Genomic DNA, 288,358 nt, shown 5'->3' on the forward strand with positions numbered 1-288,358 from the left:
GTTTCGTCAAAAATCAGGACAACGCGAAGTTAAAAATCAGGATTTTTCAGGACACCTCTTGATTCAAGAAAATAATAAAGATTTCTGCTTAGATTGCATAAATTAAGGCGCAATTTATGATTTATGCAACAACAGTACCCAGCTTGTTTGCTGGCATGTAGTTCATATCAAAAAACATTATTTAAATATCATCTGAACCGAAGATTACCATCTGTTAAATGGGTTTAGCTATTTTATAACCTATTCATTCAATTTTCTCATAGTATAACTACTAATTCGACCATATTTAAGAAGTTTTTATGAAAATCAGGACAAATCAGGACATTTTAGGGACAAATTTTCAAAATCAGGACAACTCGACAGTTTTTGAAAAATCAGGACGGTCTCTCGAAAATCAGGACAAATCCTGATAAATCAGGACACCTGGCACCTCTGATTCAGAGTCGTCCGTTTTCGTTTCCTTCATTGCCTTCTCTCACTCAAAAAGATCTCTCTGACTGACAGCGTTTACAATTTTCTTTCGCTCATCTTCCCATTCGTTTTGGCCTACGGTCACAGTCACTTCGAGGACATGACTGTGAGCTTCGATGCAAATTCAGTCATTTCGATTTTGAATGAATGGAATCCGTGTGAGAAAAGTTGAACGTACGCGTGATTCAAATGTTGTCAAATTAATAGCGGCTAAACGGTAAACGATAGAAACTAGATGTCTTTGAGAGAATTTATTTACGCAACAAGATCTTTCGTATTCTATTCAAAAATAAATGATTGATTCACATAGAAGGGAGATAAAAAATATTTTCAAAAATACTTCGTGTTTACACCTGATTCATTTAATAGATCTGTAGATCGTGCAATTAAAAAAAATTGCCGAGGACATCACTGAAATCGAATGAAAAAACAGAAAAAATTATAAGTAATTTAAAAAATAAAATGAGAATTTTTCAGTTTTTGTTAATCCTCTAGAACCCGATTTTTTTTTGCTGAAAAATTCACAAAAGCCTAGTTAAATGATTACAAACAAGGTTTATTCTACGAAAAACTTTTAAGATGAGACAGAAATTTTGACAATTGCAAAGGAGCTAAAGAAATTCTCTTTCAGTACTTTTTCGATTGTAGTTTCTATAAACTTCAACCAATTCAAGTTATCAGCTTTTCAATGATGAAAAAACGAAACATTAGATTCCATTAGTTTATTTGTATACATTCAATCACAATTGAGTTATTTCTGTTGTTGTGATTTATCATTCATTTATTGACTTTTTCTAGGTTAAAACGCCTTAGTTTGCAATTCATCTAATGAAAATTAATGTTTCGTGCGCCTACATCGTCTGAAAGCTAATAACTTTGAAAAATGAATCCATTTATAAAAATGTACGAACTCAGCCGAACTCTACAAGTTGATTGAAAATAGGCATTTTTCCCTTCTAGATGAATTTTTAAGATGTTTTTCGATAGAATACGAAAGTTTTTGTTGCATAGATAAATTGTCTCGAAGACATCAAGTGTCTATCGTTTACCGTTTAGCCGCCATTAATTTTGATCACTTTTTTCGGTACATGCAAAGTAGCACAGGCGAATATGATTGGCTCACACATTCAAAAAGTATCCAATTGAATGACTTTTGAACGTTTGATCCTGTCACGACTTTGTGGAACGAATGAGTGTGAAACGAATGGTGAAACAAAAGAGAAGACATTCACAGTCAACAAGAAGCTCACTCTCTCCAAACGGAGATTATTTCATCGACTGCCGAAGAAGATGAAAGAGAGAGCTTTTTCTCTCACATTCAACCCGTTTTCTGTCAATGAAGGTGACTGTTTCGAGCACTGGTCAAGAGGAATCCCAATCTTTCAGACCGCGATTTGGCCAATAAGTCCCAGGCCGCTCACAGTACGGTGCGACGAATTCGTCTCCGGGAAGGAATAAGGTCATTCCGAGCCAGCAAACAGCCAAATCGGACGCTGAAGCAGAACAATGTGGCCAGAAGGCGGACTTTGGGCAAATCCCAGGTCAAAATTTAAGTTCGTGTTTGCGGATAAATTCGCCCGCAAGTACATGATTTGGCAGGGGATATGCAGTTGTGGACAGAAAACCAAAGTCTTTCTCACTGACAAGACAATGACATCAGAAGTCTACAAAAAAGATTGCCTACAGAAACGGATTCTGCCGTTTATTCGTGCCCACGACCGTCCAGTAATGTTTTGGCCGGACCTCGCAAGCTGCCATTACAGCAAAACGGTTATGGAATGGTACGCAACGAACGGAGTCAGCGTAATACCGAAGGACCTCAACCCCCCAAACTGCCCCCAGTTCCGGCCGATAGAGAAATACTGGGCAATCACGAAGCGGAGGCTTAAGGCAAAGGGAAAACTTGTTAGGAACATGACTCAAATGAAGAACTGGTGGAATCAAATCGTCAAAACGGTGGACGAAAAGGGTGTGCGCCGCCTAATGTGCCGTATTACGGGAAAAGTACGAGAATTTCTTCGAAACAGCAATGAATAATTTTTTTAATTTTTTTTTATGAAAGAGTAAAGAAAATGCTACATTTGTATGAAAAACAAATTATGAATTCGTTAATAAATGACTGAACTACACGCAATTGTTTGTGTTCCAATATTAAATGAAGCAGACTTTATTTTCGGAAGTTTTTCGGAAAGACGAAAAACGTAAAGTTATTTCAGTTATGATGCGCAGCGTATTACGCGAGGTGAATCGCGAAAATCGAACCATCAAGCTAACTGTGGTTTGCTCATTATTTCGGATCAGGCGATTTTCGCTTAACACATTAAGGGCCGCGAAGAAATCTTAGTTCGAAAACACCAAAATTAGGCATTCAATATTTCAGAAACGACTGGACCAAATTCTACACATTTTGCGTCTTTGAGTTATCGGAAGTGTTGTACACAAGCGAAAAAACGAGATATCTCGTATTTGATCCGCAATGTGTTATTTTGGCAAAACAAATTACATAAATTCAAGATAATTTCAAGCAGAATAACATTTTTTGAATGAAAAAAAATTTAGCTCTCTACTCCACCCCAAAGAGCGTTACGTAATTGATGAATGCCCTTAACTGTTTAGTAGGGGAGGAGCGGGCTATATGCGCCTATTAAGCAGAACACTGATTTAATCAAATATCACATCGAATATGTGTACAAAAACTATATACACATGTGCAGGCATCAGTTTTCTATACACTGGAGTAATTTTTATGTTAAAATTTTCTTCCGTTTCCAAGAAAACGATTTTATTATAAGTGTTGTCTAAAATGCCGAACCTCAAACCGTGCGGGCTAAATGCGCCTATTTATGTTTTGAACAAAATTTCTGTTTTTGGGCAATATTTCCGTATAATTTCATTGAAACTGTTAGAAAGTAATAATTTCCGTACGACAAAGCTGACATTTTATAAAAATCTATGTATATTACAATTTTATGGAATAAAACAAAAGTTAGGGTTGCCATACTATGGAGGCAGTTCATCCATGAGAAAAACTTCATCAAATCTGTTTTTAGATCTTCAATTCTCTTTTAAGATTTTATTCAGAGCTTAGATTTGAAGGTTCAATGATAAAAATCATTTATTTATTCTATTTAACCTATTATTTTAGGATGGAGGCATTTTACAAACATGTTGGGGGCATACAAAAACACTCTATTATTTCTCTTTATAATCATTATTAAACCTCCGTAAAAGCTGAAATATGTTTTATTTCTTAAGCTCATTTGAGTAAGAAACAAAAACCATTCTTGTTTTTGTTTTAAGCTTCTTTACGTATAATGTTTAAGTCGAAATATTACATCAAAATGTATCAAAACCTTGTAGGATTTTTTAAATTTTTTTGAGTTTGTAAATTCCTAACATTCTTTCGTGCCTTATGTTCTAAGCGTATCACCCTCAAAATGCATTGGTCAGATAAGCTGTCTAGTCAGCCATTTCATCAAACAGCCGTAGGGTCATTTAACCCGATAGGCCCATTTAGGAAACCTTTCCCCTAATTCTGGAGAAAAGAGAGTTTTATAAAAGAAAGGGTTCAAAGTGGATTTAAAAAAATTGTATTCAGGATAGTAATTTTAATTTATCATTGTAATTGTAATCAATTCATAATTAATTTCTAGAATATTTTTTGTTCATTCGGAATTATTGTGTTTTAATTACATTTCGACCATTGATGCTAGGTAAATATTACATCCTCACACACTTGCTTAAAAATTATCATCACAAGTCTGAAACAAGATAATCGAAACCGGTTTTCAAGCCGGGATCCTCACTGATCGGAACGTGTCACGATCTGACTCAAGGATCCTGATCAAGTTCCTTTCATCTGCGCTGGACTGAGAGTATTGTGCTCATAAATTTTTGCAACTTTACCTTTTTCCTCATGTCACAGATCAGAGTAATAAGCGAATCGGCGGTTAAGGAATTTCAACGAGCTGCCGTCATTCCGTCGTTGCTGTTGCTACTGCTGGAGACCTTCTCCCGGAATCGTTGTCGGATCGAGATCGCGGTGACTGTGCCAAGCTTCAAGGAATTCCAGCTCGTTCAACTGTCATCGTGCATGAAGGAGCCAGGGTAAGTTGAACGAACTGACGTAGGTCACCCACACATTCGTCGGAAGCGGTTTAAGTCATCGTTAATGGTCCGAAGTTGAACGGAATTAATCGAAGAAAGCTCCTCCCTATAAATTTGGCCATGTGTTTCTGCCAACAATTTGATGATGAACAAATGTCGTTTAGTTTTCTTATAGAATAAGAAAAAAGCCAATCTTCGGAAAACGCAACATTTTAGACAAAAATTGAACATGGACTTTTCGGTGATGATGTAGTTGTTTGGAACCAAAAAGCTAGCTAAATTTTAAATAAAGTCCACTTGGGTCGACCGTGGTTATTCGGTAACGTACCAACTAGCCCTGAAAGCGGATAGCCGTTTAGTTTCAGGATTCAAAGAAAACCTTTCTCCACTTGGATAGCAAATAGATAGCAAAATAAATAATGTCTAGATTTTCTATACTTTTTTGAAGTAGTTTTTTTTTGTTTGAGTCTCATGAGGAATTTTGAATAATTAGTTTCAAATCGTAATATTCAAGTGTAGGTATCTCTTTTAACAATCTCAATCAAGGATATGCTACTGATTAGTAAAAATATGCGATTCTAAGGATTTATGACATTATTTTATCAATTTTCATAAATAAAAATAGTAATAGAGAAACTTAAATTGTAAAGTCCTGATTTACAATATCAATTTCAATGGTTGTGTTTAATACTAGATTTATAACATACTAGTTTTCATAAAACTCATAATTAAAAACATTAAAGTCTTCTGTTTCTGTAACACTCTTTGTAGAATTTTCCGTAGCGTGTTTTATAAAACTTTATCAGAGTTCCAGAAGCAATTTCACTTGGCTTTCAAAACCATTAATTTCAACATTGAAGAGTCAGAATCACCGCTGATTTATGATTTTTAATTGAATGATTACTGGCATTTAGGTGAAGAAAAGAATTGAATTTCATTCTACTAGAAAGAATATCAAATGAAAGTAATGAAAATCATAGACGGATAGATTAGATTAGAAAGCACGAAAAGTGTTGAAAATTAGCCAAGAGCGTTTTATAAGAATACTTCTTGCAATAGAGGACCATTTGTCCCGCATCGTATTATTATCTAGAAGAATCAAAGTCAAAAGCGCGCTCTTGGCTAATTTTCAACACCTTTTATGCTTTCTAATCTAATCTATTCGTCTATAATTTTCATTGCTTTTATTTGATATTCTTACTAGGTAGTAGAATGTATACTTCACCGAAATGCTATTAATAATTCAATTTGAAATTATAAATCAGCGGTGATAATCTTTTGGGTGTTAAGGCAGTAGTGAGAGATAGGGAAGCTGAAAATGTTTCATATTTATTACGGTTCAATATTTTAAAATTACAAGGAGTATGTGCATAATTCAAATTATTTCCTGCAGGTTGTTTTTCAAACAAGTAACAATTACAAACCGAAACAAATTAAATACGGACTTGAGGAATGATGTCGCTAAAAACGAACACAAACACATACAGGCTCTCAAGGAAACTTGATGTTTCCTCGAAGAGATTCCTTTTTCTTAATTCTAAGCGTACATCTTTCGAGGATATGATGGCTAGCATCTTACAAATGCTAAAACCACCAACCCACAGAAAGTGTTCTAGGTATGCCGTAACTGGGATTCGATCTCATGTCCGCTGGCTTAGAAGACTTGAAGGCTATCCTCTACGCCATGGACTGCGACATGATTACTGAACATGTATACATTTTACGTTATACTTAATACTTGAACTGAGATATGAAAAGGACTTTTTAAAACATTGCTAAATTTGCTTTAACTTATGATTTTCATAATGATTTTCAGATGAGATTTAAAAAATTAGTGTGAACATTGGAAAATTATTTGACCTGGCTCCACTGGGCAGCATTCAAAATCAAAACATTGAAAACTCAACCGTTTTCTTGAAGAGGCGGAAATGGCAATTGTGTCTTAGGAAAATCGCGTTTTGGTTACGTCCTTTTGACAAAATTAATCTATTTATTCTAGTTTAGAAGTTATTTTGAAGATATCTTGTTCAAATTTGACCTTCATCTAATTCGATATCAAAGAAGCAAATTCAAATTGTTGGCACCTGTTTCGACATGTTTTGTCCCAGATTTCACAGGAATTCAATCTCTTTGGGGATACACGCCCTAGAAGCGACTAGTCATCTGATGTCATTTCAGTCATTGTTGAAATTTGAAAAATCAGATAGACCCCTACTTAAAAAATATCTTGTAATACATCATCCGATAATATCATCTGGTTTGAAAAAAATCGACTGATATCATGAGGGGCATTAATATGGAGGAAACAGAAAGCTTGAAATAATCGCTAATTTTGTTTTTTCATTGAAAACTGAATACAATATTCGACCGAATATTCGGCCGGATAGTTGAAAAGGTCATTATTCGGTATTCGGCCGTTCGTGGTATTCCACTATTCGATACATCTCTAGTCCTAACTATGATCAGTAGTACTCGACGAAAAGTTCGAAATTTCATCAAAACAACATAGGAATTATTTTTTTATTATTGTTTCTTTAAAGTGCAATAAAAACCCTACATTTTGAGTTCAAAACATTTTTATTTCGTTTACATAGCTCCGAGATAGATCCTTTTTAATGCGTTCAGATTCCGCGAGATCCATGCTTTAACTATAAATACGATAGATTCATTGTAGCGGTATAATTGATTCAACTGTAAATATGATAAATTCAACTACAATTCTATGGTTGATTTAAGTTATTCAATTATGAATATCATAGATTCAACTGTAGATTTCTGGTTAGCCTCTATCATTTTACTATAAATCATTCAACTGCAGTGGTATAATTGATTCAACTGTAAATATTTATGATAGATTAAACTACAATTACAAATGTATGATCTATTTTAGGTATTGAACTGTAAATATAGTAGATCAAACTATATTTTTTTATAATTGATTGTGTGATACTTGAATACTGTAGGGTTCATCCGTGTTAATCAGCAAAGATATGAAAAAAAATCGTAAGTGTGAGACCAGTAAGCGTTTCCTGCAGCGATCATAGTGCTGTTTTAGGGCTCATCCTACCAGTTCCTGACAGCGGTCGTGTAGTTGACCGAAAGTTCCTGGAATTGGGAAAGATACACCTACTCGCGCTCGCTGCCCGCGAAATCGACGTGGGTCTCAGTCTCGACGTTCCTTTACGTGATCCTGGCAGGATCCCACAGAAAGCTAATGGTAAGGAGTAAGGAGTGTATCGAAAATGAGTTATAATCACATTTTTTCATTGTATTGATTTTATTGATGATTCAAACAAAGAAACAATTCGGAAGTGTTTAAAAAAGCTTATTCTTACAGGTTATAAAGAAATACAAGAAAAAAAGTAATTATTGGTAATATTCTCGGACTTTCGACATGACGCGTTTCATTAGGTTTTGTACAGCTTGGCCGCAGCATTCAATTTTTCTTGAAAATCGCTATGGTCCGGTTGGCCTTACCATCCTTCTTGAAAACTCTCTTGACGATAGCCCAATATCGTTCTATGGGGCGAAGCTGGGGGCAGTTTGGTGGGTTAATATCTTTCTCAACGAAATCTACATCGTTATCCTCAAACCATTTAAGAGTGAATTGAGCGTAGTGGGCTGACGCCAAATCCGTCCAGAACAATTGTGGAGTCATATGTTTCTTATATAGTGGCAGCAACCTTTTCTGAAAACACTCCTTTTGGTAGATATCGGCATTTATTGTTCCTTTTGTAAAGAAGCTCGCCGACTTCAATCCGCAGGAGCAGATTGCCTGCCACACAAGCACTTTCTGGCCCAATTTCTGCACCTCAACCGACTTCTCGTGATCACTCACATCTTTCCCAATAGCTGCAGTGTAGAATTATGGTCCCGGAAGAGTTCTGGAATCCTCTTTTACATAAGTTTCATCGTCCATGAGAATGCACGCATCTGACTTCTGCAAAATCCGATGATACAGCTTTCGAGCTCTGGTTTTGGCTCGTGATTTTTGTTTAGCCGTTTGTTTTGACACTTTCTGCTTCTTGTATGTCTTCAGGTTGTTCCGCTTCTTGATTAGCTGTACCATTCCGATCGATGTCCCAGCTTTTTTCGCCAAATTCCGTATGGACATCGATCGATTCCGATTGATGAGGTTGATTACCTTACGCTCCAGATTTGGGTCATATGGTCCTGTTTTTTTTTCTTCCTGGCAAATCATCGAGCATATAGTGTTCCCCGAACTTGTGGATGATGGATTCTACGCTCGCCGGATGAATGCCGAAACGTTTCGCCACTTCATTCATCGAGATGCCCTTCTCTCGCATCCAAGTGTCCAACACACGAATTTTAACTTCTTTTTTAATTCGCGACATTTTGGGAGAAACGAATGTTTCAAATGTAAACAAAGCGCTGGTTCACTCTTGGCAGATCAAGATGCTGCATACAGATGAGCACAGTTGTGCGCGTTCACGCATGAGTAAGTAGAAGGCTCAAATATGCTTATAGTTAATTTTCGATACACTCCTTATGGTAGATTGATGTCACGATATTGAGTGAATTTTCCCCCTACAAGGTCAATCTTCGCCAGGTGCAGAAGCACAGACTTCTAAGGACGTCTTCCGGGACCGTTTAGTTGAGACGCACAATTTGCTGGGCAATCATGCGTCAAGATGCAAAACGAACAACAGCGGAGAAACCAAGACGTGGATATCGAGATTTCCGGTCAGCCTTTCCAGCATCGTGGCAGCTAAAACGAACTAGATGCCAAATGCTGAATAATGAATTAAAAGAAAATAAAACATAGCCATAAAATTATTCCGAAAATAAAAATATCTTAAGATATGATAACTTCCAAGGTAAACAAAATTTAAATTTACAATATTTATAGTTGACCTCATTGAATCAATGATAGAAATGAAATTGAATCTATCTGATTTATAATTAAATCAATCATATTTTTATAGTTGAATCTACCATATTTATAATTCAATCAAAGATATTATTATAGCTGAATCTGTCATATTTATAATCAAATCAATCATATAATAATAGTTGAATCTACTAAAATTAATATTGAATGTATGACATCAATCGTACAATGTAGTTGAATAAATTATATTTATAGTTGAATGCACAAAATTAATCATACAACCATAGTTGAATATATTATATATATTGTTGAATGCACAAAATCAATCAGATTATCTATTATATGTATTGTTGAAATATAAGTGGATTATCTGGGTGGATTAAACTCGGTCGAAATTTTCTAAATACAGTTTATTCAAAGATGATCTAAGTTGCAACTTTTCCGCCTTAAAATTGATGTTGCCCCATCTTAATTATATGTACAGTTTTTATAAATGAAACACCTTCTAGGTTGAAGAACACCCCCACACTAGTTACTAGGAGCGTTTTCACGAACGATCAACAAACACAAATTTGCCATAAACTCCGCTGAAGCTCCAACGCTCTCCCCCACAGGCAACTCCATCATAGCTGAGTAAGCATCTACTTTCAGCACCACGGAAAGCCGCACTAAAGTTCACTCACTCAGCAAGCATCGTTCGGTTACGATTATTCACAACTTCACCGGCTACCCACCCGCCCTCAACGCGCGATCATTAGAGACGTCGTCGTTTGGTTACATTGGTAGTTACCGGGTTTTGCTGATGACGGCAACGACGTCGACCAGACAACGCGCAAAGTTTATGTTTTTCCGCATTCGCGATCGATCTCGCGCCGCGCGGTGTTTCTCCGAGCGAACGATCAGGTTCTGCAACAAACGGCCACGGTTCGCCTTCTCCCGCCCGCACATCTAACCGATTTGTGACGTCATCGAAGCGGGTTCCACGATCAAAACAACGCTGTTGTGAGTCGATCCGCGATTCCGTGATCAACGGCAGCTGCCGTGTCGTGAGTCGTGAACAGTTTGGGGCTCACTTTTATGAGTTGCTTCGGTGAGATCACTTGCGGGGACTTTACGAGAGTCGACTCATGACGGCTTTTGTGGTGTCCGATCGGATCAGTTTACAAAGAACTTTGCTACGGGTCGGTCGATAACGTGTTTCGTGTCTTGCCAGACGTTTTCTTCTTGAGTTCCATCAGAGTCTCCGTGAGTATCGTTTCCGGAACTAACTTTGTGTGTGCGGTCATCTGCGGGGGATATTATTGTGTCCGTGTATTGTGTGAGGATCGTTTTGGCGATACGATTGTGTTCTTGATCGTTTGGATAGAACGTGTACGCCGTGTTCTTCCATAGGGTATCCCAAGTGATCTTTGATTAAGGTTTGTGCTTTTTTATGTTTTTGTTCTGCTATTACGGAGTGCTAAAAGGAAATGATTCCGCGATTTCTATGGCTTATTGTTATTCAAATGAAGATATGTTTGATGTCCGTGCTATTTTGGGGAAACAATTGTATAACCGTCTTTTGTCCGTCGGTTTAAGGTATTGGTGACCTTAATCGAAAACTTCAAACAAAAGAATCCGCCCAAAAATCAGCGAAGCACACCGAGCTAGCAAACGAAAGCGAAAAAAATCCACCATCCAAAAGTGAAACTACTAAATAAAATCGAAACTGTGCCAAAAAATCCCTAAAAATCCACTGCCCCAGTGACAAATGAATAAAAAAAATAAGAGCCCACGCGATGCAATGGTGAAGTAATAGGTTCATGTATTAATTCATTGCGATTACCTAACTCTTATTTATGTTTCTCCTCTTTCGTTCATCTCTTTCCGTGGTTACTGGTGGGTCCTCCTCTGGCCATGCTGCACGAGGTTTGCTTCCATGCGAATCCAAAGCCCAAGTGAAGAAAGGCGAAGAGAAAAAAAAGTTTGTAACCATCGTTAAAAGGCGCAACAGAAAAAACAACAACTACTTGGAGCACGCCTAGACGTAAAACGGCCTCAACATCTCGAACCAAACCGGCCTTGTGATAGAAAGTGAAAATAGCAGTGCCGTGCATGGAGCTCAGTCAGACCACGATCAAACACACAACATTTGAACCACGTGAAAGATAGCGTCATTTCTTCGATCGAATGGGTGTGGGACTCCTGGTGGTGGGTTTCAACAAGGCGGGGAGGACTGTGATAGGGGGATTGGGGATTGCAATAAGTGTCAAAAAAGCCGGTCCAAGCATTGTTGTTGCGGGTTGACAAATGTTTGGTTATCAGTGCTGGGAAATAGAAAAGTGTGTTCTTAAGCTACAAAGTGGAAGTAATCGTGCTTTGAATTATAAAACCGGTGCAAGAAAACACCTTTATAAAGAAGAGAAGTTGTAACGAATGGCGACGGGGATCACTGATCGATAACTGAAGAAAGAACAGCTATCAATTCTTAGTGGCAGTGCTATACAAATTGTAACGTAACCTATCGCATCGCCTCGTGGATGAAACATTTGTTCGAAAATGAAGAACACAAACGATCAGATCCGATAGAACATAAACAACGAAATGTGTGATAATTGTAATGTGAAATTAAACTTTTCAATCAATATGCGCTAAAATCTGTTTGTGTTACAACGGATATAACGTGTAATTCAATAGCTGCAAAAAATCATTAGTGTATTTTAACTTAAAGTTGGAGCAGAATTTTGGACAAAGCATGTGAAACTTTTGTACACTTTCATTGGGGCATCATGCAACACTTTTCGACTTCAATGGCTTCTAAAAACTTAATATTCACTGATAATCCTACAGCTTGTACATCAAAAGTTTTGAAATTTATAGGACAAAGTGACATAGTCAGAAAAATTACTGGTTTCCCAGATATCAAAAACATGCGATTTTCACTCTACTAAGAAAAAGGGACAAGTTGCAACAAACTTTGTTTTTAATGCAAATTCTAATAAAAACGTTTGAAAAATTCATAGTTTTTGATAAATTTGCGATGTCATAACGCATAAAGCACCAATTGCAGTAAGTTTCGGTTTTGTTAGAATTAAATTTTACATTTTTCTGCCAAAAACGTTTTTAAAGAAAAAAGCATAAGATTTCTGCATACATTTAGGGATAAAAGATACTACGAAAAATTCTACTAGATGAAATCATAAAAAAAACGTAGACACGAATGTCATAATGCTGGTAAAGTGTCAAAAATAAAGTAAAGTTTTTTACGGCATCCAAAAATTTAAATAAAAATTGTACATCTATTGCTCGATTTTTCAAATTTTCTATGAGAATCAAAAACTTTAAAAAATTGTCTCACGAGGCGAGATACTATGTCATTATCATTTTGCTAAAGGTTGTTCAGATCAAAAAGTGGTCCAACTAAATTAAGTATAAATCGAAGATTTGATAATTTAAAAAAAAAACAAAGTATGTTTCTTTTTGAAGTTTAATCTGTATAAAAGACGAAAAAGATGCTCAGTTAAGATTCCGGTCGACCTAGTCCAAATGGGAAAGACTTTCGTTTGACGCCTGCCATCAGATTTTGTACAGTCAATTTATCCACTTTTTTCAGCGCAGAACGCCAGTTTGCTTTGAACTGCTCTTCGCTGTTTACAGTTTTTTGGGTCTTCTTACGATTTTGCTTAACTATGGTTCAATATTTTTCGATTGGGCGAACTTCTGGTGTGTTAGGAGAATTCTTATCTTTGGGCACACCCTGAATGTTGTTAGCGGCATACCACTCCATGGCCTTCTTTCATAATGGCAGGATGCCAAATCCGGGGAAATCAGCACAGACAAGTCATGTTTCTTCGGGAAAGCTATCAAACGCTTTTGAAGACACTCTTTTACCTAAATTTCCTGGTTGACGGTCTCGGCTGCAACAAAAATGTCGCTTTACAAGCCTCTGGTTCAAGTAGCTTCCCAAGCGAGAAATTTCTTAGCAAAATTTGATAGTTTAATATGCTTGAAAATGTCTGCCACCGTTCGCCTTCCGGTTGCTGCATAAAACTCTTATCCCGGAAGCTGTCTGAAGTCTGTCTTGGCATAGGTTTCGTGTAGTTTGGATTTTCACGACGCATGTACAAAATTCTGATTCGTAGCTCCTCATGCTTGGACGCCAACTAAAGACCTAGTATCGAAACCAAATTAGACACACACACCTACAAAAGGGATGTTTAGGTTTTTATATGAATGATTAGAAAAAATTCGGGAATTTAAGTTGCCCACGCAACCAAAAGTCGCTTTCTTACTTAAAGATTGAACTCCAAAGTTCACATTTGGCTGAACAAATGTTTTACGGGAGCTTCAGGTGACTCATGTCCCGTAAACGTTACTCAGGAACTTCCAATGCCGTTAGAAAGCACTTTCTAACTAACTTTCAAGATACTTCTTGGTGTTTGAAAGAACTTAATTGAGAATTCTAAGCGACATGTCAGAAATGACTGTCAATTATTTGTCATGATAATCGTTTAGTTTATATCAGTACTGATATTTACAAATGGAATCCAAAAATGTTTCTTATCAATATTAAGATATTCGAATAAATTATTGATGAAGAGAATTTTTGATTTTCTTTATTAAGTGTACTGAATCCTTTAATCGAAATAAGGTACAATATATTGGGTTGGTCATCATCTCAATCATCAATCATCTCAAATGACATTAAGTTTAAATACTCATTATTACACTGGCAATGAACTATTGTTGGATTTGTAGAGAAGTTGGTGAGTTTCATTGCAACCTAGAAAGCAGCGGTTCATCACTCTAGGCGTAAGTAGGTTTTGTTGTTTTGGCATTTTATAGCATTTATTATGTTCTGTTCAAGGCATAAATGCAATATCGTTTATAGGCAAAACGATTTTTTTTTATTCAGGATACATTTTTCCTTATTATTTAGCTATCACTTTTAAAACTAAAATCCATTAAAGTAAGTCGGAATTGCAGCAAAAAATCGGCTAGGGAAGTCATTATTTTTGTTTGTTAGCATTAAAATACTGGCAAAAAAATTTGACAAAAATCTTGTGAAATATTTTTGTATTTCTGAATATTGACGAAAATTTCGAAAGTTGAACGAATTCAGATTTTTACATCCACATGAGTCAGTCGGTATCAAGTTACCGACAAAAATTATTAGTTCTTGATAAAACAATAGATTTCTAAAAATTTGTGATTCGATCTAAAAGGTCTTTGACGATTATCTGTGATGCTTTTTCATAAATTTGATAGAAAATTTAAAGCAAATATCGATAAACTGAGTTATTTCATTTAAAAAGAACTCGCATTCCACATTACCAACCTATCCCAATGATACCTAAAAAAGATTAAAAACTATAAAAAATCTGGATAAAAATTCTAGAATCAAGAATGTAGTTTTGAAGATAGTTCCTTAAAAATATGTGAGATTGAACATTTTTCTGTGATTTCGACAACCTTGCTCAACATCTCAAGGCAATCATCCAATACAGTACTGCAATTTAAAAAACGGGGTTTTTACCGTTTGTAGTAAAAAAAATCTAAGCTATGAGAAGAAGTTTTAGTTCTGGAAAAAAACACAGAAAGTCAATTTGCGATTCAACGTCCAATGCTAAGAAGATGGTGATCTACTCGAATATATATTTTTCACACTCTCAGTTATCACGAATCTTTTATCAGTGATTACGAAAAGTAGTATCAGTTTTAACAAGAATGTTGTAAGAACGAATGTTCGCAAAAAAATACTATTAAAAAATTGAATTTAAAAATGACTATCATTTTAAGATGTAATTTCTGTTTTTAAACACGTGAATTCGTTTGATCCTCCCTTTTTAGAGTTTTTTCCCAAATATTTACGTGATTCTGATAAGGCCGGCACAAATATCAATTTCTTCTTTAGTCACCTAATATTCTAATGATAACAAGGGCAAAAAACAGATTGTGGAAGATGGGAGTTTAATCACCTTTTGTTTTCTTGATTTTATTGAATTATTTTATTCTTATTGAATTGCATTATTTTTTATTGTCCCCCCCCCCCCCCCTCGTGATGTTCCAACTCCAAGTGACAAAAGAAGGATTTGAAATTTGTTTCGGCCTAATTATTTAAAAAATGTGATAATTATAAGTGCGGCCCGCTGACAAGATTCCAAATTTACATTGGCCCGTTGGCTCAAAAGGTTGCTCACCCCTGAGATAGACCATGGTAGACCGCCTAGCAATCTGTCATCCGGTTGTCAGAGCAATCTGTCAACAGGTTTTTTACGGCGCGTACAAGTTTTTTGACATTCTCTTAGAAGCTGAATAGCTTTCTCTTTAGCCACTTAAACGAACTTGAAAGTAGGTTTAAGAACTTGAATTTCGGGCTAATCAGCATTCTCTTCAGACAGAAACGTCAGCTCTCGCAGCTTCTATGAAACCTTTTTTTAGGAAATCCTGGTTTTTTAAACTCCGTTTGATGGTAGTTCTTAATATTTCCAGTTTAAAAAAAATTCGTTTCGTTTTGATAAATCATAATTAATACGGTTTTAACGGTATATAGGACGCAGTATTTTTACAAAATTTTAAATGCTTTTCGATCGACAATTTCGAAAAAACCGTTACAAAATACAAGGAAAGATTCGAACTTTTTTTAAATTAAGAACGTTTCCTAGTCGGTCCCTTGATTTTTCAAAAATTTTCACTTCTTGGGAATGTTTAAAGAACAATAAAAGAGGTTATTCAAACAGCCGTATTGCTAAGGAAATTTAATATGCAGTCAAATTTTCAGTTGAGACTATCAATTTTCCAATCGGCGCTTCCGAAGCATAGGATATCTACTGGCAATCCACTTTTTTATCTTTCTATTACCATATTCAAAATCAAATTTGTTTATTCGCTAAAATATATTTGTCAAAAAGTTTTAATTAGTATGAATTTTTAGATTTACATATTTTGAAACATTTTGTGCAATTATAATCAGTTTTGTTTTAATGCTGATTTCAAGTCTGGCAAGTCTGTTGTCTCCTGAGCCGATGTCCGCGAGTTCGAGCCCAAGAGCAAAGTTATACCGGATAAGTTTTTCAATAACGGTCCGCCAACTGCACCGTTGATAAAGTCGCGAATGCCATAAAGATGGAAAAACGACTATAATCGAAACAACAAAAACAAAAATATCAATAAAATAAAGGGTTTATGAAATTCAACTTTCGTTTTTTTATGAAGTAACATAATTAAAACAAACCTGTAGGTAGTACTTACATAGAAAAGCAACAACAATTGTTTCATATTTTTTCCGTAAATGTTTATCGTTGCCTGCCAAACCTGATTTCAATAGAAAAATTAAAAACTTGGAAAAAAACATTCAATTTGTGTTTTTTTCTTGTGATAACCTTAAATATATTTCAATTCAAAATTGTTGGATATTCTTTTATTTGAAAAACCTTATTTTGACAGAAAGCATCTCAAAAACCCATATTTTTTCTTAGTATGATAGTCAATACAACTTATAAATTTGAATTAAGTAAATGAGTTTTAATTTAATCACACAAGTAGTTTTCAAACGTCCACAACATAAAAGCACTATCGCACATGCTATTACTTCTGCCCAAAGTGCTCTAGCGTCGATCGTTCCTCCTGTCAAAACTTTAATTTTTGACTAACAATTCTACTTTCAATAATTCGCCGAAATTTCGAACATTTAATATCGCGCTTTGATTTTCGGATTTTCTCCTACTGATTTCTGTGCGATCCTTATATGCTTTAAGCTAAATTAAGTTCTTAATTTTTGAATAACTATGAACAAATTTAATAGAGGTTATGACGAAAAGCTTTTTTACGAAGGAACTACGAGTGTAAATTTCTCAAATAGTTTTTACTTAAATTATGATTTTCCATATTAATAGGTCCAAGGTTTTTATCTTTGTTGAGATTAATTATAAACTTTATAACCTTGTGAACGCATATGATTTTATCATTATCATCATCAATTGAAGTTTTTTCACAATTTAGAAGCCTGATTGTGAGTTACTCAATATTACGAGACAGTTGCATATGTTTCCTCAAAATTGAATCAAATCATTTCAGAGTTCATTTTGCATAGTTTGATATTTGAATTGATTAAAAAATCAGAGTGCATCTTGAGTTAACGTAATTTTTCATACACGTTACGATCAATAAGTACAATTTGTGAGAAATGTTGACCTTTTCAGTCAGTAGAGTGTACTGATGTTTGCAAAACGAAATGTCTGTTGCTAGGTCAAGCAAATAGCAATTCGCTGCAGCATTTTCGCAACATTTTTATTCTTTTTGACAGAAAACTGAGCACTTTTTGAAAAGAATTTGAATGGTTTATGATAAAAACTCGTGCCGGAACTAAACAAAATCATCAAAACTATTGTTTTATAGATGAGGCATACTCAGTTTAGTGAAACTTGTTAACCTGTCCAATGCAAAGCTCTCTCAAAGACTTAAAAAAAAGTTTAAATAATGATTATTCGAATAAAACAAAATTTCATACCTGCTCAATGGACGGTTATTGAATCATACCAATTTCACATTTGAGCGCTTTTTTTATTTATTTTTTATGTTTCCAGCCCTGGGTCTGTTGAAATTTATATGAAAAATATAAAGAGTAGGATATATTTATATTTACTATCTTTAATCATGGTGTTATATAAACAAAATAATAAATGATACATTATGGTAAACTGAGAACCGTGGTTTGCTATTCAGGGATCGAGGAACCAAGTCTCCTTTAACTTTCAACATATCACACTTTTTTGTAGTCCCACGGAAACGCTTCTAGTTCATCTACATATTTGCTGTAAAATTACGCAAATGTACTGTAAAAAAAAGCAGCAGGACATTTACCGTAATTTCACAGGTCGAAAAACAAATGACGTGGTATTTAATTTTTATTGTACAACTTTTCTACAGGACATTTGCTGTAATAATAAATGAATCTTCGTTAACTTTGAAGGAAAGGTTGCAGTTTCAGTTACACGTAATAGTCAAATTTTTTTCTGTGCAAGAGAGAAACTGGATAAGTGAAAAACATTTCAAGGCGAAAAAAAGGTAAACATTTACTTACAGTTTAAAATTCATAAAAAATCATATACATAATTAAAAGTATGTGATGCTTTTTTGTCTTAATTTAAGAGGTTTTCAGCCACAGGCTGGTTCGCCTCTGCATGAAATATTTAAAAAAAATCAAAAAGTTACGTGTTGTACAAAGAAAGAAAGTCTGTTTTTTTTCTATTCTGTTTGAAACTGAAATTTATGAATTGCTTTTTTGTCAGTTACCATATTTTGTGATTTTTTTTCTGATCTGTTAGGCAAACATCAATACTCAATTATCTTTTGTGTAATTTTGTTGAGATCAAAATTGCCTATCATTGTTGAAAAAATTGTCTGCAGAAGCAATTTCGAATGCACGCCTCGGCTTGATACAAAATCTCTTCTGTTTGTCTGCAAAGGGGTAGGTGGATGAGTAAATTTGGATGGCGGAAAACAAAATAAATGAAGAAAATGGATACAAATTCATGCGGGCAGGTGCTTATTGCTTACGTGGAGAGAATTGGCGCGCGCTTTCATCGAAAAAGACGATGATGATTTCGAAGATAGCTGTTATGCGACCAATTATGTAAACCTTACCTCAACAAAACGATGACGGCAATGCTGAAGCTGAAATTTTAGGTACTGACTTTATGCTGCGCGTTCGTCTTTCTAGGAGTTGGTACGCGAAAGAAAGTGGTGCACATTATGGGTAACAGGTTTTGCTTTGCCTATTTCGCTTGAGCGTTGAGTTGAGAGAATCCGAATGTCTAATCACGTGTACACAGGTAATAAAGATTTATCGGAAGTTTGCATCCATTTCATGCAAGTAAGTTCCAACCAAATTATGCAGTGAGTCGGAGAACTTCCTTATTTATGAGTGGCAATTCGTTGAACAACTATCCACTTAATACCTTTCAAGAGTTACATTCGGTAGTTATTATTTGTATATGTTCAACTGTGAAGTGGTGCACTGGAGCAAATAATGATAAAAAAAACATCCTGGCAAAAAAAAAATAAATAAAAGTTGTTAGCCATGTTTGGTATTGGAAGCAGTGTCCAGAGCAATAAATAGTTATAACTTACTCCCGGCAATATACTAGAATATACATACATACATAAATTGAAGATACAGCAGAATCGATCAAAGTCCCTCATAAATATATAAAATGAATTGAAACTAAATTAATAAATACCACAAAATTTTGAAAATGTGTTAACAAAAAAGGTAGTATTGTTTCTAAACATATACCAGATATACTTTAAGCAAATATAATTGAAACAATATTCACCACACTTATTTTCTTCATATAATGAGAAGGCGACACCATCAGCATCCTCTAGCGGACAAAATGGAAGTATTAATTCGAGAAATTCGTCTAACTTGTGAATAGCGTGTATTCCGACTCGACTTGATCAGGGATGCCAGTTATAATAAATGAAATTGTTTGTTTCTATTCTTGCACCATAAAAATTTTAGTAAACCAACAAACTTCATTGTTTTAAAAAAAATACATAGATTTGGATGCGCATAAAGTGTTTTTTAAGAAAAAGATTTTAAATTAAATCGGTCAACTGCTTAACTGTTTATCAAAATTTTGCTTACTAGTAATAGTTAAGGAAAAAAATATCACGAAATTAACGTAGAAATATCGTTATTTTCTTTTTACTAGATGACGGGTGTCGCTTTTCAATTTGGCAAAAAATGGGTTTTTAAACGATTCGTATTAAAAAATGGTATTGTTATTGTCTCATGCTAGATTTTTCTTGTTAATATTTGAACAATTTCAAACAAATTGGTTTATTATTATCAAACTATATAATTTGTTAGATCATTTATCAAATCCAGATCTTAGGTCAAAGGACATTATTCCGAGCTTTTATCCAGCAATAACATGACAATAATCTCTCTTAAATGTTTATAATTAATGAATTGATTTAAAAAAATCAATGCTAACAAATCGTTTCCGAAATGCCAGTGCTAAAAAAAAATACAAAAAGCTAACAACTAATATCCTTGTTTTCTGATTATGGACTTGGAATCATGCCTGAGAGACTTGTGACATATCTTCTGAAAAACATGAAATAAGTGAAGGCTGGTGGTGCGAATTTTGAATTCATTTCTAAAATGAGCGGAATTTATTTTTTATGTGTTCCTAAACTAAACAAAACAAGTGATGAAAATATGTTCGGACGGCATCCTTGATCAGCATTTTGACAACTCCAGATTAACATTTTGAAAGGGCACAGATTGATTTTTTTTATTAATTGAGACAAATGTATGCAACAGAATTGTTTTTTTTTTCAAACTCAAACCAATTGTATTGAAATATATAAAAAAAACTCTTTCGATTCGCAATGAATAATCGGAATGCGATATATTTCTTAATGTTTTCCCATCATTTATTTGTGCACGTGAACGCAAAACAAAAATCTAAACAAATAAAAAATCACAGCTGAAATAGTTTCACAGAAACGATTATCAAGGAGAAAACAAAATTTAACCACATATTTTTTAATTAATACGGAAACTGTGTGCACATTAAGCATCATGTCATTTGTTATTACCAAGAAGGAAAAATTCTGTTCCCGCCATGGAATGTGACGAAATTATATTGGTATTGGCATGTATAATGGTTTTGAAATGAAACGTTTTTATTATTCTTTACTATTGCAAAACAAATGATATTCCAAAACACAAAAAACTATTTAAATATAACTAGAAAAAATTAATAATAATCATTTTTGAATTTCAATTTTTTTATTACGTTATCTATATTTAATTTTCGTCTCTTAGCTAAGCTTTTAAAATTTGTATTAAGCTTCCGCTTATTTTGATTTGCCATTTTGTATGACATATTCTAGGTAACGGATCGTTGTTAAAACTCGAAATAAAGACAAAGATGAAATAAAATTTATGGAATTTATTTAAAGAAACTAAAAGGCGCAAATGTTTGATTAAGAATATGTAGTTTGTTTGCTTTCTCGTTAAGTGTTGGCGGAAATTTGCAATGCAAAAGTCTAAAATCTGTGCAGGCAGATTTAATTCCGAATGTCGTAAATCAATGTATTTTTAGTTATTTATGAAGTCATAATAAGTCGTTTATTACGAATTCTTGACCTTAAAGTTTTCGATTCTAATAACATTCCTTTTTCATTCTTTCTTTTTTTTAAACTTTGCGCTAAATCGATAGGAATATTACAATCACGATGTTTAAGAGTATCAGCAGCGGTCAGGTGTCAAAGCTATAATAACACTTAATTTTGACAACTCGGTATTGAAAAAGCAAGCCAGGAGCCATATTTGAATACCGACCAGCTCCTGATTTGACAGATGATAACAAAAGGAAACAGCAACAAAAAACAACAACACCTATCGGAGCGTCACCAGTGGCTAAAATGGAAACCAGTTTAGCACTTACCGGTGCGCAAATGTACTGCTAAAGCTAAAAAAGGACCTAGAATGTGTCCGGGGTTAACACCTGGGATAGCACTTACCGCTGCCGATGCTTTAAGGGTTTAGACAACGTTTTAAGAATTGTAAGAATATGCGCTGTTAATAATTCATATTTATTCAAATAGCACTCATTTTACTTCCGCCTTTTCTATATGCTACGCCACACTTTTTGCGATTGTCAATTGAAAAATCAGGACACCTGGCATCTCTGACCAAAGCTCCGAAAAAATTCACAGTGTAATAGTTCCATTTCTGTCGCCAGATAGCGCTATTCGTGTCTCCTGATTTCTCGTTAAGTGGTGTATATCGGTTCTAGTATATCTGCTTTAAGGTTTTAGGTATATTTGCATATACTATGGCAAATCACCCTATATACAAAAAAAAATACAGTATGACCCATAAAAATGCAAAAATCGGTCTTAAATGTTTAAAAACACTCTTCTTGAAATTAAATGATTTATTTTTTTTATTCATTCAGGCATGTTGATAATCATATTAAGAAGCAATTACTAGATGTTTTCATTTTGGTTCTGAGTTACACTCTCCAGGTGAGATCTGAATAGGGAGCATTCCTTCGCAATATAAGCCTCTAACATTGGAGCCTATGCCCCTGAAATGGAATCCTCCAGAGAATCGACACTTGGGTGAGAAGATCCACAGGGCTTCGCTTGAACATATGTACGTTCATATAAAAGAGTCGAAGGGGTTCAAATCCGGACTGCTCGAAGGTCATAGGCTTCGGTTAAATCCTCATATTCTCTTCAAGCCAAGTTTGGGTCAGTTTCGAGGTTTAGCATGGGTTCCATCTAGTTGAAAAACAACATTCTCGGGTTCACCGAAGTTTGCCCGAATCCACGAAAGCTCCTTATTTTTCAAAATACCCATGTAGATTCCAGTATTAACTTTTACTTCAGCTTTTATGAAAACAGCAGGCATCTTCAATCCATTCGAAGCAACCGCCTCAAATACCATGACTTCGGCAGGGTTATTGGTAGCTAACTTGAATTTTACGTTTTCCGTAACACCCTTAGCCTTCAGGGCTGAAATACACCGATTCTAACGAGGATTTGACACCGGATCAATCGAATAAAGTTTCTCGTTTGAGATCACGACGACCAGCTGCTACTTCTTCAACTTAGAGAGAAATCGCTTCGAGCGCTCAAGTCGCAATGCTTTCATTCGTCCTGATTCAAAATGGCGCTTTGCTCTTGATGATGCATTTAAGTGATCCTTTACCAGTCGTTGCATTGAGGAATATGAGATAATCGCTTAGCCAGCTTCTGGATTGATCTTACAGGATGCCACTTCTCTTTCGTCTTGATCAATTGTGTCACTTTTGCAGTGCGTGCAGACCATGGCATTCCACTACCCAGCATCCTACAGCCGCTGCAATTTGCCTAGGAGATTTTTAGGTGGAGGGGTGAAGCGAACTGGTAACTAAAGCATGGATCACTACAAATCTGGACGCGTTAAAACGGGTCTATCTCGGAGCTATGTAAACGAAAAAAAAAGTTTTATAATCAAAATGTAGGGTTTTTATTGCACTTCAAAGGAAAAATAAGAAAAAAATATTTCGATATTTTTTTGATGAATTTTCGAACTTTTCGTCTAGAACCACTCATCAAAGTTTGGACAGCCTATTCACTGACCTCAGCGGCCATTATGTTCCACAATCTCTTCATCTCTGTTGCTTCTCGAGTCGTCCTACCATTCTTCTTCATCTTCTGCTTGACAAATGCCCAAAATTTTTCGATAGGGCGGAATTGAGGGCAGTTGGATGGGTTGATGCCCTTTTCGACAAAATTCACCCGTTGGCCCGATACCACTGTAGTACCTCTTGGTTGTAATGGCAGCTTGTCAAATCTGGTGAAAACTTTACTGGTCTTTTGTGAGATCTATTGTACGAAAAAAAAAACATTTTTTCAGGCACTCCTCCTTGTACATTTCGGAGTCCATGGTCTTGTTTTTCACAAAAACCGGGGTTTTTCGTCCGCAGCTGCAAATACCTTGCCAGATCAAACACTTTCTTGCCAACTTATCGGCAAAAACGAATTTAAACTTGGCGGGGACATCACCCCGACCAGTGCAGTGAACCACTGCAGTGGCTTTATAAAATTTTTGGCCAGGAAGCTGCCCAAAATCCATCTTCACGTACATTTCGTCATCCATGAGGATGCATCCGTCGTACTTCGTTGGAATCTTGTTGTATAACTTCCGGGCACGTCCTTTGGCTACTAAATTCTGCTTCAATGTCCGGTTTGGTTGCTTACTGGCCCGATAGGATCGTATTCCTTCGCGGAGACTAATCCTTCTGACGGTGTACCGGTCGACGTTGAATTTCTTGGCGATGTCGTAGTGTTTGCTTGATCGTTCTCAACACCTTCAAATGCAGTTTCCGATTCTCAATTCCACTATAACGCTTGGTATGAACGAGCCGATCGATAGAATGCATCTCACGGAAACGTTTGAAAACGCTGCACACGGTTGATTTGAGCATTTTTTACGATTTCGCGATTTTTTTAACCCGACCACGTCGGTTTTTAACGTGAGTGTCCAAAATTTATTTTCGTCTCGCGGCTTTCATCACGTGTAACTTTTTTGAAACAAAACGAATCGTAATAAAATTTTCAGCACTGATAGAGGAAACATTTTCGAACAAAGTACTGTAAAAACATTCCAGATCCAACAACTAGGAGAGCAATGGTAGAATAAACAGTGCGTCCAGATTCATGGTGATCCATGCTTAAGTTCCTTTGTGTACATCTTGCCGATACAGTAATACCTCGATATAAAGCAACGAATTTTTTTTTTTTTTCATTGCTTTATATCGAAGTTACGTTATATCGAAACACTACTTAAAAGGGTCCTTTGGAGCATCGATAGTGATCGTAAATGTGAAAAAGTTGATTCTAAATTCTGTTTGTACGGTTTTAAGAAAATGCACAAACTGCTCAAAAAACATTCTTTTAATAATGTACTGGTCATCCAGGCGTTCTTGGAGGACCTGTAGTATACAGACAGCTCTTTAATGTTTTTCAACGCTCGTGGTTTCGCGGATTTCTCTATTTACATCAATGGAAGTTTAAAACTCCCATCCATATTGCTACATGGCATGAAAGTAATCCTCTCCTTACTGACTTTCCAACTTCCTTTCTTAAAAAACAAACCCACTTTCGTAAGCATTCCAGATTTGAGCTGGAGATAGATTTTTATCTTGGACTTCTTTTGTAAATTAGGCGATATATTCGTCTATAATGGCTATATTACTGGACAATTTTTCTCCGCTTAGTTTAAGAAGGCGGATACCGAACTTTTTCATAGCAAGTGATAAAATCCGTGCATTCGCGATGGAACAGAAGTCTGTACAGTGATTGATCAACTGTCAGCAATAATAAAAACTTATTTGAATAAAAGATTACATGCCCTAACCTCACTTCAGCTTAAGCAACTTATCTGTAGGTGCAAATATAGTCATCAAGTTTTGAAATGGAGATACATGCTGTAGGCTGGATTTTCAAAAGCACAAAAGCGACTATCACAATACTGAAAGTACTGGAGTTACATTTTCAACGCTTGCGCTCATTCGCTCTTTATGCCTCTGAGAATTTACGCATGGCTCATAACCAACATTATTATATTTTTATGACAAAAAAGTATTGAAATTAAACATATTTGTTCAAATCAGAACATTTTTAAAAGTTACGTAATATAGAGGCAAAAGTTGCTTTATATTGGGTTACGTTATATCGAGGTTGCTTTAAAAAGAAGTTGCTTTATATCGAGGTATTACTGTATAGCGTATACCGTAAAACGGGGTAACATTGATCACCTTGATCAGCTTTGATCAACATGATTTTTTTCCACACAATCATCAATAACTAAGACTAAAGTTAAAATATTTTAAAACTTTTTTCTACGTTTAAAAACCTATATGTTGAGTTATAAATTGGGGAATCTGGGTTTGTCTTTAAAAACTTCAAATGTAAGTAAAAATGTTATTTCAAAGTCTTGAAATATCTTTTTGTTCGAAGGCTCGCAAACAAACACCCTTGCTGATGAAATCAAAACGTTTAGAAGCAGCAGATTGATTTATGTGACAGTTCAACTTTCTTCCTTAGTAAATTTATAGTTGTGGTGTAGTTTTTGTTTTATTTTGAGGTAAATTTTTGATATTTAAAAAATAGGGACGTTTTTCAAGAGTAAGCCAGTCTAGGACAAAAGGCTAAAACCCCTATCAAATGGCAAAGCTAAAAGGAAAATATTAAAGAGGAATATTGCGAGGGCCGAGAGAATTGAATGAAGGTAGCATTTCATTTGTTTTTTTTTTTGTAGTTTAAATTTAATAAGTAACTTTAAAAAATTTAGCCCCTTAATTTTTGCAGCATCATGGTCCTTCTTTCGATTTTAATTGTTGTTCCGCCTTAAAACACTCTAGGTAAATAGAAATATTAAAGAGAAAAAAAAATGAATTTATTTTTTACTTATTTCGGTTTACTATTAAACTACGCATGACATGGTTTTTATTTAGCGTGAATCTGCATTAAATTGATGAGAAGAAACAAAAGAGAGAGGAAGAGTGAAAAATGAGACAGAACATCATTAACGGAAAAACAGGCAGTCGGTTAAATATTGAATATACCTATTCGGACCGCGACCAGTCAAAATGACTGGTAAAGGGAAATTTTTTTATATCATAATAGGGTTAGTTGCCCTACTTTGGACCCTTTAAGCGGTGGTTTTCAAATAATCATGATTTTCTCAAAAATGGACGGGAATTTTATATCCTTTAGGAAATTCATTTATAAGTCATGATATTATCTGAAAGTTTCAATGAAAATTTTCAACATAGGTTACGCCGTTATTGAGAGATTTGCAAAGATATGTATGATCCAAAGTTCCAACATTGAACCTACTGTTCCTATTTTGGTACTGGACTGGTTCCTTTTAATAGACCCAGAACTAAAATTCAAATAAAAGTATGATTTTTCGAAAATAAATAAACAAATTCATTGAAAATGTAATCTTCAATAAATTTTTATCATAAAAAATTATTACAGCTTTTTAACATTTAAAAACCTAAAATTCCTGTTATGAATATCACAAATACTTTCATTCCCCGTCAGCTCTATCAGCAGAACAATAGCTGAAACTTGTTTGTGTCTACTTACTTGTAGTTTATATCCGTAAAGCTGGCAAGAACTGTTAGGAATATTCAATATTGGTTCAGAACTATGCCATAATAAAAAAAATCGCACCTTTGTTGATTCGTTGCTGTTGATACAAAATTCAATGATGTTAGGTCTAAACATGGAACATCAAAGTCGATAGTTTCCTATATATGGACCCTTTGCAAATTTTCCGAGTTTTCCAATGATTTTCATGAATTTTAGGAAAAATAGGTAGGATGGTTCATATTCTTCACAATGAAAGTAATTTTCTTTTAATTTTTGGCTTGGACAGTAAAAAACCGTGAGTTTTCCTTAAACACTCTAATTTCTTAAAACGCTCCCCACTAAATGAGCAGTCTGATTTACTACTGATGAGGAGGTACTTTTTCAAAAACGTTGAAAATTTTATCAGAAAGACTTTTAATGTCAAAAAACGGTATGGTAGGGTTCATGAAGAATAAGAGTTCATTGTGTGCATAGGAATATTTAAATTTTATGCCAGCAAAAAGAATTATTTACAATTTTCGGCATTTTAGGACTAAAGTAGGCTCTAGGTCCAAAGTAGGAGCACTCACCCTACTAGCTGACCCGGTGTGCTTTGCTACACCTTTCAAAATCAAATTATATTTTCAAAAATTTTTAAAAATTTTATTGGTTTTATTGGCATTATTTTAAATCAAATTATAACATGATTCATAAGCAACCGCTATAAAATAAAAGCTGCAGCTGGAGTTTTGAATTGCAACACAAAGATAACTTAAACTAATATTCTGAATCTTGCTCTATTAATTTGTGTTAAAGATCTGATAATTTAAATCTGCCTCCCCTGTCCTTTCCTTCACCTCCTGCTGAATGGAGGTCGTGATCTTTAAAAATCATACCCCTTTTTCCGTTCCCAAAAATCCTCTTATATCAAACATAGACCCATTGGTTGATAAGTTTTTAAGCTTTACAACAAAATGTATATGGAACCTTCTCCTTTCTTCCCCTCTCTACACTGTTAAGCGTAAGGGTCTATAACAATCGTAGAAACATATCTCGTAACCAAGTACTTTTCCATATCATATTTGTGTCCATTTGTTGGCTTCGTTTGAACTTATTCGTTGAGAACTCATGCTAACAAAATTGTATTGGGCTCACCTTCCTCCTCCTTTGTACCTACTCACTGAAAGTGTGTCAGATAATCATAGAATCATACCAAAATGATTTTCCGTGTTAAGTTTTGTCTATTTCTCGGATTTTGTAAAAAAAAGTTAAATGTAAGCCTCCTCTTCCCTTCCTATATTCCCAATTCTATCATAATACTGCAAGAAAAGAATTGTTTCACATAGAAAAAGTATTTTTCGTACTCAAGTACTTTTTGATGCCAAATTTGATTTCATTTGCTCGATTGATTCTCGAGCTATGCAAAAAAAAATTGTATGGAAGCCCCCCTTTCCCCCTTTATATCTTTCCGCTAAAAAATATGGGCCTCAATTTACAATAGAAACATTTCTCGTATCCAAATACCCTCAGATGCCAAATATGGTTCAATTTGATCGATCAACTCTCCAGTTATACTGAAAATTGTAAGGGAGACCTCTACTCCCCCTTTTCATCCACCTCTTTGAAGGAGTGAGGGATGCCAAATATTCATAGAAGCATTTCTCGTACCCAAATATCGCCATGCCAAATTTGGTTCCATTTGCTGTTGTTGTTCTTGAGATATGCAGTAATAACTGTATGAAACTTCCCTCCCTCTTTCTTTTCTTCCCGCTGAAAAAAAGGGGTCTCAAACAATCATAAGAATATGTCACGTTCCCAAATACCCGTCCATGCCAAATTTGGTTCCATTTGCTTAATAAGTTATTGAGTTATGTGAAAAATATTAAAGAGTCCGCTTCCCCCCTTTCTATCTCCCTACTGGAAAGAGGGAGGGGTCCCAGATAATCATAGAAATATTTTTTCGTATCCAAATACCCTCTTATGCCAAATTTGGTTCCATTTGCTTTATTAGTTTTTGAGTTATGTGTAAAAATATGAAAGAGGCCCTCTCGCTCTTTCTACTGGAAAGAGGGAGGGGTCTCAAATAATCATTGAAAAATTTTTCGTATCAAAATACCTTACCATGCCAAATTTGGTTCCAATAACTTGATTAGTTTTCGAGTCATATGAAAAACTGTAAGTTAGCCCCCCTCCCCCCTTCCTATCACCCCACTGAGAGGAGAGAGGGGTACTTTATATACATAGAAATATTTTCCATTCCCAAATACCACCCCATGCCAAATTAGATACCATTTGCTTGATTGGTTCTCGAGTTATGCAAAAAATAGTCTATTGTTTGGGAGGCCCCTCCCCCCTTTCCTGTTAGGGGGAGAGGTCTCAAACCGTAATAGGAACCTTCCCCGGCCTCCAATACCCCCACCTGCCAAGTTTCACGCATATCGGTTCAGTAGTTTCTGAGTCTAAATATAGGGAACAGACAGACAGACAGACAGACAGACAGACAGACAGACAGACAGAAATTCATTTATATATATATATATAGAATAGATTTTTAACTTTTTTCTTTTGAAATTATTTTGTTATTTATTCGATATCTTTTTTATTAAAAAATGGACATATTTTTTCACCATGGGTGTACGGAATCACCTCATTTTCGCATAGTTGGCAAATGCGTGTATGTCATAAAATGAATATTTCAAATAATTATCGAAAAATTAAAACACATTATCAATTTAATTATAAAGTCATGTTCAATGGCTAGAGGTATTGACCATGGGTGCACGGTTTCACTTCAATTTTGTTTTAGTAGATATTTTCTAGCATCCACCGCTCTGAAATTTTTCAACACGTTGCCTATAAATTATACCTGATATTGTCGGTTTTGAAGCATACTTTTTCAATAAGTAGAGCAATTCACCATGGGTGCACGGATTCACCGCCATTCATCCAAAATCTTTTTTTTTTTGCATGCTAAAGGTAAAGAATAAAGACTTACATAGATGTGGTTTTTCACTATGGGTGCACGGATTCACTGCGTTTTAATCAAATATAGGGCTTTTTACAAATTTTTAAAAAGCATCTTAACAAGTTTTAACTAAACCAAAGTTGAAACCATGCTTTTCATGTTGAGACATAATGATTTAAATAACGATTTTTATTTTAAGTTCCGTTTTTTCAGTCCCGGAAAAAAAATATTTTAATTATATCTTGAAATAATAAATTTATTTATTTATTATTAAAAACAGGTTTTTGCAATCGTATATTTATCTGATAAGATCTGATCAACATCCAAGAAATTGGAAAACGGTTACCATGGACCGAGTGAATTTTAGGAATTATATGCATCAAGTTATGTCTTGCGACGGAAAACAGTGAAAATAAAAATAATGAATCAACATTGTCAAATGTACACGTTGATTTGTTTTTCCTTAAAAGTTTTTCGATTGACCAATATTGCATTTCAAATACCGATCATATCTAACTCAAAAATATTTTGTGTTCTGAAGCAAGTTGAAAACTATTTATTTCTATATAATTTTCAACGGCAAATTTACAGCCAATCCATGCACCCATGTTGAAATATCTTAGCGCCGATGTGGTTTATCAGATAGGCTGGCGCGAGTCTGGTCTAGGTATGCCAGGCGTACTGGGTTCGATTCCCGGTATCGGCAGGAAAACACTTGGGTTCAAACCCCATAAGTTGCCGACAGGTAAGATGTGTTTCCTCTTTTAATAAGGATGTTCAATAAGAATGTTCAATCAGTTGCCAGCTGGTCGGGTATATACACGAGTGCCGGAATACCTGTAAGTAAACTTCCATTGGAAGTTTGTCGAACATAATAATCGAAGAATGCATGTGAATACATACTTATGCAGAAACTGCGGTGTATCCGTGCACCCATGGTGGATAACCAACATATGAAAAATATTCCGTGCACCCATGTTGAGATATTATTTAAATTATTCAGTTTCATAGCTGATGTCTTCAAATTTAAATAAATGAGTACACAATTCATAGTTTAGTATAAAACATATTTATCACCTAGAACTACTCGATTTCTCCAATGGACATGAATTAAATCTAACATAATTTTTACAAATCTTGATGAAATTTCGCCAAATTTTGACAGAAAGTTTGATTATAGTTGAGCAACAAAACGGACTAAAAAACTTGGGAATCAAGTGCATGAAGCGGCACACAGCGGTCAATCCGAGAACTTTTCTACAAATTCTCATGACTTCGCATCGAAAATCAATAATTTCTTTACGAATGACACACTCCTGCCCACCATAAATCACATAAGGTTCATTGTCTTGAATGTAGATTGCAAATGAAACCAAAAGCAAGCGAAAAAAATTTATCTTGTTTAAGTTATAGGGTTGTGAATTTTACCAGTCATTTTGACTGGTCACGGTCCGAGTGTCCATGGCGAAATTTTTCTCGTTTATTGAAAGAGCTAGTAAAATAAAAAATACACAGTTTTGTAGAGATTCAAAAATCATGAAAAGTCATATTTCTTGCGAATTTTTAGAGCGTAGTGTTTAAAAGATATTCAACAAACAAAGTGTCCAACCAGTCATTTTGACTGGTGCGGTCTTTCTAGTGTTAACGAATTTTGAAGACTACAAACGTATAGTGTGATAAAAAAAGGTGACATCATGACTTTTAATGAAGAATCCGAAAATATTCTTATATTGATCCGACACACACGAGCTGCCTTAGTTTATGAATTACTGGCATTTGTAAATATTATGATGGTGTTTTGTATCCTTCATGAACAAGAAAACTCGTTAAAACCGTCAAAATCGAGATTATCCCAAATCATCAAATTCTAAACTAAGAAGACATCAAGTTTTAAATCAAATTTCAAGTAATCCAATAAATTTCTGCAATCATGTTTTACGTTCATAGGAGTCCAGTACTGGTTTTAAACATATGAAACATGCCACATTGCCCTTAACAGAAAAAAAAAATAATCGAGAAATATTGATAAAAGTGATCAATCTTACCCCGTTTTACGATACTGTACTATTGCATTGTTTACGTCAATTGACAGACTAAAGTTAGAGCTAATACACCCACAGAAACTATCCTTAAAAATGTTCAAAATCAACCCAAAACAGACTGGTAGAAAATTGGGTCATACTGTACATATACTTTAAACCTTGCCAGCTTAGCCAACCCTGGTGTTAATTTGATTAGGTAGTCTCCCTAGCTGCTTCAAGATGGGGCAGATTGTTTCAAGTCACAATGACTTACTTTAGTGGGTAAGCAGTTCCAAACTACCTAATGGCAACTTAATTTTATTGAATGATGAAAATAGTTTTTTCGTTTGATTAAAAAACTTTTCGCTACCACTTTAAAAAAAACATTAAATTAAATAATATACACTGACTAAAATACAAATACAAAATTCACGTGCAGACTATGTAATATATGTAAATGTTTATGATACTTTAAATTTTTTTCAGTCGAATTAAAACGTCAATAACTTTAGAAAAATAGATGAAAATTTACGTAACACGAACCCTGCATGATTTCTCAATTAGAAGCTTTCTTCACTGTTTATCAAATGCATTCACAGCGAGATGCATTAGATGAACTGTGCTTTAAATTTCCAAAACTTTTAACTCTGATAGCGTTTATTATTATTTTTTTTTTTTTTTCCTTTATTAATAACTTAAAATAATAATAATATAAAAAAAAATATATAATATAAAGGCTCATTGGCTTTTACCATCACGGAGCCGGATTTCATGGTTGTTATTTATAAATGTAAAATAATAATATTTATTTTTTACAAAAAATCCTTGATGCATATCTGCATGGTATGTCCTTCTATTTGGAGGGATGATAAATCGTAAATGATTTTTCCTTGTCTTCAGTCAAACTGGATCATCGCATTGTTCAATCCGTTATTATATTTGTATTTTAGCTGCAACAATGAATCCGTTGATTGCTTTCATCGTTATAATATCCTGGATGGCGATGATATCTCTCAAAGGAATGCCAAAAGGTTTTCCAATCCTCTCCAATTCCGCCAATAGGTGTCGGCGGGGAGTACTGTATCGCTGGCATCTCCATATCACGTGATCAATATGACCGTAATCTTCTCCGCACTCGCAAAGGTTAGTAGTGGTGAGCTGAATTCGGAACAGATGTGCATTTTGAGTATAGTGATTCGAAATTATTCTTGACATATTTTTTATAAACATTCTTTGTACATCAAATTTAGCGAACCAAGGAGCTTTACTTACGGAGGTAATGATACTATAACAAAATCTACCAAGATCACTACTATTCCATTCGGTTTGCCATGATTCCAAAGTTCGAATATTTAACGTTGGATAAAAATCTCGAGACTCATGTTCCCTGTGATAAACTTCTCCATTTAGTGCTCCATTCTTAGCTAGGGTGTCAGCCATCTCATTACCAAAAACTCCGTAATGAGAGGGAACCCATAAGAAAGAAATAGAATAATTTAAACTACGCAATCTATAAATTTCTTCTCTAATTTTCAAAACCATGATTCCAGTTTTTCCGGAAATTCTAAGTGTCTTTAATGCCTCAAGAGCACTAGCGGAATCTGAACAAATTAGGTACGATTGTACAGGGAGACTGCCAATAAATAAACATGTGTAGTATATAGCGGTAATTTCTGCAACGAAAATGGAACAAGGAGCAAGAAGAGAAAAACTAGCTTCATGATTAACATTGAAAACTCCAAATCCGACACAATCATGATAAGCTGATCCATCTGTATAAAATACATTTTTCGAGGGATAAACTGATATTTTTTCTAAGCATAAATTTTTCAATAAGGCTATTTCAAGTGTATTAGCATTACTCGAGTTTTGCTGAATAAGTGAGAGATCAATAGTTGAAGATAAGTTCATGGATACGGAATTTGATTCATAGTAATGTAAAATGGACGAATTCGAGGTACTTAGAGTCAAACATTCTCTATATGAACTCAATAATTTATTTTCAGGTTTGTATTCGAATAATGTATCCAACCGCTCCATTATAAGTGACTTATTAATGTGACAATCAATCAAATATCTACAATTCATTTCGTTGAAGCGAAAATGTAAAGGCGGTATTCCAGCTAGAACTTCGACAGCTAATGTGTGTGTTGATGTCATTAATCCCAAACAAATACGTAAACAGCGGAATTGAATACGCTGCAATTTTATAAAGTGACATTTTGCTGCTGTATTAAATAAAAAACAACCATATTCCATTACCGACAAAATTGTAGTTTTGTATAGTTTGATCATATCAGCCGGATGTGCGCCCCACCATGTACTGGATATTGTTCTTAAAAAATTTATTCGTCTTTGACATTTTCTTACTAGGTAACGAATATGGCATCCCCAAGTACATTTTGGATCGTAAAACACTCCGAGGTACTTAAAGCCTGCTGCCCTGACTATTTCATTTCCATACAAATATAATTGAATTTGCGATGGATTATGTTTACGGGAAAAAACGACTGATTCTGTTTTAGAAACCGATAGTTCTAAACCAATATTGGAAGCCCACTCAACCAGACCATCTAGGGTTGTCTGTAAACTTAACTGAACTTCATGTGCATTTTTACTTGAAAACCAAATGCATGCATCATCTGCATATTGAACTAAAGAACAATTACTTGTAATGCAAGAATCAATATTTGAAATGTACAAGTTATAACAAAGTGGACTAAGAGACGAACCTTGAGTGAGACCTATCATACTGTGTCGCACTGTCTTAATTTCCTGATTTATGGAAAAGTGTAAGATTTTCAACGATAGTAGATTGTATAAAAATTTAACCATTTTCTCAGGAGCTCCATAGAACGATAATTTATGGCATAAAATATCAATTCGAACTGCATCATATGCACCCTTAACATCGAGAAATACAGCTACCAATTCTTCCTGACGTGCAAAAGCAATTTGTATGTCACAAGCAAGTAATGCTTGACAGTCGCGTGTGCTTCGATTCTGTCGAAATCCGTATTGAGATTTTGAGAGCATATTATTTTTCTCAGCCCAACAATCCAAACGAGTATGGATCATTTTTTCAAAGGTTTTTCGGAGGCATGGTAGTAAACCAATAGGTCTGTACGAGTTGGGTTTTGAGGAATCTTTCCCTGGTTTCAAAATAGGTACTATTTTCACCGACCGCCAATCGTTTGGTATTGAATTATTATTGAACATCCAATTATAGGCATTGACCAAAAGCTGCTTAGCATTGCAAGGAAGATTTTTAATTAATGAAAATTTTATCCCGTCTATTCCTGGGGCAGTGTTATTACATGCTGATAAAGCTATTTCCAACTCGTCAAGAGTGAAATTGTCGTTAAGATGTTCAAATGTTATTGAGGATTGTTCAAAAGATGGGGAAATAGGGGGTACGAAAGGTGGGCTTACAATATTCGCAAACTCTTCTATCCAGTCTACACTATAGTGTTGATCATTATTTACGTTTGGTTCAAAATTCCGAAGACGGCGAGCAGTGTTCCACAAAACAGACATTGAAGTTTCCCTACTTAGCGACTCCACAAACGTCTTCCAATATTCTCTTTTTTTGGTCTTGAAGGTTCTTTTACTTATAGCTTCCAAACGTTTGTAATTCAGGTAGTCGTTCATGTTACCAGAAGATCTGAAAATTTTGAAGGCTTCTGATCTTTCTGAAACAATTTTGTAGCAATCGTCATCCCACCAAATGTTGGGAGGTTTCCTTCGTTTATTATTCTTATTAAATGGTTTCGTTTGAGCTTGATTCGCCGTAGTCAAAATCAAGTTTGACAGAAAATTATAAATACTCGAAGTAGGTATGTTCTCTGCGTTCTCAACTGCATTGAAAATAATATACCTGTATTTTTCCCAATCAACGTTTTTGCTAATATCCATTGGAATGATTTTAGAACAATTTGAATTTTTTAAACATTTGATAACAATTGGTAGATGATCACTGCCAGCAGGATCAGAGAGCACAGACCAAGTAAAATTAAAAGCTATTGAGGAAGAACAAAGGGAAAGATCAACTCTACTACATCTTCTTGGAGGCGAAGCTACACGTGTTATTTCTCCTGTATTTAGAATGGATAATCTGAACTCATCAAGAACGTCATAAATTATGTTTGCTCTGGCATCATCATCCTGCTCACCCCAAGCACAGCCGTGAGCATTAAAATCGCCAAGTAAAAGAACTGGACTCGGAACACAATTTAGTAAGGATTGAAATAAATTATTAGAAATACTACAGGAGGGTGGAATATACAATGAAACAACTGATATGTTCTGATTATCAATTTTTATAGAACAAGCAACGGCTTCAATAGGACTTAAATCAGGTAAATTAATTCTTTGGAACGAGTATGTATTCTTGATAGCCAGCAAAACACCCCCTGCCCGTGTTTGTCTATTGAAATATATAACATTGAATGACGGTAAATTTAATGTTAGCGTTCCAGCAAGAAATGTTTCAGAAAGAGCTATGCAATCTGCATCAGTCTGATTAATAAAAAGTCGGAGATTTGGTTGCTTTTGAAGAATGCTTCTGCAATTCCATTGAAAAATCGTGAAATCGTTACCCTGCGCTGAGTTAGCCATCGATACAAATAAAGATTCCAAGCGTTTATTATTTATTGTACATTATCTAAAAACATATTGATCCTAATGAAAAAAGTATAGTCCCAAAATATGTTTTTGAATTTTGAATTTTAGTTTTCTAACTTACTGTTTTTTTTATTTTACTCTTGTTTAAATAGAAAACTGATGTTTTACATTAGACTAACAGTGGATCAAATTTAATGCAAACTAATATTTCATAAGGTTTTAGCTTAAAAAAAACAATGGAATCTATTTTTCCTTTTCATTATTACTTTTAAAAGGATTTGACTGACTCACTGTTGAAAGGGATACATTATTTGGTCAAAAATTCTATCGAACGTTACTTTTGATTCGGGTAATTTTTCATTTATTTGGAATCTTTTTTCAAGAGTCATTCTGTAGTAATTTGACAGTTTGACTTCTAGAACTAACTGTATCCCACACATTTGAAAGAAATGTCGTATGTGGGATTGTTTGATTTTCAGGAAAAAATCGAATTCGAAGATCATTTCAGATGAACAGTCGTAGGATCGATTCACCAAAATACCGAAGCTTGAGGATCGATCTTCGGTAGACTAATTTCTTCCATTTTTAAGAAGGGAAGAATACTTCTATTAAAAAATTTAAAAAAATGTTTTATACTACCACCTATGTATTAAAAAGAATTCAAACGCTTAAATGAAGGTATTCTCCATATTGAAATCTTCAGTCCAAAATTTCATATAGTTTTGAGCATTAATATCGACTAAATGCTAATAAAACAGCATTAAATCAGTGCTCGAGGAAAAAAATAAACCACCTAGCAAACATGGAATCGTTTAAGAAATGATAACTTAAGTGGTTGACAACGATGTTGCGAGTTGCAATCCAAACTGCATGCTGAAAAGATCGTATAAAAAGTCGTCTGGAGTCACTTCAAATAGGATATGATAGAAGTCCGGCATGTTTTTAAATTTTGAAATGGTTTAGCCAAAACGTCAAATTAAGGACAAACTCCATTTTAAACTAGTTTGAGTTACTTCGTCTTATGTATTCTGGAATCATTCAAAGCACCATAAATTTTACACTGATGTGACCCAGAAGGCATCGAAAATACATATTGAACCAAATATAGAACCAAACCATTTTCTGACATGCGATATCATAGATACGATTCCTTTCTGGGGCGCATTTTATCTCGCTACATCCATAGTTGAGGAACCCAGAACAGCGTGTGCATCGCAAATTAACACTACATCACCGAAAATTGCATCAATATTGTACCCATACCCAGTCTTAGGCTCCGTTTTTTCTTTCTTCTTTTTTCTATTTCAAAAGTGAGTAAATATTGCATACTTGTTATTTTGCAGAAAGATCCCGCGGCGTGTTTGTCTCATTCACTGCACACTGACAATAAAACGGCGGCGGCATCATCGCAGCAGAGATCATCAGCATCAGCATTAGGAGCTCAGCGAAGCAGATTTAGGACTAGGCTTGAGAACCATACCAAATCGTCATCACTTCAGAGAGTCACAGCCAAGTGTTAGTGATCAAGCTACGATCAGCATCACTAGAAGAAAAACAAAAGCAGAAAGTGAAGAAGGGAGCAGCAGCAGCAGAAGAAGTAGTTGAAGAAGCTACAACAACCACAACAACAAAAAGTGTAATTTAAACGCGAAAACAGTGAAGTAATACAATCGCCCAACAGGCTGATTAAATAATTCGCACTAGTGCCTGTAGAGGAGAGTTAGTTGTGGTTAGATTCTGGGTTATACTGTGTCGGATAGCCGGCCATTTGAAGTGTTTGGGGGTAGTTTCTTCGATAGCTTCAAGCTTTCAATTTCTGTGCGACTGCGCAAACGGTGTGAAGTAATCTTGCAATTTAATTGCAAATTATCCGTTGAGAAACGACAACGACAAACACATCGGCGCGTTGTGGGAAAATAGGTTCTCGTGTTATCTTCTGCTTCTTCTTCTTCTTAGTCGTCGCCGTCTTCATCTTGCGGAACGGATTAAGAGCGGAAAGCAGCGTTCCGGGAAGTACAGCTGAGTTGATCAGATTTCGGCGGCGCTAGTGTTGTTGTGGAGCTCAATAAATTGTGCCTCTCTGCGATCGAGCCGAGGTTGACAGAACGTTGAAAAGAGGTAAGTGCGACGTCCATTCTTCCGGAAAATTTTGCGAAAGTGATTTTTTTTATAACCACGTTGTTCTTGAAGCTAGAAACTGTCGGAACTCTTAAAAGCACTATCTTAAAAATTCGCTGTTAGACTGGAAGTGAACACAAAACCAATACATTGAGAAGCTTTTAGTCGAAGGTTTTAAATGATAATTACCTATTAAATAATTCAATATATACAAAGTGTTCAAAACATACAGATATGTTTGAGACTCAAAATTGCCTTGATAAAATACAGATACAAAATGTTTAAGATTCGATTTACCATCATCAAATTTAATCCAAGAATATTTGAACACAATGGATTTAAAAAAAGAAACCATAAACAATGAAATAGGTAACTTTTGAAGGAACAGAAAAAAACTTTTTCTATTTCTCTTTCAAACTTTTTGATTTATGTGCTACCATTGCAATCAAGAAAAGTTCGGAGTTGATAAACAAATCTTAAATAAGACTGATTTCAAACAATGAACGCAGCTAATATAAATTTTGAACCGGAATTTCTAAGAATTTATCATGTTTCACGTAAATGCTACCAACTTTTTTTTTATTACAAAAACTCTGCAGATGAATCTTGAAACTTACAATTTGAGAATCCAACAATGCCAAGCAAAATGTTCTTCCTAAACTCAAAATTTTAAATTCTTTATCAAATTTTGATGAACGTCTAAAGTGATTCAAGAGTAACAACTACATATCTCGACACTGAACTAAGGCCTAAACCTCGGATTCTTATCCCAGGTCCACAATTCTACTACAGTTTTTCGAACAAATGTCTCACTTGTTTTTAGATTTTAAAGACTGTACTTGAAAAACGCTTTGAGGAGTTATTCAGAAAAGAAACGAATTTAATTCGATAATGAGAATTTGAATAATAAGGTTGCCAGAATGTCCGGATTTAGCCAGAAAGTCACTTTATTTGCAAAATCGAAGACAAATTTAAATTGCGTGAGAACAATTAATATTTTGCGTTCAAAACAGTTTTCTTGAGACAATTTTATCGAAATGGCTGATGTGTTTCGATAAACAAAATTCGAGTTTTTTCTTCTTGATTTTAATTAAAGAATTTCCAAATTTGCCTGGATGTTGTTCAGATTTTGAGTTGTAAACTTAAAAAACAAATGCCAAATTTTCGAAAGGTTTTGAGATAAAAAAGCTCGAATTTGCCTTGCCCGGATGAGTGCGGAGAAATATCTGGTTAGCTTAGGTTAAAATCTTTCCGATGTTCTGGTTTCAATTTTTTAAGCCTGTGATTGGATTTTGGAATCTGTACCCAGTTTATTATTCTGGATTTTCAGTTGCGTTCTTAATTGGGACCAAATCCTGATTCGAATCTTGGTTTTGCATTAAAACTAAAATAACACTCTTTTTCCATGCTCGAAACTTATCATACCGGTATATTGAAATTTAAATTGAGATTTATATTTGAAATTTTTATTCTTAATTCTTATGCAGTATTGAAACTTGAAAAAGTTCCATAACGATGATCCCGAATTGAAATATCAGAGTTTCATCATTCGGAATTTATATTCAGATTCACTAATTCAAATTCATTCAAAAATTCATAATTCAAATAATAGATTTCTGGTTGAGGATTCTGTTATGAGATGCCTTTTACGGTTCATAATTATTGGGAATTTTAGCTTGGAGTTTAGATTCAGAAATCGTACGAAAGTTTCAGAATTTTTGTTAAGGTTAAAAATGCAGAATTCAGATTCGGAATTCAAATTCAAAATTGCCAAAAACAGGTGAAGCCGCTATTATTAAATTAGATCTGAATTCGTTTTCAAGATTTCCTTCTTTGGAAGATCAAAGTTTTAATTTAGTTTTCTTTCCACAAGATTTTGAACATAAAAAATATTATGAATGATAATATTTTTTTGATAAAATCCGTCAAACGTGGTATCATGCAATAACGAGGTTAGATGCAACATTTATATAACACCACATTGATTCAATTTTTAAATTTAATGTAATGTGATAGTCTTTTCATGATAACAAAATGATGATGACATATTTTCTCGCATCTTAAGATAGTTTTTAAAGTTTTGAATTCCATATGAAATTTGGAAAATCGAGCAATAGATGTACAATTTTCAACATTATTCGATGCCGTAAAAAAACTTTACCCAGTATGAAGGATTGGCTTAGTAACATCAATTACAATTTTTTTACTGGTTTCCTCATCCTACAGCAACACTGTTGGAATAAAAATATTTTTCGAACAATTACTCAATTTTTTTGAATAAATATTTTTATAATTCAGTAAAATGCAACAAAATGCAAATCAAAGAAATATCTTGTAAATCTCTTTTCCATATCCTGGAGTATGATAGTTTTGCATCGCGCGTTTGTCAACATTGAAATTTATTTCATCCAAACATTTATTTTTATGATTTTAGCTTGTAGAATCTTGTGTAGTATTGTTTTACCCCTAAATGTATGCAGCATCCTTATTTTCAGGAAAAAAAATTAGTTCAGAAAAATACTGTAATGATGTATATTGAAAATACTTAAAAAAAAAAGATCAAAACAAAAATCTGAGTTTACTAGAGTTGAAAATAAATCTGATTTTAACCACAAATCTAATCTTTTACGTTTGTTCATTAATATTTGATACATTTTCGCTAAAGTTTTCCTTTCCAATGAAGCTTTTAAGATCCCTCATTTATTTTTTAAATTTTTAAAAATTGGAAACTTTTAAGACTTATTTTCGAAAGTAATGATTTACCTACTCTTAGTATCACATGTTACTTTTCTTTATGAATGCACTTTTCAAGCAAAATTGTTATGGGAAACAAATTGTCCCCAAAACATCTCCCCCGCTCCCATAAGACAGTTCTTCCTACAGCCCTGGATCTTGGGCTCTCTAAGCTGTCAAAAGACTGAGATCTCTATTTTGTTTGCCTACCCAAGTGGGACTTAGACCAAATTTTAGATTTTGAGTTTGGATTCTAAAATCCGAAAGATCAGTTGTAAAAAATTTAATGTTATTAAAATTGAAAAAAATAACCGTAGCAAAAATCATTACCAGTTATCAATTTTTTATACTTAAATACATTATTCTATTTTTTTTCATGATTCCTAAACTACATTTCTTGTTACGAATGTAAAATTTGAATTTTGAATATAAATATAAATCTGGGATCCAAATTTCAATTAGGAATTCTGAATCTGAATTTAATAACTATGAGTCTCAAATACGAAACATCAATTACACTTCTTAATTTTCATTGCATGATTTTTTGGCTCGACTCATAGATTATGCTTTATTTTGAATGAAAATGTTGTAGCGGAATTGAGTTAAGTTTTTATTTAAATTATGAATATTTACCATGAAACGGGGCATCATGCAGCAGCGGGGTTAGATGCAACATTTGTATACCACACCATTAATTCATTTTCTTTATTTTAATATAATGTTATCAAATTATCGTTGATTGATTACAAAATAATGATGACAAGGTTTCTCACATTTTAAGCTAGTTTTTTTTTGGTTTTTGATTCTCATGGAATTTTTTTTAAAAAAATGGAGCATTAGATGTAGGGGAAAGTCGGGTAAGACGGACATTTTAAGGTAGAATCGCAATAGAAAATCAGATATTGCTTTTTTCATCGCAGTTTTCGTGCAGATGGGCAGTTGAGGTTGTTTGCCATTAACCATTGGAACTAGTAAATTTCCTCCATCAAAACTGGTTTCATAGCAATCTAAATCATACTTGCAAATTGCACTTTTCAAAAATGGTTTTTGTTGGTTTTGTTTACTGTTATGAGGCCTTGCTTGATGTCAATAAGCAAAGGGTCTCTAAAGTGTTGATACACTTAGGCAAACATATTCTCTTGATTGTATTTGTGCCAAACATTATAATTTTCGAAAAATTGAAAGTTTCCGTCTTACGACTTTCCTCTATAAATTTTAACAAATTTCACAGTTATAAAAAGCCGAGTCTGATGGATTGGCTTTATGATATCAACTTCAAAGTTTATATTGGTTAAATTATCATATACCATCTCTGTTGGTGTAAAAATATTTTTCGGGCAATCACAATTTTTTTTTCAAAATAAATATTTTTAGAATTTTTTTGTCTGGGTGATGCCTCAAAATGCAAAGAGACCTTGTAAAACTCATTTCCATATGATTGTTTTGCATCACGTGTTCCCATCTATGTCTTGCATCAATGTCTTCTCTCAAACATTTTTCGTATGACAGCTAATTGAACTTTTGGAGTATTTTTTACCCCTGGATGTATGCAGCTTAGTTCGAACAAAACTTAAATTACTACAATTGGTGTTTTAAAGTCTTTTGACATTCATGGCATAATATTTTCAACTGATTCTTGTTAGGTGAATGTTTATGCATGTGTCTACCAGGAAAAAATTTGGGAATGTGTTGATATTGTTGTTCCTACATAACAATTTAATGCTGTAGTATGTCATTGTCATGTTGTTCTTTCGGAAATTTCAGAATTAAATCAAGATATTTTTGAGAAATAGCTTTCTTAGTAACAGATGAAGTTATATGCTCCCGCTATCATGTGTGAAAATTATAAAATAATATCTTCAAGAATCATGAAGATATATAAATAACAAACATTTTTAATTTCAACCCATAGTCACCCCCTAGACCAAAGGTCAGCAAATGCGGCTAGCGAGCCGCATGCAGCTCTTTTGATGTAAAGCTTCGGCTCTTTAGTTCACTGCGCTGATATCTATTATAAATATATTATTTAATGAAATATTTATAAAATCGTGCTAAAGCGATAGTTTAGTCTTGTGACCTGTCACACGGATTTTTAAAGGTCCAGAAGAGAATTGTGAAATTGCATCAACAGTAGGAACAAGCGGAAAGGACCAAATGGCAAAATAACTTTTTTTTTGCATTTCACTGTTTTTGAAGCATCGGTATAGGCGGAACAGACTTTATTCATCATTAACCGTAAATGCAAAAAATAACTGTTGTTTCAAAACCAAACAAAAACTTAAATCAAATTAATTATTCCCAAATCGTGTGTGTTTTTTTTTTAATCAATCGAATACAAACGTTGAGCTGTAGCTAACAGGAAAATCAATTTTTTTTCATTTACAAAAAAAGTAGTTCTTAGAAAGTCTCTGTTTTGATATAAGCAACGAAACTCTTATCAAATTTTAATATTTAAGCACTCGCAATCACTTTATTGCCCTCTATGAGAATTGTTCAGTTGAAATTTCAAAAACCATATAAGAATTAATCAGCCATATCGAAAAATATTTACAACTTTGAGGCGTAACAATATAAAAATATTGGAAAACCACCTCAATTCTATCTTATTTATTCGAATCGAAAACGATAGTTTTAATATATCTGAATAGCGATACCTCATAAGGGCTTGCCCAGATTTTCTAAGAAAAATTGGGAAATGCAAGGTCTGGTTGCCCGAATGTCAAGGAAAAGACTCGTTTTTTTCCAAAATTATTTACAATTTTTACAACATTTAAAATTTTTAACTTTTTTAAGCGAATTAAATTCAAATGCATTTTTTTTAATTGTAAGATAAGATAACGCCGCTGACGTGCCTTGAGAATACGTAGAATTTGCCAGAATTTTCCCGGATATTACCTGGTCGTTTAATTTTGGAGTTTCATTCAATTTAGCATTTTCAATTTTTATATCCAAAAATTTTTTTGTTAACTCTTCAATGCATGACTTTTTTTAAATGAGAATAGTAGTTATTGATTATTTGAGTGAAACAACTACATTTTAATTCGAATTACACAACTGAAGTCGTTATTTTCAGTATGGGAGAGTGGGGAATCATGGGCCACTTTTTTTCATTGTTCCATAACTTCTTTATTATAAAAAATAAAATAAAAATAAAAAATGGTATGGTTTTCTACATTTTCAAGGTATCATATGGTATTTTTTCATAATTTTTAATAAGTTATTTTCCCCAAATTCTGACTGTTTAAAAAAAAGCAATATTTTTTGGATTTTAAAAAATGGTGGGGAATCGTGGGCCACCAAATCCAAATTGACCAAATAACATACAAAGTTTATGAGTTGACCCAGAACTGTTATTTTCTAATTCATTACGTTATTTCAAAGCAATTTCAGATGATGATATAAAAAAGAGAGCTCTGTACGATCGCATAGATTCCAAAACCTGGTTCGCAAACGTTTTGGCAAAATTTCTTACATAGGATGGACAAAATATTTTTCATAACTCTTCATTTGGCATAAGAAAACTTTACAGATAAGAAACCGTATTTTAAGTTCTGAATGTGTATAAAATCATAAAAATATAGGTGGTTAAAGATGTGTGGCCCACGATTCCCCACAAGCAATGATTTGCAAATTGGTTGCGTTTGTGAGACTTATTGATGTTTCATCAAAAATTATTTTTCCACGTGAAAGATCATGAAAAAACTAAGATCATAAGCGTATGAGCATATTTTTATTATGCACTTCAGGTTCCCCATCGATGAAATAAACGGGTGTTTTTTTAATAATGTAAGTAAATTTTTCTAACTTTTTTTAGCTTGATAAATAAAAGAAGCATATGAGGCGTATTTCAGTCAACAACATATAGAAATATATGCTCACGCAAAGCAACGACGATGACAGTTGGTTTGAGATTTTTATCTCAACACACATCTGAGATATTAAAAGTGGCCCACGTTTCCCCATGGCCCAGGATACCCCACTCTCCCCTATTATAAAAGTTATGGCTAATCAAAGCTGAAAATAATTTTTGAAATTTTTAATTCATTTCAACAAGATTTTGCAACTTTGTCCCAAACCTTATTTATTGGGTACAGGAAGGTGCTAGTAATTGATTAAGATTTATAAATTTGTTAGAATTTGCAAATTTTAAGAAATTACGGCGATTTTCCAAAAACTACTTAAAAAAAATTAAATTAGAGTTTTGCAATTTTTCCGTATACTTTATTCGACATCTCGCCCATACAATAATATTTCTTAATAATAATATCATGGGCTAATTTCTTTTAATCTGTACAATATTTTTTTTGTGAATACATCACTCAAAAATAAAGACCCGGGTGGTAAAAAGGTCTTAAATAAATTATAATAATAATAATCACTCAAAAATATCCACACATTTCCGAAATATTTGGATTTTGATTGGTGTTGTTTTAAAACAAAGCAAACCCTTCATTCAGTTTTGTATTCAAAGGACTTGTGACATAGCTCAGTTGGCAAGTCAGTTGCCTCCTAAGCCAATGTCCGCGAGTTCGAGCCTATCGAGCACAGTTGTACCGGATAAGTTTTTCGATAACTTTTCGCCAACTGCAACGTGTATATTAAGTCGCGAATGCCATAAGAATGGTAAATGAAACTACACAGGGTGGCTAGTCAACCAGGAAAATCGGATATTGAAAATGGAACCTGAAAAACAGAGAAAAAACTGAAATCTCGAATCGAAACCGGGAGAATAATTTATAAATCGTTTTTTCCCTTTTATAAAACTATTTAATTCTAAAGTTCATTCATTTCAACACAAATATTTTTTTCCCAGGAGCCTAACATTTTACTTAGATTCTTACATTTACTTAAATTTAAGAGTAGACTTTACATTCCGTAAGGAATATATGGAAAAAAAACCGAGATTTTTTTTCAAAAATTAGAATTTTATTGCTAAGCAGCGCTTACATTTTCAGTGTTCAGGTTTAGTCCCAATATATTTCATACATTTTTGTAAAGTAGCGAAACGTAGCAGAAAAACTTCTTGTGAATAAACTATTTTTTAGCTCACGGATATTGTGTGTATATAGTAAAAAAAGTGTATAAAATAAAAAAAAATCCTTAATAAATGAGAAGCTTCAATTTTTTTTTTAAATTAGCTTCATTAGACACATTCCACGCGCTTGTACCGCTCAAAAGTGATTTTTATCCGTTCGCGTATCAAAAAATCTCAAAATTGTCTATAAATTTGATAATTCAAATCACACAAAACCAACGGAAAAAAGAGAAAAAAGTTTTTTTACACATGTTTTAGATGATCTTGAAAATCAATGTTTTTGTTGGAAAAAGTGGTTATTTTGACAACTTTTGCAAAATCATTAATTTAAATATATGGATGAATTTCTTTTGGAAATATTTTTAGAATGTTTTGAAGCCAAAAAACACGGCTTCATTTTGTAGAAAAAAGATTTTTTTATATCCAATGTAGTTGGTTTGAAAAGCGAACAAAAACAGTCGCAAATGAATGAATTCACGTCACAAAAAAGGGAACTCTTTCATTTTACCAGAGAACTATGACATTTTTTTTAAATAAACAAAAGAAATTTTCTTTGAAAATGATAAGACGATTCTAAAACTCTAAAATTTTTAGAAATCGGTTGGAATCTAGCTGAGTTACAACAGCGCGAATGAGTGAATTCACGTCACAAAAATTGATTTTTTGTTAAATTTTGTATGAAAAATATGCTCTGAAAGCTGTTTTACCCTCCAGATGGTCGGATTTTTACAAATCGAGCATAATTTAGTTGATTATTTTAATTAGTTTATTATTTTCAAATAAAAATACAAAAAGGTTGAAAAACAAATAAAAAAAATTTTTTTTTGGTAAATCTTTAAATGAAGACAGTAGTAATTTTAACATATGATCCCTCAATATGTTGCTATTCAAGTGCCAATCAAAATAAGAAAAAGTTAGGTTCAGATACTGAAAATTGATTATTATAAAAGTCGGAACAACAGAATATCATTTTTGAAAGTGTACATGAAATTTGGAGGCTCCAAAGAATGTTTCAGTATAACCACAGTATGACTTTATATTTCGTGACGTGAATTCAGTCAACTACCCTGTTCTTTTTGAACTGAGTGAATTCACGTCACAACTTCAAATTAGCATAACTTCGTTCATTGTTGTTCAATCGAGAAGTTCTGTACATCAAATTGTGGGTAATTGTTTTCTTTACAACTCATTGGAAGACACCGGTAATCTATTTCCACAGAGAGAACAGGAAATTAAAGATGTATGTACTAAAGCCCAAAATGGTTAATTCAGCGTGAATTCACGTCACAAAAGTATTTAATCACAACAAAAACAACTTAAATTTTACAATGACCAAATTATATCCATTTTAAAGGAAATTCAATTTGCGACCGTTTGCTACAGTTTTTTTTTCATTTTCAAGTAAATTGGTTGACTTCTAGAATGATAACAGTGCAGAAAAGTCCGGAAAAGCGATTTCACGTTACGGTGGAATGTGTCATTAGCGTTAATTAATGTAAGAATTTTATATTTCATACCTTGGTGCACTTTCTTTACGAATCTTAAGAAAAACATAAACCTGAAAATCTGTATAAAGATATTAGTTAAAGAAATCAAAGTTTTAATAACATTGCATTCATATGATAGTATTTTTCTGAATTCTTATTTCGAAACTTGAGATTGATGCTTAACACCTTTCTTACAACTGGCCAAGAATTTATTATGTATTAAACTTCCGCAGAGACCCGCTACATATGCTGAATCAAAACTCAAATAAGCAGAAAGGTTTAGAAAATATTTCAAATGTATTGGAAACAATTTTGAAGAGTTCGACCAAAAAATCGAATGAATACATATGTATTCATATTTAACAAATGATAACGAAATGTAATCAATTAATTTTGGACTATTTTGAATTTGAAATACGCAAGTACACGTACACGTTTTTATCTTAATCATATTTCAAGTTTTCGTTTCATTAATAATATTTAAAAAAAAATTGTAATAAAACTCAATATTTATGGATTGTATTATTAATAAATTTTGTGCTTTAACATTCTTTATTAATGACAATCCAGATTTTAAATTTTTTTTTTAATTTTTTCTTCCTTTGTTGGGTACCTATCACTGCGACCAGTTAGTTGTTCTATTGTAATATGTCCCCTGTTTAATATATGCTAAGTCAAGGAAGATCACATTCACATTCAAATGTCTATCTTGAGATTTAGCAATTTTCCCTTAAGCACGGTTTTGAAGAAAAAAATGGAATAAATTTGAATTAATTACTCTAATTTAAAGTTTTCATTAATATATTGATGCATTTTTGCAGACTGAAAATTATCAGATTATTAGATTTTATATAATTATATTGCAAATCCAGAATCCAGCACCCAGAGCTCAGACTCTAGATGTGCATTATTTGAAAAAAATATTTTCAAGTTATCCAATAAAAAACTGAATTCCACCTTACGTGAATATTGAGCTAACATCAGAAATTTAAATTTAAATTCAAATTTGAATTATGAATCTCATTTACAAATTCAGTTATGATTAATGGATCAGTAATTATCAGTAATTGTTCATGATAAGAATTCAAGTTCAGTAAAAGGGCAGAAAAAATAAACAAAATTTTCATTGAAATTTCAACTTGAAATTTTCAGATCACATAGCGTTATATGAAAGCAATATTTTATTAAATCCTAATCATGAAAATAAATTTTATCAAAAGCGAAGTTGTTGTCAAAGACTGACAAGAAAGTGGCAATATTCGACAAGATTTTGCAGGATACTGGAATTGTTTTCTACTAAATTTATATTCCTGAAGCCTTGCATTTCAATATGTTAATATTCTGTTTTCTGTAAAATATCCCAAAAAAACATTCATACACGTTCTTTGGTAAAAAAAAACGATATACAGATTTCTTCATGTAATTTAAAACCAATAAAATCAATCAACTATCTTACGGAAAAACCAGGAAAAACCGGTAATTTGAAAATTTAAACTAGCTGACTATCCTGGTACTAGAATCAAAAAAAAAAAAAGTTTTGAATTCTAGTCAACAAATTCCCTAAATATCTGTATTGTAATCCTAAGTTTTTAAAATAGAATAAACAAGTTTTTTTTCTTTTTTTGGATTTTACTTTAGGATTATAGGATTCTATTGCAGATTGAATTAAAGAATGAAAAAGTATTAATTTATTGTCAGTTATTACATATTTCGGGATTTATAATTTATTGAATGTATTTGAAATTTCAAACTATCGTTGTATATGTTTCAACCGCCACGCTAAATCATCTCGGAAATCGTCAATGTTTTCTCGAAATTTAACTGAACTCAAACAATACACGTAGAAAAACCAATCAATCTATTGCATGCATGCTGATGCAGAAAATACGCAATGGTCTCCAACTCAAAATCGATTCGATTCGTCAAATCATTGCATCACTCCACCCGAACCATAACACTTTCAATCGATGTCAGTCGTCAGAGCTTCAATGAAATCAAATTTTCGAAACTATTTGATTCAAGCCCACCATCAACATCAACCATAAAAATCAGCAAACCAAAAACGGAGGTATTGTGTTCTATTTGCGTAGTACCTTTTATTTCTTTTCAAGATGGCTCTCAATGGCCAATAAATCTACCAAGAGGATACATGCTCGAATTGAAAATGTGATGAAATTCGGTACACCTATAAAGACCCTCAACCATCAATTCCCTCTCGAAGCTTAATATTTCAAGTCGTTTTTCAGGCTCTGGCAACAGTACTTTATGGTATCGTTTTCGGAATATCTCCAACTAAACTTCTATCTCTATCGACAATCTCCAGAAACTGACAATGTTCAACATTCCATTCGCATTGTCAGTTCCAAGACAGAATGGATTTTTTTTCCATCTGTTAGCTTTGATGATGATTCCAGTTGGCTTCGGAAATACTCGGTGCTAAATTTTTAACAACACCCCAAGTTCGAAAATGAAGTCTAGATAAAATGTATAAAATATTTCGTACACCCAGTCGCCCGAATGGTGTACCCGGATGTTGAAGAACCACAGAGCAACAACGAAAAAAAAGCTCGACCGGGCATGAAATATTACAGCACAACCCGCATGAATGGAATGGAATGGACTGGTCGTAATCTGGGGAGACGCAGCACGACATGGTGTTATAAAAATAGCATGGAATACTTGAAAAGCACTTCAGGCTATTGGCGATACCTCCAGCATCGGTTTGTGGTGGGCGCGCATGAAAAAAAAAGCGTTCCTTGACTTGGCTTTCATGAGTTCATGGAGTTCTAGCAAGAGCGTTTCCAGGTTTCGCGTGTATCGAAGCGTTGATGTCTTTCGTTTCGTCACCAAATGGATTGTGAACGGGTTTTTGGTCAGCAAGTTAATGAGTAATCGATATGACACTATTGGAAGTTTGGCGGCTTTTAACTTTATTCGGATGCATCCAAATAAAAAATAATAATTCATGGAATCTTTATGTTTGCAACGTTTCTTGGACGCACCCTGAAAGCCCAGAAAAAAAAACTCCCTGATCAGAGCTGAGTGTCAATTTGACACTCCTTCCTTAAAACCGCTATATCTCTCATGTTTCCCAACCGATTTTTACAAAATGTATTGTTTTGGAATCCTCGTAATGTAACTCAAATATTCATACAATATTCTCCTGCAACCCTTCAATTTTCCGTTATTCAAAATCTAAGGAAAAAATCCGAAAAAGACTGTAGATCAGCTACGAAATGCTCAAAAAAAAATTCACTTAGTTTCCAAAATAGTTGAAGTTAGCAGCTTAGAAGCATTAATCTTTTTTCGCGTTGTTCAGACGATCGAGCAACTCTGACGTTTGCTGCTCTTCGGTTAGAACTAAAATATATTTATTATTACCTACAAATTGATATTTAAATTACATTTTTTTAAACTTATAAGTTAGTAGCTATCGTCGATACTAATTGTTCTGGCTCAGTTTGTTTTGTTTAACATTTACGTTTGTGTGTCAGTGTCTGTGTTTATTCATAAATTACGATATAGTAAATATGCTGCTTTAAAATTACATGAATCCCGTTGTCTATTTACTACGTTTTTATCCTTTCTTAGTTTTATGTAAAATGTTTCTGAAGTTATTCTTGCCACTCTTTCTAAAAAATTGGTGTTATCTAAATCGAAAATATGACCAGTTTCTAAACTGTGTTGTGCTGAACCAGTGCTCATTTATTTCGATGACATTTTTTTTAATGTTGTTTGATTTTTCTCTAAAGACTGGCTTGTTTCTCATACGTATGACTTTTTACACTTTCCACATTTTATTTCATAAACCACATTAGTTTGTTTTTTAAATTTATCTTTTGTTTTCGTGAAAATTACGTTTTGCCTTTCATACAGAAAGGTATTTTTATATATTTATTATAGACAGTTTACCACGGTTGTGGCTTTCGTGTCTCTAAAAATAAATTTTTACACAGTTGTTTTACATTTTTTTTTTTTTGAAAGCTCTGACTTTGATATAAAATTAAGTAATTTTTTTCCTGATGGTCAGTGTTGGCTTTGCACGGATCCCTCTAATTCACATTCACGTCGTTCTTTTTTAAAATTCACAGAAAGGTTTAGTTATCGGTCGATTTGGGAGATCATTATTAATCGCTCTTAAATATACCGTTATAGATACCTATCGAATCAGCTCGAATGGCTGTGAAAATGGCTGTGTATATGTACATATGTGTGTATTAGTGGGAATTTCTGTTCCATTTTTTCTCTCTTGACGTTTTTGCTAAACTGGACTGCACAATCAAAATGATTTTTTTTTCTTAAAAAAGGTTTTTTTTCTTCTTTAATCAATAGAAGGAAGGAAAATAATTGTTTTCCACACTAAATATCATAAAATCCGCGTAGATTGTTTGAAAGCGTAAAGTTGTCCAGTTCGAATGACTACTAGGATAAAAAATAATTAGATAACTGTAAGCTCAAATTGGTGTTCCCTTATATATATATTTATTTTTTTTTAACCAGCATTACCAAAGACCGCTCTCAATTGTTTTGTTTTTTTAATCCTTTCTTAATTAAAATTTGTCTTGTGTCTTATTTATTGAAATTTTTGTATTTGTATTTGTTAACATTATCACACAACTTTAAGTAGATTTTTTTTTAAATTCTAAAAATAATAGGTGTTTTTTTTTATATTCTCTATTGATAACATCGTACGATTTATTTTAATTACACATTTTAAACCGATAATCATAAGTAGTTACTTTTTATCTTAAATTTATCCAAGAGTGTTTGTGCTTTTTTCTTATTGAGAGCTCCAAAACTTGATTCTCGACTTTTGCTTTCTGTTGAGTTGTCTAACGTTTTCCTTTTAAATAAAATGGACAAAGAAAATGATGTGATGATATGTATCGATTGCGAGCGTCCTGAAAAAAATGTCAACTCACTTCTAACATGTGCGTACTGCTTCACAAATGCCCATTTCCGTTGCCGTAATTTAATCGGAAGCGCTGCTCGAAAAATGAAAGATCAGTTATTCTTTTGCAAACCGAGTTGTTCAGAAATTTATTTTAAAATTATTAATTCAAAAATTAACCAAACTTCCATCATTGATAGTTTCAAAACTGAACTTACCTCAACAATTCAAAATGCAGTCTCAAATGAAATGCGAGCAATAAAATCGGAATTTCAAACAGTGACCGCGGCTATAGAAACATCCCAAGAATTCTTGTCATCAAAATTTGACACTATCCAAACAGATTTTAAAAATTTGAAAACTGAAAATGAAACTCTTAAAGTAGAGGTGTCTGAACTAAAACAAACACAATCCTTTCTTTCTGGCAAAGTTGCAAAGCTGGAAAATCAGTTGGACAAAGTAAGTAAAAGTTCGATCTCTAAAAATGCCATGATTTTAGGTGTCCCATTTGTACAAAATGAAAATACGATTAATGTCATTTGCAAAATCGCTCAAAAACTTGATTGTAACCTTCATGAAAACCAGATCGAGTTCGCTTGTAGATTATTTTCTAATAAAAATAAAGTGGATCCCCTTGTACCAATTAAAGTGATCTTCAAAGAAACCTCGGTCAAGGAGGAATTATTTTTCAAAAAGCGTGCCTTTGGAAAACTCTGCTCCACAGCTGTTGACCCTTCTTTTGTCATAAATGGTAGATCTTAAAATATTATGATTCGCGATGAACTAACTCCTTTATCATTAGAACTTCTCACTGAACTCCGAGAGTCTCAGGATTTGCTGGGCATGAAATATATCTGGCCTGGCAGAAATGGCGTTATACTTTTAAAAAAAGATGATAATTCTAAACCAGAATATGTTAAAAACAGAGAAGATCTTGACCAAATAATGACAAAGTTAATGTTCCCACCAAACAATGTAAACCATTCCGTTTTAAACTCAACACCTTCGCCTAAGCGTAAGAGGGTCTGAGAACATATACAAAATAGCAAATAAATTTAGTCTAGTTTTCTCTTTATTTTTATAATGGATACTCTAAAAAATAGATATAACGATAGCATAGAAGATTTTAATTTAGCAATAAGTAATGTTAGTAATAAAACTCTGCGGATTTTCCAATGGAACATTCGTAGTATGAATGACTTGCAAAAGTTTGATAATATTTTACAAATAATTCAACTCTCCAAAGTAGTGTTTGATGTGATCGTGATTTGTGAGACTTGGCTGCTGAAAGATAACTGTAGACTCTACAACATACCTGGGTTCTCATCAATTTTTTCATGTAGATCTCAATCCAATGGCGGCTTAGCAATGTATGTGAATAGTAATTTAAAATTCAAGGTCACTAACAATATTGAAATCGATGGGTTTCACAATATAAGCATTGAACTGTTCATCAATAGCCAAATCATTGACGTTCATGGAATTTATAGACCACCTTCCTTTGGTTTTAATACTTTTTGCGAAAAACTTGAAGGCATACTGTCATCGGTTCCAGATAATCATACGTGTTTTGTTGTCGGAGATTTGAATATTCCGATTAATATAGAATCCAACAACACAGTTATCAGGTATAAATTAATTCTTGAATCGCTTGGTTACATCTGTACTAACACTTTCCCAACGAGACCATCAAGCCAAAACATCCTAGATCATGTAGTTACCAAACTAATTGATTCGCCTCGGATCACGAACGACACTATATATAGTGACATTAGCGATCATTGTCAGATAATATCAACATTTGAACTCCAAACTACAAAGAAAAAAGTCGATCTTGAAAAAACCACCATTAATTATACAAAATTACATCAACTATTCAGTGATTATCTCAGACAAATTCAAACTGTGGATGACGCGAATGTCTGTTTGACTAATATTTCGACCGTTTATAGCTCATTGCTCCTGCAATGTACGAAAAAAATAAGTAAACAAGTAACGGTTAAGGGTAATTTTTGTCCCTGGATGACTCTCGACCTCATAACTCTAATTAAATTAAAAAACAACTACATTAAGAGAGTTAAACACAACCCTGGAGATACCTATTTAAAAGAACTTCTGAAACATGTCTCAAAGAAAGTTGAAAAATGTAAACGAAAATGCAAAAAAGATTATTTCGAAAACCTTCTTAACAATTCTCCCCATTCGAAACTTTGGAAGAATATAAATTCTGTCTTAGGGAACTCCAGAGAAAATTCTAGAGCTGAGATCAACCTGACTGTTAATAATCGAAGTACTAGTAATAAGAAAGAAATTTGTGAACTTTTCAACTCCTATTTTACCAGTATTGGTAGAAATTTGGCAAATAATATTGTAGTCGACCCATCTTTCGACAACTTATCTTTCATAAACAGAGTTCCTAACACCATTTTCTTACGACCTGCTACAGTCAATGAAGTTATTCAAACTATAGGATCTTTGAAAAATAAAAAAAGCTGTGGTCCTGATAACATTCCCTGCAGCTTATTAAAATCTAACTGCTTAGAAATGGCACGTATTTTAACTGCATGCTTTAATTCTATTTTGGTATCGGGGGTCTATCCCGAAAGTCTAAAAGTCGCTAGAGTGGTTCCCGTTTTTAAGGCAGGCGATGAAACGGATATAAATAATTACCGTCCAATTTCAACACTTAGTGTGTTTAGCAAAATATTCGAAAAACTTCTGGTAAGTCGACTCAATAACTTTATCAAAGAAAATAACATCTTATATAACCTGCAATTCGGTTTCAAAGCTGGGTCTAGTACGCTTATTGCAATGTGTGAATTGATAGATTCGGTAATTGAAAACATAGACACAAAAAAAATTGTAGGAGGATTGTTTCTGGACTTAAGAAAAGCCTTTGACACGCTTGATCATGACGTTCTCCTTAGAAAACTGGATTGCTATGGAATAAGAGGAGTTGCTAATAACATCTTTCGTAGCTATCTTACAGGACGGAAACAGTATGTTTCTATTGATAAAATAAATAGCTCGTTGGGACAAATAGAAGTGGGTGTGCCTCAAGGTAGTAACATTGGGCCACTACTTTTTCTACTATACATCAATGACTTATGCAACCTGCCATTACATGGTACCCCCAGATTATTTGCAGATGACACAGCTTTATTTTATCCAGAGAATTGTCCCAATGTCATAATCGGAAAAATGCAAAAAGACTTAGAGATTCTTGGCAAATACTTTAATAGCAATCTGCTGACCCTAAACCTTTCTAAGACCAAATACATGATATTTCGTTCAGCAAGAAGAAGAATTTATTGCAGCAATGACCTTTCTTATGATAATACTATAATCGAAAAGGTGGATAACTTTAAATATTTGGGGCTCACGCTTGATGAAACACTTTCGTGGAGTTTTCATGTCAACAACCTTATTAAGAAAACATCGTCCTTTAGTGGTATTCTTTGGCGAATTAGAATTTTTTTGCCGCGTCATGTTTTAATTAAATTTTATTTTGCTTTCATTCACTCTCAGTTGAACTATCTCATCGCGGTATGGGGCAGGGCTTCCCTGTCTATCCTCGGGCGATTGCAGACATTACAAAATCGTTGCATAAAAACCATATTCAAACTTCCTTATCTCTATCCTACGTCTTTACTGTACTCGAATACAACTTACAATATTTTACCTCTTACCCACTTGTGTAGTCTGCAAACATTATTGTATGTCTTCGACAATTTGAACTCATTAGACAACACAAGAAATTTATTGTTTAACTCAGGCACTCGTTCTCGCCATCCTCGTCAATCACATCATTTGCTTCGAAGCCGTTGCTTAACATCTTTTGGTCAACGCAGAATTTCTTACATTGGACCTGCTTCTTACAATTGCCTTCCAGAAGTTGTCAAAAATGCTAACAACCGCAACATTTTCAAATCGAAAGTGATACGTCACCTCAAGGAACTTCAGTCGTAAACCTTATCATCATGCCAGTATTTTTTAATTTTTTATTTTTTGTTACACATATATTTTAACTAATTTTTTTTTTCTAAAGTAACGTTAACATTTTTTTTGTAAATATTTTTTCCTAGTTAGTATATTAGCTTTATCAATTAATTTTTAATTTGTTTCTTTTGTATTAATTATTTGTAAAAATGGATCTCTTCAAAGGAATACTCTTTCCACTGAGATTCATTCTTAGTTTAGTTTAGTTTACTTGTCTAGCTTCATTCCCTCGCATTAAGTAAAAAAAACATTTTTGTTAAAGTTCTCAGCATGAATAAATTTTGCTCGCGTTTTTGTTTTTTTGTTTGCTGCCAGACATGCTGAGAACAGAAAGCGTCCATTACCAGGGGGCTCATATGAGCTTTTTGGTGTGGGGGAGTGTGGTGGGCCGCTTTATATGTGTAAAAAAAAAAAAAAAAAAAAATCATCATTTCCAAAATGACAAAATTGTCAAAAAATGTCAAATTTACAAAATTGTGAAAGTGGACAGAGTTGTCTAAATCAACAAAATTCTTCAAAACGACAAAATCGACAAAATTGACAAATTTGAAGATATTGAACAAATTAACAATAAATTTGAAAAAAATTATCAAACCTTCAAAAATGACATAATAGACATAATGAACAAATTCACAAAAATGTCAAAAATCACAAAAAGATCAAATTTACAAATTTTAAATATTTTAAATATTGAAAAAATTTACAAACTCAACAGAAATGAAAAAAATGAGTCAAGTTGACGAAAATCGCAAATTGATAGAAAATTGTCAAAAATTAAAAAAAAAAATTACAAAATATACTAAATTGACAAAAATAACAATATTGACAAAAAAAAAACAAAATTAACGAGACTGACAAAAATGACAAAAATGACAAAAATGACAAATATGACAAAAAAGACAAAAATGACAAAAATGACAAAAATGACAAAAATGACAAAAATGCCAAAAATGACAAAAATGACAAAAATGACAAAAATGACAAAAATGCCAAAAATGACAAAAATGACAAAAATGACAAAAATGACAAAAATGACAAAAATGACAAAAATGACAAAAATGACAAAAATTAAAAAAAAAATGACAAAAATGACAAAAATGACAAAAATGACAGAAGTGACAAAAATGACAAAATTGGCAAAAATGGCAAAAACAACAAAAATGACAAAAATGACAAAAAATGATAAAAAATGACAAAAAATGACAAAACTGACAAACATGACAAACATGACAAACTTGACGAAAATGACAAAAATGACAAAATTACAAAAACGATGAAACTGAAAAAAATAACAAAAATAACAAAAATGACAAAAATGATAAAAATTTCAAAACTGACCAAATTGACAAACATGACAAAAAAGAAAAAAATGACAAAAATGACAAAAACGACAAAAATTACAGAAATGACAAAAATTACAAAAATGAAAAAAATGACAATAATGACAAAAAACACACAAATGACAAAATTGACAAAAAATGATAAAAATAATGAAAATGACAAAAATGATAAAAATGACTAAACTGACAAAAATGACAAAAATATCAAAAATGACCAAAGGGATCAAAAATGACAAAAAAACAAAAAACACAAAACTGACAAAAATGATATAAATAATGAAAATGACAAAAATGATAATCATGACAAAACTGACAAAAATTACAAAAATGACACAAAAATGACACAAAAATTACACAAAAATGACAAAAAATGACAAAAAATGACAAAAATAACAAAAATGACAAAAATGACAAAAATGACAAAAATGACAAAAATGACAAAAAAATGACAAAAAATGACGAAAAATGACAAAACTGACAAAAATGACAAAAATGGCAAACATGACAAACATGACGAAAATGACAAAAATCACAAAAATTACAAAAATGATGAAACTGAAAAAAATAACAAAAATAACAAAAATGACAAAAATGATAAAAACTTCAAAACTGACCAAATTGACAAAAATGAAAAAAATTATTAAATTGACAAAAAATGCGAAAATTACAAAAATTACAGAAATGACAAAAATCACAAAAATAAAAAAAATTGCTATAATGACAAAAATGACAAAAATGCCAAAAAAGACCAAATATGACAAAAAAGACAAAAATGACAAAACTGACAAAAATGATAAAAATAATGAAAATGACAAAAATGATTAAAATGACATAACTTACAAAAATGACAAAAATATCAAAAATGACCAAAGGGACCAAAATGACAAATATGAACGAAATGACAAAAATGACAATAACGACATTATCCACTTTTGTCATTAATGACAAAAAATTAAAAAAACGAAAAAAATCGCTTTTGTCATTCATGTCAATTATGTTTATTTTATCAGTTTTATCAATTTTGTAATTTTGTTGGTTTTGTCAAATGAGTTAATTTTATCAATGTGGCAAATTTTGTCACTTTTTTCAATTTTTTTCAAATATTGTCAATTTGGTAACTCTGAACATTTTGTTTTTGCCTTTTGTCAATTTTGTCTTTATTTCATTCTTATCAATTTTGTCAGTTTTATCGATTGTTAAATATTGGTCAATTTTGTCAATGTTGTCATTTCTGTCAATTTCGTCAGTTTCGTCAATTTGGTCAATTTGATTATTTATGATAATATTGTAATTCTTTATTTTATTTGTCAATTATGTAAATTATTCGAATTTGAGTCACCTTTAGCTATTTTTTTCCATTTTGGTTGTTTTGCGATCATGCAATTTACAAATGTGATAAAAATAAAATAAAAATATACAATTGACAAAATTGTCAATAACCTAACTAAATCGGCAAGAATTACTAAATTGAAAACTCAATTAATTTGACAAAAATGGCAAAACGACGAAAATGAAATTCTTGACCAAATTTTCAAAATTGCCATAATTATCATTTTCAATTTTAAATAACAATTTATAATTCGACCGATTTACCGCATCTTAATTTACTCCGGCAATTGTAAAATTACGCAATTCGGACAAACGTTAAATTATTTGAAACATATGGTTTGGCATCTTTTTTTTTAAATTGTATATTTAACTCTTATTTCTAAGTAACAATATTCTGTCACTCCAAAAAGAGTCACTGAGATTATTCTTATTTCAAAACATTTCATAGAAACGGAAGCATACAGGGTTCAGTCATTTCAAAGTCATCAATAAGTTCAAAATTAAGAAAACTTGCATTTGTTTATTATTTTATATAGAATGTATCCACATATAATTAAAAGGCTCTAAGAACGGCTTTTATCCACTGTCAAATGTATTAAATCGGGTTTTTTTATTTTATCTAATGGCTGGAAGGCAATATCGATATCAAATTGTCTAAGATATTTGGGCAGTTTTTTTCCCAAGCCTGCACAGTACGAGATGGTTATAAAATTATCCATAATCTTATTTGTAGCACTAAGACTTTCTTTGAAAATATTAGAAACAAAATTCCGTGGATAGTTTTAAAGTTATAGAATTTTGATAACTGTACTCAATGTGTGACTCTTATTGCTCTGTCTACTAGAGCTATAACCAAGTTCCTTTTGTGTGAAATAGGACTCAATTAATCAAAATCTAGATAACGTCTTTCTTCATCCTTCGGAATAACAGCCTCCGGTCAGCGCAATAGTGTATCTAGGAGCTTAACTCCATCTTTCGTCTCATACTCGATGGTTTATTGAATCCTTAGATGAAACGTCGATATATTGCTTGAAAAGCACTGGCGTGATTCTTTTCCTCGCTAGATGGAAAGAATCACGTCGATTGACGAAGTCTTTTTATTTTAAAAGTTGGGAGATTGAAACTTTGTTCTTGCATTGTGAGCAAAATTGTAATTTAAAACCGGAATATTAATAGATTTGTTCGGATAACAAGAAATTCCTGAAAACTCCTTTATATTATTGAAGGGCTTAGGATTGTATAGGTTAAAAGATCTAAAATAATAGATTATAGGAAACACGCTTGGGAGTTATTTGGCAAAATTTGCCTTCTTCTGATTCCTCAATTTATATGCAGAAAACTAAAGTTTTTCCTTAAGATTAAAAAAAACTTTCATATAAAATTCAAATATTATGAACCGTTCAGTACTTTGTTTAGCTTTTGCGATAAATAAAGATTTCTGAAATAAATTAATCGAAAAAAAGGATACCTTGTTCTAGAAATTAGGGAAAAATAATAATTTATGGAAATCTATATGTCACAAACACTTTGGAATTTTCATTTTATGTATTCAACAAATTCATGATATATTATACAATTTGTTGAACACACAAAGTCATATCAACTTCATCCATTTCAACATAGTAAAATATAAAAGAAATAAACGAAAGCTTGAACATTCTATGTTTATTTGTGTTATTTTGAGACCCTTGCACTATGGGGCAGCTCCATACAATGAGACGGCAAAAAGTATGATTAGGTGTTTAGGACTATTTTGTTATTTTCGAAATTTTTTTATGAAATTTAACTAACTTAAAATGAATTCTAACAAAAATTGTGTATAAATAACTTTTAAAGTACGGTGCTTGGTGTTATTTTTGATCCTACTTTTTATTTCTTTTGAAAACAGGGTTTTGGACTAATTGATCATTAAATGATAAATAACATCAAGACATTTCATGAAACTCAAAAGAAAAATGTGTGAAACGATTGATCAATCATAAGAAACATTTTTTTTTTTTTTTGACAAACCATCATCAACTATGTTGAATATATACTCATTAATGGGTAAAAATTACCCATTTGCATGATACTTCCAACTTTATTTGACTATAACTCAAAAAACGGTGATTTAAGGTGCCTGAAATCTCTTTCATTGTATTTTTAGGACTTTAAAATAGATCTTGATAGCAAAAAGAGTATGGGGAAATGCGGGGATTTTTTTGGCAAGGCTTTAAAGTTTTTGACTGAAAAAAAAAATTATTTACTAATTTTTATCATAGATCAATTTAGTGTGTAAAAATTTTGAATGGTTCAAATGATAGCTTTTAATATAAGCTTTCATATGGTGTACTTGAATTAAGGAAAAAATGTGTTCCATAGAAATATATGTGATTTAATTTTTTTTCTTCATCATATAAATTTTTCAATTTTTCAAAGTCTGATGTCTGTGGTGCGTTCAGTATTCAAGATAATGAGTTGAAAAACTGGGAATATCTTAGTTAAATATTAAGTTTTTAACTAGTTAAAATAAAAAAGCGATCCGATAAAGTTCAGTTTTAGACTTTTTGCCGCTTCAAACCCCATAGTGCCTTGATGAAGTTTTTTTTTCCTATAGATTAATTCGATATTTTGATGGTAGTAATTTTAATCTACAAATTTGCTGAACAAATGGGAGAAAAAATCAAAGGATATACATAATATGAACCCTTGAAAAAATATCTTATTTTAAAAACATCACAAATATTTAGATTTTTGCTTCCAAGGAAGTTAGAATAAACTTCCGGAGGGTTCATAAGTTTTCATGCGTACTTCAAAACTAGCGAAGACGAGTGACATTGTTCTACTTTTAGTGCTGCACTATGCTACTGATTCTGAACTTGGATTTTGGCGTCCGGATTTCTAATCATTAGTCTGATTTTCTTCAATCACCTGCAGATTTAGTCATACAGCGTATAGAAATATTAAAATCGATCAGTTTGAAGAAAGATCGATCTTTGAAAAATGATTATATAATAAACGTAAGTGATAATTGAAAGCTGATTTTGAATCTGTTAACTGTCCTTTTGATTCAATCGAGGATCATGCTTAGCTATTCTAGTTTCAAAGATACAACGCTTCAATAAAAATTTTTAGAACTTTTAATAGATAAAGAAGTAACTATTTCCGACATCTTTCAAGAAAATATTTAAACTCGTGGTCTTTGAAAAGTACTACATTAAATTTAAAACTTTTTTTAAAGTCTTTGTAAAACTTTACAGTTCTGCCAAAGTTTGCATAAATTTATTCAATGAATTTTTAAAGAGGTATCTCAAAAACCAGATCTGATAGAAAAAAACTAATTGCATATTTAGAATCAGCGAGTCACAATAAGCTCATAAATTTATTGCACTTTTCAAAATGTAAATTTAGTAGCCTTGTGGAATAGAATGATTAGAAATGCTAAGATCTAGATATTTTTCGAAAAAATAAAATGGCTGAAAATCATTTTTCTGGGACTAATTTTAAAGCAACAAAGGATATAATTAAATATGAAATATATAAAAATATTCTTCTATTGAAAGGGTGTCCCACATCTAATTGCATCACAGAAAAAAAAACGCTGTAAAAATATCCTTGTTGGCCGATTGTTTCATACTTTAAGACAATAAACTTTAAACTATTCGTGATCTTTTGGTATATTTACTTTATTCCAGTTTCAGTTCAAGTTCATTCGCAGTTCATGTGCGCGCAATCGTACATTTGGCCCAACTCTACCCAGAAGATTTTGCTCGACATCTGAAAGCATCTCGGATGGATCCTGGTTTCAAAACGAGATTATGATGCTGACCTATTCTCGGCTCTTGATTCTGAAATTTGTCTGAAGTTTTTTTCCTGTTCCTATTTTTAATACTGACGCTGGATTGTGATCCTGAATACTTCTCGGATCTTTATCTCCTATCATTATGCTAATCCCGGATTCTGATCCGGAATATGAACTTCGATCCACATCAGCACGCCGATCTTATCATGTGTTTAGATTTAAGGACTAAATCCCGATCCTAGAAACTTATTTCGGAGTCTAATACTGGAGCCTAACCTTAGTTCCATATCCTTATGTTGAACTCTAGTTGAGATCCTCATCCCTAACTAAAAAATCTCGAACTTTCGTAGAATTTTATTTAGTGTTTTTTTACTGTCAAATTTTGCAAGAAATTGTGTTCAATGACATAACGTCATAAATGCAAAACTGACGAACTTAAAATTGTTCGCATAATAACAAATCATGTTCCATGTAGTCCATCCTACAGCATTGTTTGCTTCTTTACTGTTTATTTTCAATAGCCCATGGTGGTTAATTGAATCAAATAAATTTTAAAATATGATTGATTTGGACCCACCCACAGCAATTTGAGCTGCAAATTATAGGTACTCTGCGGTGAGTAAATTATATGGCTAAGGTACCTCGACCACTCTTGCCAATATTGTATAGGGTAAAACTGTACAAGACGCACCAGTTAAGCATAATTGCTATTTACAGCGATTCCAATAATTTAAGAACCAAATTGAAAGTTGACGACGATTCAGGGATCAGTGTTACGTATTATCGAAAAGAAAAAATATGATAAAAACACGATTTTGACTATATTTTTGTAAAAAACTAAAACAGCCAGAAAACAAACCACGGGGTAGAACGCCAAAGCTAGTGGGCAGAACGCACCAAACATGAAGGGTGGTAAAAATTGGAACAACGATTATACGGAATGTAATTATTGAAACATAAAATGTTTGATTACATGCCATCGTATTTTCGTAAACTAACCATACTTAGGCTAAAAATCACTTAGAATTGCTTGACACATCGAAAAATTCGCATTTCAAAATACACTTTTCAATATCCTTATGTATAAAACGCCTTCAAGTAGGCAACGTAATTAAATTTTTTTGACTGATATAGTCATATCGCGGCAAACATGGCGGCCGATTATTTTTTCGAATCGAAAATTGGTGCACCGTTTTAACTCGAACAAGGACGAAATTTGTTATAATTATGTATTGTTATCGTAATTTGGGAGTCAGCAAATAAAAAGAAGGGCATTTTATTTTGATATTCGGGTTTTCTCAAAAGTTAAGAGCATTCAAAATTTGAGCGTAAAACACGTGGTCTTTTGGGCATTCTGCCCCAATTGCTATATGATTGATTTTTTTAAAAAATTAGAGGAAGTTAATTAAATACAACAAAAATTTCATAGTCTTCCGAAAGTGCACATAAGTAGATAAACGATAAGCTGTAGTTTCATCAGATTGCGCAGGCTGTTTTACTAGAAAACCTTAAATGTTACTTATGAAAAATAATAAGTTTCACGCTGATTCCATTAATTCTTCTGTTTCTAAGAACTAATGTAGTTTTTGTGAACTTTTCATGTATTGAATGATGAAAAAGCTTGTTTGCTACAATACAAATAAAGAAAAACATCATTCGAAGCCGTTGGTTGGTGTATATTAGAGAAATAATGGCATGGGCCATCTTACCCCGCTGGTGCGTCTTGTACAGTTTTCCCCTACACACGCGCTAATTGACTGGCGCCAGCAGATTTGCACTTTTCAGACTACCGGTTGATGGGTTGCGAATATCCAGCAGTTTACCTCAGGATTTTTTTTTGTTACAAACCTTTTGGGTTGGTTATAGCCACATCAGAAGAGCGGTGCTTTGAATGAATAGAGGTAGTTTTGGTGTTGGTCTCAAGATGGATTGAACATTTATCACAGGATATGGATAGCGAATGAACTTGTATTTCAAACAAAAATGTATAAAAATGATCAAATGTAAAAAAATAACTTAATAAACAAAGAACACGTTGGTCAAAATATTTGAAACGTGACCTGAAATAGATCCCTGCTAAAATTGACATTTAGCTCCCGTATGTTTTTTCGAAGATTTTTGGGTCAGCAAGCATCAGTGTTAAATTTTAGATGATTTGGTTGATTTTTTTTAATTAGCATGGCTTGTGAAATAGCTTAACTGGCAAGTCAGTTGCTTCCTGAGCCGATGTCCGTGAATTCGAGCCCAAAAGTAAACATCGAACACAGTTGTACCGGATAAGTTTTTCAATAACTATCCGCCAACTGCATCGTTGATATAAGTCGCGAATGACATAAAGATGTTAAAATAACTACAATCGAAACGAAAAAAATTTTAGCGCGATTAAATTTTGTATGGAAATTTATATGGAAGTAGAAATTTTTGCCTGGAAATTCAAAAAAGCTTCAATGAAGTTTTCTTGATTTGCCTGTTTGTCTGCATTCGCCTATTCTTAGGCTTAATTTTTGGCTAACATAGGAAGAAGCTAAGTATTTCAAGAAACACCTTTCAATAAGTTTATGAAATGTTTTTGTTAGAGTTTTATCAACAAACGCATTGGAAATGCAAAGCCTTTTTTGCGATTTTTATGTGGGATGAATTTTCACGGCAAAATTGCATAAAATATCTACCAGTATATATTAACGACCCTTTTAAATAAGAAATTGATTGACCGTCGATAAGAACTCCCGTCTTCGAATTTTCGTCTTGTTTGGTTGCATAAATTACTAAATTTTTTCAACAACAATCAACGTCCTCTTTTTCTGTCGTCTGATACCAAATTGGAAATCAGGAATTGATTGTTCGTCCTGTAAAACTTTCATGTATGAATTGTTGTTTCGATCCTTTGAATGAAAATCTAAAAAATATTGCAAAAACATTGCTGTTATGGACGATCCCTTTTTTGGTCGTCTGACACAAAGTTTGAAAACAGGAATAAATCATCTGTCCTGTAAACTCCTGTGTATGAATTTTTCTGTCGATCCAAAGCAAAGTAACACAGTTATGTAATGTAAAACCATTGCAAAATTAATATGAAGGACCATTTTTACTATCGTCTGATTCAAAATTTTAATCCAGGAATCGATTGTTGGCTTTGTAAAACTCCCGTGTGTGAATTTTTGTCTCGGTCCAATAGTTAATAAAGTCTTTATTGCTTAAAAAATAAACAGTAGGGGAGAGTGGGGATACTTGATCCCCTTTTCTTATTTTCACCACATCTTTCTGGAAAAATTTAGCAACTCGCCGTCTTTGACATTTTCTGACAGCTTGTAACTTCAAATTTCTATGCTCCAAAAATTAGAACGATACTTGAACCCGTTGATGAACTAGAAGCATTTTCGTGGGAGTAAAAAAATTGCGATTTTTCTGAAGTTAGGGGAGACTTGATCCCCTATTGAAGGAGACTTGATCTTTTATTCAGGAAGCCCTAATCCTTGTATAAAAATCAAACAAAACCCCAAGATAGAATGTTAATTGACTATTTTGGTCATGTTTGTTCTCATTTCACAATTTATAGCAGACATAAGAAGAAAATTCTATAACTTTGTCTCAACGCTAATAACATTGCATACTTAAAGGCGCTATTTTTTTATAATTAAAAGAAAATTAAATATTTTTGCTCTTTTCTTCAGACAATTGTTTGATAAATATTAGTTTTTGGATAAATATTGTTAATTTCGTAATCAGCAATCATAACGATCAATTCAGAAGAAGAATATGCCGTTTGGAAGGGGGATCAATTGTTCCCAACTCTAGGGGATCTATTGTACCCAAAACCAACATTTTAAAAAACTTTTTCTGAAAAAAGTTGAGAGTTTTCCATTGCTTTGAAAATATGGCATTATGAAGTTCATTTTACGCTCGAACGATTGATACGTTGGAACAAATATTTTTTTCATAATTTTCCCATGTAAGGAACATTTTAAAGTGATGAAAAAAGATCTTCAAGTTACATTTTGTGAAATTTTTCAAACAAAGCTCAATTACTCAAACAATTATTTTGTTAAAAATTTTTAAACTACAAGCATTGTTATTTTGCTCATTTTGGCGCAGTTTTCTAGAACATTTGATCTTTGTAAGACATTCCAGTTTCGAGATATAGCTAAGGAATCAAGTATCCCCAGCAGGCCCGTGCGAAGGGTCCGTCCATTGGGGGGTTTTCGAAATTCAAATTTAGCTAAAAATAATAACAATACCAAAAATAAACAATAAAAAGGAAAGGAATGTTTAAAGTCGTTTCTCACTCATGATAACCACACAAACTGGATTGACTGGATTTTCGGTAAGTCATTGATGATTTTTTTCAAAATGATGTTCTTTATTCTGAACCAGAAATTTGTTTTAAAAGAATTTCTAAGTAAATTTAAAATAATCAAAATAGAAAAATGATATTAATTGAAAATTTTTAATCATCTTAATTTAAATTCTTTTCTTTATTTTCAACTGAAGGGTTGATTAAAAAATTCCTCTATAGTATTTTGAATTTGAACAAAAACTATTAAATCGCGATTTAAAATGTGAATTTTCGATAGATGAAAAAATCAATTTTGTACTTTGGAGAATTTATTCAATGGTCGATGGTTTAATTTAATTTGATTTAAAGAAGAATATATTTATCTATTATAATTTGAAAAGTGCCAGTGATAGAATTCAGAGAAAAAACCTTTTTATAAAAAAAATCCTCCAGTTGTCAAAATAAACGGCTTGAAAAGTTCATTTTGGAAGTTCAAAATAATAACTTCAAGTTCAATTATACTGACAAGAAAATATTGGGAAATGTGTTATTTAGCGAATAATCAATGAAAACTGATAACAAATGAAAAATAAGGAGTTTCAAGTTTTGTTATAAATATTGAAAGAACAAAGCAAGTACAAAGTAAGTTAACATTTCGCATTAAAATTAAGTTTAACCTTCCAAAGCCGTTCGCTAAATATCCGTTTCGGGGAAATATGCGTTGTAATTTGATTTCTTTCTCCTGGCTGTAAATGTTAACCGATTTTGATGATATTATATTCATTGTGTAGGTAATTTATTCATATTACTCATCATTTCAAAATAAAGTCGATGTGTATTACAAGGATTTCAGAAACTGGTTCAGATAGTTAAAAGTCCGAAAAATCAGTTTTATTTTTAAAATACTCATAACTTCTGACAGCTTTTCTGTATTTAATTATTTCATTGATGTTTGAAATTGTCAAGAATCCATCTATCCGACAATGTATAAATATGTTGGGGTCCAATGAAAGTTTTTACCGCTATGACAGATGTTCCGGTAGAAAAAAGTCTTACTTTAATAAAACGACATCCAGTTTTTGCTTTGCTTAGCTGTATTTCATTTCTCAATGAACCGATTTTAAAAACTCAAATTTTAGTTTTTTGGCGTTAATTTGATCATTATTTTCATAGAACATACTTGGTCTGTCAAAACTACCAGTTCATCAGTATATTGGAATGATGATAAAGATGTTTTAAATGTGCGCTTCGGGTCATATTGACCCGAACGGCTTTGGAGGGTTAAGGTTGCTACTTCCATTTTTTTGAAACTTTTTAAGATTAATTTTAAAAGTCATGATCGATTCATAAAACACGATTTTATATAAAAATATTAATGATAAATTTTTAAATTTTCAATAGCAGGTTTCAAATATGAAATTCAATTGAGATATTAGGTCCTGGAAAGAACAGAAGGTTGAAACTTTGTTTTTCTTATTACAAATTTAGATTTAAGGGCTTATGTGTCAAGTACACAAAAATTCAGAATTAAAAATTAAGACAAATTTGTTATAAATTATTTTTAAATTTTAAATAATTTGACTAAAAAAATTCGGCAAGTAATTAAAGAATTGAAAAAAAGCTGTACTTTAAAATTCGGTAATTTTTTTTTGTAAAATTAAACAAAATATTTTTTTAACTGAAGACACTTTACCACGTTTGTGACGTGTGTTAAAATGAAAAATATAAGTGTTTTAAAACATTTCAGAAGGTTTTTATTTAATAACCACGTTTCACCATAAGTTTAAACATAATTTAATTGACTCCAGGCAACAGCATTTTGGTGTTTGTTTAGTGATTGATTTGGTACAATTTGGCGTCTTGAACTCGAATCTTTTATCAAATTTGGTCGAGCACTTTTAGTATTGATGATAAAGAGTTTTTTAGAGCATTTAGAGGAACAAAAAAACACGAAATTAAAAATAGTTTTAAACTGGTTTCTTGAAGAATATTTGCTTATATAAGCATAACATTTGTAATGAAAAATAGATTTTTAAATTAAAAAAAATGGTTCGTCTCAAACTCTGTTCTTATTTCGTTACAATTCCTCATAAAAACATATTCTGAAGAGGCAGGGTTTTTGTATGTCAAGTTTTGAGTTCCTGTACAAAAGATTAATTGAATTACAATTCAGAATCAAAGTTAGTTTCAATTCGTAAACGTCAAATAGTATCATAGATCGAAATGTCTCAAGCCAAGGGTAATATAAGACTAAATTTCTGACTCACTTGTTGACACTTATTTTCAAATACATTTAAGATCAAGTAATTTTCCGTTACTACGGTGAGAATTTTACTTGGAAAAAATCTTCCCCCCCCCCCTTTTAAAGTGCTATAATTAGAAAAAAAAAAAGTAATCGGTTTCTTGTCCTGAAACACTCTGGTGTATAAATTTTCGATTCAACCCGATGTATAATAACATAATTATTGAACCAAAATTGAAAAGTTTCTATGGATCACCCGTTTTGTCGACCCTTAAATTTGACTTACAAAATTTGGCACCTGAAATCAACTGCCCGTGCTGCAAAACTCCCAGGTATGAATGTTCATTAATAACCGATTCCTAATCTCGATAATATTGCGAAATCTGTGATCATTTATGGACGACCGCTTTTCCAGAACTCCAATCCAACATTGAACACTTAAAATCGATTGCCTGTCCCGCAAAAATCCCTTGTGAAAAAAACTGATGCAAAATCACGTCAATATCGAAAAAAATTGTAAATAATTGATATGAAGAACCCCTTTTCCAAAACTTGACATCTTAAATCAATGATCCGCCCTTTAAATCGTTACCTTTTTATTGCAATCCAATTGTATATTAGCATCAATTGAACAGTTTATATGGACAACCTCTTTTGCCGAACCTTACCTAAAATTTGATGCTTTGAATAAATTACTCAAATCTGAGAATATTTTTCATCATTCAAGATCCTGGGAGCCAGCACTCATGCCAAATTTAAGCGCTCTAGGTCACAAGACGGCTGAGCCTATTGAAGATAAACGTACAAACAAACAAACGGAAACTTCTTTCATTAAACATTTATTCTAATGAACTGCTGTTAACTTCAAAATTCGATTCGTAATTTATCTAATAACTATATCAGCAGCTAAAGTGTTCTATTAAGAAAAATCAAAGATAAATATGCAAATATTTTTATTTCATCGTTGATAACTTGGTATGTGGTCCATAGAAGGTAGGGTCAATATTTCGCTCATAAAAATTGGGAAAAAACATTAAGATTTCAGACTTAGAATCCAAATTAAAAAAAAGATAGAAGTAAATTCAAAATCTATGGAGATATGGATATAAGAGTTCAAGAGTATAATTCGAACCCTGAAATCAGATTATATTCAGAAACACAATCCAGTATCTCAAATTAAAACAATGTCTTCTAATTAAAATTCATTCAGTTTGAATAAGAGACACAGAAATAATTATGAAATTTTTATTTCCAATTTCTTTGTCAATTTCATATTCATAAACACCCAAAAAAAATTTATGTACAATGTTAAAATTAAATAAAAAACGTGACGCGGATTTTCAATTTTACTTCAAATACCTATTGGTAACAGAAAAAATCAAATGTTTATTCTAAATGTGTTAAATAAATTTGAAAACATAAAATCAGAATGTAAAAATGATTGAACATGAAACACATAATCAGTAATCATTAAAAATATCAGATGAGTTCTCTACTAATTTAATAAAAAGTAATTCCAGTCACCATAAAAACCTTAACATTTTTTTTTTCGTTTGAGAAAATATTTCATATTCAATACATAATGCTTCATTCACTGGGAACTCCTAAAATATATGCTCTATTCAATAAATAAGGCATTCGAAAATTTCAGTCAAACACGGGTTTTCAAAGTAAAGTAAACAGTGAAGCCATAACTTTGTAAAAACTAAACCTTATTTTCCTGGATTAATACCCAGAAAAAAACAGAAAACTCAAGTTAGGCTGAGATTTTGTAACGATTCTAATGTGGCAGAAGTTTTATGAATGAAAATAATGAAAGTTGTAATATTTTTCCTCAATTCATTCTTGATTCTTTTTTCGAATAATCACTTAATTCATTAATTCACTAAATGCCTAGATATTTTTTACAAAATTTGTTTAATTTTTTTTTAAATCATATACTCGGATTTTACCAAGTTTTGCTCAGCCTTCATAAATGTGGGAAAAATTATGCAATATTCACTCTACGGGGGCCTCTGAGCCTATTTTCGAGTGAAACTATTCGAGATATTATTTCAACGGGGAAGATGAAGTAGTTTTTCCATAAATTGGTAAGAACTTCGAGGCAAATAATTGGTATGTTTGGAAAAATTCATGAAGGTCTATTAACCAGGACCAGGAAAAAAGAACAGATAAAGAGAAAACTACCATTCGCTTCTTAAATAAAAAAAGCGATTTTTATCGATGAATATACCGAGAAAATTTTCGCAAAGTCATCACAATACAGTAAAAAAAATTAAAAAACGGAATCCAGCCAGAATTATGAATAAAACAATATGCAGTTTAAAGAAATATTGCAAAAAAATATACATATAAAAAAGGTAATATGACCATTTTTATATTCATATGACCTCTTAAAAAAATGAGATACGATGAAACATTTTCAAACTTTGACATAAGTTGGAATTCCAACGTTTTTTTTATTATAGAATGTCCCTAATGACCTACAACGTCTTTTAGATAAAATAAAAAATAAAAATTAGTGTTAGTGAGATACACTAATTGTATTTATGGCTTGAAGCTTTCACATTGGTCACAATAAACAACGAGATTTACTGGAAAAAGTAGGAAACTGACAAATCTCTTTATTGCTTCCGCCTGATTTTTGGTCTATACACTTTACTACTAATACCGTAAATCGGCTGAACCAGAAAAAAGTAAATTTTTTCAAGAAATTGTGAAATTCACCAAAGTGGTTCTGGCCTTTAAGGGACCATTCAAGCTTGTTGCCATTTGTGTATTTTGGATAGAGAATCTGAGACGAATGTGTTACGTATGGGAGAAAAGGAGGGGTCGAGAATGATCGAAAATTGGGTTACGTAATATTTAACAGCCCCTAATCCATATATACGTCTTGAGAAACAGGGTGCAGAAGCCAACACCATGGAAATTAAGATCATGACCACAAAAATGTGAAAAAGAAGAGTAAAACCGTTCTTTTCAATCCATGAACTGTTAACCCTCCAAAGCTGTTCGGGTCAATATGACCCGAAGCGCATATTTCAAACATCTTTATCATCATTCCAATATACTGAAGAACTGGGAATTTTAAAAGACTATGTATGTTCTATGAAAATAATGATCCAATTAACGACAATAAATTAAAATTTGAGTTTTGAAAATCGGTTCATTGGGAAATGAAATACAGCTAAGCAAAGACAAAATTGGATGTAGTTTTTTTAAAGTAAGATTTTTTTCTACCGAAAGATCGGATATAGCGGTCAAAACTTTTATTGGACTCCTACATATCTATACATTTTTGGAAAAATGGATTCTTGACAATTTCAAACATCAAAGAAACACTTAAATACAAGAAGGCTGTCAAAAGTTATGAGTATTTTAAAAATAAAATTGATTTTTCGGACTTTTTACATTCTGAACCAGTTTCTGATAACCTGTTAATACATATCGACTTTATTTTTAAATCTTGAGTAATTAGAATAAATTACCTTCACAACGAATATAATATTATCAATATCGGTTAACATTTACAGCCACAAGAACGAAATCAAACCTCAACTAAAATTTCCCCGAAACGGATATTTAGCGAACGGCTTTGGAAGGTTAATATTGTTTAAGTCACACCAGACAAATTTAAAACAGAAGATTGAAAAGTTGACATAATTTTCGTTTTAGATTTTCAAAATACGAAACACAGAAAATTTAACGAATTTTCCAATGGCAAATGTTTTCGAACCTTTTATCAATTTGTAATTTCTCAAACTTTCTTGCACTTCCATTAAGCTTAGCACTAGATTTTGAGTACACATACGCATGATTTTCACAATTAATTTATATTCACCGGAAAGCCAATTTTTTATCGATTCTAGTGGTGTAATAACATTAGCGCTGCAATACTTTACAAAAACATGATACATCTACAGTAAGGTGGCCCAAAATTGGCTTTTGTCTGGAATTCTAGGGGCTCAACCTCCAAATGGTAGCTAAGGGTGTAAGAAACAAATTTTTAAATAGTGGTAACTCAGAAAAATTATGTTTAGAGGTCGCACTGGGTCGATTTTTTAAAAAAGTCTTTTTTTTAAATTCCGCTATAAGAAAATTTTGATTCAGAAAATTACACTTACCATATGAGTTTTTTTTTTAAATTTGTTTAGGTTACAAACTTTATGTGAAAAATACATTCCATATTTTCTCAGGTTTTTAAGAATGTCTTTTTCTCATATATATTTTTTGTATTTTATCGATAGATTTTTAATTAAATCGTCCAAAAAGTGAACCTTGAGTTATGCTTTTTAAAAACAAAGACCACCAAAAGATGTAAGTTTTTACGTGAAACAAATTTGCCGAAGAAAGTATGTTATTTATTTAAACATTGAAAAAGTTATTGATGATGTATTGCTAGGCAACCTTCATAAAAAAAATTCTATTAAGGAGTTAATAAACCAACCATCAGCGGTTCGATACCATATGTACGTCCTACAAACAATTTATTTAGACAGTTTAGATATGAATGGGACAGAATAAAAAAAAACATTACGCTGGATTCAGTGATGGTAATATTTCTAATATCTTCGCAAATGAAATCATTTTTTTCCTTTTAAGGAACAATCAACAAAACAGAAGCAGCCTCTTTGATATAATTTTGCAAAAGAATGATGCTTCAGAAATTCGTTCGAAGATTATCTAGAAATTATTCAACTAAGATTGGTTTGTCTAAATAAAGAAAAGAAAGTAAAATTTGGAACACCAGGTGGATGGCTAGAGCAATTTACGGCCTGAAAATGTATTTGTTTAGAGAACAATTTCAAGTGGATATTTTGAAACTTGAAAAGTTCGTTCAGTTTGTAGTATGAGCTTATTTTAAAGGGTGGTATCAAGTTCCTGTTGCTTCTAGTGCACCGATTATCTTATATCTATGAACAACCTCAAAAATTTACGATGAATAAGAGTTAAGCCTGAAAACTGTCAGAGCTCAACATCTGTCTGACTTTTTTTATGAGCATACTGATGCCGTTTTTAAGCAAAAAATGGTCCAGAATCTACGGAAGTAGAGCAGTAGAGAAAATATTATAAGACTTAAAAGATTTTTGTTCAAAACTTCATTGGAAGATTTCGTTACCGAGAAATCTTTGGCACTTTTTGAAATTTTGCAACTTGAATTCCGTTTTCTTTGAGAAACAGAGCCCAAATTTTGGGAGTCGAGAAAGGTCACAACCTAGAACTGTGGCTATGTTAGCGACGACGTTTCCTGTGACTTCGTTTTCTAAACAAGGGACGCCTAGAATCATAGCATTTTTGCTAAGAGCCTGCCGATTAAGACGATCCACTTCCTTCTCGAGTTTTTTAACATCTCCGCGTAGTTGTGTTTGTTCGTCCTGGACGTCTTTTACTTCGCTCCGAAGAACGCTCTGATCTACTTTCATCTGCCTGAATTCGTCGACGAAGCTATCAAATTTTTCCGCTAAAAAATCTTGACTTTTTTCAATTTCAACCACAGTTTCTTTTAACTTTTCCTGTGTCGCGATATTAACGAGTTTCAGCTCCCTCATTTCATTCTGGGTCGCGAAGTTGCACTCCTTAAGGTCACGCATTTCGTTCAGCATCTTCTTCATCTCGTTGACGATACGATCCTCGGCAACTTTGTTCCCCCGCATTCGAAAGTACATTGCTTGGCAATCGCTTGTGCAATAGTAGTCGGCGTTTTGCATTTTTTTAATTGCATTTCCCCGGATGTTCTTGCAACGAAAATGCGCACTTTTATGGCATTGGAGACACTCTATCACTTTGTTCGGATCGGTTTCCACTCTTTCGCATACAACGCAAATTATTTCGTCTAGATCCATTCCGAGTTAAAGGTTGTTGACTATTTGTGTGAAATATTTCACGGCCAGTAGCAGATGAAATGTTTCACGACGACCTGACGCGACGCTTCACGACTGTTTACAATAACAATAATGAGCAAGGTGAAAGAGGAAAAAAGTAAAATGGATAATCCAAACGTTTTCACCTGAATCCAACGAAGAATTGATTTCGACGGTTTCCTGCTCGTAAGTACCAAGACTCCGGATTTCCAATTTCGTCTAAGTCAGCACCAGCACCACTTTTTGTTTCCAGTTCTGTTTCAGTATTTTCGTTGGGATTTCCCAGAGAAATACGATGAAGACGGTGGAGCAATTTTGCAGACGAACTATCTAGTTTTCTTCTTGAATGGCTATTGCTGTTCAGTTTTCTTAAAATAAAATTATAATTTCCTGAATTTAGCAGAAACATGTTTTTTAAGGAACCAAACCATCAATAACTTTTTGAACTTTTGTATAAGTAACATGCATTCTTCGGCAAAATTTGTAGTACGTAAAAATCTGTATTCTTTAATGGACTTGGCTTTTAAAAAACATAAGGCAAGGTACACTTTCTGAACGATTTAAATAAAAATCGTGTGACATTTTGAAAAAATATAATAAAAAGCATGCAAAAAACAACCTGTGATACCAAATATGAAATTTTTGTATCTTTTATGTAAAGTTTATAATTAAAACAAAATTAAAAAAAAACTCATAAGTTTAGTGTAATTTCTATTATTTTAAAATCTTCTTAGTACGAAATTGAAAAAAAGGACTTTTTTCAAAAATCTAGCCAGTGCGACCTCTAAACATCATTTTTCTGAGCTGCCGCCATATACAAGTTTGTTTCTTACACACTTAGCTACTATTTCGAGGTTGAGCCCCCAGAATTCCAGACACAAGGCAATTTAGGGCCACCCTAATCACGTTTTTCGGATTTTTTCTTTTCTTACACTTGAATTATGTCTAAGAAACATATTTGAGTTACATTACGGTTCCAAACCTATAGATTTTGTACAAAATCGATTGAAAAACAATAAAAAAATAAAGCGGTTTTAGTCAGGAGTGTCAAATTGACACTCCAGAAACTCTAACGGTAAAATTTTCTAGACGGATGAGGACGGATTTAGGTCAAGAAAAGAGTACTTGGTACCGCGGGAACGGCTTGGATATCACTGAATCAAATAATTGGAATTGGCGTGAATTGCCTTCTGCGTGAATTTCAATAAACTGTGTTTGAAAACAGATGACGATGAGCCTAAATAAACCCGGCAAATCGTTATTGAGCCTTAATAAGGTTAGGCTACAAGATAGTGCTGCCATCTACGATTTGAAATTATTAAATAAGTGGTTCTGAAAAAAACATCGAAGTTTTTAAACTCCACCCTGTTTTTTCTTGTTTTAAATTAACCCAGAAAATTATTTTAAAATAACACATCAAGTTAATGTAAAAATCGAGCAGTCTGATAAAGTTTTACAACTCGAATGTAAAATTCCTGAGCACTAGAAGAAAATCTCTTAAAAACTTTTTAGAACCTTTTGGAGTACAAGAAATCGCTATAAAATGCAGTTATCTATTGAAATAGTTGGTATAAGGATTGTTATTTACCTCAACGTAGTAAATTTTAAGAAATAATCTTAATTTTGCAGAAATACATAAGTAGAAATATTTTTATTTCGTACCCTTGTTTCATTTTTTTTTGGCCTCAAGGCCAAATTCATCATCCAAAAAAAGTAAACTTATGCTTGAATTATTCGTTGAACAATTTGATACAAATTGCAGATGCCAATTGTCTATCATTCATATTTTAACAAGAAAATCACATAGTGGTACTGTTCTTGTTTCGCTCACTGTATCGATAGCAAAATTATCATAACGATTATTTCAGTAGTCATTTTCATTTTTCGAGCTATTTTATCGCATTTTTCCTGCAGGATATTCAACCATAAAATGTTATTTCGATTCGAATAGAAATGACAGCATAACTAAATTGCCGGATCTGCAAAAACCTTTTATTGAACATCTCCATATAGCTTCTGCCTTAGCCCGCATAAATGAGGATTGTAACCAAACGATTTCTTAAATAGTCAAACGACGATTTGATAAAGCGTAAAAAAACATTTATTAAACGATTATTTCAACCGTGAGATAAATTGGCTGAATTGTGAATTCCAAATTCACAGTATTTCTAATATGTCGTTAGGTTATGTAATTGTTAAAAACCGTTAAAACATTTGTATGGGAGAACTTTTCTACAAACCGTTTGGTAAAAGTTGAAGAACCGATTGTGCGAAGCATATTTAGAACATCGAACTGTAACTGTTGAAGTTATTTTACAGAGCCTTCATACCTAACACGTTTACGTTAATAGTTCTGTTACGATTTGACTTTTACTTTAGTCAAACTTTATGCAAACAGTTTTAGGAACCATTCGTGAAAAGAGCACGCACACAAACGCAAATATTTTTCGTAATACATATTAAGAGATTTTCGGATAAGAATTTGAAATATTGAATTTGATTATTTTATTGATAATTTATTTGGCCATTTTTGTTCTTCCTCCTGTTGACGTTTCAACTACCACACCCTGTAGTAAGTTACGGCACTGGTTCCGGTGTCAGCGCCATTCCCGTGCGTAGGTGATCGGTACAGATTTTCGTCTGCACCGATGGAGTTGCCGGAATGAACAGCAAACTATAGTTTCCACCATGTAGAAAGGGTCCGAAAAAGTCTGATATGTAGCTGAAGTAATCCATAGGTTTTCGTAGTACGGAGTATGGGGGGGTTCCAGTAGCATAACCTGAAACATAAGTATCCGGATAATCGGATGTTTTTTTCAACGTATTTCAATTTTACATACCTGCAATTTGAATGCCCTGGCGTGCTAATTTCACCTGCTCCAGCATATTCAGTTCAGAATATCTGCGACGCGACAATCGATACAAATTAAATATTTAGCAAAAAAAAAAATCAGCCCACACGCGCAGCAAAATAACCACTTGCGTCAGTGGTGCCAGGTTCAGTGTTTTATCAATATTTGTACAGATATAAATTAGAATGCAAAATTAAAATGTTTTTTTTTTTTTTTTGTGCTCAGGATTATAGGATAATTTTATATTTGTAAGTAATAATTCATAATGTTATGGACATATAATAAGCTATAAATTCAATTATGAATGAACCAATTCAAATCAAAATTGAGAAACGATCGATTCTCGAGAATCGTTTATACGCAATGCAAACGCAAATTCAATGTGTCTATGTCGCCTGCATCTATGCTAAACGACATAGGATACAAAGTTCTCGTAAATATCTTTTAAAAACGCTTGCTGTCGAAAACAGCAATCAGAATAACAGCCAACATTTATATTCCGAGCTGTACCCTCAACTGGAGAGAAAAATCAGATGTTATGTAATGACTGGAATTGGCAACTAGACTATTAAAATGCTTGCTCAAATTATTTTCATGATTAATGTTTGATTCTTTTTGACTCGTTGTTTTGTACTAATTAAAAAAAAGGTTGAATAACGCGCATTTTCAAGGAAGGATATTTTCATAAATGTGTACGGATTTTGTGCAAAATCATCTGGAATCTCTGATCGGTGTTTCGTTCATTTTTTAAGTAAATATGGCAGAAGAAATGGACGATATGGGCAAAGATTAGAGATCATTTTGACGATTAAAGAAATATTGAAGGAAATCGTTCTTACCATTCTTTCACCTTTCTCGATACCATCACTTTTTCACGTGAACGTTCATGTTTCGTTTTTATCGTTCTCGAGGTAAAGTTTTATAGAACAGCTACGTTTACAGAGATAATCACTATTTCTAAAGCTGTGGATGTATCGTAAGGACCGTTTGAGATATAGTTTTTTAGTATGCGGGAGGTCATCACAGTCTCAAGAAGCGAGTGGGCAGTGAACCGTGGGCTGATTAAAAATGTCTACACAGCTACTGAATACAATGGATCTCACTCATATTGGCAGTGACTCCATCTTCGGGTGCTGTGTTTTGCTGAAGAAGATGTAAAAGATTTCATAAGTTATGACATGGAAGCAAACAAAAAATGAAGGAAAAACAAAACTCCAACGGCAGAAAAGACGCAATTTAGTTGAAAGATTACAATGGTTGATTTTATTCTAAAGACAACCGCGCCTCGACCGCGGAAACCGCAAACTTTTGATGAGTGAGGTGTGAATTTGAGACTGAACCACAGCTTCTTTATCTATGGGGGAGATGTTTTGTTGGGCGTGTAAATAGTTGCGGCTGCAAACTTCGAAAAGAGGGTGGGAGAATTCGAGAAACAGGAAACCACTAAAAGCCTTCGTGCGTTCGACGTTGCCGGTCGCTGCTGGAAATTTACCAGAAGTCAAATGTGCAAATAGCTAAATTTCCATAATTATACGGCGAATTTATGTGTGTCACAGCTAATTACCGGCACCAGACGAATTTTTTCTCGACTTTATTGAATCAACTGTGTCGTGAGAGTCGTGCGGAATACAGACAGGGGATTGATGTTGAATCTTTAAAAGCATACGGCGTGTTCTGAATGAAAATTTTGTGTTTACTCTGACATATAAAGCTACCGGAGAAGGAAGATGGTATTTAAAGGTTGATTCTTATTTTTTTGTTTTCATCCATTTATTCTTATGGAAGTGAACTGACTCCTTTACTTCGCTAAATGTCAAAGAACTGAAAACAATATTTCGCAAGGCACCTTTCATAGACGACTGAGAAGTCAATGAGGCTTTTCGATGCCGGAAACAGAAGCTTACTTTTTACTTGAGAGAAAAACAACGTGAAAATCATAACAACAATGTTTTAGAAATTTTACAAATATCTTAATAAAAAAAATCTAGGAATTATGAATGGATTGAAAGTTCTTGTAACAGGCCCGAGCGAAGGACCCGTCCATGGAGGTGTTGTCGAAATTTGAATTCAACAAGACAAAGTAACAACTAACTACAATATTCAAATTGAACAATAAATCATGAAATTGATTTTTAAAATCATTTTGCTTAACATGATCATCACACAAACTCGGAAAACGTTATTAACAACCTATTCAAAATTCCTTATGCTGAATTAGAAACAGAAAACGAGCTAAAATTTCGAATAAATACAGAATTTAAAGCTTCGGACCTAAGAATCAATTTACAGAAATAGAAAACTTCAAACATATCACCATATTTATAAAAAAAATTAATCCAAGTTCAAAAATTGATTTTAAGATCGGGTCAGGTATTGACACTGGTTGAAAATTGTTTAGTAAAATGATAATAATTGTTAGTTATTGATCACCTTAATTATCATTTCATTTCCTAATTTTCACTTGAATAGTTGATTCCAAAATTCCGCGGTCATTTCGTGATTTGAAAAAAATTCAATCACGGTTTTGAATGTCATTACTTGATTGAAAAAATATTTATTTTGAACTTAATAGAATTAACTCAAAACACGTAGTTGATGATTAAATTTAACTTGATAAAAAGAAGAAGATATTGATTTTTATTTCAAGAATGCCAAAACATATTTATCTTTATCTTTATCTTTATCTTTATTGGAGGGGAAAAAGCCCATATGAAAAAGATTGAATCCGTCTCATATGCGCGTAAAAACCCTCATCTTTTGCATCAACAGATTACAATTTAAATCTAAATGATACATCGAGTACTTAAATTTATCGCACAATACAATCAGTACAATTTTCTCTTAAAACTATAATTATGAAAGAGCTCTGCGGAGTTTACATTTGAGTGTGTTTCGGGAGATATGAAAATCAAATTCTGATGAAACGCGGTTGAACGTTCGGATTGTTCTTATGAGAGGTGCATTTTGACCATAATTAGTAGAAGCATGCGGAACAACTAGGAAAGATTGAGAGCGAAGGTTTCTGGGCCTACTGTTAAAATTTACAAGTTCTAAAATTTGGGGACAGTCGATATGACCCAGTATTATGTCAGATATAAAAGATGCATCAGACACAGCTCGACGGGAAGACAGTGTTTGTAGATCAATAAGATTGCATCTGTTTTCGTAAGCAGGAAGATTGACAGGATCGTTCCATGGTAGATTGCGGAGAGCGAAGCGTATGAAATTTGAAGACATTACACCTAGATCTTTAACTACGCTGACACGTGTGAGAGCTGTTTCTTGAATGTGGTAGTCGTAGAAAAATGTTGAGTGCTTCCTTGTAAATGATATGATTGAACATTTTGTAGCATTTAGGACCATACGGTTCTCGCGACACCAATTCGAAAAGGCGTCCAATTGAAGTTGTAAAAACTCTGCATCTATGGGAGTACGAATGGTAAAGTAGAGTTTAAAATCGTCAGCGTAGGAAATATGCATACATCTCAATGCGAAGTTTACGTCGTTCAGGTACAATAAAAATATGAAGGGCCCTAAGTGAGATCCTTGAGGGACACCGGATGTTACGCGAAAAGGTTTAGAGGTATGGTCTCCAATTTTAACTGACATGCTTCGTCCTGAAAGGTAGGTTTCGAGCCACCGGAGCATAGTCCCACAGATGCCTAGGCGAGAGAATTTAGCAATTGCTATTCTGTGATTGATTTTGTCGAAGGCAGCAGATAAATCGGTATAGATAGCATCGACTTGGTGGCGTGCTTGGAGCGCATTAAAAATGTACGTAGAATAAACTACTAAATTGGAGCTAGTGGATCTCTTTGGCATGAATCCATGTTGAGTGTCGGATATATATGACGAGCAGTTGTGGGTAAAGTATTCGAGAACAACGAGTTCAAACAATGATTTATGAAACATTATGATAAAATTCATCATTGAAAGCCTCAATTGACAAAATACAGGTTGCAAAATTCGGTTTCTTGAAACTGATAAAAATAAAAAGTAGAAATTCCAAGTAAGGTTGTAAATATTAACACACAGCAAATTCTACTTTGTTTTTAGAGTTGGGGATTTTTTTTTTATATCTGACGGGTTTGCGCCGGGGGTCTTCAGTTTTTCCCCAAAATTGAAAATTTGGTTCATTTTCGCGAATTAAAAACACATGTATTTTTTCAGATTTCTAACATTTTTATTTTTTGAGTTAGCTTCGATTACATTTTTTTGTCAATAAAAAATAACCATTTTTCAAAGCTACATAACTCTGTTATTTTTCAACGGAAATTATAAAATAGCACATCAAAATGCATTAAAATTTTAACAGCTTTCCAAATAAAATAGTTGAATAAAGATAAATAAAGACCTTCAACATGAAAAGTTGTAAATAAACTTTAAATGGCGTCTAAAAGTACCGTCTGCACAACCGAATATTTTGCAAAAAATACCATTGAATAGCTCAATTTATGATGCAACTTTCATCTGAAGACACCAAAGTGGGCCATCAACTCCTTGAAGAATTATGAAAGAAATAATCACAACAAATCTCTTTTTTTGCTTCGAAAACAAACAATGGTCGAACAACTTCACTCACATATGGAGAAAGTGCGCACTTCTTACAACATGGAAACAAAAGAACTTATCAAAGCAGGTAAAAAACACTTTTTTTGTGCTTTGTAGACTGCCCCTACTCGCATAACAGTCCCATATGAATTTTCGTCATTTTAGGTCAACATAGGGATTCAAAATAAAACACTAAAAAAGAGGTTTTGTTCTACAAATTTCGAAAAAAATATCAATTTGTGGCTGTCCTATATGAAATATACCCCGTGGTATTTCACATATGGAACTGTTGTGAAATACCGCGGATTTGGTTACTTTTCAATGCTTCTTTCGGTGAAATAGTCTTTGATTTATTGCTTTGAATCATTTAAAAAAATTAAACTCACTTGATGTCGAAAGATGCACACGAGTTTTCGAAGGCAGGTCTGACTTCCTTAGGAATGACTTCCTGAGCGAAAAAATATTGGATGCGATATTTTTCAAAAAGTATGTTTCTTTTTCTGAAAATTGCATTTAGAAGTTCAAAAATGATAAAATTTAAGTCTGAGAAAGTAGCTTGGTGAGAAAAAAAATATTCTGTATGGAACTGTTATGCGAGTAGATTTGAAAAAGGTTTCAAATACGGTCGATTAACAGTCCCATAGTGAATAAAAATAGTGCTCTCGACATTACCAATAAACCAATTTCGAAAATTTCAGGTCTTACGATTGATTGCGACAACCTAGAAACGACTTTCGTTTATGCTGAAAATGGTGATCACAATTTAAGAATGTATACCAAAACAGGAAAAGCTGATTTTCTCGCTTGCTTATTTTTGCATATGGGACTGTTATGAAAGTAGGGGCGGTAGAGTGTTGCAGCTAACTGACTTCATGTTATATCCAAAAATCTAATAACGTATTTGTTTATACCCAGTTTTGCACCAGGTCACAACAAGTTTTGCAAATTTTGCTGTCATTTTTAGAAGTTTATGCGCTCAGTTTTGCATCCGTAATTTCCCAGATTTGATTTAAAATGGACGGTGGAACACTGAAGATTCGTTTGTGAGCGATCGAGGTAGCAAAACACTGACGACGAGTTATGTTCGTTCTAGTATGGTAAACCTCAAAACTAGGCGAATGCGAAAACGAATACGGTAAAAGTATCATATTTTCAATGTCATATTACCTACAATAGGAATGATGCCTTCTACAGCCTGGGCTGGTCATACTGAGCTCTTCGATCATTTCTACATTTGTGCCACACTCTTTGTTTTTGATCAATGGGAAAGGATTTTGGTGTCCAGTGCTTAGCTCCCGGTATAAAAACTATGTCCAGCATGTCTATATTTCCTTTTTTAATCACATTTTTGTGATCCCAAACACAGGGACTGAACCTTCTACCATGGCCGTAGGAACGGGGGGTGTTTTGGGGGTTAAACCCCTCCCATGAGGGTCAAAAATATATTCAGCAAAATGTTCTTTTTTAAACTCTAAACTTAACATTTGTAATCAAATGTTGATGAACGACTAAAGTTAATCAAGTTTATCAACAATCTTGACTCAGAACTAAGACCAAAATCTCGAAATCTTACCCCAGGTCCACAATTCTACTATAAATTTTCAAAACTTTTCTCACTTGTTGATAGAAATTTAAAGATTTTCAAAAGCTTTCAAAAGTTATTCACAAAATAAGTTGGTGCATGAATTTAGGGTACAGTCCTTAGTCTCCAATATCAAATTTGCAATACGGTTTGACTCACTAAGGTTGCCTGATTGCCCAGATTTTGCCCGAATGTATTTATTTTATTGCAAAACCGAAGAAAAATTTAAATTAGGTGATAACAATATTTTATTTTGCGTCCAAAACAATTTCAGTTTTCAGTTTGGTTCATCATTGGGACAAAATCCGGATCCGAATTTTGGTTTTTCATTCAAAATTAAAAAAAGATTCATTCTCCATGTTCATCATTCCAGAATATTAAAAAAAATAAATAATAAACCATTTATAAAATTTGTTTTTGAAATTTTTACTTTTAATTCTTATGCCGAATTGGAACTTTAAAAAGTTCTAAATGGTAATCCAGAAATGAAATATCAGAGTTGCATCATTCATCAATCCGAATAAATAAATGAAGTAAATATTCATATAGAAAATCAAAGATTCAAAATTCGAATGAGAGATTTCTGGTTAAGAATTCTGTCTGTTCTGCTCATAATTATTGGGAATTTTGTTTGGACTTTATATATTTAGAAATCAATTCTATAGGATAGGAATTCAAAATTTTTATTTATGTTTAAAATGCAGAATTTAGTTTCGGAATTGAAATTCGAAATTGCATAAACAAAACACAAAACAGGTGAAAACCACTGTTATTAAATTAGATCTGAACTCATTTTCAAAATTGTGTTCCTTGAAAAATCTAAGTTTAAATTTTTTACAGGATTTCAAAAATAAAATACGTTATAAATAATATTTTATCGTGGATAAAATAACTAGTACTTCATCTTCAGGTACAGGAAATATAATTTTTTGGTTTGTTGTTGAACATTATTTATATTGTAGATACTTCAAAAAAAAAATTAATCTAAAATCTGAATGTATCTAGTTTACAAGAGTTAAAAATAATCTGATTTGAACCCCAATCAAGATTTTATTTCAAATAAAGCGTTCAAGATCTTATTCATTTTTTAAAGCTTGAAAAAACTTAACACTTTTAGGACTAATTTTATGTATTTAACTAAAGTAATGATTTTTAATGAATAACAAAGCTTAAAACCCGATTAATGAGATACTATTAGTATAACTTTTTTTTTAACTAATCTTTATGTTTGCATTTTTTAAGCAAAAATGTTCTAGGAAAAATTTTGTCACCAAAACCCCCCCTATGAGGCAGTTCTTCCTACGGCCCTGCCTTCTACTATTGGCATTGATTATGCTTCACAATGATCTTTGATCGAAAAGTTAATAAGTTATATAGAATATGACCAGGTTGTAAAAGCAACATTCCCATTATTTGTTATATCACATTAACAATACGATACTAAGAATTTTAGTGGAAATTTAAAGTCAGTTATGCTGCAAACACTTTACAAAGCACGAAAAAGTAGAGATTTTTACCTGCTTTGGTAAGTTCTTTTGTTTCCATGTTGTAAGAAGTGCGCGCTATCTCCATATGTGAGTGCAGTTGTTCGACCATTGTTTGTTTTCTAAGCAAAAAACGAGATTTATCGTCATTATTTCTTTCATAACTTTTCAAGGAGTTGATGGCCCACTTTAGTGTCTTCAGATAAAAGTTGCATCATAAATGAGCTATTCAATGGTATTTTTTGCAAAATATTCGGTGGTGCAGACGGTACTTTTAGACGCCATTTAAAGTTTATTTACAACTTTTCATGTTGAAGGTCTTTATTTATCTTTATTCAACTATTTTATTTGGAAAGCTGTTAAAATTTTAATGCATTTTGATGTGCTATTTTATAATTTCCGTTGAAAAATAACAGAGTTAGGTAGCTTTGAAAAATGGTTATTTTTTATTGACAAAAAAATGTAATCGAAGCTAACTCAAAAAATAAAAATGTTAGAAATCTGAAAAAATACATGTGTTTTTAATTCGCGAAAATGAACCAAATTTTCAATTTTGGGGAAAAACTGAAGACCCCCGGCGCAAATTGTCAGATAATAAAAAAAAAATCCCCAGTTGCTAATTCGAAATTTTTCTAACATTTCAAAGTTAAGTTAAAACATCATTATCGATTCAATAGAGAAGATTTAAAATACTTAAAATAAGTGAAACGTTATTAAATTTTCGAACGCAAGTGGAATGGACAAAAGGTACAAACAATGTTTGGCTGAATAAAATAATGATTTATAGTCTTCCAAAAAGATTATGTTTTCAGAACACTAAATTTCAGAATTTAAAAATAAACAAAAACTTAAAAATTAGTTTACTTTAAATTTTGGTAATATAATTTGAAAATGAAATTATTTTATCGGCTATATAGATGAAATTTTACCACGCATGGCCTACTATTGTGTGCTGGTAGCTACAAATCGATCTGTATCTACCTACCACTGCAAGGTAGTACACCCGTGAGGAACAAAAAGATGAAATGTGATGAAAAGTTTTTGAAATCAAAATCACGCTTCCTCTCATTTTCAACATCTTTCAACTTATTCTTATCTTCTATCCGTCTATAATCTTTCAGTCCTTAAATATTCTTTCTCAAAGAATATAAAATTTCACCGATATAACCGATAAAATAATTTCATAAAAATAAAATTGCGGTGTTTAACTCTTCATTTTATAAATTATTTGAAAATTATTAAAACTTTAATTTAAAATTCTGTAAGTTCATTTGACTACTAAAACAAAACATGAAAACGAAAAGATTGTTTTTTTAACATTTCAGAAGGATTGTTATAAATAAAAACGATTTACCATTTCAATTACTTATCTATAGAATTTAATTGATAGCTCTAGGGAACAGAATTTTTTGTGCCTCTGTTAAATGATTGATTTGAAAATTTTAGCGTCCTGAACTCGAATCTTATGTCAGAGTTTGTCTATCACATTCAGTTTTGCGAATATGGAGTTAATAAAATTTGAGTAAAATAAAACATAGCACAAAACAGTTCTTGAAAGTTTGGAAAGTATTTCTAACATTACAAAAGCAAATAAAAAAGGTTTTTTTTATTTAACATATTTGTAGAAGCTCGTCAAACCCGCGAATGTAAACAAGAGTGATTTTCTCATTTGCTGCGTGTGAGTAAGCAAGACAGCAAACGAAAACAAACAGAGCGAGCAGTTGCAGTTGTCTTCTCCCAAAATTTTCCAATACATTTCCAAACCTTCTCATGCACACATTGTCCATAAAGTTGTGTGACCCGAGCAGTCCTACCTAAAGTACGGTTTTTTTCACCTACCTTATCAGCATCAAGAGTGGTCGAAATGGTAAAGGCGCAAGGAAAGATAAAGGCTGCTGCGGGATCCTCGGTTCGAGACTCATCAAAAGTAATTCATAATTCAATTATAATCACTTCTCATTTCATAGAACATTTCATTGAGCAAGCATAATCCTTCATTTAGCAGGTTGATTGATGTTGTAGATAATGATTTTATATTTTAATTTTTGTTCATTTTAATAAATCAATGAATAATTTCCTAATTTGAATTAAAAGGTGTTCTAAGTATGCATTGTTAATGATTTTATACGGCTGGCGAAAAATGACGTTTTGATGGTGCTCTAATTCAGCATTTGTAATGCTTTTTTAAAGCAATGTCATGATAGCATTTATTCAGCCCGTTATTTCGCTTTTTTAGCATTAAATCTGCATTATATACGCATATAGTGCAAAACAAGCATTAATTCAGAGTTATATATAGGAATATAGTGTTGATTAAGGGCTTTATTTAAGTGCTTATGGTATAGTATGGTATGGGTATTTCGTTTATAGTGATTTCTCAAACATAGAACCACTGACAGCACTTACACAACACTTAGAAAAAAAATCCGATCATTTTCCGGCTTATTTATCCACTAACCGTCGGTATTGTGAACAAGCAAAATTTGACAAAAAAAAATGCCCTGTAGGAAAAATATACCTGTTTAGCCCGATTGTAAAGTCGAAATTACCTATTTTTGCTTGAAAGTTGGGTACTGGGAACTGGGAAAGCATTTCATCAAAAGCGATCAGGGCGTACTCTTGAATCGATATTAAGTATAAATGCTGGAAAAATTATTTAACAAACGAAATCGAATGTCCAGTTAGTATAATCAGTTATAACACTATCATGTGTTACAATTTTGAAAAGTTCTATAGTTTCTGTCAAAGATTACGCCCGATACAATATTTCAGGCTTTAACTAAAAAATGCGATTTCTAAAGAATTTCCAAGAAACCAAGAGTTCCATATAACAAGTACGAAAGCCCCATCATTGATCTGAACCATGCATAGAACCTACGCAACCCAAAATTTAAGTTCTTATTGATACCTTTAAGTTCCGAAACAAGTTTAAATGACCTTCTGGTCAGCTTCCAGCGGTCTATTAATTCATATTACAAAAAATAGTAAAATGAGCAAAAAATTCTCTCTATTTAAACATTATCCATCATTTCACCTTCTCTTGACTATTAACCATGTATTTATATGGTGCCGACATGAAACGATGCGCCGTATCCAAAACTCGATAAATTGTGGTTTGTCGAGACATGTCCAGTTGTAACCTTCCGTTACACATATTTTTGTGTGGCTCCGCCACGAAATCGAATCATCCCTGTCCTTTACGGAAAAACAACAAATGTCACCCAAAATAACGGCTAACTTCACCCAACCCAACTGTCATTCCGCACAGGCACTCTCTTTCTCTGAGTGATCCATAGGCGTCGTGTTCAACCAGGGACGTCACGGGGAAGTGTGTGCACCCAGAGAACGACTCACCGTGTAAATTTGCTTCCGAATATGTATGTATGTGTGTCGGTCCATTGAAAGTAGAGTCTCGCAAATATCCTCACTGCAGAACATGTTCTTTCTGTCTGTGATCTCGTTAGAGGAAACATGTGCGCGTCGTGTGGAGTAAATGTAAATTTCTATAAAAATTGTGGTGTAAACTGATTAATATATTTCTAAACGTATTCTAGCGTAAATAAAAGTACAGAAAATTACACGTATTACAAAAACGAAAAAGTAGTACGGTGCGGTTATTAGAAAATTAGTACGGTTGGTAAACAAAAACATAAAAACGTGTAAAAGCACATGTTAAAACTTAAATGTAACTTATGTTATAGATAAGAAAATGTTAAAAGAACATATATAGTGTGAACTAAACAACAAACGCAACAAAGAAAAGGTAAATAGTTAAACAACAAACAAATTAAATTTGTAAATCACGTGGACAATGTAAGCTCGAATGTCAATGGTATCTAACCCTTGGCAGGTCCAAGAGGGCCTTTTCTTATTTTATCGGTTAATTTATAGTACAGCTAAACACACACGGCAACATCTAAAAACAACCAAAAATCCAGACAGAAAACCCGAAACATAACCTTGTTCAAGGTTATCAACAAAAAATAACCGGTGGAACAAGGCCCGCAACATAACCTAGCCGTTTTGAGGTTACGGACGAAAACCATCCGGTGGTACAAGGCTCCTCCGACTGCACAAGTCCGGAATCACAACCAGCAAGCATCGGGTGCTTTCGGGACGCCGGAAGACGCCTGTTGTGAATCCGGGATTGCCTTTTGGAACAACAACGCATCATTGTGGTTCCAGTCCGTCTGATTGTCCGCTGATCTAGCGGTCGGTTGCAGCTCAAGTTAAGTCCCGTACATAACAAGAAGATTAACCGCAAGTATGTAAAACTATGTGACGTCACAATAAGAATTATGTTTAACCTTTGTAAGAATAAACACCCAACATAATGTAAACTCGAAATCAGGCAGTACTTTTCTAGGAGTATTTGATTAATTTACACCTTTTGTTCATTTGATCTCGTCGTCAGGCTGAAGCAGCCTCATTCCCTCACTTACTGAAATTACATGTTCTGTGTCCGCGTTTTGAGTAACATGTAAATATACTGGACCTGGGTGCAAGCATGAGAGGTAATCACCCGTGTACGCCCCTGGTAGACTCGATTCTGATTGGATCACCCTGCTGCGAGTTCCGCGGAAAGAAAGTGTCGCGTTGCATAAAACATCAAAACGACCCTGAGTTCCCATTTGTTTACCTTTCCCAAATCCCCACCCACTGAGCTTACTCCGTGTTACACAGTTTCCTGATAAATAGCTTCTTTCCTACATTATAAATACATCGCAACAGAATGGACATGCTAACATGGACTAACACGAAATTATCGCGGCACCGAAAACGTCATGCGAATTTTCTTATACTGTTTAGAATCAAACCAAAATTTTATGGTAGTTTTATCATATATTCACTTCAAAAATCAAAAGAAAAGTTAATCGATGGAGCCTTGAATGTAAAATTGAACACATTTTCGCTTAATGTCCTCCATCAAAGTCTTTACAGTGTCATCCGATATCAGTTTTTCTTTTTTTTTTTCATTTTCTTAGCATGTATTTCTCGTCTTTGACTGTCTTCTTGCTCTTACGAAGTTCATTATTGCTCAGTACTGCTCCACCGGGCGCAACTCCGGATAGTTTGGCGGGTACATGTTCTTAGAACAAAAACAACAAAATGGACATAATTGGAACAAAATGGACGGAATTGGCCTCATACCACTCCAGGACACTTTTAGAATAGTGGCATGATGCCAAATTAGGTAAAAAAAATGCGGAGTTTTGTCGTGTTGCTGCAAGAACGGAAAAAGGCGCTTCTCGAGGCACTCAGATTTGTAAATTTCGCCATTTACTGTGCTCTTTGTTACGAAAGGCTCACTCCTCAGTCCGTAAGAGCAAATGGTCTGCCAAACGAGATATGTGGAGGCGAATTTAGATATTTTCTTCTTCTTAAATATGTCGTCCACATCGAACTTGCTATTGCCGGTGGAAAACTCCAACCCCGGAATTGGCTCAAAATAGGCTTTTATATACGTTTCATCGCCCATCACACAGCAGCAATATTTTGTCAGCATCTTTTCGTAGACCTTCCGTGCCCGAGTTTTAGCCGCCAATTGTTGCCGCTCATCGCGGTTTAGGAAGTTCTGTACCTTGTATGTATATGGTCCAGCTCTCTACTTTGCATTCTGGACGTAGCTCTGCGACATTCCGATGTTTTTAGTCAAATCACGGCACGTTGGGATTTGCTTCGCCATGGTCCAGTCAACCGTCAACGTCAACCGCTTCTAGAACTGCTTCAACAATCTGGAGACGGGGGCCGGGCATTCGAATGAAGGCCGATAGGCCGAAAGATGTTAGGCCGAAGGTCGCTAGGCCGAATGGGTTAAAAGGCCGACGGATATTCGGCCGAATACGACAATATGCCGAAGGTTATTTGGCTGAATATTATTTGTTTCTGTCATCATTCTGTCTAATAACCATTCGACCTAATGACCATTCGACCTTATGAACATTCGGCCCAACAGCCATTCGGCCATACGACCATTCGGTCTAGCATGCAGACAAGTGTAAAAGATTTCTTATTGACCTAACAACCATTCATGACGATCATTCGGCCCAACGACCATTCGGCCTTCCGACCTTTCGGCTTAGCATTCATTCGCCCTTACGACCATTCGGCCTTACGACCTTTCGGCCTAACATCCATTCGGCCTTATGATCTTTCAGCCTAACATCCATTCGGCCTTATGAACATTCGGCCTTACGACGATTCGGCCTTACGACCATTCGGCCTAATGACCATTCGGCCTTATGACCATTCGGCTTAATAACCATTCGGCCTCATGACCTTTCGGCCTATTGATTATTCGGCCGAACATCCTCTTGGCCTTGCGTCCTTTCGACCTTACAGCATTCGGCTGGATAACCGTCGGCCGAATAACCCATTCGGCCTAGTGGCCTGTTCGGCCAGGTAGAAATGAATGTTCAACATTTTTCCCAACTGCTGGAGCAACTGGTCAGGAAATTCAAGGTGTTTGGAAAGAATTTGTTCTCGACTCGCGTTGGTTCACTTCCACTTTCGTTGAATCGAAAAACACGATTTCGAGTTTGGCAGCATGTAAACAATACACATCGATGAGAAAGTGTGCAAAATTTGGTAAATTTTTACCCAATGGTAAAAAAGTTATGCCCTGTTGAATGTGTCGCAATAATAACAGATAGACTAAGGTTGCCAGATTGCCCGGTTTTATCCGGGCTTGTCCGGATATTTAATACAAAATTTGGGAACAGCCCGGCCCGGTCTTCACTATATTTGGCAAATAATACAAAAAAAAACAAATTGTGTGTAAAAGTTATTTAATCATGCCTAAAATACGATTTGAAATCTGTCGATATATGTTGATGGAAACAATTTGTTTTTAAATTTCTTCCCTTGATTTCTGTTGAGTAATTTCTGGGGTTGACAAAGTTTGCCCGGATATTACCGGATATTTGATCGTCAATTTTGAAATCAAATGCCCGGATTTTGCCCGGTTTTTAGATAAAACTGCCGTATTTTTTTTTTTTTTTTTTGAATGTATTACATTTTAATTGCATGAATTCATTCAAAAAGGTTAAACCCAGAATACTGTTTTCACAGACACATCAAAACATTTTAATATTCGAAAAATCAAAACTCGCTTACGAAACGTCATATGTAACCGTTGGCTACAACTTAGTAGAAAACAATTTGACTGTATCTGTTCACTGGAAAATGTTTTTATGTGTAAGTTATTCAGAAAAGACACGCCCTAACATGTAATTTGAGATTATTGAAGCGCATGGTTTAATGAGCATTTTTGCTGAAGACACCATAATTGTCTATCTGTTCTAGTATCTTCGTTATTAATTTTGTCACGATAAAGTTCCGTCCTTAACCACTGTACCACTTGCCAGGCAAACGAGAGACAGTTAAATATTAGTTGAAAAGAATTTTTCATAATGATATGAGGAGGTTTAAGTTAACTATTATCAAAGAATTTACAAGCATTTTATTTATAACTTACTTTCTTAATATCACATACGCCTTATTTGTGATACTTCAAGTATATTTAATGTTATTCAAGTATTCGTTTTTTTTTAATATTTTGAACGATTCTTAGCCATACTGACTGCTAGGTTATACAAAAATCAGCCGTGAAAAAGCCCATAAATTCTATGAAGATCTTTAGAATAAGTAGCGCGTAAGTTTGCTTTCAGAACCACACAGCAAACATTTTGTGAAAATTTTGCCAATACCTACTAGCAGTTCTGTCATTGTAGCTGACATTTTTTAAATATTTTTTAGCTTGAAAGTTTCAGAAAGGCTGCTTAAAATGTAGTAGGAATCATTTGTTTTCTTTTAATCTCAACCAAGCATTCAGTTAAGGCTGTGAAACCAATAATAAAGATAGCTGTTGAATGGAACGCGAAAAGTATTCCAAGGGCATATTTTGAGCTTTCAAAAAACATTTCATGACTTTTTTTCACTTTGCCCGATGTGGAGTTTCGGGAAGCAACAAATCCAATGTTTTAATACGTATCAGACTGTATTAAAATATTTCTGCAAATTACAGTAAATTTAGTATTTTTCTTAATAACCATGATATAAAATGCTTACGTTTAATGCTTTATAATGAAACTGATCCTAAGTTCGACTTCTGGCACGATAATTTTTAACTTCCAAATACAAAAACTCCAACTGTTTTCACGCTTGGTAACCTGAACCTATTGTGATTGAATCACTATTAGATATTTTAAATACATTATTTCCAGGTATTCACTTTATGATCAACGGTTGTTCTAGCCCGACCAGAAGAGAAAAACTAAATTATATCAAAATGAGATATTTTGATATTCAATTTTTTCCTATCTAAATGAGTTATTATTCAGTACTCGTAGGATGTTAAAATATCTCAAATTATATCAAAAAATCTATGCGATCATAGCTTAATTATATCAATTTTAGATATGCTCATTACAAGATTATATCTCATTCAGAGAGCATAGTTTGATATTGGGCAGAACAAAACCTATCAAAATTATTACTTATCAAGATATGAGTGCTTCGAGAAAATTTTCTAGTGGAATGTTAATAATCCACATTATTTGCTAAAACCATGCCCCATTTTTGGTTTCCCAAAACTTGGATTCAATTTTATGGATCTGTTGAGTGAAACTCATAAACGTACGGTTTGGGCCGTTGACTTCGATGTCCGTGTTTCAGAAAAAGTTGTACGTATATCAAAATAAGATATAATCATTTTATTTTAGGACAATCCGAAAAAAAATCTTGATCATTGAAAATGAGCTCAACCCCATTCAAGTCTGTCAATCAATATAAGATATAATTCAGATTGGAGAAACTTAAAATCGAAAATTTGTAGTACTTAATTTTAACTGAATCAAATGTAAATATCTTAGTGAGATACGCTTGAGTTATTATTTTGATATGCTCTCCTGATCGGGAGATCTTTGTGAGACGTTTTCTCTACCTGCCCGCGCCCTTGGAACTACTATAATTTCAATATAATATGTAAATTAAAAGCTTCCATGACAAATTTAATCTCCCCAAATTACGGTAACAAAGAACTTTGTAATTAGTGAGAAAATATACTTTGGCATTCAATGAAATAAAAATTGGCATGTAATGAAATAGAAATATGACTTTGAATCTCGATAACACTTTTTAGAAATGGCGCCTAATTTTTACTTATCATTCCCTCATTTTTCATGATTAATAATCTTCTTCTTGCTATATTTTCGAACATTCTTGATGTCAATTCACTGCAATGGTATAGAACTGCTGTTGAGTTTCGCTGAGATGAGGCGTGTCGACTAGCAGTCGTGACACCCAAAATATTTCGTTTTGGAGGCATGAAGAAACAATTTTAGAAATCAATTTGTTTTTTTTTTTTGTTTTATTTACCAAATAAAGTGAATACATTCGGGCCAAATCCGGCCAATTTTTTCATTAAATCTGGGCAACCAGGCTGGACTATTCCCGAGTTTTGTAATAAATATCCGGCCCGAAAAAAACGAACAATCTGGCAACCTTGGTCACAATGGTCCAAAATTTTGGTTCACAACTACAAAAATTGTGATAAGCTTCATTTACGCGTGAAAGAAAATATTTAAAATCCTTGTCAAAAAAAGTAAAAAGATATATACATTTAAAAAAACCGGATTTGTGGCAGAAAACTATTGATTTAAAAATCTGAACACAGATCTTCCGAAAATGGTATTGATCACTCCGATGAACTATATAATTGCTTAATACTTCATTTAATTTTTTTGAGACATATTTTTTATTACCGTTAAAAAAATCAAACATGCTAGGTAAATCAGGTGCTTCAATAAAATAAAAATCTAAGGAATTTCAAACAAAAACTAAGTTTCTAATTTATTTATTTTTTCGTTTTTCTTACAGGTACAACTGAACATCGAAACAGCTTCGTAAGGTAAAATATCTATCACACTTAACCACATTTGTTTATCAATTTCTATGAATGCGTTTAGTTTGTTTTAATTGACTGTGCGAAATTTCTTGGGTATAAAATCGTCTTGCTCTAAATACCCGAAATGGTTTGACAGCGACACTATCCGCCTATTTAAAGACAAGCGAAAGAAGCATAACAAATTCCGCAGAAGTAAATCTGAGCATGATAAAACAGCATACTGAACAGCGGCTAATTTATTCAATAGTTTGCATAGAGCCCAACGACGCAGCTATTTGAACGAACTTCAACAAAATATACAATCTGAACCAAAACGATTTTGGAAATATGTCAACTCGAAACGTAAGTCTAACTTGATACCAAAAAATGTTTCTTACAAAAACAACAAAGCAGAATCTTTGGAAAATGCATCCGAGCTCTATATCGAATACTTTCACAGCGTGTATCGTTTGAGCAACGCAGAAATAGAACAAGAACGCCAATCACCAGTAGAAATCTTACCCGAATTCACCATAGCGGCATCTGATATACGACGAAAGATTTTAACGCTCGACGAATCGAAAAGTTGTGGCCCTGATGGAATACCAAACTCATTTAAAAAAAATGTGTGCGTGGAATCGAAGAGCCCTTACAATTCCTCTTCACTTCATCGATTCGTGCCGGTTTATTTACGAAGTTTTGGAAAATCTCGCATGTTATACCGATACACAAGAACGGTTCCAGGCTCACCGTAGAAAACTATCGTGGTGTTGCAATTCTCTCTGCAATACCCAAATTTTTCGAGAGTATTGTATACGATAAGATTTACCCGTGGTTTGAAACGAAAACTTCGGATGTTCAACATGGTTTTCTCAAGAAACGCTCAACCGTAACGAACCTAACAGAGTTTGTATCGAGAAACTCGCAGTGGATGATGCAAGGTTTTCAAGTTGACGCAATATACACTGACATGTCCAAAGCCTTTGACGTAATCAATATAAAAGCTCTACTGTCGGTGTTATGCCAGAATGGAATAACCGGATCCTGTCTCCAATGGATTCGTTCGTACCTAATCGAAAGAACGCAATACGTCAAACTGGAGAACGTGAGATCTAGTACATTCTCGGTCAACAGTTGTGTTCCACAAGGGAGTCACTTGGGACCCCTTCTTTTCATCGCTGTTATGAACGAATTTCCTGAAGTGCTGACTGATGTGTTCGCGTTGGTTTATGCCGATGATTTAAAAATGTTTTTGCCTATTCGTCACCCGAAGGATTGCGTGACTCTGCAAAACGCCTTGCACAGATTCACAGAGTGTTGCAGTAGATTCGGCCTAAAGATCAATTCCTCGAAATGCAACGTGATAACATTTGTGGAGCGTGAATATTTCCTTCGTATTTTAACGGTTGATTCATCTCAGTGTCGACGTACCAAGCCGACAATGCTATCGGTCGCCATCGCGTTCATAACGCGCACCGTTCCTTCTCCTTCTCCAGTGAGCGCCCAAGCAGATCGGACGCACGCCAGTTTGTGCCTTGAAGTATTCGTGATATTCTGAATGTTCCTGAATAATATCCGATGGATTCACAGGTGAGATTTCCTATCGCCCGAAGAAGCTTCCCCCATCCGGAAGTAGGACCCACAACATTTTCCCGAAAAATAAGCAATATCACTTATGAATACCGCTTAGAAAACGATTTCATCATTGCTCGGCAAAGCTCAGTAAAAGACTTAGGAGTGGAGTTGGACGCGGAGTTAACTTTTTCAAAACACATCGAAAAAGTTGTAGCAAAGGCAAATTCTATGTTCGGAATGGTTAGTAGAATCTGTCACGAGCTGGATAATCCCTACACGATTGTTTCTATCTACACTGGATTAGTTAGGACCGTGAATATGCCGGCATTGTGTGGCGACCGTACTACAACATACACAACAACAGACTAGAGAGAGTTCAGAACAAGTTCTTGAAATACGCTTTGAGAAACCTTGGGTGCCAAGCAGAAATGCCGGAGTATCGAGTCTTGTGCATGCTGGTAGGTTTGGACACGCTGGTAACCCGAAGATAATCGATCGACGCACTGTTTCTAAAGGACTTAATCTGTGAAAGATATTACTCGCCGTATTTATTATCTCGTGTACACGAGACCCCATAGTGGTCATATCACCTCTTATTCACAACTCCTATCTCTACCTCCCCGCGGTGCCGGCTGGGGTGCGAGTAACCTAAGCGGAGATCGGGTACCCAACCCCGATGGATGCTTTGGTCGCATGCAGACTGAGAAGGTGGCCGCACGCGTCTGTTCCCCAGGTCAGGGGCGGCGTGCAACAACAACCGAGCGTCTGTTCTCCAGGTCAGGGGCGGCTCAAACAGCGTCTGTCTTGCAGCAAGCGGCTGAATTTATGAAATGCGGCTCCCGCCAGCTAAGTCCAAGATGGCAGCCCCATCGCGGGATAGGGACTTTAGGCTAACAACCTACTGCTCCCGATTTGAAATTGTTACGGAATCCGAAAGAAATGACCGACCTGGAACTTTGGCGACGACTTTTAGCATGAAAACACGGACACGAATTGGAACTTGGAACGTATTAACCCTTGCCCAACAAGGCAAACTGGAACAACTTGCTAGAGAGGCTAACCGCCTCAAGCTTGAAATTCTGGGACTGAGCGAAGTCCGTTGGCCTAATACTGGAGAACACAAGACACAATCCGGGCAAGTCCTGCTTTACTCTGGCATACGAGGAGAACATGCTACTCGGGAACGAGGAGTTGGTTTCCTGTTAAGCCCGCAGGCCTACGCGGCCCTCATTAGATGGGAACCGATAAACGAAAGAATAATCGTAGCCAGATTCAGAACACGGGTTAGAAACCTTACAATGGTCCAGTGTTATGCGCCAACTGACGTTGCCGACTTGCAGGAGAAAGAGCAGTTTTACAGTCAACTGAACAGCGTGGTTGAGAGAATTCCGAAGGGTGACATTCAAATCCATTTGGGCGACTTCAACGCAAAGATTGGCTCCGACAATCAGGACCTTGAGCGCATCATGGGACGCAATGGCCTAGGACAGATGAGCGAAAACGGAGAGCTGTTTGTAGAATTTTGTGGCAACAACAACATGGTGATCGGCGGATCGCTCTTCCCCCATCGACCCGCACATAAGGTCACTTGGGTATCCCGAGATGGCCGAACAGAAAATCAAATTGACCACATCTGCATCAGCCGAAAATGGAGAAGGAGCCTTCTTGATGTCCGCAACAAACGAAGCGCAGACATTGCATCTGACCATCACCTCGTCCTTGGCGAGATACGACTGAGAGTTGCGCGTGTCCAACGGCGCGAGGAGAAAGTCGGGTGTCGATACGACGTCCGCCGGTTGGAGAATCCAGAGGTGAAAAGGGTATACGTTGAACAGCTAGAATCCCGAGCCTCGGAGCTGCCGACAGACGGAACAGTCGAAGAACAGTGGTGTGGAATCAAGAATGCCTTTATCACGACGAGCCATGGTACTCTCGGTAAAGTTTGTGGAAGAAGGAGTGAATGGATGTCGGATGAAACTTGGAGGATGGTCGATGATCGGAGAAAGGCGAAAGTCGAAATTGAGCAGGCATGTACCGGGTCAGCCAAAGCAGCCGCCCGCTTGCGATATGCGGAGCTGGAAAAGGCAGTTAAACGAGCTTGTAGACGAGACAAGAGAGCCTGGACAAACTCCCTAGCCGAAGAGGGAGAAAGAGCCGCCGCCAATGGAGATATCCGATTACTTTATGACATTTCTCGCCGCCTCAGTGGTGCAAGGACTAATGCAAGAATGCCGCTAAAAGACCGAGCAGGTCAGTTATTGACCGATCGAACAGATCAGCTCAAACGATGGACTGAGCACTTCGAACAACTCTTCCGAGTCACGAATAGCGATGGCCAACAGAATCTGCAGCTCGAAGCGCCAACAGTAAGTCGCATAAATGGCGTCAACTCGGAAGCGCCTTCGCTGGCTGAAATAGAAGCGGCAATCAAAAACATGAAATCCAACAAAGCACCTGGGATCGATTGCATCCCTGCTGAAATGCTGAAAGCCGACCCTGCCCTATCAGCACAAATGTTGCACCGTCTTTTCGCTGACATCTGGGATACTGCAACATTCCCGGCCGACTGGATGCAGGGTATCCTCGTAAAGGTCCCGAAGAAAGGAGACCTGACAGAGTGCGGTAACTGGCGAGGCATAACGTTGATCTGTACAACCCTCAAAGTACTCTGCAAAGTGATCCTGAACAGGATCCAGGAGAAAATAGACGCTACACTCCGACGGCAACAAGCTGGATTCCGATCCGGACGATCATGTGTGGACCACATCACAACGCTACGAATCATACTGGAACAAATCAACGAACTCCAGGACTCTCTTCTGCTGGTGTTCGTTGATTTCGAAAAAGCATTCGACCGACTGAACCATGAAAACATCTGGGCGGCTCTAAGGCGACGAGGGGTCCCAGAGAAACTAGTCCATCTCATCGAAGCACAGTACGAGGCATTTTCGTGCAAGGTCTTGCACGACGGTGTCTTGTCCGAACCAATCTCGGTAACTGCTGGAGTGAGACAAGGATGTATTCTATCACCGCTACTTTTTCTAATCGTAATGGATGAGATTCTGATTGGATCGATTGACTGTGCACCGAACCGAGGATTGCCGTGGAATCCTTCAACAATGGAGCAACTGAACGACCTTGACCTGGCTGACGATATTGTTTTGCTCGCCCAAACACAACCAGATATGCAGAGCAAACTCGACGACCTCACCGAAAGTTCCAAGGCAGCAGGTCTCAAAGTCAATGTCGGAAAGACCAAGTCGATGGAGATCAACACAGGAAATCCCTCCAGTTTCATGGTAGCTGGGCAACAAGTTGAGAAAGTGGAGTGCTTCCAGTATCTTGGTAGCCAGATAACGCCTGATGGTGGTACCAGAAAAGACATCGAAACCCGGATAAGAAAGGCCCGATTTGCGTTTGCGAGTCTCCAAAACATTTGGCGGTCACGCCAGATCTCTCTACGAACGAAAATCCGAATCTTCAACTCAAACGTCAAATCCGTATTGCTGTACGGGTGCGAAACTTGGTGCACATATGCGGTAACGACGCGAAAACTGCAAGTATTTGTAAACCGCTGCCTGCGGAATATCATCCGCGCTTGGTGGCCTGGCAATTGGATCTCGAATGAGGAACTACATCGCCGGTGTCATCAAAGGGCGCTAGAAATCGAGATTCGGGAACGTAAGTGGAGATGGATTGGGCACACGCTGCGAAGAGATGAAAACGAGATTTGCAGAGAGGCGCTAGATTGGAATCCAGAAGGTCATCGAAGAAGAGGCAGACCCAGAAATTCGTGGCGGCGAAGTCTAACCGCTGAAATCCGAACTGTCGACGAGAATCTTGACTGGGACCAGGTGAAGACGCTGGCTCCGGATCGTCAACAGTGGAGGTCTTTTACCACGGCCCTATGCACCGGAGGATCGGCGCGGGACCACTAAGTAAGTAAGTAAGTATTTATTATCTTGTATATCTCCGTACGAAGGCTGCAGCAGTTTATGAAGCGTAAGGCCATTTCAACTAGCTAATCGCATCCAGAATTAAGCCAAAAACGAACCAATGTACCGAATGATGGCATTTTACAACACAAACGTCGATATTATTCAACTAAGCATGTCCAGAGAACAAATCAAAAGTAGAATTGTGCAGTGCTCTTTTACAAATTAACAATTACTGTAGTTATTAAGTGTCATTTATGTTATAGAATAAGATAAAGGGCTGACGCCTAGGATCTAATCAATTAAAACTAAAACTAAAATATTTACATTTTATAAAAAAAAATCTTCGGAATGTAGGTAGGCATAATAGTGGCACGTCATCCAAACATATGGAAAAAATTGTGCCTAGTAGTTTACAAAGATCATGCATAGTTTTATGACTTACTTTATTTTTCGGGTGAAATAAAATTAAAAACACCATGTCTTTTGAAGGTACATATAAAAACGAGTTATAGTAAAATGACAGAAAAACAAAATAATGTTGCATTTCTGTTTTAAAAACACTACCTGAATGCGAAAATTTGAACGATTATTTGAATAAATATTACACTTCTTCCACTGTCTATGTTATTGATCATAAAAGTTTAAAGTGCTTGAATATTTCAACTGAATGAAAAAAGTTTAGTTGAATTGAAACTATTTACGAATTTTATTTCTTAAACTTTTACGTTTGGCTCTCAAATCGTTATTTTCAAACACCTATGAATTTTTTGAGTAATCTTTTAAACTTTATATAATAAAAAGTTTGTAAGTGGAACTTCAAATCCTGAATTCGCTAGAGCTAAATATTACATTACATCTAAGTTTGACATTTGTCGGCCCAACCTGTGTGTGGTTGAGCCACTAGCTCACTCATCAATCAACGAACGCAGAACAGCATTGTTCACAACTAGCTGCCGGCAGTTTGTAATTCCAGCCATGAGTCAAAGGTCTAAATATTGCATATCATGACTCGTAAGGTACAAACCCTAATGAAGTTCGATTCTATCGTACAACACCTATAGCATTCGGCACCCTTTCCATTGACCACTTGGCGCAGACAAGACTCAAAGGGCGATTTGGAACAACAAATTGGTCAAGTCTCGAGACTAAAAGCGACCGTTTGTAGACACATTCGACTCGAGATATTGCACTGTGTAGGTCGTCGAGGACTCCGATAATTTGATCAATGAACTGTGAAATATGATTGATGAATGTACCATTTGTAGCTGATTCAGTTACATGTGATAGTTGTTCTCAATCAGCTCTTTCCTATAGAAACTCGAAACGAAGACGATATAATTTAATTTGATATACTACGCATGTTGGTCATGAGCTATAAATAAGGACCACTAATTATGACCCTGATATTTGAACTATGCAGAATAGACTGAGTCGATTTGGGGTCATTTTAGAATTTCTAAAATCCTAGGTTGTCAAAAACTTCATTTTGGTTCAAAACTCAGGTTGCTAGCTACAACTTACTTAAAATTTAAAAAAAAATATGTAAAAGTTTAAGACCGATTTTTTTTAAATTATGATTATTTCTGAGAAAAAACATTTGTTCATACATTTGTTGGACGAAACAGTTAAATATGAATCTAGGCAGAGGAAAAAAGCAATGACAAGTTTAAGTTCATTACAATAAGTCTTAAGAACGACATTGTTTCCTTTATATTGGATGATACTTCATACAATCATTCGTCATTATAAAACGCATGATATGATAACACACATAGATCATAGTCATCATGAATCATTAAATGTGGTGACATCGTGTTAAGATGAAATCTAGAATCGGTAATGATTTTACGATGGTCATCAAATGAGTTTTTCTTCATTTTTTATGACTTCAAATGACATCTATCCAATGTAATTACTATTCTGCAGGATACTCGTATGAGGGACAGCCTTTTTATTGTATGGCAAAATAAATGACAGTATGGTAATAAAATGTGCACATCGTTAGGAGAACTTCGGTAATGAAAATTAATTGACATCACTTAACCGTTTTACTCAACCGTCAGCCGTGATAATACTACATAGAGTATTTACACAAAATGTAGAAATTTTTAATAGAAAAATTAACTACCGAATTCCGTTTATAAGCTTGGTTATTGCTTTTAACTGCCGAACCGAGAAAAGCATTTTCGGTCTTAAAACTTGTATGGATTGTATGATTTCAATCTTGTATTCGAAAATTAACGATTCATTTAAACCAGTGGTTTTTAAAAGTGGTCCCTGCAGCCCTCCGGGGGCGTTGGGAGTTTCCAGGGAAATGATAAACACAGCTCTAAATTTTGGGGCCTCGAAGCGGCAGTGAAGTATTCGGAAATAGAATCACAATTCAAAACTTCAAAAAGTGGTTAGTTCTAAACTTGACAATTCTACACGAGGTACAAAGTGAGTTTTTTCTGTTATTTTTGAAAATTATTTCGGTGTCAAAGTTCATTACAAAATTGTTTTACTCTCGGAAAAGCAGTGCTGCACAGAAACTTGTTGCTAAAATCCTTGATAAAAAAGTACATAAAAATTTGTTATACAAAATGTTTGTGAAGGGTATAATAAATTACAAGTAACTATAAATTTTGCGAACTCTTATCCGCCCCTGAAAATTTTAGCCGTTAAAGTCCCTGGATTGTCAATTTGACACTCCTGACTTAAACCAAATCTTTGTTTCTCAACCGATTTTTAGAAAAATGTATAGTTTTGGCAATATCGTAAGGTAACTCAAATATGTTTCTCAGACAATATTCAGCTACAACTCTTCAATTTTCCGTTATTGAAAGTCTAAGAAAAAAATCCGAAACACATGCTTGGGAAAAACACTGAAGATCTGAAGTTAGAAGCTAAACGTTGCACATAAGGATATATTTTTTTGGATCATGACCACAAGATATGTTAAAAGAATTGAAATTGAAATTGACAAAAATTGACGAATTCAACACCACTTTTTTCATTTTTTGTGGTCATTATTTTATAAAATTAAAAAAAAAATCTTGTGTGCAGCATATAGCTTTTAACTTCAACTTTCTTGGACACTTATAGGTTATGTTCGGCTTTCGGTCTTTCGGTCAAGATTTTACAACACTTTTTATGTGCTCTTCATCCAACGTTTCGAATATTTATTTATTCTTTTTCAAGGAACTAAAAATAAAGCATAAAGCATAAAACATATTTCTTGTGAAACGAAAAAATGTTCACTTACTCGAACATTCGTGCTATAGTCCGAAATAGATGCGCTCCTAAAGCGTTCATCAATCGTCGGTTTCTGGCTATAAAATTTGAATTTGAAAATGGTTCAGCTCAGAAGTGAGGAGGATAGCGTGTAACTTACGTGCCCAATACTATAATCTGGCCTGGGCGGCGGCGCCTAATCCGTATTCCGAATGACGTCCCGAAGCAACACTTTATCCACTCGACTCACAGTTTGTTATTGTTGTTTGGGTTTCTTCTTCATAGCCAGAAACCGGCGCCGATGAGTGCTTGTGAGCTATCTGGGAGAGTGTGTGGAACACTCCGCCGTAGGAGATCGCTCTTCCGTCCGTGTCGCTCTGTATATTGACGGTATTCGGAGTGCTTTGGATATAGCACATTTCGAGTACCTCTAGATGCCGGCGGTGCTTGTTGGAGCTGTCGAGAACGGTGGCTTTTTCAAAGTCGAACATGTGTCCCTGGTCGAAGCAATGTTCAACAACGGCCGATTGTCGTAGCTCTCTGATGGCTGGGTCTGATGCTGTGGACCCTGAGGCGATGATTCGGTTTAATTTGGTGACGTCACATTTATGCTTGGACATTCTAGTACGAAGTTTGTAGCTAGTTTGCCCAACATAAACTTTTGAGCATGTCTCGTTACGGTCGGATGCGCCTGCGCATGGGATATTGTAGACCACATTGGAACGATCGATCGGTTGTATCGGGTCCTTAACCACAGGCAGTAGGCTGCGTATCGTATGTTGTTGCGTGGTGCCGATGCGTACTTGCGGATAGTCCGTTTTCAGTGAGCGAACTATGTTCGCAGTTAGGCCGTCGATGTTCAATATGGATCGGTAATGTTGTGTGGGTGTGTCTTGTGTGTTTTGGCTGGTGGTGTCGGTTTCGTTCGCTTTCTGCACTAATCTATTAATTAACGTTGTTGGGTAATCGTTTAATTTCAAATTTTCATGAATCAACCTGAGTGCGGCGTCGGGGGAAACGTTTGTCGAAAAGGTTTTCACACGTTTTATGAAATTCAGAGCCGTGTTGATTTTGAGCCGTGTGTTATGAGCTGATCTGAAGTTTAAAAAGCGACCCGACGAAATTGCTTTTCGATACCACTCGGTTTTTATTGATTGGTCTGCGTGTCTGATCAGTATCAAATCCAAGTACGGGAGGCGATGATCTGACTCTATCTCGACAGTAAATTGGATTTTCGGGTGGTATTGATTGAACTTTTCTCTTACCTGTTCGACATGTTCTCTTGGTAGGGCTAGCAGTAGGTCATCAACGTATTTCCTTAGGATCGGGATCTGGAAATCGAGTGTCCGTGTGACATTGTCTAAAAGTGATTCCATCACAAAGTCAGCTATCGGGCTGGACACAGGATTGCCCATCGCCGTGCCGTATGTTTGTTGGTAAAATTTGTTTTTGAATCTGAAATAACTGCAGCTCATGCAGAAGTTAACGATTTCGAGGAACATGTCCAAATTTATGTTTGTGTTCTTCTTTATCGCGTCCCAGTTGTTGATGATGTTGCGGAGAACTAGGTCCCGGGGGATACAGGTGAAAAGGGAAACAACATCGAAAGAAACGAGGATGTGATCCGGTGGAAGTACAACATTGTTGATGAAATCGCAGAACTCAAACGAATCTTTGACGTTGTATTTGCTGTTGATCGATGCTTGAAGTATTCGTCCTATGTATTTAGACAGTTCATAAGATGGTGACGTCATGCATGGTACTACTGGTCTTAATGGCAAGCCTACTTTGTGTGCCTTGGGTGTCCCGTAGATGCAAGGGGCTGTTGCTTTATACGTTTTTAGCTTTAATTCTGTTGCCCTGTTGATTAATTTTAAATCTGCTAACCTTTTTGCGAACTCGTTGTTTTTAGTTTGGAAACCATTTGTAGGATCGCGAGTAAGGCTTGCATATGTGCTTTTGTCCCCGATAAGTGTTTCCATCTTTGCATCGTAATCTTCGCGTTTCATCATTACTGTTACGTTACCTTTGTCGGCTTCGAGTACGATGATGCTCGGATCAGATTTTAAAAATTGTTTTGTGGCGATAATCGCGTTTTTGTAGAAGTTGTCTGAAGGACTGCATCGTGTTCTATTTTTCTGCGAGTGGATGTGGTTTATTATTTTGTTAGCCGCTGCGCTGCGGTTGCGGATCTTGATATCTTCGTCCTCTGTCGTTTCAATTATTCCTTCGATATCTGCTATTAGATGATAGAATGTTTTTGGTGATGTAATTGGGGGCGGCAGAGCGAACTTGGATCCCAGACTGAGCAAGAGTTGAACAGGTTGCGGTACCTCTACCGTGGTGCTGTTGTGAAACGCCCGGAGGTTATGTGATGGCGTTTTCTGCTCGAGGGATTTTATCGATCTGTCCATAATCTTTCGATATTTACGGTCAGTTTGGGCCGCGCGTTTTTGCTGATGAATCTGTTGGAAAGCGTTTTGTTTGGCAAAGAAACGGTCGCTTTCATAATCTGGGATAAACCGTTTTATGTTGCTGCGTGTATCTGTTATGCTGTTGGCAATCTGTTTCATTTTATAGAACGTATGTCTGATTTCCAAATTCAATATCGCTCTCTTGAACCGATTTACCTGCCTGTCGAGCTCGTTCAGGTAGGGGCTGTTGTCTTCAAACAGCGCAAAGACACATCGAAAAACGTCTGTGATGTGTGGGGGAAACATACCTGTTTGTCGGCATCTTATTAGGAAATCTTTCCTAGTTGTCATATTTCCCATCTTGCGGTTCAGGTTAGCGAACATCTTTAGTGAATGTTTTGCTTCGGTGCCGTATTCGTGGTCAATCTGGGTGTAAAAGTTTGCCATCTTTCTACTTATTTGTTTTTCGACCGGAGATAATTTATAGGTTATGTTCGGCTTTCGGTCTTTCGGTCAAGATTTTACAACACTTTTTATGTGCTCTTCATCCAACGTTTCGAATATTTATTTATTCTTTTTCAAGGAACTAAAAATAAAGCATAAAGCATAAAACATATTTCTTGTGAAACGAAAAAAATGTTCACTTACTCGAACATTCGTGCTATAGTCCGAAATAGATGCGCTCCTAAAGCGTTCATCAATCGTCGGTTTCTGGCTATAAAATTTGAATTTGAAAATGGTTCAGCTCAGAAGTGAGGAGGATAGCGTGTAACTTACGTGCCCAATACTATAATCTGGCCTGGGCGGCGGCGCCTAATCCGTATTCCGAATGACGTCCCGAAGCAACACTTTATCCACTCGACTCACAGTTTGTTATTGTTGTTTGGGTTCAGGTTTGGGCTGTTTGAAGACAACAGCCCCTACCTGAACGAGCTCGACAGGCAGGTAAATCGGTTCAAGAGAGCGATATTGAATTTGGAAATCAGACATACGTTCTATAAAATGAAACAGATTGCCAACAGCATAACAGATACACGCAGCAACATAAAACGGTTTATCCCAGATTATGAAAGCGACCGTTTCTTTGCCAAACAAAACGCTTTCCAACAGATTCATCAGCAAAAACGCGCGGCCCAAACTGACCGTAAATATCGAAAGATTATGGACAGATCGATAAAATCCCTCGAGCAGAAAACGCCATCACATAACCTCCGGGCGTTTCACAACAGCACCACGGTAGAGGTACCGCAACCTGTTCAACTCTTGCTCAGTCTGGGATCCAAGTTCGCTCTGCCGCCCCCAATTACATCACCAAAAACATTCTATCATCTAATAGCAGATATCGAAGGAATAATTGAAACGACAGAGGACGAAGATATCAAGATCCGCAACCGCAGCGCAGCGGCTAACAAAATAATAAACCACATCCACTCGCAGAAAAATAGAACACGATGCAGTCCTTCAGACAACTTCTACAAAAACGCGATTATCGCCACAAAACAATTTTTAAAATCTGATCCGAGCATCATCGTACTCGAAGCCGACAAAGGTAACGTAACAGTAATGATGAAACGCGAAGATTACGATGCAAAGATGGAAACACTTATCGGGGACAAAAGCACATATGCAAGCCTTACTCGCGATCCTACAAATGGTTTCCAAACTAAAAACAACGAGTTCGCAAAAAGGTTAGCAGATTTAAAATTAATCAACAGGGCAACAGAATTAAAGCTAAAAACGTATAAAGCAACAGCCCCTTGCATCTACGGGACACCCAAGGCACACAAAGTAGGCTTGCCATTAAGACCAGTAGTACCATGCATGACGTCACCATCTTATGAACTGTCTAAATACATAGGACGAATACTTCAAGCATCGATCAACAGCAAATACAACGTCAAAGATTCGTTTGAGTTCTGCGATTTCATCAACAATGTTGTACTTCCACCGGATCACATCCTCGTTTCTTTCGATGTTGTTTCCCCCCCCTTTTCACCTGTATCCCCCGGGACCTAGTTCTCCGCAACATCATCAACAACTGGGACGCGATAAAGAAGAACACAAACATAAATTTGGACATGTTCCTCGAAATCGTTAACTTCTGCATGAGCTGCAGTTATTTCAGATTCAAAAACAAATTTTACCAACAAACATACGGCACGGCGATGGGCAATCCTGTGTCCAGCCCGATAGCTGACTTTGTGATGGAATCACTTTTAGACAATGTCACACGGACACTCGATTTCCAGATCCCGATCCTAAGGAAATACGTTGATGACCTACTGCTAGCCCTACCAAGAGAACATGTCGAACAGGTAAGAGAAAAGTTCAATCAATACCACCCGAAAATCCAATTTACTGTCGAGATAGAGTCAGATCATCGCCTCCCGTACTTGGATTTGATACTGATCAGACACGCAGACCAATCAATAAAAACCGAGTGGTATCGAAAAGCAATTTCGTCGGGTCGCTTTTTAAACTTCAGATCAGCTCATAACACACGGCTCAAAATCAACACGGCTCTGAATTTCATAAAACGTGTGAAAACCTTTTCGACAAACGTTTCCCCCGACGCCGCACTCAGGTTGATTCATGAAAATTTGAAATTAAACGATTACCCAACAACGTTAATTAATAGATTAGTGCAGAAAGCGAACGAAACCGACACCACCAGCCAAAACACACAAGACACACCCACACAACATTACCGATCCATATTGAACATCGACGGCCTAACTGCGAACATAGTTCGCTCACTGAAAACGGACTATCCGCAAGTACGCATCGGCACCACGCAACAACATACGATACGCAGCCTACTGCCTGTGGTTAAGGACCCGATACAACCGATCGATCGTTCCAATGTGGTCTACAATATCCCATGCGCAGGCGCATCCGACCGTAACGAGACATGCTCAAAAGTTTATGTTGGGCAAACTAGCTACAAACTTCGTACTAGAATGTCCAAGCATAAATGTGACGTCACCAAATTAAACCGAATCATCGCCTCAGGGTCCACAGCATCAGACCCAGCCATCAGAGAGCTACGACAATCGGCCGTTGTTGAACATTGCTTCGACCAGGGACACATGTTCGACTTTGAAAAAGCCACCGTTCTCGACAGCTCCAACAAGCACCGCCGGCATCTAGAGGTACTCGAAATGTGCTATATCCAAAGCACTCCGAATACCGTCAATATACAGAGCGACACGGACGGAAGAGCGATCTCCTACGGCGGAGTGTTCCACACACTCTCCCAGATAGCTCACAAGCACTCATCGGCGCCGGTTTCTGGCTATGAAGAAGAAACCCAAACAACAATAACAAACTGTGAGTCGAGTGGATAAAGTGTTGCTTCGGGACGTCATTCGGAATACGGATTAGGCGCCGCCGCCCAGGCCAGATTATAGTATTGGGCACGTAAGTTACACGCTATCCTCCTCACTTCTGAGCTGAACCATTTTCAAATTCAAATTTTATAGCCAGAAACCGACGATTGATGAACGCTTTAGGAGCGCATCTATTTCGGACTATAGCACGAATGTTCGAGTAAGTGAACATTTTTTCGTTTCACAAGAAATATGTTTTATGCTTTATGCTTTATTTTTAGTTCCTTGAAAAAGAATAAATAAATATTCGAAACGTTGGATGAAGAGCACATAAAAAGTGTTGTAAAATCTTGACCGAAAGACCGAAAGCCGAACATAACCTATAAATTATCTCCGGTCGAAAAACAAATAAACTTGGACACTTAGTGAAATAGTTTTGAGCATTCCGTAGCTGATCTACAGTCTTTTTCCGAAGCATGTTTTTTCGGATTTTTTGAAAGCGTTAGACCCTACTCCTCCCTTAAGTCTCAAGTAACTCGAAAAAATCACAAAATTGAAAATAAAACTTTTCTGTCCAAGAGAAAAGTAAAGTATCAATCTAAAAAAAAACCTGTGATTTTGACGATGTTTAAAAATGAACTCATAATACCTATACAACGAGCTATTGAACATTTTCCAATGATTTTTAAGACTAAAAATTTTGCATTTTTTAAATGACAATTTTCTTAAAAGTTGTGAAAAAGGAGGGGTGAGCAATTCATCTCCAAAATTTCAAAAATTGTTTTTTTTCGCTTAAAGATTCTTCCTGCTGAATTTGGTGAAATTCGGAATTGCGAAATAAGGGGTAACGTACCCTTGCTAAGGGAAATGACCGATAAGACGAACCAAAATAGCAGAAAACCCGAATACTTTCTTACATGTCGTTTGCATCAGTACTAACTGTTCAATACACAAAAAAAATTTCAAAAAACGCTTCACAAAGCAACGATTGTTATCATTCGATTCAAAACAACCCAGTGTAGGCTAATCATGCTCGGATTGTGGTTTTTATCTCAATCACATATGAGTCATGAGACATTCAGAGTGGCCCACGTTTCCCCATGGCCCACTTTACCTCACTCTCCCCTTCAGAAGAAAAAACTTCCGGATGCTTCCGCACTCGTGATATTTTCAATGTTGAAATGGAAAAATTTGTCTTCTTTTTGTAAAATCCTGCACCATTTTAATTAGTTGCTCAAGAAAATAAAAGTTTTAAAATTATAGTTAAAAATTGTTTTTTCGTACTTATTGTAAATAATTGATTATACCAATGCAATGATACGTTTCCATTCATGTTAATCTCGTGGAATATCTATAAAAGTCTCTGTTTTTTTTTTAATTTCCTAAAGTTAAACATGATTCTTTTTTTTCAAATTGAGGGATGAAAACTTTTGGATTTTAAGTTACGGATTTCAAGGCTAGGTAGTTGAATTGATAAAATATTATTTTTATAAACTGTAATAATATTAAAGTAGGCTTATTTATGTTGTATGCTTGTTGGTTATTCACCATGGGTGCACGGATTCACCGCAGTTTCTGCCTATGTACATATATGTGTTTACATGCATTCTTTAGATTATTAAGTTCGACATATCCGGCATACCCGCTAGACCACATCGGCGCTTCAGAATATTTTAATAGGCTTATTCCAAGATATTCAAATGTATGACTGAGTATCAAGATCAAAAAACATTTTGGCCAACTCTTTGTTCTGTATACTCGGTCTCATGGCCGTAGGAACGGGGGGGGGTGGGTTTGGGGGATAAACCCCCCCATGAGGATCCAAAACGGCAAGCGAGGTATTCTACTCTACACTCAAAATTTTAAATTCAGAACCAAATTATGATAAAAGAGTAAGGTTAATCAAGAGAAACAATCTAGTTTAAAACTAATGTCAAAACATCAAAAATCCATCCCAAGTCCAAAATTCTGCTACACTTTTTCAAAATTTTCTCATTTTTTCATAGAAATTTAGGTCTGAACATTGAACTTTGAATTAAATTAAACCTGTTTTTGAGGTTCTGATTCCATAATAGCCATAACCAAATTTGTATTCATTTTTTCATATTTCGGATTTTTTATCCAGTTCAGGATTCTTGATTTTGAGTTCGAAGAATCATGAGAAATTAAAAAAAAGCTGCTTTGAAATCCAGGTTCAAATTTTTTTTGCATGTCTTATCAAATTAAAATCATGTTTTTCGAGATCATATGCATTTTCAATATTTTGATAATAGATTAACGAATAATAAAAAAAAGAGAAATTTTGTTATATTGAAATTCGAAGTTCATAATTTAATTCTTACACAAAATTCAAAAACTTAAAGCTACGAAATTCAGATCTTTGAAAATTCAAATTTAATTCTTATTTACTCTACAGCTTAAAAATAAATAATTTAAATAGTAAATTTAGATTAAACCTGAACTAAAGAATTTAAATAATAAATAATTGAAATGGTGAATGAGGGCTCTAAAATTTGGCTCACAAAATTTTTATCTAGAATAAGATTCGGGAACCGTATTTTTTGTACATATCATATGGAAATTCAGATACAGATTCAAAGCGCAATTTTTGAATGCAGATTCTAAATTCAGAAAAAGGTTTAACTTGTAAATTAATTTTGCAATTCAAGAGATCATGAATTTAACACATTGTGGACCAAATACGAGTATCTAATTTTTTTTTTTGCTTGTCTACAGTGTGCTCCACTCTGAAGTAAAACTCGAATAGACTGAATTTTAGTGTTAAACTTTATTCGACAAAATTGAACACAACATTTGCCGTAGATTAAAAATGCTAATTTTTTAAAATTTAGTGCAGGGGTTTCTGAGATAAAGAATGCCGAATTTCAGTTATTCTCGTCATAAATTTCTTCGCGGTCCTTAATGTGTTAAGATTGCTTGTCAATTCAATTTCGTGATTTCCTTTTTTTACTGAAAATTAGTTTGTAAATACAATTCAATTGAAAATCACAAATTTAAAGTATTATTTAAGTTCTTTGTTTCATTCGAAGTCGCCAAATTTTATTTTAAAAAGTCATTCACAGGATTTTCTTATGGAATTGATTCCTTATAAAAATATTTGCAGTTAAAGAAACATCTTCACCTAAAAAATTTGCATAAAATTCTTTATTTTCCTAGTGTATTGTTTAACATTATAAACACATTGAGGGCACCAAAATTCGGCATTTTATGTTTCAGAAAACAAAAAACCAAATCTTGTTTATTTAATACTAGCTGATTTTACCCGGCCTTGCTCGGGTTCACGTAAAAATAAATCAAAATAAGCTGTTAGACTTTTCGAAATTTTTGAAGCTTTATATTTATCATTATGAAAGATTGGAACAATGTTTTCAGAAATTTTTCGATTTTATCACTTTTCGATTTTTTTTCTATATTCGCCAAATTTTCGTTCGATGTTTTCAGGTTTTTCTGCAGAAATCGTTCAGAAACCACCTTAATATTCTTTCAAAAGCGTAGAGCGTCTTTGTTCATGGTATTTTTTTTTATGGATTATGATATCGAATATAAACATTCAATAAAATGAAAATGTCATTGATGCTTACTTTAGCTGTATAGTGTTTGAAATCATCATTTGGATTTTCAAAACGTTTGTAATTATCGACATAAATATTGCAAGCTAGTGCTAGTGTTATTTGTGCTTGATTAGCCGCTTTGAAATAGTTCACTTTCTTGGTTATGCAAATCAAATAAAGATGTGGGATAATGGTGTTGATTATTTTTTTAATTAGTTTATTTGAGAGGGAGTCATGCTCATTTTTTTTACCAAACATTTTTAGGAAGCTAGAAAAGATTGGTCTTGATTTTTTTTTATCTTTGAATGATTAAACTGTTTTATATTTTTCCCATTCCTCATCTAATGAAAATCTCTTTTGAAGATTATCCCACTTTCAAAGATGGATGATAAAACCGTACAATGGTATGTTCAAGTTTTATTTACTTTTTTTTATTCGTTTTTTTGAAATTTTTTTTACTTAGAAATGTCTAAAAATACTCCCGAACCATGTTGAAGACTCACTTTGTATGTTTGCTTTTTTAATATTTTATTTAACACTGTTTTATGATTAGTTTTTCCAGTTCCACTAATAGTTTTTTAACTTATCAAGAACAAATTTTTTTCGGAAGAATGGACGATTCACCATTCTATAATGTTATGAAAAAGGTTTTATATGAGTTATATTTAAATTTTTCTTCTTAAATAAAATTTTACAATTATTTTTTCAAAATTAGATGGTAGAATTGGGCACATTGATGACCAATAATAACTTAAAAGCTATGAATTGCCCAATGAAAACGAATAAGATCAAAAATAAGATTTAATTATCTAATCAATTCTTGAACCACCCGTTTAAATTCCCAGACGACAATCAAAGCGTTGAAATCGTTGCCTCCAACTTATAACTTTGAATCTAATTAATTTTTGATTCTCTAAGGTAAATTCCAAAAATATTTAAATGGTTGGTTCTTAAAAGCTGGAATTTTTGAAAATCAGTCCATTAGTTTTCAACACTCAGTCCGAATAGTAATTCAGTTGAAGATGTCAATTTACTGTTCACTTTTCAGTACACGGTGGGGGAGGGATTCGTAAGTAAGTAAGTCAGTTCACTGTGTATTTTTATAGACTCTTAAAGCCCCCTAGCGGCAGCATTTCGAAAACCACGACAATTCAAGTCAATATCTTTCTAACAGGTTAGTTGTATTTTTCAAACCGAAATGTGGGCTCATAATTGCATCCAAATACCTCGTACCGGTTCAACGCGCTTTAAACTGTAGAAGAAAAAAAGCACGCCAAAAATTACCCCCTATCAAATTTTCAATCATTAGCAGGCTTTGATTTGCTATCCAGTACACGTGAACTCCTGGACGGTCGTTTCTAATACCCGGCCCATGGTGATGGTGAAAATAACCCCGCCAAAGGAAAAAAAACGGTTAACAAAATGGATGCCATGACTTTTGGTTCGTGTGAATAAAACCGAAAGTTGTATGGGAGGGCCCCTTTTCTTAGGTGGGATGGGCTCAAAACTATTACTAAAACCTTACCTTGGTTCAACTACATCTCTGTACCAAATTTCAGGCTGATCGGTTCAGCGGTGTGGATTTGTATAAGGTGCATACAAACAAACAAACATATATAGTCCAACTCATCTTTATATATTAGATAAATATTTGAGTAATGGGAAGTGATATGTTGAATTTTGCAAAATGGGGATCATTAATAGATTCATAACGTTTGAATTATGATTTGTAATGGAGCATACTAGCGGCAAGCGAAAAAAATGAGATATCTCGTATTAGGTCCGCAATGTTTCAATATTACAGTTATTTTAAAGACAAATTTCAAACTAAAACCATTAATTTGGTTCACGTTTGCATAAAAAAAAAAATTGCATACGAAAATCTGATGATTTTTATCACTTTCTGTTTTTTTAATTTAATTTTTTTCATCAAAGGTTAAAATCTATGAATTTGCAAAATAGTTTGGAAAATTGGGCTTGTTAGAATAAGTTAAAAAAAAAAGAAAGAAAGATTTTATGCCCAAATCAACTAAGTTTGATCTACTAGAATCTAAAACAAATTCAAAGATTTAAACCATCGATGAAAGTTAATTTCACTCACCTTTTGGGTTTTGGACTAATTTTCTAAAGTTACGATTTAAAACGAAATTTTTTAAGGTCAAAGTACCGTAATCCGGGGTAATATCGATCACTTTTTTTCAATATTTTTTCGATTATTTTTTCTGTTGAGGGGAATGTGGCATGTTTTATATTTTTAAAATCAGTTCTAGACTCTAATGAACGTAAAACATGGAAGCAGAAATCTATTAGACTACTTTAAGTTTGATTTAAAAATAGTTTTCGTCTCTGTTCAGCATTTGATGATTTGGGGTGACATTGATCAGTCTCTATTCTGACGGTTTTAACGAGTTTTCTTGATCATAAAGTATACAAAACACCTTCATAATATTTACAAATGCCAGTTTATCAATTCTACCTCGATTTTCAACGTTTAAAAAAAATTTATAATCGAAAAAAGAACTTCACACATTCGCTTAGGCCCTCCCACTATTTCCATTTTCATTTTTTCTTCAAAGTTAACGATTTTATAAGGTTTCTATCTTTTTGTCCAATACGGATTTACTCTTGGAAAATGTCCTAATTTTTTATTATCAAAAATTTGTCATTAAATGACTATAAAATAGCACTATAACTATTCTTATACAAAGAACAAAAGTTGTTCTTTCACATTAAACAACCCGTTCTCCTCTTAATGCTTCAGGAGAGCTGTTTGTTTGCGATCCTTGGAAAATATATATATATATTTCAAGATTTTGAAATTGAATTTTTCTATCAAAAAAATTCAAATACAAGTTAAATTTGGCCTATTTGAAACTCCTTTTATAGGCTTTCAAACGTAGAAAACAGTTTTCAAAAATTCAAACTATAGACTGAGTTATTGATGATAATGTGGGAAAGTTTATTGTTGGTCAAATTTATCCCGGTGACCAAAGTTACCCCGTTTTACGGTACTTAAAAATGAATAATCATATAGTTACAAACAAAGTTTGATTTTTTTTGTATTCGTGAATTGTTGGGCAAAAAATTATAGGTAAAAACAAACCCCCCACCACCCCCCCCCCCCCCCTCCTTTAATTTGGCCGAATGGTAAACAACTTTCAAATTAAAGTTTACATGTAAAGCAAACCACGATCTGGCTCGGTTGCCAGAATATTGTTAACTACTTATTTTGTTAGATTCATTAGACATTATTAAAAAAAATAACAACATATTTAAATTCTAAGAAAATCTCAATTTTTGTGAGAGTTTGATTTGTCCAGCCCGCAAAATGCAGGAAAACTTCTGAAAGTTTTCTCTAGGGCTTACTAATATTTGAATTCGAAAATTTTTATTTATTTTTTTATTTAAAGTAATGATGAAACCTTGATATCTGGGCACAAAATATGATGTTTTCCTAAGTTGCAGGCTTTTTATAAAAATCTGATGCTATTGAGATATTAAACCAAACTTGTAAAAATAACTTTATAAAAATAAAATACTCAAAAAACTCATTTTCATGATTTCAAAACCAATTGAGTTTGATATTTTGAAGCATTTCAGTTTTTTTTAAAATAAAAAATCAAACTATCAAAGAATAACACCGTTTTCAAGGCTCTTGAAGTGTTCTTTGAAATTTTTAAATGTTACAAAAATCAATTCTAAAATTAATCTTCGTTTTAGAAAAAGCACATACATATTTTTGCTGCAAATATTTTTTTGTGGCCCGCTTAAATAGACTTAATCTAGATTTTATGCACTGTGATACCGACCGTGTTATGGAAATGTTACTGTCTACAAACTGGCAAATACTTTCGAAGATCTGAACATCGATGTTGCTGTATCAACCTTCTATGATCATCTCTTGGACGACTTACGCATTTACACGCTGCCTAAACGAACACCAGTACCAGCCTTACAAGTTCCCTTAGTGGAATTCTGAGTTACGGAAGAGATACAACTTAGTTCGCAAAGCCTGTAAATGCTACTTTCGAGACCGAACGGACCAAAACAAGTCAATGCTCTCAATACTAGAGATTGAATATTCGACTCTTCGCAACGCTGTTTACAACCAATACGTTTTTAATATCGAATGCAACGTGAAACAAGATCCTTCGACATTCTGGAAATACATCAATAGCCGCCGCCTTACTAACCGTATCCCATCGTCTGTGACGCTTCAAGGACGCAAGCATCAAAGAGTCAGCTGACTTGTTTGCCGATTTTTTTAGCAGCTTGTATAGCTCAGTCACTGCTGATTGTATTATGATACACTACCCAGCTATGACATCAGTCTAAATACCGCAACTCGTTTTCACTGAACAAGAAGTTCTAAAAGTGCCAAATTATCTTGATCCCTCGAAAGGATCTGGGCCTGATGGGATTCTAACACTTCTTGTTCTAAAAATAGCTACTTCGACTATCACACCACTGCACTATGGGGCAGTTCCATACAATGAGGCGGCAAAAAGTATGATTAGGTGTTTTGGACTATTTTGTTATTTTTGAAAATTTTGTATGAAATTTACTATTTTAACTAACTTAAAATAAAATCTAACAAAAATTTTGTATAAATAACTTTTAAAGTATGATGTTTGGTGTTATTTTTGACTCTACTTTTATTTTTTTCGAAAACCGGGTTTTGGACTAATTGATCATTAAATGATAAATAACATCAAGACATTTCATGAAACTCAAGAGAAAAATGTGTGAAATGATTGATAAATCACGAGAAACATTATTTTTGACAAACCAACATAAACTTTGTTGAATTTATACTCATTAATGGGTAAAAATTACCCATTTGCATGATATTTCAGTTTTATTTGACTATAACTTAAAAAACGGTGCTTTAAGGTGCCTGGAATCTCCTCCATTGTATTTTTAGGACTTTAAAGTAGATCTTGATAGCAAAAAGAGTACGGGGAAATGCGGGGATTTTTTTTGGCAAGGCTTTGAAGTTTTTGGCTTTTGAAAAAAAATAATTATTTACTCTTTTTTCTGATAGATCAATTTAGTGTATAAAAATTTTGAATAGTTTAAATTATAGCTTTTAATATAAGCTTTCATGTAGTGTACTTTTAATTTAAGAAAAAATGTTTTCTATAGAAATATATGTGATTTAAATTTTTTTCTCCATCATATAAATTTTTCAATTTTTGAAAGTCTGATGTCTGTGGTACGTTCAGTATTCAAGATAATGTGTTGAAAAACTGGGAATATCTTAGTTAAATATTAAGTTATTAACTAGTAAAAATAAAAAAGCGATCCGATAAAGTTCAGTTTTTGACTTTTTGCCGCCTCAAACCCCATTGTGCACTGTGCACGATTTTCAATCGATAGATGTCGGAAGGTACTTTTCCTACTCCGTGGAAATACGCATCAATTACTGACCAATATCGATTCTTTGCTGCTTTTCCAAAGTGCTAGAACTCCAATACTAACCGATGTCCAGCACCGGCTCATCAAGAAACTATCAACCTTGACAAACCTAATGACCTATGCTAGCACTTTGCATTCTGCAACAGGTAAAAAACTGCAAGTGGATTCGATATACGTAGATTTTGCGAAGGCTTTCGACAAAGTACCTCACAGAATCATAAGCGAAAAACTTGATCGATATGGATTTCCCGAGTTGAAAACTAAATGGCTGTATTCGTATCTGCTGAATCGTCGAGGCTTAATAAACTTTCGTGGGACTCACTCCACCATGTTCGACATGCCGTCTGGTGTTCTGCAGGGTAGTCATCTCGCACCGCTTATTTTCGTGATTTTTATCAACGACCTGGTAACATTTCTTCAGTCGCCGAAAATGCTGTTTGCAGATGATCTTAAAATCTACCGGACCATTGACTCAATATTGGATTGTGTTGCGCTTCAGGAATACGTTGACCGATTATTAGTTTGGTGTGGATTACACGGCATGGAAGTTAACGCCGAAAAATGTAAGTGTATAAGCTTTTTAAGAACCAGAGCCTTTGTTGTCTACGATTACGGTTTGAGTGGCACCTCTCTCGAAAGAGTAACCCTTACTAAAAACCTCAGAATAACGTTTGACCAAAAGCTCTCATTTGTTTAACATACTGCGACCACCGCAGCCAAAGCCTTTGCTTTGCTCGGCTTGCTGCGTCAGAATACAATCAGCTTTGAGGACCCGTATGCTCTGAAAACAGTTTTCTGCTCATTGGTACGCAGTGTTCTGGAATATGCGGTACCAGTCTGGGCACCCTACCATTCTGTCCACAGCGAAAGACTCAAAAGGATTCAGAAAAAAATCCTCCGCCACGCACGGCGTCGATTGTCATGTCAAGATCCCGTACGGTTACTACCCTATTATGAGAGGTGTGCCCTGATATCAATGACGTCTTTGAGCCAAAGAAGAACTTTTCTACAGCGCACCTTCGTCTACGATACCTTGACCTTGACAAATTCCGTTGACTACCTGCAACATATACGTTACACGCCAACTGTGTAATCAAACCATGTTTTGGTTGCCAAGAAGCAGGACAGTCTTCGGACAGAATCATCCCCTCTTTCGATGTTGTGATGTTTTCAATGCTGTTCTCACTTGTTTGACGGTCAAGTTACTAAATTTAAGTATAAATGTGCAATCCGTGACGTCACCTAGCATAATTGCTATGTAATTTAATTATAAGCTAATCTTAAACAATCAGTTTGTATGACAATAGTCAAAGACTTCAGAAGTAAATAAATGCCGCCAACCGTGACCTAGAGGATAGCGTTCAAGTCTTCTAAGCCAAAGGTCATGAGATCAAGTTTTAGTCACCGCAAACATAGTACTCTTTCTGTGGGTTGGTGGTGTTATCATTAGTAAAATGCTAGCCATTATATACTTGAAAGATGTATGCTTGCTTAGTCTTAAGTAGAATTTAGATCTCTTCAAAGAAACATGAAGTTTCACTGAGATCATATATGTGTGTGTTCGTTTTTAAATAAATAAATAAATTTAAAATTATCACATTCGAACCATTTATTAATGATTTTTTTTCTTTCTCTTTTCCTTTCAGGTATGTTGCTTATCATCTGTATAATGTAAAAATAATAAATGGTAAGGTTCCACCTGTGAATTTTGTGATCTAAAAAGTTTAGATTATTTCCTCTCTAAATCATTAAATTTTGTTTCAAATGTACTGATGAAATTTTCGTTACTTATTCATTTCTAAGCATTTTCAGCGTTTTCAGTCTGCAAAAATAATTAAAACGGTGTTTTTTCCTACATCTGGCGTTTCGACATTTATTATGCCTTTTTTTCAATGAATAATTAATTTTCGTTTTGATCGTCTTATTTGTTTTTCGAATCTACGAATCTGTTCTTCTATAAAAATTGTGTTCGTCCAATTGTAGATGAGGAGAGCTCAATATCTATTGCAGTGTATGATATTTCCGCTGAAAACTTTTTGTGATAACACCTTTAAATATGATTTTGTTTATTGCTATTTGTTTATCACCAGTATCACATGTAGATGAAAAAATGATTTTTCTTCAGCAACAAGTGGTATTGGTTGATAAACAAAAACCAACAGAAAAATACAAAATCATGTTTAAATTGTAATCAAAAGGATTCATCGGAAATATCAAATGAAGAGGCCAGCACAGCCTAACACTGAGAAACTTTTGATACCCTACGTGACGTCGGCCACGTCTACTTTTTTGACTATCTCTAATTTTTCCAAAAATTCTGTAATGGTTTTCAGTATTGAAATTTCCATCGTTTTCACTGAAAAAATGAAAGATTTGTACTTCTTTTTATATTTTACTTGAGAAAAATCAATTGAATAACATATATTATCATATTTTCCAATTTAAAGTAAAAAATCTAGAAATATTGTTGACACAAAAAATAACCATTTCAAAAATACGTAAACTTAAAAAAAACTGAAATCTGTGAATATTTTCAAAATTCTGTGTTCTGGGACACACATTTTGTGCTAAAAATTTTCTCACAATTCTGTGAAATCAAAGATTTCGTCTATTTTGCCGAAGATATAAGGACCTAAACAAACCATACGCCCAAATATTCACAATAAAAACAACTTAATTCTACCTCTAAAATAAAGACAAAAAAACTTAATTCTGCCGATATGGTTAGTAAAAAGTAAAGAAAAATCGAAGTTTATCAACTAGTTTTTTTTTTCAACTTTTTACAAAAAATAAATATAAACAATGCGATTTATGATCATATTTTCAACCGGATTCAACGGTTTTAGTTGCTGTTAATGGCGGCTAATTTCCTGAACCGATTAAAATTTTCACTGTTTTTTGCTCAAACTCGATTGAAGTTAGGAATGCATTCCCATGATTATTTAGTACTAGGCTAAAAAAAAGAATAATATGTATTCAATTCAAATTCTCAAAAAAAATATGGAAAATGAAAATCACAACAATTTAAAAGCGTGTTTTCTCGAAATCAGCTTTCAAACACTTATACCCTTTTGGCTCCAAGGGCCTCAAATTTGAACCTGGCAAACAACAGAAAATGCATTTTGTTATGAAATTTAGCATCATGGTCAGCCTGTTGGCTCTTTGTGCACATTAAAAGATAAAATATTCATGTATTTATTTTTAAATCAAACTTTGTAGACTGTAGTGAAGATCTTAGCAACACTTTACATCATAAGGTACAGCGTCTAGGAAGGAGGGCGAATTGAGCAAAATATGAAAAGATGCACAACCATAAAAGCTAATATAATTCTTTAAAGCGTTTAATTGAATAACTGGTGATTGTTTTTATAAATTCCAAGAAATTGATTTCAAAACCACATTTATGTTAGTAAAAATCAGTATTAACTTCGCAAAACTCCAAACTTCCAAATCTATCTTCTGGTGAAATTTTGCCTTTTGGAGTACGGTTTATGTTAAATCTTAGAGTATTATTGAAGTCAGAAAGGAAACTTTGATACTTAACATTGGTTCTGAAATCTGAAATAAATACAGCAATAAACTCACTAATTGAATTAAAATCTTCTTAGTTTTGAACAGCTTATCTCATAAGTATAGTTTTTAGACAATGAGTTATTGGTATAATCAAACACATTAATGCAAGTTAATTTGATAGATGAGTTCCCATTAACGCCGCGAAGACGAATAACCCATTAGGATATCCAAAGCATCACAACATAAAACCGAAGAAAAGCGACTCAGCTCCGGTTGGGTTTACGAGGATTGCCATTTTTTGTCTATCTGAATCAATTACAATTTGTGTCTATTCGAATGCGACTTACGGCTATGCTGATTACTTACAATACAATCTGAACGATTACTTCAGTGGATAGGCACGCTTAACCTGGTGGAGCACCTTTGACCAATCATGTTCAATCTCGTGGCACGGATTGGGGGGTTTGCATAATTAATTTTATTACCCCTGCTACTTCCGCCGCGACCGTCCTCGTGTCCTCAATTTGCTTCCCGCGCCGAACCATCTCGTTTAGTATATCACGGATGAAAAGGTCTCTCCTAAAACTGGCAATAAACGCCTCCAAACGTTCGAGCGTTGCGCCAGTAAGTAGGATTGGATGTGATGTGTAATGGACTCAGGGTGATTTCGACCAGTTAAAGATGGAACAAATAGCAACTACAAGCCCCAATACACAGCTAATTGACTGTCAGGTTGTTTTGGAAAGACAGGAAACTTGTTAAACGGCTCGTAACCTTTGGAGGTGAGGTTCTTGTATAATAAAAACAAGTTTTTCTTGGCCTTTCTAGTTGGCTTTGTCGGGTTGGTGCATCCTCTTTTTGTGATATTTAACGTGATTTAACTGTAGTTGAATCCTACATCTTTATTGTGGATGCTTTGCTGATAATTATGAGTCACTTTAGAATTAACTTAATCACACTTTAGGGGGTGCCAAAGATACGCCTTCATTTTGAAAATTCATTCAGAAGTTCAAAGTGTTTATGGTCTTAACACTCAAAGGCCCAAGCTAGAAAAAATGGTGGTTTTAAAAACTCAGTCAGCTATAACTTGTCAACTCAACCGATTTTCACAGGGTCATGTAAAACCAAACAATTTAGAGTAACTATTAGAATGTAGTGCAAGAAGTTTATGAATATGCATCTGTTTTTAAACTTTTCGACTGTGTCATTAGTTTTGAATTTTCAATAGAGTATGAATTTAAAAAAACCATTAAAACGTTGTGTACATAGTTTAGGAGCCAGAAACTCTGAGCACCTTTTATTGATATCCATCTGTGGTGTACATCACCTCTATCATGTTATATTTTTAATATTCGTTGAGATAAATATTAACATACAAGTTAAATTTACTGAAGGAATTGTAATACAGTAATACCTCGATATAAAGCAACGAATTTTTTTTTCGTTGCTTTACATCGAAGTTACGTTATATCGAAACACTACTTAAAATGGTCCTTGGGAGCATCGATAGTGATTGTAAATGTGAAAAAGTTGATTCTAAATTCTGTTTCTACGGATTTAAGAAACGTAAAAAAAAATATTTTTGCCGCAAACTCAACAATTTTGTTTATTTAATTCCAACAAACATTTTCAGAAACAATTAAAGTGAATATTCCAACAAACATACATATTTTTCACAATTTTACAATCAAGTTAAAACTTTCTTCTACTATTTTGTCCATAACTTTTGACCGCATCTGCCGCAATGAAAATTGCATATTAAGCAGCCAACCGTTCTCCTCTGCATATTTGATAGCCACATCAAAACCGTTTAAAGCAGACTGCTCTTACTCTCGTGAATAATCGTCATCTTCTTGTAAACTCGATTGTGTCTGGAGATGTAAATTACCATTATTATTAATAATAACATCAATGGTAAAAAAATAGATTTTTAGAAACTTACAGACTGCGAAGGATCGTCTATTGTTGACAGCGAACCCTCCACATTGTTATCCTCGTCTGGATGATTAGGATGCAGGATAGAAACGATTTCGTCATCATTTAACGTCGCGTATTCAGCATCTTCTTCGTCGATCTCTTCCGTCTGAGCAAGTTTCGCTGCAATTCCGTTCCACATTTCTCTGAGAACAGACAGTGGTAACTCGTTCCAAGACTTCCGGATAGCTTCTGCGGAAACTGAATCCCATGATTGTGCAACCCAATAGATTGCATCCTTAATGTTTATGTTTTTTATGTTTTCGGCAAACTCTCCACCTCGACCTTGAATTTCACGCATCATTAGATTTCTGTACCGTGACTTAATCATTTGAATTATGTACTGGTCCATTGGCTGTATTGCCGCAGTGGTATTCGGTGGTAAAAATATGGTGAAGATCGACCCATCTTCGGTTTTCAGCTCATCTGCTTTAAAATGCGCAGAACAATTGTCTAAAACACAGAGGACTGAACCAGCTGTCAAATCGCATACAAACGCACCGTATCTAATTTTTGGTACCAGAACGTCAGTGTGGTTCCCGAAATTATCACTTCACCCCATAACAGACTCGAAATAGGGTAACATTTTGGTTGCCAAACGCATCCGTTTTTGTCATACTGCAGATTTAGAATCAATTTTAATAAGGTTTATGCTGAAAACTCTGCATTTTGTGCCCAACCATAATTTATTAATGTTACCAAAGATTCCTTTGATTGACATTCCCGAGCCGCAGATATGATATCATTTTAAGGAATATTAAAAAAATGCCTCTGGTTGAAATTGTTGCAATGAAGACGGCCTTGTTGCCCATATACGTGTTTCACTTGTTTCAATTTTCTTCTTCCTGCGGTTTTCTTGACTAAAAGCTTGGTACGGAAATGTTTGCTTTCTTCAGCCCTTTGCTAAAACAAGAGCAGCTTTGATAGGTAAACCAGATTCTTCAAGAAACTTGGTGATTTTTGGCACAAACTGCTCGAAAAACCATTCTTTAAATAAATTTCTGGACATCCAGGCGTTCTTGGAGGACTGTAGTATACTGGCAGCTCTTTAATGTTTTTCAACGCTCATGGTTTCGCGGATTTCCCTATCATCATCAATGGAAGTTTGAAACTACCATGCATATTGCTACATGGAATGAAAGTAATCCTCTCCTTACTTACTTTCCGACCAGATGCTGATCTGGCATCTCGCTCAACTAATGTTTGCGTTGGTGTGCTCTTAAAAAACAACCCACTTTCGTCAGCACACCAGATTTGAGCTGGAGATAGATTTTTAGCTTGGACTTCTTTTGTCAATTTGGCGATATATTCGTCTATAATTGCTATAAATTACTGGAAAATTTTTCTCCGCTTAGTTTAAGAAGGCGGATACCTGCTCTAGGCTGGATTTTCAAAAGTACAAAAGCGACTATCACAATACTAAAAGTACTGGAGTTACATTTTAAACGCTTGCGCTCATTCGCTCTTTATACCCCTGAGAATTTGCCGCATGGCTCTTAAACAACATTATTATATTTTTATGACAAACAAGTATTGAAATTAAACATATTTATTCAAATTAGAAACATTTTTAAAAGTTACGAAATATAGAGGCAAAAGTTGCTTTATATTGGGTTACGTTATATCGAGGTTGCTTTATATCGAGGTATTACTGTAACACCGATAATATCAATATGCTCTGCTGCGAGCAGTTTTCGGCTGAAATATTATGTTTAAAAATTCTAAATACACATGAGCAGACATCTGTTCTCTATACATTGGAATAATTTTTATGTTGAAATCTCCTGCAATTTTCGAGAAAACGATTTTATTGTAAAAGTAAAAGACAAATGGTTGAAGTATTCAAATTAGTACTTTCGATTTTTTGAACAACGTTTTTCTTTAAACTTTTGTACAATGCTCATGCCCATTAAGTCATGAATATGGATATGTTTTTCTTCTGGGATAGACATATGATTTTTATTGAAAGCTTCCTTAAATTCAATCACAGCCAGGGTTAATCTATGCTCTGAAGTTTCATGTCTATTTCCAGAACTTCTTCGGGTTTTTAACAGCGCTCTGTAAAACCTCCAAAAATATATTTTCGATACATATGTAGATATAGCTTTGTAATACACTATAGTTAAATAAAATTATCATGTTTTAACTTATCACCATTTATTTAACAGTTAGTGAAAATTAAATTGAGATAAAATAAGTTATAACAACTTTACATCAATCATTTATCATATTTATTTTACGGCAATCATATTCATTAAAAAAAACCCTATAAATTCAATAAAGTTTGGAACACTTGGACTATGTCCAACATTAGGAACACACTGAAAAAAGTGTTCCTAATTTTCCACATAGCATTTTTTTAATGAAAAAAAACTTGTTTTTAACAGTTCAATTACAATAATCATTGTGATTAACAATCCGACAAAAAAATTCAAAAAAAGCGGTTGAAAAGTTCAGCTTATATATTTTATTTCTAAATTTATGTTTGTTAAGAAACGTGCTAAGAATCCCGTTCAATTTGGACATATCTTAAAACAAACCGGTTTTTACTTAAATTTTTTAAAAAAGACAAAAAGACATACACCGTCTTAGCCGATTTAGGCTTTACAGACTGAATAAATTACGTGGACAACTTAAGATTAACATTTAACACCCAGTACCGAGATGGGAATCGAACCCATGCCATCAGCGGACCAGCAATTACCGTCTTACCACGCTAACCACTCGACCACCAAGACGTACAAGGAGTTAGAAAACCTAATTGTATGTATCATTTAAGTTAAAGTTACATTATCAATTTTTTTGTAGTTGTGTAGTCCAAAATAACGTCACAAATAGTCGAATTCAAATGGTATGTTATCATTAGACACACATGTAAAGTTAGGAACACCCACCCTATGATTTGAACCATTCTAACACAGAACCGTTGAGTCCGTATTTCTCCAACGTGGCTATGAATTTAGATCGGGAAATAGTTTCAAACGCCCGTTTCAGGTCCAGAAACACTGTGATTACCTTTTGTCTAGTATCGATAATTTGTTTCCATTTCACTAAAATCAAATTGAGAGCAGTTTTGCATGAATTGTTTTTCCTATAACCACTTTGCTCTATGGTATAAGTAGTTATTTAGTTGGCCGTGATGTATTTAATAAATTGCTCCTTGACAATCATCTCCAACACTTTTTCATACAACGGCAACAAGTTTATCGGTCGAAACTCATCTGCTATACAAGTACCAGAAACCTTTGCAATCGGGACCACAATCGACTCTTTCCACGAAATTGGAACCGTGCCAATACGTGAAGATTCGTTAATGATTGTCAATAAATTATGTTCTAATTATGCTTCAAAAGAGTCCTTTAGTATTCTGGAACCATTTTCATTTGCCCCAGAGGATGATCCCAATGACCATACAACGGTTTTCAACTCATCCAAGGTTATGAGGGAAAAGTAGCTCATATTTAAGGCAGTGTAATTGCCTGTTAATTCGACTGGTTCTGGTTTCTCTTCGATTGGGACTGCTTATTTTTTTCCACACTGGTCACAAGTATTCATTAAACTTGTTGGCAATTTCCGACTCACACTGAATTTCTTATTCACCAAATCATATGGACCGGGAAGCAGAAGTTCTGGGCTTGATCATTCGTTTTAGAACTTTCCAGAGGGCTTTAGAGTCATTTTTATTTTCTTCAATTCGGCGTTGTATGAAGCTTGGTTTTTTTTTCTACGTCAATCGAATGAATACTTTGTATTTCGATCATGTTTGTTCGACGTTATCAACTTTAAACTTTTGTACGCTTTGTCTCTGCGCCTTTTCAATTCAACTGCCTAGCACCGCATCAAACCATTTCGAGGACTCTTTCAATTTCGCAGATTTTAAACATGTTTTTAAAACATTTAAAAGACACCCTGCTTTTTGGTGTACGTCATTCAAACCGTCGATTTCACATAAATTACACTAGTTTACAATTTTTTTTTCAAAATCGTGAACTTGATTAACTGACCAACATTTTTAATGTAAAATCGAGCGCTGAATCCGAAAATGAAATTCAAAAAAATCTCAGTAGAATCGTTTTTGAGTTATGCTCCAAATATGAAATTTCGATAAAATTAAAAAAGTTTTTGTACTTAGATTAAAATATCTCGGACGGCATAACAGTAATTTGAAATCCCTCTTTTGCATATTGAAGATGAATAAGTTTTCTATCGATCATCTGAACACTTTTTCTGCGTTAGACCAACAGTATTGTTGATATTAGTGACTTTAGGAGAAAAAATTATAAAAAACGCATTTTTTTATAGAAAATTTTGTTTCAACGAAAGTTTTAGACTCGATGGTAGTATTTAAAAAAATCTGAATTTCTTTTGCGCTTGAATGTCAATTCAAAACATAGATTTCAAGTGGTTATTTATCAAAATCGGTTGAAAATTGAAGAAGTTATGGCTACTTTACCATAACTGATTTTTTTGGAGTTTTTAATAATTTAACGAACCCCAGTACATTTATCATAGTATAGGAAGAATGAAACATGATAAATCTCACTCGTTCCAAATCAAAATTATTTATTAGCTTACCAGAAGGTCACATGCCAAGTTTCAAGAAGATCTGACCATAGGGAGGGGTTGCTTAAGTCTAAAACGTGAATAAAATTTTGAGGTATTTTGCTCGGAAGGAACGAAATATACTGGTTTTTCATCAATAACTTTTTCATCACTAGCTGTTGTCTAAAACGTGAATAAAATTTTGAAGTATTTTGCCCGGAAGGAACGAAAAATACTGGTTTTTCATCAATAACTTTTTTCATCACTAGCTGATTATTTTTTATGGTTGATTTTCTCAAAGCCTAAGTTGAGACAAATATTTCACCCGAAGACTGATTTGAAACAGAAAAGTTATTGCGGTTCAAAGGCCGCAAATTTTGTCCAACACGCAATGAGTAGGGGAGAGTGGGGATACTTGATCCCCTTTTCTTATTTTCACCATATCTTTTTGGAAAAATTTAGCAACTCGCCGTCTTTGACATTTTCTGACAGCTTGTAACTTCAAGTTTCTATGCTCCTAAAATTAGAACGATACTTGAACCCGTTGATGAACTAGAAGCATTTTCGTGGGAGTAAAAAAATTGCAATTTTTTTGAAGTTAGGGGAGACTTGATCCCCTATTGAAGGAGACTTGATCTTTTATTCAGGAAGCCCTAATCCTTGTATAAAAATCAAACAAAACCCCAAGATAGAATGTTAATTGACTATTTTGGTCATGTTTGTTCTCATTTCACAATTTATAGCAGACATAAGAAGAAAATTCTAAAACTTTGTCTCAACGCTAATAACATTGCATACTTAAAGGCGCTTTTTTTTATAATTAAGAGAAAATTAATTATTTTTGCTCTTTTCTTCAGACAATTGTTTGATAAATACTAGTTTTTGGATAAATATTAGTAATTTCGTAATCAGCAATCATAACGATCAATTCAGAAGAAGAATATGCCGTTTGGAAGGGGGATCAATTGTACCCAACTCTAGGGGATCAATTGTACCCATAATCAACATTTTAGAAAACTTTTTCTGAAAAAAGTTGAGAGTTTTTCATTGCTTTGAAAATATGGCATTATGAAGTTTATTTTACACTCGAACGATTGATACATTGGAACAAATATTTTTTTCATAATTTTCCCATGTAAGGAACATTATCAAGTGATGAAAAAAGATCTTCAAGTTACATTTTGTGAAATTTTTCAAACAAAGTTCAATTACTCAAACAATTATTTTGTTAAAAAATTTTAAACTACAAGCATTGTTATTTTGCTCATTTTGGAACATTTGATCTTTGTAAGACATTCCAGTTTCGAGATATAGCTAAGGAATCAAGTATCCCCAGGGATCAAGTATCCTCATTCTCCCCTACTTTTTACGCATTGCGTTTTATACGACAATTTTCGTCCAAAATACAATCTTTGAACCGCAATAACTTTGCTGCAAATCAGTCTTCGGGTGAAATATTTGTCTCAAGTTAGGCTTTAAGAAAATCAACCATAAAAAATAATCAGCTAGTGATAAAAAAAGTTATTGATGAAAAACCAGCATTTTACGTTCCTTCCGGGCAAAGCACTTCAAAATTTTATTCACGTTTTAGACTTAAGCAACCCCTCCCTATGGTCAGATCTTCTTGAAACTTGGCATGTGACCTTCTGGTAAGCTAATAAATAATTTTGACTTGGAACGAGTGAGATTTATCATGTTTCATTCTTCCTATACTATGATAAGTGTACTGCGGTTCGTTAAATTATAAAAAACTCCAAAAATTTCAGTTATGGTAAAGTAGCCATAACTTCTTCAATTTTCAACCGATTTTGATAAATAACCACTTGAAATCTTTGTTTTGAATTGACATTTGAGCGCAAAAGAAAATCAGATTTTTTAAATACTACCATCGAGTCTAAAACTTTCGTTGAAACAAAATTTTCTCTAAAAAAAATGCGTTTTTTATAATTTTTTTTTCTCATAAAGTCACTAATATCAACAATACTGTTGATCAAACGCAGAAAAAGTGTTCAGATGATCGATAGAAAACTTATTCACCTTCAATATGCAAAAGAGGGATTTCAAATTACTGTTATGCCGTCCGAGATATTTTAATCTAAGTACAAAAACTTTTTTAATTTTTTCGAAATTTCATATTTGGAGCATAACTCAAAAACGGTTCTACTGAGATTTTTTTGAATTTCATTTTCGGATTCAGCGCCCGATTTCACATTGGAAATGACCTTCAGTTTACTGAGCTCAAAAATGCTGTAAACTAGTGTAATTAATAAAAATGGGAAAAAACCAAGTCTCAACGTTCATGCGAAGGCTTGGGAAAGTCCCCGAAGTTCAAATTCAAATACTTGTCCTTCTTCATGATTTTCTGATCCTTACAATTTTGTTGATTTGGGTGAGATTACTGAGGAAAAATTAAAATTTTTGCATCAAAATTTAATGGAAATGATGCAACTTATGTTGAAAGCAAATTCAATGTTTGAAGCTTTCCAAACTTCTTTTAATTATGCTAACAAAATTATTAAGACTTTACGATTCCCTCATGGATCCAAATAGATGTTTAAATATTATGAATTGGAATGCTAGATCTTTGCTGGCTAACCAAGATGAATTCTTTTTATTTTTGAAAACTTAAAACATACATATTGCTGCCATTACTGAAACTTTTTTAAAGCCAGACAATAACTTGAAAAGCAATGCTTTCTTTAAAATTTTGCGAAATGATCGACTTGATCGACAAGGTGGGGGTGTAGATATTGTCATCAATAGTCGTCTCAAATTTAGACTTCTTCCTTCTTTCAATACAAAAGTCTTAAAAACAATTGGAATTGAATTAGAAACTTCTATGGGGAAAATTATAATTATTGCCGCATATTTGCCTTTTCAATGCAGCGGTGAACAGAAAAATTTTTTGAAGGGAGATTTACAAAAACTCACCAGAAATAAATCTAGTTTTTTTTATTATTGGTGATTTTAATGCAAAACATCGATCTTGGAATAATATTTCATCAAATTCAAATTGGAATATTTTATTTAATGACTGCTCTGCAGGTTATTATACGGTTGAATATTCTAATGGGCATACTTGTTTCTCTTCGATTAGAAATCCTTCCACAATTGACTTGGTTCTAACGGATTTAGGCGAGCATTGTAGTCAATTAGTTACTCATGCGGACCTCGATTCAGACCACCTTCCAGAAACTTTTTCTTTATCCCAAAGTCCCATTGAAAACCCTTTAAAATCAACTTTTAACTTTCAAAAAGCTGACTGGGAGCGATATAGGAATTTTATTGAACGCAATTTGAATGTAAACTTAATTCAATAGAAGATATTGATTTGGCTGTAGAAAATTTGACAACTTCAATAGTCAATGCTAAAGCCGCTTCAATACCCAAAGTTAAACATATATTTAATCAACCTTAAATTGATGATGATCTTCAGTTTATGATACGACTGAAAAACATTCGTCGATGCCAATATCAACGTACTAGGGATCCTTATTTGAAATTTATTTATTGCGACCTTCAAAAAGAGATCAAACGTCGTTTAAATTTCATTCGTTATGAAAATTTTGCCAAAGCAGTAGAGGACATAAAACCCTACTCAAAGCCATTATGGAAATTAACTAAAATTCTGAAAAAGCCCCAGAAGCCAATTCCTACTTTGAAAGACGGGGATAAACTTCTTTTAACTAATGAAGAAAAAGCTCAAAAATTGGCCCCACAATTTGAGTCTGCTCATGATTTTAATTTAAACTTTGTAAGTCCAATTGATGCTCAAATTTCCCTTGAATTTGATGATATTCTTTCTAAACAAAATGTATTTGAAAGTTCTAGTGAGACAAATATTGATGAACTTAAATTAATTTACAAAAAATTTAAAAATATGAAAGCTGGAAGAAGGGATTTTCTATATTCTTATTAAAAAGTTGCCTGAAAGCACTTTAAATTTTTTAGTTAAAATCTTCAATAAATGATTTCACTTGGCTTATTTTCCCAATAAATGGAAAAATGCCAAAGTAACTCCAATTTTAAAACCTGGAAAAAGTGCTTCAGAGCCTTCAAGTTATCGACCAATTAGTTTGCTTCCTTCTTTAAGTAAACTATTTGAGAGAGTTATTTTGAATAGAATGATGATTCACATTAATCAGAATTCTATTTTCCCTGATGAACAATTTGGTTTTCGTCATGGACATTCTACTACACATCAACTTTTGAGTGTAACTAATATGATTAACGCCAGCAAATCTTATTCAACTGGTATTGCTCTTCTTGATATTGAAAAAGCTTTTGACAGTGTTTGGCACAAAGGTTTAGTAGCTAAATTAGCTCGATTTGATTTTACTGTATATCTCACCAAAATTATTCAAAATTACTTGACTAGCCGAACCTTACAAGTAAGCTTTCAAAATTCATGCTCTGAAAGGACACCCATTAGAGCTGGTGTCCCTCAGGGCAGTATACTTGGGCCAATTTTATACAATATTTTTACTTCTGATCTTCCTGATGTACCAGAAGGAAAGGGTAGAAGATTGTTTGCTGATGATACTTTGCTTTCAGCCAAAGGTCGAAATATACGGGTGGTACGCAGTAGATTGCAACAAAATTTAAATTTTTCTTTGAATTATTTGAAAATGTGGAAAATTTCTCCTAACGCTTCCAAAACTCAACTTATTTTATTTCCCCATAAGCCAAGAGCGAAATTTTTAAAACCTAATTAAAATCATTCCATAACTTTTAATGGGGTTTCATTAGAATGGTCTGATCACGTGAAGACTTGGGACTTACACTTGATCGGAATCTTACTTTCAAAAATCACATTGAAGATATTCAATCTAAATGTAATAAATACACTAAATCTCATTATTCTCTCATCAACAGGAAATCAAAGTTGTGTCTGCGAAATAAGATGCTGATATGCAGGTGTTCCGACCAGCGATAATGTATGCAGTTCCGATTTGGTCTAGCTGCTGCGCGACGAGGAAGAAAGCCATCCAGAGGATTCAGAACAAGGTTCTGAAAATGATTTTGTGGCTTCCACCTTGGCACAGCACCGAAGATCTTCACCGGATTGCGTGCATTGAATCGATCGAAGAGATGGCCAACAAAATTATCTCCAACTTCAGAGGCAAATCGATTCAGTCTTCCATCGCAGAGATTCGTTCTCTTTACAATTAAGTTAGTTTTTAGGATATAGTTTAGGCTTAAGTTTATATATAACTAGCTGACCCGGTGTGCTTTGCTACACCTTCCAAAATTCATAGAAATTTGTGGTTCCTAGTTATTCAACTTTTCATTTTTTTGCACAAAATTTTAAATTCAATTAAAAAGTTATTTAAATGTTTCATCGAAAAAAAATTGCAACTTTTTTATTTTAAAAACCTAATTTTTTTTTTAAATCCGTGTTTTAACTCTTTTAATGACTCTGGTACTGGAACTCTTTGCTTCATAAGTTTATAACTTATGCCAGAATATTTTGTTTATATATGGATCTTCGCTGTCCCTTTTTAATATGGAGTGGGTCTCAAGCTTTCATAGAACATTTTATGAATCAAAATAACGTCAAGGGACATTTATTTCACCCATTTGTCCTCGAATTAAATTGTGAGAGTGACCCTTTACCCATTCCTATATCCCTAATGGAAAGAAGGTGAGATCAAGATCAAACATTCCGTGTATTTAAATACACTCCCATGCTACATTCTGTTCCATTTTCTCGATTGTATGATTGTTCCCAAGTCATATTTGGTTCCATTTGTTAGATAAGTTAGATGCAAAACAATCGTATGTGTACTTCCGTCTTCCCTAACTGTATCCCCAATTGAAGGAGAAAGAAATCTCAAAAAAGGATATAACCATTGTACGTATCCAAATGCTTTTCCATGCCAAATTTGTTTTCATTTGCTCGATTAGTTCTCAAGCTAAGTGAATAAATTTAAAGGATTCCCCCCCCCCCCCCCCCTCTATTTCCAATCACCCCACTGGATGGAAGCAGTAGTACCAAATATTAACAGAAACATTCCTTCTGTTCAAATTCTCTCCCAAGCCAAATTTCGTTCCATTTGCTGGGTAAGTTCCCGTGTGATGAAACAAATTGTATGGGAGCACCCTCCACTCTTAAGATTTTCCGACTGTAAGAACGAAGAGTTCTCAAACTACTATACACACATTCCTCGTAATCAAATTCCTTCCCACGCCAAATTTGGTTCCATTTACTTGATTAGTTTTCCAGTTATACTGAAAATTGTAAAGGAGCTTCTTCCCCACTTTCTTTTTCCTCAATGAAAAGAAGGAGGGGTACCAAATATTCATAGAACTATTTATCGCACCCTTACACCCTTCCAAACCAAATTTGGTTTCATTTGCTCAAATAGTTTTTAAGTTATCCAATAAAAGGGTATGAAAGCCCCCCCCCTTTCTTCCTGTATCTCCACTGGAAGGAGGGAGGGGTCTGAAATAATTATGGAACCATTTCTCGTATTCCACTACTCTCCCATGCCAAATTTGGTTCCATTAGCTTGATTAGTTCTCCAGTTCTGTACAAAATTGTAAGGTAGGCCCCCTCCCCCCTTTCTATCTCCTCACTCGATGGAGGGAGGGGTTCCAAATATTTTTAGAAATATTCCTCGTACCCAAGTTCCCACCCATGCCAAGTTTGGTTTGATTTGCTTGATCAGTTCTCGAGTTATGACGACTTATTACTATTAAATGAAAGAACCCCTCCCCCCTTCCAGGAATAGAGAGGGATCCCAAACTATTATAGGAACCTTCCCAGGCCTCCAATACCCCCATCTGCCAAGTTTCACGCAAATCGGTTCAGTTGTTTTCGAGTCTATAGGGAACAGACAGACAGACAGACAGACAGACAGACAGACAGACAGACAGACAGACAGACAGACAGAAATTCATTTTTATATACATATATATATATATATATAGATGGTGTGATAATTATGAGTAAGAAAATTATGTTAGAAAATCGTTTCCTTGATCATTGTGTATTTTTGGTAATGTTATTATTTTTAGCTGAATTTGAATTCCGAAAATTGTGTATGAAATTTGTTGCAAAACTTTAGTTTTTCATCACTCGGCGTCATTATCGAACTTGGTTGTATCTTTGACAATTTTCATTGAATAATTTTGAAACTTGGTCCAAAGATGTAAAATGTTTTATCTAATACCAGGCCAAGTTTCGTCAAAATCGATGAACGTGATAAAAAATGGTGCTGGGTTGAAGATGAGGTTCATTATCGCCCAGCAGACGATTTAATTCGTTTTTGGACGGATGTTTGTTTGGAAAACATCGTAATCTATGTATTCTTGGTTTTTTCTTTCACAAAACCAACATTTATTACAAAGAATGTTGTAAATCGAAAGGACCTTATTCTCGCTTTGCTCAGAAATAGAAATTGTTCCAACAGAGCTGGTATTGAAACACAAGAGCGAATAGAATATTCGCGTTAATTGTGGATCAAATTTGTTTTTCGGTATAATTAGCAGGTCATTTCTGAAACTCTGTTCTTTTTATTTTGAACCCTGTTGAAACATTTTCTCTTTCAAATCAAAGTAAGAATGAAGTTTTTAGCAATTTACAACATTCTTTGTGATCAATTTTGGCTTTGTGACATTAGATCAAACATTTTTGCATCTTCGGACCAAATCTCAAAATTTTTGAATGAAAATTGTCAAAGATACAGCAAATTTAGTGAATCAATTCCAAATTTCCCTTTTTTACGGGAAAAGCTGTATCTTTGAATCCCTTCATTGTAAAGACTTCAAATTTTGTGGGGTGTTAGTTGGATAGTTGAACTAGATTGTGTCAAATATTCATGAAAAATTATGAAACGAGAGATAAATGACAGCTTGTCAAAGTTGGAAGTGGGTGCGTAGCTTAACGCAATTTCATTCTTTTTTTAACGCAACTGTATAAGAGCGAAAATTTAAATCATAACCGATTGCAGTTTATTGACAGCTTAATGAAACAAGTTGTCTCGACATTGTGTAGACCAAATTTGTGATAGTTATAGTAAACAAATGGCCAGCTTATTTAAACTTATCACTCACAGTTATTCAACACGAGTTATTTGATGATATTCGGTTCAGAAAATCTAAAGTTACACTTGTTTGCATTTTGAGGACCTAAGACATACCTTGGGCCTTGAAGTTGTATCCAACAATACAGATTCGCTTCATAAAGGTACAAATTTGAAACAGTTTTTTTTATGGAAAAAGTGAAAAATCGTATTCTTTTAAGCGATTCAAGGATTTTTAGAAAAAAAATCGTGAAATGAAGGGTTAATTTCGATGGATTACTCTTTTGCTAACGTTCTTATAATTTCAATTATTCACACAGCACCACCTGTTCGCAAATTGCCACTATTCATAACTCACCACTCAACTTATTATTGAAACTAGAAATGGTAGCTTGCAAATTCAGTGCAAAAAAGGAATGCCTGATGAAAATCGCGCTTCTTAAATCAGCAAATTGTTGGATTTGCTGAAATTTTAATTCGATCTCTTAGCACCAGCAAGTGGTCAATTGGTTTTTCGATCTACTCTGATGGTGATGGGTTAATTTTTCGGTTTGCTATAATTATTCGGCTTTTGCGCCAATATAATTGAGCTTTCGATCAATTCGCTTGTTTGCGAAAATTTCCACTGAATGAGTAGATACAGAAATCTATAAGCAATAAGCAAGAACAATCTCGAAAAAGCTCGTGATTTTTAAACATATATTGATTGAGATTTTTTGTTTGTTTTCAATTTTTTCCGATCATTAAATTTCTTAGAGATTTCATGTTCAATGCAAATTATTAGTTTAAACTGCACTTCAGAAATAAAATTTCAGAATACATTTTCAACTTTTTCAAACACATTATGATACCTTCTAGCTGAGTTCTGATATGAGCAAAACGGTTGAATCAAAATATTTAAGATAAGATTTGAAGCACTGTTTCATTTTCAACGTACCTAAGTCAAAAAATCGAGTGATATTGTGAGAAACCTATATAAATTTGGATTATTTACGAAATAATTATGAAATCGCCATTTTCACACACTCCAGCAAACTTATGCTATTTTATTAGTTTTGTTTTGCGTAAAATTCAGGGGGACACATAAAAAACCCGAACCACCTTGATTTATGGGAGCACACTAAATGGTTTCGGTTTTAAGTGCTGCCATTCATTATAAGCCAAAAGTGGACCGTTTTTGTACCCGTAAAATCTAGTTAAATTTACGCATGTGCGAAAAAAAACTGGCAAACATGGGTTCATGATCATTCAAGGGAGGACATTTCGACTAGCTATAGCGGTAATCCAACTTCTCAGTTTCAAGCCGTTGATAATTTTTGATTGCCCTTTGCAAATTGCTTAATGTTACAGTTCATTAAGTTACACAATTTTTGCATTAGTGATTATGAGAGGGATCGGTGTGACCCAAAAAGTAGTTTAACGATGTTGTTTTATGTTTGCATTGTTTAATCGTTAAGTTTTTTGTGCGTGCTACAGGATGGATTATGCGTCGAAATATGCTTTGTATCGATGGGTGCAGCAGTTTTTTCGGCTACTGCAGGTGGAATTCATCGTACTTGAATGCTGAAACCAATTCATATTGACGCCTGCTCACAAAAAAAAACCTTCGAGTTAAAACGAACATGAAGAATCTTCTTTCGTCGATCTTCTTTACCCGATATAGTAAATTTTATTTTGGAATATTTCAACGAAGTTCTCGCAAACTTCCATCAATGTTAACTTATTTATGACTTTTGTGATCTTTTTCTTTTGCGCTGTTTGCAAACTTTCATCAATGTTAACTTATTTATGATTTTTTTCACAATCATTTTCATTTGAGGTGTTCATGAAGCTTTTAAAAGGGTGAATCACCAAAATGTGTTTGAGCTAAATAGAAGAGACTTCCTTTTTTGTCTTTATTTGTATCAAATCATGATTACACTTATATTACATTATTGCATTAAACTAGGTGTTCAGCTCAATAATGAACTGTTCATAGCCCTATAAGTAACTAGATTATAAAAATTTATTTATAAGATTTAAATTTGCTGAGCGCAATCAAGTTTTTAATGTAGGAGAACATCCTGTAATAGCAAAAATATTTTATACTTAAAACTAAACACTATCTTAAAATTAAACTAAACATAAAGAGAACGAATCTCTGCGATGGAAGACTGCATCGATTTGCCTCTGAAGTTGGAGATGATTTTGTTGGCCATCTCTTCGATAGATTCAATGCCTGCAATCCGATGAAGATCTTCGGTGCTGTGCCAAGGTGGAAGCCGCAAAATCATTTTCAGAACTTTGTTCTGAGTCCTCTGGATGACTTTCTTCCTCGTCGCGCAGCAGCTAGACCAAATCGGAACTGCATACATGATCGCTGGTCGGAAAACTTGTTTGTAGATGAGCATCTTATTTCGCAGACACAACCGGGATTTCCTGTTGATGAGAGAATAAAGAGATTTAGTGTATTTATTACATTTAGATTGAATATCTTCAATGTGATTTTTAAAAGTAAGATTCCGATCAAGTGTAAGTCCCAAGTACTTCACGTGATCAGACCATTCTAATGAAACCCCATTAAAAGTTATGGAATGATTTTCATTAGGTTTTAAAAAATTTGCTCTTGGCTTATGGGGAAATAAAATAAGTTGAGTTTTGGAAGCGTTAGGAGAAATTTTCCACATTTTCAAGTAATTCAAAAAGGAATTTAAATTTTGTTGCAATCTACTGCGTACCACCCGTAAATTTCGACCTTTTGCTGAAAGCAAAGTATCATCAGCAAATAATCTTCTACCTTTTCCTTCTGGTACATCAGGAAGATCAGAAGTAAAAATATTGTATAAAATTGGCCCAAATATACTGCCTTGAGGGACACCAGCTCTAATGGGTGTCCTTTCAGAGCATGAATTTTGATAGCTTACTTGTAAGGTTCGGCTAGTCAAATAATTTTGAATAATTTTGGTGAGATATACAGGAAAATCAAATCGAGCTAATTTAGCTACTAAACCTTTGTGCCAAACACTGTCAAAAGCTTTTTCAATGTCAAGAAGAGCAACACCAGTTGAATAACCTTCAGATTTGCTAGCGTTAATCATATTAGTTACACTCAAAAGTTGATGTGTAGTAGAATGTCCATGACGAAAACCAAATTGTTCATCAGGGAAAATAGAATTCTGATTAATGTGAATCATCATTCTATTCAAAATAACTCTCTCAAATAGTTTACTTAAAGATGGAAGCAAACTAATTGGTCGATAACTTGAAGGCTCTGAAGCACTTTTTCCAGGTTTCAAAATTGGAGTTACTTTGGCATTTTTCCATTTATTGGGAAAATAGGCCAAGTGAAAACATTTGTTGAAAATTTTAACTAAAAAATTTAAAGTGCTTTCAGGCAACTTTTTAAGAAGAATATAGAAAATCCCATCTTCCCCTGGAGCTTTCATATTTTTAAATTTTTTGAAAATCAATTTAAGTTCATCAATATTTGTCTCACAAGAACTTTCAAACACATTTTGCTTAGAAAGAATATCATCAAATTCTAGGGAAATTTGAGCATCAATTGGACTTACAACGTTTAAATTAAAATCATGAGCAGACTCAAATTGTTGGGCTAATTTTTGAGCCTTTTCTGAATTAGTTAAAAGAAGTTTATCCCCATCTTTCAAAGTAGGAATTGGCTTCTGGGGCTTTTTCAAAATTTTAGTTAATTTCCAAAATGGCTTTGAGTAGGGTTTTATGTCCTCTACTGCTTTAGCAAAATTTTCATTACGAATGAAATTTAAACGACGTTTGATCTCTTTTTGAAGGTCGCAATAAATTAATTTCAAATAAGGATCTCTAGTACGTTGATATTGGCGTCGACGAATGTTTTTCAGTCGTATCAAAAACTGAAGATCATCATCAATTAAAGGTTGATTGAATTTATGTTTAACTTTAGGTATTGAAGCGGCTTTAGCATTGACTATTGAAGTTGTCAAATTTTCTACAGCCAAATCAATATCTTCTATTGAATTCAGTGGAACGTTTACATCTAAATTACGTTCAATAAAATTCATATATCGCTCCCAGTTAGCCTTTTGAAAGTTAAAAGTTGATTTTAAAGGATTTTCAATGGGACTTTGGGATAAAGAAAATGTTACTGGAAGGTGGTCTGAATCGAGGTCCGCATGAGTAACTAATTGACTACAATGCTCGCCTAAATCCGTTAGAACCAAATCAATTGTGGAGGGATTTCTAATTGAAGAAAAACAAGTATGCCCATTAGGATATTCAACAGTATAATAACCTGCAGAGCAGTCATTAAACAAAATATTTCCATTTGAATTTGATGAAATATTATTCCAAGATCGGTGTTTTGCATTAAAGTCACCAATAATAAAAAATTTAGATTTATTTCTGGTGAGTTTTTGTAAATCTCCCTTCAAAAAATTTTTCTGTTCACCGCTACATTGAAAAGGCAAATATGCGGCAACAATTATAATTTTCCCCATAGAAGTTTCTAATTCAATTCCAATTGTTTCTAAGACTTTTGTATTGAAAGAAGGAAGAAGTCTAAATTTGAGACGACTATTGATGACAATAGCTACACCCCCACCTTGTCGATCAAGTCGATCATTTCGTAAAATTTTAAAGAAAGCATTGCTTTTCAAGTTATTGTCTGGCTTTAAAAAAGTTTCAGTGATGGCAGCAATATGTATGTTTTGAGTTTTCAAAAATAAAAAGAACTCGTCTTGGTTAGCCAGCAAAGATCTAGCGTTCCAATTCATAATATTTAAACATCTACTTGGATCCATGAGGGAATCGTAAAGTCATAATAATTTTGTTAGCATAATTAAAAGAAGTTTGGAAAGCTTCAAACATTGAATTTGCTTTCAACATAAGTTGCATCATTTCCATTAAATTTTGATGCAAAAATTTTAATTTTTCCTCAGTAATCTCACCCAAATCAACAAAATTGTTAGAATCAGAAGAGGAAGGAGAAGAAAAAGTATTTGAATTTCGGGGATTTTCCCAAGCCTTCGCATGAACGTTGAGACTTGGTTTTTTCCCATTTTTATTAGTTAAACCTGAAGAGGGCAACCCATTTTCAACCACCTCTGAGAACGATAAACAACGAGTCTGGGGCGCAGAATCAGCCCAGGTAACATTAAAATCACTTCGGGTATTACCCAGCCGTGATTCCAATGTAGGCCGAGGCTGACTGCGAACAGGCAGGTTGTTTGCCGGTCTGACGAGTGAAGACGAAAAAGAGGAAGGAGGAGAAGAAACTTTTCTGGAAACTTTGGGATTTTTCCTAGAAGCAATAATTTTTGCCCTGATGGGACAGTCTAGCGAATTCGAGGAATGATTACCTGCGCAATTTGCACACTTAAAAAATTCTGTTTTTGGCTTATCACCACCAAAAAGGCATTTAGATTTTTCATGATCGAATGAGCCGCAAAACATGCATCTGGCATTCATTCTACAATTTTTAGTGCCATGACAAAAAGCTTGACAACGACGACATTGCGTAATATTTTGAAGAAAATTGGTAGAAGATTTACGAAAAGGTTCGAATTTGACTCGACAATGAAACATAAGACGAGCCTTTTCAAGAATTTGCAAATTATTAACCTGATCCTTTTTAAAATGGATCAAATAAAGTTCAGGAGCAAAACCAACACTACTGATATTATTCGTGTTGGTTCTTTTCCTCATTTGAATTACTTGAATTGGAGAGAAACCTAACAAAGAATTTAATTCAGCTGTGATCTCATCCGGTGTCTGATCGCCAGTGAGACCACGAAGTACAACTTTAAATGGACGATCACTTCTAGTGTCGTACGTAAAAAATTGGTGTTTTTTATTATTCAAATAATTTAAAACCTTTTGAAAATCATTAAAAGATTCCGCCAATATACGAGCAGTTCCCCTTCGACCGATCTGAAAAGAAATCTTCACATCCTTGACGGAAGTGACGATTTCTTTTCGAAAGGCATTGAAGTCAGGAATCGTGACCGTTATTGGTGGAATCTTTTCGTTTTTAAGAGTATAAGAAGAAGAAGAAAGTTTCTTAGTACTCTTATCAGAATTAAATATGAATATTTCCTCATCACCGATGTTATGAAGGACATCGAATGAATTGGAAATTTCAACTTTTTTGGCAGATGGCCCTGGATTAGGTTCAGCAATCCGTTTTCTTCCGGCCCTTGAGCCAGCCGAAGACTTCCCCATGCTGGAAAGAAAAGAGAAAATATGAATAAAAGAAAATGAAAATAATTTTAGCACTGAAAAGTGCTGATTGAAATACAGGTAAGGAAAAAATAAATAATGTAAAATGTTCCTGCAGGTACACAGCAACGATACGATGCTCCGGCGTACGTGTTGACGGCTCAACGGTACAGATGGAAGTGAAAAGAAGAGACTTCCAATGAAATAAAGGGTGGGGTGTCCCACATCCAGGTGCGGTCCTATGGGGGGGATTAATCGGGGTAATCCCCCCCCCTCCCCCTCCAAGAGGCAAAAACCGTTACGAAGTACTCACAAATGCTGGATTTAATATAAAAACAAACAACTTTTCTTAGTAGGTGTACATTCGAATTCTCTAATTTTTCCACTCCGTGGGGGGTTTGTTCAATTCATTAATCACTTAATAGCTTAAAATTTAAAAAAAAAGTCGGTCCGCAAAACTTAACTGCTGAAACTAGCGATTCCGATTCCTTGGACCGAATTTCACCAAATAACTTTTGTTGAGATAATTACAGCGTTGAATTCGAATTTGCTGACCATAAGTTTGAAACACCCCCTCTCAAAAAGTTAATTTGTTTGGCCATATCTCAGTCATCTTATGACATATTGCATTTCTTTTGATCTCATTCTTAAGTCGATGAGTAAAATCTACTTCGTATGTTATTGGCAAAATGTATATGTTAACTTAATATGACTTAAACTTGGCTTATAGTTGAATAATTTCCTGAAAATCGCACTTTATATTTAAACCCGATCAGTTCAGGGTTGGGTGGACCGAATTTAAATTGGACCGAATTTGAGTTGCATTTGAATCTTTTTCCATTAATATCAAAACACGTTTGTTGAAATTGTGTTTAAAATTTGCATAGTGCTTTAAATAGATAAAATAGCTACTTAAGTTATCGATCAAAAGTTTAGGCTCACTCCTCAGTATGGTGTATTGGCAAAAAGTTTGGGATCGTGCGAAACATGCAATTTAATTTCATGCGTATTTCTGTCATCAAAAAACGTTTCGCTAATCTGATAAGTTATCCTTAATTCTGATGAGTTTTTTCTGCTTTTTGGATATTTAGTGAAAATGTTTTTTCAGATTAACTTCGTTGAAACTATAACCTTAATTTGATCATTTTGTGCTAATGTTCACCAAATAGTCGGTATGTTCAATAAATACCTGCAAACTTGTTTCGACCATAACTCTGAAATCTTACAAATTATTGCAGATCGGTTTGGCTCCATGTTTGATGGATAAACATATTTCGATCCTTTTCAGATTTATTTTGATTTATTGATATAAAACGATTCTTCATAAGTTGGTAATTTTCAGATTTTTAGAATTTTAATTTACATACTTTTACGATTGAAAATACAAATACGAAGAAATAAGAATTTTAGATAAATATATGGAAAATAGCCTAACACATCAAATTAAAAATGTGTTTTCTTGAAATAAGTTTTTTTTTAATTTAATCATTTTGTTTTCTTTCGAAGGCTCGTTTACTGTGATATTTTACGTCTTTCATAAGCTTTTAAGCACTTATACCCCTTTGGCTTGATGGACGTCATACATTTTGGGCCGTTATCACAATTAAACTATTTTAATGATGATCCATAGTTTTTATTAAAAAAAAAATCCATTAATTAATTTAAAACTTTCAAAATTAAGTTAATAAAGTTAGAAATGATTACGATAAAGTTGTCCTGAGACCAAATATGATAAAAATTATAAAAATAAAATTCAATCACGGGGATTTTATGGTAGTAAAAAATTACATTAAAAATATGAAACTAAGATTATTGGTTGAAACTTGATATCAGTTATACTTCTATACAAAGCACAGAAAAAAAGTGTTTTTCATCTGCTTTGATTAGTACTTTTGCTCCAAAGCTGTAAGTGGCTCGCGTTACCTGCGTATGTAAGTGAGTGCAGTTGCTCGCGCATTGTTTGTTTTCTATGCAAAAAGTGAAATTTATTTTCATCAATTCTATCATCACTTTTAAAATATTACTCACAATGGTATTTTTCGCAGAATATTCGGTGATTCAGACAATACTTTTGAACATATTTCAAGTTTATTTACGATTTCTCGTGTTCAGGCTATTTATTTCAAGAATATTCATTTCACCGAATACTTGAAAAGGGCTAACAGTCGGTATTCGACCGTTCGCACTATTCGGTACATCTTTAATGATATCTATTCAATTTTCTAAAAATACTGGAAATACTACTTCTGAAACTAAATGTGATGGATAAAATCTGTCAAAAAAACGAGTTCAGAAATTTATTTCCAGAATCAGTTTTTCAAGCATAGGCTCAAAAAACTTGCTAATGTTTCAATTTTTCCCAGGTGAGATAAAACTATTTCTTCATCCCCGACTATTTTCTCGGAAACAAGGCAATCGCTCCAGTTGAACATTCGGAAGAATTTTTTTTCTAATTTTTGATCAACACAGCTGGATTTCAGAATTCACACCAATTATATCGCCGACACTGTTTTACACTCATCTACACAATAATATTTAAACTTTTGAGTAGAAATCCAGCTTAATAATTTAGGTTAAAAAATCCACTCTGAATCTGAATGTTTGGTTAATTCAATTGCAATTGATTATGACTTTTCACTGAAATATTGAAATAGTATTAACTTTCAGAAATTAACTCTATATTCAATATTCTTTTATTTTACTCAAACATTATACAAAAGGTTATATTGAGAGCATGAAGAAAAAAAAATACTATTTTTCACTTTTTTCATAAATTATACGTTGCAAATTAGTTACTATTTCTTTGGATTCATTTACAAAAAAAAATTGAAAATGTAGTATGAGAGCTTGAAATTCAAGAAAAAACATATAAAATTGAAGTGTCAAAAGCTTCATACCTAAGAAAGAATATGATTTTGATGATCTTAATTAGAATTAAATTTATATTTAAAAATTGAAGAATTGGAACCATAATTATTAATAATTCGATACTTTCGAACGACGATTCAGCAAATATTTCAGAAAAATAATTAATTATTCAGTTTTAAACTCAGCACAATTATTAAAGAACACTTTTTTCAAATAATTTTTTAGAAATTATTGCAAAATGAGAATCATTAACATTTTGGTGAGGGTCTTACGCTGATATGAAGATGCCCAGTAAAAATATTGTGGATAACTTGAAGATTTTTTTTACATTTTATTCTACGAAAATGTGTGTTTAATTTTCATTTGTGAAATGACATTTATATAGGAAAATTCTTTAAATAATTCTTAAAGTTATAATTTTCAAACTACCAATTGTAAAATAACGAAAATATTTTTTTCATAAACACTTTTCCGCAATGAACTTCTAAGATTCGCTGATTGTTTTATAATAGGATTTCAAAATAAGTGTATTGAGGAAATTTGTTAAAAGTTTTCAATATTTTTCTCTAATTTAAAATTTTTCAAATTATAAACCTACAACTATATAAACCTACAAAATTATTCGCAAATGTAACTGTGATAAAAAAGAGAAAGTATTTAATTATATACCAAGATTGCCAGTTATCAAAGTCAGAGATAAAAACAACTTTTATATTTAAATTCTTCCAGTTTTCAAAACAAGCCAGGAAACTGACTTGCCAACTGAGCTATATCACAAGCCCAAAATTTAAAATTTAAAATTAGTTTCAATTCGTGAACTTCACATGAGTAGTGTAGTAGAATGAAATGTCTTAGGCCTAGAGAAATTAAGGACTAAATTCACCGAAGGCGAGCCAATTTCTGACATGTTTGTTAACACTGAATATATACTTTACCAACTGCATGTTCCCTACACAGTAAAAATGATTTCCTGTAAATTTACGCAAATATCCTATAACAAAAAGGAGCAGGGCATTTACCGTAATTTTACAGGTCGAAAAACAAATTACGTGACATTTAATTTTCAGTGTTTAACTTTTTTACAGGACATTTGCTGCATTTGCTGTAACAATGAATGAATTTTCGTAAATTTTCAAGGAAAACAATTCAAAATTACAGGTATTGTTAATTACAGATTGATTAATTTTAAAGGTTGCAGTTTCAGTGATACGTAATAGTCAAAAAAAATTTCTGTGTAGAGTGACCCAACAAAGGAGAGTGTCCTAGAATCAAAACCATGGGGTTTTATTCGTTCCTTGACTCGTTCAAGAAATCCCTATGGCAAATTTCAGCTCATTTGGTTAAACCTCAGGGGTCGATAAACGTGTCTTAACGACCCTCGATCATCTTTTCTAGCTAAACTGCAAAATTCACTTTTTTACTGTAACTTTTATGTGTATAGGTACCGATTGCTCTACAAATTTGGTGTTCATAATCAAGATATAATTTCACACATTTCCATTGAAGACTGTATGATGAAACGAGTTACAACCAAAATGTTATTAAGGTTAGAAGTGAGACATGTCAAACCCATTGTGCATATTACATGCATTTTTTAACCGCCATTTTGAATGTCCCGGCTTACGGCCGGAAGGTCATTGAACAGTACTTGTTTATCTGCCTTATTTTTTTTTATACAACCATTCAAAAACTGTTCATTTTCTAATGCATACGTTAAATGAATGTTAATAAATATTTTACAAATAAAAATAATAATTTAACGAATTTTCATGATGAGGTTCAAGTTCAAGTTTAAGTTCAGTATATTTTTTTTATTATTTGACGGATTTCGCGCCAAATCGACACAGTATCTGGCATGACCGTCTCAGAACTCAATGAAACTTTGTGTGTATATAGTCCTCACGTCGTTAAGGCACTTGGCATACTTAGTTTTCTTTAAAAAGATTTAGACTAACATTTGAAAAGGGTCTGACTTTTCAGGCAATTTTTTATGAAATTTTCAAGCTCTAAAAATACAATTCCTAAACAAATGTGGCCTACGGGAAAGTTTTAGAAAATGAGTGAATTTTTCGAAAAGAAATTGAGAAAAATGCATTTTAAAAACTAAAAATTAATTTCCCAAAAAATGCCGTCTTAGAATTTGATGAGACAACAATTTAAGTTAGAGTTTTTTTTTCTCACAAATAATTTAATAGTTTGAAATCATATCAAAACACTTGAATTCTATCAACGCACATAATGTAACATTAAAAAAGAAGTAATATCTTACGTTGCTAAATAAAACATACATAATAATAATAATAATAATTTTTTAAGACAGGTAATATTAAGGCCTACTAGTCGTCCATACATTGCAACTTGTGCACATTTAAAAGATAAAAGTTTTTCTTACAATTTTTTTCATATTTTTTGGAAATCATGTAATTTATTTTTTTCAGTGTAGATTTCTAACCATTGATTCAAAAACTGCTTCGTTGAATTGATTGTACTGATTTCGAAAAAATAAGAGCTTAATTGTAATAATTGATGGTTAAATAAAGCGGAAATCCTACACTGAAAAAAAAATGCAAACTAAAAACTTAAAGTCGATTAAAATGAATTGCTATCTCAGAACTCGATTAATTTTTTTAAGGTGGGAAATAACTCTACAACTCTTCTGAAAATTTTCCCCACTCTTAAGGGAAAAAAGTTTTTCTAACAAATTTGTATATGTTTTTTTTATGAAACACGAAAAACAAATGTTTCGGGTGTATAATGATAAAACTGAATAAGAAGCAGATCATTATAGTAATCCGTTGACTCTAGGCATATTTAAAAATAAAAACTAACATAAAACATATTATCGGGGTGGGTGGGGAATCTCCGTTTGATCGACCATTATGGAGCGAATTTTGTGATACTTCTCTGTTTGTTTAACTGCCCAGTCATATAATTGTATTGGAGTTCCATAATCACGAGCAAGACTTGCAAGTTTTGCCGTTCTTTAAAGCGTATCACCAAACGTGTCACAAGGATATTTTCCGTGTGAAGTGGTGAAGAAGTTCCATGCAGCATTCTACTTCTAATTAAGTTTTATCATTATACACGCACATTTGTTTTTCGTTTTTCATGAAAAAACAAGTTTTTGAAAAAAAAATTTTATCCTTAAGAGTGCTCACTTTGTGAAGTTCCGAAGAGTTTAGACCACATTATTCCCCACCTCAATAAAAAATCATTAAATTCTGAGATGGCTATTTTTTTCAAATCGACTTTAAGTTTTTAATATGCACTTTTTTCAGTGTAGGATTTCCACTTACTTTTACCATAAATTTTTGCAATCGAAGCTCTTTTTTCTTCGAAAACTGAACAATCAACTCAACGAAGCAGTTTTTGAATCAAAGGTTGGAAATCTACACTCAAAAAATTAATTACATGGTTTTAAAAAAAAACATGAACAAGTTTTTGTTCGAAAATTTTTCTCCTTTAAATATGCATAATAAGGTGCAATATATGAACGACTTGTAGGCCTTATTATTAGGCGGCTTAGAATTTTTTTTAATCAAATTCTGAGATGGAATTTTTTGAGAAATTGAGTTTTAGTTTTTGAAAAGAATTTTTCTCAGAGAAGGATTTAAAAAAAAACTCAAATATTTTTACTTAAAATTCAATATTTTTTCCAAAACTCTCTCATGAACATTTATGTAGGATGTCATAATGTTTAATTCAATTCTAAGAGGGTCATGCCAACTTCGTGTCGATTTGGCGTGAAATCCGTCAATAGAGTTTTTACTGTATGACGTTTTATTTATTTCTAATATATAAAAATAAATAACGTTCAAAATTTTATGGGAATGGAATGATTGTGTATAGTCACTACAAATTTTTACTTTCATAACATTTTACTACGATGATATTTTTGTTCAAATTTTTCACTAACGATAGATCAACTATAACACTACTATCTCAAGAAATTTGACGTGACCAAAATATCAGTACCTTTCTTAAGCAGGTATTGATCCAATCGACTGAACGTTATTAATATGTCACACTTATTAGCTCAACTTTTCTAAGATATTTACCATTTAAATAATATTTTTTGACTGATTTTCATAGAATAACAGCACATTAGACTGAGTCGATTTGGGGTAATTTTTTAATTTTTCAAACCCTGGGGTCTAAAAAGCTTCGTTTTGGTTCAGAACTTTTCCATGATTTTTTGCAGAATTTCGAGGTAACGTTTACATGAGTAAATTGAAATTTTTAGGTTTGTATGGAAAAATTTAATATTTTGTTCTGAAAAATGAACATAATTTTTATCTCTTCTGTGGAACCGAGCCTGCTTATTGACAACTTTGTCGAAGACTTTAACTTTGTATTTTATTAGGTAAAAAAGTTATTAGCTGTCTTTTGAAACTGATAAACGATAAATTCAATTGACATCACTGCTGGATGCCTATTTAGTGAGGTATTGCATGACTACTTTTCATGCAATGCTTTGCGAGGCACAAGCTGTGATGTCAAATGAATTTATTGTCTACGGATTTATTGTTTATCAATGCCAAAAGACATACCCCTGTTAAATAGCTGATGATTTTGTTGCCCTAATAAGATTCAAAGTTACGGTCTTGGACAAAGTTGTTCTGCGGAAAGTTTCGTTTTGAGAATTTATAAATTGGCACAAAAACCAACAGTTTCAATTCACTCGTGTAAACGTTATTAAAAAATTCTGCTGAAAATCATGGTTGAGTTTGGAACCAAAACGAAACTTTTTAGACCCCAGGGCTTGAGAAATTCAAATATGACCCCCCAAAATATGACATAATTGTATAACAGTTGAACTGTCTTTAACAGAAAATTAGAACTAAAATATTATTACAGTAGAACAGTTTGAATGCTCAAAGTTGAAGTGACATTGCGTAGCGCATGCATCCCATTTTTTGATGCAAATTTTATAAAAGTAATGTCCACCTCATGTGTAATACATTGTACGATTTCCAATTATATATAGACTATAGTAATTTCTACGATAAAGTACCTCAACCGATTGATTGATTTCCAACGCTTTATTTATGGAAATTTCTCAATTGTCCTTCACTGTGTATACAACATTTCCTCCGCGACTTCCCAATCAATCACGCCCTCTAATAAGGCCATTGAGTGTAACAAGTACCCTTGAAGCCCTATACACAACATATGTCGATCGAAGTTGAAACAAAAACAAAATACCTTACCACTTACCGAAGCTTTAACACGTACGGCAGCCTAATAATGACCGTTTAACTTCACCCTTTTAGATGTCAAACCCTTCCCGGGTCGGTCCAGTTGGATCAGCTTAGCTTAACCGGGCTTAGCACACCGACAACAAAAACCCCCTCCTTGGAAGTCGCAGTCAGCCGTTGTTAAATTACGTTGACAACCATTTTAATTGACACATTTTTGTCTCACATCACGCTGCTGCCGAACTGCCAGTCACATTTTGCCGGCTCTCAACCGGTCGAGTCGGGAATGTTTAACGACATTCATTTCCTTTAAATTACTCATGTTCTACCACCGATCGAGCGACCGACCGGTGATTAACCCTAAGTCCTATGGCCAACCCCGTAGAGGATCGGTTACTTTCGACCTTTGCCATCTTGACCCATTCGATTCTCGGGGGTTGCTCAAGTTTTGCTATCACTTAGCCTTCCTTACGGTAAAAATATAGCGGTAGTTGGTTCATGGCTAAGGGTGGGTTCGTTATTTTCGATTTTATTCAAAGTGTGATGAAATCGTCGAAATTTCCTTTTTTCATGGCGATTAAAAAATGTTAATGGATTTGTTCTGTTAAAATCAAACGTCTGGAAGATATAAGCCTTATACAGAGTTGAAAAATCTACCTCGTCGATCCAATATCTCAGAGACGCCTAAAGCTAGATCTGTGAATATAAATTCATTTCTTTAATTTGAAGGAATCTGATAGAAATTTAACGATTCCACAATTAACGGTCAAATATGTGAGGAAGAAAAACTCTCAAAGCTATCACTTCCTTTTTAACCTTCCCGCGCCGTTCGGGTCAGTATGACCCGAAGCGTACATTCAATTCATCATAACTCGTGACAAAAAAATCGGAAAAATCTGAAATTTGGAACAATTATGCAGAGCCGCAGAAGACACAATCTGTAGTACCAGATAACTTCCGGTGACCACCGGAAATGGCCCCATGAAAAAAAACCGATAATATGCCGTTCGGGTCATATTGACCCGAGCTCTTGCGCTCGTTCCCCTGGCCACAAATAAAAACCGATTTTGATGATATTATATTCGTTGTTTAGGTACTTTAATCTATTTTTTTTTTTTTTTTTTCATATGTGATGAAAGGAATTAGAGAAACATGAACTATCAAAGAACGAAAGAACATAAGCCGTAAATATCATGAAAATTTCGAAAAAGATACAACGGCTCACCGACAGGACTTGAACCTGCAATCTCCGCTTCGGTACAACGGCGCGTTAGCCAATTCCACCACGGTGAACGTGATGGAACCGGCGAACACGAGCAATCGAGCTCTGCCGATCAACTGCTGGACCTTCTATCGAAACACCATGTATATCCCGCATGTGATCTTTTTCCCTCTATTGATCTCTCTTGTTTCTCTAACCCCACCCATCGACTCGGGATTTTAGCCGAGCGAGCACATGGTCGATTGCTTCGGGTTTTGCCGCAACTTACGGTCAGATGAAGAAGCAATCAGTGCCGCTCAAGGTTCCGAGCAGACCAGTTACACAGGGAGGTGTTGCTCTGTTGAAATCAATACTGATGTTATGAAATCGCTTGGTACATCTTTGTACCTGAAAATGATCACATTTTCATATGTGATGAAAGGAATTAGAGAAACATGAACTATCAAAGAACGAAAGAACATAAGCCGTAAATATCATGAAAATTTCGAAAAAGATACAACGGCTCACCGACAGGACTTGAACCTGCAATCTCCGCTTCGGTACAACGGCGCGTTAGCCAATTCCACCACGGTGAACGTGATGGAACCGGCGAACACGAGCAATCGAGCTCTGCCGATCAACTGCTGGACCTTCTATCGAAACACCATGTATATCCCGCATGTGATCTTTTTCCCTCTATTGATCTCTCTTGTTTCTCTAACCCCACCCATCGACTCGGGATTTTAGCCGAGCGAGCACATGGTCGATTGCTTCGGGTTTTGCCGCAACTTACGGTCAGATGAAGAAGCAATCAGTGCCGCTCAAGGTTCCGAGCAGACCAGTTACACAGGGAGGTGTTGCTCTGTTGAAATCAATACTGATGTTATGAAATCGCTTGGCACTGATTGCTTCTTCATCTGACCGTAAGTTGCGGCAAAACCCGAAGCAATCGACCATGTGCTCGCTCGGCTAAAATCCCGAGTCGATGGGTCGGGTTAGAGAAACAAGAGAGATCAATAGAGGGAAAAAGATCACATGCGGGATATACATGGTGTTTCGATAGAAGGTCCAGCAGTTGATCGGCAGAGCTCGATTGCTCGTGTTCGCCGGTTCCATCACGTTCACCGTGGTGGAATTGGCTAACGCGCCGTTGTACCGAAGCGGAGATTGCAGGTTCAAGTCCTGTCGGTGAGCCGTTGTATCTTTTTCGAAATTTTCATGATATTTACGGCTTATGTTCTTTCGTTCTTTGATAGTTCATGTTTCTCTAATTCCTTTCATCACATATGAAAATGTGATCATTTTCAGGTACAAAGATGTACCAAGCGATTTCATAACATCAGTATTGACTTTAATCTAGTTTCTCAACATTATTAAAATAAGTGAACATGTTTTAGGATTTTACCGGTAATCGATTCCGAATGAAAAAAGTCCAAAAAAAGAGCTCTTTTTGAAATGCTTATAACTTCTGAATGATCTATTGTATTGATCTAACTTAACGATTTTCGAAATTGTTAAGAATTTAACTTTCTATAGATGTACAAATATGTAGGGGTCCAGCGGAAGATTTGGCCGCTATTCCGGAACTTCCGGTAGAAAAAATTCTTACTTCAAAAAAGTTACCCAATTTTGGCTTTGCATTGCTGTATCTCGCTTAACAATGGACCGATTCTCTAAATTCAAATTTTAGTTTTTTTTGGATAACTTTTTTTATTATTTTCGTAGAACATAGTTGGTTCCTCAAAAATCTCAGTTGTTCAGTATATAGTAATGAAACTCACATATTTTTTGTCATTTTTCAAACTCCCCCTCGTATCGGTGGGTTTACGGGATTTTGTTAGCGCGATTTCTCTAAAATTTGAACTCAAAGTGGTCACTTTTTATATACCTAGAGATTCATTAGAATCTCCTCTTTCGATGGACATACTTGTGTAGTGTTTTGAAAATTTGTAGCAACGTTTTTCGAATTTACTGAAAACTGCCAGATTTCAACCAGTTTGACCCAAGTTTTCAGCAGGTTGGTGTACAAATCTCGCACCCCTCACGTAGCCGCGGGAGAAACAAATCCTGTAGCTCTCTTTTTGTCGCTCACCAAATCTACCACCCAACCCAGCAGCAGGAGGAACTGCCGTCTCACCGCGTGGTTTGTTGATTGATTGTGCTGATGCTGATAACGAAATGAATGTTATATTATTGTAGGTATTGTTTGAATCTTTTTTGATATTTTAAATTATATATATACGTATATGTTTATGGATGGTATTATACATTATTCCATTATATTCAAGCACAATTTTCTGCAACTGTGAAATCTATTATTTTTATAAGAAAAAATTGTTTCGATTATAGTCGTTTTAACATCTCTATGTGATTCGCGACTTTTATAAACGATGCAGTTTGCAGACAGTCATGGAAAAACTTATCAGGTACAACTGTGCTCGATGTTTACTCTTGGGCTCAAACTCACGGATTTCAGATTTCAGATTCCAGATTCAAATTTCAGATTCAGATTTCAGATTGAGATTTCAGATTCAGATTTCAGATTCAGATTTCAGATTCAGATTCAGATTTCAGATTCAGATTCAGATTTCAGATTCAGATTTCAGATTCAGATTTCAGATTCAGATTTCAGATTCAGATTTCAGATTCAGATTTCAGATTCAGATTTCAGATTCAGATTTCAGATTCAGATTTCAGATTCAGATTTCAGATTAAGATTTCAGATTCAGATTTCAGATTCAGATTTCAGATTCAGATTTCAGATTCAGATTTCAGATTCAGATTTCAGATTCAGATTTCAGATTCAGATTTCAGATTCAGATTTCAGATTCAGATTTCAGATTCAGATTTCAGATTCAGATTTAAGATTCAGATTTCAGATTCATATTTCAGACTCAGATTTTTGATTAGGGTTTCTGATTAAGGTTTAATTTAGAATTCGTATTTAGAACTTTGAGTTAAAAATTTAGAATACAGAAATGAGATTTTGAAATGTCAAATTAAGAATTTAAAACTTAGAATTTAGAAATTTTTGAATGAAAATACAGAACTTTTACAAAAATTGTCAAAAATCGTAGAAATTTATTTTTTTTCCTCATAATGTTTTGTTCTAAACGCTTAATTCCTCAATTAAATTCTTTATTATGAACGAAAAACTTTCAATTATTAATTCCACATTTTGAATTTTAAAATTTGAGTTCTAAATTCTAAAATCAAGATTCTGAATTATTAATCTCAATTCATTTCGATTGAGATTTCAGATTCAGAATTTTGGAATTCGGAATGCTGAATTCTGCATTTTGATTTCTGATACAGAATTCAGAAACATATGAATGTATAATATAATACGAAATTTTCAAGTCTGAATACTGAATTGTGAACCAAGGGTTATGTATTCTGGACTTTGAATTATGAGTTCAGAGTTCTAAATTCTAAAAAAAATATAATATAAGATATAATCTTCCCTAAAGTTTCACTTGTATTTAGAGGAATTGAGTGATACAACTGAAAGAAGGATTAAAGCACTTCATTAGTTATGATAAATATTTATTAGCAAATCATTGATCTTCCAACAATAAAACATTCATTACGTAAGTATCAGCATGAGCAACAATCAAACAAAATTCAATCTACAAACCACGCGGCACGGCGATTCCTCTTGTTTGCTGCTGGGTAGTAGGTTTGGTGAGCGACAGGAGAGCTAAAGGATTTCGCTTCTCTTGAGACTACACGGAGGGGTGCTAATTTAGTACGCCAACAGTCTGAAAATGTGTGCTGGACTGGTTGAAATCTGACAGCTTTCAGTATATTGGAAAAACGTTGTTACAAATTTTTGAAAAACATCACAAAAAGTATACCAATCGAAAGGGCAGATTTCAATGAATCTCTGGGTATATAAAAAGTGGACAGTTTTATTGAAAATATCCGAGAAATCACGATGACAAAACCCCGAGAACCCATCAACCCAAGGGAGAGTTGGAAAATGTCAAAAAAGTTGTTAGTTTCATTCAGAGATACTGAAAAACTAAATTGTTTTAGAAACAAAGTTTCTTCTATGAATATAAAAAAAAGTATCGAAAAAAAACTAAAATTTGAATTTAGAGAATCGGTCCATTGGTAAGCGAAATACAGCAATGCAAAGCCAAAATTGGGTGACTTTTTTGAAGTAAGAATTTTTTCTACCGGAAGTTCCGGGATAGCGGCCAAACCTTCCACTGGACCCCTACATATTTGTACATCTATAGAAAGGTAAATTCTTAACAATTTCGAAAATCGTTAAGTTAGATCAAAACAATAGATCATTCAGAAGTTATAAGCATTTCGAAAAAAGCTTTTTTTTTTTACTTTTTTCATTCGGAACCGACTACTGGTAATTTCCTAGAACATATTGACTTTATTTCATAATGTTAAGAAACTAGATTAAATTACCTAAACAACGAATATAATATCATCAAAATCGGTTATTATTTATGGCCAGGGGAACGATAACAAACGGCAGGTTAAATAGACCCGAAAAAATTTTAACAGATATTTTGCGAACGGCATGGGAAGGTTAAGGCCCAGAAAGTTTATACCATGGTGACCAGTAATAAGTGTTTGAATAATAGAAACTTGCTTCAAAATAACAAAACCGTATTCGAGCAAGATATCTTTAAAATTTTGTTTAAAAGAAAAATGATTCTCGACCTTCAGCATGCCATACTTTCTACCACAGGGTGGGGCAATACAGGAAGAGCTTTTGAAAAAAAATTAAAAAGAAGGTCGAATCTGAACAAAATCTAGAACAAAAACATGCAAGAGGAAAGTTAAAAAAAAATAACTTAAAATTAAAATTTTGTTTGAATCACAGCAGTAGTGTTAAAATCGTATCTAAGGATTGAACAAAAATTTATGTCAGTTTTGAAATTTTTTAAAAATCGTTTTTGAACAGTAAATTTAAAAAAATTTCAAATAAAATTTGAGTTTCTTATTTCATTTAGAAAATAATTTGAATAAACCTGGGATAATTTTGAAATAATAATTAAAGTATGAAGCTATCTACAGTGAAAGATACACAGATGCACCTAAAAAATTACTGAAACCATTAGATTGTGTAGCTTTTTCAACATTCCTTTTGGATATTTTATAAATTATCCAAAATCATTTGAAAAATTTGACAATTATGTTATTGTATAAATTTCAAAATTTAATATTCAGCCGAATGTTTAGATCAACTATTCGGTGAGCCAAATATTCGGCCTAACGGTTTTTGGACGGTATTCGGCACCGAATATTCGGTACATCTCTAATTTAAACAATTTATTCAAAAGTCGGACTCAAAATGCAGATGTAGAATTATCTGAGAAATCCTAGACTCGAAAATTGGTTGAAAAATCAAAAACTGGGAGTCCAAATCTAAAACTCAGTACCCGGTATGGAACAAGAAGCAATAATTTCCTTGTACTCAGGTATGTATTCCAATATTCAGATTCAGAATCGGAGTCTGTTTACGGAATTACTGTTCAAAACATAACGCATTAAAAGATAAAAAATTTAACTAAATCTAGAATTCTTATTTTGGAATTTAAAAAATAAACCCAAAATTTAGAAATAAACTTTATGGATCCTGCTGTTTAAAATTAAAATACGATGTTCGAGTTACATTTCAGAATGAGGCGAGATTTTTTTTTCAAACTGAATTGACTGATTTATCAACCTTGGGGGATCAAATTTCTAGTGCCTATCTTTAAGTGATTTTAAAAAAGTTGACGCTCTAAATTCGAATCTTTTATCAGGATTTGTTCACCACTTTTAAGTTGTATCAATATATCGTTTAGAAAAATAGAAATTTTCAAGCTCCTAAAAATTTTCGAATATTTTCTATATTGTTTCAAAAGTTTTCATGAGTATTGAAAAACAATCAAATATATCAGCGCAAGAGAAAGGAGGATGAAGTATTGAAAAATCAAGTGATGTGTATCAAGTGAATGGGAAATAGGGTCCGGATTTTTTCAACTCTAAGAAAAATTGGGTCTGATTGCTGATTCCAATAGGGGACCCTTGATTTCACAGTAGAAAATATCCAAGCCAAGTATTCTTTTTTTTTATCAAATGTATCAATTTCAGGGATGCTAGCGAACGGGGAAAACCGGGAAAAACTTTGGAATTTCATCTCACCACCAGGAAACCGGGAAAAAACCGGGAATTTCGGCACATCACCGGGAAAATTTTCATGTTAGGAATTTTTTCACGGAGTTTCAAAATTATTTTTAAATTGATCTCTTAATTTAAGAGCAGTTTTCGGTAATCTCGATATTCATTTACATGAGGTTTATTTTAGTTCATTAGTAACAAACAAAGTTCAAATAGTTTTCCTAACTCATTGCGATCCAAATACGAGTTCTCTTTTTTCTGCTCTTGGGAAGTGTGCTACACTAACAAGCATATTTAAAATGTTCTAAATTTAATGATTAAACAATTATCGAGAAAGCTAAACACAAAACGTTTGTAACTTCATGATACTATGTTTGTATAAATTGGTCCAGTGGCTTCTTAAAATAGATATATGAAGTGTCGGCTTTTCTAGGCGTAGATTTTTCGCGGTCCTTAATTTGTTAAATCTTTTAAAGTTTTCTAGTTAAGGACTACCAGTTTTAGTTTTCGGCGTCAAATGGTTCAGTATTCGATGAACACGTTTCATTAAATTATTTCATGCAGAAACCAAATATTTTGGCAGCGTTAGATCTTTTAAGCAGAGTTACATTTTTCTGACGAAAGAAATATCTTTTTTGTCATAAAAAGATATTTTTGCTATTTTGTTGTTTTTGTTGTTCTGTTTTTCGTTTAAATTGGTCTGAGGAGCGAAACCGATATCGCAAATGTTTTGATTTTTTTATTCTTCCAACGTTAAACTTTTGCTTAAAGTTTCCTGAGCTGCAATATGTGTTTTATTGTAAAAATCCTGTCAAAATCTGAGTTCAGCCCTGTTTTGTTCACAATTTTCAATATTTTCACGAATCTTAAGTTCAAATGACTAGGGCACTACTGAATTTATTTATTGTTTTTTATGAAGAAAAGTTTTTTTTCTATAACCTGTCTTTGGATTTGTATGTATAAAAATATAACTACAGTAAGAAAATAACTAAACATTTCCCTGCAATCTGATGATTTTAAAATTTGTTGGGCAAATTCCCATTCAAGTTGACAAGATGATTTAATATTATATTTCGATATATTTTCTTCAAATTTCTATATAAACTGTACATTTTTTTCTAGAACTCTGTACAATTTTTATATAAACTGGAATATTCATAGTGGCTCAAAAGAACCTCAAAATAGTGATAATTTGAAGATCAAGTCACCTGAACTTCTTCAAGACAAATTGTTAAAATTGTGGAGCAAAACATTTACTATTCCAGTTTCGTTGGATTTGTCAGAACATTTATGAAAACCTGTCAATTTGATGGTAAAAGATAGCGAGGTGAAAGACGTTGAAGTATTTGTTATGATTTCATACAGGTTAACAGATTTGAAAAAAATTGTTAGACATTTTAGGGCTTTATATTGAATTATTTAATTCACCTTGATTTTATATTCAAAAACGAGTATAATAAATACCAAGAAATTCATCAATTTTAACCGGGAATAAATAGGGGGAAAACCGGGAAAAACTTTAGAATTTCAAAACGAAAAATCGCTAGCAACCCTGCAATTTGAACTGTAAATTAAAAGAAATTGTCCATTTGTATCTTTAATCAAATAATATTCATCCTTATAAAATTGCATATCAAAAAAATTACTACTCAATTACTTTTCACCGCATGTTTTTTGGTAAACCCTTGCAATTTGGAGCTCAAATTTATTTCCCTTTTGGAAACTTCTTTTTCAGTACCGCCTTTCTTAAAAACAATTTTGAGAAACAAAAAAGCTATCATAGATGAATCCTCATTTTATTTTTGAGTCTAGAAATTCATGAAATACAGTTCACAGTTCTTAAAGGATTATCTTATATTGAACTTAAACTAAAATTACTAGTTATCGTTGGTAGAGAATGATACTTTGAAATCGCAAAATATTCCAAGAGAGTGTTTTTAGGTTTTACTTACTTCATATGATAATTTGCTTACTTCATATGATGTGAAGATAACACAAGGCAACCAATTTCACGTTTTTCCGAGGGGCAAAGAACTTAAGAACTGAATATAGACTGATTTGCGATCAGTTTTTTTTGTAGCAGCTCTTTCAAAATAACTTTGGAAAATGGATAAAAATTCATTTAATAAACTAGTGCACTTTTTTCGTAGAACTGTAGAAGATTTAAAAGATTCGGAAATTGAAGGTTTTAATTTAATGATAAACTTTCCCCAAGATCGCGAGTAACTTTGATTTCTGAGAGAAAAATTACTGAAGTTTTCTTATTGTTTATTTTTTGAAATTTTGCAAAATACGGCAATTTCGATTAAATTTTTAAGAAAGTTTAACACAATTAAATCTTAGATATTTCTTAAATCATAAATTCAATCGTTTTGCAGTCTTCAACAGACTTATTAATAAATTTATATCCTTAATAATAGATACTCTAATATTTTCTGCAGCGGTGTCAGAAATAGTTGCAATGTTTCTATTAAACTTTCTTAAAATTCTAGAATTTATTATTTTCAAAGCTGTAGGTAAAGCAGAATAAATTTTAATAACTTTGAGTTTGACTGTTCAATTTTTAAAATGAATTCAAAAGCTGAATATATTTACTTGAATTGGTGAAAAAAAACGAAAATATATTTAAAAGTAAAGTATTGATTAAAAGTATTGATTATTCAAAACATTACTTTGTGCTCATCAAACAATAAAGCTCTAAAGATTTTTTAAATGTGAGGCAAAGAGAGCAAAGAATCAAAGAGTTTTCAGAAAGGCAATAATCAATTTGAAAAAAAATGTGACCAAATATTACAATATATTTCATTTTTATTTTAAATAACATTCCGTCTTCAACCATTTAAGCCCTTTTGCAAACTCTTTGCTTCAACAGGGATCACGGTTAGGAAAAAGAGCTAGTTTTTCAAGGGGGAAATTTGAATGGTATTGATTTACCTTCAATATTTTACTCGATCAATTTTTATTGGACATTTATCAAATGCCTCATAGGTATAGGAGTTTTCCTAGGAAATGTCTAGGAGCATAGGAGGTGTAGGAAAATCATGATCGCACCATTTACCAAAATGGATCCTGATCTCTACCTTTCACATACTAACACAACTCCTTCCTTGGATACTTGAATATGGATTCGCAGACGTATAGACGGTTTCCATAGTTGGTGATACTAGCTTGTCTTTGGTTCTGACTATTTCAAAAATTTGTTTTGGAGTATGTAAGAGCGAGAGGTTGCTAGTTGAACTTAAAGAGTATCTGACTAACAATCCTTCCCTTTTCCCCATAGACTACTAGGACGTGGCCGGCGCCGTTATTAATCATATAAATCATATAAAAAGGGAGAGCATCAGTTTTGTACAATGAGATTGGCTGCTAATCCCAAGCACCATTCATTTGGACTTTGTGCAAAATTGATGGCCTCGATTAATCACGGAGTAGCAACCATTGGCGACGTGGAACTTGTTCTGCTTAGCCACGCCAGCGATCATGGAATTCGAAATGTATAGTTTGAAATCAAATTAAAAAAATACGAAATTTTTTACTAGAAACTATTTGAATAAAAAAAACCTGTAAATCAAGCATTTCAAGTTCAATGATTTAAGGTGGATATGAGTAGTCAATAAAGCTAAGTTAAGTTAAGCTATATCGTTTGGAAAAATAAAAAAACAGCTAAATAGGACATTAGTAATAACTGATAAACGAACAAACCAGTATTAAAAAAAAGTGAATAAAAATCAACTTATCAATCAATCATAAAAATTGGGAACTATCCTTGCTATTCTGATTTCAGAGATATAACGCTTTAAAAACTTGAAATTTTGCAGTTATAGATTCATTAAAACTTATTAATTCATTACTGGAAAACGTTAATTCATTACTGGAAACTGTTCGCATTTCATCTTAATGATTTCAATTCATTGAACTACATTTTTACATTTTTTAGCTGGATTCACTTCCGTTTCAAGCAAGATTGACGATTGAAATTTTCAGTGTTTCGCTCAAATTCATGTTCAACCAACAGTTTAATCGAAGAAAATAGAGTAAATGATAAACTAACAATGTACTCTTTCAAAACAGTCACATTTCCTGCAACAACCTGGAAGATAAAGCCAAAAATGCTTCGTGTGACATTTTTGCGTAGAATCTCATCGCAAACGGATACAAGTTTTTACGAAAAACTGTCAGATGGTTATGGTTTTTCTTCCTTTAAAAGCTTGTATTATGTCTGTTTTGATTATTTAGTAAAGTTTTCAAACAACTTCCTTGAGTAACCCAACCAAATCCGAGCTTTCTTCTGAAGAAAATTTTTTTCGTTATAAGGATATACAATTAAATTAAAAAGAAAACGCATTAAAGTCTCTTTCCTTCTCTTCCACCCACTTTTCTCGAGCAGAAACATTGTATAACATAATAAATATGATGAGAGTCTGCAAAAAACTTCTCAAAACAAGAGGTTCTGGATAAGAGAATCTGGAATTTTTTATTTCAATAAACACTCGGATAATGAAAAGCTAGAACTCTTAAATAAAAAGTAATTTCATATTTGTCAGTTCAAAATAAGTTTTGAAATGCTTCCCTCCACAAAAAAAAAAATAAATTTAGCAGACCTGTGTTATAATTAAAACATACCGGTATTAAAAAAATCATTATACATTTTCACATTGAAAATTTATTTCCGTTTTTCGGTACATAACCGTTGTTTTTGTTTGAACGTTTTTATCTTAATATGTTGAAAAAGATAAATTCAAAATTTCAACCAGAAATAAGTTTTACAACCGAGTATTCCACTGACTACCCTGTTTAGTAGAAATCGGTAAAAAGTGGTATGAAGCCCAATATGTCGTTTTTGTGCCAAAGGGATTTTTTTAAACTTATAAAAATTACATTCAAAAGGAAAATCTGGGTTTATTTCTCAGACTCCAGGCTCTAGAAAATAGGAAAAGTCTTTGAAACTAACCAAGAATTGAAAAAATATGGCTCACAGATCCAGAAAAAGATCCGGATTCTTTACATTTTTTTAGACTACTTAGTATGTTTGGGGCATTATAGCTTTTGTCTCTATTCCGGTAATCCATAAAAAATAATATTTATCCATACAAAACTTCAAAAACAAATCCATATTGACATACCCCACTATTTAGAAAGGACCAAGTTCTGGATATATATAGGAGCTGTTACCGCATGGCAAATTCTCAATTCAGCCATTTTGGTTTTGCTACTGCGGAGCTCATGGAGTTTGTTTACCATCAAACCACTGATCGGATGAGCAAATCTAGAGTTTGTTTTGATTACGTCGTATGAACCAATATAAACAAAAATGAGTTATTGGTTGCAAACTATTGTTAAAGATGTATTCTATGTTAGGTAAAAACTTGGTTTCATTTGATCAATAGAAAACTTCAATAAAATTATTTGAATTTTGGACGTATAAACGCTTTCTCTTTTTCTAGTGCAATTTGGTTTTAACGACGTTTTGCGCAGCACTGGATGGACGTGATGCAAAAGGACTCAAAACAACTGTTCGTCGTGTTGGTTTTTGTGTCCTTCTGCATTTTGGTAGAAAATGCATCACCAGATGATGGAAAGATTGTTTATTTAATCGGGAAACGTTTAAAATAGTTGTTCTGACTACCGCAGTGACAAAAATATTCAACTTTCTCCTGGGTAAGTTCAATGTTACTTATATGTCTAAAATAGTTTTCATCCTGATAGTTTTTCTCAATACAGTGATAGCTAACTTCAAAGCAATGCTTCAAAAGAGTTCCTGCACTTTTTATTGTATTATCAGAGTGGGAGGTACATAGTAACCGGTCATTCCCAGTTCACCAAGAGCCTGATGCACAGTCCATCACAGCTAGATTTCAATCTGCTGCACCGGTGTGGTGTGAAGATTGCTCTACTCCCCAATGTTGGAGACTTGGACAAGGCCCTCCCACCAATTCGGTAGAGAAAATATCACCCGCGAGGATCCAGACAACACTCCAGGGATTGAAACGTAAGTACTCTTTCTTTACTGTTCTTTCTCGAGATACTTGGCAAATTGCCAACTGAAGAGTTTCCTAAATTTTATGCTAATAGTTGAGTCATACCCCAGAGGAATCATATAATGTTAGAGCTTTAGTACTTGAAGCAAGTAAGCTGAAATTAGTGAAGGTTAGGACAAAACAAATCATGTTTTAAGTTAAAATTCATAAATTAGCAATACGACGTATGCGCCCAAAAAGTATTGCTAAAGGTCGTAAGTACGTTTTCACCCGAACATCTAAATTCAGGCCTGTATTGAGCATTCTGGCATATTTCTCATCTATTCTTGTTATCGCATATCAATTTTTCAGACAACTCTGTGCCACATTAGAAATACCAGAATTGAAATTGTTTTATAAAACTTCAGCAGCGATTTTCTCGAATCAAGTCAGGTGGCTCATACGACGTAATCAAAACAAACTCTAGAAATATTCTTATGTTTGTAAACAAACTTAATGAGCACCCCGCGCACTCCTCGCCTACTTACTGTGAAAGTCAGAGAACCTTGTGTTTAAAAAAAATTGGAAAGGACCAAGGCAGTCATCACGAGATAGTTCTGTTTGTCAATATTGATTAAATATTCTGAAATTTCTAACTACGAAAATAGATTAATTTTATACAAAAACGATATTTTTGGCTGATTTTTAGAGCTTTTATTTATTTTAATTAATTATTTATTTAAAGCTAAAAATCGTGTTTTTACATTACATGGTCAACTAACTAGCCTAACTCATATCTAACTGCCATACTCAAAACATGGGTCAGCAAATATTTAAAAACACACCAAACTCCGTTTTGAATTGCTTTCTGTTATTCCACCTCACTTCCCTCAATTCTCTTTTAAAAACATACAAACTAGGATCGGCCACCCTCAAATTTTATGAAATCGCTTTCGTTAGCAACCATAATGCTGCCTTAAGTTTTTTACAATGATTTGGAATAATTTGTTGTAAGATATTTTCAATGTCATTGATTTTTAATTTTAGACGATTTTTTATTATACTTTCGCACCATTTCCAAACTGCATTAGCATTTTTACATGATTTTAAACGATGCATATTATCATCTATGGAGCCACATTTTTCACAAATTACTGATTTCAAATTACCAACATTGTACATTTCTAATTTTCTTTTATTTGGTATCAAGTCATTTACAAAAGAATAAACTAATGAGCGATCTTGGAAAGAAATGAGTTTATAATTCAAATTTCCCCACACATTTTTCCATTCAACTGACATTTTATTTTCTATATCTTTATTTGCATTTTATCTAAAAAATAATTATATAGAGCTTTAGTTGTCGGTAAGTCAAAATTTGTCGTTACATCTAAACCTTCGTTTATCCACTCTCTTGCATTCCGCGATAGAAATGATTTCGATCTTGATTCAATTAAAAAATTTTCCAAAGCAAAACCACCGTCCACATCCTGATTGTAAAATATGTTTTTCAAAAATAATGCTTTAGCTTTAGCCTCTGGATCTGTTAGTTTCAATCCTCCTTTATCAAAATCTAAGTAAAGTTGATTTCTGTTTAGTTTAAAAATGTAACCGTTCCAAATAAAAACTTGGGGTTTAAATATAATTTTTTTAAGTAAATATAAGTAGAACAAGAATCATCTAATATCTCTCTTTGATTATAATTTGTTACATTTTCCTCTCTTATCTCTTTCTTCATTGCAGGTAATCCATCGGTTCTTTTGAGCTTGTAACAAGTAAGTCCTTAAAAACAAACTTTTCGAGTACTTTTCAAAATATTATTCAAATTCAATATGATGTTCTCATCTTTTTGATATGAACATTCCGTTTAAAAAATAATCAGCATTGTGATTGAGCAAATCTTGTGCCGCCAAACGTATTTTCAATATTAATTGTGATTTTAATTGAATAAAAATGAAAAAACTCATAATACCGATTAACATTGATTCAACAAACAAAAATGTCATTTCACTGATATTTAGCTGAAGCTTGACTATGACTATGACTATGGTTTTAGTTATGAGTACATATCAAGCCTTCCGCTTGCCTAGTAGTCTCAACCTCTAAGGGCCTAAGTGGACGTTTAACTCCTGATCAGTTTATGACTTTTCGGGGTATCTAGGGGTAGTACGATTTAGCCGTTTTGCTAAAAACTCATATTATTACAGCCTTCAAGAGCGCTTTGATCCGAACTACCCTTAAATATGGATGTCTCTCTATGCCTTGGCGTAGAAACCTCTAGTCAAGTAACAGGTAGCTGCTGGTGAACAAAACAGATTAAATATTCAAGCTCATGTCACTGCACATAAGCATTGCAATAAGCCGACCGCACGGGAAGCCAAAGGTATGCGGATATTATCGATTGGCAGGTGCTTTTTATTAGTTCGTATAGCTACTTGAGTAGATATAAAACATTCCATGGTTCAACAGCATCAGTATCTTGTACATGCAGAGGGAAGGATGGAAATAGATTATCTATAATTGCCATATAATTTATGAATAATTCGTTGTGGAAATATGAAAAGTCTTTAGAAAAATCTTAAGTAACCTAAAATAATCTTCGTGAATTGCATTCCTGAACATACTATCTGACTGCTTTGCTTTGATCTCCACATTCAGTGAGCAATTAACTTATATGAGATGTATACTAGACTGAGTCGATTTGGGGTCATCTTTGAATTTCTCAAACCCTGGGGTCTTAAAAGCTTCGTTTTGTTCCAAAACTCATGCACGATTTTTTGCAGAATTTTTAAGTAACGTTTACATGAGTTAATTTGAACTTTTTGGTTTGTATGGGAAAATTGAATATTTTGTACTGAAAAATCAACATCATTTTTGTTTCTTGCGTGGAACCGAGCCTGCTAATGTTTTTTGTGCCAATTTATAAATTTCTTACAGGAAATTTTCCGCTGAACAACTTTGTAGAATATCATAACTTCGTATCTTTTTAGACAAAAAAGTTATTAGCTCTTTAACAGGTGTATGTCTTTTGGCATTGAAAAACAAGAAACTCAATTGACACCACTGCTGGGTACCTAGCGAAGTATTGTAAGACCACTTTTCATGCCATACTTCGTGGGGCACAAGCAGTGATGTCAATTGAATTCATGGTTTATCAATCCAAAAATACATACACCTGTTAAACAGCTAATAACTTTTTTGTCTAAAAAGATACGAAGTTATGATATTCGACAAAGTTGTTCAGCAGGAAATTTCCTGTAAGAAATTTATAAATTGGCACCAAAACCATTAGCAGGCTCGGTTCCACCGAAGAAACAAAAATGATGTTGATTTTTCAGTACAAAATATTCAATTTTCCCATACAAACCTAAAAGTTCAAATTTACTCATGTAAACGTTACTTAACAATTCTGCAGAAAATCATGGATGAGTTTTGGACCAAAACGAAGCTTTTAATAACCCAGGGTTTGAGAAATTCAAAAATGATCCCGAATCGACTCAGTCTAATGTATACATTGTTACTTATTGTATTAAAGTCGGATATCTTAAAAAAAAACTTTGTTCACACTCTTAATACGTCTAGACTTATCACTGGTCACTATAACACTATTAATTCCTGATTTTGCATATGCACCAAATTCCTTTATGCTAGTTCTGAAGAAAGTAGTGGATGTTGAGCTTATAAAAATTCAACCTTCATCTTTTCCAATGGATACATTTATGTATTATATTCCAAAAAGTAGAAGATTCAATTTAATGGCTACAAATAAGTACCGTCAAACCGAGCATCATGAAACGTCATGGTTAGATGCAACATTTCTGTACCACAATACTCATTCAATTTTTTTTAAAATTATGTTATAAAGTTATCATTTTATAATAACAAAACGATGATACCATAGTTTCTCACATCGTGAGATAGTATTTAGAAGTTTTTGAATCTTCTGGAAAATTTAAAAAATCGAGCAATAGATGTACAAATTTTTACATTTTTCGATGTAGTAAAAAACGTTACACAGTATGACCGATTGACAATGATATAACCCACAAACTTTATATAGATTTAATTATCTTATACCAACACTGTTGGTGTAAAAATATTTTTCGGACAATCACCTAAATTTTTATAAATAAATATTTTCATTATTCCGTTACCAGTCTGTGCTAAAATGCATCAACATGCATATCAATGATTCACCGATTTAATCTTGTTTCCATATGCTGGAATATGGTTTTATTTTTTTTTTTTTTGTAGTATTTTTACCCACAAACATATACAGCACCCTTATGCTTTCTCTTTAAAAAAAATGTTGACAGAAAAAATATAAATTTTAATTCGAATAAAATCAAAAATAACTGCAGATGGTGCTTTATGCGTAACTATATCACAAATCTTTATATATAAAAAGCAATTTCTGTATGTTTGTTTGTATGTCCTCTATAGACTCAGTCGTTTTAAGAGCTAGAGGTCTGAAATTTAGCATGGATGCCCATTAGGACCAGGAAGGATGAAAAACGTTTTCAGATTTTCGGATGACCCCTTCTGAAGGGGGTCGTCCATACAAGACAAATATTGTTTTCGCGATATTGGCGTTACTTTTCGTCGGATGTGTAAAAATTTGCACATGGGGGTTTTGAATGACGAGTAACTGATTTCACGTGTAAAATTTTGTGTAAAGGGTCATCTAAAGGGGTCGTCCATATTAACTGTTCTTTGTTTTTGCGATTATGATGTTATTATACTTCGTATTCAGATCAAAATTGGTTCACGATTGTTTTGAGTGACGTGCAATCGATTTCAGATATCAAATTCAGTGTTAGGGGCCGGCAAAAGGGGTCGTCGATATTATGTTTTCAATATCTTAGTGCATAGGTCGGCAACCTGCGGCTCGCGAGCCGCATGTGGCTCTTTGGATGTATAACTGCGGCTCTTTAGCTCAATGTGTGAAAATTTTGAAAATCCTCGAAATTTTCTGGACGTAACATTAGTTCCTTCATTTGGAAGCCTGGAGAAATTTTTATTCGCTGGCACGGGAAGTTTTCCGTTGAATTTCATTTTCTGATTTAATCGGATAAAAATAAAAACCGAGCATTTTTTAATCGTCAGATAAAGCCTTCGCTATTAGGATTATGAAATTGAGTTTGTTTTTCTTGAATTGAATATTTTAAAAGTTTGTTAAAAAATATTTTTGTAAACCGGGAACTGAGTGTTGGTTTAGTTTTAGAATTTCATAAATAATATGAATATTTTTAAGTCTTTATTCGAATAAGAAACTCTATTTGGTAAAGAAGCATTTTCTTCCATAAACTTTAATATATCTTCTAACAACTTTTACGTCTTTTTTTTTAATTCTCAACCTAATTTCTAATTTTGCAATTATTTTTAAAACGTCATGGCTGTTCTGAGTCTTTTTTAGAATTTAGGTTTTGGTTTGTTCTATGATCAAAATAACGTCAAAAAACTAAAATTTGAGTTTAAAAAATCGGTTCGTTGAAAAATGAAATTCAGCGAAGCAAAGACAAAGTTATGTTAAGTTAAGCAAAGCTAAAGTAGATGTCTATTATTATGTAAGATTTATTTTTGTTATGGGGATTTTTTTTAATATCTGACAATTTGCGCCGGGGGTCTTCAGATTTTCCCCAAAATTGAAAATTTGGTTCATTTTTGCGACTTAAAAACACATGTTTTTTTTCAGATTTCTAACATTTTTATTTTTTGAGTTAGCTTCGGTTGAATTTTTTTGAAAATAAAAAATAACCATTTTTCAAAGCTACATAACTCTGTTATTTTTCAACGGAAATTATAAAATAGCACATCAAAATGCATTGAAATTTTATCAGCTTTCCAAACAAAATATTTGAAAAAAATTAAATAATTACCTTCAACATGAAAAGTTGTAAATAAACTTTAAATGGCGTCTAAAAGTACCGTCTGCACCACCGAATATTTTGCAAAAAACCATTGTATAGCTCGATTCATGATGCAACTTTCATCTGAAGACACCAAAGTGGGCCATTAACACCTTGAAGAGTTATGAAAGAAATAATGACAATAAATCTCTTTTTTTGCATCGAAAACAAACAATGGTCGAACAACTACACTCACATATGAAGATAGCAAGCACTTCTAACAACATGGAAACAAAAGAACTTATCAAAGCAGGTAAAAAACACAATTTTTCGTGCTTTGTAGAGTGTTTGCAGCAAAACTGACTTTAAATTTTAACCAAAATTCTTAGTATCGTACTGTTAATGTGATATAACTAATAATGGGAATGTTGCTTTAACAACCTGGTCATATACTATATAACTTATTAACTTTTCGATCAAAGATCATTGTAAAGCATAATCAATGCCAATAGTAGAAGGTTTAGTGCCTGGGTTTGGGATCACAAAAATGTGATTAAAAAATGAAACATAGACGTGCTTTACATTGTTTTTATATCGGGAGCTATGCACTGGACACCAAAATCATTTCCCATTGATCAAAAAAGTATGAGAAAGTGGCACAAATGTTGTAGAAATAATCGAAGAGCTCAGTATGGCCAGCCCAAGCTGTAAAATAATGAAAATATGATACTTTTACCGTATTCGTTTTCTACATTCGCCCAGTTTTGAGGTTTACCATTCTAGAAAGAACATAATTCGTCGTCAGTGTTTTGCTACCTCGATCGCTCACACACGAATCTTCAGTGTTACACCGTCCATTTTAAATCAAATCTGGGGAATTACGGATGCAAAACTTAGCGCATGAACTTCTAAAAATGACAGTAAAATGTGCATAACTTGTTGTGACCTGGTGCAAAACTGAGTATAAACGAATACGTTATTAGATTTTTGGATATAACATGAAGTCAGTTAAGCTACAACAATCTACCGCCCCTACTTTTATAACAGTCCCATATGCAAAAACAAGCAAGCGAGGAAATCAGCTTTTTCTGTTTTAGAATATATTTTTAAATTGTGATTACCACTTTCAGCATAAACGAAGATCGTTTCTAGGTTGTCATAATAAATCGTTTGACCTGAAATTTTCGAAATTGGGTTATTGGTAAGGTCGAGAGCACCATTTTTATTCACTATGGGACTGTTAATCGACCATATTTGAAACTTTTTTCAAATCTACTCGCATAACAGTCCCATACAGAGTATATTTTGTTTACCAAGCTACTTTCTAGGACTTAAATTTGATCATTTTTAAACTTCTAAATGCAATTGCCAGAAAAAAAACATACTTTTGGAAAAAAAAAATATCGTGAATTCCACATTGTTAGTTGAATATTTTTAAGATTTTTGATTGCATCCGATAGTTTTTCGCTCAGGAAGTCATTCCTAAGAAAGTCAGACCTGCCTTCGAAAACTACTGTGCATCATTCGACATCAGACTATCTCGCCGAATTGATATTTTTTTTCGAAATTTCTAGAACAAAACCTCTTTTTTCAGTGTTTTGTTTTGAAGACTTATGTTGACCTAAAATGACGAAAATTCATATGGGACTGTTATGCGAGTAGGGGCAGTCTGAAAAGGATGAAAAAATAGTGTTTTTTACCTGCTTTGATAAGTTCTTTTGTTTCCATTTTGTTAGAAGTGCTTGCTATCTCCATATGTGATTGCAGTTGTTCGACCATTGTTTGTTTTCGATGCAAAAAAAGAGATTTATTGTCATTATTTCTTTCATAACTCTTCAAGGTGTTAATGGCCCACTTTGGTGTCTTCAGATAAAAGTTGCATCATTAATCGAGCTATACAATGGTATTTTTTGCAAAATATTCGGTGGTGCAGACGGTACTTTTAGACGCCATTTAAAGTTTATTTACAACTTTTCATGTTGAAGGTAATTATTTAATTTTTTTCAAATATTTTGTTTGGAAAGCTGATAAAATTTCAATGCATTTTGATGTGCTATTTTATAATTTCCGTTGAAAAATAACAGAGTTATGTAGCTTTGAAAAATGGTTATTTTTTATTTTCAAAAAAATTTAACCGAAGCTAACTCAAAAAATAAAAATGTTAGAAATCTGAAAAAATACATGTGTTTTTAAGTCGCAAAAATGAACCAAATTTTCAATTTTGGGGAAAATCTGAAGACCCCCGGCGCAAACCCGTCAGATAATAAAAAAAATCCCCTTATGGAAGATCCGAGATAGCAATCAAAACTTTCATTGGACCGCGGCATATTTCCACATCAGCATTGGTTGAATCTATTCTTGACGATTCCAAAAATCCAAGATACACTGAAATACAGCAAATCTGTCAAGAATTAAAAGTACAGACCCCGTTCAATTTTGGCAACATCCGAGCAAAACCCGTTCGATTTTGGCAACATCCAAAAAAGACAGGTATTTTATAACTTTTTTATTTTATATTTTCATTTCAAATTAATAAAAATTAATGTAAAACGTTATCTTAGCATGAAATTTTTCAATTTGGCTTATTAATAATAGTTTTAAACTTAAAAAAACACGATTTTTTCCATGTTTAACTGCTAAAAACTAATATAATTGAGCCAAATTGAAAAATGTTATGCTTATAAAAGGTTTTACATAAATTTTGAATAATTTGAAATGAAAATTTGAAATAAAAAAGTGCCATAAAAATCCGTTTGATTTTGACAACATTCGATTTTGGCAACATAAAATTTACGGGCGTGTTGCCAAAAACGAACGGGGTCTGTATTTTAAAAATATCTTTTTGACTGTTTGAAATATTTGAAGTTGTTTTGTTTTGAAATATTGAAAAATTAGAATGAGTTATTCACACAAAGAATATCATTGAAAATGGTTAACATTTTCGGCCAGGGAATCGCCAACAAACTCTTATAATGTTTAACATTACGAATTCGCAAGTGAAAACTAAGAATTCATTCAACAAATTAAAAATCTGTTTGAAAAACTCAAATAGATTATATTCCAAATCACTTATTTGGATAATAATATAATAATATAAATATATGTAATATAAAATATGAATTTGTGGTTAAAATTTATAGAAACTTTGGAAGGATCAATCTGAATCCATGATATATTTCAGGCTCAGAGGTTTAGAGATTATTTTTAAGTTAAAATTTTATCAGAAATCAAAATGAGAACTAGAGAGCTGGATCGGAATGCTTGTAATGAAAATAAATTAAAAGAAATTTTATAACCACATTTTATAGTTCACATCTCGCGACCGATTATTAAATTTTGTCAAATTTTGTCTATTTTTTTTTTAATCTGTAAAATGAGCATTTATGAATTAAAATTTGGTGGTTTAGTTATTCTTAGGCCCGGAAAATATTTTTCTATTTAAAATGATAAATTTATGCGCATAACAAACAAATGAACCGCAATGGATTTTTATGGATGTTCAAAACCAAAAATAAATTAAGGCTTATTTGTAGAATTTGAAGAAAAAATAATAGTGACAAACCTCGTATAGTTTTTTTTATATTAATTTACATTTTTTAAGATGCAGATGCGGAGAGAGAGGTTAGGGTTTCGCTTGAAACTACCGGCAACTCTCTTTGTCATCTCAGCGGCTTCCATTTTTCGATTTCCCCCGATCCAGACTTCCTGGCTGTCGACAAAGGTTCCCCAAACACTTTAATTACATTTGTAACGGTTGATTTGGCAACTTTTAGCGATTTTGCAAGCTTTGCGTGCGAGTAGCTCGGATTTTCGCAAAATTTTGATACGAGGGGTGTTCAGGTTTTTTAAATGCAAAATTGAAAAAAATACGTCAAGTTGATATTGACCAAATTTTGACCGTATCACCCTTTAAACTAATTCTAAAGTTAAAATATCTTAAAACTTTTTTCTAGCTTTACGAAGGATTAATCACCGTAATTCATATTTGTAGCTTAAATTTATCGACCCTAGCGGTGAAAAGTGATGTCCTTCTTAGTAAGGACATCTCAAGATTATGAAATTTCTTTTTTTTCTATTTCAACCCTCATCCGCATTAGGGTGTCATTTTGACACCATTGCAAGTTTGAAGGCTTGTAACTTTTTTCAGAAGCTTCAAAATACAAAAATTTCTTCGGGGACCCTAAATGAATTCAAAAGTTCTTCAATATTGAATCTTTACTTTTTTTTATGGACGAACCCTGGAAGCCTGGACAAAAAAACTCCCTTTTCCGACTTTGGGTGTCATTTTGACACCACAAAAGTAAAATCTATTTAAGTCGTTTGAATTATTATGAACTTCGTATAAAACTTATATCAATAGAAACCTTGTAATGTCAGTAAAATATGTTTAGAACATTATATACAGCTGAAGTTACAAGTTTTTTCGTTATTCAGCATGAAAGAAAAAAATCCGAAAAAAACATGCCTCACGAAAACTCCTGTAGTTCATATGTTACACGTCCAAAAAAATATTTGCCTTATGCATATGAAAGTTGAAGTTAATGCCTACATCATGAAGACCAGAAATATTTTTTTAATTTTTTTTTAATGAAATGGTCACAAAAATTTCAAAAAAGTGGTCTAAAAAACCTACTTTTCATTCGATTGCTAGTAAATACTGTTTGAGCGATGGTAGAGTGTTTAAAAAATATGACTACAAACTTTATTGAAATTCTAACATTTTGCTGTCTTTAGATTTTCGATGCAACAAAAATTGAATTTACTGGAATTTTTGAAAGTTGGCTACTTTGCGCGACTTTTTCACTAATTGAAATTTCATCTGTTTTTGTGGTCCTCCGTCAGGTTGTACCCGGATTTTCAGTGCTTTCTCGCCGTTTGAAGCAATCAAAACTATATCCATTGAAAAGGGAATTTAATCTACATTCTAGTGAGGTGCTACAATTCACGCTGTGAGATTTCACAAAAATATGAAAATTATAAACGTAAAATCATTCCTGAATTTCTAGAACCACGAGCAGCGCGTCCAGCAAAACGTGTTTGTTTGCTCTCCGAGTAGGTACGGTGGGTGATGATTTGGTCAGAGAGCGAAGCCGACAGACGAAATAATGATGCGTGTCGTGACAAGCAAACGTGAACTACTATCAATAGAAAATTTCCAACCAAGAAACGTACGACACGCATCATTATTTCGGCTCTCGGCTTTGCTCTCTACCCAAATCACCACCCACCGTACCTACTCGGAGAACAAACAAACACGTTTTGCTGGACGCGCTGCTTGTGGTTCTAGAAATTCAGGAGTGATTTTACGTTTATAATTTTCATATTTTTGTGAAATCTCACAGCGTGATTTGTTGCACCTCACTAGAATGTAGATTAAATTTGCTTTTCAATGGATATAGTTTTGATTGCTTCAAACGGCGAGAAAGCACTGAAAATCCGGGTACAACCTGACGGAGGACCACAAAAACAGATGAAAATTCAATTAGTGAAAAAATCGCGCAAAGTAGCCAACTTTGAAAAATTCCTGTAAATTCAATTTTTGTTGCATCGAAAATCTAAAGACAGCAAAATGTTAGAATTTTAACAAAGTTTGTAGTCATATTTTTTAAAACACTCTACCATCGCTCAAACAGTATTTACTAGCAATCGAATGAAAAGTAGGTTTTTTAGACCACTTTTTTGAACTTTTTGTGACCATTTCATTAAAAAAAATTAAGAAAATATTTCTGATCTTCATTTTTTTTTTTAAATATGTCTTTATTTGTATCAACTTATCACTACATTTATATTACATTATAACATTAAATTAGGTGTTCAGCTCAATAATGAACTGTTCAGAGCCCTATAATTAACTAGATATTAAAAATTTATTTGTAAGAATTAAATTTGCTTAGCGCAATTAAGTATTTAATGTAGGAGAACATCCTGTAATGGCAAAAATATTTTAAACTTAAAACTAAACACTATCCTAAAATTAAACTAGTTATAAAGAGAACGAATCTCTGCGATGGAAGACTGCATCGATTTTCCTCTGAAGTTAGAGATGATTTTGTTGACCATCTCTTCGATCGATTCAATGCCCGCAATCCGATGAAGATCTTCGGTGCTGTGCCAAGGTGGAAGCCGCAAAATCATTTTCAGAACCTTGTTCTGAATCCTCTGGATGGCCTTCTTCCTCGTCGCGCAGCAGCTAGACCAAATCGGAACTGCATACATTATCGCTGGTCGGAAAACTTGCTTATAAATAAGCATCTTATTCTTCAGGCACAGCCGGGATTTCCTGTTGATGAGAGAATAAAGAAATTTAGTATATTTATTACACTTAGATTGAATATCTTCAATGTGATTTTTAAAAGTAAGATTCCGATCAAGTGTAAGTCCCAAGTACTTCACGTGATCAGACCATTCTAATGAAACCCATTAAAAGTTATGGAATGATTTTCATTAGGTTTTAAAAATTGAGCTCTTGGCTTATGGGGAAATAAAATAAGTTGAGTTTTGGAAGCGTTAGGAGAAATTTTCCACATTTTCAAGTAAAGCGTAGTTCTTTTAGAAATGGGACAGTTACGAATGCGTGTATCTCAAAAACCATTCGTTTGATCGAAATACTTTATATGAAGAAAATGAAGGTAATGTTATGATATTTCATGAAAAAATTAAAAAAAAATTATTTATCGTTTTTGGTTAGAGAAATTTCTATTTTATTCTTGGTATCTCCCATTGGCCGGCGCACACTTTTTTCAATCATGGTATTGATCAGTTTTTCCAACTTATACTTCGTCAAATCTATATTTTAGGTGGCTTAACCTTCCTTCTTCAATTTCTGATACTTTTCGGTTCAATACTTCTCTTTTAAAAGAGACTGGATGCATTTTAGTGGATACAGTAGTTTCGAAATGAACAAATTTGATTATTTTTGACCACATTTTTGAACGTTTTTAATGGAATTTCTTCTGGCAAAATCTGACAATAACGAAGTGAAACCATCATAAGATGTTATAATAAGATAAAATCGGTTAGTATAAATCGTAGGTTGCAGGTGGTACATACAAGATTACTCTTTTTAGGCTTTTAAAAATAGCGAAAACCAAAGTTTCGTTTTGAAAATTTTTGTTTTTTTTTTCGCAGGAGCAGAATTTTGGCAAATCATTATAATTTTATACAAAATAACCAGCAAATACATCCTTTAATATACTCGGGATATTGCAACGAGCAGACATGGTATAGGATTCAAACGCTGGAGTTTATTTAAAATAGGATATTTCATAAGTTTTGTCGTTCATCAGAAATCACCAGTCCCATAGCCTCGGGGCCGGCTTTACAGCTTACGAGCTCTGGAACTAGCAAAAAATGGTTGTTTGAGGTTGGTTTTGAATGAGTCATCATTAGGCAACACTTTCAGCTTATCGGAGAAAATTGTTTTGGACATTTCAGCGATTTACCCTTAGTTTTTCGCTTATTGAAAATTAAATATACTGGTAAGAGACTTGACTTCCCTGATGACCCTCAACCGTAGTTGCCGATCATGTGCTTCACTCCAATGCTTGATTTGAACTTTGTGGACATTATTGACAGTGTTTGCATACTTATCCACCACACAAACTCAGTAATTCTTTGAAAAATCAAAGGTTTTGTCAGCTAACAATTTGATAATGACGAATTTTAAAGGAAACTGTGCAAAATTATTTTTTTCTTTTTTTCTTGCATCGTACATAATTCAAAAATGCGTGAATCTTAAATTTTGAAAAAAATAGGTCGAATAGTACTTTTCACAGGCAACAAAATGCTGACAAAATTTTGATTATCCGATAACCAGTAAACGAGCTATTAGCAAATGAAAGTGTCCCATTTCTAAAAGAACTAAGCTTTAATTCAAAAAGGAATTTAAATTTTGTTGCAATCTACTGCGTACCACCCGTAAATTTCGACCTTTGGCTGAAAGCAAAGTATCATCAGCAAATAATCTTCTACCTTTTCCTTCTGGTACATCAGGAAGATCAGAAGAAAAAATATTGTATAAGATTGGCCCAAGTATACTACCCTGAGGGACTCCAGCTCTAATGGGTGTCCTTTCAGAGCATGAATTTTGACAGCTTACTTGTAAGGTTCGGCTAGTCAAATAATTTTGTATAATTTTGGTGAGATATACAGGAAAATCAAATCGAGCTAATTTAGCTACTAAACCTTTGTGCCAAACACTGTCAAAAGCTTTTTCAATATCAAGAAGAGCAACACCAGTTGAATAACCTTCAGATTTGCTGGCGTTAATCATATTAGTTATACTCAAAAGTTGATGTGTAGTAGAATGTCCATGACGAAAACCAAATTGTTCATCAGGGAAAATAGAATTCTGATTAATGTGAATCATCATTCTATTCAAAATAACTCTCTCAAATAGTTTACTTAAAGATGGAAGCAAACTAATTGGTCGATAACTTGAAGGCTCTGAAGCACTTTTTCCGGGTTTTAAAATTGGAGTTACTTTGGCATTTTTCCATTTATTGGGAAAATAAGCCAAGTGAAAACATTTATTGAAGATTTTAACTAAAAAATTTAAAGGCAACTTTTTAATAAGAATATAGAAAATCCCATCTTCCCCTGGGGCTTTCATATTTTTAAATTTTTTGCAAATCAATTTAAGTTCATCAATATTTGTCTCATGAGAACTTTCAAATACATTTTGTTTAGAAAGAATATCATCAAATTCAAGGGAAATTTGAGCATCAATTGGACTTACAACGTTTAAATTAAAATCATGAGCAGACTCAAATTGTTGGGCCAATTTTTGAGCTTTTTCTGCATTCGTTAAAAGAAGTTTATCCCCGTCTTTCAAAGTAGGAATTGGCTTCTGGGGCTTTTTCAGAATTTTAGTTAATTTCCAAAATGGCTTTGAGTAGGGTTTTATGTCCTCTACTGCTTTGGCAAAATTTTCATTACGAATGAAATTTAAACGACGTTTGATCTCTTTTTGAATGTCGCAATAAATAAATTTCAAATAAGGATCCCTAGTACGTTGATATTGGCGTCGACGAATGTTTTTCAGTCGTATCAAAAACTGAAGATCATCATCAATTAAAGGTTGATTAAATTTATGTTTAACTTTGGGTATTGAAGCGGCTTTAGCATTGACTATTGAAGTTGTCAAATTTTCTACAGCCAAATCAATATCTTCAATTGAATTCAGTGGAACGTTTACATTCAAATTACGTTCAATAAAATTCCTATATCGCTCCCAGTCAGCTTTTTGAAAGTTAAAAGTTGATTTTAAAGGGTTTTCAATGGGACTTTGGGATAAAGAAAAAGTTACTGGAAGGTGGTCTGAATCGAGGTCCGCATGAGTAACTAATTGACTACAATGCTCGCCAAAATCCCTTAGAACCAAATCAATTGTGGAAGGATTTCTAATCGAAGAGAAACAAGTATGCCCATTAGGATATTCAACAGTGTAATAACCTGCAGAGCAGTCATTAAATAAAATATTCCCATTTGAATTTGATGAAATATTATTCCAAGATCGGTGTTTTGCATTAAAGTCACCAATAACAAAAAATTTAGATTTATTTCTGGTGAGTTTTTGTAAATCTCCCTTCAAAAAATTTTTCTGTTCACCGCTGCATTGATAAGGCAAATATGCGGCAATAATTATAATTTTCTCCATAGAAGTTTCTAGTTCAACTTGTTTCTAAGACTTTTGTATTGAAAGAAGGAAGAAGTCTAAATTTGAGACGACTATTGATGACAATAGCTACACCCCCACCTTGTCGATCAAGTCGATCATTTCGCAAAATTTTAAAGAAAGCATTGCTTTTCAAGTTATTGTCCGGCTTTAAAAAAGTTTCAGTGATGGCAGCAATATGTATGTTTTGAGTTTTCAAAAATAAAAAGAATTCATCTTGGTTAGCCAGCAAAGATCTAGCGTTCCAATTCATAATATTTAAACATCTATTTGGATCCATGAGGGAATCGCAAAGTCATAATAATTTTGTTAGCATAATTAAAAGAAGTTTGGAAAGCTTCAAACATTGAATTTGCTTTCAACATAAGTTGCATCATTTCCATTAAATTTTGATGCAAAAATTTTAATTTTTCCTCAGTAATCTCACCCAAATCAACAAAATTGTTAGGATCAGAAAATGAAGGAGAAGAACAAGTATTTGAATTTCGGGGATTTTCCCGAGCCTTTGCATGAACGTTGAGACTTGGTTTTTTCCCATTTTTATTAGTTATGCCTGGAGAGGGCAACCCATTTTCAACCACCTCTGAGAACGATAAACAAAGAGTCTGTGGCGCAGATTCAGCACAGGTAACATTAAAATCATTTCGGGTATTACCCAGCCGTGATTCCAATGTAGACCGAGGCTGAATGCGAACAGGTAGGTTGTTTGCCGGCCCGACGTGTGAAGACGAAAAAGAGGAAGGAGGAGAAGAAACTTTTCTGGAAACTTTGGGATTTTTCCTAGAAGCAATAATTTTTGCCCTGATGGGACAGTCTAGCGAATTCGAGGAATGATTACCTGCGCAATTTGCACACTTGAAAAATTCTGTTTTTGGTTTATCACCACCATAAAGGCATTTAGATTTTTCATGATCGAATGAGCCGCAAAGCATGCATCTGGCATTCATTCTACAATTTTTAGTGCCGTGACAAAAAGCTTGACAACGACGACATTGCGTAATATTTTGAAGGAAATTGGTTGAAGATTTTCGAAAAGGTTCGAATTTGACTCGACAATGCAACATAAGACGAGCCTTTTCAAGAATTTGCAAATTATTAACTTGATCCTTTTTAAAATGGATCAAATAAAGCTCAGGAGCAAAACCAACACTACTGATATTATTCGTGTTGGTTCTTTTCCTCATTTGAATTATTTGAATTGGAGAAAAACCTAACAAAGAATTTAATTCAGTTGTGATCTCATCCGGTGTCTGATCGCCGGTGAGACCACGAAGTACAACTTTAAAAGGACGATCACCTCTAGTGTCGTACGTAAAAAAATGGTGTTTTTTATGATTCAAATAATTTAAAATTTTTTGAAAATCATTAAAAGATTCCGCCAAAATACGAGCAGTTCCCCTTCGACCGATCTGAAAAGAAATCTTCACATCCTTGACGGAAGTGACGATTTCTTTTCGAAAGGCATTGAAGTCAGAAATCGTGACCGTAATTGGTGGAACCTTTTCATTTTTAAGAGTATAAGAAGAAGAAGGTTTCTTAGTACTCTTATCAGAATTAAATATGAATATTTCCTCTTCACCGATGTTATGAAGGACATCGAATGAATTGGAAATTTCAACTTTTTTGGGCGATGGGCCTGAATTAGGTTCGGCAATCCGTTTTCTTCCGGCCCTTGAACCGGCCGATGACTTCCCCATGCTGGAAAGAAAAGAGAAAAATATGAATAAAAAAAATAGAAATAATTTTAGCACTGAAAAGTGCTGATTGAAAAACAGGTAAGGAAAAAATAAATAATGTAAAAATGTTCCTGCGGGTACACAGCAACGATACGATGCTCCGGCGTACGTGTTGACGGCTCAACGGTACAGATGGAAGTGATTTCTGATCTTCATGATGTAGGCATTAACTCCAGCTTTCATATGCATGAAGCAAATATTTTTTTGGACGTGTAATATATAAACTACAGCAGTTTTCGTGAGGCATATTTTTTTCGGATTTTTTTTCTTTCATGCTGAATAACGAGAAAACTTGTAACTTCAGCTGTATATAATGTTCTAAACATAGTTTTGTTTTGTTTAAATCGGTTCAACACGCCAAAAGTTATAACGATTTGAGCATGTGGTGTCAAATTGACACTCCTAGTGCTGATTAGGGTAATGAAATCTAATGCAGATGACTCAACACCTACATGTTGAGTATCAAATTGGGATAAACTTGGTTTGTTTTTGAAAATTTCAAATGTAAGTAAAAATGTTGTATCAAAATCTTGAAATATCTATTGTTTCGAAGGCTCGCAAACAAACACCTTTCAAGATGAAATCAAATCGTTTGGAACCAGCAGGTTGATTTCTGTAACAGTTAAACTTTAATTTGATATCATTTGAGTTTGTTTCGAGCTGCCTTAGCAATTGATAAACTAGCATTTATCAATATTATGAAGGTGTTTTGTATCCTTTATGATCAAGAAAACTCGTTAAAACCGTCAAAATAGATACAAATCAATGTTACCTTTTCAAGCATCAAACTCTGAAGAAAGACGAATTCGATTTTTAAATCGACTTTGAAAATACACAGCAAAAATTATTTCCTGTAAAATTACGCAAATGTCCTGTAACAAAAAAAAAGCAGAACATTTACCGTAATTTTACAGGTCGAAAACATGATTACGTGACATTTAATTTTTAGTGTACAACTTTTTTTACAGGATATTTGCTGTAATAATAAACGAATATTCGTTAACTTTCAAGGAAAACAATTTAAAATTACAGGTTCTGTTAATTACAGGTGATTTATTTTAAAGGTTGCAGTTTTCAGTGACACGTAATAGTCAAAAAATTTTGCTGTGTAGTCTAAGAGCAAGTTCACTGGTGTTGGGAAAAAGTGGTAGAAATTTTGACATTTGAAAATTTTGCCATGCAAAAATGTTTTCAAGATCTTTTGGCGTTGTATTTTTTTACAGCACTGTTTCTATTTCAGCCGTATGTGATAGAAATATTGTTATTTTTGCATCACATCATGCGAAAATACAACACGTGTTGTAGAAAAATTTGAAGGCCACAGATCTTGAAAATGTTTTTGCATGGCAAAATTTTCAAAATGTGCAAAAATTGACAAAATTTCTACCACTTTTTCCCAACACCAGTGAACTTGCTCTAATAAATTTATGCAAAATGTTTCACGTTCATAGGAGGCCAGTACTGGTTTTAAAAATATGAAACATGCCACACTCCCCTTAACAGAAAAAATAATCGAAAAATATTGAAAAAAGTGATCAATCTTACCCCGGATTACGCTACCTATGAAAAGTCGTCAAAAATTCTATGTTTTGGGTTTTATAAATCTAAAGATGTCAAAATGTCACATATTCCGTCAATTTTTCAATTCACTTTTCAGAAATTTTCTATTACGACTGAGACAGCTTTGACGGTTGATTCATTAAATAGTACGGTTCTGTAATAACTGACATACAGTCTTTTTCCCGAAGCATGTTTTAAAAAAATTCTTTAAATAACTTTTTAATTACTGATTGTAGCTGAATATTGTAGAAGAATCATATTTGAGTCACGTTACAAGCTTTCTAAAACTAGAAATAATTTTAGTAAAAATCGGTTAAGAAACTAGAGATTTTTAGCGGAAAAGGTGTGTATAAGGGATTATTTGACCCCAGGCGGTATAAATTGGTATACCACATACATTTTCGAAATCTATAAACTTTAAAAAAATATATAATAATGAAAACATTAGGGCATTTTGCAAATAAAAAACGGCATGTAGAAAAAATTGAGAAAAAAAAATATGATAGAAGGATTATAGTAGTTATAGTCATTTGAAGTTAAAAAAGTCTACCAAGTTTATTTAATTTAGCTTGTCCATTCATTCATTGTATAGTAAAAAATTGTTTTATTTTGTCCGAAATTTGACATTTTTTAAAACTTTACATTTACTGCTAGGATTCCGGAGTAACATCTGGAGTCATCATCCTTTGTAAGCAGCTTCAAGAATATTTTCTTCAATTGAAAAATATTAACATCGCTAGAACGTGCTCAAAGAATGCTTAATTGAACCAGATTGTTAAGGTGATACCTAATTGTTTATTTTTGGTCCAAAAACGACTTTTTTTTGCTAGTTCAATCAAAATAATCATGAACAGTTTTTAGGAAGCCTAAAATTCGATTAAATATCTGCTGATGTGTTTTGATGTAAAAATGTATTTTCAAATGCACTTTTTTTCGATTTTTAAATGAATAATTCCGTGGTTTTGACTAAATTTACACGGGTTTGGCCAGGATTTTCCGTTAAAATTTTTTAAAACAGATGGCCAGATTTTGCCAGGTTTTTAGATAAAATTGCCCAGTTTCGCCCAGTCACGATATGCCTGGTAAATATTCTGGCAACGTTAAATGCTAAGAACTAAACGAGTTATTTAATCTAGTCTTACATAAGCTTTGAAAAATGCTGCTAATTTGGAAAAAAAACACAAAAGAACATCATCTTTGAATGGTTTTCTGTCTTGAACCAATAAATTTAAATTCAGGCTAAATTTAGGTTTTTACAGTGTAAGTCAGTAAAACTTTATAAAAGTGATACCTATTTAATTTTTACAGCCTTATCGGTGAATGATATCTTTTTTTGGTAAAAACATCTCTAGTTTTCAAATCATAAATGGATAAAAGAAGATTAGAAAAAAAATTACAGGAGTTGAAAATGATCGAGGAGAGATTTTATAGGAAGGGTTTTCATCAAGCACGGAGCACGGTTGAGTCCACCACAAAAGTTTTCTCAGAAAAAAACGGGACATTTTCTAAAAAAGCGGGACATGTCCCGCTTTTGCAATTTTTTAATTTTATAAAACCATGTAGAAGACACCAAAGTTCTATCTTTTCGAAACCCACTTTGTACAAGAAAATTGTGACAGTTGTAAAACTTTACAACATTTTTGAAGATATGGAATCTCTCTCTTGAAATTTGATGGTACTTTTAGAGTAATTTAATTTTAAAATAGCAAGTTTCCAGGCATTAATATCTCTGAAGGTTGTAAAAAATTTAAAAACATATTTGAATCACATTACGATGTTTTCAAAACTATAATTTTTATTTAAAATCGGTTTAGAAAAGAGAGATAAAGCGGTTTTAACCAAGGAGTGTCAAATTTACACTCAAGGTCGGATTAGGGAGTTTTTTTCCTGAGCTTCCAGGGTGCGTCCATAAAAAATTAATGTTCCAAATTAAAGATTTTAAGAATTCATTGAGGGACCCAGCATTTTTATTTGGATGCACCTGAATAAAGTTACAAACCGCCAAACATCCAATAGTGTCATATTGACACTCAAGAGCGGATTAGGGTTGATGCAAGTAACGTGTCCCATTTATGATTTCGTGATCTACATTTAATGATTTTATTGTTTCGAATTCGACAGCTCGTTTCTTATAACTGTTTTTATTGCTCACGGTATTTTTTTCTCAACCCAGTTCACTTAACTGCTAATCTGTTTTGTGTAAACCAAGCTACACAAAAAAAACCGGCACACACTTGCTAGCGCCAGGATCAAATCTGCATCATCATTTCTTATCTGGTCGCGTCACATTGTAAACATGTCACCCTAGCTAATAGCTTAGGGCTATCACATCAATTCAACTGCTCAGCGAACAATAAACGTTGGTACCAACCTACTCTAAATAAACACAAACCAAACAAGACAACTTCTTCTGCAGCAGCCACAGTTTCACTTTTTGGACCGGTTTGCTAATGACTGCTTCCAGATCTGTCGGTTGCAGTAATTCCTGGGTCCATTTCGGTAATGGCCAATAGTCACACCAGACAAAAAGTCAATTTAACAATGTTTATGTTGAGGAAAGGGAAAACATACCTATCAAATATCCCGAAACCGAAATGTGCCACCTTTCGACCTTTCGATAAAGCTTTCGAGGTTTATTTCATTTACCGTGAATAATCTCTGCGTGTGTATCTCTTCCTTTTTCTCTAACTCTCTGTCTGAATTTCACACGAACTAAAGCATCAGCAGCAGCAGCAGGTATGATCGGGTTGGATTGCTTGTTTTTTCTTACTTTTTTTTTTGCTGGCTTAAATGCCCCTCGGCCAAAGCCCCCGAAGTCAAAGAGGCGTTTTGCTGATTGCATTGGATAACATGCCGTAACTTTGGTATGACAACATCATTTCACTGCACTTACGTAATATCCACAGCATCGGATTCAGGGCGTCGGACTTTCTTCTTCTGGAAGTGGGGAAATTCCGCTGCAATTGGTGATCTTGGTGGTTTTAATAGGGTTTTTTTGTTTGTGTGTTTCTTATGCATGCATATTTTTTTTAAATTTATTTGGACTTTTCTTATATTTTTTTGATTTAGAACATTTGTTCCATTTTGTTTAATTCTTTGGAGTGTTAAAGTTCTATACACAAACTTTTAGTTTAATTTATTTTGGCGATTTATTTATTTGACCGATTCCATTGAACATTTTTCTATATCTTTCCTAGTAGTATCTTATGGGGTGGCCACAACTGTCTCATTTTTAAATTCCCGGTTTTTTCCCGATTTTCTCGGTCAAAAATTCAAGGTTTTCCAGACTTTGATTGTCCTATGGACAATGTCCATAGTCATCGGCATATAGCAAAATTGTGATTTCATGACAATCAAATTATTGAACACTTAGACTAATTCGATTCTAATTTAAGGTCTTCATCAGGTTCATTTTCAAGGTATGAAAACGACAAAAAAAACCCTACATAAAATCGTTTTGGGTTTTTACATAATGTCTGCAAAAAAAAAATTAATTGGTGTGTTAAACAGGACTTTTCAATCAATCATTCGTCATGTGACACTCTATTATTTCATGTTAAGTTACAGATACCAAATGTGTTACTACAGCTCACAAAATCCATGTCTCTGAGAATTTAAAATTCTTCTGAGGGCTTCTTATCATATCACTCCCTTGTCACTGTATATTCAGTAAAAAATTTAAATTATATTTGTAAAAAAAATCTTATTTAGTTTATTTATTATTATTATTATTCTTGTGAATCAAAGCAATCGAAAGATTCCTTTTAATTAAACCAAGATATATGAAAAGTTCATATACCGGTATTTCGATAGCAACTTACTACTTTCTTTAGTGAGCGTTTAGCTATGTAGTAAGTTGCTATCGAAATACCGGTATATGAACTTTTCATTTACCGTGATTGAATTAAAAGGAATCTTTCGATTGCTTTGATTCAGTTGAATCATTCAACCAAGTAGGCGAAAAGCGATTATTTTTCACTACATACTATTTTTTGCCTGCAAAAGTGAGGTCCATGATCTACATGATCAGAATTTTTCAGTCATTTGGCATAGTCATTTGGCATTTTTTTTTATTTCAATTTTATTTTATGAAACGGGATCATCTGGTAACTCTGTGAATGTTAAGTATTGATTAATTCGACAGCTTTAAATCACCTGTTTTTATGCTTATTCTGCTGCTCTAAATTCGGTCGTTCGTTTCCTTCGTCACGAAAAAGTTCCATAAAACTCGAAGCTATTCAAGTATACGTGCTGAAAGGTTGAAAGAAGTAATAAATCGTGCTAAAAGTTTCGGTTATTGAAAGCATGCTTGACATCGCTCCTCAGATTTGCCCGTTCAGAGTAAGAGCGTGTATTTTTTTCGCTGTGCTTTTCCCAAACGGAGAATCTTAAAAAAATTCTCAGTAACCTCCAGAGCGACCAAGCGTCCACCCAAGTGTGGGCAAGAGAAGCAAGCAAACTGATGAAGTGCGTTCTCGGTGCAGATAAATTCGTTCGCACTCGGGCGAAAGAGAAGCTTTACAGAAAACTCAGTTTGTCTTCATCGGTTGCGTCTGGATCGATGTTTCGAAGTGCGTCAGAATTTACAATGCAGAACATAAATCTAACGGAACTAAATTAATAACGCCAAAGGTAGTTAAGATAGAATGCTGGTGTCTTCGACAACATTGCTCTGTATAATAAAGCGCATATTTTGATATGAAATATAAAGTTTAGAGGTCCACCAATAGCGAGATATAAATTATAACTTTCTTGTTTAGCATTTAAGAGCTTAAGTTTTTTCTACAAAGTTATCTATCTCAATAAAATACACAACTTTGCTTAACATGTTTGCTTTAAATTTTATATCAAAATATGCGAACTAACAACTTTGCCCAAAACACCTATCTTTTCATTCCTGAGCGAGTTCCTCTAGATTGATATTCTGCACCAGAACCAATGATTAGCTACGAAAGCTTTCTTCGGTCGAAAAATATTAAAAGCGTAGCGGTAAAGGAGGATGAATCCTAAATTTTTCGATTTGTGAAAGTTTTGCAATTTTATTACTAAAATTTGTCCTAGATCCCTGCGTAGTTTTCACGATTTGTTTAATAGACAAAGATTGGATAACTTTAGTAAATATTACTTTACGAATTGCTGCTTTTGTAAATTAATGCTACCCACGTACGATATTGAAAGTACATAACATTAACCTAAGTATACAGCAATTTGCGAATGCCCGGATATTGTGAAAAAACTACTTGGATTTTGCCCAGTTTTATCCACATTATTTGGAAAAACACAAAACAAGAAAATCGAATTCAGTTTAAAATTGTTTGTCAAAAATTGGATTTGTGAAAGTTTGTTTCATCAAAAATCAAACCAAAACTTTCCTTCGTATGCTTTAAACATAAATTTAACACTGCTGATGTGTTGCGACAAAAAATTGTAAGTCGTTTTTCTTCACTAGATAAATGCCTGTAATTTCCTCAGATTTGGCCGGATATTGCTCGGTTTTTGGAATGGAGAATTTCAGATTATTTACCCGGTTTTCACCATGTTTTTCAAATAATTTGCCAGGAAGTGCCCGGCCCGGCTACGTACAAAACATAAACCTACATTGGACCTCTTCAACTGATGCACTGTTCTGCACTGCATTACGGCTTTTTTGAAGAAAACATTCCTGCATTGAAATCTTTCTGGCTTGATACATTGAGCTACTCAGCAGCGTCGCCAGAGCACAATTTTCTAGCCAGCTCCTTCTCCTTTCTGTAGAGCGAGCGACGTCCACCCGACCGTCAGAGCAACCGCAATTTGTGAACGTTGATCGGCTGAGCAGTGCACTCGGAAACCGAAGTGATAAAAGTGTAATTCGTTCTCTGCTCTGTTCTGTTTGCGAGGTGTTGGACAAGCATGATTGAAAGTACCGTTTGTTTACAAAGGACGTTAGTGTAAACACCCCAGCTCGATTTTTCCGATTGAAGCGACATTTGCCGGAATTTTTTGAACCATCAGTTTCTTTCTGCGAAGTGAATTGCATAACTGAAGGCGCAATGGAACAGCACTGCTCGACTTGCCGTGAAGCTATCACTGGTATCGAGCAGATCGCTTGCAAAGGAGTTTGCAGCAAGCGATTTCACATCGTGTGCACCGGATTGTCTAAAAGTTTGGCCAGACAAATTGATACTACGTCCAATAATGTTTTCTGGTTCTGTGATGACTGTGCGGCGACACGTCCTCTGAGCTAAGGCGTCCAATGAAGCGTATTCGGGTCCCTGATGCTGTTTCGACTGAGCCGTGTCAACTTGGATCCAAAAATGCTTCAAATGATGTAGTATCCGTTCCACTGTGTGATGATTTTTTTTTTTTTTTTTTTTTGTTTCGATTATAGTCGTTTTACCAACATTATGGCATTCGCGACTCTATCAACGTTACAGTTGGCGGATCGTTATTGAAAAACTTATCCGGTACAACTGTGTTCGATGTTTACTCTTGTGCTCGAACTCGCGGACATCTGCTCAGGAGGCAACAGACTTGCCAACTGAGCTATATCACAAGCCACACTGTGTGATGATGATAACCCCAAGTTGCTCTGGATTTACTTGTCACGCATCAAACCTGACGTCACTGAAGATGCTGTTAAAGCAATGGTCCATGCCAACCTTGGTGTGGAGGATGCGAATGTGGTTAAACTGGTTCCGAAAGGAAATGATATTAGCACCTACCGTTTTATATCATTTAAAGTCGGCCTATCACCGGACCTAAAATCAAAAGCGTTAAATCCTGATTCTTGGCCAAAAGGATTGTATTTCCGGGAATTCGTGGATTACAGCTCGAAGCAGTTTCGTGGTCCTCAGCAATAACCGTAACCAGCCATCAGAAAACGTTATCTTGACTCCGGGACGCATCATTCATGCCAATTCGGAAGTTCTCTACTCTGGCCACCAACGACCGACTGTTCCTGCTGCAAGTCGTCCCGTTAATCGGTCAGGTGGTTCAGGGGGAGGCTTCCAATTGCCATGCTATGGCAAGTATACATCTGTTTGTAGTTTTTCTCCCAGTGACGCATTTATGCCTTCCAGCTTTACTTGTGCCTCGGATTGTGCGTTTTTCAAAACTAATGATGCACGCTTCGAAGCTGATGCCAGCCTTATGCTGCAGCCTACCGCTAACAGTTGTTCATATATCGATGCTAACTCGGCGTTTTTTAACTGGAATTCGGGACGCACCTCTCAAAGCAATTGGGAAGTTCTTTACCCGGACCACCAACGACTGACTGTTCCTGCTTCAAGTCGTCCCGTTTATCAGTCAGGTGGTTCTGGGGGAGGCTTCCAATTGCCATTTCATGGCAAGTATCCTTCGGTTTTATGTATTCCATCTAGTCACACACCTCTGCCTTCTAGTCCCGAACCGTGTGCGTCGAGTACGACAGTACCTTTTGATAAATTGGATGTTCGCTCAACTGGAAATTTTGCCGAAAATTTGCCGATCGGATCACCGGGATGCAACGAACTTAGCACAATGGAGGCCCCCAAGCCCTTCGTCACAGTCGCGCAGTTTCCAGCCAGCGTCAACAGTCGTCCCGGCCCTGTGTTCGAAGAAGGCAACGGGGCTCTCCAGCCTGTGCTGTCAGGCAAGTACTCTTCTTCTTCTCCCGCTGCGTTCAATGACTGCCCCTATTTGCAGCTCTCGTCCTATCGACCATCGCAAAACATGCTCAATTGACGCATCCAATTCATCTGATGCGCTGCGCCTGTATTACCAGAACGTGCGTGGTTTGAAATCGAAGATTTGTGAGTGCTTCGTTGCTGCATCAGAGCTCGGCTACGAAATCTACTCATTCACCGAAACCTGGCTCGATTCTTCAGTTCCGTCTAGTCAGCTATTCGGCTCTGATTATAATGTATTTCGTTGCGACAGAAGTAGTGTCAATAGTCGTCGTAGCAGGGGTGGCGGAGTACTTATAGCGGTGTTAAACAAGCTCAGCGCATCATTGGTTAATTTGACTCATACCAATTGCATAGAAGCTTTGTGGGTTAAATCTCAAGGTTAAAAGGTCTTTAATAAATATTATTATTATTATTATTTGTGGGTTAAAGTTTCTCATGCTCATAGCTCGTTTTTAATTGGTATAGCATATATTCCACCGGAAAAAAGTCAGGATGGATCAATTATCGATCTGCATGTTGATAGCTTATCTGAAGTTAGATTGCAACATCCTTCGTGCAGCGTTATTCTTCTTGGTGACTTCAACCAACCGCAATTGATGTGGATTCGTGGTGACAGTAACAATATGGTGATAGACTCTACTTCAGTATTAACATCGGCTAGTGCATCACTTTTGGATGGAATGCAACTGAATGGAATGAATCAAAGAAGAGAATTGCGAGAGAGTAATTCTCAAAACCGAACGCTGGATTTGGTTTTTACGGACGAATCTATCTCAATAAGCTCGGTCACCGAGGCCATCGATGCCGTTGTTCCGATTGACATGTACCATCCTCCGTTCAATTTTGATATCTCTTTTCCAAACCCTATCGTTTTTGATGAGGCGTTCGATACGTCAGCTCGCAACTTCAATCGGGCAGATTTTGACACAATGAATCGAGTCCTTTCTGAAATCGATTGGACGGATTTCCTCAATTGTACGGACGTTGAAATTGCCCTGAGAATTTTTTGCTCAATTTTGGACGATGTTTTTAACAACTCGGTACCCTTGGTGCGACCTCCTCTTCGACCTCCCTGGAGTAACGGACGCCTAAAGCGGTTAAAACAGATACGTTCTAAATTACTTAGAAAGTTCACTAGCTCCAGGTGCCCTTTCACTAAAATGAAATTGAACGCTGCTACAAGAAGATATCGCAGTTACAACCGTTTTTGCTATCGACGTTATGTTGCTCGTACGCAAAGAGAGCTTCGCCGCAATCCGAAAAAGTTCTGGAAATTCGTCAACTCAAAACGGAAGGAATCCGGACTGCCTGCGGTATTCCAACTAAATGACAGAATTGCCACGTCTCCTGCCGAAAAATGTAACCTCTTCGCGATGCACTTCTCCAGTGTTTTCTATGATCTATCGCCAACTGCTGATCAAATTTTCGCAGCCGTCACACGGTTGCCCATAGATGTGCTGGATCTGGATGTTTTTTCTATAAGCGAGGAAATGGTTCTTGAAGCCATCGGTAAACTGAAGTATACTACATCGGCCGGACAGGACGGAATTCCGGCATGCGTTCTAAAGAAGTGTCGTACACTTTTAGTGAAACCACTTACTCACATCTTTAACCGGTCCCTAGAACAGCAAAAATTCCCCGACCTCTGGAAAAGATCGTTTATGAACCCAGTTTATAAAAAAGGTGATAAGCAAAATATTCTTAACTACCGTGGTGTCACATCACTAGCTGCCTGTTCGAAGGTATTAGAGAGGATCGTAAACGATATTATTTTCTCAGCTTGTCGGAACTGGATCTCCGAAAATCAGCACGGATTTTTCCCTAAACGTTCCGTAACCACGAATTTGACAGTTTTTACATCATATTGCATATCACAAATGGATGGTGGAAAGCAAATTGATGCAATTTATACTGATATTTCGGCTGCATTCGATTCAGTGAATCACGATATTCTCCTGAAAAAATTGCAACGTTTGGGATGTTCCGAACGACTATGTGCTTGGATAAAAAGTTATCTTACGAATCGCCGTTTAGCTGTTAGAATAGGTTCTGCAGAATCTCCTGATTTTATTCCAAAGTCTGGGGTCCCACAAGGCAGCAACTTGGGCCCTCTGTTGTTTACAATGTTCTGTAATGACATTAATTTGCTTCTTGTTGGCTGTGGAGTTCTCCAGTATGCTGACGACCTAAAAATATTTTTGGTCATAAACAGTTTAGCTGATTGTTACGAGTTACAAGGCTTCCTGGACATGGTGGTGAACTGGTGTGCTGTCAATTTACTGGTTTTAAGCGTTGCTAAGTGTTGTTTTATTACATTCGGTCGGAGGAAACATTCATTCATATATGAATACAGCATACTGGGTGAGTCACTACAACGTGTGGATCAGATAAAGGATCTTGGAGTTTTATTGGACCGTCATATGACTTTCAAGCCCCATTTCTCTGTGGTACTCGAGAAGGCCAACAGAATGCTGGGGTTTATTATACGCCTGAGTACAGAATTCACTGATCCCGTCTGCCTGCGAGCTTTATATTGCTGCCTGGTTCGATCTATATTGGAATCTGCGAATCTTATATGGTGGCCGTTTGAAGCTTTGTGGGTTGCGCGTTTCGAAGCAATTCAACGGCGATTTGTGCGGTATGCTCTCCGCGAACTACCTTGGGAAAACCCGTTAAATCTACCGCCTTATCCACAACGATGTGCTCTGCTTGGACTCCATACGCTGGCGGATCGTCATTCCATTGGTCGATCACTGTTCGTGGCAAAGATCTTGAGAAATGAAATTGATTGCTGTTGGCTGCTTTCCCGTTGTAACATTTATGCTCCAGAACGAACCCTTCGTAATCGAGACTGGCTCTCATTGGAACCAAGAAGTACGCGCTATGGCAGTAACGACCCCCTTCGTTCCGCAAAAATATGCTTCCTCCGTTATTATACCCAATTCGATTTTAATGTGTCCATTGCAACTTTCAAACAACGGATTGAGCATAGCATGAGTGAACGATTAACACGTTCGTCGCCACGTCACCCATATTCGGCAGACGGGTGTATTTCCTGGGGGGCCCCGTCACATCAAAAAGCAGGTGACGCTCTCTTACTTGAGTTTACCGCTCAGCTTCGCCACACGTTTCAAATATGGGAGTTCTCCCTCTTTGCTTTCTCTCTCTGAAAATTTCTTTGGGCCCGGCTAGCAAAACTATCAAAATGAGCGTGGCGACGAACGTGTTAAGAAACTAGCAAATGATTTATGTAAACCTAGATTTAAGTTTTATTCATTCAGACACCCACCTTTGTCAGATGATATCAAGATAATAAATAAATAAATAAATAAATAAATAGTCGTTACCAAGTAGTTATTTGTAAGATGCACTTCTTGTTGGTCAATTCATGGATTTTCAAAGGGGTTTTTCGAATTTGCATAAAATTGTGTGTGCCACTCGTTGAAAAAAATAGATTTTTTCAGCACTCGACGTAATTTATCCAACTCGGCAAACCCCCTTGGATAAATTCTCACGTGAGCTTTCATTACGTATGAAACATCATAAGAATTCAAAGAAAACTGGTGCAACGTTACAATTTAAATTTCACATTTGTTGTCTAAGTTACATATATTCTAAATGGAAATAACTAGTTTATGTCAGTTTTTGTATTTTTTCGTAGTAAAACTGTTTGTTTACAATTTGTTTCATACCACGTTACGAAAGCTCACGCGAGAATTTACGACTCATGGTAAAAAATTAAAGATAAAAACTTTTTGCAATTTGTTACAATGAGTAACTAATAGTTTAACCAAACAGTGTTTTTGCATCTCGAATTCTGGACTTCAAAGGTTAAAAAAAAAGTGGGCAACAAGTTACATAGTCTTTATTTAACAGTTTTGAGGATTATTTAACAGCATATCATAGATTGAGATGTAGACAAAATTTAAAATATTTTTTCAAACCAGATTTACCCACTGTTTTTTTTTTATTTTAAACTTAGGAATTTCAATTTCGAAATTAATATTTGAAAAAAAAACTGCAAAAGGGATTCAAAATTATGATGTTTAAATTAATTAAAATGAAATGAAAAGTATCGTGAATCACTTAAAATAAAAAACATTTATTTTTGATTTTCATAGCGTAGTAAAATTGTAATTTACAGTTTTGCAGTTTAAATTGATTAATACTAGAACTAAACTACCTTTACTATTTTAAAAATCTGAACTCCAGAACCCATGAATTTTAAGTTCAAGACAAAATTTTAATATATGATAATTGAAATTAAAATTTTTGAAAGAAAGTTCAAAAGGAACTATACAATTTTTTTGTAGAAGCCGTAAAATGTAAAAAAAAACATTTTTAAATCCTCTACCTCCTCGATTTTTTTTCAAATGTTGTTAGCATGATTCAGTACTATAAATCATTGCAAACAATATTTATTATTTAAAAAAAGGGTTTTCATGCATTATTTAAACATTAAAATTATTTAAAAAAAATCTTTTATTTTCCTGTAACAGGTCATTAAAAATATTCCGATCAAAAAACCATCTCAACATTTTCATTTTTATTCAGTAGAGGATTAGTTTTGTAATGCAGAATAATGTGGATTTCATTTCAGTGAAAAAGGTTAACAGTTAATAAGTCAACATATATTATTATTCAATCAGTTTGTTGGGATAAAATTAAGAAAATTAACTGTTCCGGTTAATGATAGTGTAATCACATATTTTAGATTCAAAGAAACAATGCTTGAAAATAATCCTCAAGTTTAAAAAAAAAAAGCAATAGAAAAAATTATTTGTAACATCATTTACAAATTTATTGAAGACTGCGATTTTTTTTACTTATGCTTTTAAAAAAATATTTGATTCATTTTGATTAAAAAAATATTCCAAAATATCCATAAATTCTCATATTTCACCAGAATTAGCTAAATAATCTTAAAGGACGCCCCAGTTTTCTCAGAAATTCCAACTCGCGGTCTTTGAAAAAGTTGAGCATTGATTCGAAACATTCGATTTAAGTATTTTAGAAATGTTCTAAAATATTCTTAAAATTTTTCTTAAGTTAACCCTTGAATCTCAAAAACTAGAGCTATCAGAAAAAAAACCAAACATATTTGGATATGTCACCTTCAAATTAGTAAACTAGCTCTCAAACTCCCGGACAAATGGAATAACGTAAATTTTGTTACTTTGTGCAATCGAAAAGAAATAAACAAAAAATAAAAATAATCGATATTATTGCAATAATTTTGTTATTTTGTTTGTTACCATGGGCCTTTTTTAACATTCGAATTCTAGGATTTTTTTTCTCTTAAATGCTTCCCTCAAAACACTAATCTGCATATTTTGAGGAAAATACCATTCAATGCTGAATCATTTCAATATTTATGAAGAATTCACATAGTGTCTTACACATATAGACATAAACACACCCTTCTGAAAAAAAAATTTCAAACGAATTTTCTGAATTTTCTTTCAATTTTCGTCACGAATCAGGTTTGAAATCAGTTCATTCGAAATTTTCGAAAATTTTCAAATAATCTTACCATATTCAAGCTTTAAAAAGTATAATTTAAAATTTTCTGGATCAACTATGACCAGGGATCGAAAAAGTTGAACAAATTTTTAGCGATGTCTAATTTATTATTTTTAAGCTACAAAACATTATATCATAAGCCATCGAAAAAATGTTGCTAGGTTCAAGGTCTGGTAAAACGGACACGTAAGTTTCTTCAGGTATTTCTAATTTTTCATTGGTCTGATTCACCAAATGCCTTCAAAGGATCCTGGCAAGAGCAATTGTCGACCGAAAAGCACTCTGCTTCTCAAACAGGCCATAAAATTGTTAAAAGTTGATCCTAGGTAAAGGAAGCGCCTATAAATTACGGAATTCCGAAAACCACCCTTTTTTTCTTCAGGAATTGCACCAGTTGGTTCCGTTTTGGTTTATAAACATACTCAAATGTTTAATTCATAAAATTTTGTACATCAATGGAAAGGCAATATCTACCTTTTCTACGCAGTGTCCGTTTTACCTAACCATTAATTAAAAGTGTAATTTGCAATCATGTTTTAGATTTCTTTTCATTTTCAAATCAGAAAGTGAAATTAAAAAGGGTTAGGGAACATCCATAAATGACGTAGCTTTTTTTTGGAGTTTTTATACCCCCCCTCGTAGCATTTCGTCACAAAGTCATTGACTCCCTCTAGATAATAACGTAGCTTTAATAACCCCCCTCACCCCCCCCCCCCCCCCATTTTTAAAAATCGGTTTTTAATTTTTACTTTTATTATCAGCATTTTGCAAGAATAATACAAAAAATAACAAAAGAAGGTATAGAAGTTATAAATGGAATTTTAAAAAAGCATATCAATCAGTCAAAAAAAATCAAGCTACCTTTCAACAAACAGGATAGCTAGTATTTAAGTATTCAATAAGTTGCGTCGGTCCAAATTATCTGCATTCTGGATTCCAATGAAATCGTTGGGCAGCTTTTCTCCATCGTCTGTTCGGCTGGAAAAATCAAAACAAAAACAATTTTGATATTTAATTGAAGCTACGTAGCTTTACTTGAATCCCTACCCCCCCCCCCCTCTCGTCACACATCGTCACACAAAGTCAACCCCCCCCCCTCCCCCCAAAATGCTACGTCAATTATGGATGTTCCCTTACTCCTTTTTTTTTATTTTTACGTCCAAAAACGCACGTTTTTTAAACAAAATAATGAAGAACAGTTTTTTGAAATAAAAAACCTATAATTTAAAATCTGCTGATGTGTTTTGATGAAAAATATATTTCTCAAGGTTTTCCTCTTGATTTTTGTTGAGTTATTCCTGGATTTTGACCAAATTTGCCCGGACATTGCATAGATTTTGAGTTGAAAATTTTCTAATCAAATGCCCGAATTTTGCCAGGTTTTTAGATAAAATAGTTTATCATATGTCTAATTTATCGATGATCAGAACAAACATAAATTATGAGTTCAAAATGAAATGAAATATTTATCACCCATTGCTAGTACTATGATGAACTTTCCAGAAATAGTTGAACAATTAAAGATTCAACCTTAAAAATGTAGGTTTGTAAAATCCAAACGTATATGACTTGCCATTATTTGAATAAATTTTCACAAGTATGGTCTTGATGAATAACTTTAAGTTTCCTTTTCTAGTTTTTAGAATTTTTAATCTGAATCAAAAGAACTTTGGCATACGTATTAAAATGTTGAACTAGCTCAAAAAAGCTGTATTTTTCACTGGGTTCTCAAGACTTTCACTAATCGTAAAAATATGGTAAAAAATGTGCAAAATGAATAATTTCGAATAATTTATGAACTCCTATAGTTGAATTTAAATTAAATATTAAACTTTCTCTAAAAATCATGGTTTTTTATGTATATAAAAACTGAAATATAAAAAAAATGCCAATGCAGTTTTAATCGTTTTTCTAAGCCACGGAGTAGGTTGGAAAATCCTTGGACTTTTTTTAATCAATACGAGTTCCAGAACTGAATCGAACCGATAATAACCCTCACAATATGGGTATTGAGTGAAAGGGTACAACAAGTAGAAGTTAAATAACCTGAAAACAATAAAAACAAAAGATTAAACAGAATAAAATAAGTTAGAACAGAGTAAAATTAGGCGGAACGACCTAGAATATGATGAAGAAGGAAAAATAAGACAAAACAAAACGAAACATGATAGAAATAGAAACCCCGTTCGATTTTGGCAACATGCCCGTACATTTTATGTTGCCAAAATCGAATGTTGTTTAAATCGAATGGCTTTTATTCTTATCTTGAGTTTCAGTTATTTTTACCAAATAACTATTATTATAATAAAAAACGTTTTTTTTAGTCAATTCCCGACCAATTGTAGTCATTTTTCAATTTTTGCATCATGTTTTTGATGCATTTTGCACTTTTTTTGTTTTATTTATAATGCTTGTTTTCTTTTGTCATATTTTGTGTTTTTGTCATTCTTCATCATTTTTTTGTTTGTTTTTTTTTTCTATTCAGTCTTTTGTTTGAGTTTGTTTTTAAACTTTTCGAAATTTTCATCTAACACGAAAAACTTGGTCAAACAAGAGAGTATTATTAAGTTTTATCTTGTTTTACCTAGTTTTGTTGTTTTATCCTTTTCTTTGTTTCTTTACCATGCTAAATATTGTTTTCTCTTATTTCAGCTTATTTGTTTTAATATGTTTTGTTATTTTTTTTCTTAATTAATCCTGTTTTATCTCTTTCTGTCTTTCTTCACTATGCTGAGTTGGTTTTCTCTTGTTCCACCTTGTGTTGTCTTGGTTGTGTTGTGTTGTGTTGGTTTCGTTTTTCGCTCTAAATATCTCGTTTTATCCTGTTTAACCTTGTTATGTTTTGATTTTGTTTTTTTTTCTATCTGGATGTTTTGGTTTTTTTGTTTGGTTTGGAAAAAAATCAATGTGGGTAGGAAGTTCTAGGGGTTAAACGCCCTCACGGACGAACCAATGAAATGTCTTATTAAGTTTTTAAAAACAAAGCCAGAGTGGTGAAAATGCATGAAATCGGCGAGAAAACACACTTCAAAGTTTTAATTTTCCCAAATTTCCATACATTTTTCCAAATTTCCTTTTTCATTTAAACAAAGAAAAGTGTGAAAAAAAATCTGAAAGTTGCAGTTTAAGATTAAGATATAAAGAATCGTTCGAAATAACTAACTCAAAATAGATGTTTTTTGCACTTATTTCCAGAGTGATTATTTTAATATATTAAAAATATATAACATTCCTTGACATACTATTATTTGGATCTCAGTGCCTCGAATGTACTGAAAATGACAGCGAACTCGGAATCATTAAACGTGACTTATTACAAAATATTAAATAAGAGGATTAAAATAATACGCTTTTTTCATAGTCCTCATTTTAGAATGAGTAATGATGAATTAACAATCTTCCTTACAACTGATTTTTATATCTGATTACTTTATCGGTCTACTGCATCCGATTTTCGATCATCTTAACTGTCGCACAGTAGTTTTGCTCAGCTACTTATCAACATCCGTTTTTCTGTTGTTTTTTTTTCTGTGAGCTGTTGCTTTGAACTTGGCGTCAACCTGACGAGTTTCGATGCGCGCAGGTAATTGTTTTCGGCAAACGGCATGCCTTTGATCTCCGATTTCACCGATTGAACCGATCCATGTCAAACACGAGATGATGAATGTAGTGTTGGATTGCTCTGCTCAGGTCACCTCTTAGACCCCAAAGAGGAATCGGTCAGCTGAACGTTCGAATGTGCTGACGAGTAGAGGTATTCTTCTAAACCGAAACTCGACAAACCATTTTATTACGTGTGTATTTTTTATTTTATTTTTGTTTTACGTGTGGGATCCCACTGATTGGTTAAAGGTCGCTGACATTGAATTCGCGTGTTTCCTTTACTAAACTGAGCTTCGATTTGTGTTGAGTTTTCGCATACAAGTTTTTGATTGTCCATCAATCATCAGAAATAAAACCCAGACAAGGTGGCGTTTTACGAGCGGCTGAAATAGTTTCACGTTCTCAAGGAGTATGTTTACTGATGCACTATTTAAATCATCCGCAACATTCACATCCTTGCGGCAGTTGCTTCCTTTTTCGATTGATGATTCCTAGCCATAAATTATAAGATAAGCAAGACGCTACTGAATTTCGATTCGATCGATCTTGAATGCTACCGGATTTTGATTTTATTGCACACACCAGGATAGAAGATAGAATGTTAAATATATATAAATAAAATGTTCCGTCTTATTATAAATTTATCGTGAGGAAAATTGGTAAATTATATGTAAAAAAGAATCATTTAACTGAAAATCTGTAATAGTCATATTTTACAGTGAAGGCAAGATTTAATCATATTATTCTGACTGGCATTTGGTCGAAGTCGTTGTCTGAAAGTTGTTTGAAGCGAAGAATTGTATTTTTAAACGTTTCTGTTTTATTACAGCTCGTTGATTGATATCTTTTTCTTTTCTTTTCTTTCAGGTGTATGGAGCCGATAACGTAAAAGCCACAAAATAGTGAGTATTTGTGTCAGAAAATTTTATTTGAAGCACCCAATAACAAATAAATTAACAAACTTCGAATATCAATTTCATCTAAAAACAATGTCAAGGGGGATTAATAGAATAAAGGGAGAAAGAAAATAAAACAAGATAAATGGAAAAAAGTAAAGGGAGAGAGAGAGAGAGAGAGAGAGAGAGAGAGAGAAAATTAAATTATAAGAAAATGATGATGATGATGATGATAGCAGAGGAAAGTGAAAAATATAAGAAAGATGTATATCTGAAGGAAAATCGAAGTATGTTTCTTCTAGTTTAAAAAAAATGAATTGTAATGTTCCCGATGAAACTCACCAAATTCCGAGTTATGTTTTGTTCTGTTTTTTTTTTTCGTTTTGATTTTTTTCATATGAACAGCTTTTCGTTTTTCGCAATTGATTGCACTATGCGTAATTAACTGCGATTTTTAACAAATTATGAAATTTAAATTACATAAATTATGAAAAAATGAAAATATTTAAAAGACTTTTGATGGATAGGAGCAAAAATAAACCTTGCAGTGTCATATGGTTCCAGCTAGATATGTAGTTTTAATTTTTTTTTTTTCAGTATAATGAAATTAATAAGCATTTTTTTTAAATCAAATTGGTTTCGAGCAAACCTTAACCGCTTTAAATTTCTTCGGTAAGAATTCGAAACAATTTTCCAAGACGATTTGTAAAATTTGAACACTATAGGAACTTATTGAACACTAGAGTGCCCCAAATGACCCGACTTTTGAAAAAGTTATACGCTGCAGGCTAAAATTGATCCTTGGCCTAGTACAAGATCTCATGCCAAATTTGGGCTAGATCGGATCACGTTTAGGGGTCGCTCAACGAGCCTGAAGTTTGTATGGGATTTTGAGACATTTTTTTCGGGAGAAACATGAAAAACCAGTTTTTCATCAATAGCTTTGGTTCCCGTTGGCCGATTTCTTTCAAAAACGGGTTTTCTCAAAGCCTAAATTATGAAAAATATTTCATCCGAAGACTGCATTTCGATAAAAGTTAAGATAAAAAAGTTATTAGGCTTCAAAAATGGGCTAACTTTTTTAACGGTGGTATTCAGCACTGTGAATGAGGAGTCAATATGTTCGACCGCCTCGACTCATTAACAGTGATGAATACCATCCTTAAAAAAGTTAACCCATTTTTTAAGCCTTATTACTTTCTTATCTTGACTCTAATTGAAATGCAGTCTTCGGATGAAATATTTTTCATAATTTAGGCTTTGAGAAAACCCGTTTTTGAAAGAAATCGGCCAACGGGAACCAAAGCTATTGATGAAAAACTGGTTTTTCATGTTTCTCCCGAAAAAAATGTCTCAAAATCCCATACAAACTTCAGGCTCGTTGAGCGACCCCTAAACGTGATCCGATCTGGCCCAAATTTGGCATGAGATCTTGTACTAGGCCTAGGATCAATTTTAAGCTGCAGCGCATAACATTTCACAGGTTTTGAATTTTCCATACAAATTTGGGGCAATCTATTGAACACTTATTGTATTTTATAAACAAAAATATAGGAAATATAGGAAAAAAGCGCGAAATAGTACCACTTATGTTTTGCAAGAAAAATCAAGATTATTTCTTGAAATTTACTGTGTAAAAGTGAATAATAATGCCTCTACGAACTATTTGAATAGATCGATGCATGATACATGACGTGAAATGATAAAACAAACACTCTGAACTGATTTTGAATCAGAAAAAAAAATTTTGATTTTTTTTTTCAGTAAACCACACTTTTTTTCTGTTTCAAGTCGTAGATTGCAGCACTATCTTGCAGTTAAAATCAAATTAAGTCTCAATATTGATTTTTCAGGCTTATTCAGGCCCATATTCATCATTTGAGGTTGTATTTCAACACAGTTTTGTGGGAGTTCACGCTGAAGAAAGCTTTGCTGGGTTTTTCAAAATCACCAGCATGAGAATATACCACTGATAATATAAACTGATATAACACTGTACCACATTTCCACCAACTTGAGGTTCGTGTCTTAACTGCTTAGTTATTGATTGATACACTGGTAGTGATGGCGCTGACATTCAAAAATTCTCAGCCTGCTTCAATTTTTCTGCGTGCCAAAGTATACGTTGCTATGGTGTTCAATTTGGGTTTTGTTTTCCTTCCAGCAGTGTTCCGAATATCACTCATTTTCAATGAATGTTCCTGATTGCACTTCGCAACTGAACGTACAGCGATCGGGTTTTGTTATTGATTGCTATTGGACCTATCCGATCATTGTTCGTTCTATTCATCGCTAAAATACAGATCACCTCGCATGATGCTTTCTGTCAAAACAGTACAGCACCATCATCAAATTGGAATCTCACCAAAGAACGATGCATACGGCGAATCATGTTCGTCTAGGATCAAGAGTGAATGGTTCAGGCAGTGAGTGAGTGATACATTCAACCGATCATTAGCAAATATTATTTGATTTTAAACATAGCCAATTAATAAATTTATTTGATTTTACAGCGTGTTTTTACACCAGTAAGAATAAAATCCAATTGTATTTGTGTTTGTGAGGGAAAGATGGTCACTTCCGCTGTGTTTTCAATTTCAAATAAGCTAGGCGGATACTGAGTGAGTGACATTCAGAATGGATCAGTTTGTATCTCACTCATCTCCGATATGCGATGTTTGCAAAACCGATGATTCTGAATGATGCGACTCGGTTGGCATTTCTGAGTGGAACGCTGATCGAGATTGCATACCAGTCGGGCAAAGCAGTTGCGAGAGACGCCTTCCTATTATACTATCAGAATGTTTCAAATAAGAAACGTATCCTGAGTGTTGGTTTTGATTGATTTTCGGAACATTGCCTTCCAGTGACAAAAGGTCCCGATGGATGAAAAGTACTAGAGTCAATTGAGCTTTGAAATTTGAGGAACAAAATTTTAAACATACCTACATATGAAAATCTATTCTTTAAAAATGAAAATAATAAAAAATGATTCCAATCAATAGGCTAGTTAAATTTAAAGAAAATTATCATAATAGAATTAAAATTAAAGGCCAAGCGTGGCCTACTAAAGCTTAGTTCTTTTAGAAATGGGACACTTTCTTTTACACCCAAAATTCAGCCTCTGTGCCAATGGCGTGTAGTCAATTACATAGCATCATTGGTACAAGAAGATAACGCGACCGGTGCTGATTCGATTTGCTCCCACCGGCATTAATCTCCCAAGTTAACCGAATTGCGTATGTCTGAAAGAAACAAAATAAAAACGCTTTCACGTCCCTCCCTATCGCATCACAAGACGAAGAAGGATGGAAATAAATACCGGCCAACACCAGGCAGCCAGCGAACCGAGCACTGTGCGTGTGAATGTAGCAAAAGCAACAACAAAAACATCCTTCTAATTCAATCCACCGGCAAACAACCACGGCTAAGCTGTGCGTGTGTATGTAGCAAAAGCAACAACAAAAACATTCCTTCAATTCACCGGCAAACAGCCACCGGCCAAGCTGCCCGGCTTTAGCAGCTGTGTATATGTAGCTTGTGTATGTAATAGCAGGCAGTAAGCAATGCACAGTTCTCATTCAATGGGTTTCCCGTTGCCTTCACTCCCGTTCCCTTTCCCGTTTCCATCGCAAGACAAAAGACTACCTTGAAAGGAGGCCAAACGCCGGGAAGCCACCGTTGTGCGTTTTATTTTATGATTGATCGGTGGCAGAAAGCCAATGACAAATATCCCTCGTCCTGCAAGAAGCGCAAATAGTACACTGGTTAAGATCTCGAACTGGCAAGATGATTTGGTTGGTGATTTGAGTTCGACTCTCCCTACTGCGCTATGGTTTTTTTTATTTTCTTGCTTCTGGGATGAATTATCCAATAGGAATGAAATGCCATAAGGGGGCATCCATAAATTACGTAACGCTCCTAGGGGGGGAGGGAGTAAGCTTTAGCGTTACGAATTGTGACATAGGGGAGGGGGGGAGGTATGCTCATCGTTACGTAACCATTTTTTCCCTAATTTCAGTTTTATCGCAGCTTTTTTGATATCATGAAATTTTCGCTGAATGATGAGCGAACCAAAATCAGCTTAAAATTTGAAGCTTCAACAAGATTGAAACTGGTTTGTAACAATTCTTATTTGAAGATTCTAAGATAGATTAAACGTGTATTGGATATCCGTGAAATAACCGTTGGAAAACCGAATATTATGTATATTTACCCAAGAACTCAATCTAGTCTTAAGACTGAAATTTTAGAATTTTTTCTCAATTGATTTTGATTATTCCGATCAGCTATTTTGATAATATTACTAAGTGGAGTATATTTTGCATAAAAAGTTATGCTGCTTGAACAAAATAAAGTAAACAAGGTAGATCACCAGTTAATAAGCACAGAGCAACTCGTAATAAGTCAATTAATTTTATTATATTACAATTATATTTCATCAGAGAGTTATCATCAATGAGTAATAAGAAGCGATTTCGGATGGATAATATTTCCGTTTAAAAATTATGTTATATTTTTTTTTCCTTCGAAAATCAGTGTTAAAAATCATGAGAAGATGGGGGGGGGGGTTATTGTCAGAGTTACGTAATTTTCATAGAAGGGGATTTTGAAGCGTTACGATTTGTGACATACGGGGGGGAGGGGGTCAAAAAAGTGCGTTTTATGCGTTACGTAATTTATGGATGCCGCCTAAAATGTATTTCTTGTTTCGCTTGAATGTGGTGGTCATGCATCATTTTGATTGGGAGCCGAGTCCTTATGCCAGTTACGGTTTTTCAATTATACCGTCTTCGGCACAGTGCACATTTCAGCGCATAATCGGCACAGAGATGTGCTAAATAGGCATTGGATTTTCGCAACCTCTTCTATGGGTGTACTAATAGCTCGTTTACTAGTAATCGGACATTTTGGCAGCAATTTGTTGCCTGTAAAAAGTACTATCCGACCTATTTTTTTTCAAAATTTTAAAATTACGCGTTTTTGAGATATTTACGATGCAAGAGAAAAAGGAAAAAATAATTTTGCACAGTTTCATTCAAAATCCATCATAATCAAATTGATAGCTGACAAAACCGTTGATTATCCGAAGAATTACTGTATGTAAGTGGTGAAAAATATGCAAATACTGTCAAAAATGTTCACAAAGTTCAAATCAAGCATTTTAGTGAAGCATATGATCGGCAACTTTGGCTAAGGGTCATCAGAGAATCAAGTTTCATACCAGCATTTTTAATTTTAAAAAGGGGAAAACTAAGGGTAGATCGCTGAAATTTCCAAAAAAAATTTTCTCCGATAAGCTGAAAGTGTTGCCTGGTAATGAGTCATTCAAACCACACCTCAAACACTAAATTTTGCTAGTTCCAGAGCTCGTAAGCTGTACAGCCGGTTCCGAGGCCATGGGAAAGATGATTTCTGATGAACGATAAAACTTATGAAATACCCTATTTTAAACAAATTCCAGCGGTTGAGTCCTATACCATGTCTGCTCGTTGCAAGGTCCTGAGTATATTAAAGTATGTTTTTGCTGGTTATTTTTTATGAAATATTATGATTTGCCAAAATTCTGCTCCTGTGGAAAGAAATAACAATATTCAAAACGAAAACTATGGTTTTCGCTGTTTTTAAAAGCCTAAAAAGAGTAATCTTTTATGGAACCTTCGCAAACTACGATCTATACTAACCGACTATACTTTAAGTTTAATCTCATGATGGTTTTACTTCGATATTGCCAGATTTTGCCAGCAGAAATTCCATTAAAAACGCTCAAAAAGTGGCTCAAAAATAATCAAATTTGTTAGTTTCGAAACCTCTTTTTCCACTTAACTGTCCTCAGTTTCTTTTAAAAGAGAAGTATTGGTCCGAAAAGTAGCGGAATTTGAAAGAAGAGGGTGTAACCACCTAAAATACAGATTATGCGAAGTATTAGTTTGAAAAACTGATCAATATCATGACTGAAAAAAGTGTGCGCTAGCCGATGGGAGGTACCAAGAATAAAGTAGAATTTATTCTTACAAAAAAACGTTTAATAAATTTTTTCAATTTTTTTCATGAATTATCATAAAATTACCTTCATTTCTTTCATAGAAAGTTTTTAGACCAAACGAAAGGATTTTGAGTTACGCGCATTCGTAACTGTCCCATTTCTAAAAGAACTAAGCTTTAATGTGTGGTGGTAGATGCAACTCTATCTGTATCTACCGCTTCATAGTAGTAGGCCCGTGAGGAACAAAAATTTGATATGTGATGATATGCTTCTAAATAAATTCTACCCGCTTATTTTCAACATCTTTCATTTCATCTAACCTTCTATCTACCTATATGAAAAAAATTTCATAATCTTTAGATGTCCCTACTAAAAAGGACATCACTTTTCACCGCCGATAAATTAAATCTACTTAAATTTAATTTAACTGAGTTACATAACTCTTCATGTGATTTAAATCATCGACGTTTTTCGACGGATTTTAAAATCAAAAACGTTATTACCAATTGTCCAGACGTTACGAGCTACTATGGCTTTCGCTCCTCTTCAGTGGACACTAAAATTATATTTTAAACAATGAATTTCCATCTAAATTTACAATATTTTAAATCTTACAAACTACTGGCCTTCGTCTATACTAGTTTGATTCGGGACATTTTGTTTTGATTTTCGTTTACATTTGTATGTTAGTGTTTGTGAAATTTTTTAATTACAGAGTCGTAAGCTGTCTTAAAATTACAGGAGTCTATCTGTCTATTGACTACATTTTTGTCACCTCTAATCTTAATGTAAAAAGTTTCAGCTGTGATTTATGCATTATAGCCTGTAACTTTTTCCAAAATGTTTGTATTGTCGAAATCGAAAAGGTGACCAGTTTCCAAACTGTGAACAATACGGGATTGTTACAAATTTGCTTGAATTTCTATTGGTTATACTCAAAGTATTGTAGATTTTATGAGTTCGTTCTTTAACAATACTGATCCTCACAAAAACTAAGGACAAAATCCCCAGTCCGATCGGGGTACGAAAAAAAACACGTGCCTCAATCCATCCATGTATCATTGTATAGATCAATGCAAAGTCAGCCTATCGACTTTGCTTCTTCTAGACACTAATACGGTGTGGGACAAATGGTCTTGTGCGGCCAGAAGTTTTCTCAAATCACGCTCTTGGCTCATTTTCAACACCTTTCATGCTTCCTAATCTAATGTATCCGTCTATAATTTTCATTACTTTCATTTGATATTCTTCCTATTAGAATGTATTGTTCACCGAAATGCCATTAATCATTCAATTCAATCCCCAAAAACAAAAACATCAATGTCGTGTATGAAATTAATTGTGGTAAATGTAACAAATCATACATAGGTGAAACTTGTCAGTTTTTGGAAAAAAGATTAAAAAAACATAAAACAAATGTATCTACGAAACACACAACACAGTTTGGAAACTGGTCACCTTTTCGATTTCGACAATACAAACTTTTTGGAAAAAGTTACAGGCTATAAGGCAAGAATCACAGCTGAAACTTTTTACATTAAGATTAGAGGTGACAACAATGTAGCCAATAGGCAGATAGACTCCTGTAATTTTATTTAAGACAGCTTACGACTCTGTAATTAAAAATTTGTCACAAACACTAACATGCAAATGTAAACGAAAATCAAAACAAAATGTCCCGAATCAAACTAGTATAGACGAAGGCCAGTAGTTTGTAAGATTTCGAGTATTGTAAATTTAGATGAAAAATCATTGTTTAAAATATAATTTTAGTGTCCACTGAAGAGGAGCGAAAGCCATAGTAGCTCGAAACGTCTGGACAACTGGTAATAACGTTCTTGATTCTAAAATCCGCCGAAAAACGTTGATGATTTAAATCATATTAAAGCGCGGCGATAAACAAAATTCCAATAACTCTTCATGGAAAATATTTACGAATTTTCAAATGAAAAGCAAATGAAAAAATCGAAATTTAGTTATTGGTGTCATTACATGATCAGGAAATGAAGCTTCGGGAAAGATGAGCTGGTTGGCGCCAGGAGCTCTGGGCGATCAATGATTTTCTCCTACGGGAGTTATATCAGCTCATCAGTGAATATACCACCGCCAAAGTTCCTGCTCATTTCAACTTCCGATTCATTTGCAAATCATACCAATAATACTGCTAGCCGTCTGGTCCGTCAAGCTCCATCTAAAAGTACAACATTATTCAGATTTTATTTAATTTATTTAATATTTAAATTTACTTTTAGTGACCTTGATGCAATTCTAGTTATTTGATTTAGAGATGTAAGAATTTTACAGGCTTTCACGTGGTACCGAGTACTTATTTCATAACAAAAAATCATTCAGCACACCAAAATTCATTCCAGATAGTCGAAAATGGGTCTGCAACCTGTTTAACGTTCAGAAGTTATTCATAAATTATTTTTATCGAATACAGTCCTTTTTCTTAATCCTAATCCGTTGTAAGACTAACTACTTCGGCACAAAACTGACGGACAGGTAATAAACGTGAATTTAAGACTGTGCACTGAAATTATGCTATCGGCTATATCGGTGAATTGTTATATTTTTAAAGAAAGAATATTAAAGATAGATAGACGGGCTGGAGATTAAAATAAGATTTAAAATGTTAAAAATGAGCGGTAGAGTAATTTTAATTTGAAAAACTTTTCATCACATTTCATCCCTTTGTTCCTCACGGACCTACTACTTTGCAGTGGTAAATACAGGATAGAGTTGTAGCTACCACCACACAATAGTAGGCCATGGTTCAACCCACAAGCGGAAACTTGCAGTGTGAACCAAATATGTATACATTTTTTTGTTTAATTGATAAGGTATTTTACAAATTTGAACTGAAAAAGATTTTTTTTTGTAACTTAAGGCTTACATCTTTTTTATTGTTACAACAGTTTGTTTGCGGTACATAGAATGCGGGTTATCGAATATAATACAATTTGATTTCCAGGTACATAATTTAAAAACTAACTGGCTTAGATCTATGTCAACAATTTTAAAAAATATCTTGGACTTCGTGAAAAAGTTACTACAAAAACCAACGGGATCAACAGATGGGTGTAAAAAGAGTCTTGTATGTTTTTTTTATGTAAATTCGTTTAATGTGAGCCTTCTACCTTTTTTAATCTATTCTTAGTACACGTGTTGTTGATTATATACATACATCAAATTTACAAGAACCGATTACAAGCGTCATTAGAAGGTAGATTTAAAAAAATCTATAATCTGTATCTCTACGCTAAGATCTGAATTTTGACCCCTTCACAAATGACTATCATCAGCCATTGAGAAGTTTGCATTGACTGTGCTAGCTTAGAATTTTCCACACTTCAGTTGATATGATTGGAATTTGATGAGCAACAAGTTTGATATGCTATGCCTAATCCAGCTGAACATGCCAGACAGTAATAACATGTATCATGAATTTAAGGAAAAAAAAACCTTGCGTGGCCAAATCAAACAAAACTCGCTTACAAACTGAATGGCATATCTTAGTCTATACGTAAAGCCGACAATATGCCAAGCCGTTCTATCCATAGGAACACAAGACGAAGAAGCCTCTAATTGAGCAATGCGTATTATTAGACACGCTTGAAATATCGCGGCTTTGCATGGAGAAAAAAAACCATAAGAATCCTCAAGAAATTCTTGAGACTTGCTCGACAGTATACATACTTGGAAAAGGTAGCATAACGAAACCAAATTAATATCCACTCGTTCTATGTAATTACGTTTCATCTAATTCTAGGAAAATGTAATCTGAAAAGGTCACTTGATGCTGCCTAAAAACGGTGCCCTTCAGATGAAAGCGAACCCATCTTTAAAAAAAAGAAATAAAAGAAAAAACAATCGGAAACCTTAGTTTCTTATTAAGACAAAAAAGTCGATTCTTTTGCTGATAGATCATTTTCTAGTTATCGGACAAAGAAAATTTAGCCAGCATTGTGTTGACTTGAAAAAGTACTATCTGACCTTTTTTTTTAACTAACGTGTTTTTGAGATAATTACGATGCAAGAGAAAAAGAAAAAAAAATATTTTGCTCAGTTTCCTTCAAATCCAATATTATCAAATCGATAGTTGGCAAAACTGTTATTTATTCATAAAATGTCTGTGCATGAGTGGTGGAAAATTATGCAAACGCTGTCAAGAAAGATTCGGTTTAGTTATTCTTGCCGCAGCCTGTGGCGTAGAGGATAGGCTTCAAGTCTACTAAGCCAGTGGGCATGAGATCGAATCCCGGTCACGGCATACATAGTAGATAGACTTTCTGTGGGTTGGTGGTTTTAGAATTCGTAAGAAGCTAGCAAAAATATCCTTGGATGATGTACGCCTTAGAGTTAATTAAATTAGATCTCTTCAAAGAAACATGAAGTTTCACTGAGATCCTATATGTGTGTGTTCGTTTTTAATATAGCGTCTTTAAGTATACAATGACTATTGAGAAGAAGACAAACTTTTAGATTTATCTTCGTCTGACACTTACAAACTGTGAAATGAGAACTAATAAGGCAAACAAAGGACCTTTTATCTTCGGATTTTATTAGACTTTCGCCTAGGGTCAGGGCCCCCTGAATCAAGTATCAAGTAACTTAAAAAATATCATAATTTTTTCAAGTTCACGAAAATGCTTCTAGTTCATCTACGAGTTCCTGTATCATTCTAACTGTTGGTGCATATAAACTTGAAATTACACGCTATCAGATAATGCATTTTCACCTTCTTTCATTTCATCTAACCTTCTATCCATCTATAAAAAAAATTCATAATCTTTAGATGTCCCTACTAAAAAATACGTCGCTTTTCACCGATAAGGCCGTTAAATAAAAGTGACTAACAAATCTACGTTGAAGAAAATATCTGATTCTGAAATTGTTTATAATACCTATATAATTCAATTAAGGAATAAAATTTAAAGGTGATGATACATGGTCTAAAAAAATTAAATATTTATTATATAGTTAATTGGATTTGTTTTTTCATTACAAGTATTTCTGACATTACTGAATGAAGTTTTAAAAATAATTAAATTCAACAACATTCAACAAAATTGGTTCAAACCTTCAAAACGGTTAGATTTTCAGTTTAAAAATATCTAAAATTCAATTTGGTTTAAAACTTCATTAAGAATGGGGAAAAGTGAACAAATTCAAAGCCTCTATAATTTTTTTAGCAGAACTCTAAATTACTTGAAGTCTAGAGGAAAATATAAAATTGATTTAAAACCATTATTTAAAAATGTTGTGTTATTTTAAAGTTTTGTAAAAAAAAACATGCAGAAATTTCTTGAATTCTTAAAAATTTATTTAAAAACAAAAGCTGATAGACAAATTTCATATTGAGGTCCATATTTAGGCTCGCAAACTAATCAAGTTTTGTTTCGAAATTCTTTGAACTTCGAAGGATGTAAATTTTGTGGCCTTGTGTAATTTATCAAAACGTTTTTGAATGTTATGTTGAGCATTTAGAATAACAAGAAACACAAAATTAAATTGAGACTTAAATTGGTTTCTTGAAGAATATTTCATATTTATGAGTTTTTATTAAAAAGTGTAACCAAACAAATTCCGATTTTGAAAATTGAAAACAACCATTTTAACTTCAAAATAAATTCATCAAATACTAACTTTATACATAAACAAGTTAGAAGCCATGTATCATGACTCATGACGATGGTCATCAGAATGAGCAAAACAGAACCTAAAACCTAGTATCCTTTACTTTATTACTAAAAATTTTGATTTACAAAAAATCGTGCTGATAAAGGGTGATACGGTCAAAATTTGGCCAAGGGAAAACGCATGTAAATCGGTGAAATCGTTTATTTAAAAAATCAAATTAAATTTCTTTTTCAAGTTTAATAAGTATAAAATTCAGAAAAAATATTCAGTTAGGCTTCCGCTTTTCCAAATCCGAATTGCCGGGCCTTATGCTTACCCCTGCCATCAGATTTTGTACAGCCACCTTGTCCACCTTCTTCGCTGCGAAAGCCAGTTTGCCTTGAACTGCTGCTCGTTTTAGCAGTTTTTTTTATCTTCTTTAGGTTCCGTTTGACAATAGCCCAGTATTTCTCAATTGGGCGGAGCTCTGGCGTGTTGGGAGGGTTCTTTTCCTTGGGAATCACCTGTACGTTGTTGGCGGCGTACCACTCCATGGCCTTTTCACCGTAATGGCAAGATGCCAAATCCGGCCAAAACAGTACGGAACAACCGTGTTTTTTCAGGAAAGGCAGCAGACGTTTATTCAAACACTCTTTCACGTAAATTTCTTGATTGACAGTCCCGAAGCGATGAAAAGCAGCATTTTTCAAGCCACAGGTACAGATGGCTTGCCAAACCAGATATTTCTTCGTGAACTTTGACAGTTTCATGTGCTTGAAAATATCTGCTACCTTTCCCCTTCCTTTTGCCGTATAAAACTCCTGTCTCGGAAGCTGCTTGTAGTCGGCTTTGGCGTAGGTTTCGTCGTCCATTACCACGCAGTCAAACTTCGTCAGCATCGTCGTGTACAGCCTCCGGGATCGCGCTTTGGTCGTCGTATTTTGTTTATCATCGCGATTTGGAGTCACTACCTTCTTGTAAGTCGATAGTTCGGCTCGTTTTTTGGCTCGATGCACGGTTGAAGACGATACACCCAGCTTATTTGCGGCATCTCAGAGAGAGAGGTTAGGGTTTTGCTTGAAACTACCGGCAACTCTCTTTGTCGTCTCAGCGGCTTCCGCTTTTCGATTTCCCCCCGATCCAGTCTTTCTGGCTGTCGACAAACGTTCCCCAAACACTTTAATTCCATTTGTGACGGTTGATTTGGACTCTTTTAGCGATTTTGCCAGCTTTGCGTGCTCGGATTTTCGCGATGTGCGAGCAAAATTTTGATACGCTGCTCTTCTTCCTTGGACGGCATTTTGACAACTGAAGAGTGAATTCCAAAATGGAAATAGGAGCAATATTCTACACACACACCTTCAAAATGAGGGGTGTTCAGGTTTTTTAAATGCAAAATTGAAAGAAATACGTCAAGTTGATATTGACCAAATTTTGACCGTATCACCCTTTAGTTTATGTTTATTTTTTTCGTAATGAAACTGTTTGTTTACATGTTGTTTTCCGGAAAAGGAGGAAAAGGAGAATTTCAAAATTACTGATATATCATGTAATAAATAAAAAAAAACTTTAACATAGGTTCAAATTAAATTTTATGATAATGTATCGACAAATTTTATACAATAATCAGAAAGTCTAAGTGACAAGGTCACTTTCAAGGATAATAGTTACCCAAGTAACACTGTTTGATTTAAAAAACTCTTCAGGCCTCTTATAAAAATTGTCTTGTAGCCGGTTATAAAACCTGAAATTTTGCTTGGGTTGTATTATTATCCAAGACATAAAATTCTTAAATTAAAACCAGATGAGGAAAAAATAACAGATCATCATGTTACACATAAGACAAAAACTAATAGAAATTTATAATAAATGATCGAATCGAGAGAAAAAAAATCTGAACACAAAAATCAAATAAAAAATGAGAATTTCAAGAAGAAACCCGATCAAATTTAATCCCCGGGAATGAACTGAGAATGATAAGCTCTTAATATGATTCTATTGAAAGAAAATTAAATCAAAAATAGTTCTATGGAAATTATAGTTTCGAAATTTTGAATTTTAATTGAACATGCACCCATGGCGTAGTGGAACTTTATTCAAGCCTTCTAAGCCAACGGTTCTGAGATCGGATCTCGGTCACGCGATACATATAGTACTTTTTCTTTAGGTTGGTGGCTTTAGCAGTTGTAAGATGATTGATTTTTTTTAGTTGAAATCATTTTAAGCCATAATTAAAAATTTTGATTATAATTTCTGAATTTGGAATTCCAAAACTAAACATTAAGATGAATAGCAAAAAATTAAAGTGGACAAAATTGCGGTTTTGGAAATAGTGAATCGAGAACTGAAATGAAAATAATAATCATTTAAAAAATAATAATTCAAAAAGCTTATCAAAAATAAGCACGCGATCAGTCTATGGTACGATTCAGGAATAAAGCTTGCTTCATTTAGAATTGGAACAAACTTTTGCTCATATTGTGGCGCTCCTGGTGGCCGGATTTGAAAGTTCTTGGCAAACATAAGCCGGAAATTTTATTATCACGTATGTATTTTTGACATCCCGCAAATCGACTGTACTTTGTAAACAATCAACATAGAAGCCGAAAGAAGGGACAAAATTGTGCACAGTTATTTGGATAGCTGGAATTGCCCAGAATATGAAGCTCAAATAGTACACTAGTTAAAATGTCAGACTGGCAAGACGATATAGTTGGTGATGTGAGTTCGACTCCGCCCCATTGTTTCTGGAATGAATTATCTAATAGGAAGGAAATCCCATAAAATGTTTTTCTTGTTTCGCTTGAATATAGTGGTCATGCATTATTTTGGTTGAGAGCTCAAGTCCTCGTGCCAGTAGTGCTTTTTCAAACATACCATCTTCGGCACAGAAAATAATAGGCATTGGATTTTTACAACCTCTTCTATGGGTGCAGAGAAGGCTAAGTTTGCATAAAAAAAGATCTTGAAATCAATAATAAATAGACACTCCTGAAACTCTGACGGGTAAAATTTTGAAATTAAATTAAATAAATATGGATCTTTCTATTATCTTATCGTAACCAAATAAAGTCTATGCGCAGAAATAAATAGTGAATTTTCAATCCCAATTGAGAACGGTTTTCACCTTTTCAAGCCCATTTAACGATCGACAGTGAATGTTCCAAAAAAAGTCCGATTGAATTATTTTTAAATGCCTTCGATAAATATTCATGGGTGTCGAAGATTGGAAAAGATACCCTTGTTCGGTCAAGCTTTAAACAGCTTGGCTAAGCGAAAATCTAGCTCTTACTTCATCTTCTACTGCAAAACGTTGTTGCGATAGATTCAGCGTGGAAAATCATTTCCGCACCATTGTCTGTCTCAAAAAATACACCTGACACACTCTCTTCTCGGACTGGGTTAATGGGGATTTTATGGCAGCCGTGTGGCAATGAAGCTGACTGAGTTGATCGAGTTTAGTAGAGCCATATTTTTGATTGTGTCGCCTTTTCTTTTCTCTTTTTTTTCGCAGGTTCCCACCAAAATAAAGGCCGACCTTTCCTAGAATGAAGGGTTGGTTCGATGCCTTCCGAGACGATGGGGCCCCAACTCTTTACTCGTTCTCGAACCGAACTCCGGTCACCGGCGATGTTTCGATTGTGGCCGTTTGCGTCATGTTCGCCACTATCTATCTGGCATTTTTGGTCATCTTCCCCGGTGTTCGAAAGCAGGTTCGTCGCTTGGATTTGGAACCAAGTCTTTTGAATTGGTATTTCAAACATATTTTGTTTTTCGTTTCAGAAATTCACTACCTTCACGACAGTTACGCTTAGCTTATTTGTAGGACTAGTCATTTTAGGTGAGTCGTTACCCGACAAATTTTAACGCCATAATATACTAACGTTTTGGTTTTTAAATTTCAAGTTACTCGGCTTGGTTCAGGATGGCACGTGGCCCAATCGACCATCGTCGCACCGTACAAGGCGTTCTCCCGAGAGAAGCTTCCGGCCAAATTGGGAGCCCACATCGGTCTGATGCACATCAACATCACCCTGGCGGCACTCCCTGTCGGAAATTGGACGCCCCCGGATATTGACTTCAACGAACGATTTAGCTGGAACCAGGCTAATGATATGGGCAATTCGTACAAAAACGCACTTCAGCGTGGCTTGCCGTATCCGATTCTAACCGTGGCCGAGTACTTCAGCCTTGGACAAGAGGGATTCGCCTGGGGTGGCCAGTATCGGGCTGCTGGGTACTATGCCAGTATCCTACTATGGCAAGTTTTTACTTCTTGTTCTGATGAAGAGTGACAATAATCCATATCCAAGGATCCATCATACGTAATGCTTTTCCGTTGCTTTCAGGGCTTCTTTCGCGGCTTGGTTGCTGATGAATCTGCTGCTGGTGGCAGTTCCACGTTACGGGGCCTACACGATGACCCTGACCGGGGCCCTGTTGATCGGGGCCAGCGTTGGGTACAGCCATATGCTTCCGAAACGACCGCTGACGATATTCATTGAGGGTGGACGCATCAGTTTCCAGCTGGGATGGTGCTTCTGGCTTGTGCTGGTCGCAGGTTGTTAATCGAAAATTAATTAAAGCCTTCTTGAATTGCAATCGGATTTGTGGTAACGTCAAATCCCATTGCAGTTTATTCTATTAACTGTTTATGTTCCCTTTTCCTAATCTTATGTTTAGTTTCGTTTTTCAGCATGCAGGTGTTTTTGTAGCAGATATCCGTTTGCGAAAAAAAAACTTCGATCGGCCACTGATTGGTTTATTCATATAAATTTAACATGTATCAGTACAACACTTTTGCATGGTTTAATTTTTTCGCGTGGATGTCGATTGCTGTTCGAAAGTGATTTTTCTAATTTAAACCTTAAAGAGGATGATCCAAAGCAAAAGACGATTTCGAAGATAAAACTTATAGTTTAACCCGTCCCTTTAATCTGACATACCGGCAGAGTTCTTTAATTGGGCTTGTGCTATATCTCAGTTGGCACGTCTGTTGTCTCCTGAGCCGATGTCCGTGAGTTCGAGCCCAAGAGCAAACATCGAACACAGTTGTACCGGATAAGTTTTTCAATAACGATCCGGCAACTGCACCGCTGATAAAGTCGCGAATGCCATGAAGATGGTAAAACGACTATAATCGAAACAAAAAAAAAAGAGTTCTTTAATTTTTGTTCTATTTTAAACCTTCTGCATGTGTTGATTGAGAAGACCACATCTGGTGTTTTTGAAAGTTAATCGCACGCAGCGTATGAATAATGTCACAGGTATTGAAAAGCATTTAAGCTAATATTTCTTTGCCTAATAAGATATGAAGTTACGGTCTTCGACAAAGTTTTTCAGCGAAAAATTTCCTTTAGACAATTTATAAAATTGCACAAAAACCATAAGCAGCCACAATAGAAACAAAAATGATGTTGGTTTTTCCGTACAAAATATTCAATTTTTTCATACAAGCCTAAAAGTTCAAGTTTACTCATGTAAACGTTACTTAAAAATCGTGGATGAGTTTCGAACCAAATCGAAGCTTTTTAGTCGACTCAGCTCAGGGCCGTAGGAACGGAGGCTGACCCCCCCCCCCCTCCCTCCCTGAGGGTTCAGAAAAAGCAAACCAGGTATTCTAATCTACACCCAAAATTTTAGATTCCCATAGAAATTTTAATGATTGAGTAAGATTATTCAAGAGTAATAATCTTTATTCAAAACAAATGACAAAATTCCGAAAACTAATCCTAGGTTCAGAATTTTGTTACAGTTTTTCTAGAAAATTTCACATGTTTATAGAAGTTCTGTTCGGAATATTAGATTATAAATTAGATATTTTTACATGTTTCGGAGGTTTTCGTTCCATATTTTCATATCAAAATTGTCTTTCTGTATTCATATTTCGGAGTCTGTATCCAGTTTGGGATTCTTGATTTTCAGTTCGGATCATCATCTTATAATGATATATTGTTCTGCTATCTTGAATATGGTTTTGCATTTAGTTCAAAATTTGATTTATTATTTTCAAAGCTCAAATGAATTTTTAATATTAAGGTAATTGTTTTCCGAACATGAAAAAAAGGAATTAGGAAACCATCCTGACTCTTTGTTCACCATTCAGATACGAAACTCTCAAACTCAATTCTCATGAAAAATATCAACTTAACAAAGCTTCTTACTGGTGATCCAGAATTAAAAACTCAGAATCAAATTGCTAATTCGAAATTAATTTTTTATTTGAATTTACAAGTCAGATTAAAAATGAAAACTGAAAACAATGAATTCAGATTCAAACCCAAAACATAAGATTTTAAATTAAAAATTCATGATTGAGGGCGCACTTCTTTACTCACTCATTTCTTGACTCATATTTACAAATTATGACTTGCAATTTAGGTGCAGAAATAATTTTTTTTGTAGATTTCAGAAATCGTATTGAAATTCGCAAGCAGAATCAAAATTCAAAGTTTGGATTCAGGTTCAAAACTCAGATTCAGAATTATTATTCAAAATTCAGATTCAGATCCAGCTCAGAAATGAGTTTCGTTTTAAAAATATCTAGATGAATATTTTGTTAGGAAATTCAAACAGCAGGAAATCGTAAACTTACGATATTTATTGTCGCGACTTATTGTTATCGGCTGTGATTCAAAATTTTGAATCACAGTCAGTTTGTTTACACAATTCAGCTGAAAATCACATATATATTTGAGTTTATTTGAAAGTTTTTTAATGAAAAAAAAAATCACAAACTTTATTTCATGAAATCGATTTTTAATGAACAGTAATCGCTTTAAAAAAATTTAAGTTAAAAAACCTTCAGAAAATGCCATATTTTTCGAGTGGATTGAGTAACATTCGAAAATTGAATTATCGATTGAAAAAACATTAAATTTGCCCAAGATTTGAGTAGGTTTATCTTACTTGATTTAAGCAATTTAAAGCTCTCTTTAAAAAATAACTTATTTAATCCCAAATCAAATGACCTAATTCTCCCAGATTTTTGAGCATATTCAAAGATTTTGAACCAACGGATAAAGTAAGTTTCTTATTTTGCTTTCATTATACAAATTTTACTAGGACTATTTATTAAATTTTAAAAGGTTTGTTCAAAAGTTACTATTTATTATTTAAAAACCATTCAAGGAAACAACTTCAATATGAATAACCAAAAATGTACAGCTAAAACAAATTGTTTGTGTTTTTTTCAGCTAATGCACTGTTTGAGCAAAAATATCTTACAAATAAATCAGTCATTAAAACCCCTCCTATGAGACGGTTCTTCCTACGGTCCTGACTCAGTGTACTACCTATACAATTAACGGAAAAAGATACCGCTATTCCCGTAAAACAGAGAAATTTTGTGCTTCACAAAATTAACTCTAACTTTGACAATTTTTATATTTAAAAAAAAACTTTAAATTTGGTCACAAGATGTAAAAAAAACCTGGCCAAGTTTCATCAAAACGATAAAAAATAAAGCCAGTTCTAAATAGGGGTCCAATATCGCCCAACGGGGAATTTCATTCTTTTTTGGATTGATGTTTGTTTAAATTTGTGTGTAATCAATGCTTTTTAGATTTTTCTATGACGCTATGGAATATCGCTTAATCATTTCTAAACGAATTAATCAATCATTTTGTAAAATAAAACAAGCCGTTAGCTGTATTGTTAATCAATGGCTGAAGCATCGGAAGCATCTACTCACCGAACATTTCGTCGAACTTAAGACATTCACTTTCCACTCAGTTGAATTTAACCTAAAAAAATAAACAAGTTTCGAATCTGACAGATCAATTGCTGATGCTGATGATTGCTGATGATTTGGACTATCTTGCATATTATTTTTCCGAAAAATCGTATGAAGGCTGATTGAGCCACCGCACGCTTCGGAAAATGGAGTGTTGGCTGGTTTTACCGATGACTCCCCTACATTTTTCAATTAGGGGGAAGTGTTCCTAAACGCGCATATTGAGTAATATGCGCAAACAGCCGATTGACGATATGGCTGGAAATTCAACGCATCTAATCAGTTTGAGGGTAATACGCTTTTGACACATGGCATGAAAAAATTTAATTGTTACCTAAAGCCAAAAAAAAATTAAAAAATTCAAACAAGATTTTTGTAAGTTTTGTTAAAATATATTGAACTTTAATTATCGTGAGTATTAGACTGCCCCAAATTTGTATGGGAAATTTAAAACCTGTGAAATGTTATACGCTGAAGGCTAAAATTGATCCTGGGCGTAGTACAAGATCTCATGCCAAATTTGGGCCAGATCGGACCACAGGAAGGGGTCACTCAACGAGCCTGAAGTTTGTATGGGATTTTGAGACATTTTGTTCGAGAGGAACATGAAAAACCAGTTTTTCGTCGATAACTTTTGTCTCCTTCGACCGATTTCTTTCAAAAACGGGTTTTCTTAAAGTCTTAATTATGAAAAATATATCATCCCAAGACTGCATTTCGAAAAGAGTTAAGATAAAAAAAGTTATTAGGCTTAAAAAATGGGCTTACTTTTTTACGGTGGTATTCATTAGTCTTTATTGTTAATGAGGCGTCAATATGTTCGAACGCCGACAGATTAACAATTATAAATACTATCCTTTAAAAACCCGTTTTCGAAAGAATTCGGCCAACGGGAACTAAAGTTAATGATGAAAAACAGGTTTTTCATGTTTCTTCCGAGCAAAATGTCTCAAAATCCCATACAAACTTCAGGCTCGTTGAGCGACCCGTTCCCGTGATCCGATCTGACCCAAATTTGGCATAAGATCTTGTACTAGGACTAGAATCAATTTTAGCCTTCAGCGCATAATATTTCACAGGTTTTGAATTTCCCATACAAATTTGGGGTAGTCTATTGTACATATTTCCGCCTTTGGGCCTTGAAGCCTAATAACTTTTTTTTTATCTTAACTCTTATCGAAATGCAGTCTTCGGATGAAATATTTTTAATAATTTAGACTTTAAGAAAACCCGTTTATAAAAGAAATCGGCCGACGAAAACGAAAATTATTGATGAAAAGCTGATTTTTATTGGCACCACAAATCGTCCAGTCATGTTTTTAAGCCCCTGTGGTTATGCAATTTTTTTTAAATTGTCAAGCATTTTTCCGTCCATACTCCTTTCCGAACTAACAAGTGAATATCATCCGAACTCAAATATTAGAAAAACATTAAAAATTGCAATCGAGCGCAACAACAATCGTTAAAATCAGTCCTTATTTGACGAAACGGCATGCATTTCACATTGAGTGTTCTGGTCGGACATTTAGTCGCCTCATTAAAACAGTGATGAATATCACCCTTAAAAAAGTTAGCCAATTTTTGAAGCTTAATAACTTTTTTATCTTGACTCTAATTGACATGCAATCTTCAGATGAAATGTTTGTCATAATTTAGGCTTTAATTTTGCTTTTTGTTTCGATTATAGTCGTTTTACCATCTTTATGGCATTCGCGACTTTTATCAACGTTGCAGTTGGCGGATCGTTATTGAAAAACTTATCCGATACAACTGCGTTCGATGTTTACTCTTGGGCTCGAACTAGCGGACATCGGCTCAGAAGACAACAGACTTGCCAACTGAGCTATATCACAAGCCCACAATTTAGGCTTTAAGAAAATCCGTTTTTGAAAGAAATCGGTCGAAGGAGACAAAAGTTATCGACGAAAAACTGGTTTTTTATGTTCCTCTCGAACAAAATGTCTCAAAAGCCCATACAAACTTCAGGCTCATTGAGCGACCCCTTCCCGTGGTCCGATCTGGCCCAAATTTGGCATGAGATCTTGTACTAAGCCCAGGATCAATTTTAGCCTGCAGCGTTTAACTTTTTCAAAAGTCGGGTCATTTGGGGCAGTCTAGTGCGTATATTGGAATAAGAGACAGGTTCTGAATGCCCATATCAGGCAGGTTAAAAGCCTATATCAAGAAAAAATAGGTTAGTCTTATATTTTTTTTTACTTTTTATCGTTGAAACATTTAATCTACGCTCAAATCACAATCTTATCACCATGAAATATGGCCATATGCCATACCTTACTATGTTTCATGCAACAGAACTAGTAAAACTGAAATTTCGCCAAAATTTCAGCCTTGACGTATGCTTAACATCCGTTCCTGCCATTTTCAATTAAATAATATCAAAATATTGCAAGTGATAATGAAATATAGCTGAAAACATAAATATGCGCAATTTAGCCCGCCGGTTTCGGTAATCGGCTATTTTGACTACTTTTAATATAAAATTATTTCCACAAAAACTGTAAGAGATTCAAACGGAAAAATTTCTCTAACGTATATAAAATAGATGTCCACTCATGTGCATATAGTTTTCAGACTCCTATCTATTGGATGATGGGAGAAAATGAGTTCTTTCTTTAATATGCGCATATAGCCCACCTCTCCCCTTATTATAAAAAAAGTAAGTTCGGACTTGAAAATTTGACGCTTGAGACGCTTCCTGTGTGTTTTTTCGAGGAATTGAGTTAAGTTTATTTGATATACCGCACGCATAGGAAAATCGAATTATGGCTGTTTTACCTTCAATTCCTCTACATTTTTCAAATAGTTAAGCCATATACTCCATTTTTCGAAGCGTGAGGCAACTCAAATAGCCTTCATTTGATTCCTCGAAAAAAAAAACACACCAGATTAATCTCATTCAACTTGAAATTACGTACAGTACGAACATGCTTTTTCTAAAATATTTGAAAAATGTAGTGCAATTGAGGGTAAAAGAGCCAATAACTTCGTTCGATTTCTAGGGAAAAATCACACAAGATAGGTTTCATTTGCTTCTAAATTTTTCCGTTCGAACAAGTTTTTTCGGAACTATTCAAAAAATGATGGGAAATTGGGAGTAAAACAGACATAACTCAATTTGCGATGGCTCAATAGTCTTCATTTTATTTCTCTAGAATCACTCTAGAAAGGTCTAATTTGGTTCAAAATTCCGAACTTACTTTTTCCATAATTAATTGGAAAATGTAGGGAAACCAAGGGTAAAACCAGCCATAACGCAATATTCCGAAGCTTGCGGTGCACACAGGGGAAAACGATGTGAAAAGGTGATCAAAATTGTTTACGCCAAAAGGGAGCGTTTTAGACCCATAGTGTCTTCGGGACAATTAACTTACATTTAAAGCACTTTAAAATAAGTTTGAAATGATTCAATCACCTAGCAGTGAGATAGAAAAATTATTTTTTGTCATTTTCATTTTAGAGCAATTATGTATTTGGCAAGTTTAAAGATTGTAAAAAATGTAGCAATTTTGTCGAAGACGTGAACTTCGTAAAAGCTAACCCAAAAAAGTTAGAAAGGTTCAAATTAAAAGAAATATTTTTTATTCAAAATTTTCTGTTTTTTTACTTGTATATCTTTTCAAGCCAAGTTTATTCGAGCAAAGTGTAAAAATTGATACTTCCGGATTGTGATGACAATAATATCAATTTCCAAATTTGTAACGTTCCCTTTTATTCGTACGATGCTCTACCGGGACACGTTTTTAATTCCTACGATTTTAATACAAATTAATTTATGAATATTCTATAGAACAATTTTCAAGCTTACGTTTAGTGAACTTTCTATCGCTTATTTCCGTCTCGATTCCAGCTATGTTCCGCCGCTAGCCCTACACCTTTAATAAACCTAGGTTAGAGATACAATTTCCAACTTTTCTCAATCAATTTCTCTCCTCAATTCGATTTTGGTTCAATCTGGCGATTCCTAATTGAAAAACGCTTCGTTGCGTGGTATTGTAGCCTGTGTTCAACTTTCCTGCGCAGTTTCACTTCGCACCCTTCCGTACTAAAGTTGCAAATGCCTTAGCGCGTAAATTTAGGGTAAGTATTCGAACTCAAAAATATCCGTTGTGAACTTAAGCTATAGTTTTCTTTGAATCACCAAACTACTATACTGGCTTTGAATTGAACAATTGTTGTTTTGTTTTTGTTTATTTTCGTCCTATGACTTTCCCGCCGAATAAACCGCTTTTTTTCTCTCGCTCTTTTTCCCTGTTCAAAACTGTCATCAACTTGAGTGCGTTCAGTCTTCAGTGCTGCCCGTTCAGTAGCCCCGTTCAGTATGCTTGACGGGGGTTGGAGTCACCCAAAATCGAACAGTTTTATCGAACACACATTATAAAAATATTCAGACTGAAACGAGTTAGATTGGAAAAACTAAGAAAAAATAGCTGTTTTCAAACACCTGTATCTTTCTAGTTCGGATGAGTTCGGTTCATTTTTTGGTTGCATCAGAATCAAGCACGTTTCAGCGTTATAATAACATGGAGTTTACAACATTTATTTGTTTATTTTGTAGTCTTATAAATGATTTAAGTTAGCTATTTTTATGGAATCTAGAGGACAACTTTTTTGCATTTAAAATTAGCTAACCGAAAAACAAACTCGTATAATATATTGTATTTTAAGCGAAAAGATAGGTTGTAAGGTTCGTCAATGGAGGCTTAATAACGTCATACGCGAGCGAGAGAATAATATGGCTAAAGTTTCAACAAAATAAAAACGGTTGCAACCTAAATTTCAGTTTGAATAAACTTGAAATTTGTCCTCTAAAATCCTTGGAAATTGATAACTTCAACCATTTATAAAGCTAAAAAATAAACAGTTTAACGTTGTAAACTCCATGTTATTATAACGGTGAAACGTGCTTGATTCTGATGCAACCAAAAAATGAACCGAACTCATCCGAACTAGAAAGATACAGGTGTTTGAAAACGGCTATTTTTTCTTAGTTTTTCCCATCTAACTCGTTTCGGAATAATCGATTTGGAGCTCATTGTCGCCAAAAGAATTGATACAAATCAATTCTGTAGCTCTCCCTCAATTGTATAGAAAATGGCTGCGTCCTGAAAATGTCTGCTCCTTCCAAAAGCGTCAAATTTGTCAATTATTTCAAAATTCCGATTGTGGCTGCGTCCTGTAGATGAAAATTACCATCCGAAATTTTTTTGGTCAAATTGGATCTGAACGGAATGTTCGATTAAGACTTAAAATTGCAAAAAGGACTGATACAAATCAATTCTTTAGGTCTCCTTCAATTGTATAGAAAATGGCTGCGTCCTGAAACTGTCTGTTTCTTCCAAAAGCTTCAAGTTTGTCCTTTATTTCAAAATTCCGATTGTGGCGGCGTGTTGTACATGAAAATTGCCAAACGAAATTTGTTTGGTCATCATGGATCTGAACAGAATATTCGATTTAGAGCTCAACGTTGCCTGAATATTTTTATAAAGTTTGTTCGACAAAACTGTTCGATTTTGGGTGACTCAAAACTTTTTCAAATATACTTTGCTTGAATAAGCTCGGCCTGAAAAGATATAGTTAAAAAACTGAACATTTTGAATAAAACATATTTTTTTATTTTGAACCTTTCAAACTTTTTTGGGTAAGTTTCTAAGAAGTTGACGTCTTCAACAAAATTGCTACATTTTTTACTATCTTAAAACTTGCCAAATACATAATTGCTCTAAAATGAAAATCACAAAAAATAATTTTTCTATCTCACTGCTAGGTGATTGAATCATTTTTTTCAAAAGCTCATTTTAAAGTGCTTTAAATGTAGGTTAAATGTCCCGAAGACACTATGGGTCTAGAACGCTCCCTTTTGGCGTAAACAATTTTGATCACCTTTTTACATCGTTTTCCCCTGTCAGCTCGAACATATTTCATTCGATTCCGCGAAAAATCACACAAAATAAAGCTTAGTTCTTTTAGAAATGGGACAGTTACGAATGCGTGTATCTAAAAAACCTTTCGTTTGTTCTAAATACTTTCTATGAAGGAAATGAAGGATATCTTATGATAATTCATGAAAAAATTTGAAAAAAAAATATTTATCGTTTTTTGTAAGAATAAATTCTACTTTATCCTTGGTACCTCTCATCGGCCAGCGCACACTTTTTTCAGTCATGATAATGATCAGTTTTTCAAACTAATACTTCGTCTAGAATGTATTTTAGGTGGCTACATCCTCCTCCTGCAATTTCTGCTACTTTTCGGACCAATACTTCTCTTTTCAAAGAAACTGAGGGCAATTTAGTGGATACGACTGTTTCGAAATTAACAAATTTGATTGTTTTTGAGCCACTTTTTGAGCGTTTTTAATGGAATTTCTGCTGGCAAAATCTGGCAATAACGAAGTAAAACCATCAGGAGATTGAACTTAAAGTATAATCGGTTAGTATAGATCGTAGGTTGCGAAGGGTACATGAAAGATCGCTCTTCTTGGGCTTTTGAAAACAGCGAAACCCATAGTTTTCGTTTTGAAAATTGTTGTTTTTTTTTCACAGGAGCAGCAAAATTTGGGCAAATCATTATATTTTATACAAAATAACCAACAAATACATACTTTAATTTACTCGGGAGCAGCCAAAGTATAGGATTCAAAAACTGGAATTTGTTTAAAATAGGATATTTAATAAGTTTTGTCGTTCATCAGAAATCATCTGTCCCATAGCCTCGGAACCGGCTATACAGCTTACGAGCTGTGGAACTAGTAAAAATTTGTTGTTTGAGGTTAGATTTGAATGCTTCATAACCGGGCAACACTTTCAGCTTATCGGAGAAAAAAAAATTGGAAATTTCAGCGATCTACCCTTAGTTTTTCACTTATTGAAAATTAAAAATGCTGGAATGAGACTTGACTTTCCTGATGACAATTAGCCGTAGTTGCCGATCATATGCTTCACTCCAATGCTTGATTTGAACTTTGTGGACATTTTTAACAGTATTTGCATACTTTTCCATCACTCACACACAGTAATTCTTCGATTTATCAACAGTTTTGTTAGCTATCAATTTGATAATGATGGATTTTAAATGAAACTGTGCAAACTTATTTTTTCCTTTTTCTCTTGCATCGTAAATAGCCCAAAAACGCGTAAAATTTAAATTTTGAAAAAAATAGATAGGATAATACTTTTTACAGGCAACAAAATGCTGTCAAAATTTTGAATGTCGAATTACTAGTAAACGAGTTATTAGCGAAAGAAAGTGTCCCATTTCTAAAAGAACTAAGCTTCAATTCTTTTTCACAATTTTTAAGTCCAAATAAGTTTTTTTCTGAATTGTTTACGAAATATAGGGGAATTAGGGGTTAAAAGAAACTATATCTCCGTTCGTAAGCTCGCGTGGCGTCTGAAACTTTGTTCAATCTATTTTCTGGACATTTTCACCAAAGGAAAGTTTATTTTTATATACATTTTACACTAATTGTTAAACATTTTTTGAATTTTTATTTTGAAATTTCGACCTTTTGGGAAAACATATGAAGACAACTTCATAATAATATTATGTGTGTATGATGACCATCGATATTCTTCTTATGGAATTTAAATTTTAAATTCATATTCCAACATCGTATTGAGAATATAAATTTAAGATTCAGAATTCAGATTTAAGATTCTGAAATTCACGGTTTAAATACAGAACAAGATCAATGATAATCGGTCGTTTTTTGGGGACTTAGTACAAGGCCAGTTTTGCTAAAAAAAAATCAGAAGTATAATTGAAATTATTCCAAAAATTCATTTATTTATATTTAACTCATTGGACACTTTTTAGTTCATTTATCGATGGTTTTTTTCGTACTCATCTATGTTATCAGGCAATACTGTTGTTTTACTACTTTTGTTATTAAATGTTTGAAGCTCTTTAAACTCATTCGACTTCTTTTGGTTCAGCCTTTCATAATAAATAATTATTGTGATAAAAAATATAGTTTTGAGCCAAAATTTTTCATCAAAATAATGTTTTCGTTAAGACACCCTTGGTAATGGGACGTTTTCCGATTAACAAGCAAGTACTGATATTTTGATTGAAAAATCACTTTTTGTTCTTTTTATGGGCATTTTCATCGTATTGGATGATGTTGAGGAATCACAATTTAGATTCAGAGGTAAACTGAATTAAGATTCAGAAAAAAAAATTGAAGTTCGGATTCGAAAATCCGATTAAGAATTTAGAATAGCTTTAGAGTTCATGATTAAAATTAAGATTAAGAATACTGGTTCTGAATTTAGATTCAGTTTTAAAATAAAGGATTTGGGATAAAAGATCTAACTAGAGAAAAGCCTCTGGCAAAAAATTAATTAAGATCCAAATTCAGATTCAGGATTTGGATTCTGAATCCAAATGAGAATCCAAATTAGAATCGAAATTGATTTTGGAATAAGACTCAGCATTCAGATACATATTCAGTCAAATTTAAATTTCAAGTTCAAATTTAAAATGAAGATGCGTATTTCTTTTCATGGGTTGTTTGTTATTGGTATTGGAATAAAATCTAACATTAGCTTTCTGTTATTTTATTGTCTGAGATGTTTTTCGTTTCGTCATGTCCAGTTTCTATTCTCCTCTTCAAAGCATCTTCTTGGTAACTATCGAACATTTGAAAAAAATTAAACCTCGGCAAAATACCACTTGCTGGAAAAAAATGGTATGTATGCAAGAGACAAACGCAATTTCTTTCCGTAGGTATCCTATGTTTGTCGGTGGGATTGATGATTTCGATAATCGACCTGGTATGGCCACATCGCTTCTCGACGATTTTAGAGGTAACAACTTGAGAAGGGCTTCTTGCTAAAACTAGAAGGATAGTTTTTTAAATCGTTTTCAAATGCTTCAGGTATACTACGACACTCCTTACGACAGACACGTGATATTGGAAGAATCTCACGATGTCAGATATCGCAAACGCAACAGCAAAGGTCTGGAGGATCCTCCGGGCTTGGGATCCAGAATCTTACGGTATCGCAACATGCACAATTCGAAGATCAGCAGAACAGAATAATTGAAGTTTTTTTTCCTTAACAACAGACGCTTATCATCGAAAACGCGAGACCAATCCAATGACAAGGCGGGCGTGGAAAATCGAGGCTTCCAGCATGATGCCCCGAAGTCACCCTGGCGCTATCCATTCCGACGGGCTCAGCAGACTCCACCGCATGGAATCCAGCGAACCATATCACAAGACTCTAACTCTAGCATAGCATCAGCAGCGGCCATGTCCCAGTCATTGCACAAAGTTGCACTCTCCAGAATGCTACCGTAATTATCTATCTATCAACTCAAAAGACAGAAAGAAATTCCAAAACTATTTTTTTTGTGATAACTATCGACTCAAAGTGAGTAACACTGTTTTCCTTCCCTTTAATCGCAGCAGAAAACCTCCTCTGGAGCGAACTCGTGAAATTTCCAACTGGTAGCCGAATTAGGTTTCTCTATAAGGTTTTCTTCATCAGGCCGGTTCAAAACTGGCAGCCAATTCTCACAAATGCATCAACGGACGCGAGCATAAACTTACACATAAAAGAAACAAAAAAACTAACCCGCATGTGCATACGTTTACGTGATGAATTTCTTGTGATATTAAATCGTAAAACGCAAAGTCGGTTATAATTCCCAACTAATTAGCAATACAACAAAAAATCACGCGGCGGAGTTGAAGGCTCGACGAGACGAGAGACTCTTTCAGGCAGATTATTTTTAACTAGGACAAAACAATTTTAGCTAGACACCAATAGTACGTAAGGGATCAAGAAAATGGCTTCGTATGGAGCAAATTTTGATTAAAAGGTCAAATCCTAGCGGATAGTAGTATTCTGTGAATTAATGGATCATGATTATAGTTTTTAAAGAAGACTGTTTAACGACGCGTGAATGAATAGATATCCTCATAGAGCCAGCAAAATTTGAAAAAAAAAGAAGCATGCAAAGATTACATTTGAAGCCTTCCATTCTACTCTAAGTTTTAACTTATTAGCAAGAAACTCTTTTAGGATTCTTTTTATATAAGGCATTTAGAAAACCTACCATTTGTAACGTATAGTATTGAATTCAAATCATCGATTTATGAATGTTTGTATAAGTGAAAATTAGTTAATAAGAAATCCAAGATTGTAATAAAATTTTATCAATTGTGTCATGTATTTATTTTTCTTTATATTGCAAAGAAATCTCATATCCGCAAATAACGTATTCGCTTTGAGTAAACTGGTTTATTCTCTGAATCTGGTAAAACATTACTCTCCATAACTAGGAGCTGTTCCTTTTCTGGAAAATTTATAAAGAAAATGTTGTAATAAAGGATGTCCACAATGAAATTTCATCTGAATTTCATCAATTTTTCAGGGATTGAAAAATAACTATTAAACTTCATTTTACCATTTTACTCGTATTTTATTTACAGTCCATACGAAAATGCCCGAACCTTGGCCTTAACCCCGGCCATAAGATTCTGCACAACCTGTAAATCAACATTTTTTGCTTGTAAACTCATACTTTCTTCAGTTCCTCGACTGTCTTCACTAGCTTAGGTCGTTTAAAAAGCTGCTGCTTCATAATCGTCCAGTACTTCTCGATGGGGCGGAGCTCCGGAGTGTTAGGAGGGTTGAACATTTTCGGCACATTTTTGTCCGCATACCACTTCAGCACGTCCTTGGAGTAGTGGTATGAGGCCATTTTTTTTTAGTTGGTAACCACAGGTGGTAAATCCCGGTTTACGGATTGTATTCCAAGGCACGGCGAGTTATCGCGTCCCCCCAGTTTGCTACTCTGGGTCCATGGGTACAATGGGAATACTCATGATATACTCCGTGTATACCCCCTACTCCCTAAACTACACCTGGGGCCGCAGACCTGGTTCCCACCTCGAACTTTTTAGTACACTATGCTTCAATAGTGAGAGGTCTATTCGCGCTAATGCGCTCCAAGGCAATACTCATTACCGAGACCACTTTCAGCAAAACCTCTCATCCTCACGACTCGGCGCCTGAACTCTCCTCTAACGGCTTGAGAATCGACATCTCCTCGCAAAGACTCAAGATTCCCACACAAACCTGTCCTCTTCGCGACATAAGGCCTGATCTCTCCTCTAACGACTCGAGATCCGACCCCTCCTCGCATCGACTCGAGTGTAGGACACAGATTAGGCAGTAAAAAGAGCAAAGTTCATGGATTCTGATTCTGATCTGGGACCATCTGACGGACAGAGAAAATGAGATAATCGGAAATCACGGACTACTTAGATTAAAGCACATTTTCAGCGAAATGCGCTGACAAATTTCCTTTAAAAAGAACAGCGCTCGTAAGGAAAGGTCATCGTAGGGGTAGGTCAACAATTCATCAGCTCGCCCGAGTCTATTACAACATCCGGCACAACAAGTCAGTTTCTAAAACAACAGCAATGGCACTTTTGGACATCGAAAAAGCCTTTGACAATGTGTGGCATGAAGGGTTGATCTTAAAAATGAAGCGATACAATTTCCCTGACTATCTCATTAAGATAACCAAAAGTTATCTCTCTGGTCGAGCATTCAGAGTGTCCCTTCATGGGGCCTGTTCAGAGAAATACAATATTGTGGCTGGTGTCCCTCAAGGAAGCATTTTGAGACCTATTCTGTATAATATATACACCGCTGACATCCCATCGCTACCTGGTGGTGGCGTGTTGTCTCAATTCGCGGACGATACGGCTATAATGGACAAAGGTCGAATCATCCGCACTCTGACAAAAAGTTTCTAAGAAGGCCTTGACACTCTGACAGAATACTATAAAAGTTGAAAAATTGTCATAAATGCTGCTAAGACTCAAACCATCATATTTCCGCATTCGAGATCCAAAAACTCATACCAGCTGACAACGTCAAAATACGATTCGGTCTCTCCACTATCGATTGGTCAAATGAAGTAGTTTACTTGGGCCTCACCTTGGACAGTCATCTGATATTCAGAGCACACGTTGATAAAACCATCTCCACATGTAATTTATTAATCCGATCCCTGTACCCGTTGATGTGCAAAACATCCAAACTGAGTCTGGAGAACAAAATGGCTGTATATAAGCAAATCATCTACCCTACTATTGAGTATGCTGTGCCAGTTGTGCTCAGACCCATAGGTTACGACTCCAACGCATCCAAAACAAGATCTTAAAGATGATCCTAAATCTACCTCCCTGGACGAGAACAGTCGAGGTTCACGAAAGGGCTTGCCTGGATACCCTTCAGACGAAATTTCAAAATTACAACGTAAGTTTTGGAGAGAGGTGCCTTGCCTCTGAACATGCTATCATCCGAGAACTGGAATCCTTAGGTGAATTAATTAATTAGGTTAAGTAGGTAGTTATATTTAAATAATTAAAAAAAAATATAATGATAACTCACTGCCTACATCATATTGCTTTCGCAGAATCATATCTAAATGTATATAAATAAAAAAAAATTTCAAAGATGAGTTGCTTCGCAGAACACTTGAATTGTTAAACATTTGCTTTGTTCAAAAATTAAAGGTGAAATAAAACTTATTTAATGTAAAAAAAAAGGAAAGGTCATTCTTAATTCTGGTTTTAAAGGGCGAACATCATCAGCCTAGAGAAGACGCAACATCCTGGATTTACGGACCTTGCTTCTGAAGGATATCAAACTCATTGACTTTGAGTAGTCGATATGCTGGAAATCCACGTTTCAACAGAACACTGAAGGAAATTGTTTTTTTAAGCACTGAGTTTTGTTTTGAACTTTTCAGTTTGAATAGACCATTCAGAGCAAGCTCACTGGTGTTGGGAAAAAGTGTTAGAAATTTTGACATTTTGAAAATTTTACCATGTAAAAATGTTTTCAAGATCTTTGGGCGTTGTATTTTTTTTACAACACTGTTTCTATTTCAGCCGTATGTGATAGAAATATTGCTATTTTTGCATCAAAGCATGCGAAAATACAACACGTGTTGTAGAAAAACTTGAAGGCCAAAGATCTTGAAAATGTTTTTGCATGGCAAAATTTTCAAAATGTGTACAAAAAGTGACAAAATTTCTACCACTTTTTCCCAACACCAGTGAACTTGCTCTCAGTATGAAACTGCAATGTGTAAATATGGAAAATTTCGACAGAAAAGACGAAATTCACTCGGTTTGTATTGTTTCTCCTGATAGAACAACATTATTACTTCGGTAGGAAAGACGAAGTAATTTGATAAAAAAAGGGTTCTGATGGAGAAGGCAGACACTCGAAAGCAGAGCAAAGATAAATATCTTCGATTGGAAGACGATCGACTGAAAAAAAAAGAGTTCTGATGGAAAAGGCAGAAACTAAGAAAAACAAATGATTAGAATTAGATAGACGATTGAAATGAAAGTTCTGATAGAGAAGGCAGAAACTTGCGGAAATCTAATAAATGATATGGGATGTTTTGAATGGATAAACAGAAGACTAAAAAAATAGAGTTCTGATTGAAAAAGCAGAAACTCAAAGAAGCAGAAAAAAGAGTTCATATATTTTCCAAAAGTTAACGAACCACTGGAAGTAAAGTTCTGTTAAAAAGAGTAGAAGTTTATTGAAAAAATATATGAAGAAATTGGCAAGGAATTTTGAAAAGGCCGGATGCGCCAAATGGGAAAAAAAGAGTTATCACCTGAATAAAAAAAGTACATACGGAGACCTTAATTTTGAATGCTCAAAGTTATCTGAAGATTTGGTTTTCAAGAAATAAAGAAAACAAAATATTTATTGCTGGGAGTTTATGGCTCTGTCAAATTTTGATACCAAAATGAAAATTGTTATAAGAGTACAGAAGGGAAGTATTGTAGGATACAGATTAGGCAGTAAAAAGAGCAAAGTTCATGGATTCTGATTCTGATCTGGGACCATCTGACGGACAGAGAAAATGAGATAATCGGAAATCACGGACTACTTAGATTAAAGAACATTTTCAGCTGAATGCGCGGACAAATTTCCTTTAAAAATAACAGCGCTCGTACGGAAAGGTCATTCTTAATTCGGATTTTAAAGTGCGAACATCATCAGCCTAGAGAAGGCGGAACATCCTGGATTTACGACATCGAGGTTTACCTCTCCTCTGCACAATCCAAGGCCCGATCTCTCATCTAACGACTTAAGATCCGACCCCTCCTCGTAACGACTCGAGGTGACCACTTCTACCCCTCCAGGCTCTGTATCAAGAGCCTGGTCCCTCCTCTTACGACTCGAGACCCGACCCCTTATCATAAAGACTCGGGGTTGACAACACAAACCTCTCCGCCTGGAGGTTCCAGGCCTGACCTCTCCTCTAACGACTAGAAGCCTGACCTCTTACCTCCAGGATTCGAGATTCGCCACCTTGCCCGTCGTGTGCCAGATCGAGAGCAGCTTATCCTAGACTCGCGCCTGTCACGGTACACGCGCGGGACTTAACGCAACGACTCGGATGATTCCCGACGAAGACGTCATCCTACTCCGACTCGAATGGATCACCCGGCGTCGAGAGCCACTCTACCCGTGGGTATTCTCCGATCGTGGAATAACCCGATTTCCACTGCGAAGAAGGTAAAGTCTTATCTCCTAAGCTCCTGTCGTTGGAACCGCCCAACTCAGATACTCCCCGAAGGTAGAGCATCCTACGCACGAACGCGGCGCACCCACGGCATCCGCTACGCAGAAGATGTTGCCATATCTTTGTATCTTCAAACCGTGGGGTCGGACGCACTCTACTCGACAGCCTCACGTCGATGGGGTCAGTCTATTGCGACCGTTGTCCTGTCTTCTTTATCCCCCTTGGCTGGCAACCCTAGGATTTATGGCCCGCGAATTCTACATCATCCGCTAATCCTACGAGTTCGGCTCCCGATTGGAGGCTCGTACGTAGCAGTTCGTCGTGAGTGATGTTCTATAGAACCGGGCCGAGTATTGACCCCTGTGGAACACCCGCCGAAACCTCTTGTGTTCGCAAACCCTTACCGGTCATATACTGCAGTTGGCGATATTGGAAGTAACTTTCCACAAGCCTATACAGATATTCCGGGTTCCTCATTTGGATGAGCGATGACGCAATCGCTGTCCAACTGACACTGTTGAAGGCGTTCTTCACATCCAGAGTGAATTTCGGGTGAGCATCAAACAATTTCGATCATCAATCGACCAGCGATGGCGGAGCAAAGACCGAGAACGAACGAACTTTCGGGTGGTAAAAAACACGTCCGTTGCGCGCGATTAGGTTTTCAAAAATTTTTAAACATGACCATTTTTCCGGTGAGGCGCCGAAGTTCCCGGTTTATTCCCGGTCTCCCGGTGACACGATGAAATTCCAAAGTTTTTCCCGGTATTCCCGGTTTGCTAGCAACCCTGCATTTAAATGATGTTTGACAGCCACTTGCATAATTTGAGGCGTCTTCAGTACCTGTATTTCGCCTTTATTTATATGCAATCTAAGCACAGCTGCATGTTATTTCCAATTTAGCGGTGCCCTGAAGAATCCTGTTTTTTCCATCGCGGTGTCCTGATTTTTGTCAAAGCCACCTGTCATGCCTGGTTAGTAGCGGGTACACTCCTTTTTTTAACTCAAAATTTAAGTTTGACCGAGGTTCAAATCAGTTCGATTTTATGAACTTTAAATTATGCTCCCTTTTTTCTCCTTCACGCTCTTTTTTTTAACTCAAAATTAAGTATGACCGAGGTTCAAAACATAGTTCGATTCTATGAACTTAAAGTTAAGTACCATTTTTCCTCCTTGCTCAAAACGGAGTTCGAACTGCGAACTCAAAATTGATCCCTTTTTTTCCTTCGGCGAGGGATCAAAGCTGAGTTCGACCTTATGAACTAAAAATTGAACTCTCTTTGTTGGACTGAAAACACTTTTTCCGAGTTCAGTCCGAACCGGAACAGCAACCAACGAACACGTCGCAAAATTTTGTCGTTCCGGAACAATTACCGGAAGACTATGAAGGAACTTCATAATGAAATGCATGTTCACCGTGTCAGCATAAAATTCTGTCCGTCATTGACATCATATGGTGAGCGGCTTGGAATGTCCGGAAACTTCCGGATGTTGTTTACTTCCCGTGGGAAGTAACATCCGGAAGTTTTCTTTGACCGGGAATGTCAAAACTTTCCACAGCTCTGTAATTGCAATGCAATGTACCGGAACAGCAACATCCGGGTACAACAAATTTAAATCATCCTTCAATTCCCTGAAAATAAGCTACCCTCGAAAAAAAAAGGATAAATTCGAGTTCGGCTGTCGAACTTAGGGCGTATTTTTTTTTATATCGGATTTGGCTCTAGAACCGTCAGAATAAAAAAACGATTTTCGGGTTTCGAGTTATTCCATACGTAGGTGTGCGTGAGAACGAGCGCAATGTTTACATGCAGCTGTCATTTTGTTCTCCCTTCTAGATTTCTTCATTCGGTTCTTCACATCCGGATTGCCTTTTTTCGTGTCCGGATTGCACTGGACAGCAGATAGTACGATTTTGCTTGGCTGAGAGGTTCAAAATCGCGACAATCATCATTTTCCCGTTCATTATTTCAACTGTTTTGCTTTCAGCCAAAAACAGCTGTTTAATGTTTTGACAACAACGTTGAGAGTATTGGTGAACTTCTCGCAAAACTGACTTTCTTCTCAGGGCGACTCCGTCCGTATTTCGAGCGAACCTAGGTTGCCTCTCGAGCAATAAATGAGCACGATGACAGCAGTTCCCGGATCGAAAAATCGGCCCAAAATCGGTAGGATTTCGAACCGTTCAACCCGAGAATCGGTTAGAATTCTGACGAGAATTCCAACCGATTTCCGACGAATTCAGTGCCCTGGTGAAACAACTTTCCTGACGACGATAAGTTTTTACGAGTGAGCTGTCAAAACAACCGGGTCGTTTCAAGACGGAAATCGGTTAGATTTCCTACCAAAATCAGATGGTTTTCCCATCAAAATTTGACGGTTTTCCGATCGAAATCGGACAAAAAATCCGAACGCTTTGCCCTGTTGTTATTGTTGTTTTTCTGCCCTGATGTCAATTTTTGTTCGGATTAAAATTTCAAAAAAAAACAACAAAATAATTTTTGTATATAATTTTAATAAGTTTTTTTGTGATAATAAAAAATATATATATGAAATACAATATACAATGTATTCTAATTGACGAGCGATTGGTTTGCGAGCTCCATATCTGGTCACTCCGTAGACTGTCGTAATAACAGTTTGTTTGATAACTTTGCGTTGAATAAATCCTTCCAAAATTTTCGCTACTTTTAAATTGTTTTCGGCATGTTTGGCTCTACTTTCTCACACCAGTGCAGCAACAGCGCTATAAACGTCTTGTGGCTTTTCAGCGGGAGCGAGATTCACGCTAATAGCGCCAAGTTTGTCACGACCAAGAGCTGCATAATGCTGAAGTCCATTACATGAACCATCTTGATGAATGGGAAAACTACTCAGAAATTTAGAAGGATCAGGACATCGGTGAACTTTGGCAATTTCCATGCAACAGGCAAGTGTTTGCCATGGTTCATCAGATTTGCTCCACCACATTTTTCCCGACAGTGGTAGATGTGCTGAGTCCAAAATATCATCCATAATTTCATTTGCGTATTTAAGGCGATCAGCGACAGAATCTCTTTTCTTCAGGTCCGTCAAATTGATGCAATGTAATTTCAGCCAGTCAAATCCGTCTGGGCCTAACGGTTTCTTTTCATGGAAAACCATCAGAAATCGGGCCAGGGGTAATAGGGTAATCGCGTCCTCGAAAATGTATATTTTGTGGAAGCCAGAATACCCGTTTGCGAAAATGATTGGCTAGCGAAAGTCTATAACGAGCATCGCACGACAAACTGTACATATCAACCTGCTTTCGTTTGTAGGAGATTTTCTTGCGCAACATATCCAATTTGTCATAATTAGACATTTCGTTCCGTGGTTTCAACTCTTCTATCCGTGATAGAGAACTTGGTGGCTCAGGAACATCCAGTTTAGCATTACCACCATCATTGAAAACTTTCAGCTCTACATTTAACATTCCTTAGTTTATTCTCCACGGAATACTGCCTAATTGGTTCAATGAATCTAAAGTTGGGTACATGTCTTGTTTTTTAACATTGGCAATCCTTTTTTTTTCCTTTACCCACCATTCTCTGGTGTCCTCCACGGCTGAGGAGGGCACAACATCGGAACTAAGTTGACATCGAATTTCAGAGTGTCCTGTTGTGATTTACGGAACAGCTTGACCAGCACTGGATGGGGCTCAATTTGTTTTTTAGCAATTTTAGCCTCATAGCGGCACAACGAATAGAACGCAGGGACATTTTTTATCTGTCGATTGATTTTCGAGGCAGCGTTTACGTTTACTTTTAAGTCATTTTCAAGATATTGTACAAAAAGCGACCTACGCCAATTACGGCAGCTTTCGGCCAAGAAATAGTTTGAATATCCATACTGGCTCCACTGTGTCGGTTTTCGTGAACTAACTGTTGCCATAGTTGTCTTGGATTATCGCTATTCGTACCCTCGGATAAGGCGTCGCAATACATTCCATAAATCTCACAGGTTTTGTCTAGCACGCCATTCGATCGTTTTTGTTCTACATGATAACGTGCCTCAACTTTCTTGCCTAACTCTCGATGAAGATGACTAATTACATAGCTGAAGGTATCCGAACCCTTGATCAACATTTGTGCTTCATCCAGTAGTATTTCTGTGAATTGCGTCACGTCAAGAGCCTTTTTATACGGAAACAAATTGATCGACCGACCAGCTTTGGATTCAGTTACGGCTTTCAGCGTATTTACATCCATATTGAATGCTACCAAAGCTTGTTTTATCCAGGTTTTTCATAGTTCTTCCATCTCTCGACGCTATACAAATAAAACAATTTAATAATATCATTGCAGCATGATAAACAAAAGGACTGTAAATGAATTTTCTGATAAATAATACTTACATAAAGTTGTACGCTATCACTAGGTTCGGGTATATTTTGAATAACTTTAACCTTGAGATGACCCTTCAATTCCAGTTCAAGCTGTTCATTGGTCATTTGCTCTTATTCATCTCGGGAAAATCCAAACTTACTGCTCATTATTTCCGAGCCTGGTTGCGGGATCCCGAAGTCGATCTCGAAACTCTTTGGTTCGATCGGTAATACGTGCTCGTTCAAATCATTCAGTAGATGATTGTCGTAGTGAATAACTGGAACGGTGTATCTCGGTATGAATCCTGGATCTAGTTCTCTGAAAAGGCCAAGCAGAATTTCCGCCAACGTTTCCTGAGAAAGTTCAATCTCTTTCATGTCTTACCCTATATAAATAACCGGGGTCTCTTCCAGATTCCAGTTCGACGGAAGGTTTGTTGGAATGCCAGACATAATTTTGTCGGAACAACTGACAGCGACACCTTCTTCGTCAGGTACAATCTCATCGGCATTCATCGAAGAAATAGTACTGGAGAAATTTGATGATAAATAAAGTTTGCCAGCTTCTGTGCTTTCAGTTTTCTAATCGTTGTTTTTATTTCCTTTGTCGATGTATCAGTGACTATTGAGAGGTATAATATAGAAGTGTAATTAGCATTGCGAAAATAAAATTTTAAAAATGTAGGAATTTTTTACCATTCAAAAGCTCTGTAAATTTCTTGGATGATTTCTTTCGTTTTTTCTTGAGCACAGGATCCAAAATTTCTGCAGTAGGTGTTGTTGAATGAACTCGCTTTGTGATGTCTTCTTTGCACTGATTAAATCCAGTTCCTGGAAGCAGCCTAAAACACGTTCTGAATCCACTAACTCTGTTACATAAATAGGAATAATTCTGCACTTGATTTTCTTTGTACTAACACCGGTTAATTGTACCTTTACCAATCAATAGATTGTTCTGATTCCTGGACAAGTTCCTTAATGCTAGTATACGATACATTTTTCCAACTTTAAATCGGAATTTATTAAAAGAAATCGTGAAAACCTGGAACTTTCGGTACACTAGCGAGTTTTCGGCAAGCACATTGTTTTTGTTATGAAAACAAATCATTCAGTTATTTGGAGATTATAGACGCGAAGTTTCAAAGTAAAAAAATACGGTTTAGCAAGTTTAGGGAAGCTATCTCAAAAAAATACTACACTGTCGACAATTTCCTCCGCTCCGGTTCCAAAAAGGATTTCAGCCGCGCACGCACGTACCTGCCGACCGAACCGATGAGAAAAAAACATAAACGTTTCGAATCGTTTTCGATTGACAGTCCAACCAGTGATGTCAACCTTCCAGATTTAGGTCGAATTCACAGTGAGCGCGGTGCGAAGTGCGAAGCGAATTTCCAATTCGCGCGAAAAACCGCTTCTCATTGAAACACGTTGAAAAAAACATCGACCGGCCACAGTGCAAGCGAATTTTCGTGCGAAGACCCGGCTGGATCGCGCGAATTCATCCTGTTCATCCGGACATACACTGAAAATATTTTCTCGGATATTTTTTATCGTAAAATGATTTATCAAAAAAATCTTTTTCAAAAGTTTATTTATTTAATTATCATTGCCGTTTCTGTGTTGGTAATGAAAAATGCGCGGTTTTTAAGCGCGGCTTTTCGAAAAAAAAACGCGGTTTCATTCTTTTTCAATTGAAACAAATTATAACTGGCAATAAACGACCGGTGGCATGAAAGCCCCACAATATGTGTATAGGGTGAAGAGGCTGAACGGATAGAAGTTGGAATTTGTTATCCGACGCCATTTTGAAATCCAATATGGCCCCTTCCACTCAACTTTAAAATGCTGGAAGTGACTGAAAAGCACACGAAACTCCCACAATATGGGTATTGAATTAAAGTACTCAATAAGTAGAAGTCGAATTTGGCTGTCCGACGCCATTTTGAAATAAAAGATGGCGGTTCCCGCTTAATTCAAAATGCAATAAAGAACTGAAAATCGTATGGTCCATCCACAATATAAGAAATGAGTGAAAGGGATAAAAAATTTGATGAAAAATTACTGACAAAAATTTAACAAAATTTAAAAAAGCATGAAATGAATAAACAAAAATATGACAAGTGTTATAAAACTAAAGTAATATTGACAAAAATATAACAAAACTGTGGGAAAATATGAATAACTATTACTAAAATTAAAAAATATGACAAAAAAAATAAAGACAAATGACAAAACTTTGAATAAAACACGACAAATGTGGTAAAATAATATGACAAATTTAAAAAAAATAGACAAAATATGAGGAAAAATTCACAGAAAAGCAGCAAAACTATGACAAATGAGAAAAATAATGTATGGCAAAATTATAATCAAAATTTGACAATATGACCTGACAGAACTAATATAAGGACCAATATTTGTCAACAAATTTACAAAAATGACAAAATAATAACAACAAATTTACAATAAAATCTCAAAAATCTGACAAAAAATAAACACAAAATTTAAAAAAAATGACATAATGTTGAATATGTTAAAAAAACATCCTAAGCAAATGTCCGTGAGTTCAAATACAAGAGTAATCATCGAATGCAGTTGTACTGGGTAAGACTTTCAGCACTGACCACACTGACTTGACTCTTAGAACAAAAATTCAACCATTTTCTGTCTAATTTTTTGTTGTCAGATTTTGCAGGTTCGCAATACCGACGGCAGGTGGCGAACCTGAAAAATTTGACAAAAAATGCCCTGTAGGAAAAATGGTCCTGTTCAGCCCGATTTTATCGTAGAAATTGCGTGTTTTATTTTTAAAGTTGGGTGGCATTTCCTAACTGGGGTAGAATTTCTTCAAATCGATCCATGCGCACTCTGGAATCGACATTGCGTACTGTTGGAAAAATGATTTTTTTTTTGTTTTTTTTCTGGAAAACTTATCCAGAAAACGAAATCGAGTGTCCAGTCAGTATGGTCAGTGCTTTCAGTATGAAGAGAAGATGTTAAATCGATTAAAATCGAACGAAAAAAGACAAAACTCACAATCAAATGAACAAAAAATCTGACAGAACTATGACAAAAATACGACAAATGAAAACATGACAAAATTATTACAAAAATTAAAATAAAATGACAAAAATCTTACAGTACTATAACAACCTTTGTCAACTGTTTGTCATAATTTTGTTTTCTTATCGTTGTTTTGTTAAATTTTTATCATATTTTTTCATAGCTTTGTTACATATATGTTTATTACATTTGTAAGATTTTTTTCATAGTATCGCCAGATTTATGTAATTTTATTGCAAAATTTTGTCATATTTGTAAATTTTGATTAGTTATAATATTTTTCATATTGTTATTTCAATTTTCATATTTTCCATAATGTTGTCAAGTATTTGTTAAAGTTCTTATTTCGAATTTTGGAATTATTGTTAATTTTTTGTTATTATTTAGTCAACTTTATTAATTTTTGTCAGATTTTTTGAAAATTTGGTCAAGGCTTTGCCATTTTGATGTCAAATTTATCATAGATTTGGTATATTTTTATCATATTGTAATATTTGTGTCACCTTTGTCATATTTCTATCAAAGTTTTGTCAGCGTTTCGTAATATTTGTTGTTATTATATTGTAATTTTTTTTTCATTATTTTGTTATATTTTTGTCATAGTTTTGGTAGATTTTTTTTCTTGCGATTTTAAGTCATTTAAAATATTTAAAAGTTGAGCGAAAGCTGCCGTATTGGATTTTGAAATGGCGTTTCATAGCGTCAGACTGCAAATTTCGACTTTTTCTAATTAATTCTTCTCACCTAATATCCACATTATGCTTGTTTTATGCGATTTTCAGTCATTTAAAGCATGTTGGTGTTAGGCTGAAGCCGTCATACAGGATTTGGGTGTCAAAAATCTATTCTCCGACGTACTCATAAAGTCCAGGCAATTCATGACCTTGAGATTCCTTTTCATAATCCCCGCGGTCCTAGAACGCGCAAGGTTTTTCCGAGTTAACGTGGTTTTTCGGAATTAACGCGGATTTTTTTTTTTGGCGCGGTACGTATCCCTCGCTCACAGTTTTGATTCTGCAAATTAATTTGCAAAGATTTTTTCACAAGTGATTAATTTTTGCAAAACAGAAGGTTTTTTTTTCAGTGTTGAACCGCTTCGCAATTCGCGTACACTGTGGCCGGCCTTCAAAAATGAACTTGCGAAATTCATCCGGTGAATGAATATTTCGCTTCGCAGTTCGCTTCGCGCTCACTGTGTTCGTACCCTTAGACTTTTTGAACTTTCGTCAGTTGGCAGTTGGCATCTCTGGTCCCGCCAAGTAAAACTGACAGAATTCGAATCGAAACCGAACCGATGCGAACTGATCGATTTCGATATCTGTCATTGTATGGCAGCGGAGAAATTGTCAGGAAATCCAACAGATTTCGAAGGGAAACCGGATAGATTCAAACTGACAACTAATGGTTTGACAGTTATCGGTCCGGTTGCGATATTCCTTCCGATCCGGGTTAGAGCGAACCTAGTTTGCCTTCAGGTGAAAAAAAATACGGTATTAGTATTGAGTATGCACTGAACAAAATCGGGCTATAAGCATTATCGGAAATTCTAGTGTTTTTGCACTAAAGGAAAATCCAATACTTTTTAAAGACTGGCAGGCAATGATGTGATCATTATTTCCGATTGATTTTATCGGAAATTCTAATGAAAGTAAAAAATAATCGTTTTTTTTTACTGTAAAATGAATTTAACCTCAAACAATATAAGTTAAAAGAAACACCCTATATATTTAATCGCCCGATTTGGTTCAGTGCACGCTAACTTTTGGCTACCCCTTAACGAATACTTTTGACCCGTTATTCGATGAGACTGGGAGAACTCCTTTTAAAGGATACAGCCGCTGTACCCTTTAAGGGGTACTCAGCTTGATAACGCTTGCACCGGATGAAATTTACCCCTTATTTAAAACGCAGCGGATGAAAATTACCCCTTATTCCAAAAGCTTCCGTTATATGGTGGAAATTAAAGGTTCTGTTTATAGAGAATGTGTTCCCTGGAAAATAAATAAAAACAACATGTTTTATTTCATTTAGTTTATTGAGATGCTAATTTTTTTGAAATTTGGATTCACTTAAATAACTTTTTTTATATTACAGATGATTGAAATACTCGATTTCCCTGCTTGAATATTAAATTTATCTTACGATGCATCCTGAAAGAAAACAAAAGATTAGATTTTAAGTTAAGAAATCATTAACCATCAATCTTACCTTCAATTTTATATCGCCTCGGTGCGTGTTTTCCTGTTAAATTCTTTTTGTGTCTGCCTGGCTCGTCCGGAACTTTGCTGTGCTGCTGAAATAAAATGAATGAATATAAATTCGGAAAGAATACAATTCAAATTTTTACAATTAAAACTTACCACAACATCTCTCATCATGCCGAATTCAACGCTTTTAATGTAACGCTTCTAAAACTGCCCTTTTTGAAGGGAATCGAGCCTTTCAAAATAAGGGGTAATATTGATCCGATATAATGACCCGTTATTTGACAGATCATGGGGGTTCTCAATAACGGGTCAATTTTACGCCTTTAAGGGGTAGCCAAAAGTTAGCGTGTGTGCCTATCAGAACCAAGGTGGGTATATATTCAGGAGGTGTTCCCAAATAACGAATTCCCGATTCAGCCATTTTGGCTATGTAGGCTATGCAACTATGCGGAACTCATGAAGTTTGTTTACCAACCAACCACAGAAAAGCTGAGCAAAAAATAAACAAACTCATTGAGAGCCCCGCTCACTCCTCGCCTACTTACTGTGAAAGTCGGAGAACCTAGTGTATCTAAGAACCTTGATCAGAACTTAGTTTTGCTATTGCCCAGTCAAACTCAAAGTTGAGGGAAGCCACCGAGTGCTGTTTTGAACCAAAACTACTTAATTTTGAGTTAAAAAAAAAAGAGCGTGTTGCGATGTTTCAAAACGGAGTTCGAACTGCGAACTCAACACTAATCCCTTTTTATCACTCGGCGCGGTAGCAAAGGTGAGTTCGACCTTATGAACTAAAAATGCAATGTACTGGAACAGCAACATCCGGTTACAAAAAATGTTAACCATCCTTTAATTCCCTGAAAATAAACAGCCTTCGAAAACAAATGATAAATTTTAGTTCGGCCGCCGAACTTAGTATTGAGTATGTCTATCAGAACTGGGTTTTGCGATTGCCCAGTCGAACTCAAAGTTCAGGACTGCCACTCCACTGAAGTGCTGTTTTGAACCAAAATAATTTAATTTTGAGCTTAAAAAAAGGAGCATGTGATTCATCGTCAATTGACAACCGAGTTTGACGTTTTGAAACATATGGTCCGCATTTTTACCACTTAACCGTTTTCTTGGATCGAGTGCGGAAGCATTTTTATTTTTCAACAGGAATATTCACATTTATCGCAGTTTAAAAAGGTAATTTTAACATTCTTTCATTGCGAATTGATAAACAGTAGTTTTATTTTTGTTTTTGCTTAGCCCACCAATATGTCCGGCCGAGAGGGAGGAAAGAAAAAGCCCCTGAAGCAGCCCAAGAAAGACTCGAAGGAGATGGACGATGATGATCTCGCCTTCAAACAGAAGCAGAAGGAGCAGCAAAAAGCATTGGAAGCGGCCAAGGATAAGGCATCGAAGGGTGGACCAATGGGCAGCGGAGGGATCAAAAAGTCTGGCAAGAAATGATCGATCATTATCGCACATTTGAAAATGTGTATTCTTTTTTAATTAACTTTACCTACGATAAGATCCATTCGGTTTGCTTGTGAAAATAAAATGCCTGTCAAAAGGGCGCCGTATACTGAACCATTTACTCAATCTATATTTAATTTGATATCGTTATTCGAAAGAATTACCCATTTATAAATTTAAGAAGCTTATTTCTTTGAATAATTAACTTAAAGATGATCAAATCGAATGATCTTGAAGATACATTTATAACCCAGATACCGACTTGAAAGACGGAAAATGTCGAACGCGTTCGATGAAACGATCTGAATTTTCTATTTTGTACCTGTTAATAAAAAACGTCAATGCAAAGCTGGGGTGCTAATGATAAGACCTAATTTCCAGCTGTTAATCAAATAGATGTTTTGTTGACATAAAGTCATGTTAGTAGCTAGTACGGAAAAACGATTTTCGTTTAAGCATATTTTGAACATTCACCCATACTTATTTAATGCTGTTAAATTTTGCATTTAAAAACATCATGTAAACTACAGATTTCAGTATAAGTCATTTATTAGTATATTAGAATTAGAGAAACGAAATAAATATTTTTATTAATAAAGTTATCAGATATATCAAGCACCAGTTGCTGGAATGAAGTGCTCGTAGTACGATTTGGTATATTCCACCATAAGGTCCTGCATGGCGTGGGGAACAAAATCCGGATTGCCCTGACCACCTTCAATTTTGCCATCAGCTGTGTATCGCATGTAGCTTGCCACTGTTGTTTCCGGCGGCAGGATTGCACCATCCTCGACAATGCAGTTATCCTTCAGGACACATCTTCTTCCCTAAAATAAAATTAACAAATAATTAAAAATGTCCAATGTAATATGAGTTGATTTATTCCTTACGATGACGGCGTTTTTCCCGATGTAAACGTAGGATCCAATGGAGGCCGCTGATACTATGGCCCCCTCTCCGATGAAAACGTGATCTCCGATTTGAAGTGGAAAGAAAGCTACCCCTTTGCTGAACTGTTTATATGGTGGCCGTACTACAGACCCTTTCGAAATCACACAGTATCGTCCAGTCCGCACAGCAGCGAGATCCCCTCGTATGATGGCTCCACTTTGCACTATCACTTTTCCATGGAGAACAATGTTTTGTGATCCACAGAGGATCGTCTGTCTACTGACTTTATTTCCGGAAGCGGTTTCAACGTATTCATCTTTATTATAATAGGTATCCGGGACATCCATGATCAAATAATATTCACTAATTTTCACCATTAACCCTTTCAGTCCCAGCTAAACTCAGAATTTTGTTTACGTTTCAATGCTACCTGTCAATTGACAGATAGTTCACACTGTTAATTGGTAGAAATCGAATTGTGATCAACTTAACCGAACACAGAGTATCAGGCTTTTCAGTCATTTTAAATACCCAACTTCGAGCTTTAACGCCAGTATTGGGTTTTACATTACTGTTTGAAACTTGAAAAACTTTGAAGATAGCATTTTATATCTGTTTTCACAGTAACACAGAGAATATAATAATTATCTCAATTATTGAGAGCTTTAGATAAAGTAGAGACAACGGGAAAGAAGACTAAACGACCAAGATAGACGTCAAACTTTCATAAGAAAGTCAGAACAAACTTTCATCCGACGGGTCCTACACATCAGAAAAAAGGCTGACCAGGAAGACGAAAAACCTGAGGTAGCTAAAAAAGCTACAGGAAGCCACCACCGGACCCTGATGGAAACTGTTTTTTTTAAATGACTCCAGATAATGCCCTTTCCTTTCCTATGATAGATCTAACTTGAGTCACCGCGACGATTACTAACCCAAAGTTCGGAAAAATACCCACATAAAACCCACATAAATACACACACCTCGTAAAAGTTGTCAGTTATGGGGGTATAAGCTTAAGGGTACGAACACAGTGAGCGCGAAGCGAACTGCGAAGCGAAATATTCATTCTCCGGATGAATTTCGCAAGTTCGTTTTTGAAGGCCGGCCACAGTGCTCGCGAATTGCGAAGCGGTTCAACACTGAAAAAAACCTTCTGTGTTTTGCAAAAATTATTCACACGCGAAAAAATCTTTGCAAATTTATTTGCAGAATAAAAACTGTGAACGGGGAATACGTGCCGCGCAAAAAAACCGCTTTAATTCCGCATTAATTCCGAAAAACCAAGATGGCGAAAATGACAAAAAAACTCCTGAAATCGCATAAAACACCCATAATTGTGGTATTAGGTGAAAGGAATCAATTAGTAGAAGTCGAATTTTGCAGTCTGACGCTATGAAACACCATCTTAAAATCCAATTCGGCGGCTTCCGCTCAACTTTAAAATATTTCAAATGACTGAAAATCGCATGAAAACAAATCTACCAAAACTATGACAAAAATATAAAATTATGAAAAGATATTTTACAATATTATGACAACACAAATTACGAAACGCTGACAAAACTTTGAGAAAAATATGGCAAAGGTGATAAAAATATTAGAAAAATATACCAAAATTTTGATAAATTTGACATTAAAATGGCAAAGCCATGACCAAAATATTAAAAAAATCTGACAAAATTAATTAAAATTGACTAAACTAAATAACAAAAAAATTACAATGATAACAAAACACGAAATAAAAACTTTGACAAATATTTGACAACATTATGGAAAATATGACAAATGAAATATAAATGACAAATATATTTATTTGTATTATGTATTTGTCATCATTTTGTAATTTTTTTTACATGTATTTAAAAGTATTTTGTTATCTTTTTATTTCATTCTTCATAATTTTGTCAGACTTTTAATCATATTTTTTTCAGAACTTCGTCGTATTCTAGTCCATTTGTCTTATTTTTTTCATTTTAATGACAAATTTTTGCCATATTTTTACCACCTTTGAAATATGTTTTTTTTTATAGTTTTATATATGTGTCAGTTTTGTGATTTTATTGTAAATTTATTTATTACTCTGTCGTTTTTGTAAATTAGTTGTCAAAATTTGTCATATTTTTCGGTATAATTTTTTCAGCACATTTGTCGTGTTTTATTCAAAGTTTTGTCATTTGTCATTATTTTGTTTGTCATATTTTTGTCATAGTTCTTTCAAATTTTTGTCATTTTTCAAATTTTAGTAATAGTTATTTATATTTTTGCCACGCAGTTTTGTTATATTTTTGTCATCATTACTTTATTTTTCAACACATTGTCATATTTTTGTTAATTTCTTTCAGTGCTTTTCTGCAGTTTTCTCAAAAATTTTGTCAATCATTTTTCATCAACTTTTTGAGCCCTTTTACTAATTACCTATATTGTGGATGGTTCATGCGATTTTCAGTTATTTACTGCCCTTTGAATTAAGCGGAAACCGTCATCTTTGATTTCAAGATGGCGTCGAACAGCCAAATTCGACTTCTACTTATTGAGCCCTTTCATCCAATACCCAGATGTGGGAGTTTCGTGTGCTTTTCAGTCACTTCCAGCATTTTAAAGTTGAATGGAAGGGGACATATTGGATTTCAAGATGGCATCGGACAACGAATTCTAACTTCTATCCGTTCAGCCCCTTCACCCTATACACATATTGTGGCACCGGTCGTTTATTGCCAGTTAGATTTTGTTTCAATTGAAAAAGACTGACACCGCGTTATTTGTGAAAATTCACGCTAAAAACCGTGCATTTTTCATAACCAACACAGAAACGGCAATGATAATTAAATAAATAAACTTTTGAAAATGATTTTTTAATAATTATCATTTGCGAAAAGAAATATCCCAGAGAATATTTTCAGTGTATGTCCGGATGAACTGGATGAATTCGCGCGATCGAGCCCGGCTCTTCGCGAGAACATTCGCTTGCACTGTGGCCGGTCGATGTTTTTTTCAACGTGTTTCAATGAGAAGCGGTTTTCTGCGCGAATTAGAAATTCGCTTCGCACTTCGCTTCGCGCTCACTGTGAATTCGACCTTATGGTTCGAGAACAATTTAACGATAATTGATAAATTTGAAGTAAATCGTAATACCATTCATTAACCTTTTCAGATACCTTCACCTTCTAACATATACGATTATTTATCGTTCCTAACGTTGTCGACGAAAAGTTCAAAATAAGAGCTACGTTTACAGATACAATCACTATTTCTAGAGCCGTAAATGTATCGTATTGGCTGTTTGAGATATAGTTTTTTGCTATGCGGGTCGTCCCGGGTAACGATTCTGTTTGTTTATTCAGAAAAAGTTTTGTCCCGCGGGTCCTACGCCGTTTGGTCTAAAGTCATTTGGCATAAAGCCGTTTGGCATAACGTCGTTTGGCATAAAAGTCGTTTGGCATAAAGTCGTTTGGCATAATGGCCGTTTGGCATAATGGACGTTTGGCATAATGGTCATTTGGCATAATGTCCGTTTGGCATAATGGCCGTTTGGCATAAAAATATAAAAATTTATAAGGTAACATAAAATGTTGCTAAACATTAAAATACATAAGTTTTTTTTTCAATTTACCGATTTTCTAGGTTTAATCAAATCCCTAGGAAGGCCCCGTGTTTCTAGGTTTACCCAAAGCTAGGGACAATCCCCTAGCCCGGTCCGCAACGCGAAGCGTAAGGACCATACTTCATTTTAGTTCGAACGCGAAGCGTGAGGAGGCTTCCTCGAAATTTTGATCCATCATTTTAGAACGGCCACGTACCCAAAGTTAGGGACAATCCCCTAGCCCGGTCTGCAACGCGAAGCGTAAGGACCATATTTTATTTTAGTTCGAACGCGAAGCGTGAGGAGGCTTCCTCGAAATTTTTATCCATCATTTTATGCCAATTATGCCAAACGGCCATTATGCCAAACGACTTTATGCCAAACGACTTTTATGCCAAACGGCGTTATGCCAAACGGCTTTATGCCAAATGACTTTATGCCAATCGGTACACAATCGTCCCGCGCTAGTGGAGAAAAACGAAAACGACATAAGTCATTATGTGCCTTCTGGTCACTTAGAAGCGAAATAATTGTTATAAAGGGTTGCAATTAGTTCGTGCTCGAGAACAAAAAAAAACAGATGCTTCTGAAATTTGAAAAAAAAATCATTCAGAAATTCGTAGAAATCTTCCCTGAATCTACTGAACAAATTCCCTGAATTTTGTATATGTACCTTTCAATAATGGCTATTAATAAAAAAATTAAAAACATATTTACTAACAGCAAGCGAATTAAGAAGTTAAAGGTAAAGATTTTGTCTTCCCGTGCAGTTACGAAGTGGCTTCAAATTCCCATTTTTGTGTTTTTAATATTATCGTGCTCTTGTGGATAATGTTTTCTGATAGTGTGTATCTATATTTTTTTAACATTACGTCGTTTCCGAAAATGATGGTATAACATAATTTATAAAAAATAAGACCAAATAAACGGAATAAACTGAAACAAATTGTTTTCGTGTTCAGTTCCCGTATCCAATAAAAAGGATGGATTTTTCTAATCGCTGCCGAGGGTGTCTTTCGAATGATGAAGAAACACTACAACCTTTGAAGGGTTCGTCAATCGGCGAACTGTTCCAGGATTGCGTACGGTTGAAGGTATGTTTCGATTTAAGCTTCATTGGTTTGACTGTGTTATAATGGTCGTTTCCATAATCATAGGTAGCATTTGATCCGGGACTACCGAAATATTTATGTGGAGCTTGCTACCACAAATGTGCGGCCTGGAACAAATTCAAGCAGCAATGCATCGAAACGCATGACTTGCTTAATCTCAAGTTTGGATCTTCAACGGTGTCTAATCATGAGCATATCAGTGCTAGCGAAAATGCGGTAGCCCCTTTACAGGATGAAACTGTCGCATCTTGCTTGCAGGAGTACACGGAAGCGGAATGTAATGAAGTTGGTATTACTTTGAATGCCAGCAATGATGACGAAATTTACGAGGAACAATCTGAAGAGGTTTTGGAAGAATTTTACCTAGACGACGAGGTTTCAGAAGAAAATATCGAAGACAATCCAATACATATGAAAGACGAAATACCAGAGGAAACAACTTCTGACGAAAAAGATGTTGATAATCCAGAAAGAAATTCAGATGAATATCCTGAACAATGTGCTGTCGAAAGTCAAGAAATAACGGAAAAAGTTGTACGATCTTTCACTTGCAAAATATGTAAATCCAGCTTTAGCAACTCAAGAGCGCTTAGACGCCATATGATTAAACATCAGGATTCAAAGCGTTACGTTTGTATAGATTGTGGTAAAAGCTACAAGTTTCCAACTTCACTCACGTTGCACAAGAAATCGCACCTCAACAATCCGACGTACGTTTGTGAGTTATGCGGAAAATCGTTCATTCGTGCTCACGGTTTGAAAACTCATCTTCTGACACATACAACGGAAACGCCCTTCGCATGCAAGAATTGTCCTAAGAAATTTAAAAATGAAATCATGCTACGGAACCATGTCTTCCGAACTCACTCGGAGGTAAAGAACTTTAGCTGCAGTCAGTGTGGCAAAACTTTCAAAACTGGCGCAGAGCTGAAAATTCATACTCGGAGCCACACCAATCAGAAACCTTTTGCTTGCTCACAATGTGACAAAAGCTATAAAACCCAGAGCCATCTAGCGGTACACTTTCGGGCGGTGCATACCTCTGATAGACCCTACAAGTGCGGCCTGTGTCCGCAGGCATTTGCCCACCGAAAAGTGCTGAAAAACCACAGCCTAACACATTCAAGCGATCGGCCGTTTTCCTGTGACTTTTGCCAGCGAACGTACCGCCAAAAGTGGACTCTTGTGGAGCACATGAAGCAACACCGGAATAAAATGACTAGGATTAGGACTGCAGAAGATTCGATTGAATCGCTCGCTGAAAATCAAGTAGCGATGCCTAATCTAGTAGCGGTTGCTCAATTGCCTCAGAGTTTTATTAAGCTGGAGTAGGTCAAAAATCAATCCAACAACTTTTTAGAAAATGAATGTTGCTTAAAAAATTACTTTTAAATTGGGTTTATGTAATAAAGTTTCGCAATTCCAAAAAATGTGCCAGTTGCACAGTTTGTGTCTTTGAAGAATCCGAAAACGGTTACCATCAAGACGCCATTCACCGCCCAGACACCATTTACCGCCCAAAATCACCCTTTTGTGTGTATTTTGAAAAAACTGGGATGTTTTCTCTAAATATAAGACCTGTGTTCTGTGTCGGCATCATTGTTCGACCATTTCACTGAAAAAACATCACTTAATTATGCTAACTATAGCCAGAAATAAAATATTTGGTTTTTCGTTTCCGGTCAAATTATTGAATTCGACGCCTGTTAGCGAACTAGTTGTTTGTTTGTTTTATTGAGTTTATAGAGGCATTAAATTTACAATTCATTCGCCTCTTTTAGATAAAAGAAAAAGAAGAGATAGGATATAATACAATTCAAGTTACTTAAATCTGGTTAAAAAGTTCCGTTACTCTTAAGAAGTCTAATAATTTGTCTTCAGTTGCTTTTTCATTTGCCAGGATATTTCGCACTCCGTTGGGTAAGTCGTTCGCTATACGCTGATGTTCGTAGATTGGACATTCCGTTAGAATGTGCTCGATTGTTAGATAAGTTCCACAATTATCACACTCGGGTCGTTGGTTTGGTCCTCCGCCTGTATAGTGACTGAGGGTTATTCTTGTATGGCCGACACGAATCCTGGAAAGCACACGCTGTTCATTTCGTTTGTCTCGGTCTTTCCATATTGAAGAAGTTCCTTTGATTTTTCTAGTGAACAAATTTCTCTCCCGGTTCCAGCAGGATTCCCAAGAAAGTTTTACCATTTTTTCGATCCATAGTTTCAGGTCTTCTCCGGGGATATTAGTTCTCCAGAAACTCATACTATGCCCGATTCCAGCCAGTTTATCGGCTTCTTCGTTGCCCTCAATCCCACTGTGTCCCGGAATCCAGATGAATGTCATCTTAGAAAGGTCCTTCAACTCGAGTTCTTTTAACCAAGGATGTTTTGATCGGCCGGTTTCGAAAGCTTTCAATGCGCTTGCTGAGTCAGTGAATATAGCATATTCTTTGACTTCATCACTCGGAATCGAATTCACAGCGATATTCAAGGCTGCAATTTCAGCTGAAAATACAGAGCATGCATTATCAAGCTTGAGAGATATTGAATTATTTGATGAAAAAACTCCTGCGCCAACTCCATTTGCAGATTTTGATCCGTCAGTAAAAATTTGTTCGTGGTTTTTAAATTTCCGGTTTACAAGCTCATTGAATATCATTTTTATTTTGAAGGGATTATCTCCAGCGCGAACTTTTTCTTTGATGCTCCAATCAATTTTAGGCGTTGGGTGATTCCAACGTCGATCTCGTACACTGGGTGTCTCGGCCACTTCGGGCAGAACTTCTGCAAAGTTTTTTGTGAGTATACTATTGATATGGCGTTGTAGGTGTGTTTCTTCTCCGCTTGTTTTCTCTAGAAATCCAACAGTTCTGTTTGTTAGGATTTGCACTGTCTTTAGGTGAAAAGGTATGCATCCAGATTCGATCATACAGGAGTTAGTAGGTGAACTTGGCATATGACCTGATGCCTTTTTAATAATCTTATTATAGATGGGTGCTAATGTTGAGACTAGTAGATCTAGATTGCGGCATGTAATTTCGATACCGTAGAGCAATTTAGAGGTCAGTATACTATTGCCAACGCGGATTATTGTGTGGCGGTTATTATTTTGATGTCTGCTGCTTATGGCTGACAACAATCTCAGTCGACTATCGCACTCGTTTTTCACTATTTCAAAGTGTCGCTTGAAGTTCAAACTTCTATCGAAAGTAACACCCAGGACTTTTACATTTTTTTTAAAAGGTATCGAATTGTGTCTGATCTTAACTACACGGTCATTTGCTCTGTGATTTGAATTACAACAGTGAAATATGCAACTTTTTTCTGCAGAGATCATAAAACCGATTTCATCTGCCCACTTTGATACGATACGGATTGCATTCTGCTGTTTCCTACGGGTTTTAACATAAGATTTACCAACTGTTAAAAGTAGTATATCGTCGGCGTATGCAAATGCATACATGTCCTTGGGTAAGTTATTGAAGACATTGTTCATGGCGATCAAAAAGATAGTGACTGAAAGCACAGACCCTTGTGGGACTCCAGTTTCTTCGCAAAATGATTGCGAGAGTGAGTCACCGATTGCTACTTGGAACGAGCGATTTGATAAAAAATTTTCAATGAACACACACAAGCGTCCATTGAGCCCCCACTTCAAAAGTTGCTTTAGAATGGCATCCCTCCATACACGGTTGTATGCTTTTGATAAATCCAAAATTCCCATATCGACATGATGACCCGATTCTCGTGCATCGTCTAGCACTTCCCCTAGACAAGCGAGGTAGGTACCACATCCACGGCCCCTGCGAAATGCGAATTGACGATCATCGAGCAAACTATTTTCTTCTAAAACGGTAGTTAGCCTCCTATTAACCATGCGTTCAGCTATTTTACCAATGCAACTAGTGAGGCTAATAGGTCGATAACCCTCTACTGTACCGTGATCTTGTCCATTTTTCGGGATAGGGATAACAATGCTTTTACGCCATTCGTCAGGAAATATGCCAGTTGTCCATATTTCGTTGATGCATTTAAGGAAAACTTTTTTCCCGATGTAAGGTAACCGTTTGAGCATCGGGTATCCTATGTAATCTGAGCCTGTTGAGGAGCCTTTAACGTGATCTAATGCATAATATAGTTCCTGTATGGTAAACGGTTGATTACATTCTTTGGTAACGCTGTTACTTATTTGGAATGGACTGATTTGAAACTCGATCTTGTTTTTAGTTTTTAAGAATTGTTCGCTATAATTCTTGTTGGCGGAAAGGGATTCGAAAAACTTGCCGAATTCGTTCGCGATCGTTGGTGCGTCGTCAGTTAACTGATCATTAATTTGCAAAGTTATCCCTCGAGATCTTTTTTTACCGCTTAGGCAGTTGACACGTCGCCACAACTCAGAAATAGAACTGTCTGGACTGATGCCATCTAAGAATTCCTCCCACGAAATGCGTTTGGATTCCTGCATACACTTACGGGCAGCGTTCCTAGCTTTTTTGAAATGTTCGAAAATTTCTGTACGTCTTGGGTCGTCTTTGGGTGTTTTTTGTAATTTTCGTAGAGCCTTCCGACGTGTCTTGATGGCCTGTTCTACTTCCTTATTCCACCAATGTACAGCTTTTCTTCCAGGTTTATTACTGGTGCGGGGGATGTTCGCTGCTGCTGCTTCTTGGATTCGTTCGGCAAAATCCGATATGGAATAGTTCTGGTCAGGATCTAGGGAATCCATGATGGCATACTCGAAATTTTCCCAGTCTGCTTCTCCGTAGATCCACCTTTGGCGTCGAGTGGTTGTAGGGATAGAATGGTGAGTTTTAATTTCAATCGGGTGATGGTCGCTGCCCAGCGAGTCCCAACCGATTTCCCATCGGATTTGGTTCAGAAGATCAAAAGATGCGATGGAAAGGTCGATATGACTTGTTTGGTTGCCCCGGCGAAAAGTTGTTGTCCCATCATTAAGAACAACCGCATTTTCTTCCTCAATGGTTTGGATTATTGAAATACCTCTGCTGTCATTTTTGGGGGAGCCCCATTCCGAATGATGGGCATTAAAATCACCGAGTATGAGGTACGGTCTAGAGAGTTGTGATATCAAACCACGAAATGTTTGCTCGAAGTTGGTTAGATGGGTTGATGACGGGACGTAAACTGAGACGATTGTAATGTTATTACCGGTCAATTTTACTGCCGTTGCTAATAAAGTTGTTTCTAGTCTCAGTACTGAATGAGGGACAGTTTTTAGAACGGCAATGCTGACATTTTGCCAGTTGTTCGAGCCGTGCTTAGAGTACCAGCAGTAGCGGCCTCCTAACCAGGAGTTTAAATTTGTGTTGGGTTTGGTATGAGTTTCCTGGAGTGCAAGGACTATTGGAGAATTTTGAGCAGTGAGAAGTAACAGGTCGTTGAGGTTGTTCGCCAAACCGTTAATATTCCATTGAAGGCAGAGTCGGCGCTTAGCATTTTGTTGGTTGGATTCGTTCTGTACTAGGACATCATCAGTTGGGTTCGGCGTGGGAATACAATTGATTTCCGATGGATCTTCGTCGATGGTTGATGCGTCTAAAAGATTAAGTGCACTGGTATATTGTTCTTGAGAAGAATGTGATAGGGTACTTGCCTGTGTATTGGCAGGTTGCCCTAAACGGACAACCGCCAGAGGATCTTCAGCTTCTGGTACTTCTCTGGTCGGGGTCTGAATTGGGCTACGCTTTGGTGATACAGGTTGTTGGGATCGGTTGGCTTTTTCGGAAGATTCACCATCTACGGGTTGGGGTATGACGTCCCGGATGGATTTTCTTTCCAAAAGCACTTCCGTATGCAGTTGTTGGGCTTTTATAGGCATGTAGGTGGGTGAATTGCTAAAGGTAAGGGTATTATCGGAAACGGTTTGACAGAGTTTATTTTTATGTTGATCTTTGTTTGTTTTTTTCGTTTGGTCCGCCATGAGGAGTTCGAGGAGTTTGTTCAGGAGTTTCCGTATCAGATGTATACATATCCATTTGCCGAGAAACCGTTTCAGTGTTTTCTTGATCTTTGTTGGTCATGTGGGTGGTCTTCTTCATTGGAGGGCTGATAGAGGTAGCTACACGTCTTTGTGAAATTCCTCTGTTCCGCTTAATCTCGTTTCTTTGCTCAAATTTGTCGGGGTTCACAGTTCGTGATCGGCTCCTAGTTCTGTCCATAGTATCGTTGTTTGGCGTAGTTTGTATATTGCTGTTAACGTATCGTACACTCAAGTCCTCTCTAAGATTTTGAATTTCATTGAGAAGCCTTTCGATTTGCATTGACTGTTGTTTGTTGTTGTTTGTCAAATTTGCGATCAGTTCGTCCTTTCTTCTGTTTTCCTTGATTAGTTCGTCAAATTTAATCGAATCTTTTCGATTTTGGGCTGTAGCTTGAGCATAACTGTTCTGTCCGCTTTCGACTCGCTTTCGAGCTTCTGCATAGGTGATGTTGGAATCGATTCTCACTTTGACTATTTTGGCTTCTTTTTGATAGACTTCACACTTTTTGTTTCCTGGTCTATGTTCTCCTTCACAATTGCGACAAAATTGAGGCTTTTTGCATTCGGGTTGTTCGGTGCTATCAGTTTCATCAGGATTTGTCATCGGATGTTCTGCAGAACAGTTGAAACAACGTTTCGGCCCTTTACAATGTTTCGATGAGTGCCCATACTCGAAGCATTCGTAGCACAACATGGGGTTGGGATAGTACGTTCTGGTGGCGACTCGTAGTAGTCCTACCTTCACGTATTCGGGGTACGTTGTTTGTTTGAAGGTGAGAATGAGTGTAGAAGTGTTAACTTTTAAATTGTCTTGCTTACGAATGATCCTGCGTACTTCTGAGACATTTTGGTTGGCGAGTTGTTCTTGAATTTCCGTTACGTTCATTTCGATCAAGTCATACGATGAGATGACGCACTTGCAGGAGTTTAAAGTTGGGTGGTACTTGATTGTTATTTTTGTGCCATCGAGTAGACATTGAAGAGCCAGCAATTTGTCAACCTGTTCCTGTTTCCTGGTCTTTATAGTGTATTTCGTACCTTGGGCTTCACTATAGGCCGATTCGACACTACCTACTGCCTTCTCTATCGATTCGCCTATAATAAACGGGTTTTTAGGTAAGATATGACCGTCGATTCCAGTCATCTGAAGGATTATGATTCGACCGAATTCTTTGTTTTGGTCCATGAACGATGGGAATCTTCTACCAATAGGTCCATCTCGAGGCCCTCCACTGGCGGAGGCCATTTCTTCTTAGTGATTCAATATATTGAGATCCTAAGTTTCGCACCGCTTAGCTATTAAACTGGAGCTAAGCTAAGTGATAGCAGTCACCTGCTACCTACCCCAAAAGGTGCATGTATTGTGCTGTAATCGTTATCAGCACCAATCGCGCCTTCAACTTGCATGCAAGTTTATGTGGCGTCAACAAGGCAATATGGCGTCTTCGAATGTGGAATATAGATTTCTTATTCGGAAAAAGTTTCGACAATATTTCACTTTATAGTCTCCTTTTTGTGAAAACCCGATATACTTAGCGTTCTCGACACTTTCCGGACTCAAGAATAATTAGAATTAGCATTAAACTGAATCGAGATCAATGCTAAAATCCGATAGAGAACAAGAGGTTTTAATTGCACCACAATGAACAATCAATTGCACAGTGGGACTGAGTTAGCGAACTAGGCATTACTGTACTCCTAGGGCAAAAAGGGTTTTTGTTTACTAGATAGTACCTATTGGACCTAAAATCGACTTGAAACGATAGTTTTATTTTCGTAGAATAGATTTGCATCAAAAATTTTTCGATTTTTTCAATAGTTGTTGTTTTTGAAGCGTTTAGTGATGGGCGGTAATTGGTGTATAAAAAAAAGTGTGGGTTCCTAATGACCGGTCACGCACAATTTCTTTGTTTTTAACGCATGTATTGTGTTAAATGTGTAAATTGTAAGAAGCATTTAGTTTGATTATGTTAGAAAATGATGTTTTATCGCTCAAAGTAACCGATTACTTGAGGTTGTTTGCCGGGAATCATCATTTTGTCAGTCAACGCACTTTGTTAAAATTTGTACTAAATTTGCGGAAAAAAAATCACAAAATGTATTCTCTAAAGAGCCAAAATATGGTTTTGACAGCTCATTGTATGGAAAATACTAAAAAGAACAGTTTCCGTGTTTTTATGATAGTTTTTCGTTGAAAAAACATTATCGATACCCGGAAAAGTCGAGTGGGCGGTAATAGGGCCAGTTGAACACCCCAAAGTTTAGTTAATTATTTTGAAAAGCGTACATTTTTCGCATTCCACTAAAATTTTTATTTAAAGTGGAGCAGTTTTGGGATGTATTGGAAAAGAAAGCGAATAAAAATCTGCCGTCGTTTTTTTATTACACATGTTTGAAGTTGAAAAACCGCTTAACTGGGCGGTGAATGGCGTCTTGATGGTATTTGCATTGCTAGAAAAGTCATTTTTTTTCTACAAGCACCAAGAATGAAAATTTGAATAAATTGTAATTTAACAATTTTAGATGAAATTTTAATTCCCAAAGACTTCTAAAACATGACAGTCATCAGAGTGAAAATAAAAAATGTTAAATGGAAAGTTAGTTACCTTTAATTTCATCCAAGAACATTTTACACTTCTTCTTCAGGACTTTGGCCGCTTCCACGAAAATCACATCCGGTGGGAGGGCTCCCAGTGATTCCACGGTGAAAATGAAATGATTCCTCACCCGACTCATTGTGACCGAATCTGCAATCTGCGGATACCGGTAAACATTCCGGCTGCAGCTATCATAACGGGCGTCCTTCACGTACGCCTGATCATCCTTATCGATTTCAATTACCCCCGGCGAAAAACATTTCTGAAGCAGTAACGCATCGCGACCCACCACCGGTCGATTGAGACGAATCTCCGGAAGCAATCGGTAGGATGCCGTAGCTACCGGTGAAAACTTAGCATGATCTTTTCCTATGCCTTTGATGGCAAAAAGCTTAATATCAAATTCATGCCCAGGGCGCATTTTACTGATCAGAATATCGCCGTCGATCGGTCCCACTTCCGGTTCCTTATAGATCGAAGCCTGATTACCAACCGGGACCCATTTGATCTGTCCCGAATAGATGCTGTGATTCTTGTACATGTTGTCATTGTTAGTAACTTCGTCGGATTCCTTATTCTTCCAAGTACATTTGACCTTAAGCTCAAACTCAAGCGTATCCAAAGCATTTGGTGGATCATTTACGTTTGTTTTATACTCGAACAAACGAGGATCGGCCTAAAATAAAAAGTTAGAAAAATTACATCTTACCCAACTACATTCGGACAAACCTGCAGAGGAATCAATCCCAGTCGATGCGCCAGAACCTCATCTTGAATTATAGACGTGTTGTTGTAGATGTGTACTTTCTCGATGGCCATGCTGGGTACTTCGCTGATCATCAAGCGCCGGAAAGCGTTGGCAATTGCCGGATTCACACCGATCATGTCGAACTCCAGCTCGCTTTCTGCATGCCGGACGATGACGATCTGCAGCTGCCGCTTGAATTGCTCAAAGTCCCAAAAATCGTCCGACAGTCCGTAGTCGTTTGCATCCTGTTTCAGTTTGTACTCCTCAAGATAGAGTCGCGGTTTTTCCGACCGATTTTCCATCGCTTCCGGCATATTTCGCACTGGTTCCGAAAAACAAACTGAATTCACTCACACGTGCCGCGCCGCGGTCCTCGACTGATGAATTCATCAACAAAATAACAAATTGACACCGTAAAAGAATTTCAATCACACAATCAAAATTTTATGTTTTAGTATTTAGAAGTAGAAACATAATGACGATTTGGTTTAGTGTATAAAAACTTGCGAAGCACCCTGTTGTATTCATTTGGTGAAAACACGTGCTGAGTGAACTTTTTGCTTCAGTTCATTCGTGGTTGTCAAACGTGAAGCACGAAAAAATCGGTGTGGTCTTTTCGTATTTCATCATTCTATAGCTAGCACCACAAAATCATGGCCTCGATATTGCGGTCCAGCAAATTTGTGCGCTATTTCGCCGGATTCGCGCGGAACATAGTATTCAACACAGTCCGGGAGACGGAAGGAAGTTTTATTCAGCAGTCGCAATGTTTGTGCGGCAGTTCTGTGAGGTAAGTTCTGGAAATTTCTCCTTTTATGTGGGTGCCGGTTTGCGGCACGCAGTGATGTACAAGTTCATGTTACGCAACAGATTCTATCTGTAATTGATTTTTCTGCTCAGTTTTCTACTTGCACTAGTTTTTAAATGAAAGTGTAAATATTTTGTCTTTCCAGCGGGTATGCTACATCTGCCGCTAGTTCCAGTCAGGGACTAGACCGATCTTTGAAGCGGCTGGATGAAGATGTAAAACGCTCTGGAAGAATTTCACGCCGAGATCTGGAAGATGTTCTGGAGGAAATTCGAATTAACCGTTCCGCTTCCAGCGCTCAATCTTTACTGGTTATTCGTTGTTGCGGTATGTTAAACGCGGTTTCTTAAAAAGCACCTTAGCAGTAATTTTTGGAATTCTTATTGCAGGTAACCTAGTTCCAGAAGAGCTTCCCGAGGTGCGTACAGCTCTGGTTCAGGAGATATGGAAAACGTTGAACAGCTTGAACGTAGCAATGGACATTTCTCACTACAACGCCCTTCTTCGGGTGTATTTGGATAATGAGCACTCCTTCTCGCCTACGGAATTTCTGGCGGATCTGCAGGCCAAGGGCGTTGAACCGAATCGCGTCACCTATCAGCGATTAATATCGCGCTACTGCCAAGAGGGAGACATTGAGGGAGCAACCAAGATTCTGGAATTCATGCGGGAGAAGCAGCTTCCAGTTAATGAATACGTTTTCAACGCACTGATAATGGGACACTCGCAGGCTGAGTAAGTTATTTTTTTTCATTTATTTACATATGTATAAATCAAAATCATTTTTATTTTATTAAACAATTGGTATATAACTATTTATGTCTCTTTCAGCGATCTGGAATCGGCGACAGGTATTCTGGCAGTTATGGCGCAAGCAGGACTTCAACCGTCGGCCGACACCTACACCACTCTTTTGTGCGGATATGCTAGGAAGGGTGACATCGAGTATATCACCAAAACCTTGGATACATGTGAAAAGAAAGAAATCTTCCTGTTGGATAAGGATCTTCTGGAGATAATTTATTCCCTTGCTACGAACGGCTTCGCGGACAAAGTTGAATTTCTGATAGAAAGAATCCGCAAACAAGTGGGCTACAACCAAGACGCTGTCAATGTTATTCTTCGTTTGATAAATCGTGGCCAGGAAGAGGTGGCTCTGAAGCTTCTAAAAACAATGCCACGAGCAACGAAAAACGACGGGGAGTTGGCCAACACGGGAGGATTTCTTCTGAAGCAGTTGGTCAAAGCTAAAAGACCGGTCGATAAAATTATTGCAATTTGTGAAGAGCTTCAAAGTGGCGGACTGAATAAACAGGCTTACCTGATAGCATTGGAAACAGCTCTTCGTAATGGAATAAACGAGACAGCATTTGCTTTACTGAAGGTAATGAGCCAAAGTAATTTTCCTCTGCGACAACACTTCTTTTGGCCACTACTCTGTACGACCGATCGTCCACAGCCAGAAGGTGTTATGAATGTATTGAGAGCCATGAAGGACGAGTTCAATTTAATGCCTAGCAGCGAAACAGTCCGAGAATATGCTATTCCAAACTTGGGAATGGCCAACTATGAAGAAGTTATTCAACTGCTCAAAAGTGTGGGTATTTCTACTGCGGCCGCAAGCTCAGGATGCGCTTTCGTTGCGTTAGAAAATAATAATCTTAAGGAAGCAGCACAGATTGCTTCGCGATTCAGGGCATTTTATTCACCTGGAATTTATCGAAAACCACTGGTATCAGCACTAGTTCACACCAAAGACTTCGATTCCTACATTCGCTTCTCTCGACACTTGTATGACAATTTGACCAGAATCAATACTAAGGAAGAGTTGAATGATCTGGACGGTGAATCTGATGGCAACGTTCCTAATATGCAAGCGGAGGTTCTAGGAACTATGATTTTCGATGTTTTGGTATCCTTTAAAAATAATCGCGTTGAGGCAGTGGAAAAAGTGTTGACTGGATTCGTCAACCAAGGTTTGTCAATTAGTAGCAAGCAGGCGCAAAGGATTCAAGAAAAGTTGGGTGCTGAGCTGACAACTGAAATCTCGTCCATGCTTAGCAAACTAGCGGCTGGTGAATTGGAACCAATCCAACTTGAATCCACTGCACCTCGAACAAAGCAAAACAACTCAAATCTTTCTATTCCGCAACTGGAACGCTTGATAACGGATCTGCAGGCGCGAGGAGATAATACCAACTCATTGAAGAGCGTCCTCATACGGAATGTTATCCGCGCCAATGATGTGGCCAAAACTGAAGAAGTTCTGAATCGATTAGAAGGCGAAGGTTACGTTGTTCAACCAGGAGTGTATGCTCAAATCGTGGAGCTGTACGCAAACAATGACAAAATTGAGGAGGCATTTGATTTGTTAAAAAGAGTAAAGGCAAAATCCCCAGATTTTGAATTGGACGGTACAAAAATGATCAGATTGGTGCAGGCCCTAATCCAGCAGGAACGCTTCGATGATGCTTACTCTTTTTTGAATGAGAATAAGCCTTCCGTTGCTCGAGGAGATCGGGATGAAGATTTCAATTATAACAGCGCCTGTTGGCGTTTACTGAACGGTTTAGCTGAGAAGGGTAATGCAGAACAAGTGAATAAACTTATTAATCACTTGCTGGACAACGGATTCATTACACCACATAATATTTTCCTAGGATCATTAATTAAGGTGAGTAAGAGCCTAGGAAATATTTTTAATTTATCGTTAACAGCCTAAACCTTGTTTATTTCAATATAATTTTCTCATAATTCTCTAGGTTCATTTGGTACGAGACGATTTGAAAACAGCAATCACAGTGTTTGAGGAAATCTGCCAGAAGTATCGCACCACTCCTTGGAAATCTGAGCTAACCTGTCGACTAATTCAGGCTGAAGATGCTTCCAGTTTGCAGCGTTTAACAGATCTGAGCACGGAAGTGCACGGCGAAGTCAACAGTCTGTATGACTTGGTCTTCGCTTTTGTAGACTGCGGTCGCATTCGTCAGGCTCGTAAAATTTTGGAAACTCCCGGCCTACGTACCCGTTATCAACGCATCGAGAATGCCTGCGATCGGTATCATGTAGAAGGAAAAACCCAAAGCCTAGAAGGACTAATGGAAGCCACGAAAGATTTGAATCACATCGATCGTTCTCATATATATCACAAGCTTCTCAAAAGCTACATCAACGACAAACAACCAGAGAAAGCTCTCGGTTTGTGGACCAAAATGCAGGAAGAAGATGAAAGCCCCTCGGATGCATTCCTAATCGAGTTGTCTGATTTTCTGAAATCTAACAACTACGAAGTTCCTTTCGTTACACCTGCTGCTGTGAGTACAACCACGCCAGCCAGCAAAATGAGCAAAAATGAAAAACAAAAAACGCAACCAACTAGTGATAAGAAGTCGGAACCCAATTCTAATATTTCTGTTCCACTGAAGAATTTCAAGGCTGCTATAAAGATATCAGATCCGGATCGTATTCTCTCAACCAGCGAAAAACTTTCTCCGAACGATAAACTTAACATCACAGAACGATCGTTGATTATTGAAGCCTTGATTAATCGCGATCGCTTGAATGAAGCTTCTAAAAATGTTATTCAGCTACTGGAGCAGAACCTGCACCCTATACCTAGAATTTTTAAATATTTCCTCAACAAGTTAGCAGCCAGTGGTGATTTGAACACTTTTGAACAGATTGGTAAAATGTTATCTGAAGATCTCAAACGATTAATTTCTTACGACAACAGATATTGCCATGCAAATATCGTAGGCGGTAATGCTGCACATTATTTGAAAAAGCTTGAATCTGCTATCACCAACGTTAAAACCAAGGAAGAGGCCGAGGTTGCTGCCAAACACTTTCCTATCGGTGGAGCTGCTGGTATTCTCACAACGCATCCGGAATTGCACAACGAATATCAAAAACTTGCTGAACTGTACACCAAATGGGACATAATAACGCCTATGAATGCACTCTGGACACATTACTTCTTAAACGGTCAAGAAAGTCAAGCCCAAGAGCTGTGGGACAAACATCTTGCTAACTCACCACGAGTAATGTTCCAGAAAATAATCCAACATGCTCGAGAGAATAATGACGATGCGCTGGTTCGACGATTGATTGTCCAGCTTAAAGATTCCAAAATTTCCGAAAATGGACAAGGAATTATTTACAGCTGTTTGATCGATGCTTTGGTTGTAAAAGGACAAACAGATCAGGGTATGGAGGCACTTCAGGAAGCTTTGAAGGTGGTTTGTTTGGAGAACATCAATCGATCTGCGCTGCGAAGACTAAAGGATGCTGTGACGTCCTCGGGACGTGAATTTCCCTATCAAATTCCCGAACGAACAGCCAACAAATCCCACGAAACAACTAGTAGCAGTAGCAGCAGCAGTAGCGATGATGATATCGGTCCCAGCAAAAATTAATCAACAGATAACAATTGTAAGATGCAGATGGCATTTCCCGGTGGTTCAAGTTAATTTTTGCACCCTCATAAGCTGTACTTTAATCCATTTAGTGTATTACCATACTTCTGTATTGCAAATCACGACCTTCTTTAGTTTTAAATAGATGTATTCCTGAAAAACAGTATTAAGTTTTTTCATTGACAACTAGTTTATTGAAGGCCTTTCAGTTTTTTTATCTTTACCTTAATAGGTTTAACAAGGTTTTTTTTTTGTGCGGAATGTGTTCATTTCGCTAGGTTAGTAGGGAGGGGACTGGAATAGTCGCGGCGACTCAACAGTTAAAATTATTTTAACAAGGCAGGAGAGGGGTTTATAGGGGAGTATCCTTCGATATCAGTGTTCCATTAAGGTTCGGCTGTGGCCTCATGTAGCTGTGGTTTCGCTAGCTAAGGTTTGGTATCGGTTTCCATCCTTCTGGCCAGCCATCTTTACGTAAGTGTCGAACTCTTTGGATGAGAGGTGGTACTAATAAATAAGCAAAACAAACATTAAATGAAGAAGACACAAGGGGAAAGTTTACGTGGGTAAGAGGACTAAACGACCAAGTCAGACAGCTTGAGATATTTGTAAATTGGGAACAAATATCCGAAATCTAAGTTTGCCAAAATGCCTCGAATTGGAACACCAGGTAATCTGCCTCGGGCCCTAAGGGTATGCAGCAAGTGATTATCCCAGCTAGACTGAACACACACATATAGGATCTCCGTGAAACTTCATGTTTCTTTGAAGGGATCTAATTCAAAACACAAAAGCGTACATATTTCAAGGACATCTTGCTAATGACAAAACTACAGACTGGGGATGAATAAACCAATCGGTTTAAAATAAAAAAAAAAAATAAATAAAGCCACAGATGAATAGATGTACAAACTAAAATGGTCCATGCCATTCTTTCTAAAAAATACACTAACTTATGACTTCGAATGGTGATTTTCTTCATTTTTATTGTAGCAAACGAGCTTTTCATCATTTCTCAGAAAAAGACTTTAATTCTTAGAAACGGAAGGAATAATGGATTCTGCGTAAAACTTGTTATTTTTCATGGTTAACATATGATGAAACTACATCTTATCGTTTTTCCACTCGTAAGCACTTTCGAAAGACTATAAATATTTTGTTGTATTTTACTAACTTCCCAAAAATTTTAACAAAAATCAATCATATCAAAATTAGGGCAGAATGCCCGCAAGATCTCGTGTTATACGCTCAAAATTTGAATGCTGTTAACTTTTAAGAAAAGTCATTCTTTTTATTTGCTGACTCCCAAATTACGATAAGAATGCATAATTATAACAAATTTCGTCCTTATTTACATAGTATTCCGTCTCACGACATAACTTGACGAACATAATTCCTATAATTCACTCGGTCCATGGCAACCGTTCTCCAATTTCTCGGGCCCCTCACGTTCGCCAGATCACGCTCCACTTGGTCTAACCACCTCGCTCGTTGCGCCCCAATATCCATGTCTCGTGCCCGTAGAGAACAACCGGTCTAATGAGCGTCATATACAGGTTACACTTCGTGCGAGGGCTAAGTCTTCTCGACCGCAGTTGCTTGTGGAGTCCATAGTAGGCACGACTTCCGCTGATAATTTGCCTCCGGATCTCACGGCTGGTGTCATTGTCTGCGGTCACCAGTGAGCCGAGATAGACAAAGTCTTCGACTATCTCCAGCTCGTCGCCGTCGATCGTGACCTTGTTATTACTGGACAAGCGGGTTCGGTCGGTCTTTGATCCGCAGGCCAGCATGTACTTCGTCTTGGACGTATTAATCATCAACCCAATCCTTCCTGCTTCGCGTTTCAGTTTGCGGTAGATGTCGGTAGATCCACCGCCGCAGATGATCTGCCGACTATATCAATGTCATCGGCAAAGCAGATAAGTTGACTGGATCTGTTGAAAATCGTGCCCCGCATTTCGCCCACCGCTCGTCGAATAACACCTTCTAGCGCCACGTTGAACATCATGCAGGATAGACCATCACCTTGTCGAAGCCCCCTGCGCGATTCGAATGAACTCGACAAGTCACCCGAGATCCGCACACAGCACTGCGTTCCATCCATCGTCGCCTTGATCAGTCTGATCAGCTTCCCGGAAAAGCCGTTCTCGTCCATGATTTTCCATAGCTCGTTACGGTCGATCGTGTCGTATGCGGCTTTGAAATCGATGAATAGATGGTGCGTAGGGACTTGGTGTTCACGGCATTTTTGGAGGATTTGCCGTAATGTGAATATCTGGTCCGTCGTTGACCATCCCTCCATGAAGCCGGCCTGATGACTTCCCACGAATCTGTTTGCTTGTGGCGTGAGGCGGCGGAGTAGGATTCGGGACAACACTTTGTAGGCGTCATTGAGGACAGTGATCGTTCGGTAGTTCTCACAGTCCAATTTGTCGCCCTTCTTGTAGATGGGGCATATTACCCCCTCCTTCCACTCCTCCGGTAGCTGTTCTATGTCCCAGATCTGGACTATCAACCGGTTTAGGCAATCGGCCAACTTGTCCGGGCCCATTTTGATGAGTTCAGCTGCGATGCCATCCTTCCCAGCCGACTTGTTCCTATTCAGCTGGCGAATGGCTTCCTTAACTTCACTCATCGTTGGGAGTGGCTCCTCTACGTCGTTGCGATATTTAACCGAGGCGGGCGTCGGTTTCGTGTGTTGTTCACTACGGAGAGTTTTGGGCGCATCTTAACCATCAGTAGTCTGACTCGATGTTGGCACCTCGACAGGATCTGACGTCGATGATGTTCGAAAAGTGCCGGCTGTCAATCAAAACGTGGTTGATCTGTGATTGCGTTTGGTACGGTGATCTCTGTAAAAACTCAGATTTCTATTAGGAAGGAAATCTCTGGTGTACTTGTGTGGTGTACTTGTGTGGTAGACGGTGCTGGAAAAAGGTACTACGTACGGCCTTTCGTTTGGAGGCGGCGAAATCAATAAGTCTGAGGCCGTTTTCGTTGGTCAGCTGGTGCGCACTGAACCTTCCAATTTTCGGTTTGAATTCCTCCTCCTGGCCGACCTGAGCATTAAAATCCCTGATGACGATCTTGATATCATGTTTTGGGCAACGGTCGTATTCACGCTCCAGCTGCGCGTAAAATTCGTCTTTGTTGTCACCGGTACTTCCGAGGTGAGGGCTGTGCACGTTAATGATGCTGATGTTGAAGAACTGGCCTTTGATTCTCAACCGGCACATTCGTGAGTTGGTCAGCCACCACCCGATTACGCGCTTTTGCATCTTTCCCATCACTATAAAAGCTGTTCCAAGCTCGTGTGTGTTGCCGCAGCTCTGGTAGATTTTTTTTTAGTTGACCACCCAGGTGGTGAATCCTTTTTACGGATTGCATTCCAAGGCACGGCGAGCGACCGAGTCCCCCCAGTATGCTACTCTGGGTCCATGGGTGCAATTGGACGACTCATGATACTAAGTTCCCCTACGTCATAAAGTCCACCTGGGGCCGCAGACCTGGTTCCCACCTCGAACTGTTTAGTACACTATGCTTCAATAGTGGGAGGTCTATTCGCGCTAATGCGCTCCAAGGCAATACTCATTAACGAGACCACTTTAAGCAAAACCTCTCCTCCTTACGACTCGACGCCTGAACTCTTCTCTAACGACTTGAGAACCGACATCTCCTCGCAGTGATCCGAGATTCCCACACAAACCTCCCAAGCAACCAAAAGTCGCGTTTTTACTTAAAGATGGAACTCCGAAGTTCACATTTGGCTGAAAAAATGTTTTACGGGAACTTCAGGTGACTCTTGTCGCGTAAAAGTTACTCAGGAACTTCCATCGCCCTTTGAAAGGTTAAACTATCGATAACGGAACTTCTAAGCGCTTTTAATGGAACTTCTTTCAAGAAGGTCGATAACGTTCACGTAACATTCCAAAACGCACCATTAAGATACTTTAAGGTGTTTTAAAGAACCTATATGGGAAATCTAAGCGACATGTCAAAAATGTTTTTCAAGAAGGTCGATAACGTTCGCGTAACATTCTAAAGCGCACCATTAAGATACTTGAAAATGTTTTAAAGAACCTACATGGGAATTCTAAGCGACATGTCAAAAATGTCTGTCAATTTCTTGTCATGGTATTTGTTTTGTTTATATCTGTACTGATATTTACAAATGGAATTCAAGATTTTTTCGAATTTTTCTTATAAATGTTAAATAAGATATTCGAATAAATTTTTGATGATGCGAATTTTTGTTATGATTCATATTGTGTACTGAAAGTCCTTTGAACGAAATAAGGTACCTTCTATTGACCAACCCACTAAATCATCTCAAATGACATTAAGTTTAAATACTTATCATTACAGTGGCAATAAGCTATTGCTGGATTGGTCAAGAGGCTGGTGAGTTTCATTGCAACCTAGAGAGCAGCGGTTCGATTTTCTAGGCGTGTAAGCAGCTTTTGTAATCAAAACAATATAATTAAAAACAATGAGATAGACCATGATACACGCAGAGAAAACTAGTGCCATTGAAACAAAAGAAATACGTTTTTGAATCAAAGTTCTAGTGTTATTTGAATCTAAATCTTATTTTTTTAATTTAATTTTTTTTTCTATCAAAAGGAAAGAAAATTATTTTGAGTTGGTGTACAAGAATTTTGAATTGATGTGCTGTACTTGAAATCAAAAGACAATAAATTCGTGCTACAATCAATGAAAAAATTTTTTGATTTTGATTAAATTTTCTTCGAAACCAACAACGATGGAAAACATTGTGGCGGAAATTTCTCAATGCCGTGGAGGATTTTTGGTAAGTTTTCTTTAAATATATCCGGAGTGAATTATTAAATTTTTAAATTAGTTTTAGGTCAACTATTCAGCCGACGAAGACTAGTTCTAAAGAAGGAGCGAATTGGAAGCTGCGAAATTCCAAGTTGCCCAGTTTATAATATGATCCGCATGTTTGCCAAAAATTCGTCTGCAGATCAATGCTAGCATGTTGAAAAGTGAGTACCTTCAATATTATATATTGTCAAATCACGATCTTTAAATTGCTACTGCTTAACTTCCTCCCCCACATTTCATTCAATGTTTTTAGGGAACATATTTTTGTCATTCATTTGTGTTTTATTAATTTGAATTTTTCCTATTTTCCTCTCTTCTTTACAGGACTTCCGGAAACAAAACTTTAAATAAATAAATTATTTGAAAAATAAAATGTATTATAATTCTTCGAAATGAAACATTTGTGGTACCTCTATTTTGGTAGAAACGAAAGTAAATAATTAGAACAAAGAAAAAATGTTTTCGAATTAAAATCAAAATAACTTGGAAATAAAGGAAAATGTTATGGCATCAAACGGAAATGTTATAGGTTCAAGGGATTTAAGATTTTGAATCAAAGTATTTCAGATTTTGAATCAAGAAACATTCTTTGATTCAAAGGAAAACATTTCTTCAAAACAAAGGAAAATGTTTTTGAATCTAAATAATTTTTATTTGTCCCAAAATCAAAGGAAAAAATCCTTTGTTTTCGTGGCACTTTCCTTTGAAACTAATTTCTATTTTTCTGCGTGTAGACCGGTAACCTACACTCAGAAATAAATAAAATATCAAACAATTAATTTCTAGGTATTTTCACGTTTCTCCCTCTTAACGCACAAGGATATTTCTCATGGTGTAATTACTTGGATATTTCTCACTGAGAAATATTTCTGCGATTAAAATTTATGCATTGAGAAATGGGATGATTGTTATGGAAGCGACATCTGGTGGTCAGAATAAAAAGTTTGAGCTGGGACGTAAAGGCAAACGCTTAAAGCAGAAATAATCAGAAAAAAACAAACGAAAATCGTTTGATTTTCGTACAAAAGTTCTATGATCAATGTGCATTATTGACCATAGCATACAAAACAAATGCACTTTCCCTTTAACAATACTTTGCTGCTACTGATTCCATTCTTTTTAAAGATGATTAACATATTCGAAAAGAATGGAACCTGCATGCAGTCAAGTTGAGCGGCATTTTGCAACTGAAAATTTAGCACGTGCTCATACCCGTTTAGTTGGGACTCAAAAGCACAAATCACAAAGCGTTTGTTTGAACAAAATAATATCTCGGTTATTAAATTTTATGCATTGGATCATTACACGCCAAGAAATTATTCGGGTGCATAAATTTTAATAATTGAAATAGTTATTTTTTAATATTTCTGGATATTAATGTCAGTTAAATGTCAGAGTAATTAAAACATAATATTTTTAATATTTTTTAAATTTCTGAGTGTAGCAATCTGACATGTGGTTGTCAGACACGGAAAATAATAAAAAGGTAAAATTTACCGAGACAGCAAAGGTGAACGCTCGCAAAAGCCAAAAAGGTAACTTCTACCTTTTCGAGGTGAAACTCACCTCACAGCGAGGTAAAATATACCTGAAACGAAGAATGAAAAAAGGTACAATTCACCGAGAAAAAATGTGAATCCAAAAAAGGTAAATTTTACCTCGTAGCGAGGTGAAGTTCACCTGAATTGAGCTGAATCAAAAAGTATAATCCACCTAGAAAGAAAGGTAAATCCAAATAAGGTAAAACTTACCTCGTAGCGAGGTGAAGTTGACCTGGATTGAGCTAAACAAATCGGTACAAATCATCTCGAAAAAAAGTAACTATTTGACGAATCCGTTTATTGAGGTTAAGCTGTTTTGCCGTTTAGGAACAAGTTTTGCTTCGTGCACAATATGTGAAAATCGGAACAAAATGGTAAGTGTTTTCTAAGATTTCATTTAGTTGTGCTTGTTCTCTTCATAATACTTTGCTTTTGTTTCAGATCGGCCCAAAGAGCTTCGTGTTGTATTCCCGTCAGCCTTCAGATATTATTCCGGAAAAGCCGGACCTGACAAGCTTGGCGAACAAAGGACTTGCCTCAACATTTTTTGAAGAACACGGTGATATATTTCAAAAATAAATATTAGGTAACAGTCCTTATTTATTTCAAATAAATACCATTTTTCATGAATTGTGTTTTTTTTTAAATTAATTTAATTGAAGAAACCAATCAAACAAACTAGCATTTACCTTTTAAATCAGTGAATGGGAAAACGGTATTATTTACTATTTAGCTAGGTGAATGAGAAAATGGTAAAATCTACCTTTTTGCTAGGTGAATTGAAAAAAGATAAAATTTACCTTTTTGCTAGGTGAATGAAAAAAAGGTAAAATTTACCTCGAAAGAGGGGTGGAAAAAATTCACCTCGCAAAAAGGTAAATTTTACCTTTTTTTTATTTTCCGTGGAGCAATCTGTCAATCGGATTTTTTTTTCGGCGCGTAGAAGTTTCTTGGCATTCTCTTAGAAGCTGAATAGCGTTCTCTACAGCCACCTAAACGAACTTGAAAGTAGCTTTAAGAACTTAAATTTTGGGCTGATTAGCATTCTCTTCAGACACAAATGAGAGCTGATTAAGCTTCTATGGAACCTTTTTCAGGGAATTCTGGTTGCTTGGGCTCTCCTCTGCGCGACTTGAGTCCCGATCTCTCCTCTAACGACTCGAGATCCGACCCCTCCTCGCATCGACTCGAGGCTACCTCTCCTCTGCACGATTCAAGGCCCGATCTCTCCTCTAACGACTTGAAATCTCACCTCTCCTAGCAATGACTCGAGGTGACCACTTGTACCCCTCCTCTTGTTGATAGGGGGCTGATCCCTCCTCTTACGACTCGAGACCCGACCCTCATCATAAAAACTCGGGGTTGACCACACAAACCTGAAGGTTTGAGGCCTGACCTCTCCTCTAACGACTTGAGGCCCGACCTCTTATTTTAAGGGTTCGAGGTTTGCCACCTTGCCCGTCGTGTGCCTGATCGAGAGCAGCTTATCCTAGACTCGCGTCTGTCACGCGCGGGACTTAACGCAACGACTCGGATGATTCCCGACGAAGACGTCATCCTACTCCGACTCGAATGGATCACCCGGCGTCGAGAGCCACTCTACCCGCGGGTATTCCCCGAACGTGGAATATCCCTTTCCCAACGATATCCACTGCGAAGAAGGTCAAGTCTTATCCCCGCAGCTTCTGTCGTTGAGAACCACCCTACTCAGATACTCCCCGAAGGTGGAGCATCCTACGCACAAACTCGGCGCACCCACGGCATCCGCTACGCAGAAGGTATTGTCTTATCTTTGTAGCTTCAAACCGAGGGGTCGGACGCACTCTACTCGACAGCCCCCCGTCGGTGGGGTCAGTCTACTCCGACCGATGTCCGGTCTTCTTTATCCCCCTTGGCTGGCAACCCTAGGATTTTTGGCCCGCGGATTTTCCTGTCCGTTGTGTGCCAGATCGAGAGCAGCTTATCCTGGACTCGCGCTTGTCACGGCAAACGTACGGGACTTGGAACGCTACGACTCGGATGTTTCCCGACGTTGACGACATCCTACACCGACTCGAGAGGCTCGCCCGGCATCGAGAGCCTCTCTACCCGTGGGTATCCCCCGACAGTGGTTAACCCTCTTCCCTCGAGATCCGCTACGAGGAAGTTAAGGTCTTATCCCCGCAGTTTCCCTCTTAGGAAGCGGCACTACTCGGATACCTCCCGACATTGGGGTATCCTACACACGTTCGCGGCGCACCCCTGACCTCGGCTATGCTGAAGATGTTGCCTTATCTTTGTAGCTTCGATCAAGAGATCGGACGCACACTACTCAGATGCTCCCCGTCGATGGAGTCATCCTACACCGTTCGCGGACTGCCGTTGGTTCCAGCTCCTCTGCAGGGCAGTCATGATCCGGGTGAACCCATCGCTGACCGCATGCCAAGTGTTGGAATCCGCACACATCCTCCGTACGACGTTATGTGCTGTCGTGTCGGGTCCACAGGCGGCAAATATTGAAGTACGTACCGCCGCAAACCTCGGACAAACAAACACCACATGCTCGGGTGTTTCCTCTTCGTCACCACAATCTGGGCAATATGGCGAAGCCACATGTCCAAACCGGTAGTGGTACTTCATGAAGCATCCATGACCAGGAATTGCGTCATATAGAAGTCCACTTCACCGTGCCTTCTTCCTATCCAGCTCCCGATGTGCGGGATCAGACGATGGGTCCACCTTCCTTTCGTTGACCTGTCCCACAGCTGATGTCAGTTGGTAGATGACACGACCATCCGGGTACGTTCGTACCGTGGAGCCCTTCCAGCATATCTCCTGCAGCGCTACGATGTCTAATTTGCGGCTCTTCAATTCGTTGGAGAGCATGTGGGTACTGCCCACAAAATTTAGAGATCGTCAGTTTCATGTTCCAAGTTTCCAATCGCTAGTCCCCTTTCGTCGCGTGGGTCTTTGCCGATTTCTATCCGAAATTTGTTGTTCGTTTTTCGTTGCTTATTTTTTTTTGTAGTCACGGGCTCGCAAGGCCCGCAGCTAACCCCACTATCTCGTAGGAGGACCGTCGTAATGTTGCTGTTTTGGGTCCCGAACACCACCAGGACGTTGTTGCACTCCACACGCCGCCCCTGACATGGAGAACAGACGCGTACGAAGCCCCCTAACTCAGTTTGCATGCGACCAAAGCATCCACCAGGGTTGGGTACCTGATTTCCGCTAAGGTTGCTCGCACCCCAGCAGGTGCACCAATATTCGACTCGAAAAAATGATCTGCCGCCATGTTTGCGCGATATCAGTCAAGACATTGAATCTCGTTGCCATCATATTATTTCATATCATATTATTTCTTTTTGATAAGACGTAAATCTGATCCCTGAATCGTGCACCCACTTCCAACTTTGACAAGCTGCCATTTCTCTCTCGGTTGATATTTTTTCATAAAATTTACAATTTACAAAATTTGAAGTGTTTACAATGAATGAAAACGAAGATACAGCTATTCCCGTAAAAAAGGGAAATTTGAAATTGCTTCACTAAATTTGCTGTATCCTTGACAAATTTCCTTAAAAATCTTAAAAAATTGATTTAAAGTTGTAAAAATGTTTGATCTAAAAAAGAATGAAATCGTCTGCTGGGCGATAATGAACCTAATTTTCTACCTGGCACCATTTTTGATCGCGTTCATCGATTTTGACGAAACTTGGCCTGGTATTAGATCAAGCATTTTTACAACTTTGAACCAAATTTCAAGATTTTATAATGAAAGTTGTCAAAGATACAGCAAATTTAGTGAAGCAATTCCAAATTTCCCTTTTTTACGGGAATAGCTGTATCTTTGTTTTTCGTCATTGTATAGACTTCAAATTTTGTAGAGCGTTAGTTGGATAATTGAAATAGATTGTGTAAAAATTTTATGAAAAAATATCAACCGGGAGAGAAATGACAGCTTGTCAAAGTTGGAAATGGGTGCGTAGCTTCACGTGATTCCATTCTTTTTTGAACGCAACTGTATGTATCGCTGGAAATAGCTGGTGCGTCTTGTACAGTTTTCTCCTACATCTGTTTGTTATTTCGGCAGTCTCTGTAGTGAAAATAATGATGATACTTTTGTTCAGTGGATGTGAGGGCTTTTGAAGCGCACGCAATAGTTCTTGCATGCCCTTCACTGTTGTACTGCACTAGTGCCGCCCCTAGTCCGATTCCTGAAGCGTCTACAAATAATTCAATTTTATCGGTTTAGTAGTATCCCAACTTTTGGATTGTCTTGTGTGCATAATTTTTCAAGTAATCAAACTCTTGCTGTTCAGATTCTGTCCAGTAAAAGGACGGAGAGTTTGCCAATGCTCTTGATTTTTCGGTAAATGTTGCCCTGTGAATTAGGAATCGATCTGCCAATGTAATGAGCCCGAGAAAGCTTTTAATCTCTGAGCATGACACAGGTCTTCGAAAATTTCGAATGGCATCCACTTTTTCAGCCTCTACAGCCCACCCTTCTGAGGTAAGAGTGAAACCTAAGAACTTTACCGACTGACTGCCGAAGACGCATTTCGAGATATTTACTTTCACATTATGATTCGCTAGCCTCGATTTAACTTTCCGCAAACGCTCGTCGTGTTCGGTTTTTGTTCGACCGTAAACTAAAATGTCGTCTTGGTAGTTTTTGGTTCCCTCGCAACCTTCAAGAATCTTGCATTGTAGAGTTTCCTGAAATATGTCAGGCGCTTTCGTCAGCCCAAAGGGTAAACGAACAAATCTAAACATACCGAACTCGGTATAGAAGTTTGTTAGATGGCGTGATCCTTCATCAAGAACAATGTGGAAAAACGCGTTAGAGAGATCATTTGTTGAAAACCATGAAGCTCCGTCAAGATCCGAGAGGATTTTTTCCAGGATTTTTTTTTGTTCTTTTGGTGTACCTGAAATTTCATTTGAAATTAGTCTAAAGTAAAGTTTAATAAGTCATTTTATTCTCACCGATTAGAACCACGAAGATCGATCACGAGTCGAATATCATGTTTGCCTTTAGGCACAACAATCATGGAAGAACAGAAACTGTTATCCATTTCTGAAGTCATCGGTTCTATTATGCTTGCCGAAATAAGTTCTTTGAGTCGTTTTTTCTACCAGTGGTTTCAAAGATACATATGTTCATAATGTTCATAAACACGTTTCGACACGGAACCTTGGATCGATCGTAATCAATAGATACGGGTGGAATATTAAATTTTGCAAATTCCTTTTGAACATTGATGTGAGATATTTCGCCAGCTCCGAATTCTCTTGTTGATCGATTATTTGATTGTTTAACTGGCACATCAAGCCCAAGAAAAAGAATACTATAACGCTGTGAAGTTGCCCTGCTTAGTAGAGGTTTATTCGCTTGTACCACAAAAAACTTTTCGATGTATATTGGACGATCGATAGATGTAAATAAAGGTGCTTCGAAAGTTAACAATACTTCGATTTCTTTTGCCGTAGCGTATGCTTTAAGTGGACGATTGCTTTTCTGAATATTAAATAATTGATTCCATGCTTCCAAGTTCTCCCATAACACGTTGAACATTGTCTTGGTAACCATGTTCAATTGTGCGCCCGAATCTATCAGAAAGGAAAATTTCATGTCCGCTATTCTTGCCTCTTTTAATCCATCTTTGGGTTTGATTTCAATAGACGCTATCATCCATCTGGCCTTGCATCTGTCAAAAAAAAATTCATTTACCATAGCTTTTCTTTAATATTTTTTATTATTATTATTTAGCTATTTGAGACAACTTTAAATGACTTACTCATTTTTAAATTTTTATTATTATTCTTTTAATTCACTTGTATTATGTATTTGTATTTGATATTATGAGCTTCATCACTAGGTCTAATTAAAAAAAAACACGGGCGTAGCTGCTGGTCACTGCTGGATCCGAAAGTCGTACGGGACATTGATTCTCCCGACGTGACGACATTGCTCTTCCAGCTCCCGTCTCTACACGTGGTACTTGCAGTACATCTCTACCCGGAACGGAAAATCTAACCGAAATCTATTGGATTTCGGCCCGTTCAACCCGTGAATCGGTCGAAAAATCCAACCGAATTCAGTGCACTGGTGACACATGTTTAAGGACGAGATGGTAGATTCAAATTATTAATTTACGATGGAAGGTGATATTCCCAGGAAAGAAGAAATGACATCTACTTTTTAACTACACTTATCGCTCATCATCCAAAGGTTTTTATTTGTTGGTATTTTATAAATTTGGTTCCAATTTTAAGGATTGTTAACGACATCCGTCCGTTGGCATCGGTGAGCTGTATGAATGTGATTGAGACACGAGATTTTTTTTCTGTTCTATTTGTTAATTTTTGCTACTTATCGATTGCTATAAACATTAAAGGTTTTTTTTCATTTACAGGTCACTCGAAAAAAAATGTCTTTTCCTTTGATTTCATTCAAGATTCGGCTCACAACAAAATACAAAACATTACCTTGACAAGGCGATTTGATTGACAAATTACAAAAATTCTAGAAGAAAAATTAATCCGAAACCAACCATACAGAGAATATGTATGTAATGTATGTAATAACACGTAATAATGCCTAATAATGCCTGATAATGCCTCTAATTGAATAATCATGATTATTAACAATTTCGTTTTAAACTAAAATATTTATGTTTGATTTTGCTATTTACAGAAAATAAGTTTGATTTTGAATCGTTACCGAATCACACTTTACTATTTGACGGAAATTCACACAACGATACAAACGTATCTTCAACGCGCTGGCTGATCCTCAAACCATTCGATATCACTTGATTGTTATTTATGATATTCTTTCTTTAAAGAGATTTTATAGTTTTCTTATGAACGATTTTCTATGCTCTAGTTCTGAGGAATCTATGTAGCTATGTAGTACGAGATTGGTTCTCTTTTGTGTTCTTATTCCGGCATATTGAAATTTATTCTTCCGTTTAATTGCTCTCAAGTATGCTCGATTAGATTTTCGGGTGCACTTTTTTCCGCTCTCCATGCTTTAGGAATTCTCAGTTCTGAGAAAAACAACATAAAATTGATGGTTTCCATTTTGTCTATCAAGTTTTAAGTGTCCAGTGGCACCATGTTTAACGATGACTAAGGCCATGGTGGCTTGATTTGTAGAATTTAGAATATGTTTTTTAAAATCAGAATCATATTTTTGGCTTCCAAAGCTGATTCATATTATCAATTTTCATTTTTGATCTAGAATTCAAAAATCAGTCTAAATGTTGAATTTAATGTCAAACTCAGATTTAGAATTCAGATTACTAATTCAGAATTCAGATTCAAAATAAAAGTTCAGAATTGAGATTCAGAATTCAGAAATCAGATTCAGAATAAAAGTTCAGAATTAAGATTCAGATTCAGATTTAGAATTCATGTCCAGAATTCAGAATTCAGATTCAGAATTCAGATTCAGAATTCAGATTCAGAATTCAGATTCAGAATTCAGATTCAGAATTCAGATTCAGAATTCAAATGCAGAATTCAGAATTCAAATTCAGAATTCAGAATTCAGATTTTTTTTTTTTTTTTTTTTTTTTTTTTTTCTATTTAATAACTATTTATTTATACACATTTTCATTACATTCAGGGTAACAATATTTCTCAAATAACAATGTGTTCCATTTAAAAAAAAAAAATAATTAAAATAATATTGAATTCTACATATTTAATTTATAAATCAAGAAATTTAGATGTTAACATTTTTAATGTCTTTTATTTGTTTGTTTTCATCGATGCTGCTTTCCCGCGAATCCGGCTTCCTACAATCTCGATCTCTTTCTTATCCGGCATAGGTTTGACAGCCGAAACCGATTCGATTTTATTTTTTGGTTTAATTTTCTTTCTTGTTTCCTTTTCCGGTGTCGAGCTAGGGCTGGATATTGCTCGTTTTAGGTTAACCTTTTCCAATTCTATTTCAGCATCGCCGTCGTTTTCGTCACTATCGTCATCATTGTCGTCACCTTCTTCATTGTCATCGTCTTCATCGTCATCGTCTTCATCGTCATCTCCGTCGTCATCTTCTTCTTTGTCGCCATCAACATCGTCGTTTACTTTTTTTACAATTTCTTCACCGCTGCTCATTTCTATTGACACCATCGGTTTTTTGGCAGCCGAAGTGCGCACGACCTCTCTGCAATTGGCTGGCGATTCTCGTGAAGATAATTTTTTACACTTTACCGACAACGTGGTGGTGGGTTTCGGGGCAATATTCGCTATCTTCGCTACGGTTGATGTAGTTCCAATCGTCGTATTTTTTAGAACTTGGCTGAACAATGTTCTTGGCTCCGATGACTGATGGTAAACTGCACTTTCTCCAACTTTCATGCTTGCTAATCTGGGGCAATCAGCTTTAAGATGGCCTTCTTTTTTACAAAAGAAGCATCGACTTTTTAACCCATCATAATACAGTCGCACTTTAAAATGGCCAATGGAAATATTCGCTGGAAGTTCCTTGGAAATTTCCAACTGAACGCCACGAATTCCACTGAACACAGGGAAACAAGAATCGGTTGCAAATTTCTCACGCACGTGCTGCTTTACTGTACCGAATTGTCCCAATACTGTTGCGATCTCTTCATCTTCGATCTCGGGCGGTAAATTAAAAATACGGACGTACCGAAAAATACTACTCGCAACGTCTAATTTAACCGTCATTCTAGTTCCATCATCATAAATGAATGGGTACTCGGCGTCCATCTTATTAGTGAAACTATTAAATATTGCTTCGTTTATAAACTTCACAAAGAAACAGCGTTCGTTTTCGTCTTTATACAACGAATGCACTGAAGACGCTTGTATTTTTAAAATATTCTGAACAAATTCAAAAACATCTAAATAAGCTGGAGGTTTTGCAAATGCACCAAACGCGATTTTGACCGTATTCTTTCGAGTTCTATTCATTTCGGAACTTCGAACAAGAGACCGATAGCAAAATATCCGATTGCACTGATCAAGAGTAATACTTCAACACATGTGATCGCACCAACGTCCGAGCGTGAACTGATTCAGATTTCAAATTCAGAATTCAGAATTCTTCTAGTTCTACTGGATTTGCGACCAGTTATGATTCCGAAATTTTGCCATAGTTTTGAAACTGGAGTAAATTCATTGAACGAGGTTGCAAAAATTTCCCATGCCTTTTTCTTCTCTTCTTTGATGATGTCTCTCGATTCCCTTCTTGCTTTACGAAATTGTTCGTTTTTTATCGGCCATGAATCATCTGACCGGTTGGTTTTTTTTAAGATTTTCCATTTTTCTTTTCTGTCTTTGATTTTTGAGCTTATTTCCTCAGTCCACCAGGGAGCAAACTTTGATGCTGTTCTCCCTTTTGTACGAGGGATGCATCTTTTTGCTGTTTGGAAAATAGTGGATGTAACATTTTCAATATTCGGTCGAGCAATGGCAAAAAGTTCGTCGCTTATTATCACTTGATATGTTTCCCAGTTCGCTTCATTCAACTTCCATTTTATCACCGCAGGCACTGTAGGGCATGGACCATCCAGCTCTACTAGGATCGGTATGTGGTCACTATTTCCTGGCTCAGGGAGGGTTGACCATTTGAATCTGTTTACAGTGGATGACGATGAAAACGTTAAATCGATAGCCGTGTCAAATTGGTTTTGGATAGGACTGAATCTGGTTTTCGATCCGTCGTTTAGCGGAATCAGTTCGTTGTTCGCCGCCCACGTTGCAACGCTTTCGCCCATTCTGTTAGTGGAGTCGTCCCATGTGAAATGGCGGGCATTGAAATCGCCACCCACCAGAAAAGGGGGAGTGATCTCCCGAATCAGTGATTCTAATGCTTCTTCCGCCCTTTTATAAAAGCCGCTTTTAAAATGATTGTAGACACACACAAGGGTGATTTTTAGTGGCGAAAAAAGTCTAACTAACTAACAATAAGGGGAGAATACACTAGTGACCCACAGAAAATTGCGGACTATATTGCAGATGTATTTCAAGAAACATTCACCACCGATCACTATGCGCCATCTTTAACAAACCAATACTCACCACCTATTTCTATAGCCGCTAATGACATCATAGATCGAAATTTTTCGACAACAGAACTTAATATTGCGCTAAAAAAATGCACCGGAAAGTCATTCGGGCCGGATGAAATCTCATACTGTATGATTAAAAACATGCCCCCCGAAGCAAAAGCTATTATACTTGAAACTCTTAACACTTTATGGCAAAATGGAGAATATCCTGAAAAATGGAAAGTCAGTAAGGTGATCCCGATACCTAAGCACGGAGGAAACTCGGAAGGAGCAGACAACCTTCGACCGATTGCACTGACCTCTTGCTTGGGAAAAATTTACGAGCGACTTATCAACCGTAGACTTCAGCAACATCTCGAAGCCAACAATCTTCTTCACCCCAATCAACATGCCTTTCGAAGTGGAATGGGAACCACTAGCCACCTTAGTCAGCTGAAAGACATTCTTAACGAACATCGACATGAAAGAATGCATTCAGAAATTGTTTCATTAGACCTAGCCAAAGCGTTCGATAGAACATGGCGCCCCGGAATTCTTCGAGCAATGGAACGAGCAAAAGTTGGAAATCGCATTTACCAAGTAACAAAAAATTTCCTCACAAACCGCTCGTTTTACGTTGCGATCGGAGGAGCAGTCTCCTCAGCACGCCTAAACTAACAGGAGTTCCGCAGGGATCAGTACTATCACCGACCCTATTCATACTAGTTATGAATGGAATATTCGAGACCATCCCTAGAAATATTTCGGTCCTCATTTATGCAGATGATATTCTCCTGGTTGTGGGTGGAAAATTTATAGCGGTATGCCGAAAGAAACTACAATACGGCATTGACTGCATTTTGAAATGGGCCAAAAAAAATGGATTTTCGATCAACGCACAAAAAAGTTCATTACTACATACATGCTGTGGAACAAAGGGGAAAAGACACCGATTTTTCCTCCAAAGAAAACTGACAGCTGATGGAGTTGAGATAGAACGCACTAGAACTGCAAGAATTCTAGGAGTTACACTGAACCAGAACGGAAATGCTAACACACACTTGAAAAATACTAAAAAAGAATGCGCACACCGAATCAGATTCTTAAAAATTTTAGCCAGCCTGGGGAATCGTGAAACTCTATTAAAAATAGGGTTCGCAACAGTGGTTTCTAAATTATTTTACGGATGTGAAATATTCGAACCGGAGGAAATTATTCAACTAGAAACAGTCTACAACAACATGCTCCGAACTGTTTCTGGAGCATTCTGCACATCACCCATTGAGGCACTATGTGTAGAAAATGGAGTACTTCCGTTCACTTCCCTTGCAGCAATTACATGGGCAAGAAAGGCAACCTGGATTGCGGAAAGGAGTAGAGTAAGCGAAAATTTCCTTCTGAACAGAGCGAATAGAATGCTGCATGAAATTACTTACCATCGACTACCACCAATACTCAAATTGTCATCAGAAACAACGAGGAACTGGTACGAGAAGCCACCAAATATCGACTGGACTATAAAACGTCATTTCAAATCCGGTGGAAATAGTAGACAAGCAGTTGCCTTGTTCACCTCACTGAAAAACAACAAGTACCTACATAAAGCAGAATGTTTCACTGATGGCTCCCTATCAGAAGGAAAAATAGGCATTGGAGTTTTTCACCCAGATATGGAAAACGTTTCGAGACAACTCCCAGAAAATTATTCAATTTTTTCCGCAGAAGCAACAGCCGTGCTTCTTGCTATGAATAACATCAACATACCAACCGCAATTTACACGGACTCAGCTAGTGTTCTTATGGCTTTGGAATCCGGAGTAAAGCATCCGATTATACAAAAAATCTATAAACATGTTAACTTAAAAAAAGTTACATTTATCTGGGTCCCAAGCCACGTAGGCATAACCGGGAATGAAGCAGCAGATCGTCTGGCAAACGCAGGGAGGGAAGCCGAAATGCTGGAAACTGGAACACCGAAAGCAGACACCCTAAAATGGGTGAAATCGATTATTTCGAGACAACATTCATCAAAATGGAGAATCAACACAACAATCAAATTGAGAGAAGTGAAATCAGATACCGACAAGTGGAAAGACGTAGAAAACAAAAAAGACCAACGTATCCTGACAAGGCTAAGAATTGGCCACACGAAAATTACGCACGATTACCTGTTGAAGAAGGAAGAACCTCCAGTGTGCAGTACCTGCAATGTGGTGTTAACAGTGAAACACATTCTAATAGAATGTATAAAATACAACACACAAAGAAGTGATTTACTACGAGAAACAACTTTACAATCAGTGCTACAAAATAAAAAAAACCAAGAAAAAAAAGTGCTAGAGTTTATAAGAAAAAGTGAACTCAGTGATTTAATCTGATATGTAAAATATGATACACGAAATGGGAGGGTGAAAACATCTGGTTAATCCCTCGATAAATAAAACATACAAAAAAAAAAAAAAAGAATTCAGAATTCAGATTCAGATTTCAAATTCAGAATTCCGAATTCAGATTCAGAATTCAGATTCAGAATTCAGGTTCAGAATTCAGATTCAGAATTCAGATTCAGAATTCAGATTCAGAATTCAGATTCAGAATTCAGATTCAGAATTCAGATTCAGAATTCAGATTCAGAATTCAGATTCAGAATTCAGATTCAGAATGCAGATTCAGAATTCAGATTCAGAATTCAGAATCAGAATTCAGATTCAGAATTCAGATTCAGAATTCAGAATCAGAATTCAGATTCAGAATTCAGATTAGGAATTCAGATTCAGAATTCAGATTCAGAATTCAGATTCAGAATTCGGATTCAGAATTCAGATCCAGAATTCAGATTCAGAATTCAGAATTCAGAATTCAGAATTCAGATTCAGAATTCAGATTCAGAATTCAGATTCAGAATTCAGATTCAGAATTCAGATTCAGAATTCAGATTCAGAATTCAGATTCAGAATTCAGATTCAGAATTCAGATTCAGAATTCAGATTCAGAATTCAGATTCAGAATTCAGATTCAGAATTCAGATTCAGAATTCAGATTCAGAATTCAGATTCAGAATTCAGATTCAGAATTCAGATTCAGAATTCAGATTCAGAATTCAGATTCAGAATTCAGATTCAGAATTCAGATTCAGAATTCAGATTCAGAATTCAGATTCAGAATTCAGATTCAGAATTCAGATTCAGAATTCAGATTCAGAATTCAGATTCAGAATTCAGATTCAGAATTCAGATTCAGAATTCAGATTCAGAATTCAGATTTAGAATTCAGATTCAGAATTCAGATTCAGAATTCAGATTCAGAATTCAGATTCAGAATTCAGATTCAGAATTCAGATTCAGAATTCAGATTCAGAATTCAGATTCAGAATTCAGATTCAGAATTCAGATTCAGAATTCAGATTCAGAATTCAGATTCAGAATTCAGATTCAGAATTCAGATTCAGAATTCAGATTCAGAATTCAGATTCAGAATTCAGATTCAGAATTCAGATTCAGAATTCAGATTCAGAATTCAGATTCAGAATTCAGATTCAGAATTCAGATTCAGAATTCAGATTCAGAATTCAGATTCAGAATTCAGATTCAGAATCAGAATTCAGATTCAGAATTCAGATTCAGAATTCAGATTCAGAATTCAGATTCAGAATTCAGATTCAGAATTCAGATTCAGAATTCAGATTCAGAATTCAGATTCAGAATTCAGATTCAGAATTCAGATTCAGAATTCAGATTCAGAATTCAGATTCAGAATTCAGATTCAGAATCAGAATTCAGATTCAGAATTCAGATTCAGAATTCAGATTCAGAATTCAGATTCAGAATTCAGAATCAGAATTCAGATTCGGAATTCAGATTCAGGATTCAGATTCAGAACTCAGATTCAGAATTCAGATTCAGAATTCAGATTCAGAATTCAGATTCAGAATTCAGATTCAGAATTCAGATTCAGAATTCAGATTCAGAATTCAGAATTCAGATTCAGAATTCAGATTCAGAATTCAGATTCAGAATTCAGATTCAGAATTCAGATTCAGAATTCAGATTCAGAATTCAGATTCAGAATTCAGATTCAGAATTCAGATTCAGAATTCAGATTCAGAATTCAGATTCAGAATTCAGATTCAGAATTCAGATTCAGAATTCAGATTCAGAATTCAGATTCAGAATTCAGATTCAGAATTCAGATTCAGAATTCAGATTCAGAATTCAGATTCAGAATTCAGATTCAGAATTCAGATTCAGAATTCAGATTCAGAATTCAGATTCAGAATTCAGATTCAGAATTCAGATTCAGAATTCAGATTCAGAATTCAGATTCAGAATTCAGATTCAGAATTCAGATTCAGAATTCAGATTCAGAATCAGAATTCAGATTCAGAATTCAGATTCAGAATTCAGATTCAGAATTCAGATTCAGAATTCAGAATCAGAATTCAGATTCGGAATTCAGATTCAGAATTCAGATTCAGAACTCAGATTCAGAATTCAGATTCAGAATTCAGATTCAGAATTCAGATTCAGAATTCAGATTCAGAATTCAGATTCAGAATTCAGATTCAGAATTCAGAATTCAGATTTAGAATTCAGATTCAGAATTCAGATTCAGAATTCAGATTCAGAATTCAGATTCAGAATTCAGATTCAGAATTCAGATTCAGAATTCAGATTCAGAATTCAGATTCAGAATTCAGATTCAGGATTCAGATTCAGAATTCAGATTCAGAATTCAGATTCAGAATTCAGATTCAGAATTCAGATTCAGAATTCAGATTCAGAATTCAGATTCAGAATTCAGAATTCAGATTCAGAATTCAGAATTCAGAATTCAGATTCAGAATTCAGATTCAGAATTCAGATTCAGAATTCAGATTCAGAATTCAGATTCAGAATTCAGATTCAGAATTCAGAATTCAGATTCAGAATTCAGATTCAGAATTCAGATTCAGAATTCAGATTCAGAATTCAGATTCAGAATTCAGATTCAGAATTAAGATTCAGAATTCAGATTCAGAATTCAGATTCAGAATTCAGATTCAGAATTCAGATTCAGAATTCAGATTCAGAATTCAGATTCAGAATTCAGATTCAAAATTCAGATTCAGAATTCAGATTCAGA

General features: G+C 35.0%; 8 protein-coding genes and 1 pseudogene across 15 annotated transcripts; 4 read left to right on the forward strand and 5 right to left on the reverse strand.

Moving 5' to 3' along the window:
- The first annotated feature begins 10,571 nt into the window (after window positions 1-10,571).
- On the forward strand, window positions 10,572-231,206 carry LOC129740983 (dual oxidase maturation factor 1). Of its 8 annotated transcripts, XM_055732654.1 has the most exons (13): window positions 10,572-10,848; window positions 38,017-38,791; window positions 96,111-96,141; window positions 166,924-166,955; window positions 201,644-201,678; window positions 216,795-216,993; window positions 217,064-217,121; window positions 217,187-217,541; window positions 217,630-217,841; window positions 229,764-229,843; window positions 229,915-230,036; window positions 230,106-230,336; window positions 230,449-231,206. In XM_055732654.1, exons 6-13 carry the CDS (start codon window positions 216,829-216,831, stop codon window positions 230,492-230,494), a joined length of 1,269 nt encoding a protein of 422 aa, XP_055588629.1. In that variant the 5' UTR covers window positions 10,572-10,848; window positions 38,017-38,791; window positions 96,111-96,141; window positions 166,924-166,955; window positions 201,644-201,678; window positions 216,795-216,828; the 3' UTR covers window positions 230,495-231,206. The 8 variants fall into 8 exon arrangements, with proteins under 8 accessions (XP_055588629.1, XP_055588624.1, XP_055588628.1 ...); XM_055732649.1 differs by lacking the exon at window positions 166,924-166,955; XM_055732653.1 differs by lacking the exon at window positions 166,924-166,955 and having other exon boundaries at window positions 96,111-96,138; window positions 201,642-201,678.
- LOC129742391 (uncharacterized) lies at window positions 105,077-107,704 on the reverse strand. Its single transcript, XM_055734292.1, has 3 exons — window positions 107,474-107,704; window positions 106,053-107,308; window positions 105,077-105,785 (listed from the first exon to the last, which is right to left on the reverse strand). The coding sequence occupies exons 1-3, from the start codon at window positions 107,702-107,704 to the stop codon at window positions 105,077-105,079; spliced, it is 2,196 nt and encodes a 731-aa protein (XP_055590267.1).
- Window positions 231,207-236,333: 5,127 nt separating the features above from the next.
- Window positions 236,334-241,262, reverse strand: LOC129742392 (DNA-directed RNA polymerase, mitochondrial-like; annotated as a pseudogene).
- Window positions 241,263-246,263: 5,001 nt separating this feature from the next.
- Window positions 246,264-246,819, forward strand: LOC129746265 (translation machinery-associated protein 7 homolog). The gene is made up of 2 exons (XM_055739847.1): window positions 246,264-246,416; window positions 246,480-246,819. The coding sequence occupies exon 2, from the start codon at window positions 246,489-246,491 to the stop codon at window positions 246,681-246,683; it is 195 nt and encodes a 64-aa protein (XP_055595822.1). The 5' UTR covers window positions 246,264-246,416; window positions 246,480-246,488; the 3' UTR covers window positions 246,684-246,819.
- A 401-nt stretch (window positions 246,820-247,220) lies between these two features.
- Window positions 247,221-247,973, reverse strand: LOC129746264 (dynactin subunit 5). Its single transcript, XM_055739846.1, has 2 exons — window positions 247,580-247,973; window positions 247,221-247,516 (listed from the first exon to the last, which is right to left on the reverse strand). Exons 1-2 carry the CDS (start codon window positions 247,955-247,957, stop codon window positions 247,301-247,303), a joined length of 594 nt encoding a protein of 197 aa, XP_055595821.1. The 5' UTR covers window positions 247,958-247,973; the 3' UTR covers window positions 247,221-247,300.
- A 4,078-nt stretch (window positions 247,974-252,051) lies between these two features.
- LOC129747238 (zinc finger protein 771-like) lies at window positions 252,052-253,664 on the forward strand. The gene is made up of 2 exons (XM_055741336.1): window positions 252,052-252,257; window positions 252,321-253,664. The coding sequence occupies exons 1-2, from the start codon at window positions 252,147-252,149 to the stop codon at window positions 253,605-253,607; spliced, it is 1,398 nt and encodes a 465-aa protein (XP_055597311.1). The 5' UTR covers window positions 252,052-252,146; the 3' UTR covers window positions 253,608-253,664.
- A 4,508-nt stretch (window positions 253,665-258,172) lies between these two features.
- LOC129742394 (uncharacterized) lies at window positions 258,173-259,519 on the reverse strand. Its single transcript, XM_055734293.1, has one exon. The coding sequence runs from the start codon at window positions 259,517-259,519 to the stop codon at window positions 258,173-258,175; it is 1,347 nt and encodes a 448-aa protein (XP_055590268.1).
- A 1,342-nt stretch (window positions 259,520-260,861) lies between these two features.
- On the reverse strand, window positions 260,862-262,001 carry LOC129747444 (DNA-directed RNA polymerases I and III subunit RPAC1). The gene is made up of 2 exons (XM_055741676.1): window positions 261,600-262,001; window positions 260,862-261,546 (listed from the first exon to the last, which is right to left on the reverse strand). Exons 1-2 carry the CDS (start codon window positions 261,930-261,932, stop codon window positions 260,872-260,874), a joined length of 1,008 nt encoding a protein of 335 aa, XP_055597651.1. The 5' UTR covers window positions 261,933-262,001; the 3' UTR covers window positions 260,862-260,871.
- Window positions 262,002-262,199: 198 nt separating this feature from the next.
- Window positions 262,200-266,995, forward strand: LOC129747433 (leucine-rich PPR motif-containing protein, mitochondrial). The gene is made up of 5 exons (XM_055741657.1): window positions 262,200-262,408; window positions 262,572-262,753; window positions 262,816-263,161; window positions 263,258-265,100; window positions 265,189-266,995. The coding sequence occupies exons 1-5, from the start codon at window positions 262,272-262,274 to the stop codon at window positions 266,839-266,841; spliced, it is 4,161 nt and encodes a 1,386-aa protein (XP_055597632.1). The 5' UTR covers window positions 262,200-262,271; the 3' UTR covers window positions 266,842-266,995.
- Window positions 266,996-288,358: the final 21,363 nt, after the last annotated feature.

This window comes from Uranotaenia lowii, chromosome 2 (genome assembly GCF_029784155.1).
Source record: "Uranotaenia lowii strain MFRU-FL chromosome 2, ASM2978415v1, whole genome shotgun sequence".
Lineage (NCBI taxonomy): Eukaryota > Metazoa > Arthropoda > Insecta > Diptera > Culicidae > Uranotaenia > Uranotaenia lowii.

Bases quoted from the DNA above. Each gene is read 5' to 3' on its own strand.
- LOC129742391 (XM_055734292.1), bottom strand. From the start codon at position 107,704: ATGGCAAACTTTTACACCCAGATTGACCACGAATACGGCACCGAAGCA. The intron at 107,309-107,473 runs GTAAATCGGTTC...GCTTTCCAACAG, and splicing joins TGAACGAGCTCGACAGGCAG to ATTCATCAGCAAAAACGCGC. The intron at 105,786-106,052 runs GTCAGATCATCG...GTTAATTAATAG, and splicing joins CAATTTACTGTCGAGATAGA to ATTAGTGCAGAAAGCGAACG.
- LOC129740983 (XM_055732654.1), top strand. From the start codon at position 216,829: ATGAAGGGTTGGTTCGATGCCTTCCGAGACGATGGGGCCCCAACTCTT. The intron at 216,994-217,063 runs GTTCGTCGCTTG...TTTTCGTTTCAG, and splicing joins TCCCCGGTGTTCGAAAGCAG to AAATTCACTACCTTCACGAC. The intron at 229,844-229,914 runs GTAACAACTTGA...CAAATGCTTCAG, and splicing joins GCTTCTCGACGATTTTAGAG to GTATACTACGACACTCCTTA.
- LOC129746265 (XM_055739847.1), top strand. From the start codon at position 246,489: ATGTCCGGCCGAGAGGGAGGAAAGAAAAAGCCCCTGAAGCAGCCCAAG.
- LOC129746264 (XM_055739846.1), bottom strand. From the start codon at position 247,957: ATGGTGAAAATTAGTGAATATTATTTGATCATGGATGTCCCGGATACC. The intron at 247,517-247,579 runs GTAAGGAATAAA...ATTTTATTTTAG, and splicing joins TCGGGAAAAACGCCGTCATC to GGAAGAAGATGTGTCCTGAA.
- LOC129747238 (XM_055741336.1), top strand. From the start codon at position 252,147: ATGGATTTTTCTAATCGCTGCCGAGGGTGTCTTTCGAATGATGAAGAA. The intron at 252,258-252,320 runs GTATGTTTCGAT...CCATAATCATAG, and splicing joins AGGATTGCGTACGGTTGAAG to GTAGCATTTGATCCGGGACT.
- LOC129742394 (XM_055734293.1), bottom strand. From the start codon at position 259,519: ATGGCCTCCGCCAGTGGAGGGCCTCGAGATGGACCTATTGGTAGAAGA.
- LOC129747444 (XM_055741676.1), bottom strand. From the start codon at position 261,932: ATGCCGGAAGCGATGGAAAATCGGTCGGAAAAACCGCGACTCTATCTT. The intron at 261,547-261,599 runs GTTTGTCCGAAT...TTTTTATTTTAG, and splicing joins TGGGATTGATTCCTCTGCAG to GCCGATCCTCGTTTGTTCGA.
- LOC129747433 (XM_055741657.1), top strand. From the start codon at position 262,272: ATGGCCTCGATATTGCGGTCCAGCAAATTTGTGCGCTATTTCGCCGGA. The intron at 262,754-262,815 runs GTATGTTAAACG...TTCTTATTGCAG, and splicing joins ACTGGTTATTCGTTGTTGCG to GTAACCTAGTTCCAGAAGAG. The intron at 265,101-265,188 runs GTGAGTAAGAGC...ATAATTCTCTAG, and splicing joins TCCTAGGATCATTAATTAAG to GTTCATTTGGTACGAGACGA.